Source organism: Delphinus delphis, chromosome 19 (assembly GCF_949987515.2).
Source record: "Delphinus delphis chromosome 19, mDelDel1.2, whole genome shotgun sequence".
Lineage (NCBI taxonomy): Eukaryota > Metazoa > Chordata > Mammalia > Artiodactyla > Delphinidae > Delphinus > Delphinus delphis.
This window is the reverse complement of record NC_082701.1, coordinates 20,762,257-21,030,419: the sequence shown is the minus strand read 5'-3', so window position 1 is coordinate 21,030,419 and position 268,163 is coordinate 20,762,257. Positions and strand designations below refer to the sequence as shown.

Here is a 268,163-nt window from a genome sequence, read left to right as displayed (position 1 = left end):
GGCGGAGGGAATCAGCCTGCAGTAGTTCTGGCTAGAAGGTAGCAAGGAGGGTCGGGTCTCTGCAGTGCCCGGGGTGCCACTGCCTGAAGGCTCCGCAGCGCTGCAGGGTAGGGAATCTGGAGCTCCCGGTGCAAAAGTCCCAGAGGGAGAGAGGTTGCAGTCAGGAAGTAAGTACGTGATGGGAGAAACGGGGCACCCAGGCGCAAAGAAGCGAGACGTGTGCCCTGCTACGTTCCCTCGGCAGCAGTATTTCACTCTGCCAATCTCAACGGCCTTTTGCCCCAGCCTTTTTCTCTGGGACAGAGGGCTCTGCGCAGGCGCCAGCAACCCAGGGTTCCCGGGCCGCACGCGGCACTGGAGCAGGTACCATGTGATCCCAGGGAGCGCCTCGTGCCCCAGTGACACACTTTTCCAGCAGCAGGCACGTTGAGTTCCGTGCGCCTGCGTAAAGCCAAGGCTGTCGGGATATGTAGTCCATTGGCAAAGTGGGCGGACTGCGTATATTTCCCCGTTTCTGCCTCGCAAAAGCTCCTGCTGGAACCGGGGAGGAGCTGAGAGCCTTGTGGGGTGGAGTGCGCTGAGAGTCAGGGTGGCGTGTTTGGAAAGCCTGTATGGCAGAGGCATGTGAATTCCTGGGGAGCGGCTGGCAAGCTTGGCCGCTCCCTGGGAGATCAAAGCTAACAACCCCTTTCTGCAAACCTTGCAAACGTGAGCGCTTCACGTGATTGCAGGACTGACTTCGCCTTGAGGTTACTGGTGACACCAGAGAGATGACAAGTAGGAATATCCCCTCGGTCAGGAGCTTAAGCTGAACTTCTGCTGCAGAGCCAAGTCCTGAGATGGAAAGGAAATGTGGCCCCTGTTCCATTCTACTCCCCTAGGGAAACGAGTTGCCATGGCGGGGGGGGGGGAGGGGGGGGCGTGGTGAGGATGTCCCTGGGGACTCCCTGTTTTCGTGTATGACACCACCCCACCCACTGAAGGTGACTTCGGGGTGAGTCATTTCCCTTTGTCTAGGAAATAAAAAGGACAAGGGAGGAGAGCTTTGTGGTGAAAGTGCTTTGAAGTTCTAAAGGGGCCAGAGGTGAGGCAGGGCTTGGGGGCAGAGTGACACCCCCCTCCCCACCCTCAGTGCTTCAGGGTAGCGTGGATTCCACGGAAGGGAACACAAAGACCATCTTAACCCTCTCTCCCTTACTGACGAGGAAAATGAGTCTTAGAAGAAGTGATTGGCCCAAGGTCAGGCATCCATTGCTAGTTTCATTTGACCACCATCAAGGAGGTGGGCAGACATGGAAATGAAACGCTGAATAGGGGTTAGAAACAGCCCGCATCTCCCTTCAGAGGAGCAACTCTGCCCCATTGGCGAAAAGGGGTCTCCAGTCAAGGTCTATCCTGTTTTGGGGTTTTTTTTTTTTTGGCCTCGCTGTGTGGCTTGTGGGATTCCCCAACCAGGGATTGAACCCGGGCCTTCGGCAGTGAGAGCTGGGAGTCCTAACCACTGGGATGCCAGGTATTTCCCGAGGTCTATCCTGTTTGAGGACTTGGCTTGCGGGGAGAGCTGCAAGCCTCTTCTTGAAGCAGCCAAGTGAACCTGGGCCACCTGCTGCTTCCTGCTAGTCCCTCCTCAGTCCCACTGCTCCTAGGGAGGGTTTTTTTTTTGTCTTTTTTTTTTTCCCACACAGGAAGCCCTTCTCCACTTGTTCACAGATAGCTCCTGGGACAGCATTGATGGATGCCTGGAAACAGCTACCGAAAAAGTAAAGAAAAGGAGGCGTGTGGACACCAAGGAAGGAGTAAGCTGGGTGGTGAGGAAGTAAGCAGAGAGGACTGTGAAGATGACTGAAGGGGAGGCGGCTGGGCAGCTGGCCTGACCACTCGCTGGCCCTCTGACTCCCAGGGGAAGACAGATGGGCTCCCTAGAACGGCCTGGGCTTTAGCTTTGTTTCCTTGCCCCCAAGAACAGTGGGAGAGTGAGGGCAGTGGGCTCTTCCCTGGCCTGCCCTGGCCCCTTGGCCCAGAGCTGGGAAGCTGCAGCAGAGCGTGGGAGGACCTGGGAGGGGCTAGGACAAACAAGGAAAGAGGCTTTTCAGGAAAACTTGGTTCTGAACTCAGCCTCCACCCCCTCTCCCTCCTCCTGCTGGGCTCTGGAGGGAAAACTGGGAGGTGAACTGCCATGTCCGGCACTGCATGCTCTCTGCACCCTTCCTGAGTCTCCATCAGAGCCAGGGCCAGGGCCAGAGCCCGAGCCCAGGGACCTGCCAGGGCTAGACTCAAAATCAGGGACCTTGGTCTGACCTCTAGCTCCCCACCAGCCCAGCACCCCCGTCAGCACACTCCCTTTCGTTGCCCTGTTAGGCAGCTACAGTTCTTCTTGCTGCTGTGGTCACCCTGCCCACCCCTTGTTCTACTTGCTGGTGTTTATCCCTACTCGGGGAGGGCAGGGGTCAAGACTCCCTCCCTGAGTTTACAGCCAGTGAGAGGGAGGAGGAAGCAGAGGCAGCCAGAGCTGAAATGCAGTCAGCCTGACTCTTGGCAAGAAGCTGGGTTGTTTTGCAGTCTGTGTGAGGTACGAAGGCGGAGGCTGGGAGGGAGGAGGCAAAGGAGGGGGGTTACTTCTGCGTCCTCCTTCCTCTGCACTTCTTATAGGGCCCCTCCTTTGCTCCCTGGCAAAGAAGTAACTTTGGGATCTTCCTTCTACAACTGGAGAGAAGGATACAGAATAATGACGAGGCAGGACTCTCCCTTGGCTCCAGAAGCTTCTATCTATCCATCCTGCTCCTCTCTCTGTCAACAGCTGCTGGGAGAAGGACAGAGACTATGGGACTAAGAGCCACCAAATGGAGGGAGAAAAGGCTGGGTTGTCTGGCCTTTGGGGACCTGGAATAGAATCTAGCTTTGGCCTCTCTATGACCTCAACCTTGACCTAAGACAACAGGTGTATCTCAACATGGCCTCCCACCCCTCCTGCCAGCTGGACATTCCAGTTCACTTCTATACACACACACACACACACACACACACACACACACACACCTGTGCATGCTCACGCACCGTATCTCCCATAGCGAAATTCAGCCCAAGAACAACTTGGACCCTTAATCAACAGTGCCCAGGTAGAACCATGGGGAATGGATGCATATCCAAGACCCAGCACAGCAGAGCACACCTGGCTCCATGTTGCCCACACTTCTGCTCCGATTCCTCAGAGTCTGGGATCCTAGACTGACCTCACCATTTAGGGGCCGGGTGGAATCCTGTGTGTGTATATATGTTTCCAACTATGTGTTAAATTCTCTTGAATTTCTTTGGTCTGGGGAGGACAGCAGAGATAGGGTAGAGGAAGAGAAGAGAGTGAGAGCTCCAAGCTCTGGCCAGAGTGTGATCATAGGATCATGAACGAGAGACTGCATGTGTGAGTGTGTAAGTGTGAATGGCAAGAATGTGTGTGGATGTGTGTGTTTGATCCAAGACCTATTTTCCTCATCAGTAGGGTGCTCTGGGTAACAAGGCAACACCCTGTGCAAATCCTGGGTGGCCTAAATCTTGGGCTGACTGCTTGACTGACTGACTGACTGGGGTGGGTCCTTGCTGGAAACCAGGTCAGCCTTCAGTAGGAAGGAAGTGCCTTCCTTCCCCGCTCCTTTCTCACGGAACGAACCACTGCCCCAGGAAAACAACCTGCCTGCCCAGGTGATGCAGACCCAGGACAGAAACGCTGGGAATGCCCCAGCCCCAGGCAGCAAGCCCTGTGCCTGGGAGAGACTCATTCCCAGCCCTCCTAGATCCTTTTTCTGTTCTCTGAAAGACCAGCCAGCTTTCCCTAACCCACCAAAAGCTTTGATGTCTTGGGGAGAATTTCAGGAGAATTAAGTAGGAGGGTTAAAGTCTGAATTAATTTTTTCTCTGGGGGTGATAGAAAAAGGGAGGGTGAGGTATGATCCAAGCCTGGGTTCCATGGATGTGTTTTGTCTCAGATTCTATCTTTACCTCACTACTCCTTTTTCCAAGGAAAGGAAGTAATAAATATGTATTAAGTACCAACTGTATGCCAGGTACTGGGCTAAGTGTGTTACACAGATCATTTCATTGAACGTCCATGACAGCCCTATGCTGTAGGTCTCATTCTTATTTTATTTATTTTTAAAATTTATTTATTTATTTTTGGCTGCGTTGGGTCTTTGTTGCTGCACGCGGGTTTTCTCTAATTGCGGCAAGTGGGGGCTACTCTTCATTGCGGTGCGTGGGCTTCTCATTGTGGTGGCTTCTCTTGTTGCGGAGCACAAGCTCTAGGCGCGCGGGCTTCAGTAGTTGTGGCTCGCGGGCTCGGTAATTGCGGTTTGCGGGCTTTAGAGCGGAGGCTCAGTAGTTGTGGCGCACAGGCTTAGTTGCTCCGCGGGATGTGGGATCTTCCCGGGCCAGGGCTCGAACCCGTGTCCCCTGCATTGGCGGGCGGATTCTTAACCACTTGCGCCACCAGGAAAGTCCCCATTCTTAATTTAGAGATGGGGAATCTGAGACTTAGAAACATTTATTAACTTGCCCAGGACGCTCCAGAGACAAGGCAACTTGTCTTGAAGCTGTATTTGAAGTGAAGCACTTAAGATTGAGAAGATGTCACATTAAAGAATGGAGGAGTTAATGGAGACTTATGGAGGAGCTAAAGCTCCCCCAGCTGTCTCTTGGAACTACTACTATCAATGGCACAATGAAAATGGCAATGTTGGGAATTCAACCCCAGGCCTGAGGATAAAACTCTTCCCACTAGCAAGACTGCCCTTCCTTGAGAGAATGATTACTCTGGGTGGAATGTCTGAGCTGCAAGCTCATCCTGGTGTTTCCTAAGCAACAATGGTGCTGGAAATGAGGTGTGTCACCAAGAAGGGGAAGCCCGAAGTACCCCTTGCTCCTGTCTCCACAAGTACCTTAGTTTCCCAGAACCTCTAACTCCACCCTCATTTCTTCTTCCCTTAAACTCCTCCCTCTCTCACTCCTACATTCCCCTCCTCTGGTTAGGTAGAAGGGGGCCAGATTAGGGTGCAAACAAACACACAAAAAAACAAACTTCCACATACATTGCTACAGCAGTGAGTAACTTAAGCAGACATCCTTCTCTTCCCTGACCCCGTGACTCTGGGATATGTAGCTGGTGATGAAGGGAGAGGGACACATAGGTCTGGGCCCCTTAAAGGGCCATGGTGCTTCCTTCCATAGGTCTGGGCCCCTTAAAGGGCCATGGTGTATCAGGAATGGATTGGTTGGGGAAAAAAATGGGAATTCCCTGGCGGTCCAGTGGTTAGGACTTGGCGCTTTCACTGCCAGGGCCCTGGTCGGGGAAGTAAGATCCCACAAGCTGCGTGGTGTAGCCACAAAAAAAAAAAAGGATTGGTTGGGTGGTGTGGTCTCTATCTTGCTGGAAGGCACCCTCGGTGGGGCCACATGAATGGGGGCTGCATGGATGACCCCCTCCTGTGGGAGCCTTTTGCATGCAGACCCTTTGGTGAGAACCATATCTACGTGTACCCCTTGGTAGGAACCAATCAATATGGGCCCATTGCCAGTAATGACCTGTTACATACTTGCTTACCTTTATAATTCATTTAGTCGATTGACTTTTCCAGTGAACCAAAGTTCTCCTTCCTTGTTAACACTTCAAATACAAGTTTCAATTAAAAAAATTAAAAATAAAAAAGAATGGATTGGTTAAATGAGAGTACGGAAGACCACCAAGGACAGACACAAGTTGTATAAAAAGCCATAAGGAGGGACTTCCCTGGTGGCGCAGTGGTTAAGAATCCGTCTGCCAATGCAGGGGACACGGGTTCGAGCCCTGGTCCAGGAAGATTCCACATGCCGCGGATCAACTAAACCCGTGCGCCACAACTACTGAGCCTGTGCTATAGAGCCCGCGCGCCTAGACCTCGTGCTCCGCAACAAGAGAAGCCACCGCAATGAGAAGCACGCACACCACAACGAAGTCTAGCCCCGGCTCTCTGCAACTAGAGAAAGCCAGCGTGCAGCAACGAAGACCCAATGCAGCCAAAAATAAATAATAAAGTAAATTTATTTTTTTAAAAAAAGCCATAAGGAAACAACATCCTTCTTCCCCATTTACCTGCTTGAGAGATGAGCATTTTTGAAAACAGCCCTCTGAAAGCCACCCACCATCCTGGGCCAGTGCTTCTTCAGCAGATGCTTTGGGGAATCCTCCCTTGGGTTCCCCTCTCTGAGCCCAGGATCCCAGCAAACTCACAGGATCAAGGAGGTGACATGGACTGCCCTTGGCAGGAGAAAACTAAGCCCCAGAGTGCCCACTTTCTGGCACGGGGTTCCTCCTCCCAGATCGGGGGGCAGTGACATCCAGGACATGCTAAGGCAAGGCCATCCTGTCCAACCTTTGCTATGCTGCTGCTGGAGCCCACGGGTGGTGTCACCTTCCAGGTCCCTGCACCTGCCCCTTGGCTGTCCTTGAGCCTCTGTAGGACTAAGATGCACAGGAATGTATGGGGAGTGGTGAGGCTGGGATACCTGTGTGCCTGCCCCCATCGCCATCCCTTACCCCAAGCTCCATCTCAAACCCCCTCCGTGTCCAACATCTCCTCATTCCTTGAGCCTCTGCAGATCTCCATGCAGCTGCCTGGGGAGGCCGGAGGCTCATGACAGTCCTCGTGAGCAGGACGGACCTTGGAGGAGCTGCGGCCTGGGCAGGCATTAGGGGCTGTGTGTAGCTTCTGGGAGGCTTACATAAACACTGGCTGGGATGGGGAGGGAAAGAGGGATGCAACGGGTTGCCCAGGAAAAAAGCAACCCCGCCCCCCGCCAGCTCAGTCTGAGTGCAAAGGAGGAACAAGGCTGATTTTTCCCACCTCCCATCCCTCTCCCCTGGTCTGCAGCTGTTAGTTGGGCTGGAAAGACTGCAGTATGTTGGGGGAGGGGAGCAGGGGAAGGAGAAAGGGAGGATGCGACTTCACAAATTTGGGATCCCTCCCCTTTTTCTAAATTGGGGGTGGGGGTGGGGAGAAGCAATTTGCCAGAGATTTTCAATGCCGCGGGAAGGAGCTTTGGCTCATTAGAATGCGCAGTTTGCACCCTGAAAAAAAAATCTGTACTGGTTGCAAAAATGCAGACGCGTGTAGGGGCCCAGTGGAGAATTGAAAAAAAAAAAAAAAAAAGCGCTAGCTCTGCAATGCAGGATCTGCGAAGTTTTGGTGCGGTGAGGAAATGTGGGTCGTGCTCCTTTCATTTGCTTGTTCCTGCTAACCTACTGTCCGCCTGACTCCAGCACAGTCTCACATCCCAGCAAGAGGCACTGCCGCTCAGAAACAGGGTCACGGGTGGGGGGCCGGAGCAGAGGGCTGGAAGCGGGGGTCTGGGGTTAGAGTGCTGACAGAGGTCTCTAAGGGGCTGGGAGGGCCAGATGGATGAGAGGGGACACTTCCATGAGGGATGGAGGCTGAGCTTGTCTCTCGCGTCACAAGGAAGAGTTTGTTCTCCAGCTGGACAGAGTTTGTGTTCTTCCAGATCTCACCCCCCATCCCCACCCCATCCCTCAGCTCTTCCCTATCCTCAGTTGGCAGAGGGATTTTGCCCTTCCTGTCCACTAACCCCACAGACGACTGCTGCAGAAAGAATCCTTGCTTCCAGTCCCTGACCCCACAAATCCCTGAACACTCCTGGTTCTAATTCTGGACCGGGCACTCACTGCATCTCTGTGCGGCATCCTCCTTCCTAGAAAGAGGGGACCAGGCAGCCTGATTTGGGGAGCCCAGGCTGCAGGGAAACCAAGTCTTGGCTCTGGGCTGCCATTAGCACGTCAGCTGGAGGACTGGGGCTGGCATCCTGTGATCTTGGCTTGGGGAGGCCCTTTGTTCATTTGGGGCTTAGGGCTCTGGGTTGTGTAAATGCCAAGGGGCTGCCTGGGAGGAGAATATGCCTGGGGAAACCATGTTCCTTTCCTGGGTGTTTCCTCTCCTGGTGGCTTGGGAGAGACAGAGGAGACAGAAGCAGAATAAAGAGCCAGGAGACAGGGGGAAGGGAGCCCAGTGCCCTTTCACTCCTTCCCCATCTTTCCTCCTGTTTCTCCAGCCGGTGGAGGACAGGGCCGAGTGTGTGTGTCTGTGCCGGCTCGAGGCTCACGCGGGCTGCTGGGGTCACATGGCCCGGGCATGTGCAGCCTGCTCCATTTCTACCACAACAACTCGCTCATAAACAGCCCGGCTGCTGCGGCGGTGGCGGTGCAGACATGTGCAAGCGAGGGGGTGGGGCACGTGGCCCTGCCCGAGCCAAGGGAAGGCGCTCGCTCAGCAAGGCCTCTCCCCTCCCCATGCTGGCGCTGCCTCGCCACAGGAAATTCCTAGTGCTCCGTTGCTGCTGCAAAACATGTTTTGGGAAGTGACTTTAAAAAAGGATGGAGTCGATGGACTATTTAAAAAGAGAACGTCTAATCAATCGGAGACCGACTTCTGCTCACCCTTGCCCTATCTTTCTGGGATCCCTGTAGGTGTTGGGGTGGAGGACTGAGCAGGAGTCACGTGTTCCCAATTCTCACCTGTTCCTTCCTCCTAAACTATATGACATTGGGACGAACCAGGTCCCCATGGTGAGCACTGGGGTGAGGGGCTGTGGTTCCCTAAGACAGTGATTCTCAGGATTAGTGGAGGGGTCAGCATCACCCAGGCACCTGTTAGAAATGCAAATTTTCAGGCTCCATCCCAGGCCCATTGAATGAGAAATTCGGGCGGTAGAACCCAGCAATCTGAGTTTCACCCAGCTCTGCAGGTGATTCTGATGCAGGAGAACCACTGCTCTGGGTCTCTGTTCCCTAGCAATCAGTCCTGTAGGAGAATCTAGCCCAGGATCTGGAGAGGGTCTACCTTCTCCTTTTGTGCTTTTTCATCTCAAAGTTTAGCCAGAGAGCATAACCGGATTCAGTTTGACTCAGTGTAAAAAGCATTTATTGAGTGCCTACTGTGTGCAGGGATTCTGGGAATGAGAGCAAACAAGTAGTGGGAGGATAAGTAGCTGAGACGTGAAAGGGGAGGGTAAGGGTTTGAGGGGAAGAGAATGCTAAGACTGATTATTTATCCTTTCTCCATCTTCCCTACTTTTCTTCCTGTCCTGAGACTCCTACAGAACAATTGATTGTGGTTTAAATTGTTTTGAGTCTGGAGGTAGAAATTGGTCCCTTGTCTATTTTTCCTGGCCATGAGGACCCCAAGCTCATTACAGCCATAGGTCCTTGACACCCCATGCAAAACCAAGACAGTATGGGCACCATGCATGTACACAAAAACACACACTCCTTTGGATCTTGGCGGGTAGGGAGAGCCAAGAAAAGAAATGAGGCCCCAGAGGGTTGGAAGTACCCTGGGCAAAATGAGTTTAACAGATAACAAGCAGGAAGAGTCTTTCAATGGGGCGGGTGGGGACAACCCTGGCCTACTCTAGCTTCCTGAGACACAGAAACTGTGACCAGAGGAAGCAGAGGGTCTCTGAGGCAAGTCACAAAGGCTCCAGAGAATGAAATCTAAGCCTTGAAAGCAAGGCGACTGGAGAATGGGGGATGGACAGTAGATCAGAAGGGTTCCCTTACACAGGCAAAGAGAGCAAGGGTGGGGCATGGGAGGGAAAGCCAGGGAGGGGGCCATGCTCAGCCCCTCTCCTCTCCCTTTCCCTCCTCTGTCACATGCAGCCTCTTAGGAGCAGAGCTCCCATCACTGTCTCAGGTGCGACCAGTTGACTCCTGTCCTCTCCATGCTTCATTTTTTGAGGAATGCTTTCCTCTGTTACTCACAGAGCCCTTTCTCTCACTTCTCTGCAAGGTTTCCTCTCTGTGCCTGAAAGGCTCTGCGCTCAAGGAGCAAACAGCCCCGCAGGCTCAGCTGCAGTGACCTACATCGGCTCTCCTCTAGGCCCTGGGTGTGGGGGGCTGAGATTTCAAGATAGGAACTTGGGAATCTGGCACAGGTCTACAGATGATGACTTCAGGTAGACAGTCTGCAAAATCTGCACCAAGGGACCGCGAGGCAGGGGATGCCACAGGACTGAGTTCTCACTTTGTCACTTGTGGACAATATCAGAAGATTCTCCAACCCCCTCAATGCAAAAACATTTCTGAGCAGTGACCCCTTGGAGAGGACGCAGAGGCCTCTGACAGGCCTGGTCTCTATTCATTAGATTTGGGAGTAATTTCTGCCTGTTCCCCATTCTCACTGATCCCATCCCAGTCGGCTACAGCTGGGTGGAAAGATTTCCTTGGCCTTGATGTAGACCAACAAGTTCAGATTTCAGCTGATTTATTTCAGGAACATGGAGAGTGAGCAGAGGTAGTCAGATACGCAGAAATTCACTCCCAAGCTTTACTACAGAGAGACGTACTTCCTTAGACCCAATGGTCCTGAGAAGGATCCAGAAGGAGTCCCAGGGCCAAATGACCGTTTACAAAACCCTTACCTTCAGGACCTGGCAGCTGAACCTCTCCTTCCAGCTACATGCCTTCTGCAACAGGGAAGGCAGGTTCTGTAATAGGTTTTTTCCGCCTCTCTCACTACAAACCAGTGTTTAGGATGCCCACCGTCTCCATATTGTGGATGTTTTGCCCTGGCAAGGAAATCCTATTGTGGGGGTAGGAAATTAGGTGATGGTGACAGAGAATGATAGATGAGCCTTTTGCCTGGGGCCGGGGGGTGGGGGGGGGGGCGGAGGGAGAGAGAGACACGGGGAGAGCGCGCGAAAGCAGGCTATGCAGGATTGGGTGGCTCTCCTGTCCAAAGGGCTTCCCCTTGGCCAAGCCCCACCCCAAAGCCCAGGAAGTCCAGAGCTTGGCACCCAGCCAGGGTGAGAGCATTCCTCAGGACTCTGACAGGCTGTGGGGGATGGTGGTGGTGTTCCTACCACAAGGATGGGGGAGGGGAAGGAAACGCGCAGGGGAGGAAATGACCTCGGAGGGTAAGAGGTGGGGAACTAGTCCCAGTCCCACGAGAGAAGGGCTGAGGCTGGATGTCTTCCCAACGGCCATGCGAAGGGTCTGCAGCTTCAGAGCAAATGTCCCCTAAGTCACCTCTCTGCTCAGGGTCACCACTGACGTCCCAAACTGTCCTCTGAAGGCTCTATCTCTCTCTCTCCCCACCCCCTCCCCCTTCCCCGTCCCCATCCCCGTCCCCGTCCCCGTCCCTAACACTGGGACTGTGGTTGAGCTCGGGAGCCCCCGAGTGGCGAGAATCTAGAGCTGCAGCTGGGCTGGGGGAGGAGCCCATCGGGTCTCCCTCTGTCTCTCCACCAGGGCCCCTCCCTTTTCCTCCACTAGACCCAGGACTCTGGAAATAGCACCTGGTAATGAGAGCGCTGACAGATGCTGAGTTATAGGAGAGCAAGTGTCCCTAGTCCTTAACGTTCTAGCTTGATTGCTTTGGAGCTGTTTCCTTTGAAAATAGGTGCCTTAGGACTCCTCCCATTCCCTTTGACACATCTCTCTTTAACATGCCCCTGGGTGGTGTGCTTCTTGGCTACAATGGAAGTCCCATTATTCGTGCCCCAAGATTTGTAGTTCTTGGACTATCTACTATTCATGACCTCTGTGACTTTGGAGGGACAAATGGCACCCAACTATTCTGATTTTAAATTTACCCTTCCCTACCCTTCCTTCTCTGATCACTACCTGATGTACAACCCTTTCTCCTAGTCAGCCTCCGACCACATAACTTCCATCACCCCAATTTCCTACCCCATCTCTCAACACCACATCTCATGTGGGGAAAAGGAGTGGGGCGGAAAATGGACAAAGCCCCGGTCAGAATCTTTCCCAAGGAAAACAGTTCCTCTGTTTAGCTTCACTTAACCTATTTTCTAGCTTTTCCTCTTTAGTCCCCTTGCTCTGCATCAAGCCTTCCCACTGGACTAATTTTTGCTGTCCTGCCCTCTCCCCCTTCCTTCACCATGATCTCCCAGGACTCTTCCCATCCCGGACAAATGTACCCAACGTTGAGAGAGGAGTATTCTCCATTCTGGAAGTAATTTGCAGCTTGAGGAAACTGAGCCCAGAGAGGAAGAACTGTTTCCAGTGTCGTTGGGGAAGAGGAGGTGACGGAGGAGGCAAGAAGCAGAACGCTCACCCTAGGAGAGGCCACGTTCCCATCATCCCGCCCGTAACTGAAGAACTCGGGTGGTATTCGGGGATCTCAGAGAGCTCTGCCAGCATCACGAAGAAGTCTAGGGGAAATGGAGTAGAGGTAACCAACTTAGCAGCTAGGGATTAAAACTCTACCCAACTCCACCTCCAAAGCAGTTTTCTTTTTTTTTTCTAATTTATTTATTTATTTATTTTTGGGTGTGTTGGGTCTTCGTTGCTGCGCGGGGGCTTTCTCTAGTTGGGGTGAGCGGGGGCTACTCTTTGTTGCAGTGCGCGGACTTCTCACCGCGGTGGCTTCTCTTTTTGCAGAGCACGGGCTCTAGGCACACGGGCTTCAGTAGTTGTGGCACGCAGGCTCACGCAGGCTCAGTGGTTGTGGCGCATGGGCTTAGTTGCTCTGCGGCATGTGGGATCTTCCTGGACCAGGGCTCGAACCCGTGTCCCCTGCATTGGCAGGCGGATTCTTAACCACTGAGCCACCAGGGAAGCCCCCAAAGCAGTTTTTTTAAATGATATCCTTCCTCTTGAATTTGCCTCATCTTTTTTTTTTTTCTGCAAAACAGCATGTTTATGAAAACTCATTTGATCCATTTTGTGATGACACTTGAAATAGATTTACTAATTAAGACAACCAACACTCTGCTTTTACTTTTATTTGCATTTAATTTTTGCAGCATTTATCCTCGGGCCATAAGTTTTTGTTCTTCACTTTCTTCTGGGATATCTTTTTCTTCTGGGCAACCTCCTCTTCCGGTTTAGGAGCAATCCGGCAGGGAGAGCTCATGTATGGGTTGATCCGACCATGAGCTCTGTAAGTCCTGCGCCGCATCTTGGGGGCTTTGTTCGCCTGGATATGCTCAATGACCAGGGAATCTACATCTAAGCCCTTAAGTTCAGCATTACTCTCTGCATTTTTGAGTATGTGCAGTAAAAATTCAGCACTCTTTTTGGGCTACCGACCTTGCGTCCAGCCCCACTGTCCGGCCTGGGCACACCTACCAACTCCACCATTGTAACGACGGAACGGCACACATTGCTTCTTTAAAGTGACATCCTTCACATACTTGGTGGCTTTTCGGATATGCATACCCTTAATGGCCTGGGCAGTTTCACGAGTGTTCTTAAAGTGAACACGAAGATTTGAACCTCTTGACTTGCATGATTTTGTGGAGTTTTCTGGGTCAAGTGAATAGCGAACCATTTTTAGAGGTCACCTCAGACCGCTTACCGGAAAAGCTGCCTCATCTTTTAATTGTATGATCCTTAAAGTTATTAACCAGGGAGTTATGGTTTTGAAATCATTTTAAGCAGAGGCAGTCACGTTCCCCTATTGTACTCCAGTCCTCAGTCAACTTTCCTCTCCTCCCCAGGCTGCTGCTCCACATTCACCCTGAAGGGGGCACTTTTGTTCAGTCGTTAGTTGGTGCCAGCGAAAAAGGACCCCAAGAAGGAAATATAACAATTGGTCACGTGTTGGGGGCGGGGTCCTCGCAGAGGTTGCTGGGCCAGGGAAGGGAGGTCCACGTGGAGTGGGCGGAACTCGCTGAAAGTTTTGGCGGGGCTGGCAAAACGAGAGAAATAGCCGAATTTGAGTTGTAATTTTATTTAAAAAAAAAAAAAAAGAAAGAAAGGCAGCAGGGAGGGTGTGTCCTGCGGAGAGGCCCCCGCGGAGGGGAGAAGGGGAGCGGCAAACGAGCATCCTGCTCGCGGAGGCCTGGAACGCAGGGCAGGGTTTTTGCCAAAAAGCTCTGAGCCGGGGCAGGGCTTCAGAGCCGGAAACCTTTGTGGCTCCATGCTGGTTCCCCATCCCCCATCCTCCCCAAAAAGGGAAAGGTGGCCTCTCCACCCGTGGTCTCATTTCAGTGCCATGTGGAGCTGGGTTAATGCCAGCCACGCAACCCGTCTTCATTTACCTTTCCAAGAGGCTCAGGAAGTCGCCAAGATGAGTACTCTGTCTCCGGGAAGAAGCCAAAACAAGTCTCTTTTTACTATACCTAGTTCGGCCCCACTCTTAGTAGGAAAACACAGCTTCATACGGTCTTAAAGATGATCTGTTTCAATTTTCTTTTTGGTCTGGGGAAACCAAGACCCAGACTGTTAAAAGGGCTTGCTACATGCTCTTTCCACACTATAGGCATTCCCTTCAAAGAATGTAGGTCATAGAAACGGAATTCTGTCATTCCAAAAAGTCTTAGAGGAATGGTGAAAGTGTTGCTGCATCCATACACTTAGCCAGAGGGCAAATGGGAATGGTCATTATCCCATTAGGGATGAAACAGAGATTTGTTTAGGGACTTGATTTATGGGTCCTATGGTTTTCCTAAGGCTCCTCAGCCAGTAGGTCCACTTTCTCCCTCTTGTCCTTTACTCTTTGATATCTCACGTCCTTATATATGTCCTAGGTCAGGGATTATCACAGTTTAGAACCTAATGCTTTGGCAGCAAGAATTCTCTTCCCTTTTTAGAGAGCTTCTCTTCCCAGGTTTCAGTTTTCTGGTGGTCTATCCACCTCATTCTGTGAATTGAGATCAAGAAGATCAGACCTCAAATCCAAAATTCCAGCCTTTTCGCTTTGGGGGAGAAAAGCATGTTTACTTAGTCTGGAGCAGTGAAATCCTAGACTTTGGATTTCAGAGCTGTAAAGTTTTCAGGAAAAAAAATTGTGGGGGACTGATGTAAGCTTTTTATTTTGCCAAGTAAGGACATTAAAAAAACTACCCACCACCGATTGCTGTGTACTATCACTATCATTTCACGAAAGTACATTTTAACATATACAAAATAGGAAGTATGTGATCTCTGAGTAAATGACAGTATTAAGCCACCCTGCATTAATTTACATGGGTGCATTTATTTGTAGACTTTTTTTTTTTTTTTGGCGGTACGCGGGCCTCCCACTGTTGTGACCTCTCCCATTGCGGGGGCTCCGGACGCACAGGCTCAGCGGCCATGGCTCATGGGCCTAGCCGCTCTGCAGCATGTGGGATCTTCCCAGACCGGGGCACGAACCCATGTCCCCCGCATCAGCAGGCGGACTTTCAACCACTGTGCCACCAGGGAAGCCCTATTTGTAGACTTTTAAATGATGGCCATTCTGACTGGTGTGAGGTGGTACCTCATTGTAGTTTGATTTGCATTTCTCTAATAATTAAGCTAAGTGTGTGTGTGTGTGTGTGTGTGTGTGTGTGTGTGTGTGTGTTGTTATTTATTTTTGGCCACACCCAGAGGCATGAGGGATCTTAGTTCCCTGACCAGGGATTGAATCCTTCTCCCTCTGCATTGGAAGCATGGAGTCTTAACCATTGGACCGCCAGGGAAGTCCCACTAAGTATTTTTAAATAGTTGAAAATCTAAAATAATATTTCATGAAACGTGAAAACATATGAAATTTAAACTTCAGTGTTCCTAAATAAAATTTTATAAAATGGTGGGAATGTAATCGCTGGTTGCAGCCTCACCCCAGAGCCTTTGCTTTCAAACAATGAGTCTGCCACCTGTCATTCCCTCTAAATCCCCGTACCACTGGTACCTTAGATTAACCACTCATCATCAGCCACCGCTCATTCATTTACACATTGTCTTTTGTGCTACGGTGGCAGAGTTGAATAGTGCAAGAGACTCCACAGCTGTCAAAGCCTGAAATACTTACCATGTGGCTCTTGAAGAATAGGTCCTGGTATAGACTCCAAAGCAGTGTTTTTCAAATTTGAGGTGCATCAGAATCACCTGGAGGGCTTGTTAAAACACAAGACTGCTTGAGTCCCACTGCAGAGTTTGATTCATTAGGTCTAGAGTGGGGCCTGAGAATTTGCATTTCTAACAAGTTCCCAGCTGATGCTGATGATGCCAGTCCAGGACCACACTTTGTCTAGTGAGGAAGAAAACATATGCAATTTGTTCATGGAATTGCCATCTGCCTGACCTTAGAAATCTTGACCACAAAGTCCTCCTTCTCCCTCACCCCCTCCTCACACTTTCTATCGATCAAGAAATTCTGCAAATTACTAATAATGTGATAACTATACTCTCAAGCCTTAGATTAACGATTCATCATCTCTCACCTGGACTAACAGCCTGCAAGCTGGCCTCCTGCCTTCCATGCAAAGGTATACTGAAGTTAGCTTTCAAACACAAATCTGATCATTCCACACTCTGGTGGAAATCCTTCGATGTTTCACCTTGGCTGATAAATTAGTTGTCCCTCAGTATCCGAGGGAGATTGGTTCCAAGACCCTGCTCAGGATACCAAAGTCCTCGAATGCTCAAGTTCCTTATATAAAATGGCGTATATTTGCATATAGCTGACGCACATCCTCTAAATCATCTCTAGGTTACTTACAGTAACTAACACAATGTAAATGCTATGTAAATCGTTGTCGGGCTTGCGGCAAATTCAAGTTTTCCTTCTTGGAACTTTCTGGAATTTTTTTTCCTGAATATTTTCTTGTTTTTTTAATGGTCAGCTTTTTAAATTAAATTTATTTACTTATTTATTTTTGGCTGCATTGGGTTTTCGTTGCTGCGTGCAGGCTTTCTCTAGTTGCGGCAAGCAGGGGCTACTCTTTGTTGCAGTGTGCAGTCTTCTCATTGCGGTGGCTTCTCTCGTGGCAGAGCATGGGCTCTAGGCGCACGGGCTTCAGTAGTTGTGGCACACGGGCTCAGCAGTTGTGGCTCGTGGGCTTAGTTGCTCCCCGGCGTGTGGGATCTTCCCAGACCAGGGCTCGAACCTGTGTCCCCTGCATTGGCGGGCGGATTCTTAACCACCGCACCACCAGCGAAGTCCCTTCCTGAATATTTTCAATTTGCAGTTGTTTGCATCTGCAGATGTGGAACCTGCGCATATGGAGGGTCGGCTGTATCCATTTCTTAACTGGGCCTTCAGACCTTAACAATCTGGTCTCAACACACCTTGCTTGCTTTACCCCCTGTACTCCCCAGTATCCAAGCTAAAGTCCAGCCAACTTCTCCTATTTACTCCAACACATCGTTTTATCCCATGCCTAGGCAATGTTCTCACCTCTGTCTGAAATGTCCTCCTATGGCCTCAAGCTTTAAGACCCACTTCAGTTGTCACTTCCTCAATTCCCTCCAGATAATATGTTCTATCTTCTCTGTGCTTCTAGACAACTTTATTCTTCCCTAGGTTTCACTAATTTTTACACTCTATTAATGTTACAAGACTGTCACTCTCAACCAAGCTAAAGGTCAAGGGTACATGCTTTCTCTTAATATAAACAGCTCATTTACTCATTCAATGAATATTTATTAACTGCCTACTTTGTGCCAGGTATGGTTCTAGGGGCTAAGGATACAGCAGTGAACAAAACACAAAGCTCACATTCTAGTGTGAGAGGACAATAAACAAGGTCAATTACATCTTAGATGGTAATAAGTATATGAAAAATATAAAGCAGAAAAGGCAAGGGAGGGTATTTGGAAGAGGTTGTGCGTTTACACAGGGTAACCAGAGAGGAAGGCATGATGAAAAGATGATATTTAGTAAAGAGCTGAAGGAGATGAGAGAGGAAGGTATGTGACTATCTGAAGAAAGAGTGACCCAAGTGGAGGGAACAGCAAGTGAAAGAACCTGAGCAGACACATGTTGGGTGTGTCTGAAGGACAGCAAAGAGGCAAGTGTGGCAGGAGGGGGGTGAGTAAGGGGGAGAGTAGTAGGAGCCAAAGTCAGAGAGCAGTCCCGGGGACTAGATCCCACAAGCCACAATGATGATTTTGTTTTTACTTCAAGTAAGATGGTAAGTCATGAGAGGGTTCTGAGCAGAGAAAGAACATGCTCTGCCTCATATCTTATCAGAATCACGATGGCTGCTGTGTTGAGAACAGACTTAAGTGGGGGAAGGCAAAGCTTGAAACTGAGGGACTAATTACAAGGTTACTGCAATAAAAAAGTGAGATACGATTATGGCACAGATTATGACTCAAGGTGCAAGTTGTGGAGATGCTGCAAAGGTGTGTGATTCTGGATATATATATATATTGAAGGGCAATGGGATTGAAGACTGATTGGATGTGGAGTGAGAGAGAAAGAGAGGAAGGCTGTAGAAGAAGCAGGATTTGGGTGAGGGAAATTCAGGAGTGTGATTTTAGACGTACATTTGAAATGCCTGTTACACATCCAAGTGGATATGTCTCCTAGGCAGCTGAATATATGATTTTGGAGTGAGAGGATGATCCCAGAAGAAGATATAAATTTAGGAGTTGCCAGTGTAGAGATGGTATTGAAAGTCTCGACACTGAAAAAGATCACCACTATTCTATATGCCTCCTGCCACACACCTCCTTCACTGGTATCCCTAACTCCAGGACTCCCCTTGCAGATCTGAGGCCATACAGTCTGGTAGAAGAGCGCTGGGGCTCCCTTGGCTTAGCATATTCGCACCCATCTATTTAAAATTTCCAGTGCTCTGTGTTTTGGGGAGGTTTTCACATTAGACCAAAGAATGTTAAGTCATCTCCATCTCCATATAGACTGGAAAAAAAAAAAAATCCCACCTCAACACAAAAGAAAAACAATCAATTAAAACTATTTAAAAGTTTTTCCAGGAGAAATTCTGTGAGGACTTGTTGGCTAAAGTTGCCTGTAAGTTAAGACAGACAGACAGACACACAAAATGAACACTGAAGAGAGAGGACAAAGTGCTCAGCATAGGAGAATACCCTAAAGTATTCCTATTCCCGGTAAAGGTAAAGGTCCCTTCCGAGACTTCCTTTGCCTCAATCCTTCATGAACCCCCAGAAGATGCTAGAAGTGACTTAAGAAGGCTGGGGAGATGGCCGTTGGGAAAGAACTGTCGGTAGTTGGCAATACTTCATTCCAGGGAGGTGGTGGCAACAACTCCCTAGGCAGCAGACATCATGGATTTTCCTCCCTCGGGGAACCAGAGGTCCCCTCCGTTTCTGGCCTGGATCCCTTAGAGACAAAGAACTTCATTCTTTCCCATACCAGTGTGGGGCTGCTGGGGAGTGCTGGGGGTGGAGGGTTAGAATTCTATGCCCAGGAAACACCCATAGGCTCAAACAGGAGCCTGCATCCTGACTGGTCCAGGAGGCGTGCGGGGCCGCTGGGCCCCTCCAGCGAGGGCCAGGCCGGTTGCCAAGGTGCCCGGGGAAGGGGTAATCCAGCGCAGGCCGGGTACGTGGACCGCTCGGTACACTTCCACGGAGGGCGCATCTGCCTCCCGAAGAGCCCTTCCTTCCTCTCAACTCCATTCTCTCACGCTCCTCTCTTCCGAGGAGCCTCCGCATTCGCCTTCTACCCGTCCTGGCCCCAGCCCTTTCTTCACTCCTCCTGACCCTCCCCCGGCTTGCCCCTCCCCCGGCAGCCCACCTTCACCCCGCCGCTCCGCGGGCTCCTCGGTCCTCGCCCCTCATCCCCGGCCTCCCCTCGCCGGCCCCCCGCGCCCGGGGCCCCCGTGGCCCCTTGCCCGCCTTCCTCGAGGCGGCTGCGGCCCCTTTCACAATAGCGCGGCCCGCCTCCCTCCTCTCCGCTCCCGGTTCGCTCCCGCCCGCTTCCCTCCCGGCGCATGCGCCCTCCGGTCGGCGGCGGCTGCGGTTGTGGCGGCTCCGAGCGGCTCCGTTTTTTTTAAAGGGAAACGCTGAGGCGCCGGGGGTGACTGTGGGGGAGGGGGACCCCGAGCCCGGAGACCCGCGGGGGAGGCGACAGACCCCCTCCCGGAGTAGGAGGGCTTTGGGCGGACCCATCCCTCCCACCCCCTCCTGAGGAGGAGGGGGGGGAAAATGGAGGCTCGGGGCGGCTGAGGCGAGCTCCGGGGCGGGGGGCCGGGGCGGGGAAGGGGGTGTGTGGGGTGGGGAGACGAGGCGGGCCCGGCCGGGCCAGGGGGGGCCGAAGCGAGCTCCGGGGATGAGCTCGGGGGCGGCTGGGTGCGAGCTCCTGCCTCTGAGGCGAAGGCGGCGGCGGCGGCAGCAGAGGCGGCGGCGAGGCCCCCATGGGCCGGCGGCGGGCCTCAGCCGCGGCCTCCACTTCTCCGCACGCCGGCGGGATGGCGCCCGGGCCCCGGAGGAGCCGCGCTAGCCAAGGCCTGCTGCCGCGCTGCTGAGGCGAGCCCGCCAAACTCCCCTCCCCCTCCTCCGTCCTCGACCCCCCGCACCTCACCCCTTCCCCACCCCCTCCTCCGTTTCGGTCCCCGGCGCTGCTCCGGACCACTATGACCATGAGATCCGCAGTGTTCAAGGCGGCCGCGGCCCCTGCCGGCGGCAACCCTGAGCAGCGACTGGACTACGAGCGAGCTGCGGCGCTGGGCGGGCCCGAGGACGAGCCCGGGGCGGCCGAAGCCCACTTCCTCCCCCGGCACCGTAAGCTCAAGGAGCCGGGGCCTCCGCTGGCCTCCTCCCAGGGCGGGAGCCCTGCGCCCTCCCCGGCCGGCTGCGGCGGCAAGGGCCGGGGCTTGTTACTCCCGGCCGGGGCGGCCCCCGGGCAGCAGGAAGAGAGCTGGGGCGGCTCGGTGCCCTTGCCCTGTCCGCCCCCGGCCACCAAACAAGCTGGCATTGGGGGGGAGCCAGCGGCAGCCGGAGCCGGCTGCAGTCCCCGACCCAAGTATCAGGCGGTGCTGCCCATTCAGACGGGCTCTCTCGTGGCGGCGGCCAAAGAGCCTACGCCCTGGGCTGGGGACAAGGGTGGGGCGGCTCCCCCAGGTGCCACCGCCTCGGACCCGGCGGGACCCCCACCACTACCTCTGCCCGGGCCGCCACCCCTCGCGCCCACCGCCGCCGCCGGAACCCTGGCGGCCAGCGAGGGCCGATGGAAGAGTACGAGGAAGAGCCCTCTCGGGGGTGGCGGCGGCTCGGGAGCCTCCAGTCAGGCCGCCTGCCTCAAACAGATCCTTCTGCTGCAATTGGACCTCATCGAACAGCAGCAGCAGCAGCTGCAGGCCAAGGAGAAGGAGATCGAGGAGCTGAAGTCAGAGAGAGACACGGTACGGGAGGGGTTAATCTGCGTTCGGGACTAGGAGCGAGTTGTGCGCATGCTCGGGGGAAGGGGGCTGTAGGAGGTTAAGGTATCCCTAGGTTAGGGGTAAGGAGGTTGGCCACCAACATAGGAGTCTTCTTAGTTAACGGGTCCTTGGGAGCCAGGCCCACAGACACACGTTGGGTTGGAGGGAGGGGTTAAAGGGCAACCTCCCAGGGGGAGGGGGAGGGGAAGTTTCAGGTGCCAAAGGGTTAATTTAAAATGACAGCCCCAGACGTGTGGGAAAGACGTTTAGAGTGGGAAAAGACCTGATTTGTGAGGGGTTGAAAAATGAAAAGGTGGGATACATATGTGGTGGCTTTATGGAAGGGGTTAACTTAAAGAGCTTTGCGTTATAAATGTATTCTGGAGGAGAGGGCCATAGCAGCTGTTGCTCTAAGCACTGCTGTAGCATCTTTAGACAGAGTAGTAGGCCTTTTAATTGGCAGAGGGGTCGAGGTGATTCACAGTGGAACCCTATTACAGCTTTTTAAAATGATATTAAGAGAATCATCACCTTTGATTTCAGACAGTTTTTCATAGGAATCTGAGTTATAAAACATGACCTGCTAACCAGCTTCCTTGTATGAGCATGGTGTTTAGAGGCTGGGAGGTTTTTAAGGCATCAGGGGAAATTAAGCTTATTAAATGTATTAAGTAGACCAAAATTTTTTCCCCTATATTAGAATCTTAGGGTAGTAGGGAAGTCATTTATTATTTCTTTGTACTTCTGAGGAGCACGACTATATAGGGTTATTTTTACTGCAGCAGTAGTTAAGGGCACCTTATGTGTTAAAACATATTCCTCCAGATATCAGGAAAGCTGTGGTGGTGGGATATTACTGTGCTAGCATACCTTACAGCTGCCTAAAAATAAACATGGTTTCTACAATTGTTGTGTTCAGGCTGCAGCAGTCTCTCTCTCTCCCTCCCTCTCCCTCTCCCTCTCCCTCTCCCTCTCCCTCTCCCTCTCTCTCTCTCTCTCTCTCTCTCTCTCTCTCTCTCCCTCTCCCTCTCTCCCTCTCTCCCTCTCTCCCTCTCTCCCTCTCTCCCTCTCTCCCTCCCTCTCCCTCTCTGGCGTTGTGTGCGCCAAGGGCTGAGCAGGAGAGCAGAGGGCTGTTCATTTTGTTTGCTTTCCAAATGAATCTCTCCAGGCAGCGACTGTTTTATTGGAGAATGCATTCTGCAAGGTGGAATGGGAGCTGGGGCCGGTCTCATTAAAATATCTCATGGTGTTGATTTGTGGAAGTTACTCAACATGGAGGTGGCACTGCTCAGCTACTGTACTGCAGTCTAGGGGTGTGATGGTACTGTAATTACAACACATCGTGTCCTTATTTGGGGGGGGGAGGCGGGAAGAGAACGACCAGTGAAGGAGAAGAAATCAAGGAAATGTCACCCATAAACCGTGTTTAAGTAATGTTAAGGCTGTGAATCAAAACAGAAGATGAAATGAGAATGTGGCTGACAGGGGGGCTCTCTGCTGATTGTGGAGGTTTCTGTTCAGTACCTGAGGTAATGGCCCCTTTGCAGACTTTCCTAGGCAGGAAAAGCGGGGTGAGTTAAGGATAGAGTGTCAGTCTGAACTTGGCATTCATTGCCTCTGTTGTGTATTGCAGTCTTAGCGATGCTTAAGCTTGTTTCTCTTATTCCAGTTGTTGTTTGGCCTCTCATGAAATCTGTGCAGCTAAGTGGATGTAATGAAGTCAACATTAATATCACAGTCTAACCCAAATAAAATTCTTATTATAGGGTGTAAGTAGCACATTTGGCATCTTTTCTCAGAACATTTTAATGTGAACTTTTCAATGATAATAGACTTCCATTTTCTGTTTGATTATGTGGTCCTCCCTTTAACTAGAATTAAAAGACTTTGTTTTCAATATTCAGACAAATAGGTATAATTTTTTTGTTATCTCAAATGCAAAGCAATATGTATATTTGATGATTGATGGGATTTATGGGTACTGGTTCTTTTATAATTCTTCCAAATTGAGTGTTCATTATTTAGGTGGCACTTCCCCACCCCCACCCCACCCGCCTTCAAATAACACTGCAATCCCTAGTGGCACTGTGATTGTGTGAGCTTTTAATTCCTTCTCAATGTACTGTCTGGACTTTGTCCTTGTGTATAGTGTTTTGGAGTGGAAGTAGAGAGGATAGGGTTTGGAGAACCTTAGGGCCTCCTAAAAGAACATTAAGGTTAATTCTGGAAACTCCCAAACTGACTTGGAGCCACATGGTTAGCAGTAGCAGAGACCATGCCATTTAAAAGGCATGTTGTGGCCCCTCCCAGTGAAGAGGATTTTCTTTCAGAAGAATGAAGTACAAATTCCCCCATGCCCCTCCCCAACTAGTTTAGCCCCTAAAATCAAGCAGTGTACCTTGTCTTCTCTATTGTGTTTAAGAAAATCTATTCAGATTAATGTCTGCCTGTTAAAAATAAGTTGAATTGCTATGGTTCATGGAAAGAGGCAGAAGACCATACTGATTCGCAAATAGGGCTAAGCACCTGTGTTTAATTTTTTTGTTTTTTAAGTCTGCATTTTGCCATTCTCTCTTTTAGCTCCTTGCTCGGATTGAACGTATGGAAAGGCGGATGCAGCTGGTAAAGAAGGATAACGAGAAGGAAAGGCACAAGCTGTTTCAGGGCTATGAAACTGAAGAGAGAGAGGAAACGGAGATATCCGAGAAAATTAAACTGGAGTGCCAGCCGGAGCTTTCCGAGACATCCCAGACTCTGCCTCCCAAGCCTTTCTCCTGTGGGCGGAGTGGAAAGGGACACAAAAGGTGTGCTGATAACTTTGTTACACTGTCTGGACATGAGGTCACCTGTTTCCAGTGACTGAGAGTAAGGGATTAGGACTTATGAATTTGTTTTAATAGAACTATATCTTGAATCATGAGGTCTTCTGTGCTGAGAAACTGTCTTGAAACATTCTTGCGCAGACTATGTACGTCTGTTAGGAACATTTTGGTCACTGTAGTAACTACAGAATGCAGAGTACATCATAAAGAGAATGGGCAACAAATGTGACAGCTGAGTTTCTTAAAGAAAACTATAGCCCTTCACTTCAAGTTAGGAAGCGTTAAATTCCTTCATTGCATCAGGCACTGGTAGACATTAAAATGTAAGCTCTAAGTGTCCTTGGACTCGAAGAGATTAGTCTAGCTATAAGGATGGCATAAGTTTTGAAAACTCAGAATTCAACTGCAATAAAATATGCAGATAGACAACAGTGATACAAACTATTCAGAGATTAAAGATTATTGTGCGTTAAAATAGTGAAACTTTAAGGAGGAGATGGATCTTGAAAAAGAAGTATAGAATTTAGATTGGTAAAAAGGAGAGGAGATGGCATCCTAGAAGAGTGTGTGTGTGTGTGTGTGTGTGTGTGTGTGTGTGTGTAGACTGGTGGGAGAAAGAGAGCCAGAAGATAGCAAGAAAAAAGAAACAGAGATTGTAATTAACATGGTGTAGGTTTGGAGGGGTAGAATAAGAGACTGGTCTCTGGCTGACAGGAATGAAACAGGCCACAAAGTAGAGGCCTCTAATGTTAGCTAAAGGGTCTTTTTTTTTTTTTTTTTTTTTTTTTTTTTGCGGTACGCGGGCCTCTCACTGTTGTGGCCTCTCCCGTTGCGGAGCACAGGCTCCGGACGCGCAAGCTCAGTGGCCATGGCTCACGGGCCCAGCCGCTTCGCGGCATGTGGGATCTTCCTGGACCCGGGCACGAACCCGTGTCCCCTGCATCAGCAGGCAGACCCTCAACCACTGCGCCACCAGGGAAGCCCCAGCTAAAGGATCTTGAATAAAATAGGGACCTTTTTAGATTTAGTAGGCAGTAGGATACTAGTAGAGGTTCTTAAGCATGGAAACTCACTTGTTCAACAAACATTTACTAAGGGCCTATTATATATACTGTTAAGCATGAAGCTGTTCCTGCTCATGACAGCCAAATGAACGCAGATATTTAGATACTTGAATACTGGTTATTTTGAAGCAAGCTAGTTCTCTTGCCCCAAAATGTAATCAAATTAGATTTTATTCAAGAGTCAATAAATTCTATAATGTTTTCTTCCCTATCTAATAGGAAATCCCCATTTGGAAGTACAGAAAGAAAGATTCCTGTTAAAAAGCTGGCTCCTGAATTTTCAAAAGTCAAAACAAAAACTCCTAAGCACTCTCCTGTTAAAGAGGAACCCTGTGGTTCCTTATCTGAAACTGTTTGTAAACGTGAATTGAGGAGCCAGGAAACTCCAGAAAAGCCCCGGTCTTCAGTGGACACCCCGCCAAGACTCTCGACTCCCCAGAAGGGACCCAGCACCCATCCCAAGGAGAAAGCCTTCTCAAGTGAGATAGAAGATTTGCCGTACCTTTCCACCACAGAAATGTATTTGTGTCGTTGGCACCAGCCTCCCCCATCACCGTTACCATTACGGGAATCCTCTCCAAAGAAGGAGGAGACTGTAGCAAGTAAGGCATAGAGAACACTTGCTCTTATACCCTAGTGGTGGCGGTCAAGCTAACAAGTGTGAAAATGCCTTTGGCATTTTTAAAAAAGTGCAATCAATAAAGCAGAGTTCTGTCAAGAATGAGTAAGTTAACAGCCAGAGACAGACACTGTGCAGGCATTGCAAATAGATGGAATTACAGCAAAATGTGCTCAATGTATTTGCCTGCTTACAACACTGGGAGATGTGTTTGCCAGTAAGTTGCTCATCACAAGAGCACCAGACTTGGGGGTGTAATCTCCGGCAACTTGCATGCCCTCTGAAAGAAGGGTTTTCTGTGCTGTGAAATGCATAGAACTTATACTTTGCCATGCACGACTGTTCCTGCAATTGATATTGTGTGAAACCTGGGAGGGTGGTCTTTGGGTGTTCTCAGGGGCCAATGGTAATTTTTGGGTTGGGGAGCCAGTTTGGGGTGGGGAATTTCACCTGGGCCTCCGCTCTTTAACTATATAAACATTTATCTGTATCTCTATGTCCCGGTCTGGGGGGCAGGAGGAATCTGCCAAAGACCAACAGTCTTACTTTATCTTACGATACTTCACAAAGGTTCTAAATGTGAAGAGTTTACTTGGATTGCAGTAGCCCATTGGTTGTTCATATATTTAAATAAAATGGTCTACAAACTATTTTTCAAACAATAAGGACTATCTTGGGATATCTGAGCTGCTTGGGATGGGTGTGGGGTATGGGACCTTGGTCTTCATTCCCTTTTTTTTCTTCATGGCTTCCACACAGAGATGCTCCCCTATCTCCTACATCAACCAGTAACTGGAATGTGCCTTCAATCGTGTAATGTTAGTCTGTGACAGTCACAGCGGGTGCTCCGGGGTGACGGTGGGGAAGCCTTGGATAGAGTCACAGCCCTGAGTTTCTGATGCTGTGTCTTGCCCTAGTAGGGATGGGGATGGGAATCCATTCCAGTAAGACAAGAGCATTCTCCAGGCTTTGTTTGGCTGTTCTGGTGACAAAATTAAGTGGGGAAGATAGATTACTCTTCTTAATTATCTAAAATTCATTAGGCCTTACACTTGAGTACATGCGATAGACCAGGACCCTGATCTAGGCTCAGGTTTTTTGTTGGTTCAGTTAGTTGAACAGGTTCATCCTTAATGGTTAACCTTCTTGCTGCCATGGCAATGCTGTGTAACAAGAGAAACCGTGAAGCAATTTCCCATCCGGGATTGGGAAATGGCTTAGTCCGGAGCTGTTCTGTGTGACTGGCTATTTTTGAAAACCCTTTCTGCCCTAGTACAGAAAATTCCAAACACGTCTAATATTGTGGGCCTAGCAGTACAGAAAGAGTCTGATTGGGGGGAATCCTAGTCCTTTGAGGACCCTGAGTTGTGAATAAACGTGTGAATCCTTATTCTTGACGCCCCTATCTCAAGAGGAAGTCTCAATGGCTTGTTCTAAGGAAGCCAAAGTCTTTGTGCATGTTGTTCAGGCTGGACCAGCAAGGTAGTTTGTTTGGAGGGAGGAGGGAGCTGTTTAAGAAGACTACATATGTAAGTTTTGAGAACACTGATCTTTTATTTGAAAAATAGGGTCAACTTTTACTCACCTGCCATGTTCTGAGTTTAAGGTTTGATATCCTTGGCCATCAACTGTTGCAGGGAAACCACCCTAAATAATGAAGAAAAGAAGTCGTCTCAGTGTAAAAAAAAAAGTGGTGGGCTTATTTTCTTTTCTTTTGTCTGTTGTTCCCTCTTCCCCTCCCCCAGAGAGAAATTCTCAAAAGAACAACTCAAAAAACCAAAATGGCTTCCTAGTGAGAACTTCAGTGATGATCCTTTCCTCCATTTTGGGTATGGGCTTTTTTTCTTTTTACACTGAGGTGATTCTTCTTTCCTGCATTATTTAGGGTGTCTGATGCCATCAAGTGTTGCAGGAGAAACTTCAGTCTTGGCTGGTGAGTAGAATAGGAACTGTGCTGGCTGGGTCTGGGGTGGGGGTGGTGGGATGGTGGATGGTTGGGAGCTGCATTCCCCATCAGTTGGATGGGGGAGAGTGAGATTCCTTGGTGTATGATTACACTATAGACTTCAAAATGACTACAAATTTCAGTTGTTTTTCAGGAACTGCAATAGCATCCATTATGTGAATTGTCAGGTATTGGTTTAGGGTTTTTTGTGATCCTGTGTTTGGCAGACTGCAATGGCATTTTAGGTTCTTTTAATACCGTAGCAAGGACACTGAATATGGCTTCAGGTGAGGCCATAGAATGGATTCCTATCACTTGGTAACTTTGTCTTATCTGGGAGAGATCTCTTGTCCTAGTGAATAGTAGGTTGTGTGACCTTGGATTTAAGGGTGGTTCCACCCCTCCTCCCTTTCTTTCTCTCTTTCTTTTTTCTTTCCAGTTCCTTCTTGGAGGGACCACTCAGTAGAGCCTCTAAGGGACCCAAATCCTTCAGACCTTTTGGAGGTAGGTACCTAAGACCTGTCAGTAGAAGGGAGTGAGAGAGAGAAATGGGGCTGTTACTTGAATATGTCATTGTAACTGTATGGATGGGTTAAATAGAACTTTGAAGCAAGAAGGTAACTTGAGAGATTATCTAGTCCAACTCCTTTGTTGTATAGATGAGAAAACTGAGGTCCAGAGTGGCTAAGTGATTTATTAAAAAATAAATAACTAGGGAATGTTCAAAACAAAGCTAGATTCCATGCTATGTAGAAAAGTTAGCGTGTACCACTCAGCAACAGAATTATATATTCCAACCTCATTTGACTCTTATAAGTTTGATACTTACTTTAAACTCAGACTCTTATAAAGTATAGAGGTAGGGAGGGTTTGTGGCAGTCTCAAGGGTTGTTTCAGTTTGATGTGACTTTCACCTTGGAAAATTATAGAAATGATTTTGGAATATGGAGATTCTACAGGGTAGGGGTGGGGAAAGGAGTATGTGTTTTGTTGATTTTGTTACCAGGAGGTTCCTATGATATCCATAGAACTCACAGACTCAGGTGGGACCTGAAGGTGAAAGATTTTACATTCCTGGAAGCTGGAAATGAGTATACATGTGTCACACGGTGATAAGTAGCTTATCAGCTGCTATTCTTTACACAGAACCTGGATGACAGTGTGTTTTCGAAGCGGCATGCAAAACTGGAGCTGGATGAGAAGAGAAGGAAAAGGTGAGGCTGGAGATGTCCGTTCTGGGGACAACTGAGCCCTATAGGACCCTAACCTCTCTTATCTATGCTGAGGGGAGCCCTGGAGCTCTTAATACTTTTCAATTACTCAATTGGTTGAGTATCAGAGTGTGAAGTGGTTGTTGTTATACACGTTTGGCCTCTTTTTCTTCTGGGGAACACCAACACATGATCTAGACTGCCAGACCTATACAGCTCTTCCCTAACCAAGCAGGCGGTTCTCTTTACCCCCGTACCCCTCCCCACCCCCCATCCCCCATCTAGAAGACTCAGCAGAGATCTCCCTAGCATCTGGATTGTGTAAGTTGCCTTTATAGAGCTGGTTTTCAGTAATGTTGGGTTTGTTTGTTTTGTTTGTCTGGTTTGTTTTTCCCAGATGGGATATTCAGAGGATCAGGGAACAAAGAATTTTACAGCGACTGCAGCTCAGAATGTATAAAAAGAAAGGAATTCAGGAATCTGAGCCCGAGGTTACCTCATTTTTCCCTGAGCCAGATGATGGTAAGTTTTGTTTATCTAAAAGAGTACAGGGCTCCAGGATACAACTTGCTCTGAATGAATGCAGTATTTTGGAACAGGTATAGTTGCTAGACATTTTCCATCTGTGTCACTAACAAGGTCCCGTTTGGCTTTCTTCCGTAGTTGAAAGTTTGATGATTACCCCCTTCTTGCCTGTTGTAGCATTTGGACGACCATTACCAAAACTAACTCCACAGTAAGTATAAAGTTTTTTTCCCCTCCTCTCTCAGGTAGTCTGTGCTTCACCTCCCTTCCAGACTTCATGAAAGCCTAGATATAAGGTGGAATAGCTGGCTTAGGGATAGCCATGGCTCTTTGACAGAAGTGAGGCTGCCTGGGCCACTAGTTTTTGCAGTGATAAGATTCCCAAGCCAGGAATTAGGAGGATTGCTTTTTGAATTAGAAATAGATTATTCAATCACTTTAATAGCACACCATTGCTCTGGCTTTGAGGCAGGAAAGACAATCTAAACCTGGGACTTGGGAGTCAGGGCTAGGAGTGGTAAAGGGCATAGTGTCTTTTTCTGAGTTAGTCTCATGTCCATACTGAGTTTCTTCTAGTCTTGCAGGTTGATTTCTGTATCCTTTTTTGCCAGGAATTTTGAGCTGCCCTGGTTGGATGAGCGTAGCCGATGCAGGTTGGAGATCCAGAAGAAGCAAACACCTCATCGGACATGTAGGAAATAGCTGTGCTGGCAAGAACCTTCTGTCTTCAGATAGTTGTAGCATGCCATTCCCAGAGAGTGGCAGAGACCTGTATATGTGACCGATGTCCTCATGTATGTTATCATTCGCTGGTAATGCCCTTCCATACTCCCCTGATCTTGATTTTGTTTTCATCACTCTGATTTCACAAATACTCTTTCACTGGGCTAATTGTGAATTATGGAGGGTGATTGGGATTTCTTTTCCCCTTTTGGGGAAATGAACTCTCAAGCTAAATCTATAGGATGGCAGATTTGGAAGCTTCAGGGGTCTGCTTCTCTACATTTGCCTATGTTAAAAGGGTGAAAGGGCTCTCTTCATTAGACTTTTGGAAGATGAAGCAACCCCTGCCTTTAGAGCTGTGCCTGCATGGCACTCTTCTTGCCCTGGTATACCCTTCCTTATAGTGTGAGCATAGTGGTTTTTACCCTAAAACAAAACAAAACAAAAAACCTCACCATGAGCTTAAGGACCAGATGAGGAATAACAAGTGACGTGATAAAGCAAGTCATCTTCACAGGGTAGAAAAGAGGTTGGAGTTGGTAGATAAATATCTGAAAAGACAGTTCTCTTAAAACTATCCTGTGATATAGCCATGTGGGAAGGGATGTTTGGCTGTGATTATTTTCTTAGTTAATGGGTAACTGAATTTCTTCCCCCACCCCTCAAAGAATAAAATCTTCTGAAAAGAGAATGAGGATGGTAAGTTTGGGACCAGTCATGGCTCTAAACAAAAGCCGTTGGTGTTTGGGGATGGCATGCCAGATCCTGTATAGATGTCTTTGTGTCACATCACTTCTCCAGTATTCCTTAGTTGGGTTTTATCCTTTTAGCTGAGCTCTTGGTGGTGGGATAGAGATTTAGGGAGGGTGGGGGTGTGTGTGGAAATATGTGCTTCCTTTGGCTGGCAAATGTCTACATCTTGAAACAAACAGATGTACCTAATGAGCTTCTCCGTTCATTTTGTAAAAATAGATTTGTATGTGTACCATCTTAGTTCCCCCCTCCCACCCACCTCCCACCCCACCCCCATATTGTTAAAAGAATTTCAGGACAGCACTCCAGGCCACTTTGGTCTCAGTGTAAGATCCCTGTAACTATCTGGAAGGAAAATAGAGCCAAGACCTCTGGTCTTAAATATATAGGAATTGCCTTTCTTTAGTCTTCAGGACTATTGTATGAAAACAAGTAGGGGTCTAATCTCCTAGAAGGTAGGGGCTTTTATCCTTGAAGAGAATATGTCCCCAGATTATTAGCACTTTTAGAGGAGAAGCCAAGGTATGTAGGATGTGTGGCCGGCCCATCAGTGGAGCATGAGAGAATGGGATACCATTGTGGGAAGGGAAGAAAAAAGTTCCTCAGGGGCCTCCCACTGCTAAAGCTTTTTGTGAGATGTTGATCTGTGCTCCCTGAGTTTGACTTTTAAAGGAATTACTCTGGCAGCACATGTAGTATTCTTGGATGATCTTGCTGCTCTTATTTCTCCTTTGTGTGTGTGTGTGTGTGTGTGTGTGGCTATGGGTTTTCATTTGTAACTCCATCTGCATAGGAGAGTGGGCTCTCCACAAGGGAACCTGCTGTGAACTTCATTGCAGCAAGAATGTAGAGAGAAATAGGACTTATTCCACTAGGGGCTCTCATCTCACACCTTAAGGAGAGGAAGGAGATTTCTAGAAAAACTGGGCCAGATTTTCTTTGTTCTCCATCATTTTAATATGGCAAGCTGTTTGGCTTTCCTACTCTGACCTATGTTATGTTCCTTTATAATGTGCCCAAGAAGAAAAAGACCAGTCAGTGTCTCTTTTATTCCTTGATTCCTCTCAGTTTCTTCTTGATTTTCAGCATTTGTCAGACTCCTAATTTGGGTATGCATTAGCAAACTTAGCCTTTATGTTTGTGCCTATCCAGCAGACTCCCCAGATTTTGAACTTGAGTTAGACTAAGAGGAATCCATGGGTGCTATCTGGCCAGTCTTAAGTGGATTCTATTTCCTTGGTTCTCCCTCTACCTAGGACCTCTTATTTTATTGTCCCCTCTTCTAGATCAATTCTCCTTTGATTTGGATATGTTGAAGTTTTGTTGAGAAGGAGGTTGGAGAGTAGATTAGCAAAGTTCCAAGAGCAAAATTACAGTGTGTTGAAGTGTGGGGGGAAAATTAGTCTTATTTTTTCCCTACATGGGATACAACACTGAAATTCAATCTTCAACTGAAGGACCTGCAGTTCTCCTAAAACACAGTTCTTTGTTTCTTTCCTTAACAAAGTTTAAGCTAGTGTTAATAAATTAAAAAGAGAAATTGCTTGTCTGTCCACTTCAGCTTTGTTTTATGCCCGTTTCATATTGTTGTCTGTGTTGTAATTCATACTTTTGATACCATTTCTGATGTGTAAAATTGGTTGTCTTGTAAATATCTTATAAAGAGTTCAATTGTAAATAAACTATTGTGGCTGTTAATTTTGAACTTCTGCTTCAATTTATTAGATTTATTGGGAAGCATTAAACAATTCTGCTTGTATATTTTAAAAGACTAGAAAAAGAAATCCATTTTCACAAAATAGAAAAACACTATTTTCCCTTTTATATGAGATATTAACTTCCATTTGTGTATGAACACAATGTATGTTTCATCCCTCTTTGTCCTGTGTTCTTCCTTACACATAATTGGCAACTTTAAAAACAAGAGATGATAGGATACTTGGTGCCTGGTGTCTAAATTAGTAAAACCTCAGTTGGAAAGACCTTAGAGGTCATCTAGTCTGACTCCAATACATGATTTCCCTTTGACAACATTCCAGACAAATGAAGTCCAGCTTCTCCTTTAACACTTTGTTTTCTCTTATACGTTTTTTTCTAAATGTTAGAAAATTCTTCCTCGTTGACAAAATCTAACTTCTTGTAACTCGAGCCCACTGGTTCTTGCTTTGCCTTCTAGGGTGATGAAAAAATATCAATTCCTCCTTTCCTCATAGTCCCTCAAATAGTTAAAGTTTGCTGTGGCAATCCCAATCTTCATGGTTAACATTCAGAGATTTTACAATTGTTCCTCAAAAGAAAGGATCTTGAATGTTTCAGTTCTCTGGATGATTTGCTCATGTCCATTTAAAAATTGAATCCAGGGGCTTCCCTGGTGGTGCAGTGGTTAAGAATCCGCCTGCCAACGCAGGGGACTTGGGTTTGAGCCCTGGTCCGGGAAGATCCCACATGCTGCGGAGCAACTAAGCCCCGTGCACCACAACTACTGAGCCTGTGCCCTAGAGCCCGTGCTCCACAACAAGAGAAGCCACCGCAATGAGAGGCCCGCAAACCACAATGGAGAGTAGCCCCTGCTCGCCGCAACTAGAGAAAGCCCACGTGCAGCAACAAAGACCCAATGCAGCCAAAAATAAATAAATAAATTTATAAAAAAAAAAATTGAATCCAGACCAAACAACTGAAAGGCAAAGTGGCAGACTATCACTTTCCTTATTTAGACACTAAACTTGGCAGCTTTACTATATCAATTTACTTTGAGATAGATAGGATCCTCTGGGTCTTTTTTTTTTTTTCTTTCTGTAAACACTTATTAGATCACACATCCTCCATTTTGAACTCAGGCAGTTGGTTTCTGGAGCTGTATTTACAAGTTGTCACATTTGACCACTTGTTTAGCCAGCTGAGATCTGTTTGGATCCTGATTATATCTCTGAAGGCATTCAGAATACCTTCTGGTTTCATATTGTCTATAAATTTGATAAACATCAGTATCCTTAACCATAGCATTTGTAAAAGCATTACACAGGACAGAATCCTGTGCTATGATAGTGACCTTTCTCTGGTGTGTATTATTAAAATGTGTACTCCTGTAGGTGCACTAATAGCTTACGCTTCTTATATGTTTTTATTATGGTACAAAACAAATATACCGATTTTTTTCATTGCTGAAAAATGTGTTGCCAAAATCTCAGCATTCCCTCATCTACCCGTCTGGCATGCCCTTAACAAGAAGGAAATCATGTCAGGATATTGAACCAAATGCCCATTCCTATGATTCCCTTTTTTAAAATCGGTTCTAAAATCTTGGTAAGATTACCATCATACCAGCCTGCGCTTTGGGAGAGGTGATGGCTGGGGTGGGAAGACACTTGAAGAGGGAAGAGTAAATGAGAATACAAGGGAAAACACTGTAGTGCTGCAACACTAAATCCTCGGGCTTCACTACGGACAACTGGTTTCTCCTCCGCCCTTTAGCTTAAAATGGGCTGGTGTAACAAATCTGATGCAGCACAACGGCTTCAGAGGTTTCCCTTGATTCGTGATTTTACCAAGCAAACGAATTCAGTCAAACGATCTGCTTCAAACGTAGGTAGAAACGAAAAAGAAAATCATGAAACAACTCCAATGCCGCAGTGAAGCCGTGACAGGTCAACGATATCCACTCAGAAAGCCCAAGATGGCCGGGCGTGGAGCCGAAGGAGGCTGCCCGAGTGCAACTCCCCCCTTGCCCGGTGCCCTACCGGGGGAAGTCAGGGGCCGCGTCACGCCCCCTCACGTCACCGACTTACGCAATCCCGCTCGCCGGCAAACTTGTCGCAGCGCGCCAGCTCCGCCCCCAGCCCCTCCCTCTGAAGAGCCAGGCGATCAGCGCCGCAAGTGAAGCATGCTGGGACCAGGTCTCGAGCTTCCCGGCAGCCCCTGCGACGGGCGGGATACGTCAGGAGCTGGCCGGCGGCGGCTGTTCTCCGTAAGATGGCGGACCGGCGGCGGCAGCGCGCTTCGCAGGACACCGAGGACGAAGAATCTGGTGCTTCCGGCTCAGACAGCGGCGGTTCCCCGGCGCGGGGCGGCGGGAGCTGTAGTGGTAGCGCTGGAGGCGGCGGCAGTGGCTCTCTGCTTTCCCAGCGCGGAGGCCGAGCCGGGGCCCTTCATCTGCGGCGGTTGGAGAGCGGGGGCGCCAAGAGCGCTGAGGAGTCGGAGTGTGTGAGTGCGCGCGGGCGGGGCGGGCCGGCGGGCGGGCGGGCGGGCGGGGCGGGCGGGGTGTAGGTGAAGATGGGAGGCTGGGAGTTGACGGTAGATGCTGAGGCGTAACGTGTTCGAGAAGAGAGCTATCCCAGTGCGGTTTGCCTCCGGAGCCCCAAGCGAGGAGGAGCGGTTTGTGGGGGGAGGGCAGAGCTTCTGCGGATGGGTAGTGGATGTTTATTCAGAAATTGGGACTGGAGGTGAATAGACGGGACCTCCCTCGGATGCTGCTTGTTAAAGATGTACCTTTCCTCGTGCCCCTTTCCAACCATTTTGTGTTCGGTTTTCAGCTCTCACCCTTTGGAAATCACAGAACTAACCCATGTCTTTTCCTTTCTTTTAGGAGAGTGAAGATGGCATCGAGGGCGATGGTGAGTAGCATCCTGACAGAGTTGTTTGCCCATAAACTCAGGTCAGCTGTTTCCAGCAATTGACATCCTCTCAGACTGTAAGGATTTGGGGGAGGGTGCCGCAAAGTGGCTCTTTGTAGCATAGGGCTTAAAAGCGTACGTTTTAGCAGTATGATCTTGGGAAAGTCAAAGTCACTCTTTGAACCTGTTTTCAGTCTGGATATGGGGACTGTAATTTTATCTCCCTCATAGGTTGAAGTCAGAATTAAATGAGAGCTTTAGCTTGATCCGCAACAGGCAGTCGGGAGATGTAATTATAATAACTTGTGTTGAATTTTTTTTCTTTACATGTTTCTGTTTCCTTTCAGCTGTTCTCTCGGATTATGAAAGTGCAGAAGACTCAGAAGTGAGTGTGATAGTTTCTTTTTCCTATGGTGTAGGTTGGAAAGTGTATTTTAAAAACTGTACGCACCTGTGGTTCAAAAGTACCATCACCTACTTGTTACTCCTCTTGTGCATTCTTCATTTGTGCTTCTGAAAACTATTATAAAGGGTCTTGTTCAGTTATAGGGAGGGAAGCTTGGTGTAAGCTTCTTCAGGCCACATGTGTTATACTGTTAATAGCTGGCTTTTCACCCTATCTAAAGGAAATAAGGTTCTAAATGAGAGAATGAGAACATTTTGAAGCCTTTTACAGGTTGTTTGACGCTCCATTTCATGATGCCTAGGTAGTGAAGCCAGCCAGTTGGATATTTTTTCTGAGTATATCTGAAGACCTTAAAAGGGTAGGATTCTGAGTGGTTTGTGTCAGAAACATTTCTCAGTTTGTGGATAAGGTTTTCGGTCTTTAGCAGAAAGCTTCCCTAAGCCAAACGTTTGTGAACTTACTTGTTTTGATTGGATAAACTACTAGAGACGCTATCAGAATGGCTATTTGTTTACTGGAGTTGTTGAACAGAGCCCTGAGATATAAGGAGGAATTGGATTGTGGATCAAAGGTTTATTCTATAAATTTTATAGAACTGTTGCTACATATTAGACTTTCCATTAAGCCCGGGAGATGCAACAGATATAACAAAGTTCCTATCTTTAGGAATCCTACAACTTAATAAGGAAGTCAGACAAACAGTGAGGCAATCGTAGGACTTGGTGACAACTGCTAGGGGATAGGGTTAAGTAGGGTGTTAATGGCCGGGTACTGAGTCCATCTTAGGCTGTCAGAGGAGAATGAATGGAGTTAGCCAAGCAAGCCATGTTCTAGGCGGAGGGAACAACCGCTACAAAAGCCCAGAGACGGGAGAGAAGATTAAATATTTGGAAACTTGAAAGTAGTTTGGTGTGGCTGGAACATTGTCGGGACAGGATGGATACAAGAAATAAGGGCATATTAGTGAGTAGGGGCCAGATCATGCAGGGATTACTTGTTCCTTCTCTTTATTAAGTGCCTGCTCAGAGCCAGGAGCTGTACTAGGCACTGGAATAAAAGACAGGCATGGTTCTGCCCTCATGGAACTTAGCAGTACATTCCAGGTCAGAGGGGGAAAATATAGACAGTTAACTAAGTAATTACAATAATGTTTGGTAAATGCCATGTTATTGGAAGCATATGGTGCTTTGGGAGCACATAGCAGGAACAACTAACTGGGTTTAGGGTGTTTGGAAATGTTTACAGGAGCGAATGTTCAAATAGAGACCTGAAGGGTGAGTAGGAGTTAGCCAGGTAGAATTTTCTAAGCAGAGGGAACAGTGTGGAAAGAAGGTCTAGAAGGGATGGACTCCATGGTGAGTTGGAGGATATGAAAGGTTTAGTATGACTGGTGGTAAGGATGAATCTCAGTCCAAATTTTAAAGTACTTTATAAGCCAGGTTGAAAACTATTTGGATTTTATTCTAAGGAAGTAAAAAAGTGTACCAGGGTTTTAAACAAGAGTGTGATACAGGTTATGAATTAGACTTAAATTTTAAAGCAGTGTTTGTCAGATCCAGGGAACACCTACATGAAAAAATCCTACTGAAACAATCTTGCAGAGGGAGGGAAGACTCAGACATTTGTATGTTAACAAGATCCCAGGTTGAGGCACAGTAATATTTTAGAATTATTATTTTTATAACCATTATTTTGTGTGCAGTGGGGAGAGTTGATCTGAAGGGAGCAAGACTAGAGACAGCAAAGCTAGTTAAGAAAGCTACTGTGGAAGTCTAGGAAAGTAGTAAGTGTGGCATGGAGTGGAGTGGTGGCAGTGAAAATAGAAGTGGACAGCACTGACAGTTATTTAGGCTATGGAATTGACAGAATGTGGTGATTGATGAGATGATTTATTTTCTTTGAAGTCAATGGTAAAGTTATCTGCAAAGAGTAAAAAGGAGATGAGAGGTTTTGGAGTGAGGAATGTTTGCAGTTGTCACTAGAGAACAGAAACATCAGAAAGACTGCCAGGCAGTATGGAGTGTTCAGTGAGGTTTGGTGCTTGTGACTTTATAGGAGTTTACCATTCTGTTTATAAATGAGTTTGGATGTTACTCTAACAGCAAAGAAAGAAAGGCTGTTGGAGGCTTAAGTGTGGAGGATGCATTGTGGATGAGGCAAGACTGGAGACAGAGCTGTTAAAAGGTTATTAGGATAGTCCAAGGAGCATGATGGTGCCCTAAAGAAGGGACATGGCAGTGGCACTAGCAAGACATAGATTTGAGAGATATTTTGGTGATACTAACAGAACTTCTTGATTGATTGAATGTGGAGCCTGAATTAAGGAGGAGTCAAAGGGATTCCCAGGTTGATGAATGGTGTTATTCACTAAGAAACAGACCACAGTGGGAGGAGATTTCAGGAAGGACAGTGTTGGGTTAAGTTTTGGTTGTTTTGAGATTGAGGAACATGTGGGACTTTGATGTGGCAATATCTAGTATATATTGTCTGAAATTTAAGAGAGAGGTGTAGTTCTGTTCTGTCTGATAGGGTAGTCACCAGCCAAATGTGGCTATTTAAATTAATTAAACTGAAAAGTTCAGCTCCTCAGTTGCAGTAGCTACATTTTAAGTAGCCACATGTGCATAAATAAAAACATTTCCATCATCCCAGAAAGATCTGTTGGACAGCACTTGTCTAGATTAGAGAAGTAGACTTGATATCTTGCCTTTCATTGTAATGTTACTTGCTTGAATTTCTTGTTGATTACTAACTGTATATACCTAGATGCTACACTTTAGTCTTGCCTATTTTTAAAATTTTGATCTATCTCTTAGTCTGCAGTTTAGTTTTTCATCCCTTTCTTTTCTTTACAGTGTATCCATTGAAAAGATTTTGATGGTCACTCATTCATAGTACAACTCAGCATGCTCTCTCTGTCCTTTGTATTTCTTGCAAATTGTCTTTCCATGATACCCTTGGAAAAATACCAGTGTGACCCAGAGCTTTTATCTTGCACCGGACTGACTGGTGAACACCTGATTTTCTTTCCCTTATAAGTCACTTGCTCTTTTTGTCTAGATATTCCCAGTATGTTTTCTTTAAGTCCAATAAATTTATTAGAATTTGTCCTGGAGTTGGGCATTCTGGATCAGTGTTCATAGGTATGAGATGTGCTCTACAGTATGTCATGGAACTTCTATCCCAATATTCTTTTCCTGTCTTCAGTGTTTGACCCTTCTTCTGTAATCCTTTATATCTGTTTCTTCATTTTCTGTTGATTTTTAAATATTTTCTTCCTTTTCACTTTTAATTTCTGATAAGGCATTATTGTTGTGTTTGTGTTGTTTGTGTTCCTTCTAGTTTTAGACTTTGTATTTGAAATGATTTTTTTTTTTTAATTTCTAATATCTCCCTTTGAATGAATGAGTTCTTTCATTTCATTTTTGGATTTTTCTAATTCTGACTGATGTTCTTTCATGCCTTATATAATATTAATGTCTTTTTTGCTCATTTTGAAATAGAAGTTACAATTTTGATATGATATGCATGTCTTTTTGGCATGCTTTCATTGTAGGAATGCTATTCTACGTTTTTTTTTTTTCTCATAGCAAGTTTCTGTGGGATTTGATCTCTGTATTTTTCCTTTGTTGATTTTAAAAATTAGTTTTCCTGATCTTTTCGAAGGAAGTACGGCTCAGAGTAACTTTTTCTAACTTCATAGAGCTCCCTCTTCAGTTGTTTTTCTGTAGTGTTAAAAAATATATATATGATGGCTTACTTTCTGAGATTTTCTGCTTTTGTTCCCTTCTCTAACTTGTTTTGGACCTTCTCTTTCCTTCATTCCTTTTATCCCTCTTCTGCTGAATTTGATTCCCTTCTCAACAGTTTTATCTTCAGTGTGTTACTCTCCTAGAGGGGAGCCCTGGCAGCTAGATTGGTTTTAAGATTTCAGAAGGGTTAGACTGCTCTAACCCTTTCAAACCTTCTTACTGCAGGACCCTTAAACACACATTCTATTGGAGACAGTAAAACCCCTTCTGGTTTCAACTGTTATTCTCAGTTTTGCTTTCTATTGACTAGTTCAGGGTTCTTCTGTTTTCAGGTCCATTTAGTGCTCTCTGCTTTTTCCAGCACTGATACCAATCTGATGCATGTCTTGTGGCTGTTGATGCTTTGCTCTTATGTGCTTATATTTTGGGTCCTGGGGGATAGCTTGTAACCTAGTTTTGTTGTAAATGTTATCCAGAGGGTTTTGATCTTGCTCCCATTTCATGTGGAGATTTGAAGAGATCAAAAACTATGCTGCTGCCATTTTCGCAGAATCCTCCAAGAAAATTTTTTTTTTTTTTCCAAGAAAATTTTTTAAAGAAATTAGCCTATGAAGGGGAGGCTAGAGAGCTGGTAGCTGGAAAGAAGGCTGTAACGTCAAGAGAGGGTTTGGTGTTATTTTTTAAGTTGGAGAATAAAGTATGGCTAAAGGGTGAAGAAATCAGTAGAAAGGGAGAGGAAAGGGAGGGGATAGGTAATGCGTGTATTGGTGTCCTTGACTGAGTACATGAGAAGAAATAGGAAACATCTTCCGTTGTAATTATAGAGAAGTGGGAAGCAAAGGTATATGGGGAGGAAGCTGGTGTGCCCTTTGTTTTGTTTTCCTTGTGAAGTAGAAGGAAAAACGTAAAGAATGGTTGTTGGTGGAAGGGCAGTGTAGGAATTGTGAGACTAAAGGAAGTTTGAGTAGTTGAGGTTGGAGGTGGCACTGATGGGTGAAGTTGTATGATTTTTTTTTTTTTTAACTCCCTTTAGTGATGATCAGAAGTCTGGTTGTAAGCTTAGAAAAAGATAGTTGATCCAGTCTTGGGCACATGGGAGTAGGGGACTTGAGGGAATTACTAGTAGTGATTGAAATGAAGGGGTCACAGAGTTGAGAGAGGAAAGTGAATGTGGGAAAGGACTGATCGGTAGGGAAAAGGTAGAAATGTCAAGGGAGTGGATGACGTAAGAAATTGGAGACTAGAGAGTAAAGGAGTAACTGGGGAAGAACAGGAATAACAGGCGGGTTTTCGTTTTTTTTTTTTTAACAGCTTTATTGAAATATAATTTATGTGCCATTCAACTTACCCCTTTAAAGTGTACAGTTCTACAGTTTTTAGTATATACAGGTATGCGTGACCATTACCGCCGTCAGTTTCAGAACATTTTCATCACTTCAAAAGGAAATTCTGGGGACTTCCCTAGTGGTGCAGTGGTTAAGAATCCGTCTACCAATGCAGGGGACGTGGGTTTGATCCCTGGTCCAGGAAGATCCCACATGCCACGGACCAGCTAAGCCCGTGTGCCACAACTACTGAGCCTGCGCTCTAGAGCCTGCGAGCCACAACTACTGAGCCTGCGTGCCTCAACTACTGAAGCCCATGCACCTAGAGCCTGTGCTGACCAAGAGAAGCCACCACAATGAGAAGCCTGCGCACTGCAATGAAGAGTAGCCCCTGCTTGCCACAGAGAAGGCCCACGTGCAGCAACAAAGACCCAACGCAGCCAAAAAATAAATTAATTTAAAATATACATATATGGTCCACATCAAAAAAATCTTAAAAAGAAAAAAAGAAATTCTGTACCCTTTAGCTGTCACTTGCCCCCCACAGTTCCTCCATCCTTATTCGCTCCAGCCCTAAGCAACCACAAATATACTTTCTGTGTCTAGAGATTTCCCTATTCTGGCCTTCTATATGAATGGAATCATATATTATATGGCAACATAATATAATATACTGGCTTCTTTCACTTAGCATAATGTTTCCAAGGTTTTCATCCAAGCTGTTAGTTGCGGCATGCAGGGTCTCCGTTGAGGCATGTGGGATTTTTCTTTGCAGTGTGCGGGCTTCTCTCTAGTTGTGGTGTGCAGATTTTCTCTCTAGTTGGGGCATGTGGGCTCCGTAGTTTGTGGCACACAGGCACTCTTGTTGAGGCGCGTGAGCTCAGTAGTTGTGGCGCGCCGGCTTAGTTGCCCTGTGGTATGTGGGATCTTAGTTCCCTGACCAGGAATCAAACCCATGTCCCCTGCATTAGAAGGCAGATTTTTTACCACTGGACCACCAGGGAAGTCCCCTGTACTTCATTTCTTTTTATGGCTGAATAATACTACGTTGTATGCATATACCACATTTTGTTTATCCATTCATCCATTGATGGACACTTGAGTTTCTGTTTTTTTGTTATTATGAATAATGCTGCTGTAAATGTTAGTGTACAAGTTTTTGTGTGGTTGTATGTTTGCATTTCTCTTGGTTGTGTACCTAGGAGTGGAGTTGCTGAGTCATGTGGTAACTGTTTAATTGTTTGAGGAATTGTCAAAACTGTTTTCGAAAGCAGCTGCACCATTTTACATTCTCAGCAGCAATGTATGGGAATTCCAGTTTCTCCACATTCTCAACAGCACTTATTATTGTCTTGATTTTTTGATTCCAGCCATCCTAGTAGGTATGAAACGGTATCTCATTTTGATTTGTATTTCCCTGATGAGTAATGATGTTGAGCATTTTTTCTTGTGTTTATTGGCTATTCGTGTATCTTCCTAGAAGAAGTGGCTATTCAGATACCTTGTCCTTTTTTTAATTGGGTGTTTTTTTTATCATTGAGTTGTAAGAGTTCTTTATATATTCTAGATATAAGTTTCTTACCAGATACATGATTTACAAATACTTTTTCCCATTCTGTGTGTTGTCTTTTCACTTTCTTGATGGTGTAAGGTTTCAATGTTGAAGAAGTCCAATATATCTGTTTTTTCTTTTGTTGCTTGTGTGTTTGGTGTCATATCAAAGAAGCTTTTGCTGAATCCATGCCAAATGCAAAGTCATGATTTCTTCTAAGAATTTTATAGTTTTGGCTCTTATATTTTAGCTCTTTGATCCATTTTGAATTAATTTTTGTATAAGGGGTGAGGTAAGAGTCTAACTTCATTCTTTTCCATGTGGCTTTTTTTTTAATAAATTTATTTATTTATATATATATATTTGGCTGCGTTGGGTGTTTGTTGCTGCCCGCGGGCTTTCTCTAGTTGCGGGGAGTGCAGGCTGCTCTTTGTTGCGGTGCGCGGGCTTCTCATTGTGGTGGCTTCTCTTGTTGCGGAGCACGGGCTCTAGGCGCATGGGCTTCAGTAGTTGTGGCTCGTGGGCTCAGTGGTTGTGGCTTGTGGGCTCTAGAGTGCAGGCTCAGTAGTTGTGGCACACGGGCTTAGTTGCTCCAGGGCATGTGGGATCTTCCCAGACCAGGGCTCGAACCTGTGCCCCCTGCATTGGCAGGCAGATGCTTAACCACCGCGCCACCAAGGAAGTCCCCCATGTGGCAGTTTTGATCAAAGTCTGAGGTGTTTAAATTTAAGATTTTTAAAAGTAGATCAGGTTTACTTAAAAAAAAAGAAAATGTATATAGCAGTTCCAGGTAAGACTGAAGTGTGTACGTGGAAGTGGATGACCAAAGTGGAGGTGAAAACTGTGAGCTCCTTGCCATAGTCTTCAAATTAATGACAAGGTGGACCCAGGCAGAGGCATAGAGGTACAGGTTTCCCCCTTGGTCTGATAGAGCGTCCCTGTGAGCTGAAATGGCTTAAAGCAAAGAAGCAATTACCTTAGGACACATCTTGCCAAGGGATGCACAGAATAAATCGACATAAAGCACGGATGCTCACAGACACAGTTCAAAGCTGTGGTAGCTTGATGCTGAGAGGCTGAGTGTAGTTCCCAGGGCAGGAGCTTGGTGGTGCCACTATTTCTGCTTGGGGTGTGGAGCTGCCAGTATGACAGCTCACTACAAAACAAAACACTGAGTACAATTTTCACTTTTGCCTTTTTTCTTAAAACAAAAATTATCTTCAAGTTTCTTTTAGTTTGTGAAAACAAGTGCTACTGTAGGTCTTTCATAAAAGTGAAGTGGTGTAATCCTAACCTTCGAGAAGCAGGGTATAGCTAGGTGATAGGAGCCTCAGAGAAACAGCAGTTTAAAATGAGGTGGAGTTGGGATTAGCACATACAAACTGGTATATATAGAATGGATAAACAACAAGATCTTACTGTATAGCACAGGGAACTATATTCAGTATCCTGTGATAAACCACAATGGAAAAGGATAGGAAAAAGAATGTTTATATATGTATAACTGAGTCACTTCGCTGTGCAGCAGTAATTAGCACATTATAATTCAACTATTCTTCAATAAGTAATAAATTAAAAACAATAAAAATTTTTAAATGAGGCAGAGGAGTTAGATCTGGAAGAGACATTGAGAATGAGGAAGATACCAGGTCGACCTCTTACTCTGAAATATGTGGGGAATGAAAAAATGAGCTAAAACCTTTGCATGAGAATTCTGCCAGGGAAGCATTTGCTTCAGTAGAAAGCTAGGCTTTAGGGTTGGGAAGGGTGTTCACTGAATGGGAGAGTCAGCAGTAGGGTAAAGGGTTTTGATGTCAGCCCATAGCTGAAGAAGCTTGACTCTAGGGTAGCACCTTGGCTTCCATTACACCAGACTTTGATGCTAATTTGGAGTCTCCTCAGCACTGTGCTATTTGTATCTTTCTGTCCTGCCCTGGAAACAAAATTAGTTTCTCATTTGGAATAAAAGAGTTGCCTCATTTGGCATTCCACCACAGACTAAGAGGGGATAGAGCGTAAAACAAAGTTCTCTCATTAATCGTGCTGATACTATTTTAAGGTGTTTGAATTTAGTCAGTGTTGGGGCGGGGGGGTGGGGGGAGTAGTGAATTAAGGTCACATACACACCAAGGAAGACATTTTTTTTTTAAAGATGAAATCTTTATTATTATTATTATTATTTTAATATTTATTTATTTGCTGCACCAGGTCTTAGTTGTGGCATGTGGGATCTAGTTCCCTGACCAGGATTCGAACCTGGGCCCCCTGCATTGGGAATGTGGAGTCTTAGCCACTAGACCACCAGGGAGGTCCCCCAAGCAAGATTCTTGCAATTTCTGCTACAGAACCTGCAGGGAACATAGGACCAAGGAAAGAACTGAATGATTACCACCCACCTATTCCCAGCTCAAGAGGAGAGAAAACTTCTTGTGATCGAGGAGAAATGGGAAGAATCAAGGGTACTCGGTTGTTAAAAAGCTGTAGGTAAAGGTGTGGTTCTCATAGTGTGGGTGTGGTCAAGCAGTCTCCCTGAACTCTGTGGTTTCATAGCAGTGTCACCTTCCTGGGACTCCTAACCCAAAACACTTAGAGGCAGAAACGCCCTGATGCTGAGCAGGGAATAAAGGGGAAGGGGAATTAACTGACTAGTCTGGGCCAGTCAGCAATCTTAGCCCTATTTGAAAAAAGGTCAAAAACTTAGAACTTGAGAGCTTCTTGTTTCATCAGGAGTCTCAGTGAGTATCTTTGATCAGATTCCTGAGGCCATCCTGGACCTGGAGTCAGGAGAGGGTCTGGTACAGATTGAGTGTCAGACCCAGTAGGAGAATAAGAGACCAGTGTACATGAATATACCAGAGGGGCAGAGGTATATTGATACCCTTACATGTTAACCCAGCAGTGGGGACTAAACTACCTTCCCTTGAATCCATTTCTTTGTGTCCTCATAGGTCTCTAAACCTACCTCCCCTGGCCTATAGCCCTGCCTCCTTAGGTCCAAATCTTGGAATGACAAGGATATGAGAGTAACTTTAGTCTAAAGCCAGCCCCCTTAGCAGGAGCCTTAGCTGCTCCCTTTCCCTACCTAGAACTAGCTACACCTCTATCGCCTAACCCTTTCTAGTGGCCCCTATTTAAAGGATGGCCTAAGGGACCCTTCTTTGTATGGGCAGACCTAACACTTCTATGTCACAAGCAGGATTATCCAGTTGTTTTTTTGTTTTTTTGTTTTTTGCGGTATGCGGGCCTCTCACTGTTGCGGCCTCTCCCAGCCACATGGCTCAGCGGCCATGGCTCATGGGCCCAGCCGCTCCGCAGCATGTGGGATCTTCCCGGACCGGGGCACGAACCCGTGTCCCCTGCATCGGCAGGCGGACTCTCAACCACTGCGCCACCAGGGAAGCCCCTGTTTGTTTGTTTTTTTAATTGAAGTATAATTGATTGGATTATCCAATCTTGCTGTGCTAAGAGAGGGAAGAAAGTGGAGAGGAGAGAGAGCATTTGGGCTTTAATTTTTTTCATTTCTCAGGTGCAGTGATTGTACAAGTCCTTCTAATGTTTTCCAAGTCATAATTTTATAATTTTATTCTGGACAGAGTTGTTGCTAAGGGGCTCTCACGCTACAGAAAATTTAGTATTTATATCATAGACATAAAAAATGTAAGCCACTATTTCCCAACTTGAGAGTAATAGTGCCTTGGGAAATCATGGAGTTATTATAAAGGGTTGCAAATTCACTAGCTGTGTTCTCATTATCTGTAGACCAAATCGACATCTCCCACCTTTATGTACTACTATTATTGAATATATATATGAATTAATAAAATATAAATGTATTTAAAAGTATTATTGAATGTATAGCAGTTGTTTGTCATTACATGTTTTCTCAATTTGTGGATACTATACTGAGCTATTGTCTCATGGGGATCCATGAAAATTTTAGATCCTAAAAAGGGGTTCATATAATCTAAAAGGTTGGGAATCTCTGTTCTAAGCCATTTTGAGATGAGAGAATTAACAGCTTGAGTTAGAGTGTAGTTATCAGGCACTGCATGTTTAAAGAGACGATTCATTGAGAGGGAGAGAAATTATCAACAAAGATAAAGCTCCTTCTGTATGCTAGACACTTAAAGCCTCCCATCCATATCCCCTGGGCTTCTTCCCCAGAGGCTGCCACTGTTTTTGGTTTTTGGGTTTTTTTTCTCCCAGTTTTATTAAGGTATAATTGACATATAGCACTGTGTAAGTTGAAGGTGTACAGCATGATTTGACATCATGAATGATTATCACAATAAGCTTAGTGAATGAAAGAGGCTGCTGCTGTTAACAGACCCTCGCATTTCTTCCTGGAAAACTTACAGGAATCTATATAAACATACATATATATATTGGCCACACTGCACGGCTTGTGGGATCTCAGTTCCCTGACCAGGGATTGAACCCAGGCCCTTGGCAGTGAAAGCATGAGCATGGAGTCCTAACCACTGGACCGCCGGGGAATTCCCTGTATATATATATTTTTAATGTGCTTTTAATTTTTTTAACAATGTTTCTGTTCTCTAGAAATTTTAGTAAGAATATTGATGTGTTTGCTTTTAATTCGTTAGAAAATGTTTTCCTAAAGAATGGAAAATTTTTTTAAAAAATGGAAAATTTTAAAATACACCATTCAGATCTTATCTCCACAGCTGACAGGGAAACTTTTTTCAGGGTGATGAAGGGGAGTACAGTGAAGAGGAAAACTCCAAAGTGGAGCTGAAATCAGAAGCCAATGATGCTGCTAATTCTTCAGCAAAAGACGAGAAGGGGGAAGAAAAGCCTGATACCAAAGGCACTGTGACTGGAGAGAGGCAAAGTGGGGATGGACAGGTTAGTACCCACCAAAGGCCTCCATTTGGGTTCTGGAATAGGAGCTCTTAACTTTGGAGTGAGTAAGGAGTCCTTTATCTGTCCGATAGGAGAGCACAGAGCCTGTGGAGAACAAAGTTGGTAAAAATGGCCCTAAGCATTTGGATGATGATGAAGATCGGAAGAACCCAGCATACATACCCCGGAAAGGGCTCTTTTTTGAGCATGATCTTCGAGGGCAGACTCAGGAGGAGGAAGTCAGGTAACAGCCACTTGCCACTGCTCTGTAGTATGTTAGTATGTATTTAGTGCTTACTATTGAAATATATGCCAGGCACTTTGCTGAGTATTTTACTTGTGTTATCTCATTTACTGTTCACAACATTTTAAGGTAAGTACTGTGATTATCCCTCTTGTACAAATGAGGAAAGTAAGGCTTAGAATATTTAGTAACTCTTGGTGGAGGAGCTGGGATCCAGAGCCACACTTCCACTGCCTTCTTTAATCTGAGGCTCAAAACCTCTGGGATTTGAAATACTTGCATAGGTGGCCTTATAGGAGAGAGATGTTTCCAGAGTGCTGAGTAGTTTGAAATGAAATCTCTCCTCATTTCTATTCCTGTTACATTTGAGCCCAGCAGGCCCTGAGGTGCTGTGATTCACTCTTGCTTTTGGAAGGCCTGTTTTGTATAGCCTGTTGGGAAAGATGGAGAGAATACCTGAGTTCCTACTGTTTCCCTGCCCAACCCTGTTTATTTCATGAACATCTTTTTTTTTTTTTTTTTTTGCGGTATGCGGGCCTGTCACTGTTGTGGCCTCTCCCGTTGCGGAGCGCAGGCTCCGGACGTGAGGCTCAGCGGCCATGGCTCACGGGCCCAGCCACTCCGCGGCATGTGGGATCTTCCTGGACCGGGGCACGAACCCGTGTCCCCTGCATCGGCAGGCAGACTCTCACCCACTGTGCCACCAGGGAAGCCCCATGAACATCTTTACTTGGCAGAATCTGCCAACCTAAGACACTTTTCCCTGGTTTCAACCAGACCCAAGGGACGTCAACGAAAGCTGTGGAAGGATGAGGGTCGCTGGGAGCATGACAAGTTTCGGGAAGATGAACAGGCTCCAAAGTCCCGACAGGAGCTCATTGCTCTTTATGGCTATGATATCCGCTCAGCTCACAATCCTGATGACATCAAACCCCGAAGAATTCGGAAACCCAGGTGAGGAAATTTTGGAGCCTACACTATTGATATTTACAGGAGAAAATCTCTGCTTTTTTTTCTTGCTTTTTTTTTTTTTGCGGTACGCGGGCCTCTCACTGTTGTGGCCTCTCCCATTGCGGAGCACACGCTCCGGAAGCGCAGGCTCAGCAGCCATGGCTCACAGGCCCAGCCGTTTCGCGGCATGTGGGATCTTCCCGGACTGGGGCACGCACTTGTGTCCCCTGCATCGGCAGGCAGACTCTCAACCACTGCGCCACCAGGGAAGCCCAGGTCTCTGCTTTTTAAAATGCTATTCTGGGGGCTTCCCTGGTGGCGCAGTGGTTGAGAATCTGCCTGCCAATGCAGGGGACACGGGTTCGCAGCCCTGGTCTGGGAAGATCCCACATGCCGCGGAGCAACTGGGCCCGTGAGCCACAGTTACTGAGCCTGTGCTCTGCAATAAGAGGGGCCACGATAGCGAGAGGCCCGCGCACCGCGATGAAGAGTGGCCCCCGCTTGCCACAACTAGAGAAAGCCCTCGCACAGAAACGAGGACCTGACACAGCCATAAATAAAGCAAACTGTCAACAAGTAAAAATAAATAAACACTATTATTAAAAAAAAAAAAAAATGCTATTCTGGCCCGTAATTGGGTGAGGAATATAGGAAGTCTCCCTGACCCTCAGTTTATGTCTCTAGTGGTCCCTTTTGTTATTTCTCTGTTCCATTTGTTCAGGTTTGGGAGTCCTCCACAAAGAGATCCAAACTGGATTGGGGAGCGGCCAAATAAGTCCCATCGCCACCAGGGTCCTGGGGGCACCTTACCACCAAGGACATTTATCAACAGGAATGCTGTAGGTACTGGCCGCATGTCTGCTGCCAGGAATTACTCTCGATCTGGAGGCTTCAAGGAAGGTTGTGCTGGTTTTAGGCCTATGGAAGCTGGCGGGCAGCATGCTGGCAGGTCTGGTGAGACTGTTAAACATGAGACTAGTTACCGGTCACGGCGCCTGGAGCAGACTCCAGTAAGGGATCCATCTCCAGAAGCAGATGCTCAAGTGCTTGGTAGTCCTGAGAAGGAAGAGGCAGCCCCAGAGATACCAAATCCTGCTCCTGACACTGCACCACCAGCTCCTGACAGGCCTATTGAGAAGAAATCCTATTCCCGGGCAAGAAGAACCAGGGTCAAAGCTGGAGATGCAGTCAAGGTTGCAGAGGAGGTGCCCCCTCCACCTGAAGGGCTGACCCCAGCACCTTCAGTCCCAGAAACTACGCCTCCTCCACCTGCTAAGACTGGGAACTGGGAGGCTCCAGTGGATTCTACTACAGGTGGACTTGAACAAGATGTGGCACAACTAAATATAACAGAACAGAATTGGAGCCCAGGGCAGCCTTCATTCCTGCAATCACGTGAGCTTCGGAGTAGGTACCTTAGGGATAGTGACTCGCTTTTTCCCCTTTGTATCATTGGACTTAGGGGCATGGGACTTATGTCTCTCAGAGGTGTGGTGTCTGACAATATCTTCATTAACTGCAAGAAACAGATGGATTCATAGGTATATTCATTCAAAAACCTCAGAGCAGTTTTATCTATTGCACAAGACTACCCCACTACTTTGCTTACTATTAACTGATCAGTCATCAGTACTGAGCTCCTGAGTACAGAATCCATTACCAGTCGCTGTAGAAAAAGTGGAAGAAGGCAGTGTTCTTATTATTTGAACTAATGGTTAAATGTTTCAAGGCAGAAACTGCATTTGAATTTGGATGAGTATCTCCTAATCTTTTTGAAAGGAAAGCCTCTCTAATTTCCTCAGTCTTCTAGAGCCAGGCTGCCCAGTAGAACTTTCTGTACTGATGGTGCTTTTGAATACTTGTAATATGGCCAGAGTGACTGAGAAACTGAAGTTTTAATTTTAATTAATTGAAATTTAAATAACCACATGTGGCTAGTGGATATCCTGTTGGACAACATAGTGCTAGTGACTAGGACCTATCTACCACCCCTCTTCCCTATCCTTTTTTTCTTCCTCCAGTCAGATAGATTAGAGGATCTTTTCCTTAGTTTCTGAAATCTAAATCGAACTCAAAGATTGGAAATCCTCATTTGGACTGGCAATTTCTGCATTCTTATCTGGTGTGCGTAATTTTTGAACACCGAAAACCAGGGTAGCCTAAACTGGACCTGGAGTTGATCTTTGGATAGAGGAGTACACTCTCCTACCAATGCCTTATTACCATTGGAAGACAGTCTCTAGAACATTCCCTTTTGTCTTGAGTCATCTTCAGCCAGAGGGGAATCTCTTCCTATACTTCTAGCCCAGACCTCTGTGGCCAGGAATAATCAGGTAGATTTAGAACATCCTCCCCTCTCTAGTTGTTGCTCAGAGACTTCAGGGCTGAGATTTTTCAAGATGTTTGATAATGTAATATGCTAATTATAACCTCCCAGGGATTCTGTTCAGGGAAATACTTGATGGGAAAATTTTGAACTTGCATTTTCTGAATTGCATTACTGAAGTAATTTTTTTTTCATGTTCAGAGGTTTTATTGCTGTATTAAGGTGGCAGGCAATGGGGGCAAATTTCCAAATGCTGGAGTTGACAGGAAGCAGACATAGTTTAAAAGGAATTTTGTTAGTTTAAAGGAAGAAAGCCATTCCCCATGTTGGGATTCTTCAGCCTGTCACTTTCTTGATGGTATCTTGGGTCCCATTCACATCTGTCTGCTCTGCAGCAGTGACTTTTTTGGTGTATTACAGGTATGCCCAACCACATACACATGGGAGCAGGACCTCCACCTCAGTTTAACCGGATGGAAGAAATGGTACAGAAGGGGGAAAGGGGCACATGCAGGGGGTTGCATGTCACAGCTCATTCACTGTTTAAACTAAGTCAGTTTTCGCATGTTTCCCTTTTAATTTGGGTCTCCCGAAATGTAGGGTACAGGGTTTGGGTTTAGATCTTGATGCTTTTTCATTGGTTTTTCAATTCTTTTTGCAAATACTTTTTTTTAACACTGCCATGTACCAAGTAAGTGTTTTGCAGTACCTAAAGGAGGGTGGGACATGATACAAGAGTCAGCCTTTTGGAAGTCTTCTTGCTCAGACCTCTTTCTTTATTTCAGGGTGTCCAGGGTGGGCGAGCCAAACGCTATTCATCTCAACGGCAAAGACCTGTGCCGGAGCCCCCTGCCCCTCCTGTGCACATCAGTATCATGGAGGGACATTACTATGATCCATGTGAGTTTATTTTTATTGTTGGAGTATCTTTCTTGGCAGGGTGAAGTGAACTAAGAAACCAGCCTCCTGCCTCCTGAATTTCCCTTCTGACCTCTCCTTGTGGTTAACAAACATTCTCTGGTTGCTGTTTTCTTCACATGGAAATGAGAACATCTTTTCAAAGGGCTTGGGGGTCAAGGAGACTTGTCCATGTGATGTGAAGAGTGAGGGTTTATGAGAGTCCCAATGTGATATCTTACAGTGCAGTTCCAGGGACCAATCTATACCCATGGTGACAGCCCTGCCCCACTGCCTCCTCAGGGCATGATTGTGCAGCCAGAAATGCACCTTCCCCACCCAGGTAAGCTTTGCGCCTCTGCTTGTATGCTTCCAGTACGTGAGGATATGTGTTGGGGGCTTCACAAACCCCATCCTCTTGAGCTCTGTGCTGCTTGCTAATGAAGCTGGCCACTTCGGCTGCTTGGGCAACAAACTCCTCTTGGGTCCATCCTGAGGACTTCCATCCTGAGCAGTTTGTGGTGAGCAGTTCAGCCAGGCCATCCCATGGAAATGGTGTTACCTTTTATTTCAGTTTTTGTTTTCTTATTGTCCAGGTTTGCATCCCCACCAGACACCGGCAGCTCTGCCCAATCCAGGCCTCTATCCCCCACCAGTTTCCATGGCTCCAGGACAGCCACCACCTCAGCAGTTGCTTGCTCCTACCTACTTTTCTGCTCCAGGCGTCATGAACTTTGGTAATCCCAGTTACCCTTATGCTCCAGGGGCACTGCCTCCCCCCCCACCGCCTCATCTATATCCTAACACACAGGTGAGATGGCTAATGAGATTTTCCTAAGTACACATCCTTTAAATCAGACAGGAATATAGTATGAGGAGAATGCTCAAGGAATTGGAGAGAACATTTCAATGCCACTGATTTGCATGTGGTGTCAGGACGCCTCTTGGTGGTCAGGAGCTAGAAATGCAGCTTATGTGATGCCCATCATCTGTTTATTCTCTTCCATTTCTTTAATGGTGTTTCATTCAAGTATTTTAGTATGTCTTAGGTGCGCATGTCTGCTGTTTATTCAACTGCATAATGAAGTTGTATTCTACTTACCAGCCCTACCCCTCCCTGTACTGTTTAACTCCCAGAAGGTTGACACCATGTGGTATCTGGAGTGTCACCACTGAGCTCAGTTTCTTCCATTTGTCAGCTGATGGTAGGAATTAGAGAAAGCTGGGTAGTACTTTGAAGAAGTAAGAACCCTATTAGGACATATTAAGGCAGAAATGAATAATTATTTTAAAGGGGGGCAGCTTAGAGATTTAAAAAATTATAAATTCCTCAATGCTCTTATTTTTGTGCCTGAATAATGTTTCCTGTTTATCATAGTTTGGATGAATTAATTCCTTTTTCTTCTCCTTGCTTATTGGGGTCCCAGGCCCCATCACAGGTATATGGAGGAGTGACCTACTATAACCCCGCCCAGCAGCAGGTGCAGCCAAAGCCCTCCCCACCCCGGAGGACTCCCCAGCCAGTCACCATCAAGCCCCCACCACCTGAGGTATGAGAGCTCCTAGGGAAGCAGCTCTAAACAAGGGATGTTTAGGGCACATCCGACCTCAGTGGGCTTTCCTTTTCTTCAGATTTCTCTCCTTTTCTGGGTGTGTTTCTATGGAAAATGGTCTTTTCTTTTTTAATAATAATGACCTGATAACAAATTCCAACTTTATTTCAGGTTGTAAGCAGGGGTTCCAGTTAATATGAATTTCTGAATATTTTAAATCTAACATCGTATAAAAGTAAGTGTACAACTTAATATGACTCAGAACATTCTTAAAACTAATGCTTATGCTTACTTGCTGAACAGTCACCTAATTAGTGCTCCAAGTTGTAATCATGGGATATCTCAGGGGGAGGCTTAGAGGAGTCCCAGAATTTGCCAGTTTCTTTGTTTTATGAATGCACTGAGCAGGGTTGAGTAAAAACCACTGTTAATTTGGTAGCATTTTATTTGGGAAGCTGGAAGGAAAAAATGCAGGAGGGCATTCCTTATTAAGGAAAGGGGAAATCTAAATTTGAGGTGTTACAGCAGAGCTAATTCTAAAGGTCATGGAGGAGAAAGACCATGGGGGTTTTATTGTTTTGTTTTGTTTTAGGGATATTACTTTAATATACATTATTTAGAAATGTGGCTTTTTGGAAATAGCTTATAAATACCCAAAAGGTCCACTAACACTTTGGTGGTTCTTCCCTTTTTCTCACCCCTGTCAGGACAGCAGAGGTGAGAACCCAGGATAGAAAACAACTGGCTGTCTACTACCAGGAGGGCTTCGAAGATATAGGATGGCTCCTACCAGCAAGCAGCTGAATGGGGGGAACCCCTGCCTTCCTCTGAGGGTAGGCTCTGTTGGAGAAAGGGAGAAGCAAGTGGACTTCCTCCCGTTTTCAGTCTTTCTTTGACTTGGCTGTGCTCAGAGGAGCAGAGATCCAGACAGCCCAGGCTTCTGAGTCTACATCTAGGAGCCCACATCTTTTGCTCTTCTTCACTTTCTCCTGGGAAATTCAAGCATCTGCTGCTCCCAGGGAAGCTCCATCCTGTTTTGTTTTCTAAGATGTTCGTTTTTAAAGCCTGGCTTGCTATTCTTAAATTAATATTCCTTTAACACACACACACACACACACACCCCCGCCCCCTTCTCTCTCTCTGCCTTTAAATGAAACAAGTTCATTCTCTGGTTTGCTAGCTTCTCTGGGTTCCCTTTTGGCTCTTCCCTGCATCCCAGATAATTGAGACCTTACCAGCCAGTCTTCCCCCACCAAGTCTACAAAGAGCTGGCCTTTCATTTTTGGTTGGACTTTGTTATTGTATACTTGGACTCTCTTAACTCTTCTAACTCTATGGAAACATAGCTGTCTGCACAGAGTGTCCCGTTGTGGAGAAGATCTCAAAGTGTGTGGTAGGAGTCCTTCTTCTTGACTTCGGTTTTTAGAATTCTGGGCCTTCATCAGTCTCTGTACTCTGGTAGACTTCACTTCTCTACTAAGGGCAGAGTCTCAACAGTGGAGAGAGATGGCAAACTAGATGCTTTAGTGAGAAAGGGAGGGTGGAGTGAGACCCTTTGCACCTTAGGGGTGTGTATTCACACAGTCCTCAGGGCTCAGTCTTTGAGGTAAGTGGAATTAGAGGGCTCTGCTTTTCTTTACATCCTTTCTACCACACCCCTTCCAGTTGCTATGGACCAATGCATCTCTCTAGAGGCAGATATTACCCAGCCAGCGGTCTTCCCTGTCCTTTGCAATTGCTCTTCTCCGTGTCTTTCCTGCTACAAGTGTTTTAGATGTTACTACCTTGTTTTCCCTAAGTTTTATTACTCCTGTCCTTGCAGACAGAGGGTACCACACCTGGGCCTAAAGCCTAAGGACGCCAGTCACTTTTCAGGGCAAGGGCTCCTCCCTCCTTTCCTTCTTATCTATGGCGCTGAACCACTCCCCTGCTGCCTCTTTGGAAGAGATTCCTGTTATTGCAGCACTTGTGACTGCCAGGGGTAACTTGGCCATTGTCCCTGTCCTTCTACAGAACCTGAGGGAGAAGGTGGCAGCTGTGTCTCTCCCCAAGTAATGTCACTAATTCTGTTCCTTCTCTTCAGCAGCTGGCTTAACCACTCTGAGTCACAGGGGTGGGAGGGGAAAGAGGCACTCAAACTGTAACCCCCAAGGAGGAAACAACTAAGAGATTGTTCCAGGGGTGGCTGATGGTTGTGCCTTTTGTAGGCTGTTCCCTTTGCCTTAAACCTGAAGATGTCTCCTCAAGCCGGTGGGCCACATGCCCAGATTCCCAGACCTTAAGACACTGTGACAGTTGTCTCTGTTGGTCCACTGTGTTTTGTTGCAAGAGTTTCTCCATGTGTATTGTTCTTGTTTGTTACTGTTTTAAAGGGTGCACATATGTGATTGGCATTGTGACTTGGAGAAAATAAAATTTAGACATGTAAACTTGGCTCCTTTGCCAGTGTTTTGCATGGGTCTTGATTTGGGAGGGAGGGAAGGGGACCCCCTGATTCCCTAGAGTCGCAGTCCCAGCTTGAGCCAACTCAGAATTGTGAAATGGAAGCCCAGAGAGGTGAAGACCCCCCACTATGAGGCCACAAATGACTGTACTCCCTATTAATTTTCTTAACCCCATTGCCACATAGACACCAGGATATGCAGTCTCTTAGATTGGAAGTGCAAGGGACAGAAAATCTAGTGAGATGTTGCTTACCTACATGAACAGCTAGTTACCCTCATGCCTTCCCTTGTGCTTGGCAAGTAAGTTTCCCAGGGTGATGCCCCACATATCAATACAACTGTACCAGGTCTTGGATGAGGGGAAGGTGCAAATAGCTAGCTGTCCTCTTGAAAAGGAAAATTTGCGCTGGCACTGAAGTATCAAGGACCACAGTGTAGAGAGAGGCTCCTATCAGTACAAGTAAAGAAGAGGGGCAATTGAAAGACCAGCTCTGGCTCACACTCCCAGTTACCTAGGCCACTTGGTAGCTAGCTTTGAGTTGACTATTTCCTCCTGCAGATCCTCCAGATCCTGGGTGGTATGGAAGTTTACTACAAAGGCTATCCCTGATGTGGGGAAGCAGTTGAATTCAGTGTGGAGCTGGCAGCATCTGTCCTTGGGTCCCACAAGTCTTTGTACACTGGGGGCATGGGCATCATGGTGCATCTTAAAATGACAGTTGGGACTCCCTCCTATACCCTTTGGTGCTGCTGCCACAGCCAGAGAACCATTGACTCTTCTGACCCTCAGCCCTAATTCCTCTTTGACTCATGTCAGTTTACTTACCTTCTCCTCTGCAGAGTGATGGGTAACTATGGGCCTGATCTCTTGGGGTCATCCAAAGGATGCCAGCCAGCCTTGGGGGTGCGTTGCTGGCAGGAGGAATGAGCATGATATTTCCCCCTCACCTCTGCCTCTTGATTCTCCAGTCCTGCAGTTAGATCCCATTGCTCTCTCTGTTGCCCTGGTAACCAGCTCAGCAAGAAGAAACTCAAGCTCAGCAAAGCCCCCAGGTTCTCTGCCCTCCCGGCCTGCCTCTCAGTGGGCAGAAAGAAGGCGAGAGTGTTAAGGGGCAGACGGATCAGCCTTAGGTAGCCCTGTCCTATCCCCTTCCAGAAGTCCATGGGCTGGGCTCTCACAGTTTTTTGCCTCCGTCTCCTCACAGGTGTTATTCATACCACCCTCTCTCCCTCTATTTCTTCATGGAGTGTAGATGCCCTGCCAACAATCCTCCCCACAAGGTCGGCGCACAGGCCTTACGGGAGACTCAGAAGAGCCAAGGACTTAGAATCCCCAAGTTGTCTCCCAGCATCTGCAGCCCACTTAGGTTGGGTTGTCCCTCTAGGGCAGTGATTTTCAACCCTGGCTATATGAATCACTTGGGGATCTTTTAAAAAATACCATAAACCTTGGCCCTACCTGAGAGATCTGATTTAATTGATTTGAGGTGTGGCCTGGGGAACAGTATTTTTGAAAAGTTCCCTGGATTACAGTGTGCAATTGGTGTGAGAACCACTGCTGTTCTAGGAGGACCATAACTCGATGCTGGTTTTCCTCTCTGATTCAAGGTCTTCAACTTAGTCTATGCCTGACATCCTTGAGTAGTTGGAGTGTGCTGAGGTCCTGTTTCCCCACACTCCGGTTTCCAGAAGTCTCTTTGACCCTTTTATTTGCAGCCCCTACACCCTCCACACTGCCCAATTCTTCCCCCTTCCTAGCCGACAATCCCAGATCCTGCCCAGAGAGGACGTTACCAAGGCAACCAGTTTAATCTGGTAACTGTGGCATGTGCTGGGAGTGGAGCCCTCCCCTCTTCTTACTTGGTTCATAAAATGCCTGGGGAGCTCCAAGCCACTCCAGCCAGTTTCCCCTCTTAACCCCAGGGATATTAGGGTATCCAATAAAGTGGGTCCAGGAAACTGATACTTTGATATTTATTCTAGCTTCTTAGCCAAAATTGTGCTCTCTTTTTTTTTTACTGTTCCTTTTTGCAAATCCACAAACAGATGGGTGTACAAAGCTTTATTTCTGTGAACACATGCTCTTGTACACGTAGGACCAGATAAGCACACACAGTGACACATGTGTAATACACACCCTATTCAGTTCTACCACCACTCCCAGCCTTTAGCATTCCTGTCCCTGCCTGGTCCGTGCACGGTAAACAGAGGTGGGGCATTGTCCAAGGAGCCTCGACCCGTCTGTTGCCTGGTGCTACTCTCCCACCTTGTTACCTTAACCTTGATGTGCTTACACTGCGCGTGTCTCTATACACCCCTCCTCCTGGGACAGTGTACCCTTAGGGACAGAATGATCTGGGCATAGGATCAGGATTAAGGATTATTTGGAGTGCAAATTCGGTACCACTTTGCCCACTCCATGGTTATGTCACCTCTGGAGGGGCTCTCTATGCCTGATGGTGTTGGTTGGCAGCTCTAGAGCTTGTCACCCATCTCCAGGGTTCTGCTTCCTCCTGCTGCCAGTAGGCTCAGGTGCCCTTGTGCCCCTGGTCTCCTCCTCCACCTGCCTACTGTCTCTTCTCTTCACCCTAATTAGACCTGCCACAACCTGCTGCTCCCTACCTGGCTCCTACCTGCCTGCCAGTACCTGCCTCCCACAGGCCAGGCCCTCACCACCTATGGTGCCCTACCAGAAAGGGCAGATGGGTACCGCCCCCAGTTCCAATGCCAATGCACCGGAGGCCTTCCCATCCCTTCTTACAGAAGCAAGATAAAGACCACATATTCCAGTGAGTATGGCAACAGAGCACACAACCGAGATCGAGAGTGATGGACACCCAATCAGCAATTTTTGTAGGCCTCACCTGAATACAGGTAGGTGAGTCAAGGTTCAGCCTGGTTCTTTGCAATGATACCAAGAGTCCTCGTAAGCCTCGAGCCAGGAACCCCCTCTCCATTGGTAAATTACTCCCTCACCCTTGTCCTTAATGTCTGCGTCTGCTCTGAACCCAATGCCGGTCAGCCCTTACTGTTTCCCTCGCGGTTAGCCCCAAGTTGAAGCCTGGCGCGGCCCAGGGGGCGGGTCCATTTAGGGGAGGGGAGGGGACTGGGCGGGGACTGGAGGAGGGGGCGCGGTCTCAGTTCTGCCACCTTCCTCCGGGCCGGGAGCGCAGCCGCCACCGCCGCCGCCGCCGCCGCCGCCGCTGCGTCCTCTCAGCCTTGCGCTCCGCCCGCTGGCTCTGCCGCCGCAGCCCGGCCCAGGAGCGCAGAGTCTTGGGCACCGGCCCCGCAGCCTAACCACCCTTCGGGCCGCGTGCGCTGCAGCCGGCATGGGGGGCCACTAAGAGCGGGCACTCCTTCCCTCTGGCACCTCCCCCGGTCCCTGGCCACTGGACTCCGGCCAGCGCACCTCGGGCACCTCTGGCCCCCAGTCCGGCGCCTGGCACGGCCCTCCGCTGTGACCCTCCAGATCTGAGCACCGTGTCCCCACCCCACCCCCGCCTGTGCCTGGGACACCTGGGTCCCCCGGCGGCCCCGAGCAAAGGGGCGGGGGGGAGCATGAAGCCGCTGGAGAAATTTCTGAAGAAGCAGACGTCGCAGCTGGCGGGGCGAACGGTGGCGGGAGGTCCCGGCGGGGGTCCGGGGAGCTGCGGCGGGCCTGGAGGGGGTGGGGGACCTGGCGGGGGCGGCGGTCTAGCCGGGGGACCGCGGCCGCTGCAGCGGCGTCAGAGCGTGTCTCGTCTGCTGCTCCCAGCTTTCCTCCGGGAGCCCCTCGCCGAGCCGGGTCTGGAGCCGCCCCCAGAGGAGGACGGTGGAGAGCCGGCGGGGGTCGCGGAGGATCTCGGCAGCGGGGGGCCCTGTTGGCTGCAGCTGGAGGAGGTGCCGGGGCCCGGGCCTCTCGGGGGAGGGGGTCCCCTGCGCTCCCCTTCCTCATACTCCTCAGACGAGCTGTCCCCGGGCGAGCCTCTGACTTCCCCACCCTGGGCCCCGCTGGGCGCCCCCGAGCGGCCGGAGCATCTTCTGAACCGGGTTCTGGAGCGGCTGGCCGGAGGGGCCACCAAGGACAGCGCCGCCTCAGGTAAGGGGTGGCTGGCTCATCCATCCCGGAGTAGGGGGTTGCCACCTGGTTCCTCTTCCTTTGCCCTTGGACGGTGGGTGGGGGTTGCCCTATGCCGAGCCTCGGCGTGGGGGCGGGGGAGGGTTGAGTGGTCAGCTGGGGGCCTATGGGAGGAACAGACCTTTCTGCAGCAGAGAAGTGGCAGTGCCACCTTCCTCCCTGTAGCAGCCTCACCCATGGCTGCAGAAGAAGCTGAACCCCTTTCTCTCCTTAAGCCACCCTTCCTCTCACCTGGACGTTTCATCTAGACCCTCATGCGTCCCTGATGCTGACTACCTCCTTCTGTGGCCCAAAATTAAGGCCTGACACACTAAGATGGAAGCTGCCCAGACCAGTCAGTGCAGCCCCCTAGAGGTGGCCAAGCCCCACAAGACCTTCCAGGAGTCCCCGATTCCGTTTAGAAGACCCAGAGCAGAGGGCTGGCCCACTCAGTGGGGCAGTGCCAGACAGGCACGCGGCCCAAGCTGCCTTTTGGGCTCCGGCAAAGGGATGTATTGTCCTTAGCAGCTTGGGGGGAGGGAGGTATTCTAGTTGGGGGCTGACTCAGAAGGTATTTGTTGGGGGAGAGGCAGCTGGGCAGACATCAGGGCCCTGCAGCATCCCGGGGGGTCTGAACCTCTCCGACTCCCACCCTTCCAGTGGCAGGCCTCAGCACATGGCCTCTTTAAAAAATAACCGCACCCTGAGAGGCTTATTCCCTGAATGATGATGCTATTTTGCCACTCCCCACCAGCACCCGTACTAAGGGGATTCTGAGGAAACTGAGGCCTCAGATTGCTGGTTAGTGGCTGAGGTAGAAGACCGGAGGGTCTTTAGGGCTAGCTCTCGGCATTTCACCAAGCCCAGCGGGGTCTGAGGATTGGGAGCCCTGGTTGAGGGCCTAAAGATGGGGTTTCATGCTTTGCTCCCAGACCTTTGCAGGGAGTCCTAACCCAGGTGTGTGGAATGGGGCTCCACTCCCCTAGATTTTTCTCAACACCCAGGTACTCTCCTTGGCTCAGGTTGTAGTTGCCCTGGGGAGCTGACACCTTTTGGATTTAATTAGAAAAATATCAGACACACACAGCTCTCTTAACCATAACTTCCCGCCTACACCACACACCCTATGTCTCTATGACACATTCCCTGGGGAGGCTGTTCATTGGACCAGAGCCTGCCTTGGAAGAGACAGACGCCAAACTGTAGCCCCCATAGCAGCATCTCCCCCACTCTGCCCCCACGTTCCTCTTCCTTTGCTCTGTTTAGCTCTCCTGTGAGATAAAGAGTAGAGGAAAGATTTTGGGCATCCCTATTCCTCGTCCCCATACCTGGAGCTGAGGGTCAGGGCTGGGGGGCTCAGACTCACTTTAAAAACTTGGCAGAGAGGAAAAGGGAGAAACTGTCTTTCCCCTTCCGCAGGGGCAGGGGCCTGGTGCCACAGGCGCTGCTCAGTCTTCCCTGGGGAAGGACTCTTGAACTGACTGTCACCGTATTATCTGGACTGGCAGGCTGGATCCCCAGAGTAACTGCTTTGGGGAACCCCAAACCAGTCCCAGAGTGAATGAGAATCAGCGTAACCTGCCACTCTGATATTCTCCAATATAACCAATGTTCTTAAGCCATCTCGGTTCCCTCCCAGGGCGTGTGGGAGGAGGGGACTTACAGAAGGTACCCCAAACTAACCAAAGGCTCTCAAACGTCTAAGCAGCCCCACCTGCCCACTGTACTCTGACGCTCTGCTGGCCTCAGGAGTCTGGGTTCTTACTCCAGCTCCACGCAAGTCCCTCCCACAGCTCTGGGCCTCAGTTTCTCATTTGTGAAATGAAGTAGTTGAAGTAGAGGATCTGGTGTTGATTCTCCTGCTCCACCTTCATGGCTGGAATTGGAGGCCAGGGGACGGTGACCCGGGGGCCATCAGAAGCCTTGGTTTTGCCCTGGGGCAGTACCTGGGGACCTGGCCCTAACCTGTCCTGGTGAGGACACCTGGCTCCCTCCCCGAACCCTGCCTGTCTGTGTGTGCCAGGCTGCCCTGCCCCACCCCAGGTCTGGCTGCAAGTCAGGGCGACCTTGTACCTGGCTGACGGGCTGAGCCAGGCCCAGATGGGGGTGTGGAGGGAGAAAGGGTGGTGTGAGGAACCACTCCCCTCCACCCTTCCATCATTAACTCTTTCATCCCTGGGCGTCCGGAGGACACAGGCTTTCTATTTAAAGGCTTTGGGATCAAAGAGATGGCAGTCGCTCCCTCTCCCTTTGAATGGGGCTGGTTCTCACCTGCCTAGTTGGAACTCAAATTTGTTAGGTAGGGAGTGAAGAAGGGCGGAGGGACACACACACACACACACACACACACACGTTGACCCTAACCTCTGTGCTTAAAAGTTCTCTTTGTCTAGAGACACTTCTGGGGGCTACCTCTTCCTCTTTTTTTCAGGCAGATCTCAAGCTTGGTGTATTAACTGACCAGCTTCCCACACACATTGGAGAGAAGTGGGCGTGGCCATGCAAGCGCGCCCCCTCCTTCTCTCCAGCCGCCTCGGCAGCTGCCAACCCCACCCCCGCAGCGGCTGCCCAGAACCTTCACATGTGTGTGTGTGCGCGTGTGTGTGTGCAGAGCGTGACTGGGCAGGTGGCTGGGGCTCCAGCCTGGCTAAAGAGAATTTGCCCTCGGAGGCAAGAGAGGGGGTGGTGGGTGTCAAATTGGGTCCTGGAAGTGCCCTCCCGACATCAGTGGTGACAATTGCTCTCTACAGATATCCTGCTGGATGACATCGTCCTCACGCATTCTCTCTTCCTTCCCACGGAGAAGTTTCTGCAGGAGCTACACCAGTAATATCCTTTTGGGGAGCTTGCAAAAGGGGAGGTCAGGAGGGAGCCACCCCCCCTCACCCCACATGTGATGTGAGGGTCTAAGCTCTTCCCTAGAAAACACACCTGGGTTTCAATTCCAGGTTTTTCACTCACCAGCTGTGTGACCTTGGGCAGCTCACCTAACCTCCTGGGGCCTCAGTTTCCTCTTCTGTAAAACGGGGGTAAATAGCACCTGCCCTGCCTCTCTATGGGGCTGCTGTGGAGACCATTCTGACAGCAGATGTGGGAGTGCTCTGGAGACTGCAGAGCCCTGTATAGATGTAAGGGGTTATTACTCTATTAAGAGTGCCTCTCTCCCCACTGAATTATTGCTCTGAACATCTGGTTGCCCAGTGAGTTATTACAGGGTCTGATGTAAACATCAGGTCGTGGCTGTGCTTCAGCGGGGTCTACTAGAGACAAGCCACTGGCTGGGCTATTCACAGGGCCTCTCACCAGGTTATTCTAGGACCTAATTATAAACGTCAGGCCAGTGAGTAGAATATCATAGGCTCTCTTAGAAACACCAGGCCTTACACTGAAGTCTTGTCAGGCTTGTGGTTAGCACCATTGGCCTTTATCAGCCTGCTGTAAGCTCCAGGCTGTGGGCTGATCAGGGGTTGGGTGGGTCCAGGCAGAGTGGCTTCTAGTGAATTTTCTCAGGTGAAATTCAAACAGGCAGGGGCAGGAGCTGGATGTGGTCTAGTGGGTGTCATCCCTACCTACTCTGGCAAAAACCTGGGCTGGGGCATGAGGTGGTCTTGGTTCCAAGGGCCCCTGGAGCCCCTTTCTCCATGGCCCCAAACCTAGAGAATTTTTAGGGGTAGCCTTGCCTCCCATTGCCTCCCATACCCCTTCCCGGTGTCCTCAGGTCTGCCTGCCCAGGGCTTTTTCTTAACTTAAGGGTCAGCTTTGTTTGGGCAGGAGGCATGGAGGGCCCCGAGGGGCTTGGCCGGAAGCAGGCCTGTCTAGCCATGCTCCTTCATTTCTTGGACACCTACCAAGGGCTGCTGCAGGAGGAAGAGGGGGCTGGCCGCATCATCAAGGTGGGCCTGGGATGAGAAGGTGGGTGAGCAGGCTGTTTGCTCTGGAAGGGGACCCCTTTGAAGGAACCATACTTCTCAAGCTGGGTACCTGGAAGGAAATGATGCCAGTGAGCCTTAGCATGTACGGTTCTTCTGTGCTCGCAGGCATGGAGACCCTGCCCCGCCCTTGCAGAGGGTGATGCTTGAGACCCCTGCCCTCACCTTCTCTCTTCTCATCTCTGCAGGATCTGTACCTGCTGATTATGAAGGATGAGTCCCTTTACCAGGACCTGCGAGAGGACACACTGAGGCTGCACCAGCTTGTGGAAACAGTGGAGCTAAAGTGAGGGGAATAGGCTGGGGGAGGGGACAGGAAAGAAATCCCCCTTGTTCCTCTATTACAGGGCTGGGTGCCTGTGGCCTTTGGGCTCCAAGATGCTTTTATTTTCATTCCCTTTCTCTTACTGGAGAGTAGCACAAAGCACTGTCTCCAGTCATTTTTGGGGTCCATTCTCCCATCCATTTATTTGTCAATCCAATGGTGTACTGATAAATATTGAACGATCAGCACTTCAGGAAAAAGAGCCCTGGTTTATAGCTTTTGCTGATTCCCATGGTGTAAATTCTCTCACTGTGGTTGATTCCAAGCTACCAGTATGACATTACTGAATGTGAAGTTGGGAAGAGATGTGCAGTAGCAGGCCATTAGGTACTATCTTCACCATATAAATCCAACAGACGTAACTTAACCTGAAGAGCATAGATAAGAGTAAAAGGTAGTGAAACAATTAGGAAACTACTTTTTGGGTAATAATTTGGCTGTAAGTTTATAAAACATATATATATATATGTTTATATATAAATATATGTTTTATATATATGTAAGTTTACATATGTATGTATAATTAAATTTTGAATGGCTATGTTTAAAAACCAGTTGGCAGAACTCCCCAAAATTTAACAATCTGCTTTCATGAACCAATGTGAGCTGGCTTCAGGACACTACCGCATCCATCCCTCCATCTTTTCAGCCCTTTCAGTTTCTCCCTGCTCCATCCCACCATCATAACCCTCATTTAGGCGTCATTATCTCTCACCTGGATTATCGCCACAGCCTCCCATCCAGGGCTTCAGCTTATGGCTTTGTGTCTTTCTTATGCTGACCCCAGAGAGATCTTTCAAACTTGACAACATTGTGCTTCTGTTCCAAGAATATCCACGGCCCCCCATTGCCTACAAGATAAAGTTGCAACATCCGAGACTCTCTCTTTCTGCCTCTGGTCATTCTTCCCATCTCATCTCCCACATCCCCCTTCACCCGTGACACTCCCTATACACCCCACCATTCCACGAACACCTTTGTGTTCCCAAATTCCTGCTGTCACTTATGTGGTTCACCCCAGCGTGCCCTCCTCCCACCCCCTTCTCTTCCTGTTGTCCTTCAAGGTCCAGGTCAAATGCCATCCTCCCAGTGAAGGCATCTTTTAGTAGTAGCTGTCCCTCCCCCATACCAACGTAACTCTTCTTGTACCTTTATTATATCACCTAACACCTCCTGCCTCGTGTTAGATGTAGCTGTATGCATGTCTCCCTCCCTCCCAGACTGTGAAGTTCTTTTTTTTTTTTAATTTATTTTATTTTTGGCTGCGTTGGGTCTTCGTTGCTGCGTGCAGGCTTTCTCTAGTTGCAGTGAGCGGGGGCTGCTCTTCATTGCGGTGCGCGGGCCTCTCATTGCAGTGGCTTCTCTTGTTGTGGAGCGTAAGCTCTAGGCGCGCGGGCTTCAGTAGTTGTGGCACACGGGCTCAGTAGTTGTGGCTCGTAGGCTCTAGAGCGCAGCCTCAGTAGTTGTGGAGCACAGGCTTAGCTGCTCTGCGGCATGTGAGATCTTCCCGGACCAGGGCTTGAACCGTGTCCCCTGCACTGGCAGGCGGATTCTTAACCACTGCACCACTGGGCAAGTCCCCCAGACTGTGAAGTTCTTGTTGGCAAAATTCAGCAGACAGCTGATGACCTACACCTACCATGTGCCAGGCAGTGTGCTAGACCTGTAGGATGAAAATAAAATTCAGTCAGCTCTCAATCTTGTAAAAGAGATAAGACATGAACATAAACAAATATTAGCCCAATGTCCTACAGCTATTAAGACAAAATGGTGACCTCTCCTGGTGGGTGGGACGGATAGAGAAGAATTCACGGAAGAGGTGGCATTTGATTTGGGTCATTCAGACAGTTGTCCCATGCTGGCCATCGTCCTCTCTTCTTACCCCCTTCACCACTCTCTGAACCTGATGCCGGGGCATCCTTGACCAGTTCTGATATCCCTGATTGATGTTGCCTGCCTTGCATGCAGTATGCCTGGCAGGACTTCCTGATGCCCAGCTGTGTCCACAGCAGGATCCCGGACGAGAGCCAGCTGCCCAGCAAGCAGGTGAAGCCACTCTTCCGCCACTTCCGTCGGATAGACTCCTGTCTGCAGACCCGCGTGGCCTTCCGGGGTTCCGATGAGAGTGAGTGTGGACCGTAGGAGGGGCAGGGATTCCTTAGTGGCTCCGGGGGCTCCGGATCTCGGGCACCCTCTGTGGAGTCTCCCTTTTTCATAGAACCAGTCCTTTTCACAGCATATTTTTCAGAGGCCAACCAATTTCAGGTTGGGGTGGGGTGGGGAACAGAGGTGCCCAGGGGGGAACTGTGCTGATGCTGCTGTTCTGCCCACTGGTGAAAAACCACCTCCCGGTCTCTATCCAGTCTTCTGCCGGGTCTATATGCCTGACCATTCCTACGTGACCATACGCAGCCGCCTCTCAGCATCTGTGCAGGACATTCTGGGCTCTGTGACGGAGAAATTGCAGTACTCAGAGGAGCCTGCGGGGCGTGAGGATTCCCTCATCCTGGTAGCTGTGGCCTCCTCAGGAGGTGAGGGTCAGAAGGAGCTGGGCTGGGGAGCGGGGGTGGGGGGGGCGGGGGGCACAAACAAAGAAATTCACAAGCCCAGTGCCTTGGGGCAGGAGTAAAGACTGAATTCTAGGCCCTGGCTGCTACTCCAAGTGCGGTCCTGGGACCAGACACATGAGCATCACCTGGGAGCTTGCTAAAAATGCAGTATCTCAGACCCCACTCCAGACCTGCAGAATCAGAATGTGCGTTTTAACAAGATCCCCGGGTGATTCTTGTGCACATTAAAGTTGGGGAGCAGTGGTCCAGGACACTTGCATGCTGCCTGGGTGCTTTGCCTCTTACATTGGAATCTTGTCCTTTAACTTCCACGAGCATCTAAGGATGCTACGTTTTTGAGGCCAAAGGCACAGGGTGGGCCTCCAATCCCGGTAGGAAGGCAAAAACCCTGCAGTGTAGTCATAGCCTTATTTTCCTCTAATTCAGAAAAAAAAATTCCTGCTTTCCCAGTGTCACAGGGATGGATGATAGACTAAGAGAAGAGCTATAAAGAAGGTTGGGAGCCAAAAGGAGGTTATAAATGCAAGAGAACTCATTTTTTGAAAAATGTCAGATAAATATGGCATAAACTGGTGATGATATGAGTCCTGTTAGTCTAGAACATGTCTGGGCGGGATTAGGAGTTTCTGGAGGGGACGGCGGTGGTGGCTGGGGTGTGTGAGGGTACAGGGGCCGGGGCTGAGGCAGGGCAGCTCGTTCTCCTGCAGAGAAGGTCCTTCTCCAGCCGACCGAAGACTGTGTCTTCACCACGCTGGGCATCAACAGTCACCTGTTTGCCTGTACCCGAGACAGCTATGAGGCCCTGGTAAGAACTTCACAAGCCTGGGCTGACAGGGAAGGCTGAGAGGGACCGGGAGCAGAAATTCAGAAGCCCAGCCCATGTCCCTGCCTGCCACCAGGTGCCCCTCCCCGAGGAGATCCAGGTCTCCCCTGGAGACACAGAGATCCACCGAGGGGAGCCTGAGGACGTCGCCAACCACCTTACTGCCTTCCACTGGGAGCTGTTCCGCTGTGTGCACGAGGTGGGGATTGAGGCTGGAGCTGGCCTGGGGGCCTGGAGGGAGGCAGCGTCTGGGCTGAAAGTTCTGGTTAGGACGCTCCCTGGCAGCGTGCCCTGGGGCAGTGTGCCGCCAGAACCTCTCTAAGCCTTTGTTCCCTTTATCTTAAAAAAAAAAAAAAAAAAAACGCAAAGAGAGAGGAAACACCTCGCCTTACCCGCCCCCCTCCCTGGGTGGTTCAGGATGCAATTGCTGCTTACACAGAGCCTGACCCACGGTTAGAATTCGTAAAATATTCACTATTAAAGAAAATAAGGCAAGGACAATAATGTCGATCAGACGGTTCAAGCGCCTGGCACCGGGTAAGTGTTCAGTAGATGGTAGAGCATTATTAATGTTGGTTGTCTTTTCTCCCCCCTCTCTGTTGCATCCTGTCCTGTCCCGGTTTTCTTCTATTTTCCACCCCTCCCGCCCCGTCCTCCTGCCTTACCCTGCTCACCGCCTCGCACTGCCCTCTTCCCACCCGCACTCCCCACGCCCTGGCGGCCCCTCCTGCCACCGCGGGTGCAGCTGGAGTTCGTGGACTACGTGTTCCACGGGGAGCGCGGCCGCCGGGAAACGGCCAACCTGGAGCTGCTGCTGCAGCGCTGCAGCGAGGTCACGCACTGGGTGGCCACCGAGGTGCTGCTCTGCGAGGCCCCGGGCAAGCGCGCGCAGCTGCTCAAGAAGTTCATCAAGATCGCGGCCATGTGAGTGCGGCGGCCGCGGAGGGGGAGGCCATGGCCAGCCGCCCCCCCGCTGACCCCGCCTCCCGCCCCCGCAGCTGCAAGCAGAACCAGGACCTGCTGTCCTTCTTCGCCGTGGTCATGGGGCTGGACAACGCCGCGGTCAGCCGCCTGAGGCTCACCTGGGAGGTGATGAGACCTCTTTCCTTTCTTCTCCTCCCACCTGTGCTGGCCCACCTCGGGGGTCTTGGCCTCCACCCTCAGCCTAGACATCTCGGGCTCACCCCAAAGCGGCCTCCCGGGACCGCTGCTCGCCTCTGGGGAGCTTTTGTGCCGATTGGAAGGAGGCGCCCTCTTCTGGCAAATACAGCCCCGGGGCACACAGCAGGGCTGAGGGACCCGGTCCCAGGGCAGATTAGTAGAGGCGGATTCCCCTGGGGGTGGGGGTGGGGGTGGGGGTGGGGTGGGAGGGGGCAGTCCCGGCCAGATCGCAGCCTTAGCTCTTGGCTTTCAGACAGCACCCAGTGAGGCCTTGTACGTGGCACGTGCATCTGCAGAGGCCTCCATTTCCCCAGAATAACTCGTTCCTCTGGGCCGCTTCAAGCTCCCCAGACCTAGCCCAGGGCTGGTTCTACTTCCCCGCCGGCCAGCTTCCCAGCCCCCTGGGAGACACTCAGACCCTTTCCCCCTCTAACACCTGGGGATTAGTCAGGAGATCCCGTGAAACCCAAGGAGCTCCAGACTCTGACATCTCTTCTTCCTTCAAACTGCAGAAGCTGCCAGGGAAATTCAAGAACTTGTTCCGCAAATTTGAGAACCTGACAGTGAGTGGGTTTGGCTCTATTATCTGCCCCTGGACTGGCACCCCAGAGAATGTCTGTGCCCATAAACCTTTTACCTCAAGCTTCCCTTTCAAGGTTTTTAGTGCCTGGGTCCCCCCACCCCTGCCCGCCCTTGCCCACCACGCTGGGAGGGAAGATGGGAGGATTGCTGCTTCGTTATCCCTGGAGGAGAGGGGAGAGCAGTTGAGCCCCAAGCAAGACACCCAAACACACCCCTATCTGACTGAAGATATTTCTAGGGCAGGGGCTGAGGGAGGGAGTGGGGGATGACTTTGGGGTACACTGGGCCTGTCTGTCCCTTTATCCCTCTTCTGTGGAATGCTAGGACCCCTGCAGGAACCACAAAAGCTACCGAGAAGTGATCTCCAAGATGAAACCCCCTGTGATTCCTTTCGTGCCTCTGATCCTCAAAGGTGAGAGTCACTTCCAAGCTACATTCTTCTCTCCACGCTCTCCATGCCCCATTCTGACCCTCCGTCCCCTCTGAACTCAGCTCTGTGTGTTCAGCTCTCTCTGAACCCACCTAGAGAGGAGTTCCCCCCAGATTGAGTGCGGTCGGGGGGAGGGGAAGGGCCCTTTGGACCTCCTCTCTTACCCATTTGCTTCTCTCCCCATCCCTAGACCTGACTTTCCTGCACGAGGGGAGTAAGACCCTTGTAGATGGTTTGGTGAACATTGAGAAGCTGGTGAGTGGCACTGCCAACCTCACTCCCATTGAGTGGGGGAGGGCTGGCATCCTCGTCCTCTCCTAGCATCCCCCCTAAAGGTGCCAGCCTTCCTCATGGCACCCAGCTTGCCTGACAGACTCCTGTCTTCCTGGAGGTGTCACTGTGACAACCTGCCCACGGGTGGCAAAACTGACAGGCAGCTCAGGGTGGGGGGGCAACTCTGCCTCCCCCTCACCTGGCACCCTATTGCACCCCTTCTTTGGTCCTTTAGAGACCCTCCAGAGCTGGGGACTGGAGGGAGTTAAACCAAGAGAGTTGGAGATTGGAGGAGGGAGAGCATTAGAAGGGGGGGCATCTTTCTGTGCCCTTTTCAGGACTCATTCCTTGTCATCTCCCAGCATTCAGTGGCTGAAAAAGTGAGGACCGTCCGCAAATACCGGAGCCGGCCCCTTTGTGAGTAACCCACAGCGTTTTGAGAGCGTTGCAGGTAGAGCTTTGACTGAGCAGGGGGGGTTCCTGGGAGAGGTCCCCAGTTAAATGTTTATTTCCTAAAATGTGTCATTTCTCCATTCTCTCCTTGGCCTGCCTGGGGGGCCCTCCTGCCCAACATCTGTCCCAATCCACACCCTTCTCCTCTGGCTGGTATGTGTGTAGGGGAAGAAGGGTGGCCAGCACCCTGACTGCCTCCCTGTCTTCACACCCCCAGGCCTTGATATGGAGGCCTCCCCACATCACCTGCAGACCAAGGCCTACGTGCGCCAGTTCCAGGTCATCGACAACCAGAACCTCCTTTTCGAGCTCTCCTACAAGCTGGAGGCCAATAGTCAGTGAGAACGGAGCTTCTGGCTGGCCCTTCACCAGGGTCCTTGGGCGCCTGGCACTCAAGCACTTTGCACGACGTCCCAACCCACGTCTGACCTCTGTCCCCGGGAGCAGGAAAGAGTTGGGTGGACTTAGCCCTGGACTCACAAGCCTGTTTGTCCTGCTGAAGTCCTCTCCGCCTTGCTCCTTCAAGCCCAAACCACACTCTGCTGGTGCCTGCCCTCCCAGGGAACGTGGGCAGAGAGCTCCTTCCCCAGCCCCTCGCATAGAGGTCTGTTCCGGAGGTGCAGTTCCCAGCCTCCTCTTCCCAAGCAGGCAGGAATGCTGCCCCCTTCCCATCTCGCAGAGCGGAGTTACGGGAGGGATTGGCGTCCTTCCTCTCCACCGCCTGCCAGGCTTCTCCATGGTCACGCTGGGACCCCTAGATGGACCCCCGAATATTATAGTTACCTTGTGTCCGTGTGGGTGTGTGCGTGCGTGTGTGTGTGTGTGTATGTGCGCCCCCTTTGAAGGAGCAGGAGTGCATCTGGTAGTTGAGGGAGGGTGTTGTGTGTGCCGGGGAGGGGGTCCTTCTGTTTGGTGCTACCCTTGTCTACTCTGCCGCTGGGACGGTGTGGGGAGCTTTCGCCGCCCCACCACTCCCTGCCCAGCTCCTCTGATGCCCTGTATGTCCAGGCTTGTGGGTGAAGCTGCTCGGGAGGGCAAGGAGAAGCAGCAGACGGGAGGGTTACCCATCAGCCCTTAGGATTTCCCCCCTCAGGCCTCCCAAAGGTCCCTGGGTGGGCTCCCATGAGAGGGTGAAAGATGCTCAGGGAAACACTGGCCTAAGCTGCCTATTGGACCCTCCGTCTGCATTGCAGTGGGGTGAGGTGTGGCAGGGTCGGGTTGGGGTGCCCGCTGTCCCTACTCCTGCTGTTCGGGTGTCTCACTGCTAAGCAGGGAGTTGTCACCTCCCTTCTGGCTCTTCTGTGGGATACCAACACATGGTCTCATCCTCCTCCCTGTCTTGACTCCCCCTTGGCCCTTCCCATCAGAGCTGGGGTGGGGTGGACCCCTGTACCTGGGGCAGGCAGCCCCCCAAGGTGGGGAACGAAACGGCAGAGACTGGAAAGGCAAAACTGGGCTCTGGCGATGCCTTTATTACCTGTCTGTCTCCCCTCTGTCTCCCATCACGGGCCTCCAGGGCTGAGGGGTGCAGGGCTCCCGGCAGCTACGGTGTGAGGTTTCCTGGTGCAGCCTCACCCTCCTTTCTGGCACCACCTCTTTCCCTTCCGAAGAGGCAGCAGCCAAAGCAGCTGCCGTTCCTATTCTGAGAGTGTATATATTTTTTACCAAAAGCTCGGGAATTGTAAATTTATTTTTTAAAACTCAAAGAGGGAAAGAGCCTTGTATCATATGTAAACAGTGTATCATAGGTTATGTTGTACAGTCCCTTTTATACAGCGGTCTGTCTTGCTCCTGCCCCCCCCAAAAAAATGTCTATAGACTCCCCACCCCCAGCACATTCACAGGCGCTGTGTCCCACCCCCTCCATCCCTCACAGACAGGGACCTCTGTCTATCTACTCCTCCCTGCTACTGCTGATGTGCCCTTCTCTCCCTGCAGCCGCCCTTCCTCCCGACCCCTCTTAGCAGCCTTGTCACTCCAGCTCTCATCATCCTCCCCAAACCCTGGGGCCCGCTGGTCCAGTCTCTGCTGCTGCCCACCCCTAGCCTTGACGCCTGCCCTGCTGCTGCCCAGGGGCCTCCGGACGCCTTCCTGTGCCCCACAGCTTTTCCAGAGTGAAACGTGTGTACTGTACAGGCTCGGTTGTCATTGCAGAAACCTCCCGGTGGAGTAAAAGCTGATAAAATTCTGAATCAACCCGTCTGCTGTTCTCCATTCTGTTTCTTTGAGCCTGGGGAAGGAAAGGCCGAGGGAGGGGAGAGGGAATCACCTCTTGGGGCTCTGGGCTACCTCAACCAGGCTGTTCTGGAGTGACTTTGAAAATGTGGGTGAGAGGAAAAGGCGCTAACCTTGGAAGAAATGCCACCTAGTGCCTGGGACTTGCAAGAGTGAATGTTTTCGTTCTTCCACGTTCCAGGTGCCATGGATATGTGATCGCGTTTAATTCTAACACTGTGAGGTGGAAGCTAGAAGCTGGGCAGTCCCAGCATAATGTCCAAGTTACAGGGCGAGCGAGGGGGCAGAACGGGGCCCCTAACCCAGATGTGTCCGCTATAGACAGCATGCACGTTCTCTAGCCCAGGGGTCCCCAACCCTCAGGCGGCGGACCGGTAGTGGTCCGTGGCCTGTTAGGAACCGGGCCGCACAGCAGGAGGTGAGCGGCGGGTGAGCGAGCGAAGCTTCATCTGCCTCTCCCCATTGCTCGCATTACCGCCTAAACCATCCCCCCCGCCATCCGTGGAAAAATTGTCTTCCACGAAACAGGTCCCGGGTGCCAAATAGGTTGGGGACCGCTGCTCTAGCCGCTACCCAGACAGCATGCACTCTGCACACAACCAGTACCTACCAGTTATACTATGCGGAGAATCTAGAGCCTCGTGTTAGGCTCTAATGAGAGCCTGAGCCCCAGGAGACATCATATACTCAAACAGCTACACGTGAGCCCTTGACCTTCCCTCATCCTGCATCAGTTATTCCCTCAGTCTTCTGCATCTCAGAAAATGGTCCTCTCGGGCTTCCCTGGTGGCGCAGTGATTGACAGTCCGCCTGCCGATGAGGGGGACGCGGGTTCGTTCCCCGGTCCGGGAGGATTCCGCATTCCGCGGAGCGGCTGGGCCCATGGGCCATGGCCGCTGAGCCTGCGCGTCCGGAGCCTGTGCTCTGCAACGGGAGACGCCACAACAGTGAGAGGCCCGCGTACCAAAAAAAAAAAAAAAAGTCCTCTTATCCACCCAAGTTTTCCAGGCGAGAATCTAAGACTCACCCTCGATGCCTCTTTCCCTCATCCCTCACTCATCTCATCGGCCTGGCCCGGCGGTTACAACTCCAGAACACAACCTGATCAGTCCACTTCTCTACGATTTCTCTATTACCACCCAGTCCAGACGCTTTCACGTCTTCCCTGGACGACTGCACTAGCCTCCTACCTGGGCTCTCGGCTTCCTCTCTCCAACCTGCTCTTAACCCCACCAGTTGGGTCTCCACACTGCAGCCAGGGTGCTCTTTTACAAACCTGAATCGGATAATGTACGGCTAAACTTAAAGAGCAGCGATACCAGGTGTCAGTGAGAATGCAGAGCGACTGGCACTTCTGTACATTGCTGGCGGGAGTCTAAATTGGTACAACCAGTTTGGAAAACTGTTCGGTCGTATCTACTAAAACTAAATGTACACCGTACCTGTGACCTAGCATTTCCATTCCTAGGTGTATATTCATGATAAAGAAGTTAGAAAAAACCCAAGTATCCTTCAACAGGTGAATGGACAAATCAATTGTAGTATATTCTTATAATGGAATATTACATAGCAATAAAAGGAACAAATGACTACTACCTGCATAAATGAATCTCATAGACATAATATTGAGTAAGCAAACCAGACATATAAACTACACACTATATAATTCTGTTTAGAGAAGTTAAAAAACAGGCAAAATTATGGGGATTGGAGTGAAAATAGTGGTTACTCATGGAGTGGGAGAGAGTATTGAAGGGGTGTGAAGAAACCCTGTGTGGTGATAATAATGTTCTGTGTCAGGGACTTCCCTGGTGGTCCAGTGGTTAAGAATCCGCCTTCCAATGCAGGGGATGAGGGTTCGATCCCTGGTGAGGGAACTAAGATCCCACATATGCTGCGGGGCAACTAAGCCCTCGTGCCACAACTAGAGAGCCCGCGTGGCGCAACTAAGACCCGACGCAGCCAAATAAATGAATTAATTAATTAAAAAAATATGCCCGGGGGAATTCCCTGGTTTAAAAAAAGTTCTGTATCTTTTTTTTTTTCATTGAAGTATAGTTGATTTACAATGTTGTGTTTAGTTTCAGGTGTACAGCAAAGTGATTCAGTTATGTACATACACATACATTTATACATATATGTATATGTACATATACATATATGTATGTGTGTATATATATATATATTCTTTTCCATTATAGGTTATTAAAGATATTGAATATAGTTCCTTGTGCTATACCGTAGGTCCTTGTTTATCTATTTTATATATAGTAGTGTATATCTGTTAATCCCAAATTCCTACTTTATTTCTCCCCCACTTTCCCCCTTGGTAGCCATAAGTTTGTTTTCTATGTCTGTGAGTCTATTTTTGTTTTGTAAATAAGTTGCTTTGTAACATTTTTTTAGATTCCACGTATAAGTGATATCATATGATATTTGTCTTTCTCTGTCTAACTTACTTCACTTAGTATGATAATCTCAGGTCCATCCATGTTGCTGCAAATGGCAATATTTCATTCTTTTTTATGGCTGAGTAATATTCCATTGTATATATGGACCACATCTTCTTTATCCATTCGTCTGTTGATGGACATTTAGGTTGCTTCTATGTCTTGGCTACTGCAAATAGTGATGCTATGAACATAATGTTCTGTATCTTGACCTGGATGTGGTTACACGTGTGTGTGTGTGTGTGTCCATTGAGATTTATACATTTCACTGTAATGTTACAGTTCAACTAAAACAATTCTGATTATTATAATGCTCCTCTGTTTTTGATAACACTTAGGTGAAAAATCAAAATGCTCTCTCTCTGACCTCACCTCCTCTCCCTTCTCTCACTCATCCCACTCCAGCCACATTGACTGCCTTACTGCTCCTAAAACACATAACACTCATTCTTGTCTCAGGGATTTTACCTTTGCTCTTCCCTGAGCCTTTCCTGACTATTCTGATCCCACCCCCACACACCCCCCACTCTCTCTCCCCTAATCCTCCTGTGTTTTCTTCAAAGTTCTCATCGCTACCTGACATCATCTACTCTTCTTTGTGTATTTGCTCCTCCAGCCCCCAGAATGTTAGCTCCATGTGTTTCTCTTGTTCACGCTTCAGAACCTAGAACAGTACTTGGCACCAAGAAGACACTTGATACATATTTGCTGAATGAGTAAATTAGGTTGTTTGAAATAGGAGCTGTAAGAAGGGGACAAGACACAGGATAATAAATGCTCTTGGAGTTAAGCCAAGGAGATTCACTACTCGTCTGGGGATAGGGGGGTGGGGGACAATAAGAGAAAACTCCTTGGGGGACTTCCCTGGCTGTCCAGTGGTTAAGACTCCGTGCTTCCAGGGACTTCCCTGGTTGTGCAGTGGTTAAGAATCCGCCAGCCAATGCAGGGGACATGGGTTCGAGCCCTGGTCCTGGAAGATCCCACATGCCGCAAAGCAACAAAGCCCATGCGCCACAACTACTGAGCCTGCACTCTAGAGCCCGTGAGCCACAATTACTGAAGCCTGCGTGCCTAGAGCCCGTGCTCCACAACAAGAGAAGCCACCACAATGAGAAGTCCGTGCACCGCAACGAAGAGTAACCCCCACTCACCACAACTAGAGAAAGCCCGTGCACAGCAACGAAGACCCAATGCAACCAAAATAAAAGAAGACTCCGTGCTTCCAATGCAGGGGGTGTGGGTTCAATCCCTGGTCTGGGCACTAAGATCCCACATACTGTGGGGTGTGGCCAAAAAGTACACACACACACACACACACACACACACACACACACACACAAAACAGAGAGAGAAAACTTCTTGGAAGAGATGACCCAGTCCTTGAAGCAGGCAAAGGGTTTGATGGGCAAAGTGTGGACATGGGAGCGTTGCTCAGCACTGAGAGCTGCCCCTCATGACACGAGGTGGTCAGAGAGCCCTGTGGGCTGTATGGGGAGAGGATGAGCTTACTTAATAATGTTTCACCTCCTAGGCTGGCTTAGCAGTGAAAAAATGGTGGAAATAATTTAGCGTGTAATAAATAAGATGTAATAAGATGCTCTCTGGATCTGGTCCACAGTGAAGAATTTAAGCAGTGCCCTTTGCATCCACTAGGTGTCGCCACCAAGATTACTTCTCACCACCCTTGGGAATAGGGAGGAGGCCTGGGATGGGGAGAGCGGGGTAGAATCTTGAATCTCTCAGAGGGTCTATCTCCAGGCATGAGAAATTTGACCAGAATAACCCATATCTTTCATTCTCTGCCTTTCTACTGGCTCTTTCCCATTAAGCGTTTAAACCCCTCTCAACTCTCCATTTTTACAAACTCTTTTTTGTGTGTGTGGGATCTCAGTTCCCTGACCAGGGATTGGACTCAGGCCACGGCAGTGAAAGCCTGGAACCCTAACCACTAGGCAACCAGGGAACTCCCTACAAATGCTTTCCTTCACCTGACATACACGCTCTAGCTTCTGTACCCCCTCACTTCCAGTTCTAGGCCAAACTTCCTGAAAGGGTTGTCTCTACCTCCTCATGTCCCATTCATTCCTTTTTTACTTTGCCTTGTTCCCCCAACTTTTCAACATGAAAGATTTCAAACACAGAAGAGTTGAAAGATTAGTACAATGAATACTTAGATCTTTTTAGACTCTATGATTAACATTTTGCTAAATTTGCTTTTGTTCTCTCTGTACACACACACACACACACACACACACACACTTTTTCTTTTGCCAACCTACTTGAAAGTAAGTTGCAAACGTTAATATCATTTCATTCCTAAAAGCCTCAGCAGAAATCTCCTAAGAATAAGGACGTTCCCTTACATGTCTACCACACCATTATCACACCTAAGAAAATCAACAGTTGTTCCATGATATCTGCTAATATTCAGTCTATATTTAATTTTCCCAGGTTGTCTCAAAAAAATCTTTAAGAAAACAAAAAAATCCGGATCTGGGCTTCCCTGGTGGCGCAGTGGTTGAGAGTCCGCCTGCCAATGCAGGGGACGCGGGTTCGTGCCCCGGTCCGGGAGGATCCCGCATGCCGCGGAGCGGCTGGGCCCGTGAGCCATGGCCGCTGAGCCTGCGCGTCCGCTGAGCCTGCGCGTCCGGAGCCTGTGCTCCGCAACGGGAGAGGCCACAGCAGTGAGAGGCCCACGTACAGAGAAAAAAAAAAAAAAAAAATCCGGATCTAATCAAGGTCCATGCGTTGCATTCGGCTGTTATTTCTCTTCAGCCTCTTAATCTAGAACAGCTTCTTTTCTTTTCGATGACATTGACTTTTCAAAGTCTAGGACAGATGTCTTGTAAATTCTTGACTTGTCTGATTGTTTCCCCATGCTCTTGTTTACTTGCATCCCCGTCCCCTCTATAGAGTATAAGCTATTAGTTCTGCCTAGAGAGGAGTGTCCAATACAAATATAATGTGAGCCATATCTGTAATTAAAATTTTTCTAGTAGTCACATTAAAGAAGTAAGAAGAAACAAGTAAGTTAATTTAATACTTTAACTCAATATATCCAAAATAATATCATTTCAACATGTAATCAATATAAAAATATTGAGACATTTTACATTCTTTTTTTTTGTATTAAGTCACTGAAATCTGGTATGCATGTTATACCCACAGCATATGTCAATTCAGACTAATCACTTTTTTTTTTTTTGCGGTACGCAGGCCTCTCACTGTTGCGGCTTCTCCTGTTGTGGAGCACAGGGTCCGGACGCGCAGGCTCAGCGGCCACGGCTCACGGGCCCAGCTGCTCCGCGACATGTGGGATCTTCCCGGACCGGGGCACGAACCCGTGTCCCCTGCATCGGCAGGCGGACTCTCAACCACTGCGCTACCAGGGAAGCCCTTTTTTAAAATTTATTTTTTATTGAAGTAAAGTTGGTTTACAATGTTGTGTTAATTTCTGCTGTGCAGCAAAGTAACTCAGTTATACACATATATATGTTCTTTTTTTAAAATAAATTTATATATTTTCTTTTTTGTATGCGTTGGGTCTTCGTTGCTGTGCGCGGGCTCTCTCCAGTTTCGGCGAGCAGGGGTTACTCTTCGTTGTGGTGCGCGGACTTCTCATTGCGGTGGCTTCTCTTGTTGCAGAGCACGGGCTCTAGGCGCGTGGGCTTCAGTAGTTGTGGCACGTGGGCTCAGTAGTTGTGACACACGGGCTTAGTAGCTCCGCGGCATGTGGGATCTTCCTGGACCGGGGCTCGAACCCGTGTCCCCTGCATTGGCAGGCGGACTCTTAACCACTACGCCACCGGGGAAGCCCTACGTTCTTTTTTTACATTCTTTTCCATTCTGGTTTATCCTAGGAGAGTGAATATAGTTCCCTGTGCTATACAGTAGGACCTTGTTGCTTATCTATTGTCTATACAATAGTTTGCACCTACTAACCCCAAACTCCCGGTCCGTCCCTCCCCCACCTCCAACCCCCTTGGCAACCACAAGTTTGTTCTTTCTTTATGTCTGTGCAGAATAATGACATTTTTTTTTTTTAATAATGACATTTTAATTGATCAATAGCTACAAGTGACTAACGGCTCCCAGCTTGGACCGTATAGCTCCAGTAGTTTTCCAGAGCTTAAATATTCTAGGGAAGAATACTTTATAGGTGCTGCTGTTAATAGCATTATGCCGGGAGGCGAACAGTGTCAGGCTGGCCCATATTAGTGGTGGCTGTGTTTGACTCTGTGGTTAAGGAGGCACTGCCAGATTTCTCCATTAAAAAGACACTTTGTTTTTTCTCTTTCCAAAGACGCTTTGTTTTTTCTCTTTGCAGTTACTATGTGGTGATTTTTGCATCTGGCAAATATCCTGTGTATCCTAACCATTCACTCTTGTTAAAAAGTTATTTTTAAATGTGTTGTGTAATATTTCAATCATACAAAAAGTTTAAAGACTAATATAATGAACACCCGTGTCTCCACCACTCAGCTTAAATGAAATCTTACCTTACAGCTGAGGCTCCTAGTACCTGCCCCCAGTCACAGGCTCTTCCTTTCTCCCCAGAGGCCACCACTTTCCTGAGTGTGGTATCATTTCCATGAGTTTCTGTAAACTTTCATTACATATGTATATATCTGAAAACAATATAGTGTTTTGCATTCAGGGGGAGTAGCAGTTTTACGGAGATATAATTTGCAACCACTATTTAAAGTGTGTATAGTCCGGGACTTCCCTTGTGGCGCAGTGGTTAAGAATCTGCCTGCCAATGCAGGCGACACAAGTTCGAGCCCTGGTCCAGGAAGATCCCACATGCCGTGGACCAATTAAGCCTGTGTGCAACAACTACTGAGCCTGTGAGCCACAACTACTGAAGCCCGCGCGCCTAGAGCCCGTGCTCTGCAACAAGAGAAGCCACCGCAATGAGAAGCCCGCACACTGCAACGAAGAGTAGCCCCCACTCACCGAAACTAGAGAGAGCCTGCAGACAGCAACAAATGTGACATAGTGAATATACTATGACCCATGAATGCTTTCCAAGTGTGTACACGGTTCAGGTGCATTCCATTTAGTCTTTTCTCCACTTTGCAGATGGGGAGCCTGAGGCTGGTAGAGGTTGAGTACCTTGCCCAAAGTCTCACCCTATTCAGTAGTGGGGAGAACTAAGACTCGAGGCCTTGGGCTCTTCCAACAGTACTGCCTCCGAAGTCTTTGTGCCCAGTCATACCCAGCGGCCACTCAGTGCAGGCATCCATCATCTCTCACTTAGATGTCCACAACACTTTTGCCTTTAACCTGGTCCCCTCTAATCCATCCTCTATGCTGCAGTCAGTCAGAGGGATCTTTCTAGAAGGCAAAGTGGGTCATGGCAGTTCTCGGCTCAAACTTTCTAGTGGTTTCCCTCTTGCCCTAGAGATAAAAATCTAACTTTTCATGAGAGATAATAAAGTCCTTCACAAATTGGCCCCTGGCAACTTGACAGTATAGCATGGGGCAGTGGTTCTTCATGGATGCATGTTGGAAATTTGTGGTAGCTTTTTTTGTTTTTTGCCCCACTGCAAGGCTTGTGGGATCTTAGTTCCCTGACCAGGGATCGAACCTGGGCCCTCAGCAGTGAGAGCACGGAGTCCTAACCATTGGCCCGTCAGGGAATTCCCTGTGGTGTTTTTTTTTTTTTTTTTTTTCCTGTGGTGTTTTTTTTTGTTTATCCCAATGATAAGTTCGTGCTACTGGCGTTTGGTAGGCAGGAGTTAGGGATGCTATATTTTGGCAATGGAAGGGACCATTCTGCACAACCAAGAATTATCCACATGACTTTCACTGTCTTACTGAACATTCTGTGTGAAAAATCTATTATCATCTTAGCCTAGAATCTATCTCTATTAACCCTACATCCAAGGGAGGAGGGGACAGGTTTACTTCTGGTTCACCCTAACCATGAGGATGTAGTCCTTTGGGGTCCCATCTTTACGAAGGAGAATGTCCTGTTAAACTCCCCTGTTGAGGAGGTCCTGGGGTGTTTTCTTTTCCCACAAGACCTGGAAAAAGCTCAAATTCATCTAGTTAGGCAAGTGTCCTCAGAGCAAAAGCCTGCTTCAGTGTTCCACTTATCTCTCTTTATGTCCCCTGCCTTCACTTACTTTGTTTGCCCTGAAAATTCCTCAATTTTCCATTAAAGCATTTAAGAGCTGGGGACCTGATGAAAGCACTTTATCACGTGCTTTCCTATTCATCACCTCATTTGAGCCTTCCAACAACCCTATGAAATAGTTGGGACAGGCACTATTATGTAGACCCATTTTACAGATAGGGTAGCTGCGGCCCAAAGGTACGCAGTAAGTAGTGAGAACTAAGTCCCAACTCTATCCCCTTACTTCGGATTCAGCGTAAATAAGGATGATGGAGAGACCCAAAGGACATTGTGAAGATATATGACAATGGGGTTGACTGCAACGGAAAAGCATTTTTGTGGGTGGACTAGGGAGGGATCCTTAGTCAGCTGGGACCGAGTTAGCAGCCCCACCAGGGAGGGCACAGGATTCCTTTCCCTGATCCAGGCAGCTGGAAGTCCGCAGCACCAACCCCCAGCTCTGGAAACTGAGGAAGCCCAGGCCCGGTAAAGAGGAGACGGACGTTCACAGGTGTTCGAGTCAGGCAGCTAAGATGACGTTAAGGATAACTTGTTAACAAGGCCTGCCTCTGTTCCCGTGACAACCAGAGCTTGACTACTGAGCCCTTGCAAGGTTGACTGGGGCGGGTTCTTCGTTAACTCGAAATTAGGAAAGGATATTTATGGGGTGTGTGTGTGCGCGCGCGCGCGCGCAAAAAAGATGAAAAAGATATTCAAAAAGATGTTCAGCTCAGTGATTCTCCACCTCCGCAACATGTTAGAATCACTTTCGCAATTTTAAAAGTTCCGATGCCTAGCCATACACAAGACCAATTAAATCAGAATCTCTGGGGATGGAACTCAGGTATCACTATTTAGTCAAGTCTTACCAGGTGATTCTAATCGCAGCCAAAGTTGCGATCCCAGCTTTTAGCTGCTAAACCAAATTCCTGCGACCTTCTCCAGATGGCGGCCACCCGCCCACTTCCGCCTTTACGTGCCCTGGCAGGGGGAGGGCTTTCCAGGGGCGCATGCGTGTAGCTTCTCTTCGCGCTCTGCTCCCTCCTCCTTTTCCCCCCTCCTCCATTTTGTTCGCGGACGCTGGGGACGGTGGGAGCAGATCCATTTCCGGGTTGACAAAAGGGGCGGCGGCGAGAAAGGGAGCTTGCCGGGGGGCGAGCAAGACGGGACGGAGCCGGAGCGGAGGTGGCGGAGGATTTGCTCCCGGAGCCGCTGTGCCCAGGTCGGGAAGAGGCCGGGGAGGGTGGGTCCGTCGCTGAAATGACCTGAGGACCTGAATGGGAGGGAGAGCCGGGGGAGGGGCGATTGGGGCGGGGCTTGAGGAGAGTGGGGGACTTTGGAGGAGGGGCCTGCGGGAGAGAGGGGTCCTGGGGGCGGGACCTGAGGGGAGGGCGAGTGGGGGCTGGGCCTGAAGAACCTGGAGAAGAGGGGGCGTGGGGAATCTAAGTAGGGAGGAGTGGTCGGGAATTGGTGTGGGGCGAGCGCCGACTGTGAAAAGGTGAGGAAGGTTATTGAGAGACGGGAAATAAGGGATCCTGAAGGGTTGGGTAAGGTAAGACGGCGACTCAGGGTGAGGAACGAGGTAACCGTGCGCAAAAAGGGAGATGGGGAGGGAGGACCTGTTGGGAGCAGGTAATTAACAGGATGCTCCGGGTGAGGAGGCCGCCGTGACATTTTGGGAGTTGATGAGTGAAAACCAATGGTTGAGGGGATAACTGAGGAAATTGCTTATTCTAGAGGGAATCTGGAGAACATTAGTTGAGAAGGAATCAGATTTGAGTTAAAGGTTGGATTGAGAAACCTTGGGGTTCGCATGGGAGCAACCTGCAATTGAAGGTTCAGGTTGGAGTGATGTGAAGTCTTAGTTCTGGGCACCTCCAGGATCCACTTCCCTTTTCATCGTGTTATTTTTGCCCTATGTTTGTTTCTGAATGACTTATGGTATGTTTTGAGTGACTTTTTTTCTCCTTTTACAAACCAGAACAGAACCTCAGGGAACAAGGATTCCTAAGGATTTACTAAGTAACTTTGAGGCAAATCATTAAACTGTCTCATTTTTTTCCCTTGGAAATGTAGGTTTGATCCCTCTCTGCTTCTAAAAGATTGTGTTAACCAAATGGGATCTTTAAAGTGGTTGCAAAGAAGTGATCCTTGAAAATTGGATTGAGATATTGATATTTAGAAGACATGTCTTTCCCAGTTTCTTCCTCTCAGCCTTGCACATTTTTTTTTTTTTGTGCCAGGGAAGAGTTGGTTTTGATTTGATACATGTCCAATTTTTAAACTTTTCTCAGTGTCAACTTTTAGTAGCCAAAAATTTCATATTGTTGTGTTACATTGTATTGGCTGCCATCAAGACCGAGATGGGGAAGTTAGAATTGGGAATAAATAAGGTTGGTTGATGGAGAATGTGGAAGAATGCAATATTTTATTTCTATTTTATTGTCTTTGAGAATTCACTGGAAAATAGTGTTGTAGACAGTTGAGCCTTTTGCTTTGGTCCAGTCACTTTGGCCCTTTTTGCCAGTTGTTGGGGAAGCAGTGTGCTTGTGGACAATTTTAGCTTCTTTATTCTTAATCCTTTAGCGTCTTGACTGTTCTAGCGTTTTCTTTGGGCATAATACTCTATAAACACTTTGCCCTTAGGTGAATTTGTTTAGCTTAGAAGTGTTCCTGAAGGTCTTGGCATTTCTGAAGTCTGATGTGGATTTGCTTAAGAAGGGGCAGATTCTAACTCACACTTGATATCAGAGTAGTGTTTACCTTGGTACTGATTAGTTAGGTGATGTCAGCACAAAGGTGAAATGTAGAGGAAAGTGGAAGGTGTTGAGAACTGTACAGTTTTCTGGTTTTACTGATGGCTTTTAAGAAGGGAAAGCACAAGTCCTATTTCTTTTGAAGAGAAAATTGTCGGATGTTCTTTCTTGACTTCTTGGGCTCTTTGGGAGAGTAACCTGGTGGACTTGAACCTGTGTTCTTATTGTTTTGAAGTAATTTTGAAAACCGTGGGCCTGCTGATTCAGGCTGTTTCAGCAACCCAACCCCAGGAAGAACTGCAGGTATGAAGTATATACAGGTGGTCCCTGACTTACCGTGGTTCCATTAAAGATTTTTCAACTTCATAATGGTGTGTGAGTGATACGCATTCAGTGGAAGCTGTACTTCTAATTTTTAATTTTGATCTTTCCCTGATTTGCCACCATACTCTTGTGATGCTGAGCAGAGGCAGACAGCCGCAGCTCCCAGTCAGCCACACCAGCTGATACACTTACAACCTTTCTGTGCCCATACAACCATTCTGTCTTTCACTTTCAGTACAGTATTCAGTAAATGACGTGAGATATTCAACACTTTATTATAAAATAGGCTTTGTGTTAGATGATTTTGCCCTACTCTAGGCTAATGTAAGTGTTCTGAGCGCATTTAAGGTAGGCTAGGCTAAGCTATGATGTTCAGTAGGTTAGGCGTATTAAATGTCTTTTCGAATTAACAGTATTTTCAACTTACAATAGGTTTATCAGGATGTAACCCATCTGTACACTTATTTGGGGGTAAAAACTTGCTTAATATTTTGCTGTCATTTCAACCTACAGTGTGTCTTTTTGGTTTGTTTTTAAGGTATTGAAATAAGTTGTGGAGGCTCAGAGCTCTGGGCAGACTTTTGGTATAGCCTGCTTCTTTCACATAATGGTTTTCCATTTTTCCTATCCTGTCATGTGTTTCCATTGCTCTACTGGAGCCAGTCCGAAGTGGAAAATGGCAAATTGCACATTTTTTTCCTCCTTTTCAGTCTCTGGTGGACATCTTGTCTGTGTCACAGTTTGATACCACCAAATTGAAAGGATTTTTGACTGCTTCAAATGGGGAGGGTGGACAGAAGCTGAGCTGGGTTTGCTGGGCCAGAGAATGGACTCTGTCAAAGCAAAGAATAGTTGCAGAAACACAAACCAGGACCTTGAAGCTGTGACTAACATTTTGGCAACATGCTTCCCTTTGCCAAATAACTTCTTTTCTTCTTGAGTGTGATTGTTGATCTCCTTCTCAAAGTAGGCTCTTGTTGCTACTGTTCTTTACACAGCTCCCGAGCAGAAGTTGGCAGAGTTCCGGTTGACTGTCTCTTGAGGGATGTGGCCCGGATTAGAGTGGATGGGGTGTTTCATGTCAAAGTGAGGTTCATTGGCAGATCCTGAGAGCTGCTCTGCAAGGAAATGGAGGCGGTACTCTTTACTGAATGTTCTTACACGCCTTTATGTTTCTCCTAAATTCAAATCTGTTACTTATTCATCTGGTGATTAAATGCAGAATCATTGCCTTTGCCTAGCTTTGAAAGTCCAAGGCATTGAGGAAGAGAGAAAGAGTGTTTCCCACTTTTTTTTTCGCCTCACGCTCACTCCCAAGCCTTTGAGCCTGGGGAGCCACAGGCTAAACTCACACGCACTTCTTGGTGTTATTATCGAGGGGTATTTTAAAATGCTGAATAGAACTTTATGGAGAAAAACAATGTTAGTAGGGAAAGAAGGTGATACATTTGCTAATGTCTGTGTCAGTCTTAGGTCTTTTAATATTTTGGCTTACCATGCCTGTGGAGGCAAATAGGTTATCAAATAAGGGAGCCAGGAATTGGCTTCTAACTTGCCATTTAGGCTTGGCAAAGTTAGAGCAATTTAGTATGACTACACTGAATACTTTATTTATTTATTTTTTGAAGATGTTGGGGGTAGGAGTTTATTAATTAATTAATTTATTTTTGCTCTGTTGGGTCTTCGTTTCTGTGCGAGGGCTCTCTCCAGTTGTGGCAAGTGGGGGCCACTCTTCATTGCGGTGCATTGCAGTGCACCCTCACTATCGCGGCCCCTCTTGTTGCGGAGCACAGGCTCCAGACGTGCAGGCTCAGCGGCCATGGCTCATGGGCCCAGTTGCTCTGCAGCATGTGGGATCCTTCCAGACCAGGGCTCGAACCCATGTCCCCTGCATTAGCAGGCAGATTCTCAACCACTGCGCCACCAGAGAAGCCCTACACTAAGTACTTAATGCTACTTGGTAAATGTCCTTTTCAGTGTGTTCTACTTAGTGAATACCCCCTTTTTTAAAAAATATTTATTTGGTTTTTCCGGGTCTTAGTTGCTGCATGTGGGCTCCTTAGTTGTGGCATGCAAACTATTAGTTGCTCCACGGCATGTGGGATCTAGTTCCCTGGCCAGGGATCGAACTCGGGCCCCCTGCATTGGGAGCACGGAGTCTTAGCCACTGCGCCACCAGGGAAGTCCTTACCCTTTTGTTTTTCAGGGGATAATTATTTGAAGATAACTGTGTCTCCATTAGGTCTTGGAATGGATTATGAAGATCATTTCTTGCAGTGTGTGACAGTGGCCCTTGTAACATTGGAGATAACCCCAAAACTAATCCTCTTCTTGGTGGCCCTGGATTCACCTTTCTCTTGCCATCGTTAGTCCAGAGTATTCTGTTTCTGATATGCAGGTTCAGATCCAAAGGTTTTGACTCTGGTCCAGGGCTTTGATTGTGGCAACAAATATGATTATTGGAGTTGTGTTCAGCCTAGTCTCAGGTCTTTCTTTCCTGAAGAGTGTCTTGAAGTTTGGCACATCTGTATATCCAAGGAACGTGTGTAGATGTCCTCCCCATTTTAATAATTGGTTTTCAGAAAATTTTTAGTTTCTTAAACTTCATGGATTCATATTAAGCTCCATTTAGACTGAGGCCCCTGAGTGAAAGTAATTTGTTTTTAGTTGGTATTTATGATAATTCTTCAGTACAAATTCATCAACCGGCTTTCTGTGCTTATAGAAATGCTGAATCCAATAATCCCTTTTTTTTTCCTCCCAATAATCCCTCTGACTGTGAAACATTCTCCATAAGTCCAGATTGGAACAATTGGTTGTTTAAAAAAGAAAAAAAGGCATTTTCTAAAGTGGTACAGTCTACTGTGGGACAAGCTGTCTAAGATTTGTAGATAGTGAGATTTCCTTCTTTCCATTTCTACCTTCCCTGTGCTCAGATGTAGGCAGGGTGTTTGTCATCAAAGATCCAGGTATGAGATTAATTTAAACTCTTGCTATCACTGTCTTATAAGGACAGGACTGTCTTTAACAAATATTATTTAAAAAAAATACTTTATTTATTTATTTGGCTGCGCCAGGTCTTCATTGCAGCACACGGGATCTTCATTGCTGTGTGCGGGCTCTTTAGTTGCGGCATTCGAACTGTTGGTTGCGGCATGAATGTTGGATCTAGTTCCCTGACCAGGGATTGAACCTGGGTCCCCTGCATTAGGAGCGTGGAGTCTTAGCCACTGGACCACCAGGGAAGTCCTGACAAATATCATTCTTTTAAATAGATAATACACTCACGTGGCCCAGAATTTGAAAGGTAAAAAAAAAGGTTTACAGTCAATAGTCTGCCCTCCACCCTTGTCTACTCTTCATTCCAGTTCGTCTCCCCAGAGTCAGCTAATATTATCAGTTTCTTGAGATCCTTTGCAGAGATACTGTGTACATGTAAAGCAAATACATACATTTCTTGCATTTTTTTAAACGAGTGTAGCACACTGCTAATTCTATCTGCAGTTTGTAAGAAACTTATTTTGACCATCATTCCGCATGAACAGTAAAGAGAGTGGGCACCTGCCCTATACTGGTAGATATTTAATGTTTCCAGTCTTTTGCTGTTGCAAACTATGCTCCAGTGAATAACTATATATATTTGGTCCTGTGCATATGTGACCGTATCTGTAGGGTAAATTATAAGTAGAATTGCTGAAGCTGCTTTTTTGGGGCCCTGTCATTCACTTATGTGACAATTTTTGAGCTCCTGCTGTGTGCCAAGCACTGTGGTAGGTGCTGGAGATACAGCAGTGAACAAAACTGACTCAGAGCTTGCACTCATGCGATTATGGTCTAGTGGGGGAAACATCCATTAAACAAATAATTAATTACTCTTGCTATAAGTGCTGTGGAGAGAGCTAATGAGAAGCCTGATCCTGGTTCATTGGGAAGGCAGGCACTCAGGGAAGGTCCCTGAGGAATTGACTTCTAAGGCTGAAACCTAAAGGAAGAGGGGAGGAAATGGCAGAGATGAAGGTCCTGAGGAGGGAAAGAACTCGGCTATTTTGAAGAATTGAAGGAAGTTCCAGTGTGTCTGGAGCTTAGGGAGTGAGAAGCAGAGAGATAGGAGGCAAGGCTTCAGAGAGTGTGAGCTCTCCAAAGGTACAGATAAATGGCATAGTAAATTTTGAGCTCAACCTTTACAATAGACATTTTTTCCTGCCACTTCTTTCCACATGTAGTAGTTGACCAGTGTTGATGCTGAAACCATCAATATCATGAAGGAGTATGATGCCTGTACGGTGGAACGTGTTTTCTAAAAACTTTCCTGGGTAAAGCCTATTCTTTTAATCTTGATTTCTTTTAGGTCCTGCAAATTAAACTTGTGTGGCTGGATTAGGACTTAAAGTTTTGGGCTCTTGAGAACTGGTTTGGAGATTGTTGGGGAGCAATTCTTATATGGGGGATGATGGGATTGTTAGTTTGCCAGACCTGCTTATTTAGGAAACAGAAAACCTCTTCACTTCTGGAGACTATTGACTGTTTTTTTTTGTAAGCCTCATGAGGCTGGAGAGAGAACACAGATGTTCTTATTGTGAACTACTGAATATAATTTGTCATACCCATCATCTAGGCCATATGTCTTAACATGATGCCTACGACTTATTGGACATGCAAATGAATCAGTAGCTCAAGGGCCATTATAACTCTTAATATATGAAAACATTTTTATCTGCTATATCTGCTGTATATTTTATATTGACGTTTGTTCAGGAATCACAGTACTCTTCCCCAAAGCCCAGGTGGTCCTGTTTGATTTAGTACCTTTCTTGTGTAATTGGATCAGCTTGCCCTGTTTTCATAGCTCAAAGTAGACTCTTGGTTTAGCAGATCATCGCTAGTGATCAAGGAATGAAAATGTGCAGATTTTTCTAGCATTTCAGCAAGGAGCGTATGTGTATCTGATGGCTTAAGGGTGTTAGAGTGAGAGAAAGAGACTCTCCAATGAAAGTCATAGCTTTGTTATAAGATTATCTGTGGTGAGTTGGGACTTAATATATTATCTTTGAAATGAGGCATGACACTTCTCTCCATGTGGAGTCTGGATCAACATTTTATGGAGCATCTGCTTAAATTTTCTTTCAGGCCTTTTTAAAAAAATATTAATTTATTTTTGGCTGCGTTGGGTCTTTGTTGCTGCATGCGGGCTTTCTCTAGTTGTGGCGAGCGGGGGCTACTCTGTTGTGTGCGGGCTTCTCATTATGGTGGCTTCTCTTGTTGCGGAGCACAGGCTCTAGGCACGTGGGCCTCAGTAGTTGTGGCACGTGGGCTCAGTAGTTGCGGCTCGCGGGCTCTAGAGCACAGGCTCAGTAGTTGTGGTGTACGGGCTTAGTTGCTCCACGGCATGTGGGATCTTCCCGGACCAGGGCTCGAACCCGTTCGCCTGAATTGGCGGGTGGATTCTTAACCGCTGCACCACCAGGGAAGCCCAGGCCTTTTCTTAACGGAGACTGTCATCACTGATTTTCCTTACTTCTGACTGCTCTATGTCTAAGCTTTCTACTTTTATATTTGGGGTGTGCAAATGAAGGAAGGCACACAGAAGTCGAGGGCTAGTACTATGAGATGGCCAACCTAGAGTGAGAAGAGCTGTTTTTTGTCATCGGTGACTAGGTTTCAGCCTACCTGGTAACAGTCTTTTAATCTCATTAACAGTTTCTTAGAACTTCTAAAGATATTTTGACAACAGATGGTTATTTTTGTTTTTCAATTAGTTGCATTAAATTGAGGAGAAGACCTTTTAAAAAGGGGGCTAAGGTAATTGATTTTAAGATTTATCCCTCTATTTTTGTGCTTACCTTTGCAGTTAAATTTTGGTCACGAATTCTGATAGTGGCCTGGAAGTTCCTCCCATATTTGACCTGTGGTGCAGTGAGCTCTGGGGTGGTGAACATTGTTTGGTTACACCCAGGCTGTGCCAGAGATTCGGGTTGCATTAGGCAGCCTGCTTCCATTACAGTGAGTGAGACACGGGTTATTTTGGTTTGTTTGGGATTTTCTACTCTCTTTAACTGCATTGGTAACAGATCCAGTACTGACCTCATTTTTTTGAAATTTTGGTCAGTCTGAAGCTTGGTTTTGCTTATACGGTGTTAGATTTTTTTGATTTTTAGTAATTAAATTAAAAAAATCAATAGAGTAAGAATACATCGTTTAAGGAGTCAAATAGTACTATAAGTCTTACAATTTAAAAAGCTGCTCCATTTCTCCTTATTTGTCCTCAATCACTTTGAATACTTCTGGTATTTTTTTCCTGATGTACCTTCGTGTTTCTACATAGTATACTCACACTGTTACGTCTTAGTTTTTCAATTCTTAGATATTATCTATTGAATTTCTACTGTGGACACTGAATTTTGCATTCTTATGTTGCTTTTCACGCTCAACCCTTCCTGCTATCTGCCTAATAGAGATATATCACAATCTTGATTAAATCAATATTTTGTATTATATATCAGGATTCAAATAGAAAAACCAACCATTCTTGAGATTTCACAGATTACCAAATCATTGGAAGGCCAGGGGAGCATAGGTCAGGGAAAGCCACTTGTGGGGATTGTAAGAAACTGCAACCATTAATAATCTTGGCTGCCTTAAACACCAAAGCAGGCAATTTACAGAATATTGAAAACTGCTGCAAACCACATGTCTGTCATCTGTTGGAGGCCACACACCTGCTCATTGCTCCTGGAAGGTCAGTAGTAGCATCTACCTTCCTTCCATCTTCCAGATCTTGAGTGAATGAGTTGTGTCGGTGGAATTTAAACCACAACCTCGTTGACAGGGGATTCTAGGAAAAGTAGTTCCCAGACCTCCAGCCTCCCTCCTCTGCCATGAGTCCAGAAGGAAGTAGAGGTGAGTGTTATCAAAAGAAGGAAAAAAAAAAAAGCATCCAGTATATTGACTGTGTACTATATTTCCTTCTTCATACTTTTTTCCCCAAGTATAATAATTGCCTTTTTTCTTTTTTTTTTTTTTTGCTTGATTTTCTGAGTGTCAATCATTAATTCATCCCTAAACTCGGATGAAAGTTTCTCTTTTCAGTACACTCGAACACATTAGTGGAGTCTCTTCCAGAGGCTTTATGAAAAAAGGTCTATAGGAGGGGGTGCATTTTTTGAGGTCTTGCATGTCTGAATCATCTCTTTTCTACCCTCACGCTGGTTGGTAGTGTGATTAGATATAAAATATTATGTTGGGGATCATATTTCTTTGGAAATTTTAAGCCTTTGTCATTTTCTAACTTTCAAAAATCATATTGTGAAGTTTGATGCTATTCCGATTCTAGATTCTTTGTGTGGGATCTGTTTTTCCTCTGAGAGATTTTAGGGTCTTGTCTTTACCTGCACCCCCTGGAAGACTCTGCAGTGGAAGCGCAGAGTCTTAATCACTGGATTGCCAGGGAAGTCCCATTTAGGGTCTTGTCTTTATCCCTGGTATTCTGAAATGCAGTGATGTGCATTGGGATGGTTATTGGAATTCATCATACTTGGGAATTCCCTGGTGGTCCAGTGGTTAGGACTCCACGCTTCCACTGCTGGGGGCCCAGGTTTGATCCCTGGCCAGGGAACTAAGATCCCACAAGCCTGGTGGTGCGGCCAAAAAACAAAATCATCATGGCTGACCTTCAGTGGGCGTTTTCAGTCTGCAACTTATTTCCATCTGTCTTGGGAAGTTTTCTTGTATTAACATCTTTTATAATGTATTCTCTCTATGATAATTATTTCTCTCTTCTCTCTTTCTGGGAACCCCTTTTGGGGAATCCAGATGGTGAAACTCCTAGAATGGCCCTGTAATTTTTTTTCTCTTGTGAATTTTTTTTTCTCATTCAATTTTCAGATAACCTTAGTTTTTTCTTTCAACTCTTCTATTGTATTTTTAATATTTGCTATCAATTTTTTTTGCTATCAATTTAAAAAAAATAAATTTATTTATTTATTGGCTGCGTTGGGTCTTTGTTGCTGCATGCGGGCTTTCTCTAGTTGCGGTGGCGAGTGGGGGCTACTCTTGGTTGTGGTGTGCGGGCTTCTCATTGTGGTGGCTTCTCTTGTTGTGAAGTACGGGCTCTAGGTGCACGGGCTTCAGTAGTTGTAGCACGTGGGCTCAGTAGTTGTGGCTTGCAGGCTTAGTAGTTGTCGCGCGTGGGCTTAGTTGGTCCACAACATGTGGGATCTTCCCAGACCAGGGCTCAAACCCGTGTCCCTTGCATTGGCAGGTGGATTCTTAACCACTGCACCACTAGGGAAGTCCTTGCTATCAGTTTTTTTAATTTCCAGGAAATTTTTTTGGAATTTTATATATAAATATTTTTGCATGTTGTCAGGAATTGTGTTTTGTTTGCTTTGATTCCTGTCTTTCATGTTAGAGGTTTTCTTGAAATGTCTGATAATTCTTGGCTATGTCTGTTCATTTTTAAGGATGAGGCACTAAAAAGCTGAGTGTGGAGCCCTGGCTCATCAAGTGGTGGGCACCATTTTAGGGTGAATTGGTACTGGTCACTTTCCTCAGAGAGGGCTGCTCCAGTCTTCTGCCTGGAGAATATAAGCCCAGCAGCAGGTGTTTTTGGAGCCAAGTGGGAGAAGAGAGCTGGGGATGGGGGAAGAGGTCTCATTGTTGAGTACAAGTTAGACTTTCACTTGATCCCTCTGTTTTCATTATGGCTCTGCTGCCCTTAGCTATGACTGGTCCCTTGGTTCAAGAGGCCCTCTGGTTCAACTTCTCTCATCTTCTGCCAGGCATCATGGGGGAGGGGGCAGAGAGGATGGAAGAATCTTATTTCTTATACAGACTTTCAACCAATTCTGTTTTAGCCCCTCCTACACTCCTTTATCCAGAGGTATTAGGTGCCTCCAATTTCTGAGCCTTTTCTGAGATTCTGTGGTAGGAACCTGCTTGCTTCTTACTGCTGCAAGCATTTAACTTTTTCCTTTCTGTGAAGTTATTTATCACTAGTGCATCTGCTTTCCAGCTTCCAAAATTTTGTTGACGTCTCTCTTTATGTTGTTGTCTCCTTTCCCGTTTTTTTTTTCTTTTTTGAAGTTTATGCCTTAAAAAATCCCTTTGCTGTAATTTTGATGGTGTGTATGTGTGATAAATGTACAGACATATTCATGTTTAACCAACGTATTCATCACCTTTTCTTTACTGCAACCCATTCAGATAGCAGTTGATTGCTAATGCTCCTTTAGAACCCTGTGTTCCAGACTTCCCTAACACCAAGAATACTTAAGGTGCTCATTGAAAATACAGATTCCCAGATCTCTCTCCTGCAAAATTTCTGATTTTAGTAGGTCTGGATTAGGGCCCAGCAATCTTTTTTGTGCTTGATTTTTAAACAGATGCCCTACGATGTGTCTTATCTTCAGACAAGTTTGGAAGCTCTGTTTTAGAAGGATCTTCTAAACCATTTATTGCTATCCTAAGTTGCTTTTGTATTCCGACTACATTTTAGTCTGTCTAGCTTTGGTCTGGATTTCTAAATTAGAATGTGTGTCCTTCCTCTGATTAACTCCTCTCTTCTGTAGTTAAATGCTGGCTAATGGTAATAACTTTGGCCCTGTATGACTCCATTTTTTTAGCCAACATTTGTAAACCCACAGGTTCCTGGGATGTGTGGGTGGGGAGGAAATATTAGTTATGAACATTGAGCTACTCTGCATCATTTCACTGTCCAAATCCAGGAATCTATTTTTTTGTATTTGAAATGGAAAATTGACTCAGGCTTTAAAAACAAATTTACTAATTATCTGCCTTAGATTTATGCAGCATCATTTTTGGACATGTTAAAGCACTGTGATTTGAAGTTTGTTTGTTTTTTTTTTTTTTTTTTGCGGTACGCGGGCCTCTCACTGCTGTGGCCCCTCCCGTCGCGAAGCACAGGCTCTGGACGCGCAGGCCCAGCAGCCATGGCTCACGGGCCCAGCTGCTCCACGGCACGCGGGGGATCCTCCCGGACCTGCATCGGCAGGTGGACTCTCAACCACTGCGCCACCAGGGAAGCCCTGAAGTTTGTTTTTAACTTTGACAATATGAGAGGGCACATTCTCTTCTTTTTGTGTTGTAGATCCCTAGGCCTTAGAAGGAAAAACAGTTGTTGTCTTTTATTGTTGGTATGTAAAACACCTGGAAATGAGGTGTTTGCTGCTGCTCCTTGGTTGCTGTGAGTCGCTTGGCGATCAGGAGCTAAATAGTACCTGTCTTAGCTATGTTGTAGAGGCCAAGTGTAGTACCCTAGTACTCAGGTGTTGGAAGTCTTGCTGTTATTAGCTAAAATGCAGCCTGAGGAAGCCATGTCGGCTCTGACATAGATTTACATTCTAAGATGAACAGCTCTATCAAAACAGCTCTAGTAGAATTTTACAGGTTTCATTGAAACAGTTTTGCTGAATGAAGTCACAAAAACAGTGCTAAATCTAAAGTGTTATTGTCTTGGGAGTTCCCTGGTGGCTTAGTGGTTAGGATTCCAGGCTTTCACTGCCATGGCCTGGGTTCAGTCCCTGCTCGGGGAACTGAGATCTTGCAAGCCGCACGGCCAAAAAATAAAAATAAAGTGTTATTGTCTCATTGACTATGAATCACTGGCTATGTTTTGAAGCACTACGGCACTTTGAACTATTACTGATTTACTGCAGTTGACTATTTTCTATATATGTTCCCCCACCTTCCCAATACTTCAGTGCTTTCAGGATAGTAGGATTTTCTCTTTGCTTTGAGGGGTGTGGTAGGGGCTGGGGATGTTTGGTGAAGTCATTCTCTGATCTCTGTTTAGGACGATTTTCAGGTATTATGTTTACAGTTGCTCTTGCATTAGTTATCTCTAGCCGTCTTTTTATTGAAGTAATTTTTCACAGATGTGGTTATTTTATTGCACACAAGAGTAGACTTCTCATTGATTTGTGATCATTTTAGATGAGAGGACTTGGCTGCTGGGTTGCCCTGTAACTGGGAATCATAACCTGTGGTACCTAATATTTACCACATCAAGTCGTCTATGAATATGTAGGCTTCTGAGTTTATGTTTTTCGGGCTTTTGAAAAATAATCTGAGACAAGAGGAAAGAGTCATATTAGGGGGAAAAGCTGCACTTTGGGATGTATACTTATGCTCTTATTAGGAAAATTATATTTGAAAGGATTTCGTCATATAGTTATATATCTTTCTTTTGCCTCTGTCCTTTTCTCTTCTAGGGTTGTGTTCTGCTTGTAACAGTGAAAAATCATTGAGGTAAAGAGTAAAACATCCAGGTTTAGTTGCAGAAGTCTAGGATTTTCAGTTTAAATTATCATGGTGTGCGTGTAATTTTTTTAAAAATTAGTTTACTTATTATTTATTTTTGGTTGCGTTGGGTCTTTGTTGCTGCGCGTGGGCTTTCTCTGCTTGCGGCGAGTGGGGGCCACTCTGTTGCGGTGCGCGGGCTTCTCATTGCGGTGGCTTCTCTTGTTGTGGAGCACGGGCTCTAGGCGCGCAGGCTTCAGTAGTTGTGGCACGAGGGCTCAGTAGTTGTGGCACGTGGGCTCTAGAGCGCAGGCTCAGTAGTTGTGGCTCACAGGTGCAGTTGCTCTGCAACATGTGGGATCTTCCTGGACCAGGGCTCGAACCCGTGTCCCCTGCATTGGCAGGCGGATTCTTAACCACTGCGCCACCAGGGAAGTCCCTTTGTGATTTTTTTAAAAATTACTTGTTGGAAAAAAAAAAAAAAAAATTACTTGTTGGATCAATCAGATTTGCTGCAGAGTTGAATTTCCATGATGAAATATGTGCGCAGTTGGAAAAGTGATTTTTTTTCCCTTCATGGAGTAACCTTGGAATTTTAATTAATTCCATTTCTACATATGATAGAAATCTGTTTCACCAGGTTTGACTGAATTGAATTTCAAGGGGGAGGGAGCACCTTTTCCATTGAGAGACGAGGGCTGTAGATTATTTTCAGACTATATAAAGCTTTTTTGGGCGGGGAGGGTGGTAAAATATGAATAACAAGAATGTTACTCTAGTCTGTTTCCTTGTATTTTAGAGAAACCAGAAGTGCTTTAGTGGAAACTCTCTGCTGTATTCTGTCCTAGAACACGTGGAGGCGTGTTCATAGTTCAGTGTTGACATCAGTTCCTCCGTAATTATAGGAACCTGTTTGGCTCCTGCTGTTCGTTAGTCTCCTGCAGTGGCATGTGAATACTCTCAGGCAGTAGCTCCTGGCTGTTCTCCCATGTGGGGTTCTGTGACTTAGGAACTGGATGCCATTACGCCACTGTGGTAATGAGCCCCTCCTTCTCCATACTGTACTGCTTTTCAGGAGCAAGGTTGAAGGGCAGGTGGACAGGTAGGCAGACTGCCATCAGGGGACTTTTAACCCTGGAAGGCTTTCAGTTAGTACCTAGGTCCCTAGCTGTACTCAAGCCAACGAGAGATGAGGTGTACAGTCTGTGAGATTAGTGAACGAGATAACTGATGGAACTTGTTTACTTTGGGTGTGAAGCTGTTGGTTTGTTTAGACTTCTTTGGTATAATAGGCATATTGGATGGAGAAGGATACTACTTTTGGATTTGGAGGATGGCCTACAGAGGCCTCAGATTTCATCTCCTCTCACTCGTCACCTCACCCTGTTCTAGTTACTCTGGCTTTTTCACTAGTTCTCTAACACATCAAGCTCATTACTATCGCAGGCGGTTTTCCCTTTGATGTTTGTGAATTCTTTTTGGAATGCTCTTTCCCCAGATGTTTCTAGGGCTTGGCTGTTCATGGAGAGACTTCTTTGGAGAGCCAGCCCCCAGCCCCCACCCGTCTCCTCATCTAAAAGAACACTATACCCTACTCCTGCACTCTCCCTTTATGATTCTCTTTTTTTCATTCTTTTTGTCAGTAATGGAAATGTTGAGATTGTATTTGTTTCCTTGTTTATCTTTTCCTCTAGAATATAGGCCCCAAGATTGTAAAAAATTGTCTAGTTCAGCCTCTAGAACAGGGTTTATCAACCTCAGCATTATTGACATTTTTGGACGGGAGAATTCTTTGTTGTGGGAGGTTGCCCTGTGCACTATAGAGTGTTTAGCAGCATTCTTGTTTTCTATCTCCTAGATGCCAGTAACACCTCCTAGTCATGACAGTCAGAATGTCTCCAGACATTGCCAACTGTCTCCTGGGGGACAAAATCACCCTGCTTGGGAACCATTGTTATAGAACAATGCTTTGGCACCTAGTGGGTGCTCAAGAAATGTTTATCATATGATAGATGGATTAATGAATGAATAAACTCAGCAAGGTAAGCAAGTTAAGATTTTTTGGAGCACTGAACTACACATGTGTATATAGCCTTGTGTTTCTTCCTTACCTCTTTTCTTGTCTTTTCCATTTCTGGCACATTGATCCATCCTTCACTGCTTTTTTCCCTCAACTCAGGCTTGCTTGCTCTTTCAGACAATGCTACTTTTAAATTTGGTTCGGTTCAACAAGTGACAGATGAGCCCCTACTCTGTGCTGTAAAATAATAGGAAAGAACTATAGAAGGATACGGTGCTGTCTGTGCTTAAGAGCTCATTGGGTAAAATGGACACAGATACATGAAATGTTCCTCTAAAGTTTCTTAGTTCAGGGTAATGTCTAAACTGGTACCAGGGCCATTATAGGGTTATTTAAGGAATAGTTGTTAAATGAAATGCTTATCAGAATGGGGTGATTGCTGTTGAATTTGGAATCCAGTTTTAACAAAAACCTACCCATTCAGGGAATTCCTTGGTGGTCCAGTGGTTAGGACTCTGCACTCTCACTGCCAAGGGCCCGGCTTTGATCCCTGGTCTAAGATCCTGGAACTAAGATCCTGCATGCCGCACGGTGTGGCCAAAAAAAACCTACCTAATCATTTTCTACTTATTTTCATTGTTGCAGTTACCCTTGGTTTCTTGCTATTGATTCTGTCAGTAACATGGTTGAGAAATATGCAAAGTGGGCTTGCTCATTTTGCACTTGTTTGATGGGAATGTTTCTAGGGTTGGTTATTTTATTGAATGGTCTTGACAGCTGATTCATCAATGGTTCTTTTTTTTTTTAATATCTGTAAAACCTTTTTTTAAAAAAATATTTATTTACTTATTTATATTTATTTTGGCTGCGCCGGGTCTTAGCTGCAGCACATGGGACCTTCGTTGCGGCATGTGGACTTCTTTAGTTGTGGCATTCGGACTTCTGAGTTGCGGCATGCGGACTCCTAGTTGCGGCATGCATATGGGATCTAGTTCCCCGACCAGGGATTGAACCCAGGCCCCTTGGATTGGGAGCTTAGAGTCTTACCCACTGGACCACCAGGGAAGTCCCATCAGTGAGTTTTTAACGTCCTTGCTTGGAAAATCTTGCCACCTCTATCCACCTGGTATGAAAATACACCAAACAAAAACCCCATTGTCTGTTATGTGACTTTTCTTTGTCCTAGAGCAACTGATTTTTCTCTTTCTGCTGAATATTTATGTTCCATCTCTCATACTGTTAGAGAGGTGTTTTGTTTTGTTTGTTTGTTTTGAACTATGGGATCAGAAGAATTGCATTGGGGGAACATTTGGAACCTTTTCCTCTTGAAGACACAACTGTCTTCTCTTTAGATTATCTGGAGACAGAGTAGACAGAGCTAAATGGTCTTTCAGTGAGAATCTTGAAATGTCTCTTTTAGCTGTCTCTCTGTTCCTTTATATTACAAAGCAGTTTAATAGGATATTAAAGAATTGAACATGTATTTAACAAAGGAGAGATAATTTTCTTGTTGACATCCCAAATTCCTATCCATATGACTGAGTCTTGTAAGGTAGAACTAAGGCCCTTGAGACTTTGCTGAGGGAGACAGCCTACTTAAAAATGTTCAAGGTCAGGTGTTTTTTTTGTTTTTTTTTCCCCTGTGGGATTTTGTTGGGTACTTTGGTACAAAAACTGTAATTTACTCTGTAATCAAAGCTGAGATCAAAGGAGAGTGCTGTTACCTGAGGTCACTCAGCATGAAAGTGGATGTCGTTAAGATTTAGATTTAAAATAAAAATTTTTTTCTTTGTAAAATAACTTGGTATTGAAACCTGAGTTTTATAACAGCAGAATACCATTTGGGTAAAGCCCTCAGATTGTAGTGGTAACTGGAATACCTCTTAGATCTTTTAAAATATATGATAAAAAGCAACAGCTAAATTGGATTCTTCATTTATCAAATGTAAAAGGAAGTAGTTTCTGTCTTTGTCCTCAGGAGGTTCCCTGCTCCTAAAGTGTACAAATATTTGGAAATTGAATAGAAAAGTAGGTTTTGTCTTCTGAGGAACAGAAGAAAGCACTTTTTTTTTTTTTTTTTTTTGCGGTACGCGAGCCTCTCACTGTTGTGGCCTCTCCCGCTGCGGAGCACAGGCTCCGGCCGCTCCGCGGCATGTGGGATCCTCCCAGACCGCGGCACGAACCCGTGTCCCCTGCATCGGCAGGCGGACTCCCAACCACTGCGCCACCAGGGAAGCCCAAGAAAGCACTTTTTAAAAGTGCATTGCTTGAGTTTTATGGAGACCTACCTCTGAATTCTGTGATAAATTTGATATTAAGAAGACTTGAAATAATGCTCTCTGATCTTTATTTCAGAGAAACTGACTCCTGAGGATGTGAAAAGCTATCATGGTTTTTAAGTGGAAAGGCTTAAGAAGGGAATGAGAATTTTTCTGAAAATCAGGGACTCTGAAGAACACAGATGGTGAGGTTTGTAGTTCTAATTTAATAGATCAGAAAGGAAAGACTTAATTCCGTGATGAACCCTCTTTTTTCCTTTTTTTAGTTTAATCTCAGGTTTAACTTCAGGAATGTTAGATTCTTTTTTTAAAAAATAAATTTATTTTATTTTTGGCTGTGTTGGGTCTTCGTTGCTGTGCATGGGCTTCTAGTTGCGGCGATCAGAGGCTACTCTTCATTGCAGTGCGCGGGCTTCTCGTTGTGGTAGCTTCTCTTGTTGCAGAGTATGGGCTCTAGGTGCGTGGGCTTCAGTAGTTGTGGCACATGGGCTCAGTAGTTGTGGCTCGCGGGCTCTAGAGCGCAGGCTTAGTAGTTGTGGCGCACGGGCTTAGTTGCTCTGCGGCATGTGGGATCTTCCCAGACCAGGGCTTGAACCCGTGTCCGCTGCATTGGCAGGTGGATTCTTAACTACTGTGCCACCAAGGAAGCCCACTTCATTTGTTCTTAACTGAAAGCAGTTCTCAAAGCAGACCCTCTGCATTGGGTTAGTGCTTGTAGTGTCGATCCTGAATTGGTTTGAATAAAGCTTCTTTAGGGAATCGTCAGGGCAAGGAAAGTTGTGTTAATTTAAATTTATATAAATTGGGCTTCCCTGGTGGCGCAGTGGTTGAGAGTCCGCCTGCCGATGCAGGGGACGCGGGTTCGTGCCCCGGTCCGGGAAGATCCCACATGCCACGGAGCGGCTGGGCCCATGAGCCATGGCCACTGGGCCTGCGTGTCTGGAGCCTGTGCTCTGCAATGGGAGAGGCCACAACAGTGAGAGCCCCGCGTACCGCAAAAAAAAAAAAAAAAAAAAATTTATATAAATTGGTTTGCTCTTGGAAAATATAGAGATCTGTTTGTATTCCATCCCTAAGATAGGAATTTGGAGTGGGTTAAGTTTTCATTTAGGAAAAATAGTAGAAAATTGCTAAATTCAACCAACTTGCGGTGGAGATTTTTTTCATGGTGATTGGTGAAATAGAAAGGGATCAGGAGACCTGAGTTTGAGTCCTAACTCTGCAGTTTACTCCTGAGTGATCTGGGGGGTCGCGCTTAGCTCAGTCAGTCTGCCTCTCTCCCTAGTGTGCATACATGTAACCCCACTCCTCGAGCTTCAGAGTCCTCACCTGTAAAATGGGAGTGATAATACTCTACTGTAGTGTATCATTGTTCGCTCAGTGTCCCTGGTAGGAGGGTGTCATGCCTGCAGTCTTTGTGGAGACAGAAGAAAAGTTGAAAGCCACTGCTGGTAGTCAACCATGGTGCTGGTAGTGATTGTTTTTTTTTTTTGGCCATGCTGCATGGCTTGCAGGATCTCAGTTCCCTGATCAGGGATTGAACCCGGCCACAGCAGTGAAAGCCCAGAATATCCTAATCACTAGGACACCAGGGAACTCCCAAAAGTGATTTTTTTTTTTTCTTTGTGGTACGCGGGCCTCTCACCACTGTGGCCTCTCCCGTTGCGGAGCACAGGCTCCGGACGCGCAGGCCCAGCAGCCGTGGCTCACGGGTCCAGCTGCTCCGCGGCATGTGGGATCCTCCCGGACCGGGGCACAAACCCGTGTCCCCTGCATCGGCAGGCGGACTCTCAACCACTGCGCCACTAGGGAAGCCCCTGAGCCTATTTTAAGAAGGCATCTTTAACTGCATAATGTATTAGTGGCTTTCTGCAGTGGGTGACTTTAAAAAAAGATTTGCCAAAAAAAAAAAAAAAAAAAAAAGATTTGCCTTGCTAGAGAACTACTGCTTTGCCTAATAAATGACTCTAACTGTCAGACTTAAGTTTGTCCCTTTAGGTCATTTCTTACTCCGTAGCATGTAGATTGGATCAGCTGTGGATCTGGAAAGAACTAGGGACTTGTCTGAATCTCTTTTCCGGGTCATTCTAGGAGACCATTTCAACTGTGGCCATGGCCAAAGTAGGTAGAACTGGAAACCCAGAAAAGGTGGGAACTGAGGTGACTGGAATTAGTTGAAAATGTTTGTTTCTGAATAAACTACTATTTTCCTTATTCTTGGGCTGCTAGCTTTATGACTGCTATGGAGACTTGAAGTGGAATGGTCATAGTGAACCCAGAAAATTTAATAGAAGAAAGGTTTTCTCTTCTTCTCCACGTGTTTCTTTCACTTCACCCCCACGCCCCGAGATAGATGTTCTGCTTATGAGGATTTACTATTTTGATCAATTTTTCAAGCCTAGTATGTTAGATTCCTGGCAAAGAAAGACTAGACTTAATTTTGAAACCAGAAATGAGAAGGTATTTCCCTTAGAGGGGAGTCAGCTGCTCGTTCCTTGAAGTGAGTTCAGACATCATTCCCTGTGGGAATCACTTAGCCAAAGTACTGTCCAGTTCTTTGTGATTGGAGCAAAAAGCTCTGTTGGGCAGCCAGCCTAGAGTGGCATTCCACTGTAAGGAGTTGGGATTTTGAAGATGTTAACGGTCATGTTTTTGATCAAATTTACTACCTACAAAGGTTCTTGGTTTTATAGAACCTTTGGAATATTTGCCCTTTTATCATTCTCAGGGCATTGAGAGAAGTGTTTAAGTGGTTACTTGTTTATTCACAGAGAGATTTTGATCACCCATGTAAAGAGTTTAGAACCAAACCTCTGCAATTATTTGGCTTTGACTTTTGAGGGTTCAAGAAGTAGGATTTCCTTGGGTGACTTTTTGTTCTTGAGTTTTAGTTTTATCTTTGCCCCCTACTTCAATGTCTTATGAAGACTAAAGTTCCCTGGCTTTAGTCTCATTTGTGAAATGAGGATCACTTACAGACTGTAATAAGGAGACAACTGTATACTTTTTGAGTGTTAAATATTAAGCCACTGATAACTGGATAAATTCTCATGTGGTATTTACGCTCTTACCAGATTCCAGTGATGTGACTATACCAGGCGTCAGTAAATTGTGGCTCATGAGTCAGATCTGGTCCATGGTCTGTTTTGTATGGCCCAATGACTAAGAATGGTTTTTACAACTTTCCTTAATAAGTTTATTTGTTTATTTTTATTTTATTTATTTATTGTTGGCTGCATTGGGTCTTCGTTACTGCACATGGGCTTACTCTAGTCGTGGTGAGCAGGAGTTGCTCTTTGTTGCGGTGTGCAGGCTTCTCATTGCGGTGGCTTTGTTGTGGAGTTTGGGCTGTAGGCACACTGGCTTCTGTAGTTGTGGTGCACGGGCTTCAGTAGTTGTGGCGCATGGGCTCAGTAGTTGTGGCTCGTGGGCTCTAGAGCACAGGCTCAGTAGTTGTGGTGCACGGGCTTTGTTGCTCCGTGGCATGTGGGATCTTCCTGGACCAGGGATCGAACCCGTGTCCCCTGCATTGGCAGGGCGAATTCTTAACCACTGCGCCACCAGGGAAGTCCCAGTTTTTACTTTTTTTTTTTTTTGCAGTATGCGGGCCTCTCACTGTTGTGGCCTCTCCCGTTGTGGAGCACAGGCTCCGGACGCGCAGGCTCAGCGGCCATGGCTCACGGACCCAGCCGCTCCGCGGTATGTGGGATCTTCCTGGACCGGGGCACGAACCAGTGTCCCCTGCATCGGCAGGCGGACTCTCAACCACTGTACCACCAGGGAAGCCCCGCGGTTTTTACATTTTTTAAATGTAAAATTCAAGAGAATGAGAACACAAGCCACAGAGTAAGAGAAAATATTTGCAAAAGATACATCTGATAAAGGACTGTTATCTAAAATGTACAAAGAACTCTTAAAACTCAACAATGAGAAAACAAACAACCCGATTAAAAAGTGGGCAAAAGACCTGAACACGCACCTCGCCAAAGAAGATACATAGGGACATCCCTGGTGGTCCAGTGGTTAAGACTCTGCGCTCCCAATGCAGAGGGCCTGGGTTCGATCCCTGTTTGGGGAATTAAGATCCCACATGCCGCAACTAAGCCTGTGTGCCTCAGTGCAGCCAAAATAAATAAATTAATTAATTTCAAAAAAAGAAGATATATAGATGGCAAGTCAGCATATGAAAATATTCCAACATCATATGTCATTTAGGAATTGCAAATTAAAACAGCGGGATACTGCTACACACCTATTGGAATGACCGAAATCCAGAAGGCTGGCGAGGATGTGGAGCAATAGGAACTCTCATTCATTGCTGGTGAGAATGTGAATTGGTACAGCCATTGCGGAAGGTAGTTTGGCAGTTTATCACAGAACATACTCTTACCATATGATCCATCAGTCATGCTCCTTGATGTTTTACCCAAATGAGTCAAAAACTTATGTCCTCACAAAAACCTGCACAAGGATGTTTATATCAGCGTTATTCATAATTGCTAAAACTTGGAAGCATCCCAGATGTCCTTCAGGAGGTGAATGGATAAACAAACTGTGGTACATCCAGACAGTGGAATGTTATTCAGTGCTAAAAAGAAATGAGCTATCAAGCCATGAAAAGACATGGAGGAAACTTAAATGCATATTACCAAGTGAAAGAAGCCCATCAGAAAGGGGTACTGTATGATTCCAACTACACAGCATTCTGGAAAAGGCAAAACTATGAAGACATTAAAAAGCTCAGTGGTTGGGCTTCCCTGGTGGCACAGTGGTTGAGAGTCTGCCTGCCGATGCAGGGGACACGGGTTCGTGCACCGGTCTGGGAAGATCCCACATGCCACCGAGCGGCTGGGTCCGTGAGCCATGGCCTCTGAGCCTGCACGTCTGGAGCCTGTGCTCCGCAACGGGAGAGGCCAGAATAGTGAGAGGCCCGTGTACCCCCCCCCCAAAAAAAAAAACTCAGTGGTTGCCAGGGGTTCAGGGGTGGGGGGCAGGGAGGGATGAACAGATACAGCATAAGAGATTTTTAGGACAGTGAAACGATTCTATATGATACGACATTGGTGGAGAGTTGTTATTATACATTTGTCCAAACCCATGGAACGTACAACACCAAGAGTGAACCTTAATGTAAACTATGGATTTCGGGTGATAACGAGGTGTCAGTGTAGGTTCATCAATTGTGACAAATGTATCACTGCAGGGTATAGATAGTGGGGGACTCTGTGTGTGTGGTGGGGGACAGGGGTTTTAGGGGAACTCTGTACTTTCTGCTCAGTTTTGCTGTGAACCTAAAACTGCTCTAAGAAATAAAGTTTATTAACTTAAAAGGTTGTCAAAATAAAACAGAAGGATAATGTGCGACAGAGACCATATGTGGTTTACAAAGCCTAAAGTATTTTTTTTATCTGGCCTTTTACAGAAAAGATTTACCGAGCCCTGGACTAGATCACAGTGCGACTAGGAGATGAGTGCCTAGTTTCTCTCTGGTGTCATGCTCAGTCCTCTGGTTCTCCTGGTACTCAGTGTGTCTCATGGCAAAGTTGTTCTCATGAATTTATTTCTGTTTCACTTGCAGGTATATGAGTGACCTAAAGCTGCAGATTAAAAAGGAAAGAGAGCAGTGCCAACTGCAAACAGGGCAAGGATGCCAATTCCTCCTCCCCCTCCACCACCCCCTGGTCCTCCTCCACCTCCCACTTCTAATCAGGTAGGTAGTCCATCCACCTGGCTATCTCAAGACCTGAATGGATACTTAGGGCTTCCTGGTATGAGACATAGTGTACTCAAAGACATGGGGTGTAGGAAGATGGAGAATAAATAAGTAAAGTCTGTCTTCCTAATTCGTTCTGATTCCTGAGAAGTCCTCTTAGGACCATAATGGCTTGTCTTGGTTTTTTTATCCTGGTTCAGTCTAAATGGAGATTTGGGCAGGTGGCATCAGAGTAGGAACTAGTGTGTCTTCCCTAAAACTACTGTAGTATAAAGGTCAATGTGTCGTTTTTCTGCATCTTTGAGAAAAGGGATGGCAATTCCTAGTTGTTGTTTCTTGCTGCCATTTCATTTCCTTCTCTTCTACTCCAAATCAGTTCACTTTAAAATCAAGTCCATCAGGTCTAAATGCCCCCATGCCCCATATCAAGAAAGAAAGGAGTTAATGGAATTAGGAAGAAGACTAAAGGTTCAGTAATGGGAAGAAAAAAAAGCAATGTGGCTTCTGAACCAAGGACACAGCCACTTTTACTATATCTGAGTTGTGATACCTGGAGTCACATGAGAAAGAAGGAAGGAACCTGGGTGCTTCATCTCGTGTGTGTGTGTGTGTGTGTGTGTGTGTGTGTTGGGTGTGTGTTGGGTGTGTTGGGTGTTTAACAGATGAGAAATTGTGCCCTGAAAGAGGAAAGGTGACTTAACCTAGCTAATTTGTTTCAGAACTAGGACAACAGTTCAGGTCTGCCAACTTCTGGTTTTTTTCCTGTAATTTTTGGGGTGTGGTGGGAGCTGAGGCTGGAGGTGTAGGTGGGGGGTTTGGAGTTTTCTCTTGGTCATGATGGGGAGATGCTGAAGTCTCTTCAGCAGCAGGAGGAACCTGCTTGGGTTTATATTAGGAAAGTTACTCTTCACAGTGTGGACGGTAGGTTGGGAGTTGAGACTACAGACAGGGAGGTTGAGACTGGAGACAGAAGCCTGTGGCAATTGAAAATGAGAGTCTGGACTAAAGCAGTGAGGATGGAGAGTGGAGACAAGAGACAATGACAAAGTAAAATCTTAAGAGTCTGATGACAGATGGAAGAGTGAAGAAGAGGAAGGAGATTTGAATGACTCTAGTTGGGGGATTGATTTTTTAATTTTTATTTATTTATTTATTTATTTATTTTTTGTGGTACGCGGGCCTCTCACTGTCGTGGCCTCTCCCGTTGCGGAGCACAGGCTCCGGACGCGCAGGCTCAGTGGCCGTGGCTCACGGGCCCAGCCCCTCCGCGGCATGTGGATCTTCCCGGACCGGGGCACAAACCCGTATCCCCTGCATCGGCAGGCGGACTCTCAACCACTGTGCCACCAGGGAAGCCCTGGGGGATTGATTGAATGCTGGTGCTATTTACAAGAGAAACAGGTTTGTGGAGGAGGATATGAGCTCAATTTTGGACATGCTTAGTAATATTTTTCTCTTTACAAAAGTAATATGTTCAAGAAATTTATGAACTGTGGTTAAGCAAAAAGGAGCAGTTACCCATAATCCAACCATTCATAACAGTTTTGTGTCTAGCCTTCCCCTCCCTCCTTCTTCCTTTTGTATCTGTCTACCTTTTAAAAAATTATTTATTTATTTATTTATTTATGGCTGCATTGGGTCTTTGTCGCTGCACACGGGCTTTCTCTAGTTGCAGTGAGCGGGGGCTACTCTTCGTTGCGGTGCGCAGGCTTCTCATTTTGGTGGCTTCTCTTGTTGTGGAGCATGGGCTCTAGGCACGTGGGCTTCAGTAACTGTGGCGCGTGGGCTTAGTAGTTGTGGTTCGCGGGCTCTAGAATGCAGTCTCAGTAGTGTGGTGCACGGGCTTAGTTGCTCTGCAGCATGTGGGATCTTCCCAGACCAGGACTCGAACCCGTGACCCCTGCATTGGCAGGCGGGTTCCTGACCACTGCGCCACCAGGGAAGCCCGTCTACCTTTTTTTTAAAAAAAGGCTGTGCTTTATATACATACTGATTTCTGATTGGCTCTTCTTCCTCATTAATACATCATGAATGGCTTGTCATGTCATTAAATGTTTAGTGATATCATTAAAAAATTCTTTACTAAAAATCCAGAAAAAACTAGAGAACACCAATAAACATAGAAAATGTTAATCTATAATTAACCTTTGTTAACATTTTGTATGTTTATTGTAGGAAAACTAGAAAATACAGATAAACATAAATAATTATTACCCCAGATTAGCTTTTGCTAGTATCAGTGTATATCCTTCTAGAAATTTTCTGTATGTGTGTACCTTTTTATTCTTCACAATATAAGCTAGCTGCTACTTATTGAACTCTTACTATACACCAGGCACTGTGCTAAGCGCTTAAAAAGTGTTATCATTTAATTCTCAAAACTACCCTATGAGATAGGTCCTATTATGACTCCTGTAGAAAACTGGAATCATGTATATGTATTGTTCTATAATATTTTTTGCTTGGTTGTGTCAGATATTTATTTCCATGAAAAGATGCTTACTTCTACATCCTTTAAGAGCTTAACTGGCATCCCACTGTATGATTATACCATTGTTGTTCTTTTCGGTTGAACTTTTAGATTACTTCCGCTTTATGCTATTATAAACTGTTTTTTGCTATTATTATCGTCTTTATGCATGTCTCCAATTATTTTCTTAAAGTTAATTTCTGGAAGTAGAATTCTTGTGCTAGGCTTTTACGAGGTGTTTGATACATAAATTACTTTCTAGAAAAATCATACCAATCTATCCTACCACAGGTAGTAGAAAAGAGTACCTGTTTTCCTGGATCCTTAAGATCACCATGGGGCAGCTTTTTATTCTATACATTGTTTTGAACATCTTCAGTGTGCCAGGCGCTGTACAGGCAGTGGTCCCTGCCTTCACAAAGCTAGCAGTCTCTTTGTAATTTTAACCTTTACCAGTATCATAGGTAGATAATGATAGTTTTACACTACATTTTTTTTATTATAGTTGTTTTTTTTCCATATTTGTTGGCTCTTTTGACTTCTTTTATGCAGTGTTGTTCATATCTTTTGCTTATTATCCTACTGATTTCTAAGTCATCTTTATATGTTAATGCTCTATAGATTTGGGCCACTACCTTTATTTCTATCATATGTTAACATTTGTCACTGACAATTTTTCTTCCAGTGTGTCATCTGCTTATTTACTTATATTCCTAAGTAAATAATTTGAAATAAGCAAATCTGTCGATCTTTTCCTGTATTTTGATTGTCTTGATTAGAAAGTCCTTCCCATTACCTATATTTTTGCATATAGTACTTCCGTGGTTTTATTTTTTTACACTTAAATTTTATAATTCAGCTAGAATTTATTTGAGAGTAAAGTGCTAAGGTAGGTATTTAACTTTATTATTTTTTTCTAAAAATTAACCACTTGTCGGACTTCCCTGGTGGTCCAGTGGTTAAGACTCCACGCTTCCGCTGCAGGGGGTGTGTGTGCGATCCCTGGTTGGGGAACTAAGATCCTACATGCCGCCTGGCATGGCCAAAAAAATTAACCACTTGTTATTAACACCTTGTATTTAATAATCTATCCTTTCTGCACTGAAGAAATATACTTTTATTATTTCTATATAGACCTGGGCCTGCTTTATGGACTTCCTGTTTTGTTCCATTTATCTAGCTGTCTGTCCCTATGCTCCTGTTGTTGTTGGTCATAGGAATATTTCAGGATTTAAACAAGATAATGAAAGTAATGTGCTTATTATTAGCACAATGCCTGGGATATAGTGGGGGCTCAATAAACGTTTGCCTTGGTGGTGATGATACAAATAAAGTGTCCGGCACACAAGCCTAGCACATAGGTGCTCAGTAAGTATTGGTGCAGGCCTCCTGTCAGAAGCTTCTGAACAGGAGGAAGACCTATATCCTTCACAGAAGGTACAGCATGAGAGAAAGTTCTAAGGAGGAGGATAATGGACATTGATACTGTCGTTTGGCACATGTATCTTATTAGGTTAGACAGGCATCTCGTGGAATCCAGTTTGGCTTAAGGCATTTATCCCGAGCTTGTGATGAAGGGGATATTGAGGGTGAACTTATGTTTCCCTCTTCCTTCAGGCCAACACTGAGCTGCCCAAGCTGAGTAGAGATGAGCAGCGGGGTCGAGGTGCTCTCTTACAGGACATCTGCAAAGGGACCAGGCTGAAGAAGGTGACCAACGTTAATGATCGGAGCGCTCCCCTCCTCGAGAGTGAGTCTAAGCTTCATCTCCTAATGAACCACCGGGATCCCAGGATTGACTCGGGGACGAGGCTTGGCTGTCATTTTTATTGTTGGGTCGTGAGTGGGAGAGTTTTGTCTTGGCATGTTCTTTGGCTGTCTTCTCATCTGTTCATTTGAATACCTTAGAAATTGCTTTTTGACCTTTGAGAAGCATTCTCGGGGTCTTAAGCCTCCCATCTCCTACTATAACTAGAGCTTGTTAGGGCATATCCTTGGCTTTTCTCTGAGAAGACCACCACAGTCCTAAAAACCTGTAAGCTGAAGCCAACGATGATTTTATAATTGCTACAAGTGTTCATTCTGAAAGGCCTCTGGGGGTTTTCTCACACCTGGGTCCCTGAGCCATTAAGCCCCCTCACCATCTGGGACTTGGAGAGGAAAGCCTAGAGAACTCTGTTGAACAGGTCCTCATCCTGGTTACCACTCTGCCCTAAATAAAGGAAGATTGGCTCCTCGTTCCTTTTGTTTTCTCTCTTTCATCACAGCACAGAGTTTCATCCCCACACCTACATGAAGCTGTGGAGCAGAGAAGCCCAGCTTTCTATTTCAGTGGAAAGGCAAAAGCAATATCGGTTTGTTTGCAAATTAAAGCCCAGGTAGAGGAGGGGTTTCTCCTCAGGATTGACTTGGTCACCAGCCTCAGAGCATATGAAATGAAAATCCTAATGGTGTGCTTTCCAGAACCCAAAGGAAGCAGTGGTGGTTATGGCTCTGGAGCAGCTGCCCTGCAGCCCAAGGGAGGTCTCTTCCAAGGAGGAGTGCCCAAGCTCCGCCCTGTGGGAGCCAAGGACGGTTCAGGTATGTGATAAGTACTTTCTTAGGATGTTTTCCAAGCACGTTCGTTTCTGACTGGTCCCAGGTGGGCCCTCTGGGGTTGAGGAGTGTGGTAGAGATGGGAAGAAGGAGTGGGGGCAGGGCAGGGGTTATAAAGTAGAATAAAGCAAAAGCTGCGGGTAAATAAGAATGCGTTCAGCTTGCATCAGTAGTGTTTGTTAATGGGCCCTGAGCCTGAAACCAGGTTAAAACCCAGAATCATACAGGTATTTGCCCTGCTGCCATGCAGGTTGCACTAAGGAGGCGGGGTGCCGTGGAGATACCCAGCAACGTAGGTCCAGCTCTGTTGACCCAGTGCTGTCTGGTGTATTTGTAGAGAACCTAGCTGGCAAGCCAGCCCTACAAGTCCCCAGTTCTCGAGCTGCTGCCCCAAGGCCTCCGGGGTCTACAGCCAGCGGGCGCCCTCAGGATGATACAGACAGCAACCGAGCCTCACTCCCAGAACTGCCCCGGATGCAGAGACCCTCGTTACCGGACCTCTCTCGGCCTAATACCACCAGCAATACGGGCATGAAGCACAGCTCCTCCGCCCCTCCTCCGCCTCCCCCGGGGCGGCGTGCCAACGCCCCCCCTACGCCTCTGCCTGTGCACAGCAGCAAAGCCGCAGCCTACAACAGAGAGAAGCCCCTGCCACCCACACCTGGACAGCGGCTTCACCTTGGTCGAGAGGGACCTCCCGCTCCACCCCCAGTCAAGCCACCTCCTTCCCCTGTGAATGTCAGAACAGGACCAGGTGGCCAGTCTCCAGCTCCTCCGCCTCCGCCTTACCGCCAGCCTCCCGGGGTCCCCAATGGACCCTCCAGTCCCACTAACGAGTCAGCCCCTGAGCTGCCACAGAGACACAATTCTTTGCATAGGAAGACACCAGGGCCTGTCAGAGGCCTAGCGCCTCCTCCACCCACCTCAGCCTCCCCTTCTTTACAGAGTAATAGGCCACCTCCCCCAGCCCGAGACCCTCCCAGTCGGGGAGCAGGTAAGTGCCTGGAAGCACCTGATTTTTCCTACCATACTGAGATTGAGTTTATCCTTCCTCTTCACCCTTTTCCCCAAAGCTCTCCTTCAGTGATCGAAGTGAACACTCATTCAACAAGTTTATTGAGTGCCTCTTTACGTGTCAGACTCTGTTGTTAGGAAAACAGCAGTAAATAAAAAAGACAAAAAATCCTGTTCTCCTGGACAGTTAACAAATTAATTAGAAAAAATATATATATATATATATAAATACATAGTATATAGATGCTTTAGAAAAATACAAAGCAGAGAAAGGGCATGGGATATACTGGAGTGGGGATGAGGTAATATTTTAAATTACAGGGGTGAGGGTAGAGTTGGGGTCAGGGAAGGCCTTACTGATAAAGTGACAGTGTGGCAAATACCTGAAGGAAGTGAGGGAGTACGCTACGCAGGCATTGAGGGCAGCAAATGCAAAGACCCTGAGACTGGGGACAGCAAGGAGACCATTGTGGCAAGACCAGGATGTGTGAGGGGAAGAGCGGCAGGATGTGGAGGTCAGAAAGCCAGATGCCACGGGAGGACACTGGAGGACTCTGTGAAAACTTTGGGTTTTACTCTGTGTGAGATGGGGAGCCACTGGCGCGGCACGGGGGCTTGGAACACAGAAGTAGCTTTGATTTACCTTTTGAAAAGGCAACTGGCTCTGTTGTTGAGAACCCACCGCAGGAGGACAAAGGGGCCAAAGGAGACCACTTAGGGGGCTAGTGCAATAATCTGAGTAGATGGATAGGATCACAGCAGGTTTGGGGGAAGGTGGGTGTTCAGTTTTGGATGTCAAGTTTGAGGTGCCTGTTAGACATCCAAGAGGAAATAACCAATTGTCGATTGACTCTCAGACTCTGAAGTTCAGGGGAGTGGTCTGGGCTAGAGAGAGAAATTTGAAGGATATTGAGAACCACATGTTGGGGTGAGATCACCTGGGGCGTGAGTATAGAGAAGAGGGGAGGTCCGAGGCCTGAGGCCTTCCTACATTGACAGGTGAGAGTGATAAGAGTACTAAGCAGAGAAAACTGAGAAAGAGCCTCTAGTGAGGAAGAAAGGAGGAATGCCAAGAGAGTAATGGAGAAAGTCCAGGGTAGAGTGAGTGAGCAGCTGTGGCCTGTGCTGCAGGTGGGTCAGGTAAGTTGAAGACTGAGAATGACATTGGTCTCAGCAACATGGGAGTCATTTTGGGGACCCCCAAACTACCCTTCTAAGTAGTTTCAGTGGAGTGCTGGAGGGAGCGTGAGGGTGAAAGTCTAATCGGGGTGGGTTCAAGCATGCCGGAATAGGAGAGGACTTGATGAAGATAGCAATAGAGAAACTCTAGGGAGTTTGCTGTAAAGGGGAGTGGGGGGTACAGGTATGTGGAATGGTTGCTGGAGGAGGATGAGAGATTGAGGGTTGGTTCCCCCCGCCCCACCCCACCCAAGACGGGAGATATCAGCATCTGTTTGTGCGCTGATGGAATGATCCAGTAGAGAGGAGGAAATTGCCTGGATAGTGTCCTCGGGGAGGCAAGAAGGAATGGAACCTGATCCACAGGTCAAGGGCTGGCCTTAGATAAGAACACAGTTCTTTGTGGTAACAGGAGGGAAGGCAGAGCATATAGGCAAAGAAGCAAGTAGGTAGGTGGGTGTAGTGGTAGGAGCATGTGGAAAGTTTCTTCTAAAGCTTTTTTTAAATAAATATTCATTTATTTATTTATGGCTGCGTTGGGTCTTCATTGCTGCGCGCGGGCTTTTCTCTAGTTGCATGGAGCGGGGTCTACTGTTCCTTGTGGTGCGCGGGCTTCTCATTGCAGTGGCTTCTCTTGTTGCGGAGCACGGGCTCTAGGCACATGGGCTTCAGTAGTTGTGGCACACAGGCTCAGTAGTTGTGGCTCGCGGGCTCTAGAGCGCAGGCTCAGTAGTTGTGGCGCATGGGCTTAGTTGCTTCGCAGCATGTGGGATCTTCCCAGACCAGGGCTTGAACTCCTGTCCCCTGCATTGGCAGGCAGATTCTTAACAACTGTGCCACCAGGGAAGCCCTTTTTTTTTTTTTGCTTCTATATTCTGGGTGAAATTGAAAGCAAGAACATATGCTGTGAATGAGGGTAAGGAAATAGAGGGAGATTTGAGGAGAGAGGAAAGAGGGCACAAAATGGCCATCTGGGCATGCAGGAGAATGAGTGGAGGAGAGAAGTGTGCTAGGATGACCAGCATCACAGAAGGCCCGCTCGAGCTTAGGGGCCACACATTTCAAGTGAGATTCATCAGCGCGGTGTGTGTTCAGCTGTGCCTCTGCAGGTACTGAGTTGGAGCAGAGTTGTATTTAACCAGGTTGGCGGTTTTTAGGCATGTGCGACTGTAATGGAGAGCAGGGCAAGGGAGTTAAGGGTGTGTGTAAGGGAGTGCTTGTAACAAGGGACCATGGTCCTGAACTGGGTAAGGAGGGGAATAAGGAACCTTCAAAAAGGTGGGAGAGGTTGTGTCATCTTACAAAATAGCCTGACTGAAAAGTAGAGAGTGAACGAGACCATGCTGGGGCCTTCTCAGACCTAGGAATTTTGGCTCCTGTATTCTCTTGTTTCATTGGGCTTTGAGCCGCAGCCTCCACAAATGGCTTTTGAACTTTGATTTTAAACAGTCCCTGCAGGTATAGATGAGATCATCGATTAAGCAGGTGTGTCATCAGGAAGTATGTATTAAAGGCCCATTAACTGGTACTGCTGCTTGATTAGGTACAGAGACCTGTATTCTAGGAGCTGGCAGTAGCATCAGGTGGTCACACAGGAGCCTGGTACATGGCCGACCCTGTATCTCCCTGGCTTCAGCCATAAGGATATAGTCCTTACGTGACCTTTGACTCTACAAAGTTTAGGTTAAAAAGAAAATTTTTTTTTAACTTAGGGATTTTTTAAAATGACCCTTTATCTGAGCAGAGCCCATATCTTTCGGAAGCCAACCAGGAATAGAAGCAGAGAAAAATGTAATTTCTGTGGGTTGAACTGAGTTGTTTTAAATGTCTGCAGACTTCTTGCTTCCCACTTCTCAGTTCTTTTTTTGTGATTTCTTTAGAAAAATGTGAAGTTATGAGCCTTGTTCTTCTGTCTACTGGCCATCACCAACTTCGAGGCCTGACATAGGCCTCAGCCTGCTTTCTGTATCAGTAACCAGAGCAGCAGTTCTCAAGAGTGACACTCTGAAAAAAAATTGAGATATTTTAGTCAGAGATCTTTCGAGTATTGGCTCCACTTGTTTTATGACATTGGGCAGATCACTCTGATTCTCTGAGTTTGTTTCCTCATCTGTAAAATGGTGTTCACAGTACTTTTCAGAGATGGTTATAAATAAAAGGGTGTGTAAAAGTGCTTTATAAACTGTGGTGTGCTGACGAATTTAGTGGTTTTATGCAAAGGACGTCTAGGCAGTTTTCATGGACTTATCTCTGTTAATAAATCATATGGTGTGATAACATGGGATAATTTACTTTTGTTTCTTTATGAATTATTTACATTTGAATGAGTATGTAGTCTTTTACCCTCCCCGGGGTGCTCAGAGACCAAAAAGTCCCTTATTGTCCATAGCATTTGTTTTCTGAATTTTTCCTTTGCAGAGTAAAACACTATTTTAAAAAATATGTATATATTTATTTATTTATTTTATTTTGGCTGTGCCGGGTCTTAGTTGCGGCATGAGGGATCTAGTTCCTTGACCAGAGATCAAACCCAGTCCCCCTGCATTGGGAGCACGGAGTCTTAACCACTGGACCACCAGGGAAGTCCCTAAAACACTATTTTTTTAAGGGAATTTTTTTCTTTTTAAAAGAATCGAGAATGGAGTGGGAGGTTAGATTTAGCAGATGTAAGTGATTATATATAGAATGAATAAACAACAAGGTCCTACTGTATAGCACAGTGAACTATATTCAGTATCTTATGATAAACCATAATGGAAAACAATATAAAAAAAAGAATATGTATAACTGAATCACTTTGCTATATAGCAGAAAGTAGCACAACACTGTAAATCAACTATACTTCAGTTAAAAAAAAAATAACATCATGCTTTCTTTAATCCGGGTTTATCTTGGATTACAAAAGTCAGTCTTCCTACCCCAGGGTTTCTTTTGCACGCTGCTTGTTTCTTGGGGTCCTTGGGTTCTGGCTCTGTCACTTGAAAGTCTTGAAACTGGATGTGACAAAGAGCTCAGAAACTTCTTAGAGATGGCAGAATCTGGTCAGGATGACCGGCCCTGAGGGAGGGTGCTGAGGGAGCCAAGCAGGTAGCTCCTGGTCCTGCTCCGTTTTGCCCATCCAGGTTGGCCCTCATCACTGCCTCCTGCTCAGAGTCTAGCTGGTGTCCTTTTGAGCCTGACCCACCATCTACCTTACTCTCCCTGACCCCGCTCTCGCAGTAGATGCAGACTCTCAGGGCCCTGAGAAATCTGAGTCTTAGGGAAATATTTTGAGGATGACCTGAAAGAGCTTCAGTTTGGGCAGATTTGGAATGAAAACAGGGTTCAGAGATCTGCTGGGAGGAGTTAAGGAGATTTCTCTTTAATTATGGCCTCTAATGGCCCCGTCCATACTTATACAGACCTTGGAGAGTGAGGGAGAGTTGACATTCTGAGTGTGTTTTATGGGAAGCTAAAACTAACATTTACTGGGCCTACAGTGCCAGACTTCTTGTCTATAAGCATCATCCCAGGGTCTGCCCTCGTAGTCCAGCGGTTAGGACTCCACGCTCCCAGTGCAGGGGGCTCAGACTCTATCCCTGGTCAGGGAAATAGATCCCTCGTGGCACAACTAAGAGTCTGCATGCCACAACTATAAGATCCCACACGCCACAATGAAGATCCCTCATGCTGCAACTAAAGACCCGGTGCAGCCAAATAAATATTTAAAAAAAACAAAAACAATAACAAAATCGTCCCATTACTGTTTCATTCTTAACTATGGTTACTCTATAGAAATTCTAACAGTAATTCAGGAAGAATGATATACACTCTTATTACTAAGACAGTGTTGGCTGTTAAGCCAAGTAGTCTCCATGTACTGTTTGGTAACATGGCCCAGGTTCCAAAAGACACATTTCCATCTCACTGGGTTATACATTTGTTCGGGAGATATTTAATACTTGAGGTTGTTGTCTAAAGCATTGTGTAGCAGTTTTCTTACTATGGAAGAGCAGATGTATGCTGGGTCTGTTAGATCTGTGACCTTAGACAAACAGCTTGAGTCCCAGTTTCCTCATTTGTGAAATGGGGATAATGCCTCATACTTGTGCAGGGGTGGCTACAAGAATTTTTAAAGATTTAATACATAGAAAGTGCCCAGGACAGTGCTTGGAACATGATGGATATCAAATAAATGGTAGCTGCTATTAGTGCAAAGCATAGAAATAATCTAACTTAAACACATTCGAACCTATTCCAGTGTTGTCCAGCATGCTTTTTATTTATTTATTTATTTATTTATTGGCTGCATTGGGTCTTCATTGCTGCACGCAGGATTTCTCTTAGTTGCGGCGAGCAGCGGCTACTCTTCGTTGCGGTGCTTGGGCTTCTCATCACAGTGGCTTCTCTTGTTGTGGAGCACAGGCTCTAGGCGTGCGGACTTCAGTAGTTGTGGTGCGTGAGCTCAGTAGTTGTGGCTCGCGGGCTCTAGAGCACAGGCTCAGTAGTTGTGGCACATGGGCTTAGTTGCTCCGCGGCATGTGGAATCTTCCTGGACCAGGGATTGAACCTGTGTCCCCTGCATTGGCAGGTGGATTCTTAACCACTATGCCACCAGGGAAGTCCCCCAACATGCTCTTATTTTTTTATTTATTTTATTTTTGGTTGCATTGGGTCTTCGTTGCTGTGCGTGGGCTTTCTCTAGTTGCAGCGAGCGAGGGCTACTCTTCGTTGCAGTGCACGGGCTTTTTATTGCAGTGGCTTCTCTTGTTGCAGAGCACAGGCTCTAGGCACGCGGGCTCCATAGTTGTGGCTCGCGGGCTCTAGAGCGCAGGCTCATAGTTGTGGCACCCGGGCTTAGTTGCTCTGCGGCATGTGGGATCTCTCCCCGGACCAGGGCTTGAACCCGTGTCCCCTGCATTGGCAGGCAGATTCTTAACCACTGCGCCAGCAGGGAATTCCCCCCAACATGCTTTTGACATTACCTTATGCTTGGTGGCAAATTTTGTCTTTTAAGGGTGAATTTGATTTTCGAAAATGGCCAAAAATCAGAGTCAGACGTAGGTATGAATTTTTTTGTTGGTGGTGCAACCTCAGAAATGAGAAGTGACCATCATATGATAATATTTATGGATCTGTCTGGCAATCTGAGTTTGGAGGCAATTCCAAAAGAGGTGTTCCCTATTTTTTTTGAGCAATGAGCCTATCATTGGAAATATATAACTTCTGCAGATGAAATTATTATACATAATTTGAAAATCACTCATTTTAGTCTGTACTACTAAGTGTTAGAATAAGTGACATAGCCTGTAAATGCTGTGGGAGAGCAAAGGAGGGAATCAGATTAGAGTGGATTGCTTTGGAAAAGCCTTGAGAAGATGGGACTTGAGTTGAACCTTAAAGAAAAGTAGGATTTGATAGTAAGGGATGAGGGGTGGTATTTCTGAGTATTGTGGGGGAGTCACAAGAGTAAAGCATATGTAATTTGGTTTATTTAGCACTTATTGATTGAAGACCTACCATGTGCTGAGCTTGGGAACTCAGATGAATGGACGCTGCTCTGACTTTAAGAAATATACAGTACCCTCGGGAAGAAGCGCGTGTAAAAAACATAGTAGTGGTAGAGAGAGACAGAGTCAACAGAGCAGTACAGAAGAGTGGTACCTAATCCAGTGTAGGGATCAAGGAAGAAAAGAAGGTGCAATCAGGCTGACTGATGTGGTGGGTTACTGTGTAAGAAAGGGAAATGATTGGGTGAGACCCAGGCAGTGTGGAAGCTAAGGATTTGAAACTTTATGATATGGGAAATGCAAAGCCCTTGGAAAAGTTTGAGCTAGTATTTTGGGGAGATTAGTGAGTTGGTGGTATGCAGAATGGATTGAAAGGCTAAGAGATTAGAAGCAAGGAAAACATTTGAGAGGCTTTTTGCAGTAGAACAAGATAAAAATGAGAAAGCCCTGACTTAGAATTGTGGAGGAAGGCATGCGAAAGCAGAGAAAAAAATCATCGAGGATAAGTGGAATTCTTGACTGACTTGTCTTGGGAAATGAAAAAGGGTCATAAATTTATTCTGAACTTTGGTATCGAGAAGAATGGTGATGTTGTTAAAGAAATAGGGATGAGGGGAGGGTGAATATGATATTTAACATGCTGTCCAGTGGTTCACAGGGTCTGGTTCTTTGGGAAAGCACCGAGCACTCTTTTGGCCCATGTCTCTCAAATCCCTCCGTCCATCGCCGTCTCTACATCCAAACCTAACTGCTTTGAACTTTAATTGCAGCTCCTCCACCCCCGCCACCCATGATCCGAAATGGTGCCAGGGATGCCCCCCCTCCCCCCCCACCGTACCGACTGCATGGGTCAGAACCCCTGAGCCGAGGAAGGCCCCCGCCTCCACCCTCAAGGACGCCAGCTGGGCCCCCCCCGCCGCCTCCACCACCCCTGAGGAATGGCCACAGAGATTCTATTACCACTGTCCGATCTTTCTTGGGTGAGTAGCTAGCTGTTTTAGTCTCATAGTTCCTGTGGTGACTTCACTAATTCCAGTGGCTGCTGCAGAGTGGGAGTGGTCACTTGGTGTCCTCTGTTCACTGCAGTTCCTCTCCTGACCTTCCCTCAGACTTCTGGGTCCATCCATGGACATCCCTTTCCTTAGGCAAATTCTAGGCACGATTCCTTTGGAATAGATGGAAGTAAGATCAGCAGGTGTTGTGCTAACTCTAAAGCCAATCTCTTGCTCCCCAAGGCTCATTATTTGTGGTTAGCTTTTAGGTCAGAGACTGTATCCTCTTCAGGATTATTGAGACAGGAATTACGTATCCTCCTAGGAAGAAGAGCTCCTTTCTGGACCTTTGAAAACAAAACAACACTGTGTACACAACTTTTATCTAGTAATCCAAAGCCACTGACTAGTTGTGTTACTTTGAAGAAGTCGCTTCATTTTTTTGGACCTCACTTCCCTTATCTATGAAACAAGGAGACTGACTAGCTCAAGAGTGTATCGGATTAACTTTTCCAAGGTTATAAATGAATCGTAGACTGCACCTAAGAGATTTCTAATTCATTAGGTCTGGGATGGAGCACCAAGTAAAGATTGTCCATCAGGTATTGTTAGACCCTCTGTTGAGGAAGTCTGGAAGGATCTGCACAGTCCCTTGTAGCCTGAACACTGTAGATTCTTTAATGGCTGACTCTTCTCTGGCCCTGCTCTAGTCTGTTCCTGTTAAGTGGACCAGTATTTTTGCTTGGAGGATATGCCCTTTGGAATGTGATCAAGCCACACCCATAGAACATTTGAGCCTTCTTGTAGAGGGGCCATGGAAAGTGGGAGTGGGAGCCATGACATGGCCATCCCGACTGTGTTGCAGAGCTCAATGAGGGGAGCCTGGGCCAAAAGGGAATTTTCTGGTCAGATCGTTCCCTAGCTGGTGGCATATAGTCCCATTTTAGATTAATTTCTGCCAATTTGTGGATTTAGTTCAGTTGGTTTCCCATGGTGATAGTCTCTAACATGACTATGTTACTGAAAGACAGAACTATATTTCCTTCTCCTGCCAGGCAAACAGCTGGGCTCCTTTCCTGATATGTGCCTGGTTTGGGGTGGAAAGATTTAAAGAACCAGTTCAAAGACTCATTCCTTAACGTAAAGAGCCTTTGAACACGCTGTGCGTACGAGGTGCAGAGAGTAATGCTGTTGCTGCCCTCACGAACCTTGCTTTAGTGGGCAAGGCAGGCGCTCATGGTACATCAGGAAGCCTGGGAGACTAGTATGGGGAGAGTCAGAAGTGGCAGAGAGGTGTGTGGGAGCACGAGGAAGGGCGATATGAATTAATATTGTTCCTTTTGCAGATGATTTTGAGTCAAAGTATTCTTTCCATCCAGTAGAAGACTTTCCTGCTCCAGAAGAGTATAAACACTTTCAGAGAATATATCCCAGCAAAACAAACCGAGGTGAGAGAAGAGAATCATGGAAGGTCTTCCATAATTGCATAGGCTGTAGAATTGGTGTGTGCTTTTCTTAGCTTAAAATTTGCTTCTCCTTGTCTGCATTTTCTTAGACAACGAAGCCTTGTCCCAGATTTTAAAGGTTAGCTTGAAGAGCCTGTCTGTCTCTCATTTTAGGAATGTTTGAGTTATTCAGGGTCTGGTGGGTGACCTTGCGTATGTGGTTTTTATTTATTTTTTTCAGCTGCCCGTGGAGCCCCACCTCTGCCGCCCATTCTCAGGTGAAGCCTGGCTTGGTCCTGTTCCTCAGGAAAAGGATGGACCCTCTCCTCTTCTCAGATGGTCCCTTCCATTCTCCCTGAAACCTGCATGACAGCTCCTAACGTGTTTCTCCAGTGCAACCAACCTCGAGACTCCAAGCGTCCACCCAGCTCACCTCCATCTATGCATCTCGTCTCTGGACTTGGTGACCGGACTCTTTATATTGACAGTAGGGTCTCAAACCCTGCATCCATCCCTCCTCTTGCAAGCCCTGCTGGCCAGATGAGGAGAAAGATTCCATGTCTCCTGCTTTCCTCTGGGGAAAGGTGCCTTGTTGTGATGAATGAACTCATTGTCGGGGCGGGGTGGAGAATGGTACTCCTACCTTCTCCTACCCACTGTGGGGGGAGCTTGGTGGGTATATTATATTTCATCATTTTAGGAGGCTGGCATGGCCAGGACTTCTGGGGGTGGGCATTTTTAGTGAAATGGGAAAGGAGTTTGCAGAGAAGTGATCTGTTTTAAAGGTCAAGTTTAGAGCATGGGCAAGGAAGTGGGTCTGCTTTATTTTTAGGGGTATTTTGGCTTTGCCCTCACCCCACCCCACGCTTATACCCAGAAATAGGTTGGATATAAACACTAAATACTAATCAGTTGAACTAAACATCTAATAAAAAGAGAGGGTGAAGTAAACTGGGGGTCCTTTTAGAGCTAGTCAGTTCCTCTGCGTCACAGGGACCAGGAGCCATGTGAGCCCTCTGGGGCTCCCTGCTCCATTTCTTCAGGTGCTGAGGCTGAGGGATGTTTTTCCTCCTCTCACCACCTATCCCCTCAAGAGAAAAGTCCCTTTCATTCATTCATTATGGATTCAGAAACCCCCAAAACCTCTAGTGAGAGATAGGAAGATAGGACCTTGGCCTTGGCCTTAACCTTGACCTTGAGGCTGCCTCAGTCTTCTCTGCTTGGCCCTGAAGGCCACTGGCCCTTTCATCCCTGTTCAGAAACTTCAGCCCCTGATGGGTGCTCCAGGATGACGAAGAAGGGAAGGGTGAAGCACCTTGTGGAAGGGACCAGCTCTGCGGGCTGTGAGTGGCTTTAACTGAGGCCCACTCGTTGTGAAGTTCATAGCCCATCTGAGTGAGCAGGCTCTTCCTGTTCCCTTCTGCACCACTCAACCCCAAGACTGCAGGGGTTAGCACAGCAGAGTAGAGAAGGGTGAGGAAGCTTATGGGGGTAGTCAAAGATTCCTCTGCCAAAAGCACAAGGACTTTGGTGCGGTGTGCCTCAGTCCAGTTGATCTTCCCTGGCAGCCAGCAATATGTTGTTTCGTCTTCCAGGTCCTAGTTAAAGAGCACAGAGAAAATGAAGGTTCCCAGTCTAGGTAGGAACTGAGCTTGGATCGTGGTGCAGGGACTTCCCCTTCTCCAACAGCATGATGGAGCTCCTGGGCTGCACATCCAGCTGGTTTGGTTTGCTAAAGCTCTTGTCAAGTGCAGAGGCTGCTCAAAGCTTGAAGTGAGAGCAAAGGAGCTTTCATCAGATACATCACAGGCTTAAACTGTCCTAGGGACCTTTCCTATCTGTTGGATCACAGACGAAGGATCTGTACATGGTGCCCAGTGAAACCCAAGTGCTCCCAGTGCTAGATGAGAGAGCTCTCAACTTGGGTTATTTATCTGGGGTCTGCGATCCTTTGCCAGCCCCTGGACCATATTGACTGTTGGGGCAAACCATGATTAGGTCTGTGACCACGGTTTTTCTAATCATTCTTTATTTATCATTCTTATTTTCAAATCTGTTAGCAGTTACCTCCCAGCAGTATCCCCCCAGCATCCTGAAGCCAGTGGAGCTTAGAGAGAGGATGTTAGTGGAGGGAAAAGGACAAAGTACAAGACTTGATACTGCAGCAGAGTTCCAGGGTAGATGCTGACCCCAGTTACTGAACTTGGACTGTGAAGTCTTCCCATTTATTTTTGAAATGGGAGTTGATGCCTTTTGTACAATGTTATCAAAGCGTATCTCTTTTCCCCTCACTCCGCAAACATAGAGCATCGAAATGAGCATCACACGTAAAAGCCAAACCCCAGCTTTTCACTGGGGCTACTATCTTCCTCCCGTATGACCTGCTGCCCCTCATATTCCCCAGCATTTGGACTGTGTCACGTGGGTATTGACTGTATTTTCATTTTCTTGGCCTCATGGAAAAAGGCCTGGGACTAGATCTAGTCAGATGGATTTTCTTCTTCAGAGCATGTTGATGACACAGTACCTATTCAAATGTCTTTGCCTTATACCCTATTTGGTCCCTGTGTTAATAACAGATTTATTATCATGTATATTTACTATTGATGAATGGGAATGTGAGCCTCATAGTTACTGATCTATTTTGTATGCTGTAAAAAGCTTGTAATACAGGTTTGAGGTGGGCTGGCTACAAGAGCACTAAAACTTCTCACCTTTTAAACTGCTCTTTTTATCTGCTTGTGGGAATGTCATCTCTTCAGTGGAAGATTGGGTGGTCTCATGTTGAGGCTGTTGCCCAGTCCCATTAACCCCCTTATCCCTTCCCAGAAGGAAGAGACATTGCCCAACTAGGCATCAAAGAAGCTGTGTTAAAAGCCCTCGTGTGGGTTTGGTTTTATGATGTTTTTCTCGGGTGGGAAAAACTTCATAGTTGTTTCTTACCGCCCTTTCTGGGAAGCAGGCCAGTGGTCTGCAGGTTTTTAAATGAGCTAGATGCCCCTCTCCCCGTCTCCTCTGGTCCCCAGACCTGAATCGCAGCACTGTGGTGCTCCAGGTGTGGTTTGCTCTATTGTGGGGGTTTCCTCCAGCTGCAGAGGCCCAGCGTTTTCCCAGCTGGGCCCGCAGAGTGAGAGCACTTAGGGGCTATCCCACCCAACAGACAAGAGGCTCCTGTCTCCAAAACTTCATCCCAGCCCTCTGAACTGGCAAAGGCAAGGAGACTAGCCACTGACCATTGCCCTGGGGGCATCCCCTCACCCCGTAGCTTCCCCTCTTGAAACCTAAATTTACCTCCAGGGAGAGGTGAGATAAAATTGTAAATAGACTTGCTACAGAGCAACTCAGGGTTGGGGTGTGTTTTAATTCTCCTGATCACTTGAAATAATCTGTAGGCTGAGTGCTTATGGGAGTGGGGGTGAAGTGTGACTCCAGGGTCCTTCCCTTCTGCAGAGCTCTGGGTGGAGTAGAGGGCATCTGAGGCCCTTTGGTGGCACTACACTGAGCTGTCTGTTCTGGAAACCCAACCTGCAATCAACTGCAAATCAGATTCCTCACATTCCAGTTGTAGTCTTTCTTTCCCTGTTGAATCTCAGTCCCTGGCTGTACGTGGTCAGGGTGGCTTTCTGTGAGCCACCCTACTTTAGGGAATGGGAGGCATTACAACTCTGCCTTCGAGACTCGTCTCTTAAAAGCAAAGTGAAGCAAAACTACAACCACCTTCAAAACACATACAGAAAAAAAAAGGATAATTTTAACCAAAGGAAGGGTTTGGTTCCATTCAACTCCACATTCATTGTGCCTTTACTTGTGTTAGATTTCTGTGCTTTCTTCCTCTCTCCCTCTTTGAAGCAATTAAAATCTTCCTTGATAACTGCTGTTTCCTTCTTTCTCCTCTTGTCTGACAACTTAGTGGGTTCCCTCTCTAATGGTCTTAAATCTCATTCCACTGGTGGCAGCGGGGCCGAGCCTTCTCTTCTCACGTCTAACCCTTGTCCTTTTCCACGGCGACCAGCATGGGAGTCATCGTCAACACTGAATAAAAGACTAGAGTGACGTGCGTGAAGAGTGTATGTATGTATGTGTGCGTCCATCTTTGTCTGCATGTGGATTGGTTTCTTTTCTTCTAAAAAATAATTTATTGTATGATTTATTTTGGAGTTGTTTCTGATTACGGGGCTCCCTCTCCCAATTAGCATTGATTTCTTTACCCCCTTCTACAGTGTATAATCCGGTCTCAGGTTGGATTCTTTGGTACATTTCTTTCTTCTGGATGCCGTGCAGTGTAATTAAACCTTGCTTAAAAACAAAAGCAAAAAACCTGAAAACTGTGTAGTCTTGTCTGGAATACCACCACAAGTGGTGGCATAGAAGAGAGGAAAATCTGTTGCCTCCGGTTAGGGTACTGGTTTGACTCCAGATCCTCTGAGAAAGTAGAAATACTAACTTGGGCAGAAGCATCTGCAGCTTCCTCGGAGTTTTCTCTCCTCCCCTCCTGCTGTGTTTTGAAAGTCACAGTTCCAGTTAGCCAGGCTGACTGGGTGATTCTGATAGAGTTGGTCATTATTTATATTTGCCACCTAACTCCCCTTTGCCCATGATTCCAGGGAACTCAGGAGACCCCCTGGCCTTGTGTCCTTTCCTTATATCCCTAATGCTTCTTTGCACCTGTGTGTGTGGTAGATTCTCACACTGAAGTGTGAAGAAAAGGTGAGGGCAGAACACGCAGACTGTGTCTGTTTTTATGTGGGTGTTGCCTTTTTTTCTTCACTGCTTAAGTTGAAATCTTAGCTGGCTTTCTTGAACGTTGACTGTAGGTGTCAGAATTGAACCAGACATTCTCTGCTTACTGTGGTCAGCTGACATAATCACCACTAAGATTTAATGAGCTTAATCTACACTTTCATCACTAGCAAAGGTCTTGAAATTATTTCCCGTACTGGTTCATAATAGGTGTGTGTATGAGCCACTCTCACACAGTTTGATATAAAAACCTATGAGGGTGCGGGAGCGAGGGGAAAAAAGGGCCTCCTTTCATTTTCATCCATATTTGCCAGGTTGGCTGAATTCCTGATTCTTTGAGCCATCATTGTTATTAATATGATTAATAAACTACCTATTTATTGATTTAATTGTTCCTCCTGTGACTTTGAATAGCCCTCAAATAGAGTTTGCCTAGATGACTCTCAACTTCCTAACCCTATAAGCTTTCTCCGTCCTATTGGGATGGTATTGCTAGTCTGTGTACGTGTGCACGTGCCCGCCAGTGCACACGCGCACGCACACAGACACACATAAGGATGCCGGACAGGTTCTTCCTGTGTCATTTGGTCCCTTCCTCCATGACACCGTGTATGGATTAGCAAGTGATAAGGACACTAGTTTGCCCACCTTAATTATTACCAAGACATAGCCGCTTATGGTGAATGTGCCTCTTTAAGTATTTTCTGGCCCAGCCCAGCCACTAACTGCAACTTACTGCAAGGAAGCTACCTGTCTCTGACTTCCTATTACTCTGCAGACAGAGGTAAGAGAACTAAAATGTCAACCTCAGGATCCTAACCACCCCAGAGGATAACTATGGGGAAATGCTTCATCTTTGACATCACTGGAGCCCAGTCTGGATTGTTTTTACACATAATTGAATTGATTCTCCACTCCTAGGTTTAGGGGTGTGAGATTTAAAGGACTGTAAATGTTCAAGCAAAAGATGGATATCGACTTGGCAGGAATGTCCTTTCCATTCATTGAGCAAGCGTTGATTGCGTATTTTACTCTGTGCCAGGCACCGACAATATGAAGACGAATAGGACATGGTCTTTGCCTCCAAGGAGCTCAGAGTCTAGCAGAAGACTTCAGGACAGCCACCAAGGGAAACCTATGCGGGGCATTAAAGGCTTTATGGTAATTAGCCAGGGCAGGAGGATGGTGACTGGCATTCCAGACATAGGAAACGGCAAGGACAAGGCACAGAAGCGAGAAACAGTATGATGGTATGCTCATCATGTTAGTGGAGTAGTGAAAAGAGAAAACTTCAACTAGGTAACCTTTTAGAGAACTTTCAATCTGGACGTTCTGTGATTCTCTGCCTGCTTCCACAATAGTCACTTATTCTTGTAGGCTTTTCTTGGACTGGTGCTATATTTCCTGGTGAATGCTTTCATAGGCTCCAATATGCACGTTAAGTACTCATGGCTTCCTCTGCCCCCTCTGTCCCACTGTAACTGAGGTAGTTGTTCACCACCATCCCTTAAAAGCTGGCTGGGCACTTGTTACTACCATTTCTGGTTATGAAGGACAAGTTTTAGGTGTCCAGGTTATAAAAATAAATATGAACAGTGAAAGTTGCTTCTTTCTAGGTTCTGTTCCCCTGTTAAGAGATCAGAAATACCAGCTGGTAAAAAAGTCTCCATTCTGTGGTAGCACTTTCTCCATTCGTGGCAGCCTACGCTCTTCACTCTTGTAGTTTTCAGCTCCTGGAAAGCCTTCCCCAGATGTGCTCCTTTGCCATCTCTCCCTCTAAAACCTGCATCTGTCTATTCCCCCTCGGTATGTTTTAAGTGGTCAGGAGTTTGATCTCCTGTTAGACTTCCTGAGTTTGAATTCCAGTTCTTCCACTTACTAGTTGTGTGACCTTGGGCAGATTTACTCAACCTCTCTATTTCAGTCTTCTCATTTGTGAAATGGAAATAATTCCAACTTCATTGGGGTGCCTGTGAGAATTAATAAGGTGATATAGGTAAAATACCAGAGCTCAGCCCCTGGCACACACAAGCATTTAATATTGGTTTTTATCTCCTATATGAATGAACTACAATTAAGTTGATTGTATTATTGTTTCCCTATTTCTCGGCTTGCTCTATTTCATTTGATATTGAAGGATGACAGATACATGCTTACCATCACCTAGAATTGGATTTGGGTTTTTAGTGGAACCTGGGTTGTTAGCATTGGAAGCTAGCCTGTAAATTACTGCTTTAATTTATATTTTTCATTAAAAGTTCAGATTGCCACTCCATCTGTAGTGGTCTTCTCTGGCCCTGAAACCCTTGTATTTAGCCATAAAAATATATATATTTTAAAATTAAGGGGCCATAATCCTCTCCACTCCCCACATTGTGTGGATTAATGGGATTAATGATAGGAAGGTGCACAGAATATCGTATTCTTATCTTTAACAAAATAAAAGCAAAGGCCTGGCCCTTTTTCTCACCCTTGAAACACAAATCAGGGAGCTACTGTGATGAAGTGCAGTGTATTTATGTATGTATGTATAACTTTACAAAGAAACATTGCTTTTGGTTGTCAGGAAATGGACCTAGGCCCTTCGAGGCCACCAAAATTCTGTGACCTCTAACTAACCCTCGGCACATTTGCTTTGTGTCTTGCAGTGTTGGGCATTAGATATGTAAAGCGCTTAGCATCATACCTTGCACCCAGAACCGCCCAAATAATGGCAGGTATTATGTAGTAGCTCTCTGAAAATATAGCCCATTAGGGTAAGGAAAAAATGGGTATGTGCAGCAGTGAGAAGGTATTGAAGGAAGGGCGTGGGAATACAGTCGCGAGCGGCAAAAACTACAGCTCCCGCCGGGCCTCACTCAGTCGGCCCCGGCGCAAGCGCGCATCTTTCCGCCGAGGCCCCGGATGTAGACTGCCCCTACGGCTCGGTGGGCGTGGCCTCGTGGTGGCGCTGAGACCTGAGGCTCTCTTATTGGTTGTGCGCCTTCCCGCTTGATTGGTTGTGAAGGAGGGGGCTGGGGCCAAGGCGTGCGGCGCTCTGGCGACACCCAATCAGAAACGTGGCCGGGCTTTGGCGGGAGGCGGGAAAGCTGCGGCTGTGCAGATTTGGCGCGAGCGCGTCTGGGCTTTCCGGCTGACGGTGTGGTGTCTGTCCAGGATCCTGTCGTGGACAGTCCCTTTAGTTTTCTGTGGGAGACGTGAGAAGGCGCCGGCACTGAGGTGACGCAGCACTGTGAGGTGGAAAGGAGAGGAGGCCCGAGTCCTGGGGGGCGGCGGAGTTGGGTGAGGGGCTAGGGCGAGGACCGCGGGTTCCGTAAGAGGAGGAGAGCTCAGATCGCGGGAGGGTGAGAAGGTCGGGGTAGGGAAGGGAGACGTGCGCCCTCGGAGTGCTCTGGCAGTTGTGTTGAGTGCGGCAGGAGGGAGACGTTCCCCGAGCATCTGGGGCTATGTGGGGCCGAGAGTTGGGTAGAGCGGGGATTGAGTGCGGAGTGAGGGCTTGAGGAAGCCTGTAAATGTGGGAGGCTGCTGGGCTAAGCTGGTGTTAACGATGTACCCCGTGCCTGGAGCCAGGGGGGTAGAAGTACTATGGACGCCAATTAAGATCAACTTGTTATTGTATGTCTCGAGTGTTTAAAAATTTGGGCTCTGGAGCCAGAATGCCTGGTCTTATATCCTGCTTTGCTGTGACGTTGGGCCTCTCTGCCTCTGTTTTTTTATCATTAAGATAAGGATAATAGTACCTACCTCTAAGGTGGTTGTAAAACTTAAAGGAGTTAATACCTAAAATGTTTATGACAGCCTTTTACTCGTAGTAGGTGGTGTTCGCTATTGTTGCATAGATTCGGATATGAAGCAAAATTAAATGCTAAAATATTGTTACAATATAATCTACTTATGAAATGAATTTCGATCTTCGGTATAAGTTACATGTTAGTTGTTTTTTCTTCACTTTTACATATTGACTGGCTGTCCTGTTCTCTTTTTTGTACGCAGCTGTGTTGCCGTCATGCCTCAAACCCGCTCCCAGTCACAGGCTACAATCAGTTTTCCAAAAAAGAAACAGCCTCGGACATTGGACAAAGCTAAAAACTCCAGTGACACCAAACTAGAACTGGCAAATGTCCAGGCCATACCCCGTTCTCCTTGTGCAAAAATTCTGCCTCTTAGCCCCAGAAAACGTCTGGGTAAGCTATCCATTATTTGAGTACAACTTTTTGTCTGGTAGCTCTCGACCTCTCTTTCTCAATAATAAGATGCCTTTGAAACAGCTTCCTGAGTTCAGTTAAGACCACTCTGTTCCCTTTGGTTATTTTCAGAATGGTTGCTAAGTGCTTACTGAACTTCAGAGTTAAGCTACTTATTGAGATCACTTTCTGAACTACTTAATAGGTCTGATCTTCAGTTCCTTAATACTGAACTTGGTTCTGTCAGTGTTTTAAACGACCTTGCAGTTAGTTATATAGTATTTTGAAACTTGCCTCGTTAGTTGTGAAATTAAGAAAAACAGGTGACAATTCTTGTTTTAGAGCAGTGGTTGGTAATCCTTTCTTTTTCTTTCCTTTTTTTTTAAAATTATTTTTTGTTTGTTGTTTCCTTTCTTGTTTTAGATCATCTGTTTTTAATGAGGGGTGATTTGGTAGGATCTGGAGACATTTTTAGTTGTCATAACTGAGGGGGTGATACTGATATAGTGAATAAAGGCTGGGAATGCTGCTCAATATTCTACAGTGCACAGGACAGTCCCCCACAATGAAAAATTACTTGGTCCAAGATATCAATGGTGCCAAGGTTGGGAAACCCTGTTTTAGAGCAATCCTAGAATTTCATCCCACTAAAACCTCTACCAACTAGTAAGACTCAGTGGTGCCATCTGGTGGCCACTATTTGCTTCCGGATGAGAGGCATTTTATTTTGGTGGTTCTGACCGTGATAGAAATTCATCCCCCTTTTTGGGGGGGATGCAGAGATCTTTCCAAGTCCTTTTACTATCCACTGCTATGAATGACCACATTTTGCTTTTAATGTTTCAGGTGACGACAACCTGTGTAACACTCCCCGTTTACCTCCCTGTTCTCCACCAAAGCAAAGCAAGAAAGAAAATGGTCCCCCTCGCTCACATACATCTAAGGGGCGCAGATTGGTATTTGACAATCAGCTGACAACGGAATCTCCTAGCAAAAGAGAACAAGCCAGACTTCACCAAAACAAAATATGTTCCTCAGTTCCAAAAGGTCAAGACATCGCAACAAATTCTGAGCAGAGATGTCCACTGGAGAAAGAATCTGCGTGTCTGAGACTTCTCAAGCAAGAAGGTTGGTTCTTACATGGCAACTGTTAGTGCAGCCTCATAAACATGGCTGGTGATTCCAAGTGAAACCTGGTGGGTCTTCTCAGTCACCTCTGTTGTGTCTAATTGTCCTTTCATGTCTGGCACAGGTACTTGCTACCAGCAAGCAAAGCAGGTCCTGACTACAGCTGTCCCAGATCAGCTGCCTGCCAGGGAAAAGGAGATGGATGTCATCAGGAATTTCCTGAGGGAGCACATCTGTGGGAAGAAAGCTGGAAGTCTTTATCTTTCTGGTGCTCCTGGAACTGGAAAAACTGCCTGCTTAAGCCGAATTCTGCAAGACCTCAAGGTACATTGAGAGTCTGAATTATGATGCTCTTGCCAAAATGACACTTGGTTATCAAGGGTTAAGAAAAAGTAGAAGTGCTTAGGGCACTGCAGTTTTCCCCAAAATAAGACATTTTTAATTTCACTGTCTAAATCTTTCCAAATGAAAGTGGACCTTATTCTCTTGTATGCTGTTAACTCTTCAAAGACACTTCAGGTTCCATCAAACCTTTATCTGAGGCCAAAATAACTCGCATGTTTGCATTTTTCTAGAAGGAACTGAAAAGCTTTAAAACTATCATGCTGAATTGCATGTCCTTGAGGAGTGCCCAGGCTGTATTCCCAGCCATTGCTCAGGAGATTTGTCAGGAAGAAGTATCCAGGCCAGCTGGGAAGGACATAATGAGGAAACTGGAAAACCATATGACTGCGGAGAAGGGCCCCATGATGTAAGCATTGCTCTGCTGCATGTTGCTCTGTGAAAATCTGCAGGATCCATTGCCCAAAAACTCACATTCTCGTCTCTTGAATGTATCAGTTTGCTCATAAAAAGAACATTTCCTATATTTTCTCTCTGAGGGGTAGTTACATAAGCTTAAAGGGAAAGAAGAAAAGAAAAAACAAAAGCCTTCTAATTTTAAATTGGGGGAAAATGTTTTTAAACTAATTACTTGAAAAACCTGTATGTTACTTTCTGGTGATGATGGGGGGTATCATCATAACAGTGACTGGAGGTGGGACAGATTATGATTTTCAAACTGGTCTTTTTTTTTTTTTTTTTTTTTTTTTTGCCGTATGTGGGCCTCTCACTGTTGTGGCCTCTCCCGTTGCGGAGCACAGGCTCAGGACGCGCAGGCTCAGCGGCCATAGCTGACGGGCCTAGCCACTCCGTGGCATGTGGAATCTTCCCGGACCGGGGCACGAACCCGTGTCCCCTGCTTCGGCAGGCGGACTCTCAACCACTGCGCCACCAGGGAAGCCCTGGTCTTTTTTTTTTTTTTTTTTTTTTTTTTTGCGGTACGCGGGCCTCTCACCGTTGTGGCCTCTCCCGTTGCGGAGCACAGGCTCCGGACGCGCAGGCTCAGCGGCCATGGCTCACGGGCCCAGCTGCTCCACGGCATGTGGGATCTTCCCGGACCGGGGCACGAACCTGTGTCCCCTGCGTCGGCAGGCGGACTCTCAACCACTGCGCCATCAGGGAAGCCCTTCAAACTGGTCTTAGCTGTAGGAATGTGACCTAGTGTCAGCCCAGATCAAACAGATTGGAGAGTTAAGGTGAACATGGATACTAATTGTTTCTCTTTTTTTGTAGTGTGTTGGTGTTGGACGAGATGGATCAGCTGGACAGCAGAGGGCAGGATGTACTGTACACACTGTTTGAATGGCCATGGCTAAGCAATTCTCGGTTGGTGCTGATTGGTTAGTGCTCTGTTGTTTATGTTACATGGTGGTTCTAAAGACCTTTTTCTAATCTCTTCAGTTTATTCATCACATATTTTGTTTTGTTTTGTTTTTTGGCTGTGCCATGCAGCTTGCGGGATCTTAGTTCCCCGACGAGGGATTTAACCTGGGCCCCAGCAGTGAAAATGCCGAGTCCTAACCACTGGACCACCAGGGAATTCCCTTATCAACTATTATTTGATCTTACACCAGCTTTCTGCTTTCTTACCAAAATAAGAAAGTTACTATAAGATAATAGGAACCTTAATCTAAGTCAAGTCAACTTTGTTAACTCTGGATAGAAATGACATAATGCTGCATTTCAGAGACAATTGATTTTGGGAGTATCTGATCCTGCTTATAATTGAACAATTCTAAACATAACTCAAAAAGAGCATTCTTCGATGATTATACACATCTTATCTAATGGGTATTGAGGGTGGGGGTGGGGGAAAGTGCGAAGCAACTGTTGGAATGCTGGATTATAACTGGAAATTTTATTCAGTTTTTTGGTGGGTGTTTTTTTGTTTTTTTAATATTTATTTATTTGGCTGCACTGGGTCTTAGTTGCAGCGTGCGGGATCTAGTTCCCTGACCAGGGATCAAACCCGGGCCCCTGCATTGGGAGCGTGGAGTCTTAACCACTGGACCACCAGGGAAGTCCCTTATTCAGCTTTCAGAGGGTTTGGTTTTCCTTTTACGATGATTTGACCAATGATGCTTAGTGTCATTTATCTCCTCCTCAGGTATTGCTAATACCCTGGATCTCACAGACAGAATCCTGCCAAGGCTTCAAGCTAGAGAAAAATGTAAGCCACGGCTGTTGAACTTCCCACCTTATACCAAAAATCAGATAGCCACTATCCTGCAGGATCGACTTAATCAGGTGAGTGCCAAGCATTGTACCAAGCTGAGTGTTCCTTGTATCACCTGTGAAGGTGGTTCAAAAATATTTTGCTTTGATTGCATTACTAAACAGGGAGTTCCTATAGCCCATTCATTTTTATATGAATTTCTACTCTTGGCTCCATTTTAGATGCCTTAGTGTTGGAATAAAAAGAGTTAGAGGAGTCACCCAAATGCTTCTCTAATGGCCTTTTAAAATAGGACCCATGGGGACTTCCCTGGTGGCGCAGTGGTTAAGAATCCGCCTGCCAATGCAGGGAACACGGGTTCGAGCCCTGGTCTGGGAAGATCCCACATGCTGTGGAGCAACTAAGCCCAAGCGCCACAACTACTGAGCCTGCGCTCTAGAGCCCGCGAGCTACAACTACTGAGCCCGCGTGCCACAACTACTGAAGCCTGAGTGCCTAGAGCCTGTGCTCCACAACAAGAGAATCCACCTCAGTGAGAAGCCCGCCCACCACGAAGCCCGCCCACCCCGCTCACCGCAGCTAGAGAAAGCCTGTACGCAGCAACGAAGACCCAACACAGCCCTAAATAAATAAATAAATTTATAAAATAGGACCTATGAAAACACTTTCTCTATTGGAAATGACCAAATAGATTTTAGTTTAGTTTAGTTTTGCTAATTTGAGTTTCAAGTGCTTTTTTTTCCCTTTGTGAACCTCTACCACATTCCTACAAAATGCTTAAATGTATGAAATCCCCATTTACTTCTAAGCAGAAAAGGCGTCTTAGACCCTAAAGGTTGGTCAATCAAGTCTGGGACCTAAATTGCAGAGGGGAAGTCTTATAGTTCAAACTGTCATCTTCTATGTCTTGTTCAAAGGCATCTAAAGATCAGGTCCTGGACAATGCTGCCATTCAGTTCTGTGCCCGCAAAGTCTCTGCTGTTTCGGGAGATGTTCGCAAAGCGCTAGATGTTTGCAGGTGAGTTATGGCACTGTTGGCTGCTTTTATTAAAAAAAAGAAGTGCTGTTGATTGTCTCATGTAACTCAAGTGAATGGGGCTTAAGAGGCTCCATTCTGCCACTTTTTACGCTCAGAAAGGAGGACTTGTTTCTCAGTGGGGAGCTCTGCATTTCCACCGGTGTTAATGTCTGAAACATTATCAGTCCATTACCTACAGAGGGAGAAACAAATGAGATGTTGCTGGCACTCCCTGTGGTGATTATAGATTGGTTAATTACATTTGTATTAAAAAAGACTCCAGTTTACTTTTCCATTAGCTGGTCTCAAGCAGGTTTATTTATGGACCTGAACCATCTTTGCCTTTAGACTTTTTTTTCCCTTCCTTTGCTTTTGTGAGCACCCCTTCCTCCAGTTGGTGGTCCCCCACAGTTGTACTCCAGACCTCTCTCTCCCTTCCCATCCCCCGGCCCCTCCTGCTGGGGAAAGCCTCTGTGCTGACTGATGAAATTTCTTCCTTCCCAGTAGGGACACTTGGTCCATTAAAATGATACTTGCTGTGTTGGCCCGCTGGTCCAACTTCCCCCTACTGCGATGCAGAAGATCCAGGTCTGGCTTATGGCTTCCTGTGGGCAAAGTACTTTGGAGAGAGCAGTGGGAGAGTAAGCTCTTCCTATTGCTAGATGGTGTCATCCTGGATTTGAAAGTTTCCCCTAGTCAGCGAACTACTTGGGTAAAGACTGCAACTATGAGCAAGAGTCAAGTAGGCCAGTGTGGTTCTAGCCTACACATATCCTGTGCGGAGATAACTGAGGACGCTCCTCTTAGGTCTGGTGTGTATGGGCGGTACTGGCTCTCTTAGTCAAGCACCCACACTACGTGTCCTCTCTCCCATCCATGACAGGTTTTCCTTGTTCAAAATGTTATCATTGGCTCAGTGTACGATGACTTACTTGGCCTCTGTAATAGGAAACCATGTAGTGTTGAAGTTTCTCAGATTCCCTGGTCCATGAATTATTTCAAGGCAATTAAGTCCCCTGGAGCTGAGACATAACCCAGTTTTGTCTGGGGGCTTTAAAGTTATAAGACATGTTGCTTTTTGTTAATGTGCCTGTTTTTGAGCTTTGGTGGTTTGGTGTGGTGTTTGGTTTGGCTCAGCCTAAATTAATTTTAGAAATTTTTTTTTTTTACAGGAGAGCTATTGAAATTGTAGAGTCGGATGTCAAAAGCCAGACTATCCTCAAACCACTGTCTGAATGTGAGTAGTTTATCTCCTTTTTGTCTTCCTTTATAATTGGAAGCTTAACTTCTCTGAGGAAAGAGATAGAGAGCTGAAATGAGCATAGTTAAATCCACAGTTAAATCCACACTCACCCATTTGTGTACGGGTGTCGTGTTTTTCATCAATTTCATCCACTTTATTTCCATCTTGCCTGCCAGTGCTATAATCCATGTGTTACTGGAAATGAGTTCTCCAGGGTGTTACATGAATGGTTGGGACAGAGTCAGTTTTCTTTCCAAGCTCTAGGAATGAAAACTAGACAGTAAGGTTGGATCAGCTTCTCTCTGGGTACTTACGTTGAGTGCACTTTACATCTCAACATAGGTGAAAGCAAAGCCTGGGAAGTAAGAGAGTCAGACAGGAAAGAATTGTGTTCAACTTGAGATATCACAAGCCTTTAAACAAGTCTAGGAGGGTGGAGGTACAAAGATAGTATTGCTACGGTAAACTGCAGCCGTTTACAAAAATGACAAAATTAATTTTCCTTTCCTTCAACCTTGTTCTCTTAGCTATGGCAGATGTAAAATGTCCATGAACTACATATCTTGTGTTTAATATCCACTCTTAATCTTTAGAAACAGGACAGTCTGATTTGATTGTTTCTTCCTTCACTCCTGCACTGGTTGAGTGTTACTAAAATTGTTTCTAGCACCATAGTTCCACAGAAAACTCCTTTTTTCATCAACTTGTTGAAAGAAAATTAATAAAAGTATTTCAGAATTAGCCAAACTTAGTGCTTGGACTGATAGGTAATATTTGCCAATGCATAGACTAGATACTGGTTTCTCTTCAACTTTTCACATTATTCCCTTTTTTCCCTTACCAATAACATTTAGGCTTATCAGTGGACCCTGTGAGCACCGCCTACACACATACAACTAAAAGGGGTTGTGAATTCCTGTCATAAATTATTAATCTAATTCCTGTCTTTTGACCTCTGGTAGGTGTGGTTAGCTTTTTACAGGCTCCGGACGCGCAGGCCCAGCGGCCATGGCTCATGGACCCAGCCGCTGCGCGGCACGCGGGATCCTCCCAGACCGGGGCACGAACCCGTGTCCCCTGCATCGGCAGGCGGACTCTCAACTACTGAGCCACCAGGGAAGTCCCGGTGTGGTTAGCTTTTAATGGCTCTAGAAAGCTATAGGGAGACTGACTTGAAATAAATATAAGAGGACACTCTCCAATAAATAGCACTAACTGGGCTTTGACACAGTGTGGGTACACCAGTGTTGAAGATACTCAGACACAAGCTGGATAGGTGACCACTTTTTTTTTTTTTTTTTTTTTTTGCTGTACGCGGGCCTCTCACTGCTGTGGCCTCTCCCGTTGCGGAGCACAGGCTCCGGACGCACAGGCTCAGCGGCCATGGCTCACGGGCCCAGCTGCTCCGCGGTATGTGGGATCTTCCCGGACCGGGGCACGAACCCGCGTCCCCTGCATCGGCAGACGGACTCTCAACCACTGCGCCACCAGGGAAGCCCAGTGACCACTTTTTGGGATTGTTTTGAAGAGACTCAGCTGTTGGTAGGGAGCGAGACTAGACCTCTAAATTCCTCTCAACTTTAAGATTCTGCTTGTTTGATCGCTGATCTCCAGTTTCTCCATGATGATTAGTCCTCGGTAGCATCCCATTTGTGATCATGAAATAGAAGCAAACTCTTGTGAGACAACTGACCTGGTCTCAGGAAGTAACTTTAGGCAAAGGTTGTTACAGAGCAAATCGCTCCCCTGTCTTGCAATTCCTGTGTCCAAACAATGAGGCCACAATCCTCCGAAGCTTGTTGGCAGTTTCCCAACCTCCAGACTCTGAGATGGTGCTATCTGCTAAGATATCCAGTGACATTTTCTCAAGTGTTGCTCTCCTGGAGATCAGCTTGGGCAAATGAACCCAACCTCAGAGGTCATTTGGGGAGGCTATCTAGAGGACTTAGGTAGGATTGTCCATGTTTAGCCACTCTTTTTTTGATGTGGACCATTTTTAAAGTCTTTATTGAATTTGTTACAATATTGCTTCTGTTTTATGTTTTGGTTTTTTGGCCATGAGGCATGTGGGATCTTAGTTCCCCAACCAGGGATCGAACATGCACCCCCTGCATTGGAAGGTGAAGTCTTAACCACTGGACCGCCAGGGAAGTCCCCTAGCCACTCATTTGATTTGAAATATTAGGTAATTTTTTGAGCCTTTAAAAATGACCAGGGACTTCCCTGGTGGCACAGTGGTTAAGCATCTGCCTGCCAATGCAGGGGACACAGGTTCGAGTCCTGGCCCGGGAAGGATCCCACATGCCGCGGAGCAACTAAGCCTGTGCACCACAACTACTGAGCCTGTACTCTAGAGCCCACGAGCCACAACTCTGGAAACCGGTGTGCCTAGAGCCCGTGCTCTGCAACAAGAGAAGCCACCGCAATGAGAGACGCCCGCCCCACAACAAAGAGTAGCCCGTGCTCGCCGCAACAAGAAAAATCCTGCTCGCAGCAACAAAGACCCAACGCAGTCAAAAATAAATAAATGAATTTAAAAAAAAAAAAAAAGACCAGGCCCAGCCATCTTTGTTTCAAGGTTCTATCCTTTGCCTTTGAGATATTAGGAACCTTCCAAGCAAGGCTGAGTACATTGGTTCTCTGTCTGGTCCTTATTCTTTCATGAGGTGGATTTTGTCTCTCTGACATTAAATTGCACTCTACAGGATAAAATTGCTCACTGTTCTGCCCAGAAGAAGGATAACTGTACTTTCCAAGTCATGTCACACTTTGGCATCTTTCTAAGGATCACATTTTGTCTCATCCTTTGGCTTCTAGTTACAGAATTGGAACTTCTGCTTTGCTCTTGAATTTCCTTCTGTTAAAACTTAATATCATCTGTCTCAATACCCACAATATTTTAAAAATCTAATCAAGCTTGATTTATTTACTTTATAGGTAAATCACCCTCTGAGTCACTGGTTCCCAAGCAGGTTGGTGTTATTCACATATCACAAGTCATTTCGGAAGTTGATGGAAACAGAATGACTTTGAGCCAAGAAGGAGCACAAGATTCCTTCCCTCTTCAGCAGAAGATCTTGGTCTGCTCTTTGCTGCTCTTGACCAGGCAGCTGAAAACCAAAGAGGTCACTCTGGGGAAGGTTAGTTGGGAATCTCAGCAGATGGAGCTGGGGTGGAGATGAGAATCTGCTTTGCAGAGCAGATATTTTCCAAAAGGCCTATCACGCTCCAGCTGATGTGAATTAAAAATGGATTTTAACAGTAAGAATAAGTACTGGTATCATGTAAAAGGCAGCTGACTTTATTTCCCTTGGGTTGTGGTTGAGACTTTACCATTAATCTTCTCCCCTTTATTTCTGCCTCTCCCTATGAGATATATAAAGCCCCTTTCTTGCATTACAGTATAGGTTTTTGGCAGTATCTCCAAAATGCCTTTTCAAGGATTTCATTGAAAAGGGAGAGAATTAGGGTATTCAGATAACTATTTTGCAAACCCAGATTCACATTCTTTTAAAAGATTACAGGGTTACAAGAGATATGACTTTTGGGCTTCCCTGGTGGCACAGTGGTTGAGAGTCCGCCTGCCGATGCAGGGGACACGGGTTCGTGCCCCGGTCTGGGAAGATCCCACATGCCGCGGAGCGGCTGGGCCTGTGAGCCATGGCCGCTGGGACCGCGCGTCCGGAGCCTGTGCTCCACGGCCGGAGAGGCCACAGCAGTGAGAGGCCCGCGTACCGCAAAAAAAAAAAAAAAAAGATATGACCTTTAAGCAACATTTGTTCTCCCTTGTTTCCTCTCAGTTATATGAAGCCTATAGTAACGTCTGTCGCAAACAGCAGGTGGCAGCTGTGGACCAGTCAGAGTGTTTGTCACTTTCAGGGCTCTTGGAGGCCAGAGGCATTTTCGGATTAAAGAAAAACAAGGAAACGCGTTTCGCAAAGGTACAACGAACTGCTTCTTTGTGACATTGCTTTTAACTGTCCTGCTTTGGCGAGCTTATCTTTTGCTAAAGTAAAGATTTAAAAATGACCACAATTAGATAAACAATTTTTTTGTTAGGTAGGGTTTAAGGTGTGTGAAGATAGGGCTGTAGTATGAATGAGATTTTTTATTTTTTCGGGCTGTTGCAAAAGCAGTGTTTAACTTGCTTGCCTCTTGTGAGACAAGTTTAATACGGTAGAAGTTTGTGTAATAAAAACTGCTTTTGTGAGTTCTCCACCATGAAAAGTGCTTTTCTCTTTGCAGGTGTCTCTGAAGATTGAAGAGAAGGAAATAGAGCATGCTCTGAAGGACAAAGCTTTAGTTGGAAATATCTTAGCTACTGGATTGCCTTAAATTCTTTTCTTTTATACTAATACTCTGCCTAAAAGTATCTGGCTGGCATTTGGAGAGGGATGGAATCTTCATTTTATTACTTTATATACACTTAGGTCTGAAAGCAAACATGACCTTTTTTACTTAAAACTGATAAAATTTAAGCTATAAATTCGTGAATATTAGCACAGAATTATTTATCTTTGGGTCTTATTATGTTTATGCATTAAAAACAACCAAGTAGACCCTTTTTAATTACATTCACTGCCTCTACCTCTAGTGTGCCTCTAACCAACATGCTTGCAAGTATACAGACTTAGGCTGTGGAAAGTTTATATATTTATCTCTGTTTCCTCAAACATTGGTGTATTTTAAAGAATTTTTGGACTAGAGGAAGAAGAATGAAAAAGGGGTTGATCCAGGAAAATCAGCAAGTCCACGTGGAGATCTGGAGGACACTTTGATCAAAGAATGTCTTTCTGTTTGGAGTATACTGTGTTCATGTTGCACATACTTCCACGTTGTGACTTTTTTTTTTTTTTGCGGTACGCGGGCCTCTCACTGTTGTGGCCTCTCCTGTTGCGGAGCACAGGCTCCGGATGCGCAGGCTCAGCGGCCATGGCTCATGGGCCCAGCCGCTCCGCGGCATGTGGGACCCTCCCGGACCGGGGCACGAACCCGTGTCCCCTGCATCGGCAGGCGGACTCTCAACCACTGCGCCACCAGGAAGCCCCCACATTGTGACATGTTAAAGACTCATTGAGTGTCTTGGGCACCCCCAAGCTTGTGGAGGTGGTAAGGAGGATGTGACTACAGGCTGTGAATATATTTATTTTCAAGTTGCATTCTTTGTTTTCTTAAGCAGTCACATTTCAGGAGAGCTCAGACTTTCAGAAGGCAATGTGAAAATTGTGAAAATCCTCCCCAAACTGTCCCACTGTCCTGGCTGTCCTCAGATGAAGCCACTTGTTTCAAGATGCCTTTATCTGGGGTTGGATTTTCAATGACACCTCATTTTCCCAGTCTTCTAGGTAAATGCATCCATACGGTTACTCAAGTCTCCCCTCTCTTCTGGGTTTGGTTTCCAGTGGTATTAAATGGCAATTTGTGACGGGGACGCCAGAGGGCACCATTATAACACTGACTGCCTCGAAAGTGCAGGCATAGGGCTGGGGTAGTTTTGAGAGAAGGGGAAAAGAGAAACTTAAGTTTGCTTCATTTGGGAGGTTGCTGTACTTTTATAACTCGAGCAAATGCTTGGAATGCAAACCATGTGTGCTATGAATGGTCTGAGAGCCAGTGACCAAGTCTGCTGCTCCCTGAGCTCTTGTGCCTCCTCCCGCCTTCCCAACATGGCTTGGGTTTGAGAACTTGATATGTGTACAAATGATCTGTTGGCCACTGTTTCGTTCATGCTGCCCACTGTATCCTTGCAATGTGATCTGGTCTACAGCAGGTGGTATGGGATAGAAGGGCACACAGAGCCCTCTGAAATGAACACTACCCACCGGTGTGTGTAGCAGCGCATAGTCTATAGACAGGAGTCTGACTGTCTCACCGTCACACTCCTTTACTAGAGCATTCATTCCCTCTGAGAGCAATTTGTGAGGGGAGGACACAGTTCTATACCTAGAAGCTTGGAAAGTGTCTGGGGCTATAAGGGTTAACCAGCATAATTGCAGAGATTGTCCGAAGGCTGATGGAAAGCAGAGACTGAATGGGATTGAGAACAGATGCGGGGCTTGATTTAAATTACATTTTATTGGATGCTGCAGCCTTAAGAGACGTGACTGCTTTACAGTTTGTTTCCACACTGTGGGCAGCTGCTGTCTGTTCTGTGTCCACAGTAGGATCCTGCCCAAAAAGGAGCAGCCTCCCCACCTCGTTGTGTTGGAGGCTTGGCGCCTTCCTCTTAACTGCAGGGCTGGAGTCAGGAACATGGCTTGCCTCGCAGTGGGGCTGCTATGCATCCTCCATGGCTCTGAGCCAAGATCGCGTTTGCAGATTCAAAGGGGCCAAATTTCTTTCCCCTCTACCTCCTTTCTCTCCCTTTCCCCTGGTATTTGGAAATCAGGTTTTCTGTGTACTAGTTTGTTAGTTTCCTTTCCTTCCATTCTCCCCACACTGTCAATTTCTAGGTCATTGATGCTCTTAAGACTTGAGCAATTGGAGCAGGGTTGGTTCTGTCAGTGATGCGTGAAGCTGACTTAGAGTCCCTGTTTGGCTTCCGCTGCCCTTGTGGGAGCAACACCTGATGCATGTTTGTCAGCGAGGTCTTCAGTGTGATTCAGACAGCTGGAGCAGACTGAGGGGGCAGAAAGTCCTTTTCTCACTGAAGCTGACAGCTCTGGGAAGGTGGTGGGATTTTTAAGGGGCTGGGCTGAGCCTGTGGTTACTTGTTTTTTGCCAGGAGCATAGGCTGTTTCACAGGGAGTAGTGGCAGAGATGCTGACCTACATTCTTCCTCTTGAAGGTGGTGGGCTGTGTGTCTGTATCCTGGTTTATTTATTTTTCTTCACAGTAGCAGATGAAGCTTCCATAGAGTGTTGGTGGGTATTGCCATGGAACGCACACAGACACAATAAAACTGGCATGAGTTTCAACCCCAGAGCTGCAACTGACATTTCTGGCTCAGTGAAGACCTGCCTGTGGCTGGATGACTGGCAAGACAGTGTGAGGTCCAAGCTATCCAGAGGTCCAGAAAGTCGGCAGAGCTCTCTTTCTTCCCCTTCATTGCTCCCTGCCTTTATTCAGTGTCCTTTTAAGATGCAGCAATAAGAATTGGGAAGGAGGAAAGAGATACGACTTGGGGCTTTTAAAAAATATCTGTGGAGAGGTTACCTTGACTACTGAGGGAGACAAAAAGAGAGAGCCGAGATGGAGATTTTATTTACATTTGTATCTGTCCCCAGCACTTAGTACAGTGCCTGAGACCTGGGAGGTATTCAGTAAACTTGTTGAGTGAACAGATACATGACCAAGTAAGATGCTGCCTCTCCCTCCATCTTGAGGACAGTTCTAATCTGGAGGCAGACATTGCTCGTGCTTTTGCACCGAGGTGGAGAAGGCCATTGTGAAAGAGGGGTGCTCCATCCTACAACATGTGTCAGCACAGCATTTATCAGCCTCACAGATGCGTTCCAGTGGCTCCCTCTGATGTGGTATTTTGCTTGAGGCAACTTCCATGTTGCTCCCAGGAAGCCTTGGCTTTGGGGAGAGAGTCCACCTACAGGCTGGGAAGAAGGGGTGCCTGTCTGGATGTTCCCTAATGTCCCTAGAGATGGGCCAGAAGCTGTGCCTCTAGTTGGCAAGGTATCAGGGAGAAACCCACCTCTGATGTCCCACTTTTATTTTTTTGCCGTACGCGGGCCTCTCACTGTTGTGGCCTCTCCCGTTGCAGAGCACAGGCTCTGGACGCGCAGGCTCAGCGGCCATGGCTCACGGGCCCAGCCGCTCCGCGGCATGTGGGATCTTCCTGGACCGGGGCACGAACCCGCATCCTCTGCATCGGCAGGCGGACTCTCAACCACTGCGCCACCAGGGAAACCCTCTGATGTCCCACTTTTTAACTTCTGGGGAAAGATGTGATCTCCGGTTCCTCCCGAAAAGATCAGGTGCCCTCGAAGACATTTCTGTCTTAAGCTACGAACAGCAGCAGGTCTCCGTCTCCCAGAAGAGGTGGTTCTGTAGCGGAAGAAGCCTTGCCCTCTGGCCTCCGCTTGATTTCAACCCCAGCCCAAGGCGCTGGCAGGAGAAGCTAATTGGGTGCAAGGGGCCTGGGTGAAGGCTGTCTGAAGACTGGCGAAAGGAGAGAGCCAGCTCTTTTTTAAAAAAGCTCTAATTGAGTTCTGAATCAGCCTGGCTCCCTTTGATCCCTCCTCTGTTTCCCACACTGTCTGAAAGAGCTAGATCAGCACTTTATAACAAGGGTGCGTCTGCTCCCCACACCCCCACACACCCCCACCCCCACCCTCGTGCTCTCTGCTGCCGCCATCCACTGCTTGTCTCCTTCAGTTAAGATAATGAAGATGCTGAGAGATAAAATATGTATTTAATAAGGGTGGGGGGAGGGAGGCAGGAAGGGACAGCTGGGGCCTTCCCTAGTTTGGGGCCCCGCCAAGACTCAAGCTGAAGGCGAAGCCAGAGTAGGACTTGGCCCCAGGGTGTAGGGGTTTCCGGCCCCTGATCCCGCTGACTTCACTGCCTGCTGCTTGCCCTAAATTCCCCCACCTCCACCCTCTCAGCCCCACACTCCTTTCTTTCCTCCCTGCTCTCTCCCAGTGGCAAAAAGGGAGTCTTGCTTCAACCTTATTTTCAGCTGGTAGCTTGGCCTTTGGTGCAGTGCCCCCCACCCCAGAGTCAGCTGCAAGGTCGGGCTAGGGCAGCCCCTCCAGCCTGGGCCTGTTGAAGCTGTGGGTTCACAGTATGGGGTCGGGGCGGGGGGTGAAAAAGGCTGGAGTTAATGAAGACCAGCTGTAGCCTGGGTTCTGCCCACAGTTAGCTGCAGGCCATCCTTTGGTGGTGGTTGGAGGGATGGAGGTGTGTGACCTCCATCCGTGGGCACAAGGATATCCTGTGGCAGCTGAGGCCTGTGCTGCTCTGTGAGCGTGGCTTTATCCTTAGGTTGTAAGGGAGTAGTCTGTTTCCCTCTTCCTCTACTCCTCCCCTCCCCAAATGACACTCAGCCCTTATTGAGCTTTATAACTGTAGTGGTGGCCCAGCTGAGATTTGAATATCTCCGGGCTCTTCTGTAAACACTCATTAACTGCCTGGGAAGAACGGAGAGCCCTGTTTAACAGCTGGGAGAGAACTGAGGCAGATTAGGGTGAAAGGCTTGACCTGAGCTCACCCCATGGACTCCACCCCGGGGCCCTCCAAACTTCCCGTCCAGCTCCTTTCCCCAGTTCCTGCCTCTTCTAGGAAGAAGCCATGCCCTCTCCCTTCCCTCGACTCTGTCCCTGACTTCCCCTGGCCCTTCACCCCATGACATTTTCCCTGCCCTGGTGCTGGAGATATGTGCAACTCTCCTTGCAAAATGTTCTCCCCCCAGCCCTCTGCAGCTTTCCCTGGCCCACCTGGCCCACCAACCCTGAGTTCTCCCTCTGGAGAAGGTGGGCTATCCTAAACGGGGTCTGTAACCTTGAAGTTGATCTAATTGTGCATAAGAGGCCCTCTGCCCCTCTATATTTATCCTAAGTCGTACCTGGGAAAATATTCTTTCTTTTACGTATTCATTCTAGTAAAGTCTCAGGATCCTATTAAGGGCTGGGTAGGGGCCCGAGTTGACCCCTAGGTTCTGCATCCCCTTCGTTCACTGACAATTGCCATTTCTGCTAATGGATGTAACCCAAATTCCCCCAGCCCCACCTGCTTATACTCTCACCTGGCTCTGTATATCGGCACACACTCCCAGATCTAAGGATATAGAACTACCAGTTTCCAACTGCTCTCCAAGTCATACTGCTCTTTTTACTTGCTGGAAATCAGGACTTTTATTTCCCACTTGACGTGGTCTTCTAGGCAGTTAGGAATAGTGGGGGAGAGAAGGGGAGACTGTGCTCTGTCTAGGAGGGGGAGGGTAGAAGTGAGCTCCCATCCAAAGTGAACTCCCCCTTCCCCAAATTCTCAATAGCCAAGCTACTTGGGAGTGATTAGGAAAGCGATCTTAACCCCAGCTTCAGTCCCAAAGCCCAAATTCATCTGGTCAGGGCAGGCAGAAGAAATGTCTTCTTCTCCTGTCCCATAATATCCTCAGCTAAAATCAACCATGTGCTGTGAATTTGACACTGGGGACTCTTGCTGTCCCAGCCCATGACTCAGACCTCGTCTTTCTACAGTGAGTTCTTTCTGCCCCATCAATTCAGCTCTGCATCCGCTGACCCAGTCAGGGACGGTGGGAGAGGGTGGGGAGAGCCTCCTGGTTGGAGAGTGGGCTTTAGGACCCAACGGGAACCCGTGCCTCTTGCAGCAGCCTAACCCAGAAGCAGGGGGGAATCCTGAATCGAGCTGAGAGGGCTTCCCCAGTTCTCCTGGGAACCCCATCGCCCCCCGCCGGCACGCACCTGAGCAGGTAGGACCACGCACACCCCTTCCCAATTCTCCCTCGGCCGCCTTCCGCCTGGCCTCTCCGCTTCTGATCTGGTCTTTTCCCTCTCGGCAGTTCAGGCTTTCCCCATGCCTCCTCCCCCACTGCTCGCTGTAGTCCAGGGAGGTGGGAGCCTGGGAGCTGAAGGGTGTCTGGAAGCTCAGAGCCCCTGCGCCCTCCGGCGCCCTTGCTGCACGCCCCTCGAGGCATTCCCGTTCTCTATCTAAGAATGGCAAGTGGGGGGAAGGTCTGCCCGGGCCCCAGCCCCTGCACCCTCCTTTGCAGTATTGCCTAATCCCCCTTCCCCCACCTCACCTCGAGGGGAGAATTGGCAGAGCTGGGGTAACAGAGAGCCGGACAGGGAGCCGGACGGGGACCCGAGACTCCCTGGGAGATTTCTCTCTTGTTCCTCTCTGCCCCCCCAGCCCTAAGAGCTCAGGACTTTGCCCCCCACTCCCTACTCACCTTGTAGAACCAGAGCCCCCTTCCAGGCTCATTGCACACTTGAGTGGCCAAAGGCTTTGCTGGAGGGTAGTGGAGGTTGTGAACAATTCTGTGTGTGTGTGTGTGTGTGTGTGTGTGTGTGGCCTTTTTCTCTGGGGAAAGTTCTTTCAGGTTAAAGAGCTGTCTTTCCCATCCCTGCCAACACCTCAACACCTATGAAAAGCGCCCCCCCCACTGTGAGTCTGTGTGTGTGTGTGTGTGTGTGTGTGTGTACCATATGGTTGTAAGATCTATAATCTTAGGATGGAGGTGACTGGGTGCCTTGAGACATCCCAGAGTGTGGCCCAGGCCAGAACAGACTCAGCCCAGATGGCTGGGGAAGGGGGTGTGGACCAGATCAGGGAGGCCGCCCAGCCATGCCAGCTCCCTGGGCTCCTTGGCTTTCAGAGCTCAGGCTCCTGGTGTTACCCCAAAGCTTCTGCCCTCCTGCAGGCTCTCTGGGAGAGGGTTGGATGATAGCTACTGTTTACAGTGACTTGTTTGTCCCTCTCATTGGGGGCTGAGAGGCCTTGTTCTCTGAAGATCTAGGGCATCTCCTTCTGGCTTGGTGGGTTTGCAGGAGGGGTGTATGGCTTGTCGGGGTAACCGTGTTTGTAAGTGTGGGTGTCGCCTCTGGGCGTAGCAGACTGGGGTGGGGAGCAATGGAAGAGATGGGTCATGTTTTGAGGGAACCCCTCTAGCTCTCTGTGTGGTAGGTGAGTGGCACATCCCTATCTGGTAACTCTGTCTGGGTGTGGGGTGTGTTCTATATCCCTCCATGACCCCCCAGATTCCCGAAGGGTTGGTTTTAGAGGAAAACTTGGATAATAGCGTGACTTCATTCTGCTCTTGACCCAGGAAGGAAAGTAAATTCTGAGTGTGAGGTGTGAGCGGTGCACTGAGAATCAGGCCTGAATGTGAGACTCAGCTCGGTCTTTTAACTATGTGCATTCATACAGCTCTCTAAGCCTCTGGTTTCTTCATTTATAAAAATGGCTATAGTAACAAGACCCGCTTGCCTAATAGAGATACGGCCATAAAGACCTCATAAAGCAATGTATCCTACAGCCCAGTGCAAATGGTAGTAATGGTGCCGGCGGGGGGGGGGGGGGCGGGGGGGGTTTCTAGGATGGGATTCTCTTTCTAATCTAGGTCATCTCTCCGTCTTCAGCTCCCTTCCCCCATCCTTGCCCATCTGGGGGATGGAGGAAGCAGACAGGGTTTTTGCCCCAGGGGCTGCAGAATTCCCCTAATGTAGGTTGTAGCTGGCCCCCAGCTCTTTTCCTCTGGGCCTCTACACCTTCTCCCCTGAGCCCCATCTCCACCTTCCTCCTGTCATTCCTGTTCAGTGTCCTTGTGCCTGTCTCTCCCCTGCCCAGTGGCCTCCTTGTCCGGCTCACTGGGCAGGAGCCCTAATCGGATTCGACAGCTGAGATATGTGTGGCGGCTGAGAGCAGGCAGGAGGGAAGCCAGTGGGAGGATGGTATGAGGGCTGCCCCTGGCACTGCCCAGGCCTCCTAGGCACCACCTTGGGCCTGCTGACTCCTGGCTTGGCTTGGCCCCAGGGAAGGGGTGCCAGGGGAAGCTCAGGAACGAACAGGCTGGGGTCTGGAGATAAGGGAACTGGAGAACACACCTAGGACCCCAGGACCTCTTTGATATTTAGTGCCCTTAACCTCAGCATTTCGGACTTTGACCAGGAGGAGAGGAGAGTAGGTGAGAGACCGGCTGGCCCGGCCCCCTGCCCATCCCCAGGGCTCTGCTTTCTTCTCTCTTCTTGTTCAGAAATGTGTTTGCTTGCCCCATCCAGCCCCTCTGGCCAGTTCCTCCTTAAGGGCCACATCTGGGAGCTGCTGGGGCACCATGTGTCTGCCTCACTCTGGGCTGTTTCCTCCACTCCAAGGTATTTCTCTCATTCACTCTCTGGGCCGGGCGCCAGGACTCCTGGGTTTCCCGCCTGCCTCATGGTGCAGGGCTGCTCTGCAGGCCTCCAGAGAATCGCTAAGCCGGTTTCCTTCCTCCTGCGTGGGGAGGGCCTTCTCCCAGGGCTGGGAGGTGTCAGAAATCCCAGGTGGGTTAGGGGTCGGGGCACTGTAGCCCCTGGTGCCCCAGCACCCTGGCCCCTCCCTCCTAACCTCTGACTCAGCTTCAGGGCAGCATCTGCCCAGCCTGGCAGGCATGGCCTCTTCTTGCCTCCAGGCTTCCATCTTTCCGTGTGGGAGCCAAGATCTAGCCTCTTGAGCTTTTTTCCCATGGTATCTGGGGGGGGGGGGGCTACCGAAACCCCTCTGTCTGCACCCACACGTTTGGGGGGGCGGGGGATTAGTGTAATTGAGGCTGGGGCACTATTTTGTCTTCCTTCCAGCTGGGCCAGGATGAAGAAAACCAGCACAAACTTCCCCACACCAATTCCCTCTGCCCTCAAAAGACCAGTCAGTGGAGCCAGGCCCTGCCCTTTCGGTGCCCACAATGTGGTTGGCACTGATTTTTCAGAAATTGGGAAGGTTTCCCTCTAGACCGCTGGCCTCCTCTCTCCTCCTCCCGTGGGGTAAGGACAGCTCTCTGATTGTAGGCACTTCTGGGCAGGCCTCCCCCTAGAGAAGGGGTGTGGGATGCCCTCGAGATGGCCAAGTTGGCACTAGCCCCAGGCTGGAGGGCTGGACCTGATTTGGGGCTGGGAGTTTGTGGGGGAGAGCAGGACATGGGCCTCCCTGCCCCCCTCATTTCCTGCTCTTTGGGCAGCTGTGGGCGAGAAAGGCTGCAGGGACTATTTTTAGTTGGTCTGTCCCCTGGCAGGAGGGACGTGCAGAAAAGCACGGGGCAGGCAGAGGGGCTGGCCAAGGTGAGGGTAAGCAGGCGGGTGGGGGAGTGAGGCAGGGCCAGAGGGGCAGCAGACAGAGCAAGGATGCGTGGCGGGCAGGGGTAGAACCTTGAGAGGGGGAGAGGGTCCTGACCTGGTAGATGGGCTGGACTGGGCTCTCTCTGTCCAAATAGACTCAGAACCAGAGGGGCTTTAGAGGTGCCTGGACCATCCCTCCCCCTTACAGAGGGCAAGACTGAGGGCATGTGACTTGCCCTAGGACCTTCAACCAGTCGTTGACTGCACTGGAACCCCAGCCCAGGCCCCTTGCACTGTTTGCTTTTCTCTTGTCATTGTCTCTCCCCCGACCTGGCTGTGCTCCCTCCCCTCCTGCAGCAAGGGCTGGGTTCCTGGTTTGTTTCCTTCTCTGCTTGTTTACACAGGGTCTCCGGTAAACCCCAGCTGGGTGTGTTTATAAGTGTCCACCATGTGGAGAGAGTCTGTGTCCAGGCTGGAAGGAGGTCAGGGCTGGGGTTTGTTTAGGTGGCCTGTGGCCACAGATGTGAATCAAGGTGCTGGGCAGGTTCCAAAAGTCTCACAGGCTGGCGAGCCGGGAGCTTGGAGACCCCTTTGAGAAGGGGCATCTCGGTCTAACTCCATTTTAGAGACCCAGAGAGGGCTGGGGGTTGTGCCTACAGTCCCAGGATGGGTTAGAGACAGACCAAGGGCTAGGATGCAGCTTTCCAGACTCTCCAGAGCCTTTTGTGAGTGCCCATCCTGCCGTGCCTAGGTCAAGGTGGTTGTTTGCCAATCCGCCTCAACCAGGAAGGGGGTACGCATGGGGAGATTGCTGTTGGCTTCTGATCACAGTCAGAAGTGAGCCCTTCTGAGGCCTAGAGGCAGAGGCAGCTGGTTGGAGGTGCAGGGTAAGAAAGTTCAGTGCAGAAACGTGGTTCCTCAGAATTCAGCCTCATCCCCAGGGCCACCATGTTGCACAGCTGCAGGGGGCGCCATTCCATAGACCAGGGTATGAATGGCACCCTCTCTCTCCAGTTGTTCAGAGCCCTGCCTGTGTAGCCGCTGATGGTGCTTCTGTCCCCCACCTTCTTTCTTTGAATCAGCTTCAGATGCTGCTGGAAGGAGGTGTCCCAGACAGGCTTGAATCCAACTCCCCACCCTCCCTCCTGCCACCCGATGGCTCCTAGTCCCCTGCCACGGTCTCAGTGGGCCACAGATTGGGTGCAGGGGCCCCTCCCCCCTCTCCGCTCAGTTTCTATGTCTCTGGGGGGCTTTCTTATCATTCCCCCCCCCCCCATCAGGCAGGCTGCAGTGTATGAGAAATCAATAGTGCAAATGGATTGAGGTTGTTCAGCCGGTCGGCTCCTCTTGGGCCCCATCAACTCTCCCAGGACTTGGGGAGTTACTCAGTCCACTTCTGGCTCAACATACGCAGAGATACACACACCTAGTGGTTGTAGCCTGGGCACTGAGCACGGGAATTATTCTTTCTGTCCATCGCTGTCTTCTCTCTCATTCTCTCTCTCTCCCTCTCTCTCATATACTGGGCTGGTCTTAGCATGACAAATACCCTTGAACATTTATTGTTTTCTAGCTTGGGTGGAGTCCACTGCCAGCCAGAGGTGGGAGGGGAGCAGGTGGGTGAGGCAGGCTGTGCCCAGGGAGGAGGACGAGCTGGGGAAGGGATTGGGTGGCAGCCCACCCCATCAGCCTCTGGTAACTCGATCCCTGCACCCCACCCTCCTGATTCCCCTCCTGCTGAACAACTTCAGCAGCTGCTGGCAGAAGCAGGGCTGGCAGAAGTGTGTATGAGTGCATGTGTGTATTTGGGGGGGGGGGCGGGTGGTGGTGAGAGGGGCTGTGGCGGCAGGAGGTGTTGCCAAGACATGTTAAAGGAGACTCACAGCCTGGGTACAACTTGGGTGGCAGGCGGAGGCGGGGCTGGGAGAGTGGGTGGTGAGTGATGGGCAAAGGGCAGGCTTCAGGGGAGAGGCAGGGCAGCCCAGGGGGTCTCACAAAACTTGTCTGCACTGGAGCAGGGCCTGGCATGGTGGGGGTGAGCAGTGGGGAGGGGGCAAGGGTGGGTAAAGCCATGGCTTGCCCCAGGATGCCTGTAATGCACATAACCATGGAGGACACAGCCTGCCCCTGTCCCCAGTCCCTGGGCTGTTCCTGCTGGATATCACAGTCTCGGTGACTAAGTCACTTCTGTCCTGGGGCTGGCAAGGTGCCAGGCTCAGCTCTTCTCGGTAGGTGAGTCACTGCCCTGGCATCTCCCCCGGATGCAGCTGAGTCACTGGCCGTGCCTGCTGGGCAGGTGGGCATCGTGCTTGCGGGTGGGGTTGGGGACTATGTGTGGAGCCCCCAGCATCTTCTCTGATCTCTCTCTGGCATGCCCTGGCCCCACCCACAACTCTGCAGAGCCAGGCAAGCCTGGTGTTTCTTCCATATGCTCTGCTGAGAGGGTAAAGGAAGAGGGAGCAGGGTACCGCATGGAAATGTATTTCGTTCAGAGTAAATGGGAGGGCGTGTGAGGAGGGGATTGTGGGTTTGAATCTTAGGTCTGCCATCGACAAGCTGTATGACCTTGAGCAAGGCAATTCCCTGGTGAAGCCTCAGTTTCCTCATCTGTACAATGGAAACGGGAGCCCTGCCCTAGATGACCCTCCAGGACCGTGAGAATCAGATGTGCGGAGCCATGAGGGGGCTTTGGGGATGAGCTGGGTGGCTGCGGAGTGGGAGAGGAGTCTGTTGGGGTCGGTTCGGGTTCCAGCAGACACCTCCACCCCACTTGCATCCAGATGGTCAAAGTTTCCCATCCTCTGTTCCGATGATTACCAATGATGCAGGAGTTCCCCACAGGCCATGAAAGGGAGGCCTTGTTTTGGGGGAAGTGTGGGCTCTCCCGGGGTGTTTCACAGCTGTTTTGTATCTCCTTTGTCTGTGTGGGGGGCCTGTCACCGGGCCTGCACCTATCAGGGCTCTCTCAGATTTCCTCTAGTGGGAAGAGGGATCCCTGTCTTGGGCAGCCAGCTGCTCAGGCTCCTCCCCCAGCCCATCTCCTTCTGCCTGCAGCAGGGGAAGGGTAGGCCCCAAGAAGGAGTGTCTTTTTTAAGGAGTGAGGAGCACCTGGGACTGTGGCTTTTCTCCCTCTGCCAGTCTCCTGCTGCCTCCTTCTCCCTCCTGCGTGAGGGTCCCTGGAGGGTGGGGGGGGGGTGGGGACACTGGAGTGGGCCCAGCACAGCTGGAGTTCAGCTGGGCAGGGAGGGAGTGCCCTCAAGGTGTGCAGGCTGTATGCTTGTATACCTGGGTGCGGATCTTCTGTGCGTGAGCAGCTGCCCCCTGTGGGGAGCAGGTTTGTGGGCGCATGAATTTCTTCCCTCATGTGCCTGAGGGTCTACTGCTCTGTCCAGGAGTGTGCCACGCCTGCACCCTCTGCTTCATGACCTTGTGCATATGCACAGATGCCTGTCTTGTATGTGCTTGTTCTGTGTGCATACATGTGCATACAGGTGTGCTCTGAATGTGCACGTGCGTGTGCACATATGCGTGTCCTGGGTGTGCATTTGCACACCTGCATCTCCGTGTGCGCGAGCGTACCTGACCCTCTGTGCTGGCAGGTGTACATGAAGGCCACCCTTCGTGGGAGGCAGTATACCTGTGTTTGTGCACACTTGTATTTCTGTGTCTGTGATCCTTCCCCTCTAGCCTCCGCGGGAAGGAAGACTGGTAGAATGTAGGCCAGGAGGAGCCTGTGCGGGCTTAGGGGTTGGCTGGCACTAAGTCCCCTCCCAGGCTGGTCCCTCATCGGGGCGGCGCCCCCTGCTGCTGGCTGGACTCAAGCTAGAACGCCTTTGCGGGGGGGGAGCTGGGGGGGAAGGGGTTAAGCGTCGGCGTCCACATCTGGGAGCCATTGGCGCATTCCTGCCTGCTGAGCGCATGTTTGCGGATGGATCTGGACGGGACAGGGTGGGAGGGGCTGGGCGGGCGGTTCGCACCGGCGGACGGAAATCCAGACGGGAGCGGGAGACGGCCAGGCCCAGCAGGCGGGAAGGGGCCTGGGGAAGCGTTGCCCGGACGCTCTCCCCCTGTGCCGCCGGACCTCAGGGCACAGCGTCCCGCCGACCCTGCTTGTCCTATCTCACCCAGGCTGGGGCCCCAAAGCTGGAGAGAGACAATCAGATACCTCGGTCCTAGACCCGGCTGTGCAACCGGTGCCAGGGTGATCGGGGACTAAACCCGTGTCCACTCCCAGCCTGCGGTTCCTTGTCTATAAAGCGGGGGCCGTCGGGCCGGTGGGTTTGAGAGCTCAGCCAGCCGGGTCAGGGGTGGAGGCCTGGGAGTGTGGCACTTCCCCTTCCAGTGCGAAGTCCTGTGGGGTTACTTGTGGCTACTTCTCTGACCGGGGACGGGGAGGGGGGTGTTCCCTATTGATTCCTCTTTCTCTCCCCCAGTGGACTGCTAGAGGTGGGGAGATGGTCCTCCCAAACGGAGCAGCAGGCTGGGAGGGGGCTTGTGGCTGTGTTGGGGATTGGGGTCTCTGCAGAGGGAGAGTAATTCAGATCCTGCCCCGCTGGAACAAGAATGCGAGCTTTCCTGGCTCCTCCAGCCTGGGCCAGGAGAAAGAAGCTTTGGGTCTGAGAGTCCCGTAGCATGTAGGGGTGCTCCTGGGCGCCCCCTACTCGGCTCTTGGAAGATCACAAGAGCCGCTGTCCTTTTTGGGGGAGGGTTCTGGGGTTTGCTGAAGGGTTGGGTTGGGCCAGAGTTCCTCCGACCCACTTGAGCTGGAAACGTGTTTGGGGGAGACGAGGTGAGCAGGTGTACTTGAGGGCGGTCTACCTGCTTTTGCACTCCTTTTTTGCCAGTGAGAAAATTAGGATTTAGAGAGAGGAAGCGACTTGCTCAAGGTCACACAGCTCTCATTTTCAAGGGTTGCTGGAGGAGGATTATAATTATGGGAGTCAGGGGCTTGACAGATAGGGCCGGAGTCACTGTATTCGCTTCCATATTACGTCGCAGTCCCTCTAACCCCGGTTTAGGTGTGAGGGGTGTGTGCGTATGATCCTTGCCCCTGTGAGTGTGGGTGTGTCGTTGGAGGGAAGAGTGTGTGATACCGCACACTGCAGTCCTTTCTCTACCGAGCCCTCCTTCCATTTTTTGCGCAGAACTCCCCCTTCTCGCTCTGAATGTCTCCTTTTGGGTCAGAGGGAGGGATTCTCCCAGATTCCCACGGTCCAGCCTTCTGCTAGGCGCGGCTCCTTTAAGACTCGCCCTTTCCCGGGTCTGTTAAGGGGAGGGGGGGCGTGATACTGTGGGCCCGCCCCTGGTTGCTGATTGGTCGGAGGGCGGACGGGGGCGGGCCCGAGGGTGAGGGCCTCCCCGCTGCTCGGTACCCTCCGCCCCCCGGTCTGGGGCTCCGGGTAAAGTTTCAGCCTCCGCACGTGACTCGCCATGGCCGCTGCTTTCGCCCCGCGCCCCTGAGCCGCGGCCCCCCGAACCGCTCCTCTCCCTGGACCCCGCAACCGCTGACGCCGAACGGCTCCAAGGCTCAGGATCAGGGCAGACGCCTTGCTCGCGGGCGACCCGGACGGATTGCTTCCCCCCACTGCGAGGTAACCTCTCCCCCGGGGATTTTAGAGAGCCTCCGGCTCCCGCAGGCATCGCGGCCCCTTGGCCTGCTCCTGAGAGGACCCGTGGGCGGGGACCCGGTGCCGGACGGGTTCCGACGGGAACCTGGGGTTTCCTAGGCTTCCCAACCCCGCGCCACCGTGCTCAGGGTGGGGGAGCCCCGTCTGTCTGCGCCCGTGTCTTCGCGCGAAGCCGTGAGGCGTCTGGGGCCGTCTGCCGCGCGTGTCTCCGGCGCCCGAGCTGTGGCAGAACCGCCGCTGGGAACTCCTGCTCTCTCTCACTTTTCTCCTTACAAACAAGCAAAACAAAAAGACTTTCAAACCTGTTTGGGGAGAGATCGGATGCCCAACGGACTAGCCCCCTCCTTCTTTCCCTCCTGTTATCTGAGCCGCCCTGTGGTTTGGGGAGAATCAGCCCGGGGGCCCACCCCCACCAGAGGCAGCCGGTTGGGGGGCGGGGCCCATTCAGCTGGTGTCCCCCGTGGAGCACGGGGAGCCGTCAGATTGGGGACGGGAGCCAGTGCAGCCAGGGAGGGATGTCTCTGGGTCGGGTGGCACCATGGAGTCATGGAAGCTTTTGCGGGTGTAGGGAGGAAGGAATAGATTGGTCGTCTTTGCTCTGCTGAGGGTGTCTGGGACCTGCTGCCACCCAGAAGGCGGGGAAGCTGCTAGCCAGATGTGTATGTGGGAGGGGGGCGCTGGAAAATCTGCTTGGCAATGCCCCTTCTCCTCTCTGGACATTGCCCTATTGTCAGGCTACGTGAGAAGGAGGCCAGGCCTCCAGTGTGCTAGGCTGGGGATGGGGACTAACTCATGTGGAAATCAGATAAGAAAAGCCCCCCGGTCTTGGAGACGCTTTTCCACCGTTCATCTTACCTTGGATAGGTTGCCCACGTGCTGGCATGGAGGGGTACCCTTGGCCCCCACTAGTGCCAGCTCCCTCTTCTGTAACCAGATTGCCTTCTACCTGCGAGATGAGTGCACGTGTGTGTGTGTGTGTGTGTGTGTGTGTGTGTGTGTGTGTTTTCAGAGGAACACTCCCCCACTCCCCCACCCCATGCTGCTTACCCCCAACCCTCACTTCCGCTCCTAACTGCCATTCCTCCTCCAGTTTCCTGGTTAGGAGATTCAGGGATATCTCTTGTCCCTTCCCTGGCTGCAGTGGTCATAGGGCAGGGTTCTGGGGAAGTGGTTCAGTAAGGTTGCCAGGTCTCGCTAGGAAACGGGCTCAAGCCCCAAACTCTCTTCCAGGGCTTGTGCTTGATGGGGAGGCTGGGCTGGGGAAGCCCCAGGGTGCCGTGGGGGGTGGTTTGGAGCCTTGGGGCTTCCCCTGTGAGGGGTGGAGAGGAGTCTGGGGAAGGGAATAAGAGAAAGAGTATTTGGACCTGGAGGAAGAAGAGGGGTAGTTGTGGAATCAGGGAGTTTGTGGCTATGAAAGATGTTGGTGCAGTGGGAGGGGCTAGGACGTCAGTTCTGCCTGGGAGTCTGGGCCATGTCAGTCCCGAGACAGAGCGGTCACTAGGGTCAGACTGGAGTTGACCCTTGGGAGCTGAGGATCTTGGATTTGGAGGGTGTTAATGAGTGTGCATGTGGTGGTCACCTCAGGACTTTCCCGGCCAGACTGATGAGGGCAGTGCAGATGCAGTGGCAGTTCTGAGAAGACCCTGGGCTTGGAACCGCTTAATCCCGTCCACCTCCTCTTATAGCCCCCAAATCCCCATCCTTCAGGTTGACCCTAAATGCTCCTGCTACCACTCTGGGAAATCTCTCTGGTCCCCCTCTACCTCCCAGCCATGTGGCAGCCTGGCAGGAAGCTAGCTGTGGGCAGCCCCATCCTGATCACCCCCATGCCGCCCTGCTGGGCATAGTCACCCACATGTACCATGACGTGGTTCCTGCCACCATGTCTATTGTGGGGGGAAAGGGCATTGTCTGAGTGGCCCTTAAGGTCTGTTTTGGGGGTACTGACCCAGACTCCAGTTAATTAGCTCCCCTTCCCCTAAATCATTTGGTCTTGGAAGCTGGCTCTGCCCTCTGGGAACCCCTCCACCCCCACCCCTGTGCCACTCCTTGCTCAGACTTGAGGGTATTAGGTGGGTTGTCCTCAGAACTATGTGACAGGGTGGGGCCTGCCCCCAGATAAAACCTCAGTGCCCCATTCCCTGTCCTCTGGGTGGCAGGGGCAGGGCAGGACCCAGACTGTGCTGTACGGGTGGGTGTGTTTGGGACTCTGTGGGGTCCATTTAGGAGCTCTGTCTGGGTTTGGGGGTGATGGGCATCTGGGGAAGGTAATCCTATCCCTGTGATGAGTAAATGGGGTAATCTCCACTCGCCCAGCACCCCACACCCTTTCTAGTGGTGGTGGTTTGGGGAGTGTGGGAAGCTGGCAGGGCTCCTGGCAAGATGGCCAGGGTTGTCTTGACTTACTGGGTTTTGGGAAAGGAGTGTGGCAACTGATACCCCAGTTCCCAGGGCTTTGGCTCCATGTCCTCTCTGACGCCTGCTGTCTTTCCTCCCTCTGTTCCCCGTTCCACCCTCTGGCTGCTGTACGGAGCCCACAGGGTTTGTGGGGGGATGTGGGGTGGGAGCGAAGGCCTGGCTCTCCGTGTGTGTCCAGGGAGTGTTCTGGGGATGGGCAGGATTGGCTGAGGGAGTCTGGGTGTCCCTGCAGAGTGGGCGGCACTCGGGGACCAGGCCCAGAGTGTGAGAATGTGTCAGTGTCGGTGTGTCTGTCCTGTCTGGCTTGGGCGTGGGCGTCTCTTGCTTCGTCTGGATCTTGCCTCCCGCTCCAGTCCCCGCCCCCCCTCCCTCTCAGCTGGGACCGCCTGCTTGCTCTCTCTCTCTCTCTGCAACTGGAGCCTCCCTTGCCTGTTCCTGGAATTTGGAGAGGAGGAGGAGGAAGAGGCAGGCAGACAGACCTCCCACACTCTAGCCCGCCCGGCCTGGCATCGTGGGGAAATGAAATAGGTGCGGTGGAACTAAGGTTTCCCTGCCTTCCCCAGACCCTCCAACACACATCACAGAGTCCAGGGGGCCAGGTCTTACAGAAGGGGCCTGGGCTGCCCCCTCCCCACCAGGCAGCAGTGCCTCCTTCTTTTACCCAGCATCCTGCTGGCCAGGGCCCCTGCCTGGACCTCAGGCACCACTGTCAGCCTGGGGAGCGGGTGGGGGATTAGACTGCTGCCAGCCTGGCCAGCACCTGTTGCCAACCCCCAGCCCTGTAACTGGAGCAGGCCAGGGAGGGGGGCTGCAAAATGACAGGTGGAATTTCTGCAACCAGGCAACCCCCCACCCACTGGATATGCCTTTCCCTTCCGGCCCCGGAACAAGGAAAGCCTACCCCCCCCCCACCAAGTGTCAACCTGATCTGGTGGGTGATGTCCCTGTCCTGCCTGTGGGGGTTATAGGGCCCAGGACATGGGCAAGGGGATGAGTTTATTGCTGCTTGCCCGATGACCGCCAGCCGCATCGCTGGCTCGCTGGCTGCAGGGCTGGGCTGCCCTTGTCGTGTTTTCTGAGCTCGGCTGCTCTGGCTGGGCTGGGGGGTATGGGGGTGTGTGGATGGGGGTGGTTCTCTGTTAATGTTTTAATTGCATAAAAACTGGGAGCTCAGCTCCGGGCCAGTGGGGAGTCTGGGTCTGGCTAGCCGCCCGGTTTGGGCTAAATATAGTCTGGGACATCTGCAGAGAAGGGGAGGGGGGTGGCGGGAGGTTCCATTCCCCCCGCCTCCGGCCAAGGTGCCCTCGTCTGGGCGAGCACCTTGGAGCAGGGAGGGGGATTCCTCAGCAGGAAAGGCAGGGGAGAGGCGGTGGGGGCTGGGCACTATTGAGACCTCGCCTGCCTGGAAGCCAGGAGACGCCTGAGCTGAACCCGGAGGCTTAGGAACTGGGCTGGAGTGGGGCGCGCCGGGGCGGATCCAGTGGCCCTGCTCGATTTTCCCCAGAGCTGCCTGAGGTCAGGCAGTCTCTGTGTGTCACTGCGCCCCGGTGGTGTGCCACCGTGACCCACTCGCTCTATGTGTGCCTGTGTGTACACACCTACCTTGGAGTAGCTCCCTCCCGGCTCCTCCCCTGGAGCCTCTGTCCCCTGGGTCCTACCGCAGGTCCCCAGCCTTCCTTCCTTGTGTCCCTCGCCCCACAGTAAACCTTCAGCCCAGGAATCGAGACTTGAGAAGGGGAAGCTGCGGTGGGGAGTTCTCTGATCTCCAGTCACGGCAGGAAGTGGAAGGGAGGGGGACCCAAAGGGGAGAACCGTGAGTGGCAGGCGGGAAGGGAGGGCCCGTCAGCCCTGCGACCGACTGTGCACACTGCAGTGGGGTCGGGTGTGTGTGTGTGGCCACCTTCCCAGCTGACCCCTTCCCTCCAGTTCCAAGTAGGGGAAACTTAGGGGACAGCTGATTCCCCAGGGGCTGCTAACAATCTTCCTCGCCCCCCCCACTGAAAAAACTGGCTTCCTGTCACGTGGCTGTCACTTCCTGGCCCTCTGTGGTTCCCGGGATGTTTGTTGTTGGTTGCCATGGAGATGGCCGCCTTGGGCACTACCCTGGTTCTCTTGGGGAGGGAGCTGCCCCTCCCCCTAGGCCCACAGTTTTGGGGGGGGATTGGGGGGCATGCCCAGGGGGCTGTTTCAAGCTGAGTGTGTGTGGTCTCCGATGCCCCAGATCCCCCAGGGCACCCCAGACTTCTGTCTGTGGGAAGGAGTCACAGCCACCTACTCAGACTGAGCGTCGGGGAGACTGTGACCACGTCTGGCTGTGCTTGGCTGACTGTGAATCTGACCGATTGTGCAGACCCTGTCCCCTCCAGCCTGGGTCCCGCAGTCCCAGAAAGATGCCCGTTCTTGGAACCTCCGCGCCCTCTCCCCTTTCCCTTTGGAGCCTTCTCCCGTCCTGTGTTCTCATGGAAACTACCTTCCCCAGGGAGTTTCTGTGGTTTCTTGGGGTCCAGGCTGGAGTAGGGAGGGGCTCTGGGCAGGATCCCCAGTTGTGTGTGTTTTGGGGCCGGGGAGGTGGTGGTCTGCAGGGCCTCCTCTCCCCTCCACACACAGCCTGCACCCGCTTCACCCTGATACCGCAGGCCCTGTGCTTTAAGGGGCTGGTCCTGGGACTTTGTGACCATCCGCCCCACCCCCTGGTGGGCTTCCCTGTTCAGCTGGGGGTGGAGAGGGGAAGAGATTCCCCCTAGTTCTAGCCCCACCTGAGTAGGTGGGTGTGGAGCGTGGGGCGTAGGAAGTTCCTGGGGGTCGCTGGATGGGGGGTGTGGGGCGGGGCACGGTCTGACTCAGGCCTGGTCTGGGGTCAGAGCCAAAAGGATATCCTGAGGCGGGAGGGGGGCGGGGGCGGGCGTTCCCGGCTTCCCTGCAGCCCGGGTCCCTAGGGAAGGACGCCGGGAGGGGGCTGGTAGCACTGGGTCGTGCCGACAGTCTGTCCGCCCCGGGGTAGGGTTGGGGCAGAGCTGAGGGGTTGGGGGAGGCGGGTTGCAGCCGCGCAGCCGCGCACATACCTGCTGCTCTGTGTGTTCGGCAGACCCCGCCCCTTGTGAGAGTTATGCTTCCTGCACCGCGGAGAGGGGAGACAGTGGTGAGGGGGCAGCTGCCAAGGTGGGGGTGGGGAAAGCCCCGTGCCAGGCTGGCTGTGAGGACGGTGGTTTCCAGGCTGGGGGGGTGTCCCCTTTTGTCTGTGCCCCTTCGGTCCCCGACCCGGACAGAGCTGCCTTTGTGTGGTCCACACACTCCTGTGGTCTGGCTGTGGCCTCGGCAGCCTCATCTCTTCCTCTTCCTGTTTTCTTCCTTCCCTGTGGGCCCATCCCTCTCCTTGAGGCCTGGGCTGCCCCCTGCCCTTTCACCTGTTCTCTGCTCCAAGAGAAGACTGGGTGGGAGGCTTCAGCTCTGGTTCCGGGTGGGCCCCTCAGCCGCCCTGGGCTTCGGAGGCCCTGGGCACATCTCCCAGGGGGCTCTGGGGTGCAGCCCCTGGGGTGTGGAGTCGGGACACTGCCCTGACCAGCAGACATCCCCCCCACACACACTTCCTCCTCCCAGCACCTGGCCTGTCCTGGGCTTGGGTTGTCCAGTTGCCCTTTCTGCCTGGTATTCAGTCACTGCGGGGATGATGGCCCGTGGAGGTCAGGCAGCCCTGTGTAGCTGGGGCAGAAGCTTGGGCGGGTACAAGTTGGGGAGACACCAGATCCACTTTTCTGGGACTAGGTGCTGTGTCTTGAGGCAGTGGGCAGTGGCAGCATCCAGAGGCCAGACGCTGGACTTCAGCACTCCCCTGACTCTCTCCGTAGATGTGCTCAGGCCCTGCACGTGCTTGGGGCAGGTTTTCCAACAAGTCCCAGCTCCAGCGAGGCAGGCCCGGGCTTCTGAGGACTGGTGGGGAAGAGGTGCCCTCCACTGTCCCAACCTCACCCCGCTGGTCCTTCTCAGGCCCTCCTGGGGTGGTCTCTTTCAAAATGAGGCTGGCCTTGCTGGCTTCCTGCAGCCCAGAGCCTGGAGAGCAAAAGGTAAACAGAGGACCGGAGTGGCCAGGAGGAGAGAGGGGCCTCTGGAAAAAGGGGGAAAAGGGAGTAATGTTCACCATTCTGCTGATCTGAGGAGTGTGGGGGAGGGGAGAGGTTTTGGCTTTGCGTGTATGTGAGTGTGTGTGTATTTTTCTGGAAAGTTTATAAATAGTTCCAGCCCACTGTTCTGGTTTGAAATCTGCCCTGTCCCGCCCTGCCCTGCTCTGCCAGCTCCTGACAGGGGAGGGGGTCCAGAGGGGCTGGGTCTTTGCTTCCGTCAGGGCTGGAGTCCCTGTCCCCCACCCCCAAGTTGAGCTGGAGCTTTGGGTGTCATTTGCATATGATTCACTGACTGTCTAGAATGCCTAGGAAAGCCCCTGTCCCCCCTTCTTTTAAGCGCCCCAATCCTTATCCCCTCCTCTCAGCCCGTCCAGGACTGCCTGGCTTCTATTCCTTGCGAGCCATGGTAGTGGGGTAGCCTGGGAAGCAGAGAGGAGGGATTGGGTGAAGAAGGGGGGCAGGGCCAGCTGGATTTGGGGACCCCTGGCTCCTCTTCCCTGAGGGTAGGGGGGAAATCGTCTATTCCTCTTCCCCTCCTCCCCTCCCCACGTCCAAAGGTTTCCCTTTTTTGGTTTGTGAAATGAAAGAAGGGAATTTGGGAAAGGGTTGTGGTCAGGCCTCCACCCACACCCCGAATATTCCTCTCCCCACATTCCTGTCCTCAGTCTGGGGGGAAGCAGACCCTGGAAAATGGGTAATTCTCCCGCTCAGCCCTGTCAGCAGCTGCTAGCCCTGGCTGGGGAAGGGACAGCAGACATACTGCCCAGGGAGGCCCCGACCTGGTGCTGGCAGGCGCGGGGGAGGGAGGGGACCCGTTGCCCAGCACCTCCTGTGTGCTGGGTGGGCGCTGTGCTAGGTGCTTTCCAGGACTTTTATCTCTTAAATCACACAGCCGGTTGTTGAGGTAGGCAGTTCACAGACGAGTAAACAGATGCTTAGAGAGGTTAAGTGACTCGCCTAAGGTCACCCAAAGTGGCAGAGCTGAGATTTGACCCTTCAGACTTCTGGTTCTTTCTGCTGTCTTCACAGCTTGGCCAACATTTGCCTTTTTCTCCAGATGTGTGACTCTGGGGACATAAAGAACGGGTAGCTGGGGACACCTGACACTGGGGGAGGGATCCTGGAGCCTTTTGAGGGTGAGGGAGGCCCCAGCGGGCAGGGGTGCCTGGCTGGTGGCAGGTGCTCTGGCCCTCCCCCCCACCCCCCCTTTCTGCTGTGCCGAGGCTGGGATCCGGGTTTGGGAGGTGTGGGCCTGTGGTTTTTCTCTCCCTCAAGGGAGGGTGCCCACGGGCAGTGGAGGTGGCGGGCATAGGGTGGAGGTTGGATGTGGGTAATTTGTTTTCCCTTTCTTTGGTGCTGGTTTCGATTCTCTGACAGTGTCTTCTCCACCCCTGGGTGCAGGGGGCCAGGGCCCAGGCATCTCCCCAAGGGTCGTAGTTCCAGAGGGACCTTCTGAGGCCAGGGCTGTGCTCTTTGGCCCCGCCCCCATCATCCCTGCCCTTGCCCATCCCTGTTCCCTGGTCAGCCTGGCCCTTGGCCCATTTCTGTAACCTTTGCCCCTTCCCTTGGCTCAAGGCCTTCCCCAGGGAGCTAACTGCATTGAAGTTTGCAGGCTGAGCTCCTTTAGTGAGGCTCCGATGGGGGTGGGGAACACCTTCCAGCCTCTCCCTGGGGTGTGTATCTGTGGCTGAGGTTTGAAGTACGGTCCAGTTTCAAACTCCTCAGGGGCAGAATTGAGGCATTAAGGCGGCTGTCGTTAATCTCTCCTCTGGGGTCAAGGGTTGGCTCCAGAGGGTCCAGATCGAATCTGCTGCTGCCCCCCACCCCGCAAAAGCTGGGTCAGGAGGCCTGGGTTCTGGAGTGAATGGCTTCCTGGGCCTCACCTCAGAGAGGCCGGCCCCCATTTGGATGTGAATCCACCGGCGTGCTTCTCTGTGTCTGTGGACCCTGCTGTGTACTGGGGGGCCGGCCCGCAGGGAGGCAGGTGCAGAGGTTCGCCTGGCGGGGTGAGGGCCAGGGTAAGTGCAGTTTGGGAAACTCTGAGGCTGTGGTTGTGCGTCTGTGGGGAGCTGTGTCCCGGTCCGGGCATGCAGGCCTGGAGCCGGCTTCACTGTGTGTGGAGCCCAGGTGTGGAGGGATCGCATCTCCGGGTTTCCTCTCCTCATGTGTCACGTGCGTGCCCGCACGCACCCAGGCTAGGTGTGTAAGCACGCGTGCTCTTGTCCACCGGACGCTTTCCCTGGAGCTGCGCGTGTGAGTTTCTGCAAGTGGGTGTGCGCGTATGTGAGGGTCTGACTGTCAACGCTGGTGAGGCTCAGCCAACCCCTCCCTCCCTTGCTGGCTCGAGTTTCCCTTGTGTGGCGCCCCTCGGGGTTGTGGGGGGCCAGGGCGGCAGCTGGCCAACGGGTGGGGTCCCTGCTCCTCTGACGTCAGCCTCGCAGCCCGGGAGGGAATTGGCAGGGGCGTGGGGAAGGAAGGGGGCACCTCATTCAGGAGTAAGAAGAGCGGCCCTATGGTCGTCATAATTAGTAACAGTCAAAATCATGCTCGTTAACAATAGGGGAGCTGCCCCCTTCCTTGCAAGTACCTGTCCCCCTCCCGCTCCCTCAGCCCCGCACAGTCACAGGCTGGCTGGCCGGCGCGGCTGGGCCCCGAAGTCCTGGCCTCGTCCATAGTGGCCTTGGCAGAACTCCCCCATCCCAGGCATGGTCCGCAGCCAAACGCTGGCCATGTGTGTGTCCTCTGGACTCCAGGTCCGAGCCTGGAGCCTGGAGCCTGGAGCCTGGCACCGCCGGAGCTTGGGGAGGAAGGGCTTGGAAAGGGAGGTAGTCCTTATTTGGGATCTCTGTGGCCCTGTCTTCTTTTCTTTTCTCTCTCCTTCCTCCCCGCCTTTCTTTCTTCTTAACAGCTTTATGGAGATACAATTCATATACCATAAAATTCACCCATTAGAGTGTACAATTCACTGGTTTTAATATATTCACAAGAGTTGTGCAACTGTCACCACAATCACTTTTAGAAAATTTTCATCAGTCCAGAAAGAGCCCCCATACCATTCAGCAGTCACTTCCCATTTCCCTCGGACCCATGCCCCAGCCCCTGGTAACCACAGTCTACTTTCTGCCTTTATAGATTTGCCTATTTTGGACATTTCATATCAACGGAATCATACAATAGGTAGTCTTTTACAACTAGCATCATGTTTGCGGGGTTTATCCATGTTGTCGTGTATATCGGTACTTTGTTCCTCTTTATGGCAGAGTAACATTCCATTGTATGGATGGACAACTTTTTATTTATCCGTTCATCAGTTGATGGACATTTGGGTCGGTTCTACTTTTTGGGTATGAACAGCCACACCCACGTACAAGTTTGTGTGTGGACTTATGTTTTAACTTCTCTTGGGTAGATACCTAGAAGTGGAATTGCCGGGTCGTATAACTCTTGTGTTTAACCTCTTAAGGAACAGCCACACTGTTTTCCAAAGCAGCTGCACCATTTTACATTCCCACCAGCAACGTCTGAGTGTTTTAGTTTCTCCGCATCCTCACGTACTTGTTATCAGTGTTTTTGATTATAGCCATCTTAGTGGATGCAGAGTGGTATCTCATTGTGGTTTTGCTTGGCATGTTTCTTTCTGTCTCTTTTCTTTTGTCTCTCATATATGTCATATGTGTGGGTTTATACACACACTCATATATAAATACGTGCATATTTATTGATACTGTTTATATATATCCTCCTGGACCTCTTGTGGATGCTTCTCTTTCTCCGTCTCGTTCTCTGCTCTTGTTGCTGCCTGTCTGTCTCACCGTGACGTGGAATTTCTGGGTTCATCTCTGTCTCTTGCTACCCGTGGTGTTATCTCTGCGTGTCCTCGGGTCCCAGCTGTTCAAACAGGGTATGGATTTGTGGATGCACTGGTGGAGGGGCATCTGGCCTTTCATCTTCTGCCCACCTCCCACCCTCTCCAGGGAGGTTGCTTCTGCAGACAGAGTATGTGGGTGAACTCTGAGATCAGTCTCCCTTGCCCCTCCATTGCCTGGGAGTAGGGGGCTTCCACCCTGGGCAGTCCCTGCCCATCATGCTGTTAGGCAATGGAGGTGATACCCAGGAGTCCTCAGTTCCCATTTCCCTATTTGTATGTATGTAAACGGGCCTCCCCTCCAGCCCGTGGGACAGACCCATCTGGGGTGCTCGGGCTTGGATTTGGGGGGGAAGTGGTGTAAGCGGGGGCCCCCTGGCTTAGGAGTCATTTTTCTGAGAAGTGCCACCGCTTTAGGGAAGCGGCTTTTCCTCCCCCTCCCTCCTCCCTTCAAGCACACGTTCTCTGCATCTTGACCTCAGGTAACCCGCTTTGGGGGAAGGAGGGCCAGCTGCCTTCCTCTGCTGCAGGAATCTTCTGGGGTGGCATGGCACCGGGGACCCTTTCCTCTCAGGATTGTGGGTGAGAAGTCCTCCTCGGCTCTGGGCTCCGTCCCCGTCTCCCCAGCCTGGCTCTGCTGTCCTGCCACCCCCAGCAGTGTCTGGGCCCTACTCCCAGGCCGTCTCTGCCAGCCAGGCATGGTGCCAGCTGTCTGCTCAGCCGGGTGCCACGGGAAAATCGCCGGCCGCCCAGGTTGGGGAGCTCCGCGGGGAATGCCCGTGCGCCTGCTCCTCGGTGCCCACTCACCTGTCTTTTTTCTCTCCGCAGCATCACAGGACATGGCCTCCCCAGCCACCTAGCTCGGGCCCACCTAGGAGAGGGATCCTTTCGGCGTCCTGAAGGCCAGCTCTGGACCTTCCTGGGAAAGTGTCAGCTCACAGAAGTGCGTGACCAAAGGACCGGCTCTTGGGACGTCCCCCAGCCCACCTGGCCCCCAACTGGAGTGGGGGCTCCAGGAGGCTGAGATCAGCCTGCTAGCCTTGGACCGCAGCTCCAGGACAGAAGGGGGGGTGGGCTGACCACCCAAACCCCCTCTGGGCCCAGGCCCCATGACCCGAGGAGAGGCGGCCTGAAGCCTGCCAGAGCCTTCGGCCAGACTGTCTGCCTGTCCTTCTGACTGTGGCTGCTTGGCATGGCCAGTAACAGCAGCTCTTGCCCAACACCTGGGGGCGGGCACCTCAATGGATACCCGGTGCCCCCCTACGCCTTCTTCTTCCCCCCCATGCTGGGTGGACTCTCCCCACCGGGCGCTCTGACCACTCTCCAGCACCAGCTTCCAGTTAGCGGCTATAGCACGCCATCCCCGGCCAGTAAGTGGAGTGGTGGGCATGGTGGGAGGGGCGGTGGAGGGCGGCAGGCCGAGGTGGGGCCTCTAGGCACATCTCTTCGGCAGTGGCGAGGGCTCCTCCAGACAAGGGGGATCGTTGTTTGGGGGGCTTGTAGGCTGATGGCTGTGACTGCGTTTGGTGTTGCGGGGGACAGAGGGAGAGCTGAACAGTGCTGTCCTCCGGCGCCTCTCACGCCGCCCCCCACCCAGTGCTCTGCCGTGGAGGGCCTTATAAATAGCTCCAAGGACTGGACACGGAGGCTGGAGGCGGGTAAACAAACCTCTCGACATTTGGTGGAAATGGCAGCTCTACTGCGAGCAGCGCCCCACCTCCGCCCCGCCCCATCCAGTGCCTCTGGGGGAAGGGGCCTGAAGGCGTAGAATCCCCTCCCCTCGCCTTGGCCAGGCTTGGTGGTGCTTCCCTTTGTGGGGAGGGTGAGGGGGGGCCCACAGGCAGCCTGGTGGGTCGGGGCAGGGTCCCAGGAGGGGGCGCTCAGCCTGGACTCCGGCTGTGGATGCAAGCCTGCTCTTGGCCGGGCCTGTGTTTCCTCTCCGCCTCCGCCTTCTGCCACAGGGGTCGCCTGTTGGCTGGGTGGGGGTCTCGGTAACCTTCCCTGGCTGGCCGAGCCAGGTAGTGGGAGGTGGCGGCAGCTATGGCCAGCTGGCAGAGTCCAGGCCTCGGGCCTGCCAGGACGCTTACAGTAACTCGGGCCCCCAGGGCCCAGCTGGGCGCCGGGCCAGGGCTTGGCGGGGGGGAGGGAGCCGGGGCCTGGCCTGGGGCAGGAGGGGGTGGAAACAGCAGAAGGGGGCCGTGGACGGCGGGCTGGCTGGCCAGCTGCTGACCTGGGAAACGTGTCCCACCTCTCCTGGCAGGCAGGTACTGAATACCCTGCCCCGGGCACCCACCGCCTCTCCCGTGGCCACTGGCAACATGCCTGGCGCCGCTGCCCTGTGCGCCCCGGCTGGGCTGGGTCAGTGCCCCCTTCCCAGTGTGGGGGCAGCGCCCTCTCCCCGGAGCCAGGGAGTCTCTTTGTCCCTGGGGCAGGCCCTGGCTGGGCGCCTCACTGCCCACACTGGCCGGCTGCCCACTGCCACCACTGCTTCCTGGCTCACCTCCTCTGGCTGCACGGTGGCCCCCTCCCTCCCAGGCCCCACCAGCCACTGGGAGCAGGGGCTCTAAGTCTGTGCTCCTTTAGGTCCTTACCCTTTGTGCCCTGGGGCAGGGGGCAGGCGGCTGCTGCCTACTCAAACCTCCACCTTCTGTTTCCTCCCTTGGGGGTGTGCAGCCGCCAGCACTTTGACCTGGGAGTCGGAGTTGGAAGCCCGCCCGCCCGCCGATTCTGGCCTGGTCTTCAGTCTATGCTAGGTGATGGGGGAGGCCAGTGTCTGGGTTCGGGGCTGCTGGGGAAGGAGCGGGTGTGTCTGTGTGGGGTAGTGCCTGCGTCCATGGGGACTGGGATTCATATCCCAGCTCCAGTGACTGGAATGTCTGCTTCCTGCCAGGGTGGGGTTTTCAGGGAGGGAGACATCGACATCGAGGGTGCTCAGCCTGGTGCCGGTGGACAGCTTGCTCTTCCCCAGGTGATAGGAACAGAGCCCCAGACACTCTGTCCACCTGGGGCCTGGCTCATGGAGGGTTTGATGGGGCTGGGCCTGACCCCTGACCTTGCCCTGTCTTGTGCCGGACAAGCAAATGTTTTACCCTTCTTTGAATGTTGCAAGCTTCTTCCTCTTTCTTAGAGGTGGGTGGGGAGGGTTTCCGGGTACCCCACTTCCCATCCTGCTAACCTTCATCCCCCAGGGTGGGGTGCCCACATTTCGGGTTAGGCAATGCCCCTTCCTGCCCCCTCCCTTTGTGAGCCTGTGGGTTGCCCTGTCCCTTCCTAGTAAACAACAACTTCTCTTCCTACCCACGGCCCCAGCCTCTGAGCTTCTCCCTGACCTTCCCCTTCTCTGGGACCAGAGGTGTGGCCAGGAACCTGAGGGAGCCCTGCATCTCCCTCCTTCTTGGGCAGGGCTGAGGGGCTTGGAGACCCTGGCTCTCAGCGCTGGGTAGCGAAGCGTGACAGATCAAAGCTCAGGCATGGAGGCAGCCTCGCCTTCCCCGCTCTCCCCACCTGGGGGCTGGTGCTGGGGGTCAGGCAGTTCCTAGGAGGGGTGGACATCTGTGGCCCCCATTCCTGTAAGGAGCGATTACATGCTCTGGTCCTCTGCCGCCCTTTCTGTAGGCAACCTGGCACATGAGGCTCCCTCCTCCCACTTCCCACCAACACAGGTGTTTGGTAGTCCTCCCTCCACCTCCCATTCCTCTCCCCAGGTCAGGAGGAGGCTGGACCTTGGGTGTACCCTTCAAAGACCCGGGGGCCTGTGGAAGGACAGAACTGTTCTCCAGGTCACTGGGGACAGGTGGGTATCTTTTCTGCTGTCGGCTCCCTGGGAGACGGAGTGGCAAGCTCCAGAGATAGGCCAGGATCCACCCTCTAGACCAGCCCCTGGGGCGTGGTCTCTGAGGACTGGTACTTACTGTGGAGGGTTGGGATTCAGTGTGCCTTGGGGGGAGGGTCAGGGTTGGGTGTGTTTTAGGGGTGGGGAGGTCAAGGTTGGGTGTGTGTTGGGGAGGGGGTCGATGGCTTATGTGTATTGGGTGAGAGGGTCCGAGTGCGTCTGAGGAGAATCAGACCCAGAGCCCGGGAGGGGTGTCAGTTTGTGTGCTGGAGGGGGCGGTGACTTAGGGCACAGAGGGTGTAAGGGGGAGGCGTCTGTGATTGTGTTGTGTGTTTGGGGAGGGAAGGGTCTTTATTTCTTATCACTAGTCTAGCCTGGAGAGGAAACAAACCTGCCTTTTTTGTTGCTCCCCTGGGAATTCCACGGGGTCGGGGAGCGGGGGGGTGGGTGGGTGGAGGAGAGGTGGAGTACGCTGTGTAGCGAGTTCTGGCTTTGCCACTTACTAGATGTGATAACCTCTCTGAGCACGTGTCCTCGTCTGTAACCCAGGGATCTGACCAGAACCTCCCTCAGAGGGCTGAGATTAGGCGAGATCTTTGCTGTAATGCACTCTGGTCTTCACCTTGCCTGTGATCATGCTGTCTCCTTGCCGTGGTACCCTGTGTTACGACAGTGGAAAGGGACCGTGGCCCTTTCTGGGTGGGGGCTGGAGAGAACGGGAGGCTAACATCTGTGGAGCACCTACTGTGTGCCTGGGACTTTATCTCTGTTTTACAAATCTTAATCCCGACAATCCTGGGAGAGGGACATTATCTCCATTTACACATGAGGAAACAGCACCGGTGGTTAAGTGGCTGAGCTAAGTGACCTTACAGCTGGGCTGTTTTCTACCATCCAGATAGGCAGCTGCGGGAGGGTATTGTGGGGAGCCCTCCTGGGTGTGGGGAGCTCAGGGCCATGGTAAAACCCCCTCTCCCATGGCTGAAGCCCCGCTTCTGCCTCAGGACCTTCTGCTTTCACCCAGTAGGGGGCGTAGGGGACGGCCTCCCCCCTAGCCACGCCCCCTTTTCTGTTTTTGATCCTGAAGGCTGGAGGGAAAGACCGATAAGAGGCCTGAGCCAGATCTCCATCCTGTCCTGGAAGCTGCGGATACAATCTGTTCACACCCATCCTCGCCCCCAGATCAGCCCACTGCAGCCCGGGGAGTTTGCAGAGCTCAGCGGGCACCCTCCCTCCATCTCCATCCAGACAGACACTGTAGGAACAGAGTGTAAAAGCTACCGTTCTTATTTTGTTTCCATTTGTGGAGTGGGGGCAGGGAGGTTGGAAGCTATCTGTAGAGGAGCTGGGGATGGGAGCCCCGAAAGACTGGGTCCAGACTTTTCCTTTCCATCCACACATTTGCTGTGTGGCCCTGGGGTCTGGGGGAGCCTGGAGAGACTGGAGGGTGTGAGCCCTTCTCCTTTCCCTCTCCTCTGCCACTCCCCTTTTCAGTCTGTATCCTCCCTCCCCCTGCTCCTGCCCACTCTTTCCCTGGACAATAGGAGGGACAGCCCAGGGAGAGGGGGGACTGCTAGCAGTGCCCTCCCTAGGGTCCAAAATGCAGAGTCAGCCAAAAGACTGTTGGACAGGGTTTTGAATGAAAATGCGGCCCCCTCACCTTTTATCTCCAAGCATTGATAGTGCACAGGCCCCCTCAGGGCAGGATCCCAGCATGGGCAGGGGGAGGGGACTCAGGGAAGGAAGCCTGTCCTCTTAGGCTGGCCAAGACCTGAGACACTGTGTCTGCCCGTGCCAAGGGCCCTGTGCCCATGGGGATGTGCCAGTGCAGGCCCTGACTACCCTTTGAGGGGTAGTGTCTGTGGAAAGAGGAAGTGTTTCCCTTCTCCAAATCACTTTGGGGCGGTGCCTACAACGCCCTCCTTCTCTGCGTTTTCAGTGGTGGGGCACAGCCCATGGAGCTGGACCTCCCAGGGTAGACTGGAGGCCCTCTGCCCCGACTAGATCAGAAATAGAGGCCCTCCCCTCCCCATTTTGACTTCTGAGCTGCTGGGAACCTCAGCCCACGGCCCAAGTTCCCCTTGGCAGAAGTCTTAAAGGACAGCTCTTCCTGCGCAGCCTTGGGCAGATCACTCAACCTCTCTCGAGTCTGAGTCTGTTTCCTCCTCTTTAAAGCAAGACTCCTAATTCGTTGCTTGCTGGGCAAGTTGCTATGAGGCCACGGTGACCTGCTTGCTGGTGAGGGCCTGGGCGAGCTTCAAGTACCCTGCAAAAGCAGTGATGACGAGGGTTGGGTGGAGCCGGGCATTGTCTTGGGGGATGGCTACCCTGTACTGGGACCTGATGTCCGTCTGGCCCCGGGTCTCATGACATCCTGTTTGTTATCCCCTCCAGATGGGGTTGGGGACTGGAGGGACCCCTGCCTGGCACAAGCGGAGGCCACTTCAGTTCTGCCCATACCTGCTGAGGGCCTGCTAAGCACACAGTCCTGGAGGAGTTGTGGGGGACACGGCAGAGGAGGACGGGGCCCCAGGCCTGCCACTCGGTCCTCCGCACGTCCCCCGCTGCCCCCCCCCAGGCGGCCAGAACCTTCCTTTTTCCCTCTTCTCCCATTGCCCCAGGACACTGCGTTCTGCTCTGACCTGCCCCATGACCTTGCTGTTGCCCAGAACAGGCATCTCACCCCGACTTCTCCACTTCTCTAGCTCCGGAAATCCTATCCATCTTTCAAGGAATATCTCGAATACCGCCTCTTCTCAGAAGCCTTCACAGATGTTCCCGCTTCCTTGCTCACTCGCTCTCTCCTTTGAAGGCCCGCAGGTCCTTATTTTTTCTCTTAACAACACTCATCTCTCTACCATGAAGTGACTCTCTCCACCTGGTACCTGCAGTGAGCTGTATCATTTGGGAGATCTTTTACTGATCACCAGGTCTTCGATGACAGGGACAGCCCCAGATCCGTTAGTACCTTGAAGCTGTGAACACAAGGCCTAGCACATAACTGGTGCCCAGGATCTACGTCGTTTGGGAGGAGATACCAAGGGCTGTGGAAGCAGTCTGCCCTCCTCCCCAGCAATCTCATAGACAGCCAAGGCTTGCACCCAGCCTTCCACCTGCAGCCCAGACCTCACTTAGGTGAGACCTCACTCTGGAGCCCAACACCCACCCGTCCACCTGCCCAGCAGACTTTTGTACTTCGCACTCTTGGAAACTTTTCTGTAGCACAAGCCACACACCAGAGTCCTCTTTGCTACCTCCTTTCCCACACTACCCCCTATCCGACCCCCCCCCCCGCCACATTGATGACTTTCCTCTATCACCACTGCCAGTTTCTTGGGCTGTGCTGCTATTGTGTGCTGCCTGGACTGTTCTAACTGGTCTCTCTTGCCCTCCTACCATCCATTCTTCATACAGCTTCACACGGTTAAATCTGATTTATAACACTGTAAATCAGATCTTGCCTCTCCTTTGCTTGGAACCTTTTTGTGGTTTCTCCCTGCATTTGAGATAAAATCCAGCAAGCTCACCTGGTCTGGCCTCAGCCCACCTCTCCAGCCTGGGCCTCTGCTCCTTTTTCTTTTGAATTTTATGTTATGTCCTCTGTTAGTTCACCAACGTCTGTAACCCCAGGACCCTTGCACAGGCTCTTTTACTGGGATTCCACTCCTTCCTACTCTTTACCTAACTTCTAAACTTCTACTTTCTTTAGGTCTCTGCTTTGACCTTCCAACCTAAATTAGGTGCCTACATTAATTCTTCAAAGCATACTTTATGTGCTTACTTGCGTCATAATACCAATTATCTCAGTTTGCAATTATTTATAATATGCAGTAATAAACATAAATATATATATTTGTGATTATTTGCTAAATGGCTGTTGCACCATAAGGTCTGCAAAGGCAGGCTCCCCAGGGTATCCACCTGGGAGGTGCTCAGAAAATAGTTTTCCTTGAATCGGCCTGGCATGGTGGGAATATGGGCTTTGATGGCAGAAAGTTCAAATACTCACTCTACCCTTTAATAGCAGTGTGATCTTGGACAACCCACCTAACCTTGCTAAGACCTTAGTTTCTTTATTTGTAAAATAGGAATAATACCACTTATCTCTTACGAGTTGCTGTGAGGATTAAATGACCACATATGTTAGGAACCTGGCTTTTAGACGGTTCTATCCTCGGGAAGCACGTAAATTCCTATCAAATGAGGGAGCTCTGCTGCAGGGTCAGAGGGAGCAATAAGATACTCTCTTCTCCTGGGGCATTCCCCCCGCCCCCCCCCCCGCCCCCCCGCCGCGCCTTCCTGCACCTACCCAACCCAGGTCTTTCTTCCAGTGAAACCGGCATCCCGAGGGCTTCCGGGAGGAAGTGGTCAGCTGAAAGGCACCAGCCCCTCCTTTTCTCTCTCCAGGGCTAGACGGTGCGGTGGGGGGCCCATGCTGGTTCCGCCTGTGGGAGACACCCTGGGCGGGGCTTTGCTCGACTGAAGCACGCCGGGCATTGCGGGGAGAGCCCCCTCTGCACGCGTTTGTGTCAAAGCGCCCGAGCTGCCGCATCGGGTTCCGGCGGGCGGGCGGCCGGAGTCACACATGATGTCACAGACAATGACACAAGCCGGGTGTCTCATTCCCACGCGGTGCCCGAGCCGCACAATGTCATACCCGGGACACCCGGCACGGCGCTAACACTTGGCCACACGCACCCCAGACCTTCGCCTCCTGCCGCCACTCTCCGCGTCTCCGGGGGAGCGGCCCGACCGGGCAGGGAGCTGGCGGGTGAGCCCCGCGGGCAGGCTGGCGAGCGGGTGATGTCACGGGCAGCGGTGGGTGGGTCACCCGGAGGTGAGGCGCCGCCAGGCGAGTTCAGAGAGAGTTCAGCCGCATTGCATTAGGCAAATGAGGCCCAGGCTGGGTGGGGGTGTGTGTTGGGGGAGGACAGCGGGACCATCCCCCTCCTCCCGCCCACCACCTCCCTCGCCTTGGCATCGCGGGGCCGGGGACTGACCAAAGCACGGGGGAGGCTGGGAGCCGGAACTGGGACGGGGGAGACGCCCGCCCCTCTTCCGTCCTGGAGCAGCCCCCTCCTCTCCCGGTCCCCAGCCTCCGTCAGTACTCCGTGCACTCCTCCTCTCGAGCCTTTTACCCCTTCCGTCCCCTCTTCTCTCCTCCTCCTGCCCGGGCTCCCCGCCACTTGCCTTCCATGGCCCGCCTCTCCCTCTCAGTTCCCGGTTTGGCGCCCGCTGCTGCCGGACCCGCCGGGAAAGGGTTAAGGCAGGGGCGGTGCCTGGACGGGACGGGGCGGAGGAAAGGGGGTGGGACTGCAGGGGAGGGGGCGCGTAGGCCGGGGCTGGGGGCCCGCGGCGCGCACCGCCGGAGACCGAGCGCAGGGCGGCCGCCCCTTGCCTGGTGGAGGCGGAGGCGGAGCCGCGCGGTCCCAACCCCACCCGGAATCCTCGCCCCGGAGAAGCCCGGGAGCCCCGGCTGGGAGGAGGAAGTGCTCGGTGACTCCCCGCCCCGCGCCGATCGCGCCCCCGGCAGGCGCACTCGGGGAGCCGCGGGACGCTGCCTCGGACACTATGAGACTCGCGACGGGAGCCCCCTCGAGGTGAAGACGCCGAGTTCCCGGGCCTCGGCCGGGCGTTCCCGGGGTCAGCCGAAGGACCCCCCCCCCCCAGTCCCCCCGCCCCCAGTACACACAACTTCCCTGCTTTTCACCTGGGACTCGCAGAGCGGCCGGCCGACTTGGACGCGGGACTAAAGGCAGAGGGCGGCCCCCGGCCCGGGTCTCCAGTCGGGGCGGGGGGGACGTGCCCCTCGCCCCCAGCAGCTCTCGGATGGCGCCGCCGGCTGAGTGAGGGAGGCGGCGCGCAGGACTTATCCGCCCGGACCTCTTGTCTTCGCGGGGAAGATGTACGAGAGTGTGGACGTGGGGGGACTCACCCCCACCCCCAATCCCTTCCTGGTGGTGGATTTTTATAACCAGAACCGGGCCTGTTTGCTCCCGGAGAAGGGGCTCCCTGCCCCCGGTCCCTACTCCACCCCGCTCCGGACTCCGCTTTGGAATGGCTCAAACCACTGTAGGTACCGGCCTATCCCTCCTATTGTGGGAGCTGGGGGGTGAGGGTGGGCTGTAGGGCTTCCGCTCCACCAGGAGATGCAGGCCTGGGGGCGTAGTGAGGGTCTTGTCTCTACCCTACCCTCCACTTTCCCTTGTTTCTCTTGCTGAAAGTAGGGTGCCCTTGTTGGACAATTGGACTCCCCCGAGTAACCCTGGGCGCTATTTCTGTTGTATTTGGACTGAGGAACTTTGGGGGTTCCTCCTTTCAGGAAACGTTTGTTCATCTCTCCTTCCACTTTTTGCAGGGGAAGTGAAGCCCCTTGCCCCCAGTTTATATTCTTCTTGCTTGCAATCCGATAGCTTCACAGCTGAGTGGTCCTTTCTCCCACCCTGAAGGGTGGGGTAAAGGTCCTATCTGTGGGCTTGTCTGCTTCTAGGAGGAGGGGCCTCCTCCCCAGATCCCACCCCTGCCAAAGCTTTGGGGAGAGCCTGTCCCGGGCGACAGCCGCTGCCCCCAGCTCTTGAATGTCAGGGGAGCGCTCCATTTCTTTGGTGTTGGCAGTGGGGTGTGGCAGGAAGGGGCAACTCCGTCAGATACCCGTCGGCCAGCCTAACCGACCCTTACACCTTGGGGAAGGGCACCTGTCCATCTGAGGGTTGTCCTGGCCCTAGACACTTGGCTGGCACAGGCTTCTATGCCAGGAAAGGAGGGGAGAAGCTACTCTGGTGGGAAGAATCCCCCTCCCCATGATCCTAATACGGTTTGTTCTCTGGAGCATGAGTTTGATTTTTTTGTGGGTCTGGGGCTGCTCTGGAAATGAGGGCTGCATCCCCTCCCAGCTCAGCCGTGTCCTTTTGTTACCGTGTTTTCACCTGGGGATGAGGCAGGCACTGGGCTGTCCCTTCTTAAGAGGGCCGCTGCTGATGAGAACCCTGGAGTCCTGGCACCTCCTCTCCTCGCCGTCCTCTGGCTGGGTTCAGGCTTCCCTGGAAGGGAGAGGCCCTGTACACTGGCGGGAGCTGTGAGTGCCTGGGGTGCACACCTGGGCATGTTTATACCCAGCTGTGAGGTAGTGTACCTGGTGGGGGAGAGCGGTGCTTAGGCGTTATTGTTACTTGGCTCCGGTTCTGTCCTCTCCCCTGCTCTGGGCTCAACTCTTCCCTGGGGGGCTTCTCCCACCCTCCCGGCCTGGCTGCCTCTCCCTTGCCTGCCAGGGAGGAGGGGTAGAGTGGGTCTCTGGGGGCCTGGCAGATTGCAGTAGGTTGAAGGGCAACCCGCAATGCCTTTGCTCTGGGAAGAGAGACCTGAGGTGCAGAGACGCCCACCCCTGCCCCTTTCAGAGCCACCTCACCCCCAGCCTTTATTGTCCCGCCCCCTGACCTTTGCCTCTGGGGCAGATTGCCTGGGAGGCTGCAGGCTGCAGACCGTGGGAGGGAGGGCGGGGTGCGCGTGGGTGCACTTTAGGAAAAAAAAAAAACGGACAGGCGAGAGGTGTGACACACACTGGGACCCTTCTTCCCATCCTTCCAGAACTGGAGGAAGGTGTTCCCTGCTAAGTGGGATACTTGGGGCATGGCTGCCATGGGCACTCCCTCCACAGCCTTGGCCACTTTTGCCAGAGGACTGGGGAGGAGATGGTCTCCGAGGCCTTGGGCTCCAGCCCTTGGGGGCAGCTCAGCTCTTTCTGGCCCCAAACTGGCCAGGCGAGGTAGGGGGAAGCCTGGAGGCCCTCGGGCAATGGGGGAAGTGGAGGCCTGTTCCCCCGCACCGTGTGTGGGGCAGCGTGGAGCCAGAGGCCCCGGCTCCCCTGTTCCCGTGGCGGGAGTGTCGGGTCTGTGGCAGTGGGTTCTGCCCCCAAAGCTTAGTGGGCCGGGAAAGTGGCTGGGAGGGTTGTGGTGCGGTACAGGCTGGGAGGGCCTGGAAGCTGGGGGTGGTGACTTGAGTGTGTCTACAGTACACGGGCTCATGACCGAACCCCTGGGTGTGTGTAGGTCCTCTGGTGACAGGAACCCTCCTGCCCCCTCACACCGAGTTCTCCACTCTCTGCTGCCACCTCCACCAAAGGTGGGAAGAGACTGCACGTGGGCTTGGGGAGAAGACCTTCGCGATCCTGCAGGGCCCCGGGGACCTTGCCTCCCTCCCCCAGAATCCCCGTTTTGGGGCGCCAGAGGACAAGGGGTACAAAGGATGTGGCTCTCCATCTGTCCCCCACCAATCTCGCGGCTCACGCCTCCGCCCGCTCCCAGACGTCCAAGAATGTGAAGCACGTGGATGCCCGTAGTGGGGGGAGGGGGGGAGATGCTTATCGGCGGCCGCTGGGTAGGGGGCTTCTTCCGCCGCCGCCGCCGCGCTACACCCAGAGTCACCCCCACCCTCCTCTGGGGTGGAGGAAGGGCGAGGCCCAGCGCCGTGCGCCCCCTCCCCGCCCCTCCCCGCGGGCTGCCAGCGGAGCTGCGGAGGAGCGGGCGCCAGCAGGATTGGGAGGGGAGCCGCTGGCCGGGGGCCCGGCTGATTTCCTGCAGATCTCCTCCAGGAAACCGGCCCCTTGTGCGGGCCTGCGAGCGGCTCTGGGGCGCGGGGACTCCGGAGCGTTCTGCCCACCAGGAACCGAGCGGGGGCGGGGGAGGGGCAGCCTGGCAGCGCGGGCGGGAGGGGACGCCTGGCTCCCTGGGCCGGTGCCATCCGTTCGCTGGGCGCTGGAACTTTTGAGCTGAGAAGGTGTGGTGCTTCTCCCGCCTCGTCCTTCTGCAGGAAGAGGAGAGATTTGTGGGCTGGGGCCTCTGGGGAGGGAGGTGAGCGGGAAGGGGCCAGGCCGTGGCAGTCCTTCCCCTGCTGGGTGTGCAGAGTTAAGGCTGCGTCCTGACTCTTGCAGAGGCTGGGAGCGTCCTAGAGTGCCCCTGCTCCCCTTGGCTGCTGGCTGGTGGCCCGGGAGGTGGGGACTGAGCCGGGGCTCTGGGTGCAAAGGGCACAGTGGGAAACCTCAGAGCTGTTACCTGGGTGACAGGTGGGGATGTGCTGGGCGTGGGGCGTGCAGACCAGTGTGGTAGCCTCAGAGGCAGCCAGCTGCTGTGGGGTGGGCCGCAGGGAGGCCTCAATGAGCCCAAACTGTGTACCCTCACCTTCGGTCATCTCCCCCGTCCTGCCAAAAAGTGCAATTTAAACAGCACATTCTTCCAGTTTCATAAACAGCCTCTGGACTTTGCCTCAGCTCCAAATTTCTACAGACCTTTGCCTCCCCAGTCAGTCCCTGGTCTTAAGCTGCCTGTCCCTCATCTGGGTACCCCCTGTGTCTCCCCACGGCCCCCTCCCCTCAACCCCACTCCATACCCCAAAGCTCTCTCTGTCCTTTCTCCCCCTCTCCTCTGGTCCATTTTAGAGGTCGGGCCTTGGGGGAGGTGGGTCCAGGGCAAAGACTGGATGGGGAGGGAGAGAGGGAGGGGAGGGAGGTCAGAGCCTCCTTCCTCTCTGGTCAGAACTCTGACTGGGATTCTAGGCCATGATCCTCCCCACACCCCCTTGTCCTTGACACCCCACCCCCACCCCCCACCAGTCTGGATTGTCTATTGTGACTCCTTTTACGTCTTGGAAAAAGTTAGCACAACAAAGGGCTCCTTTGTCGCTCACCCCTCTGCCTCCTGGCCTCACCCAGGCCCCCCAACCCCGCCCCCCCCCCAGCAGCTGTTCTCAGGCCTCTCGCCTGTCTGATTTGCTTGTCTGGCCTCTGGGAGAGTGAGGTGGGGAAAACCAGGCCAGGACGGTTCGATTTGGGGTGAGGAGCAGAGGGTGGGGGAGGTCAGCGATGAGTCCGGCTGGGTGCGGGGCTGGTGTCGGCAGTCACTGATCCTTTGCTGCAGGCCGCCCTCTGGGCAGGGGCAGGGACGTGGGGCCACAGCAGTGCTGGTCGGCCGGGCTGACCAGGGAAGTGGTGCCCAGGCCCAGCTAAGAGCCAGGGAAGGCCTGCCAAGGTTGTTGGCCTGGCTCCCTGTCAGCAACCGCCTGGCAGTCCCTAGTTGTGTTTGCAGGTAAAGGGGGAGGGTGGTAGCATGCAGCTAGCCAGCCCCCCACCGCTCCCCGCCCCCATCCACGTGCTGCTTTTCTCCGTGCCTGGGCTTCGGGGCCACATGAGCCATGAGGTGCTCGGGCAGGAACTGTGGGCCCCTTTGAATTCCAGAACCTCGTGTGCTGGAGTTTGGGGTGAGACTAGATGGGATTCTGGGGTGTGGGAGGAAGCAGGGATCTATCTCCTCAGGGAGGCATCCTTGCCCCTCCTTGGCCCTGGGCACGTGGACTTAGCAAAGCTTCAGGAGGGTGCTGGGTGGCCCCTTGGGAATCTGGGGTTGACTGGGTCACAGTTCTCATCCAGGACAGTACACCCCCAGCTGTCCTGGCTTCGGGCACAGACAGCCCCCCCTGTTCTGCCTGGGGTGATGGGCATGGGGCCAGGCACTGGGGAGGATTTGTAGGGGGAGCTGCCCTTGCTGGCTAGGTCACCCGCCTGGCTGCCCTCTTAGAGCTGAATAACAGGAGGGGAGGGGAATAGTAACCGCGACACAGGACATAGTATCGTATGGAGGCCAGACAGACAGAGCATTGATGGGAACAGACCCCCTTTGTCATGCTTTTCCCCCCAGACAGGGGGCACCCAGAGCAATGGGCTTCCGGGGCCCACAGGGACTCTTCTCCCTGTCTCCAGGGGGTCCCCCTGCTTATCTCAGGGAGTCCCCACCTGCTGTGCCCCAGCATTTGTGACTGTGCACACCTTGCCTTGGGTCCCTGGCCAGGGGATTGTTTGGGTGGAGGAGGGGCTGTGGCTGCTGGCAGAGGGGGTGGAGGGGGGAGCGGAAGCAGAGGGGGTGGGGGAGTGGCCGGCTTTGAATATCCTGTTGACCCCAGTTTCCTCTGTCCCCAGCTTGTGTCCTCTTCCCTCCCTCCTCATCAGGCCTTAACTCCTTCCTAACATAGGGGAGATGGGGCGGGGCTGCCCAGAGTCCAGGGCTGTGGAGCCAGGCTGACACCCACGCCCAAGCGCCAAGTACTGCCACATCCGTGTACAAATCTGATGGTTTATTATCTGCTCCTTCTGGTTTTGAAGGTGGGGTCCTGCGGAAGCAGGCAGGACTGAGGGGGTGCTGGAGCTTCATTGGCAGCCCCATTTCCCCAGTCGGGCTGGGAAGTCCCAGGTTTCCTGAGACCGTGTCCCTGCCCCAGAGTTTGACTCCTGGCAGCAGTGGGGTGGCTGGGAGAGGCTCCTGGGAGAGATCAGGAGGCAGGGTGGGCACTGTATTAAGGATGGTGACCTGGGTCTCTAACCGCCCTTCTCCTCTTGTCTCTCTAGCCATTGAGACCCAGAGCAGCAGTTCCGAAGAGATAGTGCCCAGCCCCCCCTCGCCACCCCCTCTCCCCCGCATCTACAAGCCTTGCTTTGTCTGTCAAGACAAATCCTCAGGCTACCACTATGGGGTCAGCGCTTGTGAGGGCTGCAAGGTGAGTTGAGGGGGTCATTGGGAAGGACATCCCTGATTAGATAAATGGGATGTTCCCACTGCCGAGGGCTGGGACTGTGCCGGTGGTGGTGGTGGTGGTGGTGGTAGTGGGTGTCCCTGAAGCTGCTGCTCTTACTTCTGTGCGGGAGGTGGCAGCAGCCTTGGAGGAGGGGAAGCCTTCAGCAGAACCTCCTTCCCCGTAGATGAGCAGGGGTCCCCCAAACCAGAGGTCCCCCTCCTGCCTCGGCTCTTTTCCCCATCATCTCCATCCTCCAGCTGGCAGGGTGTACACCCGCTCTGCTACCGATGCCCGGGTTGCCATGGTGAGCTAGCTGCCGACTGGCTCTTGGCTGGGGACCCAGGAGGCCTGCCCTCTGTGGCCCTGCCTGAACCTCGCCATGGCAGCCTGGCAGGAGGCCGTTAGGAGCAGGCGCCGTGCCTTGGCCTCTCCTTCAGGTGCCCAGGCTGTGGGCTTCCCAGAGTCTGGCTGGATTTCCACGTGCCAGATGTGGCTGCCACCTTCCCAGCAGCTGTGGGCATGGCCTCTCCTCCTCCTCTCCCCAGGGCTTGAGCCTCTGTACCCGTTTCTTCCCCAGAGATTGGGGTTCCGAAGCTGCACAGCTTTGAGGCTTGGGGCCCTGGGCTGCCCCTCAGTGTGGGGCAGAGATAAGCGCAAAGCACCAGGCCTTGGACTCTGTGTCTGCCTGTCCTGTCTGGTTGTTCTTGGTCTGCCGTAGCCTGTCTGTCGGTCTCTCTGTTAGCCCGTGTGGGCAGCCCCTGACCAGCCTGGTCTACCTGTGATCAGTCTGTGCGCATCTGCCTGGTTAACGAATGTGTGTTTTGCTGCCCTGCTCCTGAGCGCGCTCTCCACCTGTCTGGCCAGCCTGTGTGTGTGTCTGTGTGGCCCCTCCTGCTTGCCTTCTCTTCTTGTGCTCTGAGCCCAGGGCTGTGGGTTCCAGAGCTCTGCCTCTCTCTTCTCTAGCCCCATCTGCCTCTTTACTTGACTCACCAGCAGCCCGAGGTCCTTTTCCCCAGGAGAGAGGAAGCTGGGTCTATGCGTGTGGGTTGGGGGAAGCCCTCTGCCCACCTGCAGTGTTGAGGCAGCAGGTACTGGGATTCTTCTCGGGGTATCCTTGTAGGTGGACCCTTCCCTCTGCCTTATCTGGTCTACTCAGGTAGTTGATGTCCGAAGCCCTTGGGGGCAGCAGCCACCTGGCCCTCTGCTCCCACGGCTGAGGCCACGGGCCAGCGCTCTTCCTACTGTGGGTGTGGCTGACCTGACTCCCTGCCCTCCATACCCAGGGCTTCTTCCGCCGCAGCATCCAGAAGAACATGGTGTACACGTGTCATCGGGACAAGAACTGCATCATCAACAAGGTGACCCGGAACCGCTGCCAGTACTGCCGGCTGCAGAAGTGCTTCGAAGTGGGCATGTCCAAGGAGTGTGAGTGCCGTGGGCAGGGCGGGGCCGTGCGTTGGGCAGGGCACGAGTGCCTGGCCCCTAAAGCTGGGTGATCAGGGGCTTGGGGATGTGTGTGTGGATGTGAACGGCCGTGCTCATGACGTGGTGTGCAGGCTTGTGGTTGAAGACGGTTCACCTGTAGCTTCAGGGACCTGTCTGTCTCACGAGTTGTGTGTCCCTGTGCGGACAGCCCTTCCTGTTCGCGTGAGGCGGGCTGCGTGTGCTCGCTCACGTGCATGCGTGTGTCTGCGCCCGCTGCCTTGCTTGCCGGCCCTGCTTGGCTTGGGGTGGGGCTCAGAGCCTCCCCGAGTCCCTCCGGATTGTGCATCTCAGGACAGGGGTGCTGCTGGGTATTTCTTGTGTGTGGGGGGGGGGGCCGGGGAGGTGCTGCAGGCATAGGGATCTTAGAGCCTTTGTCTGGTGGAACCTGGGACCGGGAGTTGGAAGAGAGGATTGAGACTTCCCCGATCCCAGAGGAACGGGGGCTTCCAGTTTGGGCTCAGCTGAGGCCCGATGGAGGGAGAGAGGGAGGGCTGGACAGGGAGACCCTCTTGTGTTGAAATCATGGGTGTTGCCGTGGTGACCGGTGATTGATGATGTCAGAGATAAATGACGCTGACAGACGCCTCCTTGTCTGCGTGGCCGTTGCCATGGTGCCTGAGCCATGGGGGATGGGGTGGGGGAGGGGGCTGCAGGACCCTCTAGCCCTTTGTGGGCAGGGCAGTGGAAGAAGGAAGCTGGGAGGGGACGAGGGGGGGACACGAGCAGCCCCAGACAGGAGCAGAGGGATCCTGCAGCACCCGGCCACCTCCTGCCTCAGGAGGAAGGGGCTGCGTTGTCCGGAGCCCAGGAAGTGGCTGCTGTGCGCTGCAGAGCGGGTGACAACTTGGGACCCACAGGCCTGGGACCCTTCCCTGCAGGGTCCGGAACCACCTCCTCCCTCTGCTTCTGCCACCTTCCGCTCCCAGAGCTTTTCATCACAGAAGGGCCAGGGTGGGGACCCCCTCTCCCTTCCACCACCAACTCCCCCTTTCCCTCCCTCCTTCTCCTCTCTGGCTGCTCTGTGCCCCGGAGCTGAGCAGCTGCCATTTCAATAGAATTAAAGCTTCCGAATGATAAACGTCTTGTCACAGCTGCAATTTTCTCTTCCCAAATTATCCCCCCACTCTCTCTCTCCCTCTCTCTTCTCTCCCTTGCACTTTATTGAATTTGCAGAATCAACATGAGTGATCTCCAAATTATGCCTGCCCCCCCCCACCGCTGCCCCTCCCTGGGCCCCCCACCCCCACCCTCTCTTCCTCCAGCGTCAGCAGCCGCCGCCACTGGTCCTGTGAGTGATTGTGTGTCTGGGCTAATCGGCTGGTAACGACCCCATCGCTTCTTTAAAGCCGAGTGGTGTGTGCGGCTCAGCGCCCCCGGTGATTTGTCAGCTCCCCCGGCTAATGGGCCGAGAGATTCTCCCACCCGGGACCCCACTCTCAGGCTGGGGAGCCCTACTCTTCGCCTGGCCGCCCATCCCCGGGACCCCAGGGAGACGGCTGCCCGGAGGGCTGGGGGATGGTGGAGGCAGGAGCCGGTCCTTCCTGGAGGCAGGGGGAGCGGGAGGCAGGGAGGCCGAGCCCAGACGTGGGACACTCGGCACACGTGCCTTCAGCCCTGGACCCCCGCGCGTGCGCACCCGGAGTGTGAGCTGGAGTAGATGCGTGGGAGAGCAGGCGTGCGTGCGGTGGTCACGGGGCCCTGGGGCAGGCCTCGGTGTGTGGCCCGGGTGGGCACGGCGGGGGGCGGGGGGGGGCACCGTGTGTTGCCGTCCCGCCTGCCTGTGCGCTCGCGTGTGTACGCATTCATGTGCGCGCCCCCGCCGGGTGGCCTCCTGCGCAGCCGGCTGCTCTCGGTCTGGTGGGAGGAGCTCGGGCTGGGGATGGACGGGCTTGGGGACGAACCGCCGGCCGCACTTGCCCTCTAACCGCGCGGCCTGGCCCTTCCACAGCCGTGAGGAACGACCGAAACAAGAAGAAGAAGGAGGCGCCCAAGCCCGAGTGCTCCGAGAGCTACACGCTGACGCCGGAGGTGGGGGAGCTCATCGAGAAGGTGCGCAAAGCGCATCAGGAGACCTTCCCCGCCCTCTGCCAGCTGGGCAAATACACTACGGTACGGCCCCCCGGGGGCACCCTTTCTTCTGCCAGGCCTGCCCCTCCGCACCCCTGCCTGGGCCACCGCCGCGTCCCCTCCACTCCCACCCCGCCTCCCCTTCCTCCCCGCCGCCTCCCATCAAGGAGCTCTCAGGAACTGAAGGCAGTAGAGGGCAGGTCTGCGGGGGCTGGTGGAGCCAGGCTGAGAAGGGTGCCACGAGGGGAAGGCCCTCACTCTCCCCCGTCCTCCCAGAACAACAGCTCAGAACAGCGTGTCTCTCTGGACATTGACCTCTGGGACAAGTTCAGTGAACTCTCCACCAAGTGCATCATTAAGACTGTGGAGTTCGCCAAGCAGCTGCCCGGCTTCACCACCCTCACCATTGCGGACCAGATCACCCTTCTCAAGGCTGCCTGCCTGGACATCCTGGTGAGGGTCTGCACCCTGCCCACCTGGGCACTACCCCCGTGTCCTTGGAGGATGTCCTGCCACTCAAATAACCACCTCCCTAAACGTCCATCTGGAATCGACCTGTCCAAATACCCACCCACCCAAATAGCCACCCTTCCTCTCCCCCACGTGTCCACTTAGCCACTCAGCCCCCGGATGTGCACTGGGTCACCCGTATAGCTATACACGCATGCATCCACCCTCAGTCCATCTTTCCATCGGACCTTCCTTCCAACCACCCGTCTTCCTATCTGTTCAGTCTAATAAAGATTCTCCTGGGACCCTGTGTGGCCAGGCCTTGAACTGGGTGTCAGGAGCAGAGGTGAACACACCACTGTCCCCTCTCGAAAATCTTCTATTGGTGGAGGCAACAGATATGTAAACAGAGCTTGCAAAACTGTGATAAGCGCTGGCTGGAGATGGGGGAGGGCTGTCCCCTCCCTGAAGGACAGAGAGCCACACTGCTGGACCCTAGGGAGGACGCCCCAGAGGAGGTAGCATCTAGGAGTTTGTAGAAGGGGCATGTGAAGCGGCTGCTGGTGTGGGACCAGCTGGATTCAGGGGACTGCAGGGCATCTGCTGGGGCCAGAGGGTGGGCTGGACTGGAGGCAGGATGGGGGCGGATGGGATGGTCAAATCCAGGGCTGGAGGGAGGACTGTCCTCCCTGTCTTCCTGATGGGCTCAGCCCACCTGTCCCTTCTGGACCACCTCTAAGGTGGTTGAGATGTGGAATGTTGTGGTGGGACGTGACCAGGCTGCTCTTCCTGATAGGGGTGGGGTGGCAGGTGGGATGCAAGAGGCAGGATCAGGGTTTGAGAGAGTTGAAGACAGTATACATTTACGGAGCTCTTGTTGCGTACCCAGTCCTGGGAACTGTAGGCATAAATCCACTGTGGTCTTTGCCTTCTTGGAAATTCTAGTTTCCCTCTTAATTCTCTGCGTGGAGGCAGGATGAGCTAGATCAGCTGTCTAATATAGAGGCCACTGGTCATGTGTGGCTATTTAAATTTAAATTAATTAAAATTAAATTCAGTTCAGTTTTTCAGTTGCCCTTGCCACATTTCAAGTGCCCAGCGGCCACATCGTGGCCGGTGGCTACTGTACTGCACGGTGCAGACGTAGAACGTGTCCAGCATTGCAGCAGGTTCTATGGGACAGCACTGGTCTGGCTGCCTGCCAGGTGGTCCTCGGGGGTTGCTGGTGCTAGAAGCGCTGGGGGATGTGAGTTCCTGAACCCGAGAACCCTCTGCACCCAGATCCTGCGGATCTGCACGCGGTACACGCCCGAGCAGGACACAATGACCTTCTCGGATGGGCTGACCCTGAACCGGACCCAGATGCACAATGCCGGCTTCGGGCCTCTCACGGACCTGGTCTTCGCCTTCGCCAACCAGCTGCTGCCCCTGGAGATGGACGATGCTGAGACCGGGCTGCTCAGTGCCATCTGCCTCATCTGTGGAGGTGGGCAGGGCGCCTGGGTCTGGGGGCCAGGCCCAGGGTGGTGTTGTGACCCCCAGAGCCTCTCCTGGGGAGAAGCTCAGGGATCATCAGATCAGAAAGGGACCTGTCAGACCCTTGTCAGACCCCTGTTAGAGGGGGAAACCGAGTCCCAGAGGAGCAGGGTCTGGTCTGCGGCCACACGGCAAGGGAGTCGTGATGGAGACCTGGATTCTGGTTCCGTTTCCAGGCAGTGCTCCTTGTAGGGGGCTTAGGAGTGAGGACTTGAAGGTCAGACCACCCAGGTTCAAGTCCTGGCCAAACGTGTGACCTTCAACAGGTTGCTGAACTTCTCTGAGCCTCTATTTCTGTAAAATGGGGGCAGTAATGGTCTTCCCTTCATAAAGTTGATGGGAGGATTAGGAGATAATAAATAAGGCACAGTGTGCCCAGAGTAAGACCCAGTGAATGTTGGCTGCTGTCATTATTTTATTATTATGAGTTCTACCTTATCAGGCTGGTGTCTAGAATAATGGGCAGGAGTGGGAGACCTGTCTCTACTTAAGGTGGCACTGCCTGTGTTCAGGGATCCCACCTCCATGAACTTGGCTCTCAGGGGGACCTTTGGGCAACCCCTGTCCCCAGCCCCTCTTTGCTCACATCTGAGAGCCTCTCAGGGCCTTTCTGTGTGGGGACCGCCCCCGCCCTCCCCCCGCCCCCCAGCAGAGAAGCTCAGCCCGTGGTCTGGGCAGGCGTGCCCCCTGGTGGTCAAGGCTGGAAGTGCAGCTGTGATCCTCGCTGGGCTAGGGCAGCTTCTCAGCCGGCATTTCTGCTTCCTCAGACCGGCAGGACCTGGAGCAGCCAGACAGGGTGGACATGCTTCAGGAGCCGCTGCTTGAGGCACTGAAGGTCTATGTGCGGAAACGGAGGCCCAGCCGCCCACACATGTTCCCCAAGATGCTGATGAAGATCACAGACCTGCGAAGCATCAGTGCTAAGGGTGAGGCTCCCACACCTGGAGATGCCCCATGTGTCTGCTGGGGCTGGGCCCCAACACCTGGCCCAGGACCCACCGTCCACGTCCAGGGTCAGGCCTCCTGCATCTGAGCTGACATCCCACGTCTTTGTGCCCATGTGATGCCCCACTCACCGGACCCCACCTTGCCTAGGTGGGTGACCCCTGCCTGTGAGCCCCAAGGTGGCAGTGTCATCTTTGCGTGGTGGTTAAGGGCTCTGGAGCCAGACTGTGTGGGTGTGTGTCCTTGAGCAGGTCAGACAGCAGCTCGGAGCCTCAGTTTCCCATCTGAGGAGTGGGGATAATGATGGTGTTTACAGAGTTGTTTCGAGATGTCAGTAGGAGAGTCCACAGCACACAGCGCATAAGGAAGGGCCCAGTGTCAAGCCCAGGCAGTCTGACCCCAGAGCCCGAGTTTGGGACCACTTTGCCCTGCCGCCCCTCAGCCGTGGGGGCTTAGGAGGGCTGCCTTATGTCAAAGAGCTGAGCCCCGAGTTCAGTGCACGGTGGAAGCTGATATGGGTAGTACTGACCCTCCCACCCCCTCCACCCTCCCTCCTGGAGCCACAATTGCTTGTGGGGCTGGAGGAGCAGGGCGGGCATGCTGACCTCTGTCCCTCCTTTCCTGCAGGGGCTGAGCGGGTCATCACGCTGAAGATGGAGATCCCGGGCTCCATGCCACCTCTCATCCAGGAAATGTTGGAGAACTCAGAGGGCCTGGACACTCTGAGCGGACAAGCGGGGGGCGGAGGGCGGGATGGGGGTGGCCTGGCTCCCCCGCCCGGCAGCTGCAGCCCCAGCCTCAGCCCCAGCTCAAACAGAAGCAGCCCGGCCACGCACTCCCCGTGACTGCCCGTGGACACAGCCCTTGCCCCGTGCCCTGGCTTTTCTCTGCCTTTCTACCAACCATGCGACCCCTGCCAGCCCTGCCCCCCACCTGTCCTCCCTTCCCTGGGGGACCGGAGGGAGGCGGTGGCGACTCTTCGGACAGAGGCCCGGGCCTGCGATGGACTGCCCGCTCCTGCAGATGTCAGGGCTGACATCGGGGGCAAGGACTGAGTGAGGACCCCTGGTCCCGGGCCTCAGGATGGGGCCCGGGGGCCTCGTGTTCATCAAGACACCCCTCTGCCCACCTCTCCACATCTTCATCACCAGCAAATGCCAGGACCTGGCTCCCCCATCCTCAGAACTCACAAGCCATTGCCCCCCCGTTGGGGAGCCCCCCTGCCTCGGTTGGTGACAGAGGGGGTGGGCCGGGGTGGGGGACTCCCCCTGTACATACCCTGCCGTACCAACCCCCAGGTATTAATTCTTGCTGGTTTTGTTTTTATTTTAATTTTTTTTTTTTTGGTTTTGATTTTTTTAATAAGAATTTTCATTTTAAGCACATTTATACTGAAGGAATCTGTGCGGTGTATTGGGGGGAGCTGGATTCAGAGCTGGAGGGGGGTGGGTCCTGGGGGAGGGGAGTGGCTCAGAAGGGGCCCCCTCTCTCCCTAAGTCCCTGTGCCCCCAAGCCCTCCTCCCCAGCCTTTTCCTCTTCAGTTTTCTCTTTAAAACTGTGAAGTACTAACTTTCCGAGGCCTGCCCTCCCCTCTCCCTCTGCCTAACCACTGGGCGTGGACAGTTTCCCGGCAACCCCTGGAAGGAGGGGGCTCCCCCAAGAGATGGGGCAGGGGCAAAGCAAGGGGGCCTCAGAACATAAAGGCGTGTGTTTCTCAGCCTCGTGTCCTTGGCACAGCTGCCTCCCCATCAGAGCCCACATCACTGAAGCCCTCCAGCCCCCCCACCCCCGAGCCCCGTGAAGGGGCTGGCCAGGGGATCCGAGCTGCCCCTGCCCCCCAGCCTCACAGCCACCAGCACCGCCCACAGGGCCCCCAGATACACACACACACACACACACACACACAGTGGACAGACGGGCCGGCAGACACTTGTGGCCCGAGTTCCTCCATTTCCCTGGCCTGCCCCACCCCACCCCCGTGCCCCCTCCTTGCCCCGCAGGACGGGCCTACAGGGGGCCCCCTCCCGTCACCCCTGCACCCCTGGGTTTGGGGAGCTGGCTCTGCCCTGCCCTCCTTGCCCCGGGGTTGGGGTCTCATCCCCCCAGAGCCCGCTGGTGCACCTGTTACTGTTGGACTTTCCACTGAGATCTACTGGATAAAGAATAAAGTTATATTTATTCTACACGTGCCTCAGAGCCTCGCTGCCTCGCCGCCTTCTCTCGGTGTCTGGGCAGGGGCTGGGGGTTAGCTGTGGGCGCTGGGGGGGCAAGCCGCCTTCAGAGCCTGCCTTGCTGTGCTGGGATCTTTGGAGACCGTGTGGAAGGAGATGGGCCTGCCCTTAGAAAGCCCTTGGTCTAGGGGCTTCCACAGCCCGTTAGGGATCCCAGTGTGGAGTGGGGGGAGGGGAGAAAGGGAGAGCCTGCCTGCGCCTTCAGGGAGTCCCCGTTCCGAGGGAGAAAGCCACCTCGGCCCTCAGAGTCCCTAGCCCTTGGGAAGCCAGAGGTTGAGTCTGGGGGGTCACTTAGTGGCAGAGTTCTATTTTTGGAGTGACCACAGATGACCTTCACAGCAGGAGTGGCAGTTGGCATGGGGACCTGGGTCAGGGGCTTATTGCAAACTAAGAAGAGCTCAGGATTGGGATGGAAACTTGGGAGGCCAGCCCTCTTGTCCCTCTGCCTCCAGGAAGGATTGTCCTGCCCTCCCCTGTCCACCCCTAAGCTCACTTCTGTGGGCAGGAGGCACAGAGGACAGACAGGCGACAGGGCACTTGGATGCTCCTGGTTGAGAGGATGGAGTGTGACAGGCCTTGAGGGTCCTCAGAAGCCAGTTCCCCCCCCTTCCCCGCCACTACACATCAAGGCCCAGAGAGGGCAGTGCCCTTGCCCATGGTCACACAGCAAGTTAGTGGCAGATCGGGGAACAGTACTAAGGGCTCCTACCTCTCAGCCAGGGCTCTTTCCTGGATCCCTGAAGCCCTTGAAGAAGCAACAGGCACTAAGATCTTGGGGGCGGGGACGTCTGGGGAGGTGGCAGTGGAGGCTGCGTTTGGGGAGGGTTAGCGGGGCGCTTGGGCGAGAAGAGATTCCTGGGCGGGAAGAGTTCCTTCCACGGGGGTCCACCTGCCATTTATACTTCAGCCATCAGGTGGCGCCAGATCCTCACTTATGTCACAGTCTGGCCCAGGCTGGAGAGGGTGCTGAGGACCGAGGCTCTCTTCCTCTAGCAAATACTTTCTAACACTTTCTAACAGGTTTCTTTATGAACCTGACATAATTTAACATAACATACCAAACACATGCTTTAAAAAGTCACCACGCTGGCAGACGATATTGTAAAGGAGAAATTCAGGGAAAGTACTGTGAATTTCCACGTGTCAATGCTTGGGCCCAATCACTGGGCGGATAGGACACAGTCTTATACTTGCTTCTCTTTTTTTAATGAACATTTGGATTTAAAAGAAGTAAGAAGGTCGGAAGCTATTCTGTACAAGGAGCCCAGGAAAATTAAAGAGTATGGGTGGATAAAAACCAAGAATGAATAATAAAACCATGCCAAAAAAAAAAAAAGTCCCAAACTAAACCCTTAATGTTTTATATGTAAAACAGGGTCAGGTAATTATAAAGAGGCTGTTCACTATGTAAATGTCAGTGGGACATTCTAAAGGAGTGTGTGACAATTCTTTATTGTGGGGGGACATTGGCATTCTTAGCCCCTACCCGCCAAATGCCAAGAGGGTGCCCCTCCCTGTGACGACTAAAGCAGTGACGCCCACACTTACGAAGCGCCCCCCTTGGGATAGTAACTTTGCTGCTGGGGCTCGAGGTTGCGCTGGATGGTTCATAGTTCACTGTAGAGCAGAGTTTCTTATCTACGGCACAAGTGACATTCTGGGCTATGAATTATTTGCTGAGACGGGCCGTCCTGCACACAGTAGGTGTTTAGCAGCAACCCTGGCTTCTATCCACTAGTCGCACCTTCCCTCAAGCTGTGACAACCAAATATATCTGCAGACGTTGCCCAATGTCCCCTGGGGGGAAAAATCGCCCCCAGTTGAGAACCACTGCTGGAGTCTGGTCATCGAGGGCTGACGTGGGCTTTGCCTATGGGAGCACAGGGCAGAGGCATTTAACCAGGCCTGAAGCAGGGCTTGGACGTCTTCCCGGAACAGGTGCTCTCTCCCAGCTAAATCTCTAAGGGGAAGAGTTAGCCAGGTGGAATGCAGAGGTAATAAAAAGCTCCTGGTTGTCAGAAACTATCCCCAGCTCTGTGTTTTAACCATTTTGGGTTTCGGTGGAAAAGGCAGAACAGGTGAAGCTGTAGAGGCTGGGACGGGCTGGTCAAGGCCAATTCAGGAGCTGGACTTGATCCTGAGGGCAATGGCAGTGAAGGATTTGAAGCTAGTGAGTGAGGTGTTCAGATTAGAATTGCAGGGGGCGGGAGCAGAGGCTAGGAAGGGAGTACCCCAGGCCATCGGTGACCGGCTGACCCTGGGCAGCCTCTGAAGGGGTGGAGAAGAGTGGCCAAGGGGAGGAAATGCTTAGGTGGTAAAACAGGAGGACCAGGTGATTGATGGGATATGGAAGGCGGGCAGAGGACGGGCTCTGGCAACAACAGACGGAGGTGGCCAGGGTGGATGGGGACCCCAGCAACTGAGAGGAGAGCTAAGGAAGCTGGGGCACCATGTGAGTTGCTGGTGACCCCCTCCATGCCCCTCACTCCACTCCGGCCACACCAGCCTCCTTGTTGGCCTCCAAGACCTCCAGCTTATTCCCGCCTCAGGACCTTTGTTCTCGCCATTCCCTCCAACGGGAATGCTCTTCCTGGAGAAGCTTCATGGCTGGCAACTTGGTATGTTCTTGCTCCCCGTCACTCCTCAGGGGTGTCACTCTCTCTCCCCTTACTCTTTACACTGGTACAGTCTATATTTATTGTCCACCAGAATGTGAGCTTCACAGGGGCAAGTTTTGTTCACCGCTGGAGCCCAACACCTGAATCTGCTAATAGCAGCCACTCGCCACGGGTGGCGGCCGAGTCTTAGATATGCGGCTGGTCCAAATTGAGATGTGCTCCAAGCGCAGAACACACCCCAGACTTCAAAGACTTAGTACAAAACGAAGAATATAAAACATCTCCTCGATACTTTTTTTATATTGCGTGTTGAAAAAGTACTTAAAGAAAATATATTACTAAAATGAATTTCACCTGTTTCCTTTCACTTTGTAATGTGGCTAATGGAAAACTTGGAATTATATGGGTGGCTCACCTCCTCTTCCTATGAAACAGTGCTCATCTTGCACACTGCCTGGTATACACTATGTGCTCAAGAAGTATTTGTTGAATGAATATATATGGAAAACAGCTGGACATTCACATCTGAGTTTGCATGGAAGGGTCCAGGCGGCAGACGCAGAACTCACTGTAGGTGGAGGGACGGTAGCACACACCGTGAGCGTGGATAAGTGCTTGGGCCTGGGGAACACCACCAGTTCCTCATCCAGACCAAGTTTACTGAGCACCTACTATGGGCCTGTGAGGAGGAGAGAGCTATGCATCCAGCAGTAGTGCTGCCTTGGGGCCTCCAGCTCTGGTTTGGGGCTTGGGCTGTCTGTAAAGGAAGCCATCTAGTTTCTTCCCAGGTGAGACCAAAAGGCAGGTAGGCATTAATTAGCTAGCGGAAGGGGGCGGTGCAGAGAGGGAGGCCGCTCCAGGCAAAGGAACAGCATGTTGAAACACTTAGAAGCAAGATTGGGTACCGTGCTTGGTAGGAACAGAAAACTCGGCATGGTTTGGGGCATGGCGACCTTGGAGAAGCCAAGGGGAGGGGGCCTGATGAAGCAGGGCCAGACGTGCAGGGCTTCAAAAGCCTCGTTCAGGTGCTGGACTTACCCTGAGGATGGGGGAGCCCCAAGGACGTAAGTAGGGGAGCTATTTAGAAAGACTCCTCCAGCTGCTGTGTGGAGCCAGGCAGGAAAGCTGAGGAAGAGGCGTGAAGGAAAAAGGAGGACAGAGAGGAAGCGACCGGGGACACGGAAGACCGGGGCGCTGGCAGCCTGCTCGGCAGGGTCTGGTGGAGCCCCGGAGGCGTGGTTGGATGGTGGCCCCTGGAGTTTTCAGTTTGCTGCTGGCTGCTTACGGAGAGCATCCCCACTGGGGCAGTGAAGGAGGAAGAAGATGGGGGCAGAGGAGAGATAGGAGGGGAAAAGGATGCAGACACGTAGACAGATCCTTGTATTTCCCCGGGGGTGGGGCCCCGGCGGGGAGGGAGGAGGGGAAGCGGGTGATGGCTGCGGGAAAATGCAGGGCCAGGAGCACACGTTCTGGGGGAGGTTTCTTCTGAGGATGTCTATGGACTGGGGTAACAGCGGCAGGGTGAAGAGGGGGAAGCCAGAAAACAGTCCTGCCCTCTGACCCCACCGCCCACCCCCACTCTATCTCCATGAAAGGAGGGCCTAGCCACCTTGCCCAGGCCACAAGGCTGAGAGTGTAGATGGTGCCCAGACTGAGGCCTCCCCTCCCGCTCCCGTCCTGTGTGGGCTCCAGCAGGAGGGCAGACCATCCCGTGACGCCCCTGCAGGTAGGGAGGGAGCCACCGTGGCTGCTGCTGGCACTGGGTCCTGGCCACTCGCACAGTGCACGTCAGAGATCACACACACAGCTCACACAGGGCGCACAGATGCACGCGCATACGCAGAACGCACACGGGGTAGGCCCCCACGCGCGCAGAGAGCCTGCAGAGGATGGACATGTGCTTGTGCACACGCGTGCACAACCAGAGCTCTCCCAGGCTATATGCGTGCATGCGCACACACGCAAGAGCTCACACAGGTTTGACGTGCGCTTGGGCACCCACAGCTCACACCGTATGTATGTGTACATGTGTGTGTACATACACAGAGGGCCCACACGGAGGCCACGCCTCAGTCTGAACAAGGAGAGGCCCCCAGGGATGCTGGTATCACCGTTGTTTTTGTCCCCAGTAAAACAACCCGGGCTCCACCGGACCCTCCACTTTGCACTAGCTCTGCCCTCCTCTTGTCCACTTTCTCTCAGCACCCAACCCCCCCCCCCCCAGCCTCCTTCCTTTCTGCCTGGATGACGGCACCAAGGACCGGCCTTAGTTCCTTAGATGTCCCCAGCTTGGCTGGGAGCTGCGGATGCTGCCCGGCGGGCCATGCCCCCTGTGTGTCATCTGCTGGGCAGGGGACCCTGCGAACAGTTGCTGCAGAGCTGCTTCTCGCTCCGGGGTAGTGGGGTCTGGCCTCTGACCTCACCCCCGCCCCAGGCAGCTCTAGATGGCCAGGTCCTGGCGGACGGTGGCCAGCGATGCCTTGCTGCGGCCGCTGCCGCCCTCGCTGTCGCAGGTCGGCGCCCGGTGAGCATAGGAGGGCGGGGCGTAGGGGTCGGGGCCCGGGTGCCTGGCGGGCAGGGCGGGCGGCGGCGGTGGGAGCAGCTGCTGCGCCTCCTCGTGCGCGCGGTTGCAGCGGTTGTCGCGCTCGGCCTCCTGGCGACAGTGGCCGGCGCGCGGGCGGCCCTTCCAGAGCAGGTGTCCCAGCTCGGCCACGCTGAGCAGCGCCGAGAGCAGCCCCACGGCGAAGTAGAAGATCACGAAGACGGTCTTTTCGGTGGGCCGGCTCACGAAGCAGTCCACCGTGTGTGGGCACGGGGCACCGGCGCACACGAAGTGCGGGGCCACGCGGAAGCCGTAGAGCAACGCCTGGCCCGCCAGGAAGGCCAGCTCGGCCAGCAGGCGCAGCGCCACGCTCAGCAGGTAGCAGCGGCGCGCGCGGCGGCCCCCCGGGCGCCCCGGGGTCCCCAGCGACCCTGCCCCGCCGGCCGCGCCGCCCGGATCCTTGCTGGCCCGGTGCACAGAGTAGATGACGAAGAGCACCGGGGGCGCCGACAGCAGCAGGATGTGGAAGAGCCAGAAGCGGTAGTGGGAGACGGGGAAGGCGCGGTCGTAGCAGGTCTGGCGACAGCCCGGCTGCAGCGTGTTGCACACGAACTCCTCCTGCTCGTCCTCGAACACGGCGCCGCCCACCGTGGCCAGCACCAGGATGCGGAAGATCAGCATGACCACCAGCCACAGGCGGCCCACGAGCGGCGACTGCAGCTGCACGGCGTCCAGCAGCGAGCCGAGGAACGCCCACTCCCCCATGGCGCTGGGGATGGACGCGGGGCGGGCAGTCAGAGGCTGAAGGATCGGGATCCCCAGCCCTCCGTGCCCGTCGGGGTGGAGTCAGTTGGACCTCCTCTAACTTCGAGGTGAGCCAGGGGGTCAGCCAGGCCTGGGTTTAACAGGGACTTTGTGGGAACAAAGGGCTTAGCAAGGGGGGCGGGGCGGGAAGGGTTAGGTGATTCTCCACTATGGGCGCTGGGGAGGAGCTCCACTTTGGTGCTCTAGTCAGACACCCACGGGCCTGCTGGGTTGGACCCTTTGCTCCTCCAGAGTCCAGGTTGGTGGGAAAGGGCCTTGGAGATCAGCCTGCCCCCCACCCCCTACGGCCTCTGACTGCATTTGTAGAAGCGGGAACCCAGCAGCGCCCTCGTGCTCAAGGATGCTTTCTGTGGGCAAGAGTGGTGCCTCAAACCCAGCTCTCCGTCAGACCCAATTTGGTACCCCTGGGAGAAGTGGAGTCAGCAGACCCAGAAGGACCCACCTCCTTCTTTCTCCGCCCATTTTCCTGCCCTTTTTACTGCAGTGAACTGCTCTCAAAATTGGGGAGCGGACTCAAAGGTAACGCCGCTTCCATAACTCTACCCAATGTCCTAGGTGTCCCCCACCATCTGAGCCCAGCATGGCAGGAATGCTGGCCCAGCTTCTCCCATCTCCTCCCTGGTGTCCCTCTGTTTCCAGCCTCCCATATCTCCCGAGAACCCCCCCAACTCCCCCCACCCCTCACAGGTCCCACAGGCCCCTGATGCCCCCAGACTCTCACCCGTACGTAACCACTCGCCCTGTAGCTGACGCGGGGATGTTAAAGCCGAGTAAAGGACCTTGGGAGGTGGCTGGGACCTGTTCCTCCTGGTCCCTCTTTCATTTTCCCTTTCGGATTTTGCCCGGGATGGATGACAAGACAGGATGGCCGAGAGGGGCTAGCTCTCCCCTTCTCTTAAAGGGACAGGGTGACCCTGTTGGCTGGCTCCACCCCTGAGAACAGACCCAGGGCCACACCCCTTGCTGGGCTCTGCCAACCTCCCTTTCCATCCCCTCACTCGCCCCCACCCCACAGCTGTGTCCCCAACTGGAAATGAGGGAAGGGGTTAACCAGGGCTGCCTCTCTCTCTCTTTTTTTAAAATAAATTTATTTATTTTTGGCCGCGTTGGATCTTCGTTGCTGCGTGCGGGTTTTCTCTAGTTGCGGTGAGCTGGGGCTACTCTTCGTTGCGGTGCACGGGCTTCTCATTGCGGTGGCTTCTCTTGTTGCCAAGCACGGGCTCTAGGCGCGCGGGCTTCAGTAGTTGTGGCTCGCAGGCTTCAGTAGTTGTGGCTCACGGGCTCTAGAGCACAGGCTCAGTAGTTGTGGCGCATGGGTTTAGTTGTTCTGTGGCATGTGGGATCTTCCTGGACCAGGGCTCGAACCTGTGTCCCCTGCATTGGCAGGCGGATTCTTAACCACCGTGCCACCAGGGAAGCCCCAGAGCTCCCTCTATCGCCAATCACCAATAAATTCCCCCAAATTGGAAGGTTTAGGTCCACTATCAAGTGACTGTCCCGTCTTCAGGGCTGGAGCGAGGTTTGCTGCGGTGTTGGAGGCACTGGTATTTTTTGAAAATTAATTAATTAATTAATTTATGGCTGTGTTGGGTCTTCGTTTCTGTGCGAGGGCTTTCTCTAGTTGTGGCGAGCGGGGGCCACCCTTCATCGCAGTGCGCGGGCCTGTCACTATTGCGGCCTCTGTTGTTGCGGAGCACAGGCTCCAGATGCGCAGGCTCAGTAGTTGTGGCTCACGGGCCCAGTTGCTCCGCGGTATGTGGGATCCTCCCAGACCAGGGCCCGAACCCATGTGCCCTGCATTGGCAGGCAGATTCTCAACCACTGCGCCACCAGGGAAGCCCGGAGGCACTGGTATTTTAAGAGGCAGCAGACACCCGGTAACTCTCCTTCTAGCTCTGCCACTGCTAACCTTGGACCAGTCGCTCAGCTCTTCTGGGCCAGAGTCTCCTGGCTTGTCAGCTGGCGAGCCTGGGCCGGCTGACCTCCAAGTTCCCTTCCGGCTCTGCGTCTTAATGCTAAGGTCCCAGCCATGTTACAGAGAACAAAAAAGTCCGAGCCTGGAAGAAATTCCCTTTTGGAAAAACCTTGAAGTATCCGGAGTATCTGGCTTTGGGACTTAAACAAAAGCTTCTGCTTCCTTCCTGCTTTTCTGTAATTTCCAGATTTACTGTAATGAGTGTGTCATTTCATAATGCAAAAAATAAATAGAAAGCAAGGCTTCTTTTCCCCCATAAGGCTCTGAACTGAGTCACCTACTGCTCTAGGTGGCAGGAGAAGCTGTCCCATAGGGGAGGAGAGTTAGGACGACCAATGGTGACCTGAGCGGCCAGGGAGGGGACACTCCCAGGTTGAGCACTTGTTTGTTCTCTCTGCCTTTTCAGGAGTCTGCCCAACCCACACCATTCCACTCGTCCACCTGTGCAACTGCTCCGGGCCAGGCCCTGCGCCCCACTTATCGCGCGAGTTAGCTCGCTTAGCCCTCCTGGTGAGCCGGCAGCAGGGCAGCTGAGACTCAGAGCGCTAAGCCACTTGGTACACTCACGCGGCAAGAAAGAGCGGCTCCGGGCCGCACGCCCAGCCTCACTGGTTCGGAGACCGTGTTCTTAAGCACATCGTGGAACTGTTCCCTTTCCAGCCTGGCTGGGCTTCCCAGGTGGTGTCCCAGGGCCTAACAGTCCCCAGGGCTTTGTGTGGGGCTGGTGGGGGCCGTGCCAGGACTCTGTCCTCTTCAGCTATGGGGGCCGATGGGGATCCCTGGCACGATTTCAAGAAGGGGTGGGAAAGGTATCCTTCACCCACACTGGCTCAGGGGCCTGGCCCAGCCTGGAAAAACCCTAGGTTAATGCTTGGGAGTGCTGGGGTTCCCTTGGGACTGGGCCTGGGTGGGGAGACACTGGCCTGGACCAAGTCCAAAGGAAAGAACATGCTGGGGCCCATTCCAAAAACAGGATGTGACGTTGAGGGCACTGCTGACCTCCCCATTCCCAGCCTCCACCTGCTTCTGGCTAAAGCTGCTCCCTGCCCCCTGCCCCCCGGCCACGGGGGCTCAGCACATACCTCATCTCCCCTGGAATGGGCCCTGCCCTGGACGCATGGCCACTGCCGGGTCAGGCCACCAGCCCAGCCTGGAAAAATCCTCATCAGACCAGACCCATCTGCCCGTGGAGAGTGGAAAGTGGCAGAGGTGGTGGGCTGGGCTGGGGGTGGTGGGGGACATGGAGCCCACGGTCACCCTGTGCTGTCCCCAGTCCCTGATACCACAGGGCCAGACACAGGAGACTCTACAATCTCCGGGGCCCATCCTTCCTCCCAGACAGCGCCGTCCAGCCTGGGAGGAGGTGTCGCTGTTGTTGCCCAGAGCTGGCGGCACGTGGCCCTGTTCTTGGCCAAATGTGAGGTCTGGGGCTGGGCTCAGAGCCTGTCCTGCCCTGGTCCACGTTCAGTCTCTGTCCCAGACACCTCACCCTGACCCGTCAGGCTGTGGAGCCACTTCCCATGCATGTCCATCACACATGAACACACACATGCAGGCACATGCATGTTGGCACCTGGTAAATTAATACTCGTGACATCATCAACGCACGGCTGTATTTTCTCTCCCCTGTGTCCCTCTAACATTTAAAAAAGTCTTTACATAAATACTGCCTTTTAGTGAGGCCTTTCCTTGCTGCCCTAACTGGAATTTAACCCCTGACCTCTATCCCCTTTCTTAGCTTTATTTCCTTTGCACTGACCACTTCATAACATACTTTATATTTTTCTTATTTATCCTGTGTAGCATCCGTCTCCTCCGTTAGCGTGTAAGCTCCATGAGGGCAGGGATTTTTGGTGCTTTATACACTGTCTTGACCCCAACACCTAGAACAGTTCCTGGCACTTAGTAGAAGATCAGTAAATATGTGTGGGGCAACAGAATGAATGAAATGGGGTGAGAGGATTGCGGGAGGTGCAGAGCTCCTCTGCCCCAAGATGAGGACGCTGCTGGTCCGTTGGACACTCTGGTCTCTTCCAGGGCTTTGATCACTTACATGGCCAAGGGTCTTTGGAAATCTTGCTGTGCATTGGACCAGTAAAAGTAATTGCAGATCTGAAGGCAGCTTGGAGTTGGCTTGTTTTTACTGATTCCTTTTTGTTTTTCAGAGCAACTTGACTGCCTGCTCTCAAGATGTCATTATCAGGAGACTACAATTCTCCTCAGAAGATGCTTTAATGGAAATCACCATCTCCTCTTTAGTCATTCCAAGAGCATCCACTTTGATGTGGTTGAGAAATATCGTGAAGGTGATTCTGTGTTCAACTCTAGCCACAGCTCAGCGGCTTGGCAAACTGTCTCCTCATTTTCCACAGGTAAATTGTCACTAATGAGAGTGCCTATCAGTAGGTCAGGTGGAGGCTGCATGGAGGCTTTCTGGTGGTACCCGACGCGAACTTGTGGCCACCAGTTTTTAGCATTTTAATTCCTTACAACTGAAGGGGTCGGCAAAACTCAACGATTCTCCTCATTTATTATTTTTAAATTAAATACTCTTGACATGGTTGCAACACATATTCTACTTGTAGGAAGCATGTTGTTGCATAAAACTGTTCTACAGTGTTGTCATTTATTGCCGCGTGACCACGTGTGCACACGTTACTCTTAAGTATAAGGCAGTGTAGTGACACCAATGTTCCCTAGGTGTGAGTGTGTCTACTATCACTAGTTCATTCATAAACAGGGCCGGGAATAAGAAATACACACTGCAAGAATCAACTTACCGCAAGGGAGTTCAGTGCCTTCCGTGGCATGTAATAGGCCAGTGAGGAGCTGCTCTTTGTTAGTTTTAACTGTTCCAGCAGACACAGCATATTCGAGATTGATCTCTTCTCGTGATGCACAGGACTGTGTTCTATTACTATGTTTAGGACCAGACTGGAAAAGTCAGTCTTTCTAATGAAAGAGGATCAAGTGAATGATTCCTAAGTAAAGAAAGGACGATCTTCATGTGATCTTTTTTTTTTTGCTTTTATTTAAAAAAAGTTTTAATTGATGTATAGTTGACTTACAATATTGTGTAAGTTTCCGGTGTACAGCAAAGTGACTCAGATATATATATATATATATTTCTTTCTAAAAATTCTCTTCCATTATGGGTTATTACAAGATATTGAATATAGTTCCTTGTGCTTACAGTAAATCCTTGTTGTTTATCTAGTTTATATATGGTAGTGTGTATCTGTTAATCCTATACTCCTAACTTATCCCTCCCCCCTCCCCTTTGGTAACCCTCCCCTTTGTTTTCTATGTCTGTGAGTCTGTTTCTGTTTTGTAAATAAGTTCATTTGTACTATTTTTTAGATTATACGTATAAGTGATATCATATAATATTTGTCTTTCTCCATCTGACTTACTTCACTTAGTATGATAATCTCCAAGTCCATCCATGTTGCTGCAAATGGCATTATTTCATTCTTTTTTATGGCTAAGTAGTATTCCATTGTGTATATATACCACATCTTCTTTATCCATTCATCTGTCGAAGGACACTTAGGTTGTTTCCATGTCTTGGCTATTGTAAATAGTCCTGCAATGAACATTGTGGTGCTTGGATCTTTTCTGGATATATGCCCAGGAGTGGGATTGCTGGATCATATGGTAGCTCCATTTTTAGTTTTGTAAGATACCTCCATACTGTTTTCCACAGTGGCTGCACCAATTTACATTCCCACCAACAGTGTAGGAGGATTTCCTTTTCGCCACACCCTCTCCAGCATTTATTATTTGTAGACTTTTATTTTTTAAGGTTCTTTTCCTATGTAGGTCATTACAGAGCATTGAGTAGAGTTCCCTGTACTGCACAGCAGGTTATTATTAGTTATCTATTTTATATAGTAGTGTGTATATGTCAGTCCCAATCTCCCAGTTTATCCCTCCCCCACCTCCTCCTTATCGCTTGGTAACCATAAGTTTGTTTTCTATATCTGAGACTCTACTTCTGTTTTGTAAATAAGTTCATTTGTGCCCTTTTTTTAGATTCCACATATAAGTGATATCATATGATATTTGTCTTTCTGTGTCTGACTTTACTCAGTATGACAATCTCTAGGTCCATCCATGTTGCTGCAAATGGCATTATTTTGTTCTTTTTTATTGCTGAGTAATATTCCATTGTATATATGTGCCACATCTTCTTTATCCATTCTTCTGTTGATGGACATTTAGGTTGATGGACATTTAGGTTGCTTCCATGATCTGGCTATTGTAAATAGCGCTGCTATGAACATTGGGGTGCATGTATATTTTTGAATTATGGTTTTCTCAGGGTATATGCCCAGGAGTGGGACTGCTGGATCATACGGTAGTTCTAGTTTTAGTTTTTTAAGGAACCTCCATAATGTTCTCCATAGTGGCTGCACCAATTTACATTCCCACCAACAGTGTAGGAGGGTTCCCTTTTCTCCACGCTCTCTCCAGCATTTATTATTTGTAGACTTTTTTTTTAAGCAGTTGTTAACATTTAATGAATCTTCTACCAGGTGGCTTCAAGCTACTAGAACACGTGCCCCACCCACACCCTTAATCTTCTCAGCTCTTCTGCTGAAGAATTTGCCCTTTACGATGCAGGCTGCTTTGGGAGCTTTCCTCCCTCAGAACATTGTATTGATAGTAGCCTGAAGGTACCACATCAATGATAGGAGCAGCTCATCTTGTTCTTGACAACATTTACCCGTGTCTGCTCACCGACCAAGGTTCCACAATTTATCACGGTTCAGAGCTGGGCAGAAGCTCTGGTTCCTCTTTAAGTGGTAATGCCAGATAACAACTTTCCCAAAGTATCCTGGGTGATATTTGTGGAAGTTGATCCTGTGGTGATGCATGCCACCAGCATTACCGCGGCCTCCCGGGTGCTTCCGGTGTTTGCTGTTGCAGCTGTGGCTCTATCTCATGTGGCCCTAAGTTTCCAGGTCTCCCTCAGTCTGGATGGCTGTAGACTTTTTGATGATGGCCATTATGACCGGTGTGATACCTCATTGTAGTTTTTTTTTTTTGCGGTACATGGGCCTCTCACTGTTGTGGCCTCTCCCGTTGCGGGGCACAGGCTCTGGACGCGCAGGCTCAGCGGCCATGGCTCACGGGCCCAGCCGCTCCGCAGCATGTGGGATCTTCCCAGACCGGGGCACGAACCCGTGTCCCCTGCATCGGCAGGCGGACTCTCACCACTACGCCACCAGGGAAGCCCTTTTGTTTTCTTAAAAATAAATTTTATTTATTTATTTTTGGCTGCGTTGGGTCTTCGTTGCTGTGTGTGGGCTTTCTCTAGTTGTGGCGAGCGGGTCTACTCTTCGTTGCGGTGCGCGGGCTTCTTATTGTGGTGGCTTCTCTTGTTACGGAGCACGGGCTCTAGAAGAGTGGGCTTCAGTAGTTGTGGCACGCGGGCTCAGTAGTTGTGGTGCGCGGGCTTAGTTGCTCCGCAGCATGTGGGATCTTCCCGGACCAGGAACTGAACCTGTGTCCCCTGCATTGACAGGTGGATTCTTAACCACAGTGCCACCAGGGAAGTCCCTCATAGTTTTGATCTGGATTTCTTTACAGGTCCATGTGATCTTCTCTGCAGCATTCAGAACCAAGGCTGCCACATCCACTATCCTAGGTCATCCTGGGTTCTTTAGGTACCAAAATGGACTTTGGAGAAAAACAGAACCAACAGGAGGTATATATATATATATATGATTTGTTATAGGAATTAGCTCAGTTATGGAGGCTGGGAAGTCCCATGATCTGCCATCAGCAAACTGGAGAATTAGGAAAGCTGGGGGTGTAATTCAGTTTGAGTCTGAAGGCCTGAGACCCAGGAGCACTGACATCCAAGGGCAGAAGATAGACGCCTCAGCTTAGAGCGAATTCACCCTCCCTCTACCTTTTTGTTCTCAGTGGATTGGATGATCCCACCCGCATTGGTGGGAATCATCTTAACTCAGTCTACTGAGTTACATGCTAATCTTTGCCAGAGACACCCTCACAGACACACTCAGAAGTAATAGTTTACCAGCTATCTGGGCATGCCTTAACCCGGTCAAGCTGACACATACAATTAACCATCACAGGGTTTTTCAGTACAGCCTGCTCAGATTTGCAAGGAGGCAGCCCATGAGTGAAAAACACCTGAGGGCAACTCCTGGAGTGGTACCAGTTCAGCGTCATGTTAGAACTGGAACCCATATATTACTTTTATAACCAGAAAAAAAATTAAAAGTTATTTTCATTTTGAAAGAAAACATGTAACATCACTATTTTTGTAAGCTATGGGAAGATACGAAGAAGAAAACAAACATCACCCAAATCTCATTAACCAGAGAAAAGCAACTGACATTTTGCTGCAACTTGCAATAAGGCCTTTCAATGCATATTGCATTCTCGAACTTTAGTGTGCACCAGGATTAGCTGGGGTGCTTGTTAATACAAGTGCTTTTAAGTCAGTAGTTCTGGGGTGGGCCCGATAATGAGAATTTCTAACCACCTCTCCAGTCTTGCTGCCACAGTCAGTCCAGAGGCCACACGCAGAGAAGCACTGGTCCAGAGTTTACACCTCTGCTGTTCCAAGCAGGGTCTCCAACCAGTACTATTGACATCACTTGGGAACCTGTTAGTAATACAATTTCAGGCCCCACCCCAGACCTACTGAATCAGAATCTGCGGTTTAACAAGATCCCTAAGGGATTTGAAACACAGGTTTGAGAAGCACTGGTTTATATTTGAGCCTCATACTGTCTGAAAGATAGCTTTTCCTCCCTACTTTATTGTGATCTAATTTACACACAGTAAAATGCACCATTTTATAATTGAGTTTTGACAAATTATATTAAGAGTTTGGTATCTTTTCCCCCCTCTTCCTAACAGAATCAGAACTTTCCTGTGCTACCAAATATTTTGGGAAAACATGACTTTTAACTGATTCTATAATACATGGTAAGTAAGGATGTGCCAGTTTAATTAGTTCTTCTGTTGTGGGACATCTGTGCTGTTCCCGGTTTCTCACCAGTGTAAACAATGCTTCAATGAACTCTTTTGGACACAAACGTTTCATTTTTCAGACAATAATTTTCCAAAAGTGTTATTACTGAGGCAGGCAAGAACAAACATCCATTATGGTAGGAAAAAAAGTTAATTAAAGAATTTTCTATGTGGGAATTCCCTGGTGGTCCAGTGGTTAGGACTCTGCGCTCTTGCTGCCAAGGGCCTGGGTTCAATCCCTGGTCAGAGAACTAAGATCCCGTAAGCCACGAGGCACAGCCAAAAAACAAACGCAGATTTGCTATGTGTTTGGGTTTCAGGAAAAATGGCCAGAAATCATTTAAAAAAATTCCACTGCAGGAGGAAGAGAGGGATGCAATGTATCCTAAACAAAAAGGCTTAGAAAACTTATTGTATCACTTATCAACTAATTTTTGAATCCCTTATTTTCTCAATAGCCATTCTTTTGTAATTTATAGTTGATGTAATATGTATTTATCTAAGCAATGTTGCATATGTGTAAGGAATAACTACATTCTATAAAGGGTTTAAATGTGTATAACCACGAAGTTTATTAGCACTAAAATTTTTAACTCCTAGAATGTCAGTGGCTTAAGGAATGAAGAGTCAAGGACTGAATTCACTTGTTTCAGTTAGCAAGTGCATTACTGATCAGGAGAGAACTTCTAGTTTCGAGAGGGAAACATTCCTGATTTTTTCCTTTCCAAAGAAGGTTTATATGCTTTTGTCCCACGATTTATTTTGTAAACAAATGCATACATACCAGACAGGGATTTCACCTTTGACTTGTAACCTGCTTTCTTCACTCAGCAATGTCCTAAATACCTTTTCATGTCAATAAATAATATGCACGATCATTCTTAATGAGCACCTGGTATTCCTCATTGTACCATAATTTGTTTAATTGTTTTGCCAGATGTCTCTTGTTGGACATTTAGTTTACTTTCAATTTTATTATTACAGAAACTTTTTTTTTTTTTTTTTTGCGGTACGCGAGCCTCTTACTGTTACTGCCTCTCCCGTTGCAGAGCACAGGCTCCGGACGCGCAGGCTCAGCAGCCATGGCTCACGGGCCCAGCCGCTCCGCGGCATATGGGATCCTCCCAGACCGGGGCACGAACCCGCGTCCCCTGCATCGGCAGGGGGACTCTTAACCACTGCGCCACCACGGAAGCCCTATTACAGAAACCTTAATAGGCATATTTGTATGTGGCTTTTTTTTTTGCAATAATTACAGATTTACATGTAGTTGTGAGAAATAATACAGAGATCCCTTGTACACTTTGCCTACTTTCCCCCAATGGTAGCATTTTGTAAAATTATGTTGTAACCAGGATACTGATATCTTTTGTTACTTGAACTTGCATTTGTGTGTATTTACATAGCTTTTTGCACATGTCCAATTCTCCTGAACTAAATTTCTTAAAGTGAGAATTGCTGGGACAAAGAGTTTGACCTTTTCGTCCAGGTTCTAGTGAAAGGGCTCATTTTCCATATCTTTATCAACACCACCCTTGGGGATATGTTTAGGCTATCCCTCTGTAACGCAAGACTACTTTTCTTCTAGTACTTCTTTAGTTTTGTTTTTGATATTTAGTCTATTTGAGGGACTTCCCTGGCAGAGTGATTAAGACTCCAATGCTCCCAATGCAGGGGGCATGGGTTCTATCCCTGGTTGGGGAAATAAGATCCCAAGTGCCACATGGTGTCACCAAAAAAAAAAAAAAAAAGTCTATTTGAACTTAACTTTCTGGTAAGATGGGAGGAAGGGGTTAGATTTTTCTAAATTTTTTTCCCCTAAATGATTAGCCAGTTGCCCCAATATAACTTATTGATATCATCAAGCAGTTGACTAGTTTATCAAAATATTGTTAAAGTAGGGAATCATTTAAAAAAATAAGTTTATATTTAAAGTTATTTATTGATGTAGGGCCAATGCCTTTTGATTGTGGAAGAGGTGAATTTAGCTCCCACGTTTAAAAATCTCAGGAATAAACCTGGTTGGCCCCAGTTAGGTCATGGTGCCTCTCCCTCAGAACTATCACTATGGCCAGGAGCAGGCACATCAGAAAATGATCAGAATAGTTCTCAAAACCATTTTACAGTGAAGAGTGAAGAAGGATATATTTTAGACTAAGGAAAAGAGTGTAGTGCAGGGGGAAAATGGGCAACAATCACGGGTTGCAATATCTACAACATTTTATTAAAGCACAAAATTGTTGGAATTAAGCTAAATAGAGAAAACATAGTAAATAGTTACGAAAAACATTGATAACACCACTCAACTCACACACATATAACGAATGCAGGAAGGTCTTAAAAAGTTTACAAGTTGAAAATTATGGAGATTTCCTCAAACTGGATGTAACAGCTCGCTGCTGAGTATGGCATCAATATAATATATAAGATCTGTGAGAGAATGCTGTCCCCGACTCTTCTGCAATCTAGTGCCTCCTAGAAATTTGTTCCTTGGGAGATTCAGACTCACAGGCAGCCAGAGGGGACAAGTCAAGAGTTGAGATAATCTCAACTTAGGGTCTAACTTTCTTCATCTAATTGACTGTGTTGAGGTTATAGAGACACAGCCATGGTGTTTTTCTTCAGCTCATTCAAAAAGATATGAAGAATATGAACAATTTTTCACTGCTTAAAAATTCAGCACATAAAAGGCTGAGCGAGAAGTATTTGGTACTGGAACTACATAAAGTTCTATCTGATGGAAAATTATCTATGAAACTAAGATAAAACAGAGAAACTCATCATGCTGTATCTCATATTTTCAGAAAGTAGGCAGAGTAGAAACTTTTATGTCAAAGTGCTCCAATTTTAGCTTAATGAGTGGTCAAACTACATTATGCTGAAGTGACCACACAACTGCCTCTAGAGCCCAGAAGAACCTAAAATCAGATTTAAAGGACAAAAGAAAACAGACTCAATACATATACAAAGCAGAGAAAAAACAATCCCACGAGATGGTCACTACTTAGACAGTATTATATAAAGATAAGGGACACTTGGGCTCTACTTCACTTTGATGGTTCTGAATTAAAACTACCTTCCCCAAACTAAATTCAGAGGGGAAGAAACTGAGAGATTCACATAAATTTAAAACCAGTCTTGAGCTCAATAAGACAATTACTTAAAATAATCACCTCACATTTTAAAACAGATCATCTTCATCTGATTCTTCGAGGTACTTTATAGGTTTCTTTGTCCGTCCCGATTTTGCCCGAGAAGCCACAGCTGAGTCTAAGTCCAGGTGGAAGTCATCACTGTCCTCCTTGGGTTTCTAAAAGAGAAAAGCCCAAGTAGTTTGTACAATGTCAACCTGACAGCAGAATTTCGATGCAAAAAATATATCAACAGACTACAACTCAAGGAGTTTTCCACCTTCTAAGGAGTAGTAAGAAATTGGGACTTCCCTGGTGGCACAGGGAATCCGCCTGCCAATGCAGGGGACACAGGTTCGAGCCCTGGTCCGGGAAGATCCCACATGCCTCAGAGCAACAAAGCCCGTGCACCGCAACTACTGAGCCTACGCTCTAGAGCCCGCGTGCCACGACTACTGAAGCCTGCGTGCCTAGAGCCCGTGCTCCAAAAGAGAACCACAGTGAGAAGCCCGCGTACTACGACGAAGAGTAGACCCTGCTCGCGGCAACTAGAGAAAGCCCACGTGCAGCAATGAAGACCCAACGGGGCCAAAAATAAATAAATAAATTTTTAAAAAAAAATAGAAAGAAGGAAAGAAATAGACTGAAGGCAACTCTCTCATTGACTAATTAGTGGCATATTTAACTTTTTTACAACTAAACTACATAGAGTAAAAGGCTAACGGACTATGGGATTTAAATTTATTTCCTTAAAAATGTGCCAAATTATTAGGAGCAAAGCTTGGTTATGTGCTTCAAAATACCTACAGCAAAAGGACTGACTAGGATAAATACCTTGCTTGTGACTGCTTTAGAAATCATTTTCTCAAAATTAGAGTCGGAATCATCAGAAGTGGACGGCTTCCTTTTGCGGTGACTCTTGGTTTTGGGGGGATTAGGCTTTTTAGAGACATCAGAATCCAAGTCTGGATCCTTTTTGGTTCCTTTTGGTGCAGCCCTTTTTTTGGCCCCTGTAGTAGAGGTGGAAGACTGACCTGCAAGTGAACACAGGAATTTGTCAGGGACACTCTTAGCTGAATTGTTCCCACAGTGAACCTTCTTTAGCAACCTGTTGACTGCTTATACTTAACATAGGAAAAGACAACCTAACAGAGATGAAATGCATTAGAGAATCAAAGTATTCTTAAGCATATGATTTTTTTGTAGGTATATGCTTCATGTTAAACATTTGCAACTGTTTCTAACTCCCATCCCTGTCATAGAAATGAGCTAACTAACACCTGGCATTTTGAGAAACATGCTATTTTTAAACCTTTTGACTAGCAATTTTGATTATGAAGATCTAAAGATTTGTTTTCAGTTGGTAAAGGCTTAATTTCAATATAGTAAATTTGGGGAATAAAAATTGAAGCTGACTTGTGGCAGCCAGTAGCTAATCCCAATATTAACCCATCTCAAAGACTGAGGCTCACTTTTTGCTGCCGTCTTCTTCACTGTCACGTTCTTTTTAGGAACAGGGTTTGTGGTTTTAGTTACAGCTGGGAAATCAGCAGCAGGAGAGCTTGGAGGAGGTGGTACATTATCCTTGGCATCATCAGCGTTAAGGTCCGTTACTTCAAATGGAAAGGAAAATAATACATATAAGCAATACATGAAAATCTGTTTACTGCTTTTGTCCCTGCTCTGAATTTCTATTTAAACACAAAGTCTGTGACTTTCCTGGAATATTTCAAACACGCTTTTGTAACTCTGTTCTAATTACTGAGTTCTTCATGAGCAAACAATAAGTTTTTGTATCTCTAGCACCTAGCATAGTACCTGGCAAGCAAATGATTACTTTTAGTACATTTAGTTTAAATGTAGAACCTATTTATGTGCAAAACTAAACCTAATGAACAATATCAATGTAATGCTAACAAGAACCCACATTTATTTTCAAAGACAGGACTTGGATAATGTAGGCCGGGTTAGAAGCCGGGTGGACCTGAGTGCTCCAATAAAGCAGACATCTCACTATTTTTACTTAACATACCTGATGTGGCACTTTTCTGTGGCTTCAGTTCTTTGTTAGTATGTCTAGAATAATAATAATAAAAAAATCCTGATGACCAATTCTAAATGTGTCAACAAAGAATATATCATCAGCTATTAAAAACAATCATGATAAAATCCCTATTAGAGAGGATACTTACTTTGGGGAAGTTGTGGTCCTAGGTGGACTAGCATCTGATGGGACACGATCTTCATCTTGAGTGTTTTCATCAAAATCTGAGAAATCTTCATCTGAATCCAAATCCATTGTGAATTTGGTTTTTGCTGTTAAAAATATACATATACAAAGAATCAAAGAGGATAACAGGAGAAATATTTAATCCACAGATTAATATAACATTTCCTGAAGATATAAGCTTCAGTTTAATCTTCTAAAAGATGTTTTAGTTTCTCAAAAATGTAATTACTGCTCTAAGATATAACAATTTCTGGGATTATGTGCCTTGAAATAGATTGCCCATTCAAATCTTCACTCTTCCTTACTTGCTGCTCTCCGTGGCTCTTTTTCTCGGGGAGGGACATCAAAATTACTTTCGTTACTGTCTATATCTGATTCCGAATCAGACCAGGGGTTTCTCTTTTTGGCTTTCTTGACTGGTTTAAATGGCAATGTAGTTTGTTTCTTTGTCTTGGTACCTGGAAGGGAGATAGGAATTAACCATGTTTACATATTCTTTGACTCACTTTTCTCCATCTATCATCCATCCATCCTTCAAATATTTATTGAACTCTGTGCTAGTACTGGGAATAGAATGGTGAACAGAAAAGGACATAGTTCCCCTTTCTGTGGAGCTTATAGTTTGGTTATCTAATCCCATATATAATAATAATCCCACATGGTATATATGTTTACATAGGGCATGTAGTATGTATGCATATGTATATAAATAAGAGGGTTTTCCAAGAAAGAGATGCTTAAGTTTACTAGTTGAAGGGAGTTGGATGACAAAACATTCCAGTTTAGGAAATAACATGTACAAAGCCCTGTGAGAAAACATAGTGCACTTAGGAAACTGAAAGAAATCCATTATGGCTGGAAAGCAGAAGTCAGAGGGAGAGTGGCTGGTCTTTTTTTAAAAGTCTTTGGCTGCACCCCGCGGCATGTGGGACCTTAGTTCCCTGACCGACCAGGGATCGAACCTGCGCCGCCGCCTGCATTGGAAGGCGGAGTCTAACTACTGGACCACCGGGGAAGTCCCAAGAGAGTGGCTGGTCTTGCTAAGGATTTTGTTTTAAACAGGGAATCAATATGACCAGATTTGCATTTTAGAGTTCTCTCAGACTGTAGTGTGGAGATGGGAAAGGCACAAGAACAGATGCAAGATCAACAGAAGGTTACTGCTGAAGTCAAGGCGAGGGAAACAGCTCAAAGGGAACAGAATGGCTGGGCCCGAACCTCGAGGAGCATTTAATGGCTGAGTTAAGGAGGTTTAAAGTCACTAAGTCTTGTTAATTCTTTTCCTCAAATGTCTCCCATACCAATCCTTTGCTATTTATTTCCCTCATCTAGGCCCAAAGATAAGGACAGACTCCTTATTGATCTGACTTAGTCCTTTCTTCATATTCTTCCTTCATACACCTACCTATTTCATATCTCCTAGTTGAATCTAATCTTATCCACCCTCCTCCAACAACCTGGTTTTCTAACTCTCCATAATCTGGTTTAACTATTTTCTACTATTTTCCACTCTGTTAAGGGGCCTTCTCATCGTCCCATGCATATTATATGTCCATTTGCCTTCTCCCAGTCTAGAATACCTAAATCTCACCCAATCTTTAAGACTCTAAACCAAGTTTTACCTCTTTCACAAAGCCTCTGCAATCTACATGTACCCACACTGATCTCACCTTTCTCTAAATCCCTACAATGGCTAGTATGTACTGCTTTACCTTTCTTTCCTGATAAACCTCTTGAGGGTAAGCGCCATGCTTCCCCACTTCTTGTGTCCTCACAAGACTTGAGATAGTGATGGGAAACGTGAATGTTCAAAATACTTATCTGATTCACTGCTTTTATATGCTAATTGATTGCTAGGTAGGTTTAAAGTTAAATATGTGCTGTATTATAAGGCCAATATATAATTTTCCACAACACAGCACACACAACATACTTTTATTACTTCTTTTTAATACTAAGATGTTTCCAATTATTTTATTCATCTTTGTATTCCCCACAGAACTGAACGTTATCTATCAAAAGTAGATACTCAAGGATAGACATATACATCAATCAATGGAATAGTTAAGAATCCTTAAATAAACCTTAATATTTATGGTCAATAGATTTTTGGCAATGGTGAAGACAATTCAACAGGGAAGAAGGTTTTTCAATATATGGTGCTGGGTCAACTGGATATCCACATGCAAAAGAATGAAGTTGACCCCTTCCTTATGCCATATACAACTTAATTCAAAATTACCTAAATGTAAGAGCTAAAACTAAAAACTCTTAGAAGAAGATAAGGGGTAAATGTTTTCTTTTCTTCTTTTTCGCCATGCCGCACAGCTTGTGGGATCTTAGTTCCCCAACTAGGGATTGAACCCGGGCCCATAGCAATGAAAGCACGGAGTCCTAACCACCAGACTGCCAGGGAATACCCTAGGGGTAAATCTTAATGACCTTGGATTTGGCAAAAGATTAGATATGACACCAAAAACATGAGCAACAAAAGAAAAAAAGATAAATTAGACTTCATCAAAATTAAAAACTTGTGCTTCAAAGGACACCATCAAGAAAATGAAAAGATAATCCACAGGCTGGCAGAAAATATTTGAGAATCATATATCTGATAAAGGTCTGGCATCTGGAATATAAAGAACTCTTACAACTAACTCAACAATAAAAAGATAAATAACCCAATTAAAAAATGGGCAAAGGATCTGAATAGACATTTCGCCAAAGAAATATAAAAGCCCCAAAGTGGAAACAATTCAAATATCTAGCAGCTGGCGAACAAATAAATATAATGTGGTATATTCATACAATGAAAAACTATTTGGCAACAAAATAGAATGAAGTATTGATACATGTTACTACATGAATGATCCTTGAAAACATGCTAAGTGAAGAAGCCAGCCACAGAAGAACATATTATATGATTCCATTCATAGGAAATGTCCAGAATAGGCAATCTAGACACAGAAAGTAAATTGGTGGTTGCCTAGAGGGAGGGGGAGTTGGGAGAAAATGGGGGGTGACCAGTAATTGCGTACAGTGTTTCTTTCCAGGACAAGAAACTGTTCTAAAACTGAGTATACTAAAACCACTGAATGGTACACTTTAAATGAGTGAATTTGGTATGTGAATATCTCAATGAAGAAGTTAGAAAAAAGTAGATATTCAGTAAAGGCATAATCAAATGGTTAACAGAATTTTTACTTCTATTTAATTTACCGAGTGAGTGTTAAGTATATCCCAGGCATGGTGTTGAACTCTAGGGATAAAACAACATGACTAAGATATGGTGACTGTCCTCAAGAAGCTTTACATATGAATATATTACATATATTAAAACCTCATAACTGGCTAGAAAGTGAAATCTAATAAACTGAACACTTTCTTTAGATCCCAACAAAGTATTTCATTACAAAATGATCTCTTCTAAAATAAATCAAATCCCAAGGACAATGTTAGGGAAGTTCAAGTATACTTCAGATATAGCCCTTCTTCATGTACCTCAATAAGAACTTTTGAACATCTATATGGAACGTACTAGGTAACAAACATAATTTAGTCTCAACTCTATATGATTTTCCTTAAAATGTTTTAATACCTGGTTCTATTTTCTGTTTCTTTTCTAATCTCTGTTTTAGGCCTTCTATTTCCATCCCATCCTCTCGAGAGCTTCCTTCAGTATTTTCATTCTAAAAGACAGCAAGACAAAAATGGTTAAGTTCTGCCCGTTTATTATTTGGAATAATATAAGGTCAAATATACAAATATATATCTGTCAAAGAGTGATTTTTTTTTTCTTTGTATTTTGGCTAAGAGCTCTGAATAAAAAAGGGTATGGGTATGACTTTTTCAAGATACTTAAACATTAAAAAAATCAGGCTCATAAGAAAGGAAAGTTATGATTAGTTGATAAATTCCTGAGTACGGGATTAGAAGTTTTATGATTAGTTCAATTTTAAGTGGAAAAATACTTAAAGTGTTTTATGTATAATGCTTTCAAGAGTATTACCTTAATTTTTTTTTTAATTTTCTTTTCTGCCTCTGCTTTCATCTCTATGGTCACTTGGGGGATGACTCTTTTTCCACATGGAGAAGGCAAAACTTCTGCCCTTTGTGTTTTTTTCCCCTTTGCTTTCCCACCTTTCCCAGGAAGTCCTATTTGTTCATCTTGTTTCTCCTTTGCTTCAACAGCCTACAAAAGGTTGATATAAAAAAGCAAGTTTAGGGAAGAGATATGGGAACATATGTATAACTGATTCACTTTGTTATAAAGCAGAAACTAACACACCATTGCAAACCAATTATACTCCAATAAAGATGTAAGAAAAAAAAAAAAGAAAGCAAGTTTATAAGCTAACAAAGACATTACAGCATCGATGCCACTTTATAGGGACAGAATAAAAGGCAACGGTTAAACTGATTTCAATTTGTTACATCTTAACATAAATTTGTGATAAGCTGTTCTATCAAGTATACCACCAATATTAAGGCATACTTTGTAAACTCAAGAAATAAGAAAGGATGTGATTCCAGTAATATACATTTATCCAATCAACTGATTACAAGCTGGACATCCAAACTGAAGTACAATAATATAAATCTACATGTTAGGCCTTTTATCTTAATTTATGAAATACTTTTTCTTATGTTAAGATAATACTGGAGAACAAACCACATTAGCAATTTTGGTAACAGAGGATCTCCTGAAACTACTGATTAGCTAGCCCTGAAGGAAACTATTTTTGTCCTTTCAGGTTTACTTGAGGGACTGGGCTCGTTTTCTTCCGTGTTTGAATTCTCTTTATCTTCTCAGTCCCAATAGGTGAAAAATCAACTCCTGCCCTTTCCCCTCTTTGTCCAAAAACTTTTAGGTAGTATGTTTCTTGGCACCATTTACTTTATTCTAACTAGTTTCTAACAATGTTATTTTATGTGTTATCTTGGAATGTATCTCCATGCCTCCTATATTCTTTCTATTGCCAATTGTGAAATTTCTTGACAAAGAGGTATATTGCTAGAATACATTATTTCATTAATAAAAATTCTAACACAGGCATTATAAACTACATACCTCCAGCTCTTCAACAAAAGCAGCCAAGTCTTCTTTCCACAAATCTGATGGACTCTTTCTCTTTAATGTTTCTAGCTCTTGCTCCTTCATAAGATAGTCAGAAAATTAAGTTAATTTATGTGCATAAACAGCATTTTCCCAAAGCACACAATTTACTTTCACCATTGGAATACAACCAAGCAACATGTACTATCCATCAACAACTCACTTTTTCATTTCTTAGTCTGCACAGTTCATCTTTCTTTTCCTTGGTTAGATACCAAAGAGGCATATCAAGAAGGTAGTTGAAGGTTGGTCCAGAATCTGTTACAGAGTCACTCTTTTCAGTTTCCTTTTCATTGTCACTCTCTTCATTTTCTTCTTCATCTGCAACCTAAAGGAGAAATTAAAATGTAGCTTTAATAGGAAATGTGAAACATAGACATTAGACTATACATAGTCTTTAATAAGACAGAAAATGCTAACCAAGAAGTTACCTTTTGCTGGGCTTCTTTCCAAGCCTTCACAGGATCCGAATCATAACCTCTTTGAATCAGAACTTTAATTAATTCTTTCTTAGGCTTGTTTTCTGTTTAAACAAATGTGAACAGAGATAGTAGTTTTGAGCAATATTTTAGGAAAGGGATAAGGTTTTACCATATTAAGTGAAAAGATTAAAACTGGAGATTAAACTGTCTTCTTGCATAAATTTGTACATCCTGGTGGATAGTCAAGTCTGCTCCTAAACCACTGACAAATGTAAATTACCACAAGGGAGCAGTCAAATCATATATGAGGTAGTGACTTAATCATAACTTGAATAACAAGACAATCAAAACCTTTATTTCTGATAAATATTGACCTCAATTATATCCCCTGGTCTTCTATTTATTTATTTATTTTTAAAATTTATTTATTTATTATTTATTTTTGGCTGTGTTGGGTCTTCACTGCTGCTCATGGGCTTTCTCTAGTTGCGGCGAGCCAGGGCTACTCTTCGTTGCGGTGCGCAGGCTTCTCATTGCGGTGGCTTCTCTTGTTGCGGAGCACGGGCTCTAGGCACGCGGGCTTCAGTAGTTGTGGCACGCAGGCTCAGGAGTTGTGGCTTGCGAGCTCTAGAGCGCAGGCTCAGTAGTTGTGGCGCACGGGCTTAGTTGCTCCGTGGCATGTGGGATCTTCCCGGACCAGGGCTTGAAACCACGTCCCCTGCATTGGCAGGAGCCTCTCCCGTTGCGGAGCACAGGCTCTGGACGCGCAGGCTCAGCGGCCATGGCTCACAGGCCCAGCCGCTCGGTGGCATGTGGGATCTACCAGGACCGGGGCACGAACCCGTGTCCCCTGCATCGGCAGGTGGACTCTCAACCACTGCGCCACCAGGGAAGCCCGGCAGGAGGATTCTTAACCACTGCGCCACCAGGGGAGTCTCCTCCCTGGTCTTTTAATTTCAACACCCGAGTGGGCAAGTTTTTAGTGCCACTCATTCAGACATTGATTTCTCTTGATTATAGTCCCCTATAATGCATTTGTTCCCTTTTTTCTATAGCACCCCTCTCCCAAAGTTTACTGCAGTCAATTTGTTAGACTTTGAGGGACACTGAGAGTTACTAGTTATAATAGAGTGAGGTTTTGAGTACCACCTTTCATCAATTAACTTGATATAGGTCACACTTTTAGGCCCTCTATATTTACTCCTCAAGAAGACTGGATAGTCTCTAGTATTTCCTAAATTCCAGTCAACTAAATACTTTTTACTTTTTATTTTTCCTTGAGTCATATCCAATATTACTTATTTTAGCTTTGTCTTAAGCAATATCATCTGTGAAATTAGGGGACTGATATGCCATCGTTATTGTATTTTAAAATATCCATGAAAATGAACATGTAACTACTAAGTTAAACATTTTCATGCACCATCAGAAAATGATCCTGTGATCACTGGTAACTTGTGTTGTCATGTTTTGGGACTTGCTACTACAACCCATAGTTACCTGGCTTTTCTAGTTTACTCTGGCCAGAGCTGAGCCATTTCTTTCAACCCTCCAGCTTTAGTCAAAACTGTTTTCTTCCTGGTTACTTAAACTCTGATTTAGTTGCTTCTAGAATGTCTTAAAAAAATTCCCTTAGACATGACTTTCAGTCTTGAGTATACCATTTACTTATAATATAAGCCATTTAAAATCCTCCTTCCTTTTTTTGTTTTTCTATCAGACTTATCTCTGCTCTTTATCAATCAGTTTACACAGGGACCTCTTCTAGCTCTCTGTTCTCTTCCTGTCTAAATGTTAACTAAATCTTGATTTCTCACGACGCTCAATCTAGGAAAAGCTATCTCTTTTAAACTATAAATGCTAATTTAGGTATTTGAAAGAAATACCTGTGCGTGTAACCAGTGGAAATAAACGGATTTTGCCCGCCCTCTCCATCATCCCTCTCACCAAAAATGTTTAAAGGAAGTGAGGTACGATAGTAATTTTAGTACAGGAAGTTATTGTTCCAAAAACATACCAATGATTATTTTGCCATCTATTTTCTCTAAGATAAAGCGAGCCTGATTATTCAGTTTAGCAGATTCAGCGCCAAGCATTCCCAGAAGCCATTCTTTTCTTAATCCATAATATTTAAGCCTGAGTTCAAAGAAGTCTCTTAGAATATCCAACACTGTGTCGTATTTCTTTAAACAGCCTACGTGGTCAAAAAGCACCTAGAAAAGAAAAACAAGATTGGAGTCAACAACAGATAAATTGGCTAAACTTTAATCGTTTTAGAGAAATGACTTTATCCTTTGAAACTGTAAAAGTAGCCTAAGATATCCTTTTAAAATTGATATTAATCTTAATATAAATGGAAACATACATATTTCTCATGAAACAAGACATACCATAGAGTTGCATGTGAGACTAGTTTGGAGTTTGAAGACTTTGTGTAGTCCAACTCTCTCTGCCTCTGCCAGTTTTTCTTCAGTCATCTTCACAACAAACTTCACAGTGGTGTCTGTGTGGTATTCCCTATAATCTGTTATCAGAGGGGGTGTCTTCTCAGTGCCATTCAACATGGGTTCTAGAACCTGTTCTTTATATGTCTAAAGAAAGAAATAATCCTTTTGTAAGTTTCTCAAACATAGGCTCCTGAATATTCAACAAACATCAGTATAAAAAATGTTTCCCCTATCACAAAAATCAAAAAAGAAACCCATAATTACTTACCTGGGTCCATGTTCTGATGGGAAGCTCTGAGATTTCAATGGTTGTAGAATTAAGAATAGACATTTCACCACTAATCACATATTGATTTGGAGCCAGCTCTTCAACAGTGCCCTTGAAGTTCTTGTAACTTGGAAGCTAAATTAGTATTTTAAAAAAGAATATTTTCTAAATGTGATACTAAAACAAATCCCAACAGCATTAAACAATAAATCTAACATTAAGCATGAAATAAATTTTCTATTTGTGTCTTCTTTAACCATATCAACTGCTGAATTGAAACCAGAAGAAAACTAATAAGGTTCCTAGTACCACAGAATAGTTACCATTGGCAAAGGTTCTTCTCCATCCATCAAACGTCTGATGTTATTCACAACTTCACGAACATCAAAGTTGGGGATTTTGCAGGACCACCCAGTACCAATTCCTTCAGCGCCATTTATCAGCACCATGGGTATAATAGGAATGTACCATTCAGGCTCAACACGTTGGTTGTCATCATATAAAAACCTTAACGTGTGATCATCTTTTGGTGGAAATAACAACCGAGCCAAAGGGCTAAAGAAAACAAAGAATGTTATTTTAGAAAAATATTGGCTTTGACACAACTTTCACGGAAAGAACATAAGTTATCTCAGATATATACATGAAAATTACTTTGGCTTTACTTGCTGACTAATATTCATTTACCAATATTATTTATTGAGTACTTTCTACATGCCAGGCACTGCAGATATAAAGCCTCAGTCTTTAAGGAGCTCAGTACAGGGAGATATTCTAGTACAGGCATTTTGTCAGGCGGTATGGTAAATGCTAAATAGAAAAATAAAGTAGCTAAGATTGATTGAGGGGATGCTAAGGAATGGTAAGCACTTTCTGATAGGATAACATTTGAGCAGAGAAGAAACTGAGAGAAAGAGTACTGCAAGCAGAGGGACCAGTAAGTCAGAGGCCCTGAAGGCATGTTTGACTATAGGCAAAGAGGCCAGGTGTGTTTGAAGCAGAGATAGTAGGAGATGGAATCAAAAGACATGGGGAGTGGGAGCACATATCATATAGGGTCTGGTTTGCTAAAATAGGGCTTTAGTTTTTCTCTGAAGGAAGAAGTTGGAAGGTTCTGAACCAGAGTAACCTATTTTAAAAAAATCAACTGGCTACCAAAAGAAAGAAGAATGGTAGACTATAATAGTCTGTATGAATATAATGAATGGGGTGGCTTAGTATTTTTCCAATGTGGAGCCCACAGGGATGCAAGTGTGGAGAAAAGGAGTCAAAGGTAACTCCAAATTTTGAGCCTGAGAATTAGAAGGATGGCTTTCCATTTACTGAGAAAGGGACTAAGGATATGGTTTTGAATTTAACGTTTGAGATACTTATTAGACATCCAGGTGGTAAATGTTGAGAGGGGACATGAAATTTAGAGGGTAGGGCTGGAGCTATGAGACTGGATGTACGAGGTACCATCCATGGATGGGAAGGCAGTATAGTTAGTGGAAAGAGGTCTGATGAAGGAGCCCTAGGGCAGGCCAGTATTTGGAGGTTGGGAAGATGAGAATGACCCAGTGAAGACTAATAGGGAGGAGAACCAACAGTCTGGTGTCTTGGAGGACAAATAATGAAAGAAGACTTTCAAGGATGGAGTGATTACCGTACCCTATGCTGTTGAAAAGTTGAATAAGATGACAGGTGAAAACTGACTACTCATAATGTACTTTCCATAGACTTGTAAAGGAAGTAAAATTTCAACTTGTGGTATTTAAGAAGAATCAAGTTCTTCTTTACTCCGGCTCAAACTCTACAGGGTTTCCCAACCTTGGCACTACTGCCATCTTTGTTCTTTGCCGTGGGGGTGCCGCCCTGTGCATTACAGAGTGTTTAGCAATATCCCTGGTCTCTGCTCACTAGATGCCAGTGGCATGGCTCCCTAGTCATGACAATCAAAAATGTCTCCAGACATTGCCACATGTCCCCTGAAGGGTAAAATCTACCCTGGTTGAGAACCACAGCTCTATATGGAGAAAAAGAATAAAATAAAAGAAATGGGAGTAAAAACATTTATGGTTTGGCAAGGAAACAATACTTCTAAGGGATACAAAGGCTAAGCTATCAAACTGAAATAGAATTTTGACTTTCTACTCATTGCAAAGAGTAGCATAGTTAAACTTTAAAGAGCTAGTTTTAAGCAATTAATAATCCAAGCATCTGCATCAAAAATCTATTTTCCGATTAACTGGATTTTTCTATTTTTGGTCAACTAAATCTCACAATACTTCAAAATTGGAATGGCAATTCACAAAAAAATCGGAAGCATACCCACCTGAGCATTGTGAAGATGTATCGAGGACTAGCAGAATCCTTGCCACCATGCAGCCTGGTACCAAACTGACCAATGGGCTGCAAGAGGTTCAGATTATTGCTACCCACAAAGTTCTGAGCCAAATTGATAATGGTCATCATTAGTGACATCTGTGGGTGGGGGGAAAAGATTCATTAATCTAATCTGTAGTCTCTCGATAATAACATGTTTGTTATCATGAGTGTGTTCACTATAATCCTGTAAGGTTTTATGAAGTGTAGATATTTATTGGCTTTTCCCAGATAAATACATGGCAGGAGTAGTACCCTAAACCTAAGAATTCTGGCTCCAAGTTCAGGGATCTTGCCTTCCAGTAATTTCTATCAAGTCCTACTCAACCTTGAAGGTATAGCTCCTCTATTCACCCTCAGCAGAATGAAATATTTCCTCCTTTGTGTGAAACACTTTGCTCATTTCTATTCTAGCATGTATCACTATTCTGTAGGGGGTGTGTGTGTTTGTGTGTGTGTGTGTGTGTGTGTGTGTGTGTGTGTGTGTGAGATATAACCCTCTGGTTAAACTGTGATTATACCTTAAAGGTAGAGAACATGTATGATTTATCTTTGTATACTTGGTACATGCTAAGCATTCAACAAATGTTTATTATGTGAACACTTATTGAGTACCTGCTATATTTTGACTGAAGCAACAAGCAAGACAATCATTACCTTTAAAGTTCTAGAAACTTATAGGCAATCTAATTCTTTAAAACTGTTTTACATAATAAATGCAAAAAAAGCAATTTCGAAATAAAAAATGAACAGGTGTATGTTTGTATTGATATAAAGTCAAACAATTTAGACATATATGAAAAATTGGAAAGTTGCCCTTTCCAATTCCCAGTGATAACCAAAGTTAACAATTTGGAGTATATCCTTCCTTTAAGTATTATTCTGCCTCTTTTTTCTTTTCCCTCACCTGACAATAGAACATGGACATTCTTCAATGTTAGTACATATAGATTTACTTAAGTTATATCACTGATTCCATTCATAGATGTGTCATAATTTATAATAATTTTCCAATTGATGGACACTTTCCATGTCTAAATTTTGGCATAACAAAGTTATAGCAAACATCACTAAATCTCTTTGAACACAGATCCTTGCATATCTTTTGATCTACTATAGTATCCTTATAGGAACATTATTTTTATAAACAGATTTGTTAGGTCAAAAAATACGCAATTTTATAGTTTGATATATTTCACCACATTGTTCTCTACTATGGATGTATAGCTTATACTTTCATCAACTGTTTGGAGAATGACTTTGCAGGTATTTCTGCTATAATGCTTTCTGGAAACATTATAGATTATGTGTTTACCTCACCATGATGATAAGAGGACATCTCAGCTACTGACCCAGCTAACTGGGCAACCTTCACCTCTCGCTTGTCATTCCGTTTGAAACATGTAAACAAAACCTTTCTCTGACCTGGCTTCAAACCTTTAAAATGAAAGAAGTGCAAATATTAATATCCTCAAATTAACCATTTCAGGGCATTGATTCCCATCTTATGATAAAAACAGAACTCACCATCCACCATAGATGGGATAGACCTCTCATTATCAGAATTTGAGAACAGGATAAGTTCCTTATTTATGAAGTCATTATATGTCAGATATGTGGTAGTTTGCCCATATAAGTAATCCTGAGGAACCAAAGAGAGTATTACATGATCTAGTTTAAAATAAAAAATATCACTGGTCTTAACAATGCTTAATCCAAAAATAAAACAAAGACACATGTTAGCATTATCACTTCTATGATAATTGTTAACTCCCTCAAAAGCAAAGAATTATGAAGTATTTTATATGTTTTAAAGACAAAATAAATTTAAGTGCTGCACAATCAGGAAAAAAGTGCATTGACTCTGTAGTTTCTTTCAGGTCCAATACATTTATGCAGCAGTCTAAATAAGAATAAGGATATTTATAAATAGTTATCCATTAACTTTTTAACTGAGGTACTTATTATTCAGTAACTTTAATTTGCTATAATGTCAATTCTAAAGGTAATAAATAGTACATTTTGTGAGATATATTTAACATTTTTTTACCTCAGGAAGGCCAAGTAACTTTCGTTGCCTTCTATCTTCCATGAAATGAGTTAACCATTCCTTTCGATCATCTATCTGTTTTTTGCTAAAGGCCTACAAATTAGAAGATGAAAAAGATGTCACTGGCACGAATGGTTCCAAAATATTTCTTCTATAAAAAGTTAACAAATAAACAACAAAAACTCAGTTTCTAAAATATCTGGCTCCTTTCTTTGGGATATGCTTACTAAAAACAATCTATTTTATAAAACATTTTATTATATGAAAATTTAAATGTTTCAATTGACTAGTTGAAGCATTGATTTCTAAAACTAGAAGGTATGTATGAAATACACTCAAACTCACCAGGCTGATTGCAGCATCATCTTCAGGACCTGAATATTTGAATTGGATACGATGTCTTTTCATATCTGCAAAGTACTCTTTAGCTTCTTTTGATGTGCTGGTGCCCAAACCTACAAAACCAAGAACACCAAGTTACTCCATATAATATTGTACAATGGTATATAACAAAATGAGAAGTTCTATGTGAGTTTCATTTCAAACCTTTGTAATACTTGACTTTCCATTTTTTATGATTTGGCGTAGAATTCTTCCATTCTTCAAACTCAGGAAGGCTATAGAATGCCACTTCTTGCTTGTTTTTAGACACCTGAGGTAAAAAACACATTGCTGTGGCTTTCCACACTTCTGGGTCCCCTGCATACCATCATACATCACTGGGGTTATATGCGTATCCAGGGTTGAGGAGTAGGGCCTTAAAATATCCATTATGGTATCTTAGAAATTAGTATACCTTTACAATGGGAGTGATAAATTCCTCCAGAAAACGATGGTGCAGAAGAGAGGGCCAGTTATGATGGATAAAATTAATCAGCAAGCCTTTGATATGGGAACCGTCTTGGTCCTAGAAATATTTGGAAAGCCAAAACACAAAAGAATTGTTTAGAAACTAAAAAGATTATGATCGACTTACTGGTAATTTCTCAAAATTTTTTCTATGGGGATTAAAAAAAAGGCTATTCAAATTCAGACTCACTTAACTTATATATGTAATATACATAAAATACAAACATAATATATCTTATTAGATGTGGATTAAAAATAATGAACAAAGCTCCAGTTAAGTAATTTCCTTTCATGGCAGAAAAGCAATGCAACAATAAGATGTGTTTAATTTAGGTTAACAATCTAAAATATTTGCTATCGGGCTTCCCTGGTGATACAGTGGTTAAGAATCCGCCTGCCAATGCAGGGGACACGGGTTCGAACACTGGTCCTGGAAGATCCCACATGCCGCGGAGCAACTAAGCCCGTGCGCCACAACTACTGAGCCCGTGTGCCACAACTACTGAAGCCCGCATGCCTAGAGCCCGTGCTCCGCAACAAGAGAAGCCAACGCAATGAGAAGCCTGTGCACTGCAACGAAGAGTAGCCCCTGCTTGCTGCAACTAGAGAAAGCCAGCACACAGCAATGAAGACCCAACACAGCTAAAAATAAATAAATAAATAAAATTTAAAAATTTAAAATATTTGATAACAAATCTGACCTGATCTGTCATAATCATTATCTTCCCATAACGCAGAGTCTTCAATGAATCTTCATCTTCATAGTTTTTCTTGTACTGAAGACCCACAATCTTGATTATATTGTTAATTTCAGCATTTTCCATTATCTGAAATGGATGTATAGCCAAAAATGTACTATTTTGTTTATAAACTTTAAAAGAACAAAGAATTACAACAGTATATGTTGCTTGGGTTTTCTTGAACTCCAGTATTTTGAGTTACTAGCCTATATGTCAGTAAGTCAGAAAGATCTGTTAAGATATGCTATAGTGTACCCAATTTCCTAAAATAACAAAAAAATATCCAAGGTGTATTTCAAAATGCCCAATAAAGGAATGAAATACAAGCATGAAGTCCTGCATTATAAAATTAGATTTAGATTCTGAAGATAGTTTTTATATATTCTACCTGTTTATGAGAAGCTTCTCGAACATTAAGCATTTTTCCTCTAAGAGGGAAAACCCCGTACTTGTCTCTCCCAACCACACCAAGGCCTGAGACAGCCAAAGTTTTAGCTGAGTCTCCCTCTGTCAGGATAAGTGTACACTCAGTGGAGTTTCGGCCTCCTAAAATAAACAAATTAATATTAGCACATTTAGTTCAACCTCAAATATACTAACTCAGACATGTGATAAAACACAAATAATTTACAATTCATAACAAGTTGGCTGAGGAGTCAAATGGAGGTAAGTAATTAGATCCATAGTTTAGCTTAAGTTTGTAATAAAGTCTTAAGTTTCTTAGACTAATTTCTCATGACAATTATACTGTTGCTAAACATTCATTTAATCATATTACATTTAATATATTTGTTGGTGATGAGGTTTAAGACATGCTACCCCAAAATATGGCACCTTGGCATACTGAATACCTTAAGCTGACGGAATTTTGAGAAAATGGTAGAAGCAGAAAGATCTCCTGACCTCCCCGTTAAACTTCGCCCCTGAAGCATGTCGTAAGACCCTCATGAGGAGATGCCCTCTTTATACCTGGTGGAAAGGAATATTCTAATCCAAGATTGAGGGTCACCAAGAAGAATCTGAATGAAAAGGCCTTGCTAAGTTTCCCCAAGTTTACTATACTTAGCTCATAATCATTATCCTATCATATCTTTCCACAACTTTCCACTCTTCATCAAAACTAGCATAAAACCACTTAGGTTTAACCATTTCTTTGAGTCTGCATTTCCTTACAATTTTCTGGTGTCACAAAAAATCATATTAAATAAATTCACATGCTTTTTTCCTGTTAATCTGTCTTTGTCAGTTTAATTTTCAGAGATAGCCAGGAACCTAAGAAGGTTGAGAAGACTTTTTTCTCCTCTACATTAGGTAATAGATTACTGTATAAACATTCTTGTTTTATACCCCCAAATAATCATCTCAACACTACTTTTAACAGCTAAAAATTGAAATGACCCAAGTGTTCAATAACAGGGAACTGGTTGATTTTTAACAAAGTACAAATATTCCATTGAGTATTAAGTGTCAAGGGAAAAATACCCACAGTATGCTGTTAATGAATAAAACAAATAACTGAACTTCAAGATTTAAAGTTTGGAAACATGATTAAATGTGTACCTGCATCATTGGCATCATCAAGTTTGGGAATTCCTTTGATTCTGTTATGTTTTACAGCTGAACACTTCTTGTTTAACTGGACTTGGGCCTTAAATTTCACCCAGTTTAGTATGCTTTCTACAATACCACAGCCAATTGCCTGAAAATGAGAGGATTCATGTTAGGGAAGAAGAGTTCTGTCAGAAATCTGGAGTACAAATGAGCTCACACAAAAATAAAAAGAATTCAAAGATGAAAAGAGGTAGAAAAGTAATGTCTGGATAGAGGGTGGCACATCTTCCTGCCTCAGGTTACCACTACTGAGGGAGCTGCTTCCTTTGGGTTCATTCATTCAATAAATATTTATTGACTACATACTTATATTGTGCCAGGCACTGAGCTGCATGTGGAGATCTATTGGTTAAAACAAATTAGACATGGCCCTTGTCCTCAAGGAGTTTAGTTTACTACAAGGAAGACAGAAATAAAATGAGAAATTACAAGTGTGACAGGTGTTACAGATAAGTGAAAAGCATGTTATATATAGTAATGCATGTCCAGTGTTATATGGGAACAAACTTAGGGAAAGAAGTAGAAAGTAAAAGCTTTCCTGAGGAAATGACATTTAAGACCTAAAGTAGTTGGGGACTTCCCTTTGGTCCACTGGGTAAGACTCTGTGCTCCCAATGCAGGGGCCTTGGGTTCGATCCCTGGTCAGGGAACTAGATCCTGCATACATGCTGCATCTAGAGTCTGCATGCCGCACCTAAGAAGTCCGCATGCTGCAACTAAAGATTCCGCATGCTGCAATGAAGATCCCACGTGCCACAACTAAGACCCGGCACAGCATGCATAAATAAATAAATAAATAAATATTTTAAAAAAAAAGACTTAAAATAGCCAAGTGTAAAGCATTTCAGGCAGAGTAATCCTCTGCCTGAAATGTGAAAAAAGCTCTAAGGAGGGGAAGAGTACTCTGCTTTTGAGTAATTTAAAGCCAGTAGAAGTGAAGCTTAGATAATGTAGGAAAAGTGGCACTGAGATGCGGTTGGAAGTGGCAGGGTCTCGCAGGCCAAATTAAGGAATTTGGATTTAGATTTATGCAACCTAGTGGTTAGTTGGGGCCTTTGACTAAAACAGGAAATAGTTTTGTTTTCTGGGGGTGGGGGAGTTCCTTGTATGGCGATCAGTTAGTACGGAGAGAACTAATTCAGTTTTGGATGTGTCCACTGAGAGCAACTTTAGGCATTCAATGCTCGGTAAGCAGTTAGATGGGTTAAATTCAGTAGTGATCTAAACTGGTGACATGTAATGGGTAAATATAGATGGTGTATAGATGGTGATTAAGGGCTTGGTAAGACCTGGTAAGAGGTAAGAGTTGTTTTTTTATTTCCTTTTCAGAGTGAGAAGACATGTGGGAGGAAGCTTTATTTCTGCAGGGCTGAGAAGGGCAATGGAAAATAAAGGAAGGTGCTTCTATTTTTTATTTTCCTCTAAGTACTCACAGCTTTGATGAATTTTTCACTCAACGGGCACGTTGATCCAAAGCTCTTGACTTGTAAAGTCATGTTCTCTTTTGTCTGGGAGTCGAAGGTTGGGTTTTCAATTAAGGCGTTCACAAAAATCCACATGTGATTTTTTACCTGCAGTAAAAGTTGATAATAAATCACTAAAAACTTACTCATGCCTTGCTTTATTTATAGCCTTTCTCCTCTTTCTTGACTTTAGAAAAAGAACACTGCGTTAAAGTATCATACCTGATGTGCTTTTACTGCAACACCACCCTTGTTCTTTTTCTTCACAACATCAACAAGTTTAGTCACAATCTGATCAGCTACATAATCAACATGTCTGCCACCCTAATGAGGAAAAATACCAAACTGTAAATTCATTACCCTCAAAATTATAATAATAAAACATTAAAAAAAATCTAATTTAGCTTCCTTTATGCCAAGGTAGCCAAATATTCAAGTTCATTTTATAAATTTAAACAATAATACTTATATGTAAAGGTAAATCATGATTAATAATTCAAAAATAAAATTACCTTGGAAGTAGCAATGCTGTTGACAAAGCTGATTTGCTGAAAGCCTTTTTCACTCATTGTTAAACACACTTCCCACCTGGGGTTTACTTGTTCATGGATAATTTTCAGTGCATTGCCAGTTTCATCTACCTTATCCTTCAGATACATATCTACATAGCTACGGAATCCTTTTATCTAAACAGGAATTAAAAATAATAGTATGAAAAATTTATTTAAAGTAAATTAAAAAGTAGATTGTAAAGATTTTTCAAAACTAATGAAATGGTGTTCACTGATGGGCATAAGAGGATGGTCATTAAAAGACACAAAAGGATTTATTTAGGAGATTCTTTGAGAAAGACTTTAGTGAACTTAAAATGAGCTAACTGATTTAAAAAAATGTAGCATAATGTTTTCTTTACAGGAACATATTTGAGAAGTGGTTAAGAAAAATATATGGGATGGAAAAAAAAAATCAGCATTGCCTTTGACAATGATCTCAATTCCCTCATTGCCCACACCCAGGAAAGTACTTACTGGAAGCTTATTTCCATTGAGAAAGACCTTGACATCTTTAGTGGATCCAGCAATATCATATGCTCTTCTAACCATCAGTGCAACAATATCTTTGTCTAGGTTTTGCATTTTAAACTTAGACAAATCAGGGTGGAAGGTAATACATGTATAATCTTCTCCACTAAAGGGCTTGAGTTCCATCTCACCAGCTCTCCCCATGTTATCCCTCCATGTCTATGGAAATAAAGAATAGAGGAGAGAGAAAAAATTCAAGTAATCTCACAAACTAGAACTAAATAACGCAAATTTACAAGTCCTAAAAAAAAAACCCTCCCAAACAAACAAAAACCAAAACCCCCCCCAACCCCCCCAATATATGTTTATGAATAATTTCCCATGATGTAATAGCTTATAAATTATGTCAAACCATTAATACCAATATAAATTGCTATAGTACAATTTATAATCAAGGCACAAGATACCTATTTACTTGCCTGTTTGAACATTTTCTTGTATTCTCTACTGGCTGTTTCCACAGTAAATTTGGTACTGAATATGTTACACAATTTGGCTCCATAGCCATTTCGACCACCTGGGCAAATAAAGGTAAAATACTATTTAATTGTTCTTATCTCATTAACAGCTTTATTTCTTAATCACTGGCAATGTTATTCAATTACAGAGATTTACTTCCATGCTTTTAACCTTTATGCCACAGACAGTCATTTAAAAGATGTATTTTTTTTCAGCAACAAATATGTTTTTTATTTTCCTCAATACTCTACCCGTTACTTTCTTTTCTTCATCATCATAGTTACTAGAAGTTAGGAGCTGTCCAAAGATGAGAGCTGGGACATACATCTTCTCAACTTTGTGTTCAACAACAGGAATACCTTTTCCATTATTCCATATACTAATTAAATTATTCTCCCTAAGAAAAGAAGAGTGAAAAAAATTTTTATAAAACAGATGTTAAATTAGTGCTTAATATTTTTTAATACTTAAATATTATTATCTCTAAAATACATGAGTTCACAAGTCTCAATTTCTTTATGACGCTTTTTCATATAATACCTTTTGAACGTCGGCATGCTTAGTTCCTAACACTCCTGAAATAGGAGCCAAGAGAAAAACAATAAATCAATTCTTTTCCAACACCTGAGCAGACACTGATAATATTGAAAAAATAGGAAATTTTAAAATGTTAGGATAAACAAAGGGAAATGATTTATGCCCAATGGAAAGAAAAGGACAAAATTTGGAAACAATATTATTATATCACTTTTAAGGGGATCATCTGTACTGTCCCAGCACCCTTAGCTTTCCCACCCAACAAAGTACATTGCAAAACAAATATGAAAGGACATTATTAACTGTAAACTTCCCTGCTCGCCAATAAAATGCTAAAAATTTATTTGGACTTACTTATCTCTTAGTTATTTTAATTCTAAGAAGATAATATATTTTAGTTATAACCGGAAACAAACTATGGTTCTTATTACAAATAGTACTGAGTATTATCTACAAAAAAGACTAACTAAATCTAGCTTAACATTTTTTAAAAGACTATGATATCAAGTCCTTAGGAGCATTTGAGTACATCATTAACACGTTTCCCAAAAAGAGTCTAAAGTATAGTTTATGTTATAACTCATCAGGCTAATAACAAGGGGAAGCAACACCCTGACTACCCACAAAGGGGGACATTCATAAGCAGAAATGTTAGATCAAATTATTCTCTATCACCACCTGCTGGTTTACTATTTGAATAGCATCATGAGAAAAAGTTAACAGCTATAGACTCCAGAATACTTAGAGCAGTTAGTGGAGATGCTTACTAAAATATTTAGGGATGAAGTGTCATAAAGACTGTAATTTATTTTGAAATGATTCAGAAAAAATATAGATGGGGCAAATATGGCAAAGTGTTGATAACTGTTGGATCTAGATTGTAGGTATCATAGATTGTTCATTTTAGCCTTCTACCTTTCTGCACTTTTGCAAACTCCCATTTAAAAAAAAGCCAACTTTACTATAAATCAAAGTAAATGCAACTAACAGTAACAATGAGCTATAAAAAACAAAAGACTAAGCAAGAGACTTACGGGTCAATTGTGACTCTAATACAAGACATTTTGGGGTCCCTTTGTTTGTTGTCTGCAGCATTGACTGAAAGAAGATAAAATACACATTGGTAAAAAATTGAAGTATTTTAAAAAACATCCTTTAACTCTAAGACATAAAAAGAAAAAAATCTCAAGCAGCACAGGAATATCATTAATGAGGTTCATTTAGCAATTTTTATTCATAGGCCTGTTTCTAGGAAAGAAGTCAACTTCCTAGATTCCAGTAGACTGCCTCACCTTTGCCAACTGTTGTTTGAAAGGATAGGATTTCTGGCTACAGAGGGTTTGCTAGGAATGATACTTCTTAGAAAGGATCTGACCAGTGGACCTTTGTATTAAAGAATATACTCACCTGCATATAGCTGATTCACTTTGTTATACAGCAGAAACTAACACAACATTGTTAAGCAATTATATTCTAATAAAGATGTTTAAAAAAAAAAAAGAATACACTCACCTAGAATCTCATCAAAGATTTTGTACAAACCAGGAACAAAAGTGACTTCCCTACAGTTAATGCCAATATCTTCATCGTAAACCCACATTTGCTGGAAATAAGGCAAAGAAATATGGTTACTTTGACCATATATTTATTCTATTTTACCATCATGACTACTGTAAAGTCTTCTGGATTAGTAGGATAACATACATGATAGATTAGGTCAGTTCCAGTGACACTCCAAGTAAATGAAGTACGGAAAATTAACCTGGAAAAGTATACATTTTAACTACTTAGGAACTGCATTTAATTAGCTTGGTTTTACCTGGGTCACTGATTCCACAGAGCCAATGTAGGTGTCTGGGCGGAGCAGAATATGTTCCAGTTGTGTTTTCTTTTGATAGATTCTTTCAATAGACAGTCTTTTCTTAGCATCTTCATTTTTCTTTGTTTTGTTGACTTGCATATTGTCATCTACAGGCTGACAATTTTTTAAAAATTGAAGAGAAGGTATTTTGAGTCACGGGTTTATCAGAAACCATAAACAAAACACCTATCATAGTGATCTGCTTACACACACTATAAGAAATCACAACCTTTTAGTAGTTATCAGTGGAGTTGACATCGTTTTGTACAAACATGGCAGTTTAAGTTACTGCAGCCAGGTTCCCAGGCGTCCGTTTAAATTGACGTATTATTTTGCCAAGTGTATCTGACATGGAAATATTTTTACGTGTTAGACGCCATCAATAGCATACACCCCCTTCTTTCACCTACTCCACACATATTTACTGAGTGCCTACTAGGTCCCAGGCAAATAATAGATTCTAATTCAGCAGCAGCAGCAGTTTGCGAGGCTATGGGTCCCATCCTTTGGGCACGTTAACGTTTTGAACACTGGAGGGATGTATTTTGAGCACCTCGGGGCTGCCGGCTGCACAGTGGGAACCCTGTGCCTTGCTCTGCACCTTCCAAGGTCAGGGGCGTTCAATCCCATTTTCAGCCCCAGGTAGAAGAGGAGAGCATCTGTCTGTGCCGCTTAAAGCCCCACGCGGACCATGATCCCACCGATCTACTCCAGGACTAAGTGAACTCCTAGACACAGTAAAAACACAACTGCACACCCTAGAAGCCAGGTTAGCCGATAATACTTCGCTATTAGCACGAGAAAGGGGTTTCAGCCTCTTCGCGATCACGCCGAGCCCAGGGGACCCGGATCGACGCGGAACACCGACGCCCAGTCAGCCTCTGCCGGACCACAGCCCAGACGCCTCCCTCTCTCACAGGCAGCCGAAGGGATGCCGGGCCGCGTTGAGGCCCCGCGACGCGACCCTTCCGCGAGCCGTACCTGCAGTGGTGACATCTCCATGGTGACGGTCGTGAAGGACGGCTCGAGAACCCTGCAAGCGACTATGCCGGAGCAAACTGAGACAATCACGGAGCAAACCTCTTCTCCACAGACGTTCGTCGGTTAAGAGAGCGCTTCCACTCCGGTTTGAGCTTTCCGCTAGCCCGCCCAAACCAGGTAAGCCAATCCCTGAGGCGCTCTCACTGGCACCGATCCGAAAAGCCAATCAGAGCTGTCCTTTTATATCCACCAATGAATGACTGAGTTGGCCGGGGGCCCGTTCGAATGAGCCAATTAGACAAGGGAAGCGGGACTAGAACACATTCAAAAGGCACCACTCGGAATCGTAGCCGAGAGACGGACAGGGAATCTAGCCAATGACGGGGGCTGGCTTGTTCTCCGTGTGTAACTCTGAGGCGATCCGCTGTGGAAATGGGAGGGTTTTTTCTGAGGTCCGAGCTGGGGTAAAAAGAGAAAAGTAGAGGGTATGTATCCCTCAGGAGCTGCTAACGTCTTTCAGACCACCGAAATCTAAAAACCGTCCTCCATCCTGAGGTTTTTTTTTTTTTTTTTTTTTTAGCGAGAAGAACGGGAGTCCTAGCTCCGTTTCCTGAGGAAACAGCGCCGGCTTTCTGGACAGACACCCCGTTATTTGGTTCAGTTCAGCGAACAGGCTCTGGCGTCTGCCTCAAACTCCGTCCCCACACCCCCCAACTTTATTTATTTATTTAATAAATGTATTTATTTATTTATTTGGCTGCGTTGGGTCTTCATTGCTACGCATGGGCTTTCTCTAGTTGCAGCGAGCGGGGGGGCTACTCTTCGTTGCAGTGCGCAGGCTCGGTGGCTTCTCTTGCTGCAGAGCACGGGCTCTAGGCGTGCGGGCTTCAGTAGTTGTGGCACCCGGGCTCAGTAGTTGTGGCTTGCGGTCTCTAGAGCGCAGGCTCAGTAGTTGTGGCACATGGGCTTAGTTGCTCCGCGGCATGTGGGATCGTCCCGGACCAGGGCTCGAACCCATGCCCCCTGCATTGGCAGGCAGATTCTTAACCACTGCGCCACTAGGGAAGTCCCCCAAATTTATTTTTAAAGAAACAAAAGCTGTATAGTTGGTGGGTTTTCGTATAATAGAAGGGCATAGAGAGACCACACAGAAGAGAGAGCAGCATTCCAGGCCCCGGGGAAGAGCGGCGTGGGGCTGCGACTGGTCAATCAAAGGGAATAATTTATAGTCACCACCTCAGGAGTTGAGGATGGTTTAGGGGCCATTCTAAGACCATAACTTTTCCCTCAGACGGCCAGCAGGATGCCCTCGTACTTGTTACTTTTGCTCTCCTCTGATCTAAATTCCCTGAGCCCTGCAGTCCAGATTTGACGAGGAAATGCCAAAGACCGAAGTGTTTACTCTGACGTCTAAATGTGTGAATGGGTTTCTTCTGTCCTCCTCCATCCACAAGGTTAAAATGACCAAAAAAAAAAAAAAAATAATAACTGCACAATTAGAGTGACTACGAATCCCATCAGGACCACCTCCTTCCAATCATTATTCCCCTAGTTTCAATCCCGACTCAGCAATTTGCCAGTCGTGTGGTTTTGATGGAGGCAGGCTTCTCAGTGTTTTCTTTTCCTCCTCTCAAAAAAGAGAAGAAAAATAACTGTTACCGCAGAGTGGTGTGAGGATTACAGAACATAAACATAAGGTGTTTAGAATAGTAAACTAACAGAATCAGAATCAGGAAGCAGGGATTTTCCTTAGGTTGGCATGACAATTTGTGGATTTAATCCCTCTTTTTTTCCTTCGAAAAGAAATCAGGTCAACCAATTGTTAAATCACCGCAGAGTATCCAATGCCCACTCTGCTGGCAAAGCCCCAGGGAGGGCCAGTGAGGAGGGGGTGTGTTGTGACAGGAAGTCAAGGATGGAAGTGGCCCATGGACTAGGGTAATTGGAAAAGCCAAAGGAATGGAGTTTTGGCATTGGTCCCTGTCCTCTTGGTCTCCTGGCCTCCAGTAGTTTCTGAGTGTTTTCAGCTCCACCCTGCTCAACACCTGCTCTGTACTGATACAGAAAGGCAGCCTCAGGCTTCCCTGGTGGCGCAGTGGTTGAGAGTCCACCTGCCGATGCAGGGGACACGGGTTCGTGCCCCGGTCCAGGAAGATCCCACATGCCGCAGAGTGGCTGGGCCCGTGAGCCATGGCCGCTGAGCCTGCGCGTCCGGAGCCTGTGCTCCGCAACGGGAGAGGCCACAGCAGTGAGAGGCCCGCGTACCGTAAAAAAAAAAAAAAAAAGAAAGGCAGCCTCAATGCACAGGACCACCAGGGTCTCAGAGCAGTTGTAGGGAAGCCCATCCACATCCAGTAGCTTCTGCCCATCTGGAAGGCTGAGCAGGTCCTAGGCTCCGGGGCCAGCCTGTCATTCTCTGCAGCTTCCCCAAGACAGAGGGTGACCCTGACAGAGACCAGCCATGCCTTCTACCTCTTGGAACACAGAGGCCCCAGGTGGTAAGGGTAGGTGGGCATCCTCCCCCAAGGATGGCAATCCAGCCTCTGCCTCTTGGCCTCCATCTTGTAGCTCATCCCAGCCTGCAATTCCCTGCAAGACCCATCAGGGGATGAGGCGATGGGAATTTAATAAGCAGCTCCAGCCCTATTTTCTGGTACCCAGCTTTAAATATCCCTGCAGTTTAGCCTGATCCTGACTGTGTGGGTCTTTTTTCCAAAGGCCCTGAAGCAGAACTGGGGAGTCAAAAGGAATTTGGAGTCATACATGCCTGAGTCAGAAACCTCCCTGAGCCTCAATTTCCCCATGTCATTATCCTTTATCAAAGGTACAGAGGGCTAAATGAGATATGGAAGCACCTAAGACAACCTTCCAGTCCTCCAGCCCAGGATGGTCTTGTGGTGGGGAGGGGCAGTGGGGGTAGGCTTCTCTTCGGGACACAAGTTATTTCTCTTTCAGCCCCTCCTCCTTTCCAGAGCCTATCACAGAGGGTCCTGCAGGACTTGAGGTGGGAGAGGGGGAAGAAGGGAGTCTGGGACAGGTGGCCTGGGAGGCATCGTCCACAAAGAGAGAGTTCTAGGTGCCTGTTAGCCTCTAGTCCTGGGAGGCAAGAAGGGATTGGGGGTCAGTTCCAAGGAGAGAGGGGGCTGCCATCACCCTCATCCTCCCCCTCCCCCTCTTTCCCCCAATTCCGCAGGGACCCAAACTAGATACTCTGGACCTTGCCCCCATCTTTACACCCACCTGTAGGGGCGAAGTTGAGTAGCTGAGTCAGATTCCTGATTTGCTGGGTGTATGACCTTGGGCGAGTCACTCAGGCTCACTGTACCTCCACTTCTTCATCTAAAATGGGGATAATGAGAGTACCTCCTCACAGGGTGGGTAACACATGCAAAGCCCTTAGTGCATTGCTTGGCAAATTAGTAAGTGCTCAAAACATGTTAGCAGTTATTACCTCTACTCCTTTGCAAGACCTTCCTCCCAAATCCTGGTCCATTTTAACAAATCCATTCTTCCAAAACCAATTCAAAATTTCCCTCTTCCAAGGAGTCTCCAGAGAATCTTCTCAGGCCATCTTTTTTTATTGAGGCTCCCTCGAGACCTTTGGAGTACATTTGCATATGCGGATGAGTTCCTTTCATCAGTATTTCTTCTGGGTGTTGTGTGTTTCCTGTCTCTCCACTCAGTGGGGGAGGGGTCTCCATCCTCCCACTGGGAACTCCCCTTGGAAGGGCAGTGTTTCTTTCCTCTAGAATGAAGTTGATCTAGGTGTACTGATATGGAAATATCACTAAGATATATTGTTAAGTTTAAAAAAGTGAGGTAAAGAATATTGTGTAGGGCATAATCCCATTTGGGTAAATGTTTATGTATGCATTGAAAAACATGTGGAAGGAATTGTAAACATATGGAGGCAAAGGAAAACTTTTCATGTTTTCCCTTCTATCCTATGTGAAAAATTTAAAATTCTAGACATATTATTTTTATAATGTGACAAGTTAGCTTAAATAAGCAAAATTTAAAAGATTTCCCTCAGTAATCATGGATTTGGGTAATTCTGTTTCATTACCTTTTGCCATGTGGCTTTCTAAGTGTTTGTTTTCCTCCATGCCCTACACCCTTCTCACTGCTGTCCCTTTTCCCCACCTCAGTGAAGACATGGCATACCTGACTATACAAGTTTATGTGAGAACGTGAGCTTCGTAGATAGAGAGGTTTTCAATATACGGGGGAAACTTGCAGTTGATTGAACCCAGTAGTGAAGACTGCAGAAAAACTCAATCTTTGGACCAAATTGAGGGACAGTGTGTAGTGGTGGGAAGTCCTAGCTCAGCTGTGTCGTCACTAGTTGCATGACCTTGGGCACATCTCCTCTCTCTAGGTCTCAGTTTCCCCACCTGTAAACTGAAGCCTATGCCTTCCTCAGTCTTAGAGAGGTGATGGTGAGAATGGGGAGGTTGGTTAGAGGAGGTGAGGCCCAGGTTCTTCAACCCAGAGAAGCTCCATTTTCATCTTCTATGTCCTGTGTAAGATTCTGTGCAAGATTTCATTTGAAAATGATGATCCACTGCTTACATTAAAAAAACAAACGAACAAAAATGAACAAAAAAAACCCTGGGCAAATGATTTTTAAGGGGGGGAGCCCTTCTTGTTTTAACACTGTGTGATTGCAAATATAACTTTTTGTGCATTGAGTTGGTTTAAATCAGGGTATGTCTGCATCTTTGTCTTCCCCTCCCCCGCCAGTGCCCAGCCTGGAGCTGCACCAGAGCTCAAGCCCACTGGAGTTTACATTTCTATGAATTGTGCTATAAATTATTTATCAGATTCAAGCCTAGTATTATTTAAACACGTATGTTTTACTCGTTTAACAGAGTGATTTTTCAAAAAGCCTAATCAGGGCTTCCCTGGTGGCGCAGTGGTTGAGAGTCCGCCTGCCGATGCAGGGGACACGGGTTCGTGCCCCGGTCCAGGAGGATCCCACATGCTGCAGAGCGGCTGGGCCCGTGAGCCATGGCCGCTGAGCCTTGGCATCCGGAGCCTGTGCTCCACAACGGGAGAGGCCACAGCAGTGAGAGGCCCGCGTACCGCAAAAAAAAAAAAAAAGCCTAATCAAGTGGGGAAATGTAATATAGCCCCTGTTTGGAGTAGCCTCTGCTTGGAATGATGTCTGTGATGGTGAATTTTCTGTCAGCTTGGCTACCCTAGGGTATCCGGTGTTTGGTCAAACTCCAGTCTAGATATTGCTGTGAAGGTATTTTGTAGATGTAATTAGCATCATCTACAATCAGTTGACCTTAAGTAAAAGGAGTAATCCTTTATAATTCCAGTGGGCCTCATCTGATCAGTTGAAGGACTTAAGAGCAGAAAACTGAGGTTTCCCAGAAAGAATTCTGCCTCAAGACTGTAACATAGAAATCCTGCAAGAGTCTCCAGGCTGCCGGTCTGCCCTACAGATTGCAGACTTGTCAACCCCCATAATCGGAGCCAGTTCCTTAGAATAAATCGGATATATGTAAATTTCTGAGTGCCGGTTAGGTACTAGATACTATAATAAGCACTTTACATAATTTCCCCCCCGATCTTTACAAAAACCTTTTAAACTGAGAAAACTGAGGCTTGGAGGGGTTAGGTGATTTCCTCAAGATTGTGAATTTCTACTTACCTTTCAAGACTTAGATCCGAAGTCTCCTCCCTTGAAGCTCTTCCTAACCACTCTGGCTCCTCTGTTTCCTTGGCATCCAGGGCATTTCTCTCTATTACGCAGCACTGACCATGGTGTGTTTACCTGCAGGGCTCCGTGTTCAGACCACAAGCACTTCTGAAGGCAGGGACTGCCTGCGTCTTTGGAATCCTCAGCACTTGTACGATGCCCATTATTCCCCAGGAGGCTCTTCGCTAACGGTACTATCAGTACTCTCATTGTCCACCTGGGGGCAGCATACCAGCAGCAAAAACCCTGTTTCAGGAGCGCAGGACTCTGGAGGGCTGGCCCGGCAAAGTCAAACACTAAAGTGAAGGGAAACGCCTCTGCTTGCGCCCCCAGCTGGTAGCTAGGGCCCACTGTACCAACCGTTTGCTCCATCCTCCGGGGATTCAGTGGAAAGCTCAGTATCTATTACTGATGTTGGCTGGGCTGCCGTTGGGGACACTGGGACTGTCCTGGAGCATCTGGGCCTGGACTCTCTCCCCAGTGAGGGAGTTGCAGGAAAGAAAACCCAGAAGAGGCAGAAGAGGTCAGCTGCAAGTGTCCCAGGAGAGACTTTTCCTGAGCAAGTCTGCATCCCCATGAGGTGAAAAGGCGAGGAATTCTCCACTAGGGCGAATGAATCCTACTCCTAACTGGAAAGTGGATAAAGAGTCAGCAGGCCCAGCAATCTCATTCACAAGCCCTCCTCCTCCTCCGGTTCTCTCAGCTATTCTGTTCTTCCCAGATCACTTTTTTTCTTGGCCTTGCCACTCAGCTTGCAGGATCTTAGTTCCCTGACCAGGGATCGAACCTGGGCACCTCTAAGGATGGGGTGAGGTGGGGGTGTGCTTAGATGTGGTGCTCCTCTATCCACATGCCTCACGTGCGCTCAGCAGAGAGGTGGGACTCGGGTTAGGTCTGTCCTCTGGAAACAGAGCCAGGGCAGTCCCACGGGGTCTCTGTAGACACCCTCCTACCTCTTTTTCTTGGGGCGACCTGAATACAGAAGGTGTGTGTTGGGGGGTAGTGATGGGGGTACTGGCAGTAGGGAGGAGGGTGTCCACTGATGCCACTCGGAAAGAGGTGGAGCAGATGAAGGAATGAGGGGAACAGCAGGGTATTGCAAAGGACAAATTTTGAGCAAACAAATGAGAGAAGAGAGGATGAAGGGAGCATCTGGAATCATTTATTCTGAGGGGAAAAAAATACTTTCACAGGCTTCACTGACATATGAGAAGTGAGATGTCTAAGATCACACAATTCCCAGACTATTGATGTTCTACTACATACACTGCCTCCTCAAAGCCAATTAATCTCTAACAGTGGATGGTGAGATCTGAAAGGCAGATTTGAGAACATTGCTTCAGGGAGGAAGAGGAAGTAAGAGAGAAAGAGGGGACAGCAGCCATGAAGGAGGGGTCCTCTGTCCTGTCCCCTCAGGGAGATCCAGCTGAGCATAGATGACATTTCCAGATGGACCTGGGGCTCCAGGAGGCCCCTCCAAGCCTATGGGACAAACCTAGGGCACCCATGGAGCCTTCCTCTGCTTTTTGGCCCTGTACTGGGAAGGGGGGTAGAACACAGGATGAGATGAGCTCTTCAGTCCTGGGGAAAGACCGCCAAAGGGAGAGAGATAGGTGGGAGAGAGGGGAGGTAGGGTAGGGGGTCTGTGAACCAACAGTAGATATTCCTGAGCATCTATTATGTGCCAGTCTAAGACCACACAGGGATGCGTCGGACACAGTGTCTTACATGTGAGCAGCATTTGTTATGGGAAAGGTTGTAGGGAAGGATGGAGGTGAGGTGCTAAAGAAAAGGAGGGAGGGAGAAAGTAAAGAAACAGGGGGAAGAGGAGGAGAGAAAGGCCCAGTTGCCGATGTCCAGTAACTCACATTCTACTCATGGCAACAGGACAACTAGAAAAATGATGGCTAAAACTCAAGCTCAGCGATAAGTGAGCAGTCCCCAGAAAGAAGTTAAAAAGGGTGTTGAGGGAGTTGCAGGCGGGCTCGGGATAGAGGAGACTGGGCGCCAAGGTGAGTGGACCTGGCTGACTTGTCTGGCCTGGAGGAAACTCTTGCCCAGAGGGTCCCCACCGGTCCCTGACCTCCATGGGACCCCATGTGGGCTTGGCAGCCTTGGACAGCCAGGCTCCTGGAGCCCACCAGTCCCAGTCCCTAGGTATCCAGGGTGGTTCTGGGAGTCTTCATGGCCAGGGTATCCCTGATGTCCTGGGGGTTCTGGAAACCACTGGCAGCCAGGGGGATCAGGAGGCCTGATTCCATCCTATATGTGGAAGGAGAGGCAGGAGGGGTGGAGGTGAACCACAGAAGGGGAGTGTATGTATTTGGGGTGAGGGACTTTTGTAGGGGAAGGCAATGGGGCTAAGCCAGGAGCCCTGATGGGAGTAGAAAGTTATCAGAGGTTTAGAAATTTTGGTCCCAACCCTGACCTTGGAGGAGAGAGGTGCCAGAGATTGAGTTCAATCACCAATGACCAATGATTTAACCAGTCATGCCCATGTAATAAAGCCTCCATAAAACCAAAAGGATGGGATTTGGGGAGCTCCTGCATCAGAGAACACTCAGAGTGCTAAGAGAGTGGCTGGGTAGGAGAAGCTCCACCCACCTTTCCCCATACCTTGCCCTATGTCTCTCTTCCATCTGGCTGTTCCTGAGTTATATCCTTTTATAATAAATCAGTAATCTAGTAAGGAAAATGTTTCTCTGAGTTCTGTGAGGTGCCCCAGCAAATTAATTGAACCCAAGGCGGGGCGTCATTGGAACTTCTTATATATAACTGGTCAGTCAGAAGCCCAGGTGACAACCTGAGCTTGTGATTGGCATCTGAAGGTGAGGGGGGGTGGTATTGTTGGACTGAGCCCTTAACCTATGGGATCTGATGCCATCTCCAGGTAGACAGTGAGAATTGAGTTAAATTGTAGGACACCAAGCTAGTGTTGTAGAATGTCTTGATGGTGTTGGAAAACCCACACATCAGACTAGGTGTCAGAATTGCAGGGGGCATTAGGGTGGGACCCTGAAAGGGAGGAGTAGGCTGGGGTGTGGTGCTGTGTACCTCTACCCGCATCCATCTGTCTCTCTGGCCATCTCATCTCTTTGGGCTCCAGGCCCTTCCCTCCCTCTCCTAATGCATACTTGCTTGTTTGTTTGCTGGTGCGGGGAGCCTGAGTAGAGGCTGAACGTCAGTGTGATTTGACAAAACATTGAGCTACTAATTTGTAACCTGTGTTCTGGGATATATGTCCTTTCACTTATGTGGATAGCCTCATTTGATACTCCTGATAGCCCTACAGAGTGAAGTAGGGACTGGCATCCCCATTTTACAGATGAGGAAACTGAGGACCATCATGGTGAAGAGACAAGCCCACAGTGCACAGTTAATCAGGGCACAGCTGGGATTTGAACCCCTAGCTCTGACTGCAAGAGCTCTCTGACCTATAGCTTGTGCACCCCAACCTAAGGGCAAAGCTCGTCTCCATTACGGGCTGTCTGGTTTTCCCCTGGCTTTGGGACCAGCTTCTGCTGCTCTTTAGATCGTCATGACTGGGTGGTGGTGAGGAACAGACTGCACAGTTATTGAGGATTACTGGCTCCAAATATCAAGCCTCTGGGAACAGTGAGGGCTGAGGGGTGAGAGCGGGAGGAATACAGGCTTTAGGAGAGAAGAGGATGGGGGTTATGTGAAAGAGGGGATGTGGCGGGGGTGCCAGGTGGAGCTCTATCATCCCCCAAAAGGATTTAACTCACGTTTAGTTCCATGAGACCTTAATCCAGTCTTTTGACTACCTGAAGTCCCATCTATAAAATGGGTTTATAGGGTTACCATGGTGATCAATCATCATCATGGCTAATACGTATGTGTGCCGGGCACTGCGCCGACTGCTTTACATAGATAGTCTCTGTAGGTTCTCGCACAGCTCTCTATCAGGCTGGGCTGGTGTTGTTCCTCTTTTACAACAGAGAGCGTTTAAGGATAAGAGGGAGGATGTCATTTGGCTGAAGTCACAGGGCTAGGAAATGGCAAATCCAGAATTCAGTGCCGGCGGTTTGGTTTCAGGCTCTTCACCTCACTAACCTGGCTGGTCATGGCCAATAACTAACACTCATTGGACACTTAATAAGGAGCAGGCATCACTGTAAGCATTTTACGCAGATATGTTCATTTAATCACTATAGCCGCCCTATATAACATGATGGGTGATTAATATGAAAGATGAAGGCACCCAGGCATAGAGAGATGTGCTAACTTATCCTAAATCTACTGCCAGAAGTCCAGTCCAGGCAGGATGACTTGAGAGCTAGGGCTCTTTAAAAAAATAAACAAAAAAGTTTTTTCTTAGAAACATTAAAGTGTAACATACAGAAAAGTGCAGAAATAAGAAACGTTTAGCTCAGTGAACATTCACATAGTGAATACACTATGTAACTAAATAATGAACATTACCTGTACCCCATAAGACCCCTTCCAGTAATTATTCCCACCCTTCTCCCCAAAAGTAACCTGATTTCTAAAACCATAGATTAGCTTTGCCTGCTTTTGAATAAGAGAATCATACAGTATTAATCTGTTTAACGTGTCATTCATCTATGTTGTTGGATGTAGCGATAGTTTATTCAGTTATAGATTTATCTATTCTACTATTGATTCCAATGTTGGGCTGAATAATGCCGCTATGAATACTCTTATACGTGTGTTTTGGAATACACACAAATAAACACACACAGACATTTCTACTGGGTGTATTCTCGGGGTGGGATTGTTGGTTGCTTCCAAGTGGTTGTACAAGTTTGTTTTCTTGCCAGCATTGTACGAGAATCCCCTTACTCCACATTCTGGTACTGTCAAATTTAAAATCGTTACCAAGTCTGGTGGAGGATATGTAGTAGTATTCCATTATGTTTTTCCATATGTATGTATTTATTTATTATTTTTTGCGGTACGCAGGCCTCTCACTGTTGTGGCCTCTCCCGTTGCGGAGCACGGGCTCCGGACACGCAGGCTCAGCGGCCATGGCTCACGGGCCCAGCCGCTTCGCGCCATGTGGGATCTTCCCGGACCGGGGCACGAACCCGCGTCCCCTGCATCGGCAGGTGGACTCCCAACCACTGCGCTACCAGGGAAGCCCTCCATATGTATTTATTAAATGAGGTATAACCAGAAGGAAGCACTCTGTACAGCGTCTTGTAACAACCTTACGAGGCTGGTATGGTTATCATCCCTATTTTGCAGATGAGGGAATGGAGGCCATAGTTACTCCTTTCCCCCTTCCCTTCTTGCAGTCTACTCACTTGTCCTGGGGCGGGTGTGTCTTCCTCACTTTTCCCCAGTGGTGTTGGGATGTTGGTTACCAAGTTTGGGAAGCTCCTCTGACCAGGACGTTCTCCTGGGTGGGGAGAAGAGGAAGGCTGGGGTGAAGTGGGCGGGGGTGGGGAGGAAAGAAAGGGTGAGACATCAAGCCTGATGTGAGGGGCCAGAGCTCTTGGCTCTGGACGTGGGGTGACGGGGCCAGAAGGGAGGTCTGGGACTAAGCAGAAGGTGCGACCGGGGATATCTGTGAACTCCTGGTGCTGGTAGGGAGAGGGTGACGCATGCGGCTGGGGAATAGGGCCCCTGTGTGTGTGAGTGCTGGGATCTCTCTGGAACCCAGGCCCTGTCTCTTGGGTTTTACTGACTCTGAGGACTCCTCTGTGGGGTCTCTAATCCTAGAGCTCTTTTGGGGGCGATTCTGTGGGGTCAGCAGTCCCTTGGTAGAGTCTCTTTGGGATTTTCTAAGGGGTAGGTAGCACTCTTTCTCCAGGGCCAAGGGAGTAAGAGGCAGGGTTTGGAGTCTTCCAGGGAGTGTGTGGAAAGGACTTGGGGTCTGCTCTGATTCTGAGCTTCTGAGCTATCAGGCCAAGAGGCACCTGGCAAGCAGACACCTTGCTCTTAACAGGTGTCATGGGAGGCAGGGAGGATGATTTTCCCACCCTAACATCTGTCTCTCCTGGCCCGGAGTTGCCTCTGTGTCTCTACTTTTGCAAGTGTCTTCTGAATAGATTCGCCCAGGTAGCATCTGCTTTTTCTCCCCCGCCCACTGCCCCCATCTCCACCTTCCCTGAGTCTCGAACCCGTGGCTTGCTGGCGATGCTCTGGCAGCAGGGGTAGCATGGCACAGGGGGCTAAGTCTGCAGCAGGCAGTAACTGTATCTCGCTTACGTCTTGGCTGGATTACTTACTCGCTGTGTGCCTTTGGGAGAGCCTTATCACGTCTCTGGGTGGTGACAGAGCTCTCAAAGAGCCCAGCATCATTCACTCGGCTCATCTGCTGTGCAGGCTTTGAGCAATGAGACAGAGATTTTGCCAGTGCCAGTAAGCCTGGAAACAGTGCAAACTCTGGAGGGTTGGAAGCCATGCCAACACTGGGTCTAGGACCATGTAAAAGAACTCCAGAGGTTCTAGATTCCTAGACTGCTCCAGCTGGAAAGGACTTCACAATTCAATGAGCTCCCCTCCCCCCATTTTACAGGTGGTAAAACTGAAGCCGAGGAAGGGCAAGTGGCCACAAAGCTCGCAAGCAGCAGAGCAGGATGGACTGGAGATATGAAACTGGATCCCGGCCAGCCCAACGGCAGATGGGCTCTCCTTTCCCCACTCTCTCCCCTGCCTGGGTGTTCACTTCTGGAGCTGCATGACCTGCGGGAAGGACTCAGGCTCTGTCCTCTGGACCAGACCTCCCTCTGTGCTGTGGAGTCTTTGTGGAGATCCTTGCTCTCCTGATCTGGTCTCACCAAGTGTGGGGCCCAGGTGGGCAAGGAGGCAGCCATACTGAGATGCCATTGCTCAGCCCACACCTGGGGCGACTACGAAGGATGTTGTATCGGGGGCTTGGACATCAGCCAACATGGAGGGAAGCTGAGCTCCCTATTTGGTGTGGGCACAGTGGACAGTGCAGGGCAGCCAGACAGGGGCTGGGAAGCCAAAGTTATGGGGAGGCCTGGGGCCCCGTCCCACATCAATGTCCCCTCTGCTCTGATTAGCCTGCACGCTGCACCGTAGTCTTTTGCTCTCAGCATTTGTTTACAATGCTTCCGACCAGCTGTTTTGGAAGGCAGTAAACCATAAGGGTTAATCACACAGACCCTGGAGCCAGGCTGCCTGGGTTCACATCCCTGATCTTCCACTTACTTGCTGTGTGACCTTGAGTAAGTTACATACCTCTCTGTGCCTCACCTTCCCTATCTTAAAAAGGGGATAATGAGAGTGACTAACTACTTCATGAGGTTGTTGTGAAGGGGACATAGTGAAGCACTCAGAACATGTCCAGTGTGAGGTCCACGCTCATTAAATGTTAATCTTCATCATTATGTACACTTTGCCTACTCCATCCTATGAGATGCTCCCTGGGGCAAGCCCATCAGATCGGGGGTTTCCCTGAGGACAGGACTGTGTCTTTCCCTTGGGAATAGAGCTCTTTTTCTTATTGATTATCTAAGAAGCCCAGCTGGAGCCCAGTAGACATTTGATACTGACCTAACAAGGGAGCTAGTGAGACTCTAAGCAACAAGGCAGTGAGGGTGTGGGGTGGAAGAGGCTGAAGGGAGCGAGGCTTTTCACCCCTCCATTAGGAGCATCTTCCTGGCCCCACTGGGTGTCCAGGAGGTGAGGGACAGACAGGGATGCTGAGGGGAAGGAAGAGTTTCTTTTACCCGTAGAGCCCTGGGCTGGGGAAGACCACAGAGAAGGAGAACCAGGTTTCTGCCTCTGGGGGGTTCCCTGTCGTCAAATAGACAGCAGTCAGGTGGAGAAAACCAATACGCAGCATCTGCTTCTCATTCCTCGGGTTCCAAAGCCCTTTCTCTTCCATTATCTCACTTTTTCTTGAAATCATCCTGTGGGGCAAGCCCAATGATTCTCTCTCTCTCTCTCCTTTAACAGAGGATGAAAATGACCCTTCAAGACATTAAGTGTGTGTCCAAAGTCACAAAACTCTTTTTTAAAAAAATTGAAGTATAGTTAATTTACAATGTTATGTTAGTTTCTAGAGTAACAAAGCTCTTAAGTGGCTGTGCTGCGACTCGAACCCAGGTCCAGGGACTCCAAATCCCATGCCCTTTATATACAGCCTCTCGCAGACACCAGCAGGCCAGAGGAGGAGGAGATACTAAACCCAGTCCACTGGGAACTTCTGGTCTGGTGGGGGACACACAGATCCTGCCACCGAGGGATCTCCAGCCACATGGAGAAGTTAGTTTCCACCAGGGAGGGACACGAGGGAGCAAACATTTGGTGTCTACTGTTTGCTGGGTACTGCACGGGCCACTCTTTCTTTCTCTCTCTTCCCTCCCCACCCGTTTTTCTTTCTTACCATTTTCCAGGTAAGGACAGGAATAAAGACGCAGACGTAGAGAATGGACTTGAGGACACGGGGAGGGGGAAGGGTAAGCTAGGACGAAGTGAGACAGTGACATGGACTTACATATACTACCAAATGTAAGATAGATAGCTAGTGGGAAGCAGCTGTGTAGCACGGGGAGATCAACTCTGTGCTTTGTGACCACCTAGAGGGGTGGGATAGGGAGGGTGGGAGGGAGATGCCATAGGGAGGAGATATGGGGATATATGTATATGTATAGCTGATTCACTTTGTTATAAAGCAGAAACTAACACACCATTGTAAAGCAATTATACTCCAATAAAGATGTCAAAAAGAAAAAAAGAAAAAAAAAGTGAAGCTCAGAGAGTAACTTGTTTCAGGTTCCCCGGTGACCTTGGTGGCAAAACTGGGATAGAATCCAGGTTAGCCTGATGCTACCTGTGTTTGTTCCTCTAGCATGGAAGACCATTGGCTCAAGGGTCACCTCCTCCATGAAGTCTTTCCACGCCCTGGAGGTCGAACTGACCATTTGTGCCTCTGGCCCTCTGCCCCCTATAAACACCCCCAGGGCACCTGCACTTATTTTATTCACATGTCTGTCTCCCCTCACTAGGCAGTAAGCTCCCTGAGGGCGGACAGTGGTCTCAGCTGTGTCTGGATCCCCTGGATGTAGCGCAAAGCCTGCACACAACAGGTGCTCAGTAAAGGTGGGTTGCATGAATGGTGGGGGGGGGCCTCCTCGTGTTCATTCTCCTGCCTCCCAGGAATTATCCTAGATGGTGATGGGGGTGAGCCCGAGGATGGATTGGGGGGGCTGCTGGGGTAGGAGTGTGGGCATCTGTCTTACCTGGAAACCTGTCCAGATTTCCTACACTCACCTGCATTCATGCTTCATTGCCAGTTCTGCCCTCCTTCCTCCATGTCCCAGTACCTTTATGCCTCCCAGGTCTGCGGTCTCTAGAAGACAAGTCTGGCATTGGGATCAGAACTATTCTTCCTGGTCCCATTTTATTCTCACAAGAGCTTCAAAAGCTAAGCTAGGTGGAGATGACCTACCTCCATTGCAGTTAGGAACATTCGAGCTCCAAGGGGTGTTGTCCAAGTTCACACAATAATTTTGTGGCAGAACTGGGTCCATTGATGGTGAAGGACGGGGAGGGGCCTGGGGGCAGTTTTCTGAATCAGGGACAGGCCAGGCTTCCCCCAGGGACTTGAGGATCCTGGTTCTCTTTACCCTTCTCCAAGGCAGATGGGGCAGAAGAGACCCCAGTAGTCCATGAGACGGCGCAGAGAGAATCCCAGAATCTTGTCCTCGGCCATAACTCCCCAGCCCTCCTGCAGTCTTTATGGTTGCCAGTAGGTGCCGTCAGTTTGCAACTTTTGGTTCTGCCCCTGCAGGTCCAGCTTCTAGCTCCTCTTCCTCCTCTCACCTGGACAGTCTGTACTTGCAGAAAGTAGGAGAGGGCCCAATCCCTGGGAGATTGAAAAAACCCCTTCCCTGGGAGAGGAAGCAGGAAGAGGGTCTCTGATCTGCACTTCAGCTTGGCTGCCCTGCAGCTCTCTAGGCCAAGCCAAACAAATCCACAGTAGGTCGCCAGGTATGCCGTTACCCTGAAATCAGCTCCAGGATAGCAGAAAGTTTTGTGGGGGAGGATGGGTAAACCCCGGGGGGACCTGAGAGACCACCTAGGAGAGGAGTCCCTTCTCCACATGCTACTCTAGAACCTCTCCTAGTCCCAGCAAGACTGAGGCAAAGGGTAGGGGGTACAGGCACCAACAGGATCTCACAGAGGGCCTAGCCACCCCTGACACTAGCCCAGATAGCACTGCTGGGTGCATTAGAAAAAGGCACCCCTTTCTCAAAACGCTTGAGTGCCATCTGCTGGAAAGCAGTCACAACAGCTATACAAGTCTACGATGACTACCGGAGAAATGGTGCCCCCTGGAGTTGTGCAGTATGCAATGTGCACTTGAGAGTGGCCATCTCCTCAGCTGACATCCCTCTGGGGGTGGGTCTGGGCAGTAGAAGCAAACATCCAGGAAGGCGCAAGCGTCTTGGCACCTCCCTCTCCCGGTGCGAGTTCTGTTGATGCCATCCTGTGTAAGGCAGAGGGGACAGGGGCCCAAATGAACCCTGGGGAGATTGGGGGCAGGGGCAGATTGGAAGGGGCAAGTGGGGAGAGAGCCTATCAACCTCTTAGGGCCATTAGGCCCTTCAGGGCCCCCTTTCCCCTCCTCACCAGACTTGGTCTCCAGCGGATGAGACTGGAAGCACTGGAGTGGGGTGGGAAGGACTCTGGCCAGGGAGACTGAATCCCCGGAGCTGGGAGTCCGGGCTAGGAGGTCGCCGCGCTCTCAGTGCGGGGGGACTGCGGGGCCATCTCAGTGGGGTCCGGGGAGAATCCTCCCAGGTCGGGGGAGGGGGCCACGGAGCCGCCCCTTCGCTTTCGCTCGCCCTTCGCTGCCCTCCCGGGCTCCGGTTCAGAAGCGCTCTCGGCGCCTGCCGTGGCTTCCAAACTGCGCCGCCTTCTCCTGCGGCAGAAAAGGACTTTCCGATGTAGTAGCGGCGGCGGCGGCAGCAGCGACGACTTAGGACAGCGCCCCCTCCCCCTAACCGCCGCCTCTCCTTCTCCCTCTCCCTGGGCCCCCCTCCCCTCCCCCTGCCCCTCCCCCTCCCCCCCCCGGGGAAGGCGCTGGGGGTGTGGCCAGGGGCCGGTATAAAGTCCGGGGGAGCCGGTCCCGGGCAGCAGCTCAGACCCCTGCCCCCCTACAGCCAGCCGCCTGGGCCGGGCCGAGGATGCGGCGCAGCGCCAGGCTCGCTCTCCTCCGGCCCGCTTGCTAACTTCCTCGGCTTCGTCCTTGTCCGCCAGCGGAGCCGCCCCGTGTCCCCGCGCCCTCCGGGTCGGGTCCTCCAGGCGCGCCGGGAGCTGCCTCTGTGTCCCCCGCTGTCCGCCCGTGCCCCGTCCTCGCCCGGTCATGCTGCCCCTGTGCCTCGTGGCCGCGCTGCTGCTGGCCGCCGGGCCCGGGCCGAGCCTGGGCGACGAAGCCATCCACTGCCCGCCCTGCTCCGAGGAGAAGCTGGCGCGCTGCCGCCCCCCCGTGGGCTGCGAGGAGCTGGTGCGAGAGCCGGGCTGCGGCTGTTGCGCCACTTGCGCCCTGGGCAAGGGGATGCCCTGCGGGGTGTATACCCCCCGCTGCGGCTCCGGCCTGCGCTGCTACCCGCCCCGGGGCGTGGAGAAGCCCCTGCACACGCTGGTGCACGGGCAAGGCGTGTGTATGGAACTGGCAGAGATCGAGGCTATCCAGGAAAGCCTGCAGCCCTCTGGTAAGGTGCCCCAGCCCTTGCACGCCCTCCCTGGGGTCCTCCCCTCCCAGAAGCCCCTTCCCCATTCGGGTTGGCCTGAAAGGCTCTTGAAAATCCCCTGTGAGCTGAGCAGAAGGCAGGTATGTGGCAGGGCCCGACTGGCACGGGACAGGGTCAGCCAAGGAAACTGCTGTCAAGTCCCTAGCAGCCTGTTGCCACCATCTAAGAGGACTCTGTCCCATCCCTCCATCTCAGGGGTGTCTATTTGGGAAGAGAGGTCTCAATGGTAGTCCTGGCTGCTGGGGCAAGCGTGGAAAATGAAGTGACCTGGCCCAGGCCACAGCCTGCAAGTGAGCGGTCTAGGGCCATATACCTGGAGGATGGGGTTGGTGGCAGTGGAGGCGTTCTGTTCCTGATCCAGGGACCTCCCCTCACCCTGGACACAAGTGGAGGCCCCAGGGGTCTGCGAAGCCAGGGCTTGGCCTTTTGACATTGAGGTGGGGTGGAGTGGGACATGTAAATTAGAGTGGCTTTGGTGGTGAGGGGCATCAGAGTGGCCCTTCCTCAAAGCCCCAGGCCGGCTCACCTAGCTTTTTGAGAGGTATTGGGAAGACAGGGGTCTCTCTGCCAGGCCTGGACACCACCTCCTGCCCTGGTACACAGGCACCCTGCTCCTTTCTCCTGGCAGGTGCCATTTGAGGTGGCAGAAGAGAAGCAAGTCTTGGCTCCCAGCCCAGAGCTGCAGAAACCTAACGGGACAGGCAGTAGAGAGCGGAGGGATGGGCGGTGGGGAGAGAGAGAGAGAAAGGGAGAGAGAGGTTTAGAAGGTCTTTGGCCCTAAACTCATTCTTACACTTTCTCTGTTTCTATTTCTCAGTGAGACTTTCAGTTTCTCCCTTATAGTCTTTCTGTCTCTCTCCTTCTTTCTCTTATTCTTTTGTTCTTTCCTGCTGCGTCTCTCAACCTCTAGTTTCACTAACAACATTCTCAGATTCTCCTTTCCTCAATATCTCCTGCCCGTTATCAGTTTCTTTCTCTTTATTCTATTCCTTTTCCTGTTTTGTTGCCCTGCTTTGCTCACTTTCATCTCAGTCTCTTTCCGTTGCTCATTCTCTTGACTCTGTCATCGTTTCTCTTTCTGTCTTTGTTCCTGTCTTTCTCTGTTGCTTTCAGAATCTCTCTGTCTGCCTTTCTCTACCTCTGCCTGTTTCTTGTTCCCTCTCCGATTCTGTTTTGCTCTCCCTGGGCCTCTGTCTGTTTCTGTCTCTTTTCCTGGTGCTTGAAGCTTCCATTGTTGCAGTCCGGATGCTGGGACTCCGGCCCCAAGCTTCCTGCCCTGGGTCCCAGACCGCTCCACTTCCTCAATCCTCTGCAGCTTGTTAGCCAGAGGAGAGCAGGATGCAGGGAAAACAGGAAGGAGGTGGACCCCAGGGGTCTGGGCCTCGGGCCTCTCTGCCCTTCCTGCCCCTGGGCAGCGAGCGATAGGTCAGCAGAAAACATTCTAGGAGAAATGCCAGCCTGACACCCAGCACATCTGGGAAGCGGGGGTGGGGGGTTTCTGGGGGTGTAAGTCACTGATCCTGGGGCAGAGATGCCCGTGCTAGTGGGAGAGGAGGGGTACTGGTACAGGACCAGACTGGGAGTGAGGGCTGAGCCCTTGGGCTCCCCGGGTATAACGGGTTCCGTTTGCTTCGTACCTCTACCCTCCACCGGCCAGCGGGTATCTGGCACCAGATTAGGATGGCTGGTGAGCTCCTCCTCTCTCACCAACTTGAACGTGGGACAGAAGAGCTCTCAGTGGGTCTTGGGAACCCCTTCTTCCCTAGCTGGGTAGGAACACCCCGTCCTGAAGTGGAAGAAACTGTTCCCCTAGGAGCTGGGGAGGCATGGTGTGAACAGTTTGTGAGTGTCCTGTGAACATCGTGTACACCAGCCTCGAAAGGCAGCTCTAGGCCCCTTTTGGATTACAGGACCCAAGGTCTCCTTGCCTTGGCCTCCACCCTTGCAGTGCAGGCAGATATCGGGAGAGGGGAAGGGGAGGTCTGGGGGGCCCTGGGGAAACTAGGTACCTACTCAGCAAGCTGTGTCCATGCCCTCTTACCTCCCAGTCTTCTCAGAAGTACCCCTGCCATGGCCCGGGCCACACTGCACTGCATGAAAGGCGCCTCCTAGAGTTGTGCAGTAGCCCTGCAGGGTGTCTGGTGAGACCAGGCGTCCAGGGCTTGGCCCCTCTCCCTGCAGTCCTCCTGAGCCTTCCACTGTCGATAGGCTACTGTCCCTCCTGCGTCCCAAAGCTTGGGCCTTCTTTTTTTTTTTTTTGCTGTATGCGGGCCTCTCACCGCCGCAGCCTCTCCCATTGCAGAGCACAGGCTCCGGACGCGCAGGCTCAGCGGCCATGGCTCACAGGCCCAGCCGCTCCGCGGCACATGGGATCCTCCCGGACCGGGGCACGAACCCGCGTCCCCTGCATCGGCAGGCGGACTCTCAACCACTGCGCCACCAGGGAAGCCCAAGGGCCTTCTTGCCTGGGGAATAGTTGGGCAGAGAGGTCAATCACGCTCTTCTTCCTGCCTTTTCCTCTTGGGGCTGGGCTTCAGCAGGAGACTGGGGAGAGCAGTCACTCAGCGTGCCCCCTCCCTCGGCCTGCTATGGTCCAGAGGCCCACTCTTTGCTCCTGGGGCAGGTCTCCCCCATCCCTCTCCCAGCTAACCCCCTCCCCCGTGCCCTCTGCCGTGACCCCCTGTCCCAGCTTTCCAAGCCAGAAAAGGTTGTGGATTAACACAGCTCAGGCCGCCAGAGGTGGGGGCGGGGTGGGACTCGTGTGTCAGAAGTCCACAATCCTGATTCAGTGTACTGACCCTCGACTTGTGGAATCTGGGGGAGTGGACAGTGGGAAGATTAGCGTTTGGACTGGGGAGATCCTAAACTGTGCTCTGGGTCCCTCTGGGACAGGGTTAGGGAACATGCAGGCTGGGTTAATTTTTAGTCAACACAGCAAATATTGTCCCCCCTACTTCAGTACTGGGAATCCAGTCATGTCATGGGAACAGGGCCTTCCCAGAAATTCTGTGCCTTGGGGGAGGGGGGAAGGGGGAGCATGGCTGCTTAACATTTTTTCTTTAGTTTTAGCAAAGCCAGAATTATTGGTGCCTTGGGTATCAGGAGTCTTTCCATTTAAAGACATAGGAGCTGCAGAGATAAGTTCTCCTTTCCTCTAGCCAGACTGCTTCTTTTCCTCATCTATAAAAAGGGGGGACAGTGGGACCTCTCTTGCAGGGCTGGGGCATCTGGCATGGAGGAAGAGTTCAATACTGGAGCAGTGATGAGGGTGGTGATGAAGAGGAAGCCGAATGGATTGAAGTTGAAGCTTAACTTCTCTGATGCTGGGGCTTTGGGGGACAGTAGGGCAAGTGAGCAAAGCTGGGGGGACATGCAGAGGAGTGGAGGGGGTAGGGTGGAAGGGCCAGCTGTCCTCTGACTCTTTAGTCTGAGGCCAGCAGCATGGCACAAGGGTGAGGGGGACACCCCTTGAGCCAGACCTCAAAGAAAAGCCTGGTACCCAGCAGGCTTGGGTACCTTGGTCTTGGCTTCTCCAGCCAGAGTGCAGGGGAAGGAGGAAAAGGCCTTTGTTGTAGGGCGGGTGGGTGACCCTCCAGATGGTGTCTGGTTGGCTGGGCCCACCTACCTCACAGCCTCACCCTGGGCATCTTGAGGGGAGTGGGGGCTGGAGTTGAAGGGAAATCATGAGGATGAAATCAGGCAGCGAGGAAGAGGAAATCTTCTAGCTTTGACCATGAACTTTGCAGCCATTGGTGGCAAAGCTGTGAAACCTCTTCTTTCTCTGGGTCCCTGCCCTTCCTCTGTGGCTGGAGCAAAGACCAAGGTCTCCCCTGTGGCTGGATGTCGTTGGCCTAGCTCCAGCGGGGCAAGAGGAGGTGACCTGGCCTACCTTGGAAGCCCCGCCTCCCAAACAAGCCTTTCAGATGTCGGGAGGTCCGACCTTTGGTGGGGGGCGGGCAGGTTTGACTCGGCTCCCACGCAGAGGGGAACCCACCAGGATTGCGATTTTTCCAGAGGGTGCCACCTGGGTGAGCAGCACGAGAAGGATGGACCCCCTGCATGAGCAGGGAAGTAGCAAGAATTCAGCCAGTTTTAGAGATGGGGAGGTGAACGTTCTTTTTAGAGACTCAGGGCGATGACCCTCACCCTCCCAAGCCTAGTGCCTAGGGTGGATCCTGGGGTGGGGTCTCAGTCTGCCAGTTAAACAAGACTGGGCAAAAAGAAGTTACAGATTAAGTGGAAAGTCAACAGCCGGGGTGCAGTCACTGTGCTGTGGCCAGGGCAGGGTCAGGGCGCCTGGGTGCATGTGGGTGTGCACGCGTGGACCAGTGTGTGTCCGGACACGTGATTGTTTGTGTATGTTTGTGATCCTTGAGTCCCAGCCTGTCTGTGTCTGAGCTGGCAGATAGGGACATGGTCTGCGTACCCCTGCCCCTGAGAGAGGCAGTACGGAGCCACTCTCCCTGCCGGCCGTGTTCTACTCTAAGCTGAGACACAAGCCGCAGCTAAGTGTGCTGGGTGGTGGGGAAACCAAGGTGGGGGAGGCCGGGCAGGCTGCCTGCTGATATGCCCCATGTGACGGGAGCCCTGCTGATACAAGAACGTGAGCTATGTTTCCAAGCTCGCCCTATGCCCTACACGTCCCCGGGGTTCAGCGAGTGGACCCAGTTGTCTTCCTTCATGGCACGTCCTAAATTAAGGGACGATCATTCCAAATATCCTTTCATAATCCCCCGTGTAGCACAGGGAGATCAGCTCGGTGCTTTGTGTCCACCTAGAGGGGTGGGATAGGGAGGGTGAGAGGGAGAGGCAAGAGGGAGGAGATATGGGGATATATGTATACGTATAGCTGATTCACTTTGTTATACAGCAGAAACTAACACACCATTGTAAAGCAATTATACTCCAATAAAGATGTTAAAACAAAAAATCCCTCCCCCGAGTGTTTTTGTGAACTTGACTCATAGAAACACAATGTTGGAAAGTAGTCGAATTTCTACGGCATATCTCTCCGGGTCCTTGAGACCTCTGCCACCCTGACGTGCCACACCTCCAGGGCAGAACTCTATCTCCTGAGGCAGCCCCGTGCATTAGAAAACTCTTCCTAGGGAACCTAAGAACATCTGGCCACTTACCAAGAGGGACAAGTGTCACTGTGCACAGCCGTGCTTTCCTTTATGGTCACGAAAGGAATGCAAACTCGAAGGAAGAACAACAAAACCTTTCCGGTTGAAGGGGGCCCTCAAGGTAGTGTCGTGGGTTGTGTCAAATGAGCCCCTGGGATCCTTAGAGCCTTTCCAGGTAGAATGGTGGCCCCTTTGTTCTAAGCTCTCTCCGCTTCTGTGGTTCCAAGACAAATCTCTTAATTCTTTTAGGTCTTCTATTTGCTTTCTCTCCAATCCCCAGCTCCAGCCTACACACCTGCAGTGCTGTGACCCCATCCACTAGTCTTGTGGCTTTGGGCAAGGCGGACGCAGTGATGGCGGGGGGTGGTCACTGGCCAGCCTGGGCCTTCTTAGCCAGAAGCTTCCTTGGGAAGGTCTTCAGGGAAGAGCTTGGATCTCAGGTCTTCTCTCTGGTTCCTGCCTGGGGGCTTGGGGTCTATCTTCCTATGGCCCCCTTTGCACAATCCTGGTCTTCTGAAATTGATCTGCCCCTTCTTTTGCTGCCCACACCAGCTGGGAAATCTTGCTGTCGTGGCTTCTCCTTGGTTGACCTCCGGGAACTTGATCTTTTGGGACAGAAGTCCCCTCCAGACTGTCCTTCTTGGGATGTTAAATGGGCAGAAGGAGGGATTATATCTCTCTGCTTCATTTATTCCTTCCCTCCGTTGCTTTTCTCTAAGCCAGCCCTGCATCAGTGACAAAACCTCTTCCCATCCTCGGTGACTGAATTTTAGACATAACCTTTGGTGTGGAATCTTGACAAAGACTTTCTGGGGGTCTAGATTCCTCCTGGCCTGGTTTCCCTTTATCCACGTGCTTCCCCCTGGACCCCCAGAACTAGGAGAATAAAAAGAGAACTAACCCCCCAACTAACTTTGGCTCGGCAGAAAAATACCATTTAACCCAGAGGCAGCTCTGGGACCGCTGCCATCATGGAGGAACCTGCTAACTCCTCAGGAAAAAAAACCCTGATGCAAACCAGATGTAACCTTCTGTCCTGCTGCCAACATCTGGAATGCTGGCAGGGGCTCTGCACTCAGGCCGGCAGCAAGTTGCCAAACCCGAGCATTTCAGAGGTGGCTCTGATCTGCAGAGGGATCTTGCGATCTCTTTGTCCAGCTCAGCCCTGTGTTCTGGTTTTGGCCGCCTGGATGGAGGAGCAGCGGTTACAATTCTGGGACTTCTGGATGGGGTCTTTCTGGAGTTCGGATAGAGCCTTTAGGAGAGCCCAGGGAAAGCGCGGTGGTTCAGCCTCACCACCCCCATCTCCGCGTCCCCGGTGCCCTGGCTCTGGGCAACAGATGTGCACTTTGGATGGGGTCTGAAATGTAAGGACGGGAGACTTTGGGGTGGGGGTGGGGGCTGAAGGGATGTGTGAGGGTGTTCTCTTGGTCCTGGAACCACACAGTGTCTCAGACACACGCACACACACACACACACACACACTCTCACATGCAGGCATACACACCCACTCCCACTTCTCCTGTGCAGCCAATGGAGAGAGTTTTGGGGCCAGATTTCTCATCACTCTTGGAAACTTTGATTCTGGCCATTTGGAAGAGGGTCAGCAGAGCCGACAGCCCTGGGGATCCCCTGGCTGGCTCAGCGAGATGCTGAAAAGAGTAGGAAAGGAGAGGAAGAAAGAGCAGACCGGGAGGGGGATGGTAGGGAGAACTGAATGCAAGGGGGATGAGATTCGGTGTGGGGCCCCCTGCCTGCCTGAGACCTCCCTGCAGGGCCCAGGGGACCCTCCTGCTGTCTGGGCAGCTGCAGCTGGTGACTCATCAGAGGGCTGGACTGGGTGGAGTGAGGGACAAATCAAGGACGTCAAGAGGAATATTCTCCTGAGGAGATCCTGGGGAGTGGGGAAGAAACCGGGGTGCTGCTTTCATTTCTTCGCACCCCCCAGAGCCCCTGCTCTTCCCCAGCGCCAGGCTGGAGAATCCCTAAGAAGGAGAAAGCAGGTGGGAGGCGGGGTTGCTGTGCTGCCTTGTCCTTTCCCATCGCTGACCTTTCCCCATGTTGGCCTGATTGCAGACAAGGACGAGGGTGATCACCCCAATAACAGCTTCAGCCCCTGCAGCGCCCACGACCGCAGGTGCCTGCAGAAGCACTTCGCCAAAATTCGAGACCGGAGCACCAGTGGGGGCAAGATGAAGGTCATCGGGGTCCCTCGGGAGGAAGCCCGGCCTGTGGTGAGGATCTCTGACCAAATGCTCACGTGCGTAGGCACACACACCACCACCATCACCAGATCTGGACAATGTCCATTCAGCAAACATCCTTTAGGTGTCTGCTGTGTGCAAGATGTACCTAGTATGCGTCATCAGGACCCAGGAAGTCCTCACTCCTCTTCTTGAAATTCCTTTCCTGCTCACCAGTTCTAGACACTGGGATAGCTGAAGTTATCGTTAAACACTGAGACGCTTCCGTACTGGTTGGTGAACAGCAGTGGCCGCAAGCCTCCTGATGTTTCTTGGCCCTTCCCAGGGAGTCCCCACCCCAGAGCTTCTCAGCAGCTAAAGGGTTCATGCTGGCCGTAGCAGGGAGCCTTGGGACCCTGCTCCAGGGTCTGGCTAATGTCCGTTCTGGTGGGTGTTTCTGATGGATCTGTGCCTGGGTCTTACAAGTTGTTAATTATATGATTTCATCCGTCACTCCTGTTTAGAAATCATCCCCTTCCTGTCCTTCACCATAGATTTCCTTTCCCCACAAGGTCCCTTCACATCATAGCCCTCCTTTTTAGAAGCCCTTTGGCTCAAGGCCCTCTCTTCAATGTCCCTCTGTTCTGCCCGCCAGTGTCCCCTGAGCCCGAGCTCCTCCTTTTACCTCGTTGGGCCCTGCTCAGCTTCCAGGCCTTAACCCTCCTTTCAGAGCCCGCAGTCCTGATTTGACCCCTAGCCCTGGTCCTCCTGCCTCTCTCCCTTCTGCTGAGCAGTTTCATCCTCCCCCTCCTCCAGCCCCAGGGCTCCTGCCAGAGTGAGCTGCACCGGGCCCTGGAGCGGCTGGCCGCCTCGCAGAGCCGCACCCACGAGGACCTCTACATCATCCCCATTCCCAACTGCGACCGCAACGGCAACTTCCACCCCAAGCAGGTGGGTCTCCATCTCGGCCGACTTGGCCCGGCCTCAGCTCCAGGATGTCCAGGATGGAGGTCTCAGGAAGGGGGGAGCTCCTCAACCCAAACCTAACCCCTTGGACCCTCCCCAAACCCTCCCCCAACCTCAGGACCTCAGCTCATTTTGCAGATGAGGAGACTGAGGCCCAGGGAGGGGTAGAGGCCGGCCCAGAGTCACGGAGCGAGTTAAAGGTAGACCAGTTACCCTGCCTCCCCGTCCAGGCTTATTTCTATGACCTCTGTAGTCACCATCTGTGATGCAGACCTGGCACTCCTGCCAACCTCTGCCTCCAACCCTCTCTCACTCTCCTTCCTCCATTCCTGTGAGTTCTCCTTTGTCCCTGGATGTCTGAGGTTTCCACGTGTGGCCTGTGGGATCTTAGTTCCCTGGCCAGGGATCGAGCCCAGGCCCTCGCAGTGGAAGCGTGAAGTCCTAACCACCGGACTGCCAGGGAACTCCTCATGGCTGAGGTTTCATCTGGGAATGGAGGGGCTAGGTCTTGAAGAGTTGAGGAGGAAACTCAGCCTGCCCCTTCCCCCAGGCTGAGCCGCCAAACCACCTGGGGTTCAGCCAGGCTGGAGGTGAAGCCAGACCTGACGGCTGGAGACGGGAACTTTGGGTGCAGCAGAGGAAGGACAAGGCAGGAGACAAGACAGGAATACAGAAACCTCTGTACCTCCTTACGCCCTTAGAACATGGGCTCTTCTGACAAGCCCCCAGGATGCTGGGATGGTCAACGAGGTTGGCCTGCTCCAGCCCCATCTCTGGCCTGTCTCAGTCGGGCTCACTCGGAAGGGTGGCATATCTGGGCAGGACACTGGGTGGGGTGCCTCGTGCTGGGTGTGGCCTGGATCTCCTCCAGCCCTTGTGGGTGTAGGCACACACGTCCTCCCACTCCGTGCTCTACAGACGAATCCACAAGGTGGACCACCACTCAGCCTGAAGGGGCCTAGCTAGGAGGAGAAAGGCTGCCCCCGAGTCTGCACACCCCAGGATGGCATGAGGAGGTTATGAAGAGGTGTGCAATGGAGGAGGACCACAAAGGTCTCCCCGCCAAACCAACGCCAAACCTCCCTCCAGCCTTTATCCCAATACCAATTTTATCCTTGTCCCAATTTTTCTTTTTCCTTTTTTTTGACCACGCCGTGTGGCTTGTGGGATCTCAGTTCCCCAACCTGGGCCCTCCGGCAGTGAAAGCAGAGTCCTAATCACTGGACCGCCAGGGAATTCCTCCTTGTCCCAATTTTTAAAATCTGCCCCCCCACGTTAAAAAAATCAATAGACTTTATTTTTTAGAGCAGTTTTAAGTTTACAGAAAAACCGAGCAGGAAGTACGGCGCTCCCATCTACTTTCCCACCCCCAGCCTCTCCTATTAACATGAGTGTGGTACATTTTTTACAACTGAGGAACTACGATTGATCATTAGTTATTAACTAAAGTCCATAGTTTACGTTAGGGTTCACTCTTTGTGTTATACACGTTTATGTGTTTCCTTCCCCCCATTTTTTATCCCACTGAAAATTCTGACACTTGACCCTTTATCTTCAGGCCAATTCTGACCCTTGAGACAACCTTCACTCCAACTCTAACCCTGACTCTGAAATACACCTTTACCCCCTACTTTTCCTCCTCCCCCGTCTAATCCCGACCCAACCTTTAGCCCAACTGCTTTCATTGTTCTGACCTTGACCTCTGTCTCTATCCCAATTCCATTTCTGACCTGGGCTCTAAGCCTCACCCCACTCAAGTTTGAGTCATAATTCCCAGTTCAACTGCAACTCTCATGCTGATCCTACGCTAACTTCAATGCGGCTAATCACAATCTTAACCGTAATCCTATTCTTAGAGTCCCAACACAATCAGAGCCCAAACTAAAACACAATCAGAACCCAAATTAAAGACTTCTCCAACCTGAACCCTAGCCTTTCAAATCCAGCTGCACCTTTCAGCTCCACGGATCCAGTCTCCCCTCCAGGTAGAGGCTACAGAACTGCCTCAGGACCCTGGCTTCGGGACCTTCTGCACCAAAACTGTCTGGACCTTTCCTTCTCGGCCAACTTTACTCCAGTGAGCTCAGGGGACCCATGTTCAAGAAAGCCTGTGCCCTCAGGAGTCCACCTTGGAGCCACTGTCTGACTTGGGGGCTGGGCTGGGACCCGGGCCAGCTGCCTGAGATCTGACCTCTCACACCCTTGTCTTGGCAGTGCCACCCGGCCCTGGATGGGCAGCGCGGCAAGTGCTGGTGTGTGGACCGGAAGACGGGAGTGAAGCTTCCGGGGGGCCTGGAGCCAAAGGGGGAGCTGGACTGCCATCAGTTGGCTGACAGCTTCCGCGAGTGAGCCCTGTCAGCAGGCGGGGGGCTCCCTGCTCCCTGCTGCCCCCTCCCCTGGAGGCTGCAGAGCTGACCTGGAGCCTGGGTCTGAGTCCTGGCCCTGCTTCTGGCCCAGAAGTTTCCCTTGGGGTGTGTTTGTGTGTGTGCGTGTGTGCTTATGAGCATGGGTGTGCCCTTGGGGTGAGCCGAAGCCTAGGGGTGTCCTTTGGGCTTAGATAGCCTGAGAGAGCCCTGGTATGTTTCCAAATTGATCCTGGATTCATTCAGCCCTTCCGCCATCTATAAACACTTCTTGACCACATACCACATGTCAGCTGTAGTGTTCAGCCCTGCGGGCTCTTATTTTGACTCCCTCTGATTTAGACATGTGAGGCCACCCTCCTATAAGGTGAGCACAAGTCTGTAGGAGAAGAAAAGTCCCAGTCCCATAAGGAGGGGAGGAAAATAGACATGTACCTTGACCGTTGTCCCTCCCCTTAAACCAGTCAGAGGGTGGAGGCCATAGGGAAAGTGTGGGGTAGCAGATGACTCAGTGGTTAGGAGACCGACTGAGACCCAATTCCAAAGCTAAAGCCTGCCAGGCTCCCCTTTACTCCCCCCCAGGTCCCTCCAGGGGGAAGGACCTGCAGGGACAAGCCCACCTTAGCTTTGTTGCTTGGCAACTGAGACCCTGCTTTGGGGGAGGGAAGAGGTCAGCGGAAGGCCTGCAGGACAGAGGGCTGGGGAGGTGGGGCCCATCTCTGAGCAGTCAGGGGAGGAGGAAAGAATGCACAGCTGGACTGCATGTGCCTGATGGAGAAAGGAAACCACATGCTGGGAGGTGAGGGCCTTACCTGGGGTCCTGCTTCCTCCCCCATTTGTGGTCACAGCCAGGAAGTCACCAGGATGACTCCATCCTTCAGTGGCTCACTGTCTGTGGCTCTGCCTCCCTCCCCACACCTCCTTCCCTGGACCTTCCTCCCCGATATTTCCCTACCCACTGGGCATTTTCTGGCTTGACTGGATGGAAAGAGACTTAGGAACCTACCAGTTGGCCATGATGTCTTGTCTATTTTTTTTTTTTTTTTTTTTTTTTTTTTAACAAAACAGAACAAAACCAAAAAAACCGTAGACAATGGTGTTCGGTTGATTTATTTACAATTAAGAGACAGGGATGCACCAGGGGTGGGGAGAACTGTCTTACATGGTAAAAGGACCGCAAAGGGTCAGCCAATTCACCCTCCTCTTCCTTGCAGCTTCTTCCTGGGGAGCCTCTCTGTCCCCAGAGTCTGTGCTGTGTTCAGACTCCTGGTGGGCCAGTAATGGCTTCTGAAGGGAGGGAGCAGGCTGGCCAGCCCTGCTGGGCCAGAGCCATTTCTGGGATCAGCTGGTGTGTGAAGCGGGGGCATTTCCTAGGGCATCAGGCAGACTGGGTTCGCGTCTGGATTTGATTTATCGATTTAGTGAGGGGAGGTACTGCCCTGAAGCTAGGGAAAGGGGGTAAGCTCTCCAACACATTCCACAGCTCTGACTGCCTAGATTCCTGACTGGGGGTTGGGGCTGAGATTTCATTCTGAGGGGTTGGGAGTGGGGGTATCTTTGATCTTGCTGTCCTGGACTCGCCAGGCTATGGGCTCTCAGTGCCAGCCCCAGAATGTGTGCCCACGTGGTACCACTGGATTCCTGGTCATCTCCCAATGCTCCTTACCTCCCACCTTTGTGCTGTGTGTGCGTGTGTGTGCGTGTGTGTGTGCGTGTGTGTGTGTGTGTTTGATCTCTTGCACTCCCAGGCTTCTCGATTGCACTGGCCCCTGATGCACTGGCACCTGTGCCGTCTGAATCTTGAGCCTGGAGCCGCAATCCTCATCTCTCTAACTCTGCCTCTGTGGCGGCATCCCACAGCCATCTAGTCTTCCTGAGGCACCACAGGCTGCTGCCAGCAGCAGGAGATAAAGAACAAAGTGACGCTCCTTCAGCTGGGGGGCCTGCTCTTCACAGAGCCCCCTCCTTCTGGGGCCGAGGCCAAGGCATGCTGGGAGAGGAGGCTGAGTGTAGGCTGAAGATGAAGTTTTAGGTCCCTAAGCCAAATGTAGGGAGAGTATCTCTTTCCCCAAGGCATCTCTTTCAATTCCCCTTTGTCTCCAGCCTCCCCTCCTAATGCTTTATTCTTGTATCCTTGGAATGGGTGGTCAGAGGTCCTTTTCTTTTCATGTGCCTCCAGAAAAAACCTGGGTCTGCTTGCGAAGTAGCTGCACGTGTGGCCTGGGATGTGCCTTTGTGATAGGTGTGTATTTATAATGTGTGTGTGCACGCATGTGCGTCCATATAGTGAAGTGACACCTGAAATGTGAGAGTGTGGGCTTTTACAGGGCGTGTGTCCCTCGGCTGGGTGTGTGTAGATGTGACACATTTGTGTGGTGTGTCTGGGTGGGCTGTATGAATCTGAGTATGAATGGGTGTGATGTGAAGAGACAGGGAGTGAAATTCACAGTGTATGTATGTACTTCTCTCCTCCACTCATTAGGCGTCCTCAGTGCAGGGCTCGTAGGGAGCTGTCTAGCACAGGAGAACAGAGGATGTGCACTTTGGGAGTGGGCATCCTATATCCCACAGAACGCCCCCCGCCCCTGGTGCTTGCCCGCACCATCTGGGAGCCAGGTCCTCGTTGTCAAAAAAGAAGGAAATAAAAGCAACTCTGGGGACTTCCCTGGCGGTCCAGTGGTTAAGGCTCTGCGCTTCCGTGGCAGGGGTTGCGGGTTCGATCCCTGGTCGGGGAACTAAGATGCCACATTTTTATTTTGGCCGTGTGACAGGGCCAAAATAAAAGCAACTCCGTGTCAATGTGGACACCCTCTACCACTGCCAGGCCAGAGGAAGTGAACTGCCCTGGGTAGTGTCACAGTGGGGAGAACCGGGCTCCAGAGAGGAATTGCTGGTCTAGTTTGTACCTAAGCCCTCCCGTGGCCTCCAGATACCCTTGAACGGTCACTCTAGTTGCCACAGGGGCATCAGCATCTTGGCAGAGGTGGAAGGGAGGAGGAGGCAAGGACCAAACTCTTGTGTCCTGGTGGGGCCACCATACCTAGAATAACTTTAATTTTTAATTTATTAGATTTTTAAAGTTTTTTATGATGTGGACCATTTTTTAAAGTCTTTATTGAGTTTGTTACAATATTGCTTCTGTTTTATGCTTTGGTTTTTTGGCCCTGAGGCATGTGGGATTCTAGCTCCCCAAGCAGGGATTAAACCCGCACCCCCTGCATTGGAAGGTGAAGTCTTAATCACTGGACCACCAGGGAAGTCCCCTAGAATAACTTTAAACCAAAGTCCTGAGTGGTCTGTCCTGCCTCCCTAAGAAATGTCATTCCTCCCACTGTGGTTTGGAGCGGGGGGATGGGGGACCCCCTAGCCCATTGGTGCTGACTGGCATCAGGCGTTCATTCGCGTTCATTCGGTTTCCATCTCCCGGCTCCCCAGTGGAGATCAAGACCTGATGTCTGGCTGAGGGGTGGAGGCTGGGTTTTCCATTGTCAAGAAGGCCAGGTGGGAGTAGAGAGAAAAAAATGGAAACTTGGATTGATTCCAGTACTGGATTCAGGTGGGGGAGTCTCTGGAGAGCTGGCCAAGCCTCCTGGCCCCTTCTCCTATCGGGGACCTGAGGTTCCAGACACAGCCATTCCTTCAACCCCTTCCAGGAAAAGGCTGCTTGTTCTAACCCCTCTGCCCTCTGGGCCAGATTCCACCACTAAGTTACTCCAGGAATGTTATGAGGCATGCAGGACTTGGGGCTCCTGCTCAGGGGTCCCCCTTTCTGGGGGGATCTGGCTGTGTGGTAAATGACCCTGAAATATTCCCAGTCAGAGAAACTCCTCCTGCATTCCAGACCCCTAATGGTAATGTCACCTCTGACCTCGAAAGAGAAAGTCAAGATGATGCGGTTGGAGGGAGCTGGGAGGCAATGGCAGCTGGGATGCTGGGTTGTCCTAGGGAAGAGGGGAGGAAGGGGGCGCTTTGTGAGTCTGGGGAGAGGGTCAACGAGGAGGAAGCATATTCAAGGGGGAGGAGGGAGTTAACGGGAGCAATGAGTGGAGGAGGGGCAATGGAACGGACCTCGGGGCACGCACATGCGCATGCGCGGGGGAGCAGACACCGTGCCAGCCAGCGTGGTGCCTAGTTAGATCCTAACTGTAGAGTAACCTGTCCCCTCTATGTCTGAGGCCCCAGAGGTTGGGGAGGCTTGGGTTCAGGGAGTAGAAGTGGGGGTGCTGTAGATAATTAGAAACATACCCTAATGAGTGAGCAGGCGCCACCAGGACCACCTCTCCCCTCACTGTCCCCCTCCCTTCCCCAGGTCCCCAACCCCCTTCTCCGTGACCTGGACAACTCCAGCCAGGCAAAGGGAGGGGCTGGTGGAGGCTGGGAGTGGAAACCCGGTGGGATTGGCTTCCTGGACCCTTACACAGTCTCTAAAGTGCAAACAACATATTTTTGCCATGCAGTGGTATTTAATTGCACATAAAAACAGAGCCATTAAACTGAAATTAAACCCTTGTTGGAATCACTTAATTCAGGGCATGACAAATTGCTTTCAGTGGAGGCAGCAGTGAAGTCCCCTCAGGGAGAGATGGAGATTAGCGGCTTCCATAGCTGGCTGGGTCCCCTCTTTGTCTTGGCCCCCTTGCTGGCTCTAAATTCTGAAATTGGGGTCAGAACCTTCTAAAGACCACCCAAGCCAAGGGGAAGCCTCTAGGTTTGTTCAGGATGACAGGAATGGAGGGTTGGAGAATCACAGAATCGTTGTTCAACCCAGTTTCAGACAACTCGGTCTATTTTATCCATGGGTAAGTTGAGGCCCAGGGGCCAGTGTCATTCAGAGCCAGGAGAGGACCCTGGCACCAAGGCGTGACCGGGGAGGCTGTTTTATCCTTTCACCCTGAGCCTGGAGACAGAGGTTGGGGCTGGGTGGGTGAGGGAAACCAGAGCAGGCCCTCATCCAAGTCTGGAGGCAGCAGGGAAAGCAAAATGGGTTCCTGGGGCTTGGGCTGCTGAGGCAACCTTGACTTTGTGGAGGGCAGCCTAGTGCCCAGACTTTGGCTCAGACAGACCTGGTCACTTAACTACTTGGGTGAGGTTGGGCAGGTATGACCTTTCAATCCTGCGAGCCTCAGTTTTCCTATCTGTCAAATGGGGATGGTGATTCCTATCTATAGAGTTCCTGTGAGGGCCAGTGGGCAGAATGCCTGAATAGGGCTTGGGGCCAAGTCCAGTAAGTGGTTCTACTGGACTTCCTTCTCAGGACCTGTGGTCCCCATCTGTAATAAAATCCAGCTGGGACCTGGTGGTTTCTGGGGCTCCCTTGCTCTGTGTTTGCAGCCCTTTCTCCTCCCTCCAGGCCCCTTCTTTCCTGCAGTTTCCCTTCTCTCCTCTGTGGTCTAGTTGTCTAACTAAGGGCAGAGGTCTGGGGTGTATGGTTAGACCACTGGTAGGAAAAGGCAGGCCCAGGCCCCCTAAAGTTTCCCTGCCTCACCTAGTCTTCCAGTGGCTGTGTGTGAGGCCCCTCTGGGAGGTGAAAGGGGGCCACGCTGTGGGGAGGGGTGCACAGTGAGGTAGTGAGGTTGTGAGGTTGTGGTCTCCCTCCCCCGTGTGCCCTCCACAATCTGGGAACCAGCTCCCCTGATTGGAACCAGATGGGTCCACTGTGGCTGGAGGCCTGTCTCTGCAGTCCACTGACTCAATGCCCTTCCCTGGGAGGGGAGAGGGGGCGTGGGCTAAGGGGAAGTGGAGGTGAGGAGGGTCCTTTTCATCAGGGCTGGGAGAGAGAGTACTTTCCTTCTCTCTCCTCTCCAGGCTAGCGGCCTGGGAACTTTTCTGTTACCCACAGAGGATTATGGTGGGACGGTGGCCAGCTGGGGACAAGTCTCTCACTGAGGCTTAGGGGGGCAGTCTTAGAATTTATGACGCCTCCTCTGGGAGCCTGAGCCCCGTTTCTGAAGCTCAGCTCAGCTGCAGGTTGCCAAATAGGGGCTGGTTATGCCTGTCCCCCGACTCCAGGAGTGCCCCGAGGCCATTCCTCTCACCCTTGGACTCCTTGGCCTTGGTAGACTGCCAAGTTCCTGCCCTGGGGGTTGGGGTGGAAGGGCTGGGGCTGGGCCGGGGCCCAGGGTTCCCGTCATCGCACGCCTGGCAGCTACCCGGCTGCAGATGGCCCTCCCGCCAGCCTGGCGGCCAGCACAAATGCTTTACAGCTGTACCTCTATCGGCTTGCCCCGAGAGCCTAGAGACAGAGGTAGGGAGCTGGGGGGCACAGAGCTACGGTGGGTGGGGGACAGGCTAAGATGGCGGCCCAGCAAACCCGGGTTGCTAAGATAGAGAGGACAAGGAAACTTGAGGATCCAGAAACAGCTTCCCGAGCGAGGACCGCGGGGAGGATCCTGGGTGCTACGGCCTGGCAGGTCCAGGGATCAGGGTCCCTGCCTCCCTTCTGGGTCCTGGTCTCTGAGTAGAGCCAGAAGTTTCCAAACTGAAGCAGCAGGAAGGGGAGGCCAGGCTCGTCCCCACCCAGGGGAAATTGGACCAGACTGCTCAGGAAACAAATTCAATTTTCCAGCATCATGGAAGGTTAGTCAGACAATAGAGGGCTTTTTTCCCCCAGAAAACATAAGAAAAAAAACATCATAAGAAACAAAAGTCCAGTTGCCTTCGGCTGAGCTGTTTCCCAACTTCATTTCTCAGCTTCAGGTCAAGGCTTCTCATTCAAAGCGACATGTGACTGCCCAGTGACCCTGGCCTGATCGCAGGCCTTGTGAGGGACCATGCTCCCAGGGTCTGTGACCACCCCGACATCCAAAAGCCCTGGGTGGGCCCAGCCCCATGCAAGGGAGGGGCAGTGGTAAAAATAAAAACCTTCCCCCAAAGAGATTTTGGATTTAGGGGCTGGTAAGTCCTAAATCCCAGGCAACAGGCCCAGAGGGGTTTATATTAAAATGTAAACGGACCTGAAAAGTTTTGAAAAGTTTTCTTTTTGGCGGGTGGGGTGGACCACAGGAGGTTGCCTTTAAAATGCAAAGAGACCTTGTAAACTCCTGCTTGGGGAATTTCTTGGGGCTGGAATGAGGGGAGCCGGCCTTGCAGGCTAGGGAAGGGCCAGCCTCCAGTTGGGTCCTCTGCAGATGGTGGCCTTGTAGGGGACTCTGGGCCCTGGCAGGGGAGGAGAGGGTCAGCACAATCTAAAGTAGAGGGCAGGCCCAGAGTGGGGGAGAGCAGAGGTTGCCAGGAGACAGAGCCCAAAGTTCTAGGGTGGGAGGTGGGCTGTGGGGAAGACCACACAGGAAGCCTCGGGATAGAGCTGGGCGGCATCTCTGGGCTGGAGAGGGGGGTGTAGGGCGGCGTGCGGGTGGGGGGGGGGGTTGTCAGGGAGAGGGGTGGCTCCAGCCTAATGGCTGAGAAACGTCCTTCCTAAGAAGACCGGGGCTGGGAGCAGCTTTCAAGTTCTTCTCCAGTTCACCCATTACACAGATGGGAAACAAAGGCCTAGATGGGGTCTGTGATTTGCTTGCCTGAAGGCATAAATGAGCTGGTGGCATACAGATGAGAACTCAGGGCAGTGGTCTTTTGGCACCGTCTCCCAGTGGGGGCAGGGGAGACTCTTCCGGCTCCGGAAAGGGGAAGCTAGGAAGGGCTATAATATTTGGGAGGAAGGAAGGAGGTCCTGATGGAAGATTCTGGGTGGAAGATTACAGGGAAATATGCCACCTTTCAGGCAGACAGAGGGACAGGGGACTTTTGTAACAGTCTGAGCAGCCTGGTGTAGCGGCTGGAGTGGGATGGGGACCTAATCGCTGGTGGGAGAAGAGGGGCTTGTCAGAGACACCAGAAGGAGGGGCAGACAACTCTATCCTGGTGTAGATGGAGGCAGGGGATTGGACTTGATGACCTCTGGTTCAATAAGTTCCAAATGTCATCATTATCATAATCACTATGGGTTTGGGTCCAAATCGCTTGGGTTCAAATCACACTTTACCATTATTATGGCTGGACCCTGGGAAATGGACTTAATCTCCCAATCCACAGTTCCATATCCATCAAATGAGGGTAAATAATGATACCTACATAGTGTTGCTATCAAGATTAAATGAGATAATACACGGCAAAGCTTCTAACAAATACTGTAGGCCTA

At 49.2% G+C, this 268,163-nt stretch overlaps 9 protein-coding genes, 1 long non-coding RNA gene and 1 pseudogene across 24 annotated transcripts; 7 read left to right on the top strand and 4 right to left on the bottom strand.

Annotated features, from left to right (window-relative positions):
* The first annotated feature begins 19,687 nt into the window (after positions 1 to 19,687).
* Positions 19,688 to 32,456, top strand: MSL1 (MSL complex subunit 1). 4 transcript variants are annotated; one of them, XM_059997030.1, is made up of 10 exons: positions 20,365 to 20,458; positions 20,983 to 21,078; positions 23,677 to 23,900; positions 25,202 to 25,584; positions 27,487 to 27,534; positions 27,986 to 28,050; positions 28,693 to 28,760; positions 29,155 to 29,279; positions 29,421 to 29,493; positions 29,894 to 32,456. In XM_059997030.1, exons 3-10 carry the CDS (start codon positions 23,698 to 23,700, stop codon positions 29,982 to 29,984), a joined length of 1,056 nt encoding a protein of 351 aa, XP_059853013.1. In that variant the 5' UTR covers positions 20,365 to 20,458; positions 20,983 to 21,078; positions 23,677 to 23,697; the 3' UTR covers positions 29,985 to 32,456. The 4 variants fall into 4 exon arrangements, with proteins under 4 accessions (XP_059853011.1, XP_059853012.1, XP_069396181.1 ...); XM_059997028.1 differs by having other exon boundaries at positions 19,688 to 21,078; XM_059997029.1 differs by lacking the exon at positions 27,487 to 27,534 and having other exon boundaries at positions 19,688 to 21,078.
* Positions 32,457 to 34,559: 2,103 nt separating this feature from the next.
* Positions 34,560 to 55,420, top strand: CASC3 (CASC3 exon junction complex subunit). The gene is made up of 14 exons (XM_059997027.2): positions 34,560 to 34,958; positions 35,341 to 35,368; positions 35,716 to 35,753; positions 47,111 to 47,269; positions 47,359 to 47,510; positions 48,288 to 48,464; positions 49,183 to 49,868; positions 51,208 to 51,272; positions 51,573 to 51,687; positions 51,929 to 52,027; positions 52,281 to 52,495; positions 53,112 to 53,234; positions 53,409 to 53,472; positions 53,945 to 55,420. The coding sequence occupies exons 1-13, from the start codon at positions 34,728 to 34,730 to the stop codon at positions 53,430 to 53,432; spliced, it is 2,112 nt and encodes a 703-aa protein (XP_059853010.1). The 5' UTR covers positions 34,560 to 34,727; the 3' UTR covers positions 53,433 to 53,472; positions 53,945 to 55,420.
* A 3,433-nt stretch (positions 55,421 to 58,853) lies between these two features.
* RAPGEFL1 (Rap guanine nucleotide exchange factor like 1) lies at positions 58,854 to 72,518 on the top strand. 2 transcript variants are annotated; one of them, XM_059998136.1, is made up of 15 exons: positions 58,854 to 59,759; positions 62,528 to 62,606; positions 63,535 to 63,670; positions 63,895 to 63,992; positions 66,044 to 66,156; positions 66,395 to 66,562; positions 67,309 to 67,406; positions 67,501 to 67,623; positions 68,170 to 68,348; positions 68,423 to 68,513; positions 69,098 to 69,148; positions 69,492 to 69,579; positions 69,788 to 69,852; positions 70,233 to 70,287; positions 70,541 to 72,518. In XM_059998136.1, exons 1-15 carry the CDS (start codon positions 59,240 to 59,242, stop codon positions 70,663 to 70,665), a joined length of 1,989 nt encoding a protein of 662 aa, XP_059854119.1. In that variant the 5' UTR covers positions 58,854 to 59,239; the 3' UTR covers positions 70,666 to 72,518. The 2 variants fall into 2 exon arrangements, with proteins under 2 accessions (XP_059854119.1, XP_059854118.1); XM_059998135.1 differs by having other exon boundaries at positions 66,041 to 66,156.
* Positions 72,519 to 82,220: 9,702 nt separating this feature from the next.
* Positions 82,221 to 121,072, top strand: WIPF2 (WAS/WASL interacting protein family member 2). Of its 2 annotated transcripts, XM_059997887.1 has the most exons (9): positions 82,221 to 82,351; positions 99,841 to 99,954; positions 105,343 to 105,474; positions 109,565 to 109,697; positions 110,411 to 110,527; positions 110,880 to 111,536; positions 118,995 to 119,204; positions 120,563 to 120,664; positions 120,903 to 121,072. In XM_059997887.1, exons 3-9 carry the CDS (start codon positions 105,412 to 105,414, stop codon positions 120,941 to 120,943), a joined length of 1,323 nt encoding a protein of 440 aa, XP_059853870.1. In that variant the 5' UTR covers positions 82,221 to 82,351; positions 99,841 to 99,954; positions 105,343 to 105,411; the 3' UTR covers positions 120,944 to 121,072. The 2 variants fall into 2 exon arrangements, with proteins under 2 accessions (XP_059853870.1, XP_059853869.1); XM_059997886.1 differs by lacking the exon at positions 99,841 to 99,954.
* A 7,466-nt stretch (positions 121,073 to 128,538) lies between these two features.
* CDC6 (cell division cycle 6) lies at positions 128,539 to 140,684 on the top strand. The gene is made up of 12 exons (XM_059997885.1): positions 128,539 to 128,620; positions 129,395 to 129,585; positions 130,432 to 130,713; positions 130,838 to 131,037; positions 131,289 to 131,464; positions 132,328 to 132,434; positions 133,202 to 133,341; positions 134,188 to 134,288; positions 135,461 to 135,525; positions 138,469 to 138,671; positions 139,332 to 139,472; positions 139,777 to 140,684. The coding sequence occupies exons 2-12, from the start codon at positions 129,408 to 129,410 to the stop codon at positions 139,864 to 139,866; spliced, it is 1,683 nt and encodes a 560-aa protein (XP_059853868.1). The 5' UTR covers positions 128,539 to 128,620; positions 129,395 to 129,407; the 3' UTR covers positions 139,867 to 140,684.
* Positions 140,685 to 145,827: 5,143 nt separating this feature from the next.
* On the top strand, positions 145,828 to 189,314 carry RARA (retinoic acid receptor alpha). Of its 6 annotated transcripts, none has more exons than XM_059997878.1 (9): positions 145,828 to 145,915; positions 166,109 to 166,650; positions 180,502 to 180,650; positions 181,952 to 182,093; positions 184,102 to 184,262; positions 184,497 to 184,673; positions 185,952 to 186,156; positions 186,974 to 187,132; positions 187,779 to 189,314. In XM_059997878.1, exons 2-9 carry the CDS (start codon positions 166,473 to 166,475, stop codon positions 187,994 to 187,996), a joined length of 1,389 nt encoding a protein of 462 aa, XP_059853861.1. In that variant the 5' UTR covers positions 145,828 to 145,915; positions 166,109 to 166,472; the 3' UTR covers positions 187,997 to 189,314. The 6 variants fall into 6 exon arrangements, with proteins under 6 accessions (XP_059853861.1, XP_059853860.1, XP_059853865.1 ...); XM_059997877.1 differs by lacking the exon at positions 145,828 to 145,915 and adding an exon at positions 154,630 to 154,843; XM_059997882.1 differs by lacking the exons at positions 145,828 to 145,915; positions 166,109 to 166,650 and adding an exon at positions 166,841 to 166,938.
* A 5,126-nt stretch (positions 189,315 to 194,440) lies between these two features.
* Positions 194,441 to 195,395, bottom strand: GJD3 (gap junction protein delta 3). The gene has a single exon (XM_059998706.1). It carries the CDS (start codon positions 195,305 to 195,307, stop codon positions 194,441 to 194,443), a length of 867 nt encoding a protein of 288 aa, XP_059854689.1. The 5' UTR covers positions 195,308 to 195,395.
* Positions 195,396 to 201,886: 6,491 nt separating this feature from the next.
* LOC132414967 (large ribosomal subunit protein uL15-like) lies at positions 201,887 to 202,943 on the bottom strand (annotated as a pseudogene).
* Positions 202,944 to 206,387: 3,444 nt separating this feature from the next.
* Positions 206,388 to 232,073, bottom strand: TOP2A (DNA topoisomerase II alpha). Of its 2 annotated transcripts, XM_059998705.1 has the most exons (36): positions 231,965 to 232,073; positions 230,942 to 231,097; positions 230,635 to 230,725; positions 230,157 to 230,220; positions 228,837 to 228,982; positions 228,546 to 228,643; positions 228,073 to 228,285; positions 227,557 to 227,730; positions 227,267 to 227,368; positions 227,015 to 227,152; positions 225,531 to 225,669; positions 224,359 to 224,516; positions 223,932 to 224,057; positions 223,178 to 223,288; positions 222,928 to 223,033; positions 222,727 to 222,836; positions 222,382 to 222,474; positions 221,859 to 221,973; positions 221,647 to 221,768; positions 220,282 to 220,430; positions 218,291 to 218,522; positions 217,968 to 218,102; positions 217,643 to 217,843; positions 217,270 to 217,465; positions 215,262 to 215,353; positions 214,994 to 215,158; positions 214,786 to 214,869; positions 213,724 to 213,906; positions 213,313 to 213,403; positions 210,023 to 210,175; positions 209,680 to 209,803; positions 209,520 to 209,563; positions 208,960 to 209,100; positions 208,322 to 208,521; positions 207,530 to 207,666; positions 206,388 to 207,274 (listed from the first exon to the last, which is right to left on the bottom strand). In XM_059998705.1, the coding sequence occupies exons 1-35, from the start codon at positions 231,983 to 231,985 to the stop codon at positions 207,538 to 207,540; spliced, it is 4,602 nt and encodes a 1,533-aa protein (XP_059854688.1). In that variant the 5' UTR covers positions 231,986 to 232,073; the 3' UTR covers positions 206,388 to 207,274; positions 207,530 to 207,537. The 2 variants fall into 2 exon arrangements, with proteins under 2 accessions (XP_059854688.1, XP_059854687.1); XM_059998704.1 differs by having other exon boundaries at positions 206,388 to 207,666.
* A 10,033-nt stretch (positions 232,074 to 242,106) lies between these two features.
* On the bottom strand, positions 242,107 to 252,732 carry LOC132414419 (uncharacterized). 4 transcript variants are annotated; one of them, XR_009516952.1, is made up of 5 exons: positions 251,433 to 252,732; positions 248,268 to 248,559; positions 247,084 to 248,124; positions 246,906 to 246,984; positions 242,107 to 243,057 (listed from the first exon to the last, which is right to left on the bottom strand). It is a non-coding gene; the product is annotated as an uncharacterized lncRNA (long non-coding RNA). The 4 variants fall into 4 exon arrangements; XR_009516950.1 differs by having other exon boundaries at positions 246,906 to 248,124; XR_009516951.1 differs by lacking the exon at positions 242,107 to 243,057 and adding an exon at positions 249,918 to 250,080 and having other exon boundaries at positions 246,271 to 248,124.
* On the top strand, positions 248,768 to 261,084 carry IGFBP4 (insulin like growth factor binding protein 4). Its single transcript, XM_059996933.1, has 4 exons — positions 248,768 to 249,352; positions 256,594 to 256,751; positions 257,517 to 257,651; positions 259,881 to 261,084. Exons 1-4 carry the CDS (start codon positions 249,004 to 249,006, stop codon positions 260,013 to 260,015), a joined length of 777 nt encoding a protein of 258 aa, XP_059852916.1. The 5' UTR covers positions 248,768 to 249,003; the 3' UTR covers positions 260,016 to 261,084.
* Positions 261,085 to 268,163: the final 7,079 nt, after the last annotated feature.

Bases quoted from the DNA above. Each gene is read 5' to 3' on its own strand.
- MSL1 (XM_059997028.1), top strand. From the start codon at position 20,311: ATGACCATGAGATCCGCAGTGTTCAAGGCGGCCGCGGCCCCTGCCGGC. The intron at 23,901-25,201 runs GTGTGCTGATAA...CCTATCTAATAG, and splicing joins AGTGGAAAGGGACACAAAAG to GAAATCCCCATTTGGAAGTA. The intron at 27,535-27,985 runs GTGAGTAGAATA...TTTTCTTTCCAG, and splicing joins AGAAACTTCAGTCTTGGCTG to TTCCTTCTTGGAGGGACCAC.
- CASC3 (XM_059997027.2), top strand. From the start codon at position 34,728: ATGGCGGACCGGCGGCGGCAGCGCGCTTCGCAGGACACCGAGGACGAA. The intron at 35,369-35,715 runs GTGAGTAGCATC...GTTTCCTTTCAG, and splicing joins AGATGGCATCGAGGGCGATG to CTGTTCTCTCGGATTATGAA. The intron at 51,273-51,572 runs GTACAGAAGGGG...TCTTTATTTCAG, and splicing joins TTAACCGGATGGAAGAAATG to GGTGTCCAGGGTGGGCGAGC.
- RAPGEFL1 (XM_059998135.1), top strand. From the start codon at position 59,240: ATGAAGCCGCTGGAGAAATTTCTGAAGAAGCAGACGTCGCAGCTGGCG. The intron at 67,407-67,500 runs GTAAGAACTTCA...GCCTGCCACCAG, and splicing joins GAGACAGCTATGAGGCCCTG to GTGCCCCTCCCCGAGGAGAT. The intron at 69,149-69,491 runs GTGAGTGGGTTT...GTGGAATGCTAG, and splicing joins GCAAATTTGAGAACCTGACA to GACCCCTGCAGGAACCACAA.
- WIPF2 (XM_059997886.1), top strand. From the start codon at position 105,412: ATGCCAATTCCTCCTCCCCCTCCACCACCCCCTGGTCCTCCTCCACCT. The intron at 109,698-110,410 runs GTGAGTCTAAGC...TGTGCTTTCCAG, and splicing joins GAGCGCTCCCCTCCTCGAGA to AACCCAAAGGAAGCAGTGGT. The intron at 110,528-110,879 runs GTATGTGATAAG...GTGTATTTGTAG, and splicing joins GGGAGCCAAGGACGGTTCAG to AGAACCTAGCTGGCAAGCCA.
- CDC6 (XM_059997885.1), top strand. From the start codon at position 129,408: ATGCCTCAAACCCGCTCCCAGTCACAGGCTACAATCAGTTTTCCAAAA. The intron at 130,714-130,837 runs GTTGGTTCTTAC...TGTCTGGCACAG, and splicing joins GAGACTTCTCAAGCAAGAAG to GTACTTGCTACCAGCAAGCA. The intron at 131,465-132,327 runs GTAAGCATTGCT...CTTTTTTTGTAG, and splicing joins GCGGAGAAGGGCCCCATGAT to TGTGTTGGTGTTGGACGAGA.
- RARA (XM_059997878.1), top strand. From the start codon at position 166,473: ATGGCCAGTAACAGCAGCTCTTGCCCAACACCTGGGGGCGGGCACCTC. The intron at 186,157-186,973 runs GTGGGCAGGGCG...CTGCTTCCTCAG, and splicing joins CATCTGCCTCATCTGTGGAG to ACCGGCAGGACCTGGAGCAG. The intron at 187,133-187,778 runs GTGAGGCTCCCA...CCTTTCCTGCAG, and splicing joins GCGAAGCATCAGTGCTAAGG to GGGCTGAGCGGGTCATCACG.
- GJD3 (XM_059998706.1), bottom strand. From the start codon at position 195,307: ATGGGGGAGTGGGCGTTCCTCGGCTCGCTGCTGGACGCCGTGCAGCTG.
- TOP2A (XM_059998704.1), bottom strand. From the start codon at position 231,985: ATGGAGATGTCACCACTGCAG. The intron at 230,221-230,634 runs GTGAGTGTATTC...ATCTTCTTTCAG, and splicing joins AATCTTTGATGAGATTCTAG to TCAATGCTGCAGACAACAAA. The intron at 215,354-217,269 runs GTATGTTTTTGG...TTGTTTAAACAG, and splicing joins AGATGGCAAAATAATCATTG to AAAACAAGCCTAAGAAAGAA.
- IGFBP4 (XM_059996933.1), top strand. From the start codon at position 249,004: ATGCTGCCCCTGTGCCTCGTGGCCGCGCTGCTGCTGGCCGCCGGGCCC. The intron at 249,353-256,593 runs GTAAGGTGCCCC...GCCTGATTGCAG, and splicing joins GGAAAGCCTGCAGCCCTCTG to ACAAGGACGAGGGTGATCAC. The intron at 256,752-257,516 runs GTGAGGATCTCT...CCCCTCCTCCAG, and splicing joins GGGAGGAAGCCCGGCCTGTG to CCCCAGGGCTCCTGCCAGAG.